The sequence below is a fragment of the Dermacentor andersoni genome, chromosome 8, assembly GCF_023375885.2.
Source record: "Dermacentor andersoni chromosome 8, qqDerAnde1_hic_scaffold, whole genome shotgun sequence".
Lineage (NCBI taxonomy): Eukaryota > Metazoa > Arthropoda > Arachnida > Ixodida > Ixodidae > Dermacentor > Dermacentor andersoni.
In genome coordinates this window covers 51429240-51697491 of record NC_092821.1, presented here as the reverse complement: position 1 = coordinate 51697491, position 268252 = coordinate 51429240, and the positions used below count along the sequence as shown (strand labels likewise).

At 47.0% G+C, this 268252-nt stretch overlaps 1 protein-coding gene and 1 long non-coding RNA gene across 4 annotated transcripts; both read right to left on the bottom strand.

Annotated features, from left to right (window-relative positions):
* Positions 1 to 47618: 47618 nt before the first annotated feature.
* On the bottom strand, positions 47619 to 249265 carry Pkc53E (Protein C kinase 53E). Of its 3 annotated transcripts, none has more exons than XM_050174285.3 (11): positions 248885 to 249265; positions 137464 to 137495; positions 125554 to 125636; positions 124294 to 124405; positions 120120 to 120248; positions 115064 to 115220; positions 110970 to 111264; positions 103982 to 104512; positions 102564 to 102752; positions 98803 to 98943; positions 47619 to 53389 (listed from the first exon to the last, which is right to left on the bottom strand). In XM_050174285.3, the coding sequence occupies exons 1-11, from the start codon at positions 249064 to 249066 to the stop codon at positions 53237 to 53239; spliced, it is 2004 nt and encodes a 667-aa protein (XP_050030242.1). In that variant the 5' UTR covers positions 249067 to 249265; the 3' UTR covers positions 47619 to 53236. The 3 variants fall into 3 exon arrangements, with proteins under 3 accessions (XP_050030242.1, XP_050030241.1, XP_054924150.2); XM_050174284.3 differs by lacking the exon at positions 47619 to 53389 and adding an exon at positions 80082 to 85525; XM_055068175.2 differs by lacking the exons at positions 47619 to 53389; positions 98803 to 98943 and having other exon boundaries at positions 102572 to 102752; positions 103960 to 104512.
* LOC140219794 (uncharacterized) lies at positions 126873 to 129090 on the bottom strand. The gene is made up of 2 exons (XR_011895975.1): positions 128757 to 129090; positions 126873 to 127200 (listed from the first exon to the last, which is right to left on the bottom strand). It is a non-coding gene; the product is annotated as an uncharacterized lncRNA (long non-coding RNA).
* Positions 249266 to 268252: the final 18987 nt, after the last annotated feature.

The window sequence follows — 268252 nt, the reverse complement described above, 5'->3', positions numbered from 1 at the left end:
CGACATATAAGCCTAACTGCTCGCGCGTTATGCTTTTGATCGCCGACGTGTAATATAATTTAAGCGATGCCAGCGGCAGCCTGACGTGAGCTTCTGTTTAGGTCGTGAGCGGCGACGGCAATAAAGACAGTAGTCCGTATTGAACAAACGTTCTGAGCGTGATGATGCCGGCGACATGCTTTATCGCTGTAGTTCCATTTTGCGGAAGGTTTTCGTACCGGAGCTTGGCGAAAACTTACACAGTGCCATTCGCTCAGCTTTGCGCAGGCGTGAGACGCATTCATAGTGCGTGTTGCCGCGCGTAGTGGTGCGACAGCTTCGTACAACGACAGCGCGAACGTTTCTTCAGTGTTGTCTGCGAGGCCACGGCAAATACACTTCTTCAATGTTCCCTCATAGCACAGCTACAGCGCTCAGCGATTGAAAAGCGATACTAGGAACGCATAGCTGACGGCACCTTCTTGTCGCTCCACCGGTTGGCCTCTGGGGACACGAGGTTGGGGTGTTTCTATATCACACGAGAGCGAGTGTTACTGAATTTTCCAGCCATCGGCCAGCGCTCAGCGGCGGCGTAGAAAACACCGCGCCGCTATGCGGTCCGAGTATTGCGTTTCAGCACAATGCGTTGGCGGGCTAGTTGGTGCGAATCCATGAATACTTTGTTTAGCGCAAAACGACAGAGACAAGAAAGACGACAGGACAAGGCGCTACCAGAACAGCAGGATCAGGAGATGACACAGACACACAAATATCAGGGCCCACAGTAGAAGAAAGATAGTTCAGCACAATGCGTTGGCGGGCTAGTTGGTGCGAATCCATGAATACTTTGTTTAGCGCAAAACGACAGAGACAAGAAAGACGACAGGACAAGGCGCTACCAGAACAGCAGGATCAGGAGATGACACAGACACACAAATATCAGGGCCCACAGTAGAAGAAAGATAGTTCAGCACAATGCGTTGGCGGGCTAGTTGGTGCGAATCCATGAATACTTTGTTTAGCGCAAAACGACAGAGACAAGAAAGACGACAGGACAAGGCGCTACCAGAACAGCAGGATCAGGAGATGACACAGACACACAAATATCAGGGCCCACAGTAGAAGAAAGATAGTTCAGCACAATGCGTTGGCGGGCTAGTTGGTGCGAATCCATGAATACTTTGTTTAGCGCAAAACGACAGAGACAAGAAAGACGACAGGACAAGGCGCTACCAGAACAGCAGGATCAGGAGATGACACAGACACACAAATATCAGGGCCCACAGTAGAAGAAAGATAGTTCAGCACAATGCGTTGGCGGGCTAGTTGGTGCGAATCCATGAATACTTTGTTTAGCGCAAAACGACAGAGACAAGAAAGACGACAGGACAAGGCGCTACCAGAACAGCAGGATCAGGAGATGACACAGACACACAAATATCAGGGCCCACAGTAGAAGAAAGATAGTTCAGCACAATGCGTTGGCGGGCTAGTTGGTGCGAATCCATGAATACTTTGTTTAGCGCAAAACGACAGAGACAAGAAAGACGACAGGACAAGGCGCTACCAGAACAGCAGGATCAGGAGATGACACAGACACACAAATATCAGGGCCCACAGTAGAAGAAAGATAGTTCAGCACAATGCGTTGGCGGGCTAGTTGGTGCGAATCCATGAATACTTTGTTTAGCGCAAAACGACAGAGACAAGAAAGACGACAGGACAAGGCGCTACCAGAACAGCAGGATCAGGAGATGACACAGACACACAAATATCAGGGCCCACAGTAGAAGAACTAGCCCAACTAGCCCGCCAACGCATTGTGCTGAACTATCTTTCTTCTACTGTGGGCCCTGATATTTGTGTGTCTGTGTCATCTCCTGATCCTGCTGTTCTGGTAGCGCCTTGTCCTGTCGTCTTTCTTGTCTCTGTCGTTTTGCGCTAAACAAAGTATTCATGGATTCGCACCAACTAGCCCGCCAACGCATTGTGCTGAACTATCTTTCTTCTACTGTGGGCCCTGATATTTGTGTGTCTGTGTCATCTCCTGATCCTGCTGTTCTGGTAGCGCCTTGTCCTGTCGTCTTTCTTGTCTCTGTCGTTTTGCGCTAAACAAAGTATTCATGGATTCGCACCAACTAGCCCGCCAACGCATTGTGCTGAACTATCTTTCTTCTACTGTGGGCCCTGATATTTGTGTGTCTGTGTCATCTCCTGATCCTGCTGTTCTGGTAGCGCCTTGTCCTGTCGTCTTTCTTGTCTCTGTCGTTTTGCGCTAAACAAAGTATTCATGGATTCGCACCAACTAGCCCGCCAACGCATTGTGCTGAACTATCTTTCTTCTACTGTGGGCCCTGATATTTGTGTGTCTGTGTCATCTCCTGATCCTGCTGTTCTGGTAGCGCCTTGTCCTGTCGTCTTTCTTGTCTCTGTCGTTTTGCGCTAAACAAAGTATTCATGGATTCGCACCAACTAGCCCGCCAACGCATTGTGCTGAACTATCTTTCTTCTACTGTGGGCCCTGATATTTGTGTGTCTGTGTCATCTCCTGATCCTGCTGTTCTGGTAGCGCCTTGTCCTGTCGTCTTTCTTGTCTCTGTCGTTTTGCGCTAAACAAAGTATTCATGGATTCGCACCAACTAGCCCGCCAACGCATTGTGCTGAACTATCTTTCTTCTACTGTGGGCCCTGATATTTGTGTGTCTGTGTCATCTCCTGATCCTGCTGTTCTGGTAGCGCCTTGTCCTGTCGTCTTTCTTGTCTCTGTCGTTTTGCGCTAAACAAAGTATTCATGGATTCGCACCAACTAGCCCGCCAACGCATTGTGCTGAACTATCTTTCTTCTACTGTGGGCCCTGATATTTGTGTGTCTGTGTCATCTCCTGATCCTGCTGTTCTGGTAGCGCCTTGTCCTGTCGTCTTTCTTGTCTCTGTCGTTTTGCGCTAAACAAAGTATTCATGTATTGCGTTTCAATCGCTGAGCCCTGCACGGAGTGATGTGCATATTTGTACGTAGATATAGTGAATTTATTACGAGCGACAGATAGGCTCTGTTGTAGGCGATTTACCAGCACGCTACCAAAGAAGCTGTGCTGGAAACTGCAGAGAGGATATATACGGATCTGTGAGTGGCAAGATAATGGTGCGGTCCACAGCGGCGTAGCGCGAGAGACATACTGGAACGCGAACGAAAGAGCCAGCAGTATGTAAGCATCGCGAGCACGAGGAGAGCTAGAAAAAAAAAAAAAAAAAAAACGAGCGCAGTCATGTTCGATTTATTGCGCATTGTCGTCACCTGGCCCGATACGTTCTTGCGCAATATTAGTCCAGAGTTTACTAAGGTAGATTTGTAATGAAACCCGAAAATAACATTAAAAAATGAACTTATTACTAAGTACTGGCAAATGAATCAAATAGCTAGAAGGAAACAATGAAACCAGACGTTCAATAAACATCATGCGCTTCCCTTTGAACCCAACAGACACTAACTACGCCAAAAAATTGAAGTACACACACTCAACTGCACTTCAGCGTAATGAGAAGCAGCCTGGGCTTGGTAAAGAACGGTTCTTAAGAATATCGTGTCACTCCCAGAGAACGGCTAATGCCTTTGCGATGTGTATCGAACTGATGCGGAGTGCAGGGCATGGTGCTGTTTGTGGTTGTTGCAATGCCCATTCAACTAAGCTGGCGTCAAAGTTCATTGACCGCAGGAATCTTAGTAACGGGAGCAAGGCCTTCTGCGCGCATGTTTCTTGGGAGCACTGACCTAAAGCTTTTAGTTATGACAGTGGACGATTGTACAATGGGACCAACACACTGCACACCACCTGCCTCTCGGCACTATAGCACGGGCAGACAGAGATAACGTGTACGAACGTCTCTTCACAGCTGCATGTGTCGCACGTGGGGCTGTTGGCCATTCCAAAAAGGAAGGCATAAGAGTTGGTAAATGCAACGCTTAGCCATAGACAGTACAAGCATGGTCTGTTCACGTCATGTGGCAGCCCCGGCGGTAGATGTCCGTACGGACATTTACCGCCGACGGATGTTCATACGGATGTCCTTATGTCCGTAGACAACAAACGCAAACGACACATGGTGAAAACGTTCGAGTCCGACAGGGGCAAAGTACATTCACGCGACATCAATCGCAGCCCGGTTCGCGAAAGTCAAATCAAGCCGCATTGACAACTTTCATGCGCAGATCGGGCGACTTCGTCGGCGTGTCCATTCCCGCTGACATTGCAATGTCCTGGAAGCCAGCGAAATATTATGTTGTGTCCCATGTCATGGCTGCGATGATATATCTGTCCAATTTCTGAGGCCAGTCGTTCATTGGGTCCGTGGCGCATCCGGCTTTGCATGCACTGCATGACGTCATGCTACTCGGACCGAAATTTCCATCACCGAGCACGGCGCTACGAAAGCGGCGTCGTCAAAATCACCGCGCCTTACTCGGGAGCATCCACGTTAGAATTTCCGGAAGTCGGGCGAGGTAACGGATGCACGGATCGAAGCGCACAGGCCTCGTGCTACCTATAGGATGCGTTGGCTCAGGTTGCGGAACGCGAGGCGGATCGTTTCGTGATGGAAAACACGAAGGGAAATATAGAGCAGACGAAGAGCACGTGCGCATGGCCCACCACGCGGAAAGCAGCGCCGCTGCAAGGGAGCCGGGCGTCCTTGTCGTCCGCTGTACCGTTCAGCGCGGGGACGAGCGAGGCGCGACGCGATAGCCAGATGCGAGCTATTAGCGCTTACCACAGCGCGGAAGGTCGTCGACATCGGCGACGAGCAAACAACGCGGCATCCGGGGAAACGCGAGGCTTCGCTCGATTAGTCGCTGCTCGCAAAGAAAGAAACAAAACGGAAGACGTGGTCGGGAAACGACGGCAGCTATCGAAAGATAATCGAGTGCATGTTTCAGCGTAGCGTGCGGGGTCACACACCGCTCGCAGTCAACGCGGCTCTGCATTCAAGGGCGCCAATTTTTTTTTCTGTTTTTTTTCGACAGGACTTTATCCATTGCGCGGCCACAGCGAGTTCAACTCGACTGCTAAAGCGAGAGAAATGGAAAGCGTCCTCGAGGTCCACTTACCTCGTCTCGGTAGCGAAGGGAAGGTTACGCTAACTGACGAAGTATGGCGGAAATATTGTGCCCAGGACCGGAAGCAGTTGCCCTTATCGGCTTCGAGGGGCTCTCAAGCAAATAATCATAGAGAAGTGTTCAGGAAATATTTCATCTAGAACTCTTACTCTACAGATGCTCTACCTTACGTGCCACGTTTTTACAAAACTGAGGGCTCTTGTTTCTGGTTCTGAGTTACTGCTCCCAATTGGCCGAGGGACTGAGGCCGTCTTTTCACTTCTTCATGTAATGCACAGCATCAATATGCTCCGTCTGTGTGCATCGTTCATCTCTCCGTCTGTGTGCAGATGCAGGCGGTGGTGATGCGGTCACCTGCAGGGGTTGTACGCTTTCGACGGCAAGCCTGCTGGGTCTCAGCTTCGTGCACGATTAGCAATCTCGTGCTTTTCTCATTTTTTTACATTTCTCTTTCGCTTTCCCCCGTGCTTCGCAGCAAACGGGACCCGTTCTCCAGCGCAATTTTCTTTCTTCCTCCTTTCTCCGTCTCGTTAAGAATATTGCATACGGAAAGCTTGCAGTGGAGAAAAAAAGCTGAGATGAAGAACTCGACAAGACGACCTTTGTTGCTAACAACATGAAAGAGACGCAAAAAGGGAGCATGTTTTCGGAGTACAGTTCCAACATGGTTCCCTCGTGTTCAGTACAAGGAGTTTCCCAACATTTAAATTTCAGATGGTCACTATTGATCCCCATAGAGTAAATTTACATGCTCTAAAGTTCGGAAAGAGTTCTTGAAAAAAGCAACTTCCATGGTGGTGACAAGACCTGCTGTTTTCTCAGACTACAAAAAAAAAATTAAATACGGCCGAAACACTCTGAAGGGGAATCATTGTTTTGCAAAGCATTGTGCCAGTTATTTTTTTTTCTTTCTTAGATGGTCCAAAACCTTTAATAATTGCCTGTGGCCGATAGCACAATTCTACCCTTCATGTAACCTACTCGATGAGGCGGCGATTACTTCTACGAGAAATCGAGGAGGGAGAGAGATAAGTAGAAGGCAGGGAGGTTAACCAGAATAACGTCCGGTTGGCTACCCTACACCGGTGGAATGGGAAAGGGGAAAACAAAAATAACAAGCAGACAGGGGAGGGAAGGAAAGAAGGGAATTGCGGTGAGTTCGCTGACGTGTGTGGTCTTACAGAAATTGCATTAATAGTCACAGATGGTCGCACAAGCCCGTCGTCCTTAAGAAGCACAAAAGCACCTTCACCGCTTTATGGGCCGACGGGCGATGGGGGCGGTGTTCCAGCAGAACTTGCACAGAAAGCGGCCGATTTTCCAGTTTTTGGAAAGCTTTGGCAAGTTCTTGTCTCTCAGGGGTGTATTGTGGACAGTGGCACAGCAGGTGGTCGATGTTTTCTTCGGTGCCACAGACCTTGCATGCTGCACTGTCAGTCACTCCAATTAATGCCTTTGTGAAGGCAACTCGAAATATCTTATTAAATAAATAACATAATTACCCCAACTAACTTCTTATTTCATTATTTTGCGGCACATATTGATATCCACGAATTATAGCGGGTCAGTTCGTAAGGTGTATCCACTTAAAACGAATTCTCAGGACTGCACAAGTTTCGAGACAACAAATTTCAAGCTGGTCCGGCGAAATGCATTGGTGTTCCAGTTGATTTTGTTCTTCAACGCATTTAACATCGTTTTCTTAAAATAAATAACTGGAGCGCCGACGCATTTCGTCGGACGCATTGAAGAACAATATCTGATGCAGTCCTGGGAAGTCATTCCAAGTGGATACGCATTGCGAGCTCACCGGCTATAGTTCGTAGATTTAAATATGTGCCACGAAATAATTAATGTAAAAGGTAATTAGCGTAATTGTGTTAATTATTTAATGAATTATTTTGATTTCTAGTAGAACTAGTGGCCGCGTCATCGAGTAATTCAGATGAAGGGTTAGAATTCTGCTATCTGCCACAGGTCGGACCTCCGAACAAGTAACACCCGGTATAGTGGCTCCTTATTTGCGCGCTTTAGGCGTTCTTAATTGATTAGGTTAGGGTGACGCTGCCTATCTCTGGCCCTTCTGGTGCATGACGTAGAAGAAGGGCTCGCCTTCTTCGGTCGATACGCGTTCGCAGTCCGAGAGAAGCAGCAGCTGTTGACGGTGGCTGTCCAATCATTGCAGTGGGTGCGCGGTAGCTGAGGCTCTACGGCGTGAAGGGGGTGGAGCTTCGAACATTCTCGCCCGTGGCGTGGCCTTCATGCCCAGAGGAGGACCCAGAGCCCCCACTGTGTTGTGCGGTCACGCTAGTCACCCTAAATGAACCCTTACTACATACCTATTCCAGACTGGCTATTTTAAAACTCATGCGTTAGCGTATAACTTCACACTCCTCACAACTCCCCCCCGCCAAAAAAAAAAAAAAAGAACGTTTTATGTCATTTTATGAATAACAAAAAATGCAGTAGTGAACTGACCAGTCATATCCTCATGATGTTTGGATATTAGAGACATTTTTAGGTATAGTTTAAGACTGCAGCAACCTTTTGCCGTATTTCTTAGCGGAAGATTGATTTTTAAGGTAAACCAAAAAGTTTAATATGATCTTGCGTGGCGCTGCTGACAGGTTCTTTTATAATGATTCGCATTAAAACAGAACTCCTGAGGTCTACCTAAGGACTTTCGTTCTAGTCCTCGAGCAGAATTACCCGAACAGGTGCATCTGAAAATGTGCAGTCGACTAATGAACCCAATTTCACTGTATCTAATTACACTTTGACATATATCGCAATTTATGAATTATTGCTAGGGATATTTTTCTTCCTTTGTATCTTTCTGCCTTTCCTTCCTTTCTTCTTGCCTTCTTTTTTTCCTTCTTTCTTTTTTAATCTTTCCATAAGAAATAGAGGAGGTTAGGGAAGAAGGCCACAGGAGCGGCTTGAAGGAACTCTAACCCCCGGCAAGGCATATCCCGTCGGAACAAATTCTCGGATGACTCCAGTTTCCAAATACTCATTCCTGGAATGGGCGATGTAATGCAGTTCCGTATAAAATATCTTGTGCTTGAATGTATAAAACAATGTTTTGCGAAACATTAAGTGCAACAGTGCATATTTACAGCAAGCGAGATATGCACCATAAAGGTGCACGTCTCGAAACTGGTGTCATGCTTACAAGTCGCATCTTTGGTTAGCGGAGCGAGGATCTGCAAGGGGAGTGAGGGAAGTGAGAGGAAAGAGTGCTCTTTCTCTTCACTTTTACTTCCCATGTAGATAGTCGCGCTGCTAACCAAAGATGCGACGTTATCAACATGCCCGTTCACCCACCCTCAAAAGTCGTTGCGAGTAGATATGCCTCGCAAGCTCATCGCCTACAATGCGTAAATTTCAATGTGCCACGAACTAATTAGTTAGAAACTTATTTAGTGGTATTTTGTCAGTTTTTCAATTCTGCATTTCGATTTATTGTGGGCGTAATGTCCTCCTCACCGAGCCACCCAGTTCAACAATTACAATTGTGCTATATGACGTAGGCAATTTTTGAAAATCCTGAATAATCTACAAAAAAAGAACACTTGATACACAATCAAACAGTCCGGCTGTTTCACTTAACAACCATATAAAACAAAAACAAAAAACATGGTGGCGCTTGGATTATTTGGAGACACTTGACGACAGTAATGCGATTAGCAATATCTTTGTGATAGTTTTGTAATTGGTGATATGATTTGTATGGTGTGATAATTAGGATGACGATTATTGTATCCCCATTACATGTCGTCGTGCCATCTGTGAATCCGGAATCCTTATGGGCACATCGGCAGACACACGATTTGGCTATCTCGCTGCCAACCACAACGCCGAATGATAAGATGACACTGTGTGATTGTACTGCACCATATGGTTGGAACTCCGCAGCAACCCGACTATATTTATTATCCTGGCTCCCACTTCGTTGCTATGGCTCTCCATCACGGAGGTATAAAAGAGTACGCATTTGAAAATGCTACTCCAAGCCATAGACGGACTAGAAGAGTGCAGTCACGTCGTGGAAGCTCGGGTGGAATACGGAGCGGTAAGTTAGGGTCCAGGGTATGAAGGCGTGCACTTGTGAACTCGGATGAATTCCACTGAGTTAATGTCAGGTCACGCGCAAGTGCGGAAAGTTTTTTCGCGGCGTCGGCTATCGAAAGAGGAATGCAACGCAGTTGACGCCGTCGTGGGCAGATCGGGCAGCTGAGTCCGCTTGATCATTGCCATGTATGCCACAGTGTCTAGGCAACCACTGATATATAGTGTCCTTCGTCAACTATGCGATGGTGGACCTCTCTTATCTCTGCGACGATCTGCTCACGTGGTCCATGGCGCAGTGCTGAGAGTACACTCTGTAGGGTTGCCTTGGAATCACAGAAGACTGACCACGCATGGGGTCAGTCTCCTGAATGAAATGAAGACCCGCACACAGGGCTACTAGTTCAGCAGCTGTCATTGATGATATATGTGATGTTTTAGCTGTATTTTGACGGATCTTGTTGGTATCACCACAGCAGCAGCTGAACTTGAGAGGTGACTGAGCCATCGACGTAAACGTATACGCGGCCACTGTGCACCTCATGCAAAAGTTCTAATGTGGCCTGCTTCAGGGCAAACGACGGCATGTTAGCTGTCTTCATGATTCCTGGGATGGTGAGGCATATTTCAGGTCTGTGCAGGCACCATAAAGGTGAGGATGGTCTTGCTGCAGCCATGTAGTTCGATGGCAATGAGGTACGATTGGCAACAATTATACGACTGAAAGTTGCGTGTGGCCTTTCTGCGTGTAGAGCGGCAAGATGGTCAGAAGGTAGTCGGGCAACGTGTCGAATGTGCGCCCTGAGAGCGTCGGTTGCCAAGTACGTTGATATTGGGTGATTTCGAGCTATGACAATCGTTGTCGTTGTAAACGCACACCTTGGAAGATCGAGACAAGTCCTTAGGGCTTCAGCTTGTAGTCCCTGGAGTACACGCAGGTTTGTTTTGCAGGTGTTACCAAGCACAGGCAGGCTGTATCTTGCGAAACCGAGGAACAAGGCGTTATAAAGCTGCAGCATTGACCGCACCGATGTGCCGCATGACTTTCCGCCGAGAAATTTGAGGCGACGTATTATTGTCATTAACCTCTTTAGGTACGAAACGTGCGGGCGCCATGATAGGTCGTGGTCGATAATTACCCTAAGCAGCGGTGTTTCCGTGCCTTTGCAACTGCTTGCCCATTGACACTTACCGAGTAATGCTCCATTGCCTTCCGAGTGAATGTAAAAAGGCCGCATTTCTCTGAAGACAGCTCTAAGTTCTGTTTTCGCAAGTACAGTGACGTTAACGTAGCTGCCTTTTGTAGCCGTGCTCGTACCTGCAGTCGTGTTACAGCAGACGCCCAAATGCAGATGTCGTCTGCATAGATTGATACTTGAACTGTGTTGGACAAGCATCTGACTAGGCCAACGAGCACTAGCTTGAATAGCGTCGGGCTCAACACTCCGCCTTGCGGCGCTCCACGGAACGTTTGGCGTTGAGCCGTGGCGCCATCCTCGGTCATCACGAAGAAATGCCTGTCGGTCAAATAGCTGCAGAGCCACTGAAAAGTGCGGCCACTGATTCCGGCTTCAATCAGAGCCTCTGTAATGGCATAATGTGCTATATTATCATAGGCGCCTTCTATGACAAAGAATAATGCCGCAGTGAGTCATTTCAGACGCTTTTGATGTTGAAGAAACGTGACCAAATCGATGACATTATCTATGGATGAGCGCCCACGTCGGAAGCCAGCCATAGCATCTGGGTACACGTTGTAATTTTCCAGGTACCATTCCAGGCACGTCCAAATCATTCTTTCCATTACTTTCCCTATGCAAGTGGCCAGAGCGATGGGTCGGTACGATGACAAATCTAACGGTCATTTACCAGGTTTGAGAAGTAGAACCAAGCGGCTGCATTTCCATTCACGTGGAACCAAACCGTTACGCCAACACTCGTTGTAATGGTTTAGCAACATTAGTCATGCTTGCATTAGTCGTGCTGGCAACTTGCAACGCCTGCAAGGTGCCAGTGCCGCTTCAAGCTCCTCCGCCAAAAACATTACTTCCATCCGGGAATCCCGTGGCACAGGAGGGGCACATGACGTATGTGCGCGTTGGAGCTGCAAGCTGGCAAGTCTTGAGCAAAATGTTTCAATAATGTCAATTTCGCTGCGCCACAAATTGACTGAGAATGTGCCGCTCTCCAATTAACCTCTCGCCAACACGGGTCACTGAGTGTGTGCCACCGGGTGTGCCGCAAGCGAGAGAAAAGCCTTCTCTTCTCGGACGCCATGCGTAGACTTCTCGTCGACGTCACGAGATGGTGCAGCGTGTCCAGAAAGAAGCGCGAGAGAGGACCCCGGTTACCGCATGATGTGTTACTCAGCCGTCGCACGCAGCAGCGCGCCATGCGTTTCCGAGGCCACGCGAAGGCTTCGCGCAGGCACCGCTAGATGGCACCGAGTGTTTTTATGGATAAAAATTAAGGAGCGGCAAAAGTGCACAGGTATTTTTGCCTGAAGAAGCGTGGATACAGATTGTTGGAAGAGGTCAGGAAAGCAACCAACCAAGTGCACGGTAATTGAAAGTGTAAATAGACAACGAGGAGTCATCGGAAAGAAAGTGAGAGAAACAGAGATAGTGAAATCGATGCAAAGAACGAAAACAAAAAAAAGATTGCGGAGATTTACAAGAAATAAAGATAGATATTGAAAGGGAAAATCTGTAGGATAGCACGAAGTACCTTGCTGTTTTACGCTCGAGCTGGTTGCCTAAGGACAAAAACATGCCGGAGCAAATATTCGCAACTAGATGAGGCATGTGTATGCTGCAGCAAAAATCAGGAGACCACTCAGCACCTCCTAATGGAATGCGAAGGGATTCATCCAGTGAGACCCATAGGTAAAGTACACCTTCCAGAAGCGCTTGGATTTGAAGTGTACAGAAGTATCAGCCAGTCAGCAGTCGAGATAAGCAAGAGACGTTTAGAGTATTGGGGAAAAAAAAGCAGGGAAGAGATTGATACGACTGAATCAGCTACAGGCATAGGTAACGGTACAAGGTAGATAAAGAAGTTTTCAGGAAGACAAAAAAAATTAGACTGATGTACATAAAAATGCTCAATGAAAAGAATAGATAGCATACCTGAGTATCTCGAGCAGTCTAGGCAACTAATTGTCAGCGCCCCGTTACAGCAAGGATGCCAATAAATGACCGAAGCGCGAAAAAGAGTCCTGCTGCAATACACGCCTCATGCATAACTACTTTCGACGGTGGCAATGCGTTGTGTCGCTATATCGATTTCATGCTAAACGCCTTGCCGGCTACAGTCATAGTGAGATGGGTTCTGCCGAATTTCTTGTGCAACATTCTTTTTCGCGTATCTGTAGGTATCTGTAAGCATGAAAGTTAAGCCGATTGATTTCACGCGATGGGTGTTTTCATGCCATGTATTACATTTAACCAGACCAACTTAAGGGATCGCGTTATGCAACTTGGTGGCGCGGGATGAATATAGAGAGAGAATGTGTACTTGCTTGTGACAATAATTATGAATGTACGAGTACAACGCGATAGTAGTATAGCACGGCAATCAAATGGTACTACAGATTAGATTCTGGCGTTTTCCTTGCCGAACCCAAGATTTCATTATGAAGCATGCTGTATTGGGGGACTCCGAAATAATTTTGACCACCTGGGAATCTTCAGCATACACGCATGCACGGTGGACGAGGGTGTTTGCATTTCGTCCCTATTGAAATTCGGCCGCCGCAGCCGAAATTTTATTGCGTGCCCTCGTGCTTAGTGGGGCCACACTATAATCGCTAAGCCACCACTGTGGGCAACCGTATGGGGATTTCGTGGACTGTTATAACAGGCGATAGGTAGTTACATGAAGGAAAAGAAAGGCATTTCGCGAGTAGCTGGCTATCCAGCATATTTCGGGGCTCCGCAAAGCCTCACCACACCAGGCTAGGCAAATTAAGCTTCGCGTTTAATAATTTTGTAATATCTGTCTGTTTAAATCAATGCTGCCTAGCTGCCACGCCTCGAATGACCACAATGAAACCTGAATTTTCCTTATTAATAACCCAGTGGGGTGAGCAGAAATACAGGGTGCCTCCCCCACGTCCCTCCCCACCCCCCTCCCACCAATTTGTAGCAGTTTCCTGGACAGGGTTGTCAGCGAGACAGTGAAGTCGTATATAAACAAATATACGTGCAATTGTATTTCGCACACACTAGGCTTGGACAGTAAGTGGACTTGCGAGATGATGCTTTCAGGAATTCAGAACTGCGTGTGGAGACGCCTGATGTTTACTTCTCCAGCAAGTTGTCATGAATTCTTGCAGCTCTCGGTTCATTTACACGTTGTTCGTGTATAAAGAAACGCCGCATTTAATCTCCTGGTCTTATATCGGTAAACAAACAGCTTGCCGAAGCGCATAATACTGCTACAAGGCAGCATGCAGTACACAAGCATACGTCGATAAAAAGAAGAGCAACGAAGGAAATTAATACGGTACGACAAATAATAAAAGGTTACCAAATATAGAATACTTGTACTCAACTAATACGCCACGCCAAAGAACACTCACCGCATCGTCGATAAAATGGCAAAATTAAGATGAAATTTTGAAGAAATGAAAACAGCCGCGATACAAGGAAGATCCCCGCCGAAGTCACTGACGTCAGGCCAGCTAGCATTGTCGTAGAGAAAATTGCGATCGTTTCACGTTATCTTGAAAACACTTAGAAACAAGGCACCTTTGATTTTAGCTATAGATGTGAATCCCCGCGCCAAGTGTACATGTAATGCACTTCAATGCGGGCAACCGCCACCTGCGAGCATGTGGTAGGCGATAAATACGATCAGATTGTTTTTCTCTGGTGCCAAAGAGAGAGGGTCCAAAAAAAAAAAAAAATCAGAGGACGGATGAGAGCATTTGCCGGAGGACTTTTGTTGATCCGCGCCGCAGGTACACGAACCCCTCTAAATGCTTTGGCAGGCTGTGAAAGATATTCTATTTTCGTGTCTAATATTTTTTCCTGTACACCGCACATGTATAGCCGGACAGAAAAAATATTCCTTTCTGTTTTTCTCATATGTATTTCTTCCTTAATCATACTTTATAATGCACTTTTCTTCGAGATATTTGATAGCGTTAACGCGAAGCCATCTTTCAAGAACAGGATCGTTTCTTCGCGATTTTTTCCCGGGGAAGGTGCCGCTTCGATCTGGCCTCCGGGGCCGTCAGCAAGACAGGCGATGGTGTGCGCGGCAAATCCAGTCGGAGGTTAGCTTCGAATAACTTATCGCAGGTGAGCCAACGTTGGCGGTGGTGCTGGTGATGCTGCTGCAGGCAGGGTTGTCCTGGAAAACCTGTCCGGCAACTGCTCCGCCTGAGCGTCGGTTCCTGCGCCAAATACGTCACCATAGGTACATCAGTGCTCTATCTCGGACAAGAATGCGTGACGCTTCCCTGCGTACCATCAGCGGTCCTTGACGTGAATTCAGCGTCATTGAATTATATTAGTGAGGGTTCAGAAAGTTCGATTTTAACTTATCAGACTGAGATCATTCGCCTACGGTCTTCGAGCCATACGCTAACTTTAATGGGAAAATGGAGTCATTAGCTTGGTAGTGAGGCTTACAAGTTACTCCCAGCGTCGGGTAAAAAACAAAAGGAATTCACTCCGTCAGGCGCAACAGATGCGCACTTAGTTCAAGGCGTACTCACGAAGTTTTTTAAACATCTGTGGATCTGCAAAAAAGAAAAGTACTGTCTTTTTGTTTTAGGCAATGCACTGGCGATGGTTCTCCACAGCCCTAGAATATCTTACTGCTCGAGGCTCCAGCCGCGGCGCAGATAGGGCTAGCGGAACGGGCAAGCTCCCTGCCTGAGCAGTCACCGCTGCAGCCGCACAGAGCAAGCTGACGATCGCGGGAACATAACACGCACGGCATGTTCGACATGCGAGTATTCACGAGAGGAGGCGTGCTGTTACAATTACACGTCCACCGCTGATATGGATGCCATTCGCGTTTGCCACGTTTGCGTATTACTCACAGATCGATTCTCAGAGCGAATAAGCACGAAAGCTTGTGGGTGCCGCTCCCAAGTACACGCGCAGTGTTAAAAGGGACGCTCAAATGTGCGTCTCTCCCGCTGCTGGCGCCCTAGCTGTAAGTGGCTGCGGAAGCAATGTCAGTGCACTGCACGGGTGTGTCAAAAAGAGTTAGCACAGGTTATCTGTTGGAAACCCAGGCGATCGTACTCTGGCGAGAGATGAAAATCCGGACATGCTCTGCCCTCAAGTGTTGCCTTGAACTGTGAATTATCGTCTGCATACACGGAAAGTGTGGCTTCTAACACTAGGGTCAACAAATAACTCAAAAACATTCGTATTCGTAGAGCCCAAACAAACGAAACTCCCACAAATCGTTCATGAAGTTCTAACTGCTCTGAAAACACTATAGTTCTCGAACGCTCAAATGTTAAATTATTCCACGATACGCAAAAGCACTGAACCGCATCTTCTTGTAAATGTCAAATAGTATGTTTCACAATAAGAAATTCAGCAGGAGAGATCGGGTTAGTATCTACGTAGGTCTCAAATATGGTAGTATATAACCAATACGGGACTGACAGCGCGAAGACGCCGAAATCCGCGCAATCATCGAAAATCTCGAAGGAAGCAACTCTCTCGTACCACGACGCCTTCCTCGCAGTTCTTCTGCCTTGAAAGAGGCGTCTTATATCAGAAAAACTCGAACACCAACGGTAAAGCCTACCTTCTCGTCATACCTCTGACATACGCGACGACATTCTTCTTGCCTGTCGCGACGAACCCACCTCTGGTCACTTAGGTTCATCAAGCACTCTCGTCGGAGTTCAGCAGGCGCACTACTGGCCCAAACTTTGTGCATCCGTCAAGCGCTACGTAAAACGTTGTGTATATCAACGCCACTAATCCCCGCCACTGAAGCCTGCGGAGCCGCTGCAACGGATCGCACCACCTACACCATTCGATCAAATAGGAATGTACTTACTCGGTCCTTTCCCATTGTCATCCGCAGGAACAAGTGGATCGTAGTGGCCACAGACTCCTTAACGAGATACGCCGAGACAAGTGCTCTACAACGCACCGCGGCTGCCGATGTCACCCAGTACTCTCTAGACCAGATCGTTCTTCGGCATGGCACCCCGTCGTGCGTGATCACTGACAGAGGCACAGCTTCCGCGGCCCAGCTGATTGACGACGTATTCAAGCTAAACTACACAAGCCATTGCAAGTCCACTGCATATCATCCGCAGAACAAAGGGTTGACCAAACGCTTGAACAAAACCATCGCCGACATGTTAGCCATGCATGCAGATGTACAGCACAAGACGTGGGACCAGGTCTTACCGCACGTAACCTTTGCGTACAACACAGCCATCCGGGAAACAACATGATTCACGTCGTTCCGTCTTGTCTACGGACGTGAGGTTCAGACCATGCTGGATGTGATGCTTCCCCACGATTACGACACATTGCTCAGCCCTGACGCTGAGCAACTTACGCAGTAGGCAGAAAAACAACACGCAACATCACAGGGCAGATGCATGGCGCTACAATCTTCGCCATCGCCAAGTTGACTACCACCCAGGCGATCCAGTTTGGGTGTGGACGCCGGTTCGCCGCTTAGGGTATTCAGAGAAGCTGCTCAGTCGTTACTTAAATTGGACCCTATAATGTGCTGCGTCGCGTTAGCCACGTGAACTACGAGGTTTTCCCGGGTAGTGCCATATCGACTCATCGTCGAAAGCACCGTTCGGTGATTGTCCAGATTGTACGACTCAAATAAGCCTTATTTCACGCGATAGAGCGACAACGTCTCAAGTTTCTGACTTTCTTTCTCTCCCCCTCTAGTGCATACCATCTGTTCCTTCCCCCTTTTTTCTTTAGCTACGTCCACTTGCACGAGCATCAAGACGACGCCCGTTTTTTTTTTTTTTTTTTTTTTCAGTGGGGGAAATATCACCAGGTAACCTGGTGCGGCAAGCGCGAGCCAGCATTCAGGCAAAGAAATAAGAAGTAATTGCTTTTGGGTCGGCTATCTTCTCAGCTTGTGCTCGTCTCTGCCGGTGCAATGCTTCTTGTGATAAAGACCTTCGGTAGCAAGTGACAATACTATGGAATTCCCGTCTCCTGTAAATATTTAGGGCAGGTAGTGACCGCGGATCCGGATCATGAGACTGAAATAATCAGAAAAACAAGAATGGGCTGGGGTGCGTTTGGCAGGCATTCCTGGCAGGCAGGCATTCCATACGGGGCAGAAACCTGGAGGCTTACGAAAAGAGTTCGACTTAAATTGAGGACGACGCAACGAGCTATGGAAAGAAGAATGATGGGTGTGACGTTAAGGGACAAGAAAAGAGCAGATTGGGTGAGGGAACAAACGCGAGTTAATGACATCTTAGTTGAAATCAAGAAAAAGAAATGCGCATGGGCAGGACATGTAATGAGGAGGGAAGATAACCGATGGTCATTAAGGGTTACGGACAGGATTCCAAGGGAACGGAAGCGTCGCAGGGGGCGGCAGAAAGTTAGGTGGGCGGATGAGATTAAGAAGTTTGCAGGGACGACATGGCCACAATTAGTTCATGGCCGGGGTAGTTGGAGAAGTATGGGAGAGGCCTTTGCCCAGCAGTGGGCGTAACCAGGCTGATGATGACGATGATGATGATGATGATGATGATGATGATACGGGAGGGAAACAGACAGCCCCATGTGCGTGCTACTGCTTCCGCCTTGAAAATGTATGTTAAGACAACAGCGACTTGAAGAACCAGATGACGTTGCTTCTTCGTATTTTGTTTTCGGCTAATTACCTTAATCATGTTTGTGAAATGTTGGAAGCCGGTCACGTGGTAGAAGTACATGCATGCATTTGTGTGTGTGTGTGTGTGTGTGTGTGTGTATGTGTGTGTGTGTGTGTGTGTGTGTGTGTGTGTGTGTGTGTGTGTGTGTGTGTGTGTGTGTGTGTGTGTGTGTGTGTGTGTGCGTGCGTGTGTGTGCGTGTGTGTGTGTGTGTGTGTGTGTGTGCGTGTGTGTGTGTGTGCGCGTGCGTGCGTGCGTGCGTGTGTGTCCGCGCACATTTTTTGTAATTATGAGAGATACTACCTCAAATGTCAAAATGCGTGGCTTCTTTCCCGTGTGTACCACTCTAGTGCACCCCACTCTAAATGCCATCGTTGTCTCTCCGTTTTTGTGCTGTGCTGTGATGTTTATTCTTGGCTTTGGATATTATGACCTCATTATTTTAGTCGTTTCGATAATGGTTGATAATAACCAAGGGCAGGCGATGTAACCATTTGCATACAGGAAAACTCAACTGTGAGCTCGAATAATTGTCGTCGTAAGTGAAGAAACGGAATCATTGAAACAGAAATAGGGGCTCTTCAACGTCTACAAAGTTGAGCTCGCGATGTAATGCGTTAACATTTTTAGGGTACTTCACACACTTATGAGGGGCTGTTTATGTCTATGTGTTTTTCTCTAACCGCTCTCCCCCCTACCTGACTCGCTGGGTTTTCTATGGTAAATGGGTAGCGCATCGGGATGATGTGCAGATGGAACAGAGTTCGAAACCAACCGTAGGACTAACTTGTGTCACTGAGTGTGTGGCAACGTGTACATACGGGCCGCTCTTCGACGAATCTCTTTCACGCCGGTATGGGCCACTGTAGATGCGGGACTGGGTAGGTACAGCTCTTTAGGGAAATTTTGACGCCGATTAGAGGCACTGGGCATGTGCCATTCGGTTTGTGCTGGTCTTCAGTTAACGCCTTTGAGGCCAACTTGGGTAACTAGGTATTATGTGCCACTGCGAATGTGCCGCGCTAGAGTGAAGAAAAACATACTTTAAGTTCATCTCAGGCTGGGCAGAATAGAACCCACGTCTCAAGGGTTCCTCAAGGACAGCAACCCGACGCTTTAAGGCTACGCCACAAATTCACTAGGTATCTGCCGCTTCTCAAAGAACGCCTTTCACGTCAACGGTTCAAGGCCGATTTACGGTCGAGCCACACCAGCACAGCTACTGCTTACCATCGGCAAACCAATGGCCTCGCAGAACGCTTTAACGGTACGCTTGGTTACATACTTGCAATGTACGTAGCCTCCGACCACACAAATTGGGATGACATTCTGCCCTTCGTAACCTATGCCTACAATACCGCCACTCAGAGCACCACTGGCGTTTCACCTTTTTTTTTCTTATGGCACGGCCGGCACCCGTCGCGCACAATCAACACAGTCCTTCCGTACAAGCCGGATGCATCTCAGTGTGCGCCTATTTCTGCCACAGCCAGACATGCCGAAGAGTGCCGCGATCTCGCGCGGGCGTTTGCTTCAAATGACCAAGAGCGCCAGAAGAGCGTTCGCAGTGACACCACTTCTGCGCCCACATACCTCCCCGGAGCCCCTGTGTGGCTCCCGGTTCCTTCCACTGCACCTGGTCTCTCGTCGAAACTACTACCCATGTATGAAGGCCTCTACCGCGTCGTATAACGCACATCTGTGTTTAACTACGTGATCGAGCCCGTTGAACTGCCTGCGGACATGCGCCATCGTGGACGAGACATTGTCAACGTCGACCGCCTCAAGACCTACTATAGGACCATCTCAAAGTGACAATATCGACATGTTTGCACAGCGTAAAAGAGGGAGACTGAAGGAAGAACACAACACAACACAGCGCCTATATTGTGTTCTTCCTTCAGTCCTCGTCTTTTGCGCTGTGCAAACACGTCGAAATTGAATCACCAACTCGCAAAAGCTTCCACCTAATCAAGTCATAGTGACAAGCCGTTAGGTCGCCGGGTGGCACCCTTTTCGTTCCCTGTGGTAATTGTAGAGAAAAATTGGAACGATATAGTACGTCGTCCAGGCACGTACCCAGAGGGCGGGCACAACCTCCCCCCCCTCCCGAAACTAAGCGGCATACCCCCCCCCCCCCCCTCCTTCCCGCACCACCACTCCTCACACATATTCCTAATGTGCCGCCAAATTATTCTTGAGACTTCATAGGTATTCGGCGGTCAACATATTGCTGCCTTTTTCACTCCGTTTGGATGGCGGTAGTTATCGGCATCTCCTGGGGTGTGAAGGCCAGTTTTCTCATCTATTTGGTGCTACGCGTCGGCATAGCAACAACAGTATGATTGGTAATGGATTGCCTTGGCTTGGATAAGTTCGGCACGAGGCACCAGACGGCGCCCTGTTTTATAACGTCTTCATTACGTTTGCGTTCCGGTACGGTAAACTAAAGGTCTTGAAAGGACGTGCACGGTAACGTCCCGCAAAGGTAATTGCGTTTAGCGTGCGTAAGGCGACAAACACTATGATAAACTTTTCCGTTTGCTTCATTATTTCCTCGAGTGACGGCTCGCCGCGACGCTGGCAGATCCTCGGAACCATATACCCGCGATATGGATTAGATAAGGGGGAAAATAATATCATGCGAAACAGTGTCCACGATCAAACCCTGCAATAACCGTTAAACCCATAAGCAATATGAATGTCATCCGTTACCTCGTCTCGTTTTTCCCTAATTGTACAGCGATTTTCGTGCAAAATTGGCAATTGGAAACAAGTCGCAAGAAGTTCAGAAATTAAGCGATCCACTAAAGAAGAGAGCCGAGGCAACACCCAAACAGAAAGGAAAAACGAAAATTAACAAATTTAGCGGTTGCTTGCGAAACTATTTATAGATCAACACCTTTTTCTTTAAAAAGGAATTAACGAAAACGCCGCCGGAAATGGAGAAGGATTGCGTGTGTTTTGAACGACGCTTCTACCGTTATCCGTCTAACCGCCTGGCGTAGCCACTTCTCTGCTATGCTTATGTAGGTGTTTTTCTAACATTCCGTGGTGGGCGGAGTACGTCTATAACCGCAGCGTCCTGCGCTCTGCGCGGCTGTACGGGACTTGTGACCACGCATCGTTACGCAACTTCCCAAATAACACACAAGTCGGTTTTGGCACTTAACTTGGTAAGCAGTAAACGAGGGATCCAAAAGAACCTGTGACTGTTCCACAAATATATATTTCTCTCTATTTCTTCCGGAGCTAATTAAAAAATAAACGCTACTAGAAATCGTTATTTTACACTTTGGCTGGTTTACTTGTTCTTGGCAGTGCTCTTCCTGCGCTTAATTCCTGCGCGAGCCCATTTGATGTGGTTCCTTGTTTGCAAAGTAGAGTTCTATTTCACAGGCGTACACCTGTCAGATATACCTTATTTTATTGCTCTATTGCGGGATTACGCGTTTTTATGGCGAACAGAGGGCATTATTCACATTTACACTAGCAAACGTGCCCGCCCCCCCGCCCTTCTTATTCGCACAGAAATATTACCTTGGTTTGACACCCCCCCCCCCCCCCCCCGAAATAAAAGCCTGCGTATGTGCCTGACATCGTCCTGTTCACCGTAAACGGCCCTCGCGCTCGGAGTCCGTGCTCTGCCTATAGACTGCCGCCGCTGCGCTGATCCTATTCCGATCAAATGAGCACCTTAACAAGATATTTACCAGCACATATATTGAGAGATGCAGTTGACTACGTCTTTGCAAGAGCTGTAGACACGTTAAACCGAAGCGTTACGTTTCCTATTTCTCAGTACATTTCTCACTTGCAAATCTATATCTGCGTCGAGTGCACTTATCAGCACCTTGGTATTGAGAGTGTGGTAGAAACCTATGCAGCTGTGCATCTATAGGCCCGAAAATGAGGCTGTGACGATCAGTCACATCGCTCAAGGGGTAGTCAACTTGATTACAAACTCCTTCTCATGTTTTTCTTCAATACAAGTAAAATCATTCCATCCATGACATCAACATACCATATACATATAATGTAAAGCTGACATCTAAATAACGTTAATACGGTCTACATAAAAGTAAAATATCACATACCGTCAACACCCTTGGCATTAACACACGCATCTGCATCACAGAAGCTTCGCGTCAACCGAATCCCGCAGTGCTTTGGGTTCCGCCTAACTATATAGCTCATTGAATGTGGTATACTTTGTTGTAAAACGCGTGGACCTAGCACCCGTCTTTCAGCTAGGGGCCTCATTTTCTAGGCACTGACGCTTCTCGTTTCAGCGCTTCCAAACGCACACTTCAGCGCGAGGCTCGCTCCAACCGACCGACCGTTCCTGTGCGCCTAGATGGTTTACATCAGCCGACGGGTGGTTTACATTGCCTCTCGCCAGGCCTTGTTCCTGTTAGAGAAGAAGAAAAGCCACCTGACTGCAATTACCTTATTAAACATGTAACTTGTCATAGGAAACAATTACTACACCAAAATAATTCGTAAATTTTTCAAAGTAATATATTACTATTTCATTACTTTATTCCTCCTACCTTATATAAGAAAACTCAAGAAATACAATAAACAACGATCTGGCCTGGCTCTCATAGCGTGTTCTCTGCAGTCATTCACATGTTCTGTATCTACACTAAATAATTGCATCTCTCGGTGGTCATCTTCGCTCGTTTCCATGTGAGGACACCAACAGCGCCACTGAATGCTCGCTCAAGGTGCACGCTGGTGAACACGGAGAGGCTACAAGGTACGAGTACTTCACAAGCAAGATTGTGGTTAGTCAATGCTGGGATGCTCTCGTCTGGGCCCTTTTGAATCGCAGCGCTTCAGTGCTGCTACAATTCGAAGAAGGCGCTCCTGGTAGGGCCAATTAAATGCTGAAAAAAAGAAAAACGTTCACAGGTGATTTCCTGGCAATAAAGCGTCCGAATTAACTGGGCATTGTTATAGACACATTTCGTGGGAGAACATCCGATTAGGCGTGAAAGATGAAACAAATAATGAGCGCCCGAGTTTGCCCCTAAGAGCACGCACCTCTACGAGGTTGGTACATCATACGACTGCAGGCGTTAATTCTGTTGCATTTCCTGCCAAAATCAAGAGCTCGAACCTCTGACGCCTGTAACAGCTTATCTCGTCAATAAAGTAACTGGCTACATGTAAGTCGTTACAGAGACAGAGCGTCACCGAGTAAGTAAAATGCAATCGATAAATTTCAATACTACAAAAATATGATTGAATACAATTAATTACACGTAAATTGTTACGCACAAATATGCACGTTGTTTCCACTATGTGAAAAGGAGTAGCCATCACCATTATAGAGTGACTACATCTATTTCCCTTAATTTCATTTCCATAAAGAAAAGCGTTATAAAGTTGACGCTAATTAGCTGGGACACCCTGTAACACATATTCGAGCATTGTACAGCCCTTTTGTCACAGTGCCATATACCAATATTGGTGGATTGGAAGGGTATTGGAGTGAGCTAATTGGTACGTCGTGTTTGTTGCGGAGAAAAGCAGCGCGAGGTAATGGAGCACCGGACAACGAGATAATGAAGAAAAATAGGATTGGCCGTAAATGGGCCAACCAGTGACCTAAGAATGGGGAGCTAATGTACCAAAATCAGTGAAGCTGCTCTGATTTCGTTGATCATGCTACCCTTTAATAACACTTCTGCGTACTTCATAAATATCTATGAGCTATCATGATATGTACAAGCTTTGTGCCATTGTTTAGCATTTTATTACGCAGAACAGAGGCGGGGTCACTGGCACTACGCTATGCCGAAATACCCTGGTTTAGACAAAACGAAGCACACTGACCAGTTCTGAGCAATTAGAAGGTTGATATGCACCTACACCCAGCGCTTCAGTTAACGTGGTCATTAACACTAAGCTCTTTCTCCTGTGGCCGGTTATATCAAGCATATAAACCCTATTAAACCCTAACCGCATAACCAGGGCTGTGGCCTAGTGACTCGAGGCACACGACCACACTCTGGGAGGCGGTGGGTTTGAACCCTGATGAGAGTAGTTGGCATCTGGAGGGAGTGTACCGAGCGCATCCTCAAGAGTCTCACAGGGGTTCTGATCCGCTAGCCGGTGGGGCGACAGCACGGTGCCTCGTCCAGCTCGGTGGCCGAGTTGCAAGCGTGCTGTCTCAAGCCGTGCCTTTCTCGCAGTTCGAGAGTACTGGACGGTTGCGATCCAGCCCAGCTGACCGACCGAAAGTTGGGTGTCCGCGAATAAAAAAGTGAAAAAGTGGACTGCGGGGTTGCAGTCCCACTAGCAACTCCACCTTCTTATCAAGGAACTCAGAAAAACGCATACTTAAGCGGTCTTAAATGCTAGATTTAAAAACCTTAATTTAAAAAGCTTCGAAAACCTGCTAGAAACAGGTTTTCGAAGTTCGCTAGATCCAATATTTACGTTTCTGTTTTATTTTTTTTTATTTCGTATAACCAATATGTTATGGATTACTCCCACCAGCTACGCTTTCCCTTGAGGAATCATGTTGTAGCCTTGAAAAAGTCTGGGCTACAAGCTGTCGAGTGCTCGGTGTCAATCAGCTCTCTGAGTGCAATCCCCAAAGTGCTATGGCGAAGCTGTTTACGACATCGTAGCGTCCCGATGATAGATTCCAGAGCCGCCGAGAAAGGAGAGAGCCGCGCGTAAGTTTTTTTCCGGCAAGCACGCGCTTGCTCGTGCGCCTTGAGTGGCAGGATCAATCTGCCACATTTCTCGTACCGTCGCCATCATGGCTAGCCGGCTTCAAGGAATCGTTTCGGAAGCCACGATTTTGGGCCGTCTCCGCACCCTACATCGTCTCTACCAAAGATGCGGCCACACTTTCTTTTTCTAGTAACTGTCCCAGGGTACGTAGGAGGATAGTTGGTCGTGGACATTCAGTAAGGATTGGGTTGTAGCAGGCTGTATACAAGTGGGATCCCTAAAAACGAGGCTGAATTGGTTTGCTGCGAATCTCTTTTTGTTCCTGTTCATTCGAAAGCATTGATTTCTGTGGACGAATACATTTTACACTCCTCCTGAAGAATTTAAATCAGGTGCAAGGCGCACGGATTGGTAGAGAGGTGAGGAGTGGCTAGAGGAGGTGCGCCGGTGGGATCGGTGCACTAAAGAGAGAACGATTTGAGGGTAAACGCGCAGGCGTGTAGATGGACGATGGCTTTTTACTTAGTCGGCGACGCTCACAGCAATTTATTTACTTTTCTGTGTAACCAGTTACTTTATTGACGAGACAAGCTGTAACAGGCGACACAGATTTGATCTCTTGATTTTCGCAGGCCAGCGGTCGTGTGATGTATCAACTTTGCGGAGGTGCATGTTCTTAGAGGAAAACTCGGGTGCTTATTATTTGTTTCACCTTAACACTTCACCGGATGTTCTCCGACGAAATGGCTCTAAAGCAACGGTCACTTAATTCAGACGCTTTATTGCCAGGGAATTACCTGTGAACGTTTTCTTTCTTTTTCGGCATTTTATTGGCCCTTACCGGGAGCGCCTTCTCCGAGTTCTAGCAGCACTGAAGCACTGCGATTCAAAGAGGGCCCAGACGCGAGCATCCCAGCATTGAGAAACCACAATCTTGCCTGTAAAGTAACCTCGCCCTGTTCTCCAGGCGTGCACATTGAGTGAGTATTCAGTCGCACTGTTGGTGTCTTCACAAGGAAACGAGCGAAGATGACCACTGAGAAATTTGAAAAGCAATGTTTTAATGTAGATAAACAACGTGTGAAGGACTGCAGAGGACACGCTGCGAGAGCCAGGCCAGATAACCATTGGATCATTAGGGTTACAGAATGGGTACCAAGAGAAGGGAAACGCAGTCGAGGACGGCGGGAGACTATGTGGAGCGATGAAATTAGGAAATTCGCGGGCGCTAGTTCGCATCGGTTGGCACAGGACAAGGGTAATTGGAGATCGCAGGGAGAGGCCTACGTCCTTCAGTGGACATAAAGCAGGCGGCTGCTGATCATGATTATGAAATCCTCGCACCAGCTGTCACGCACTTAATGTTTTTGCATCAATTTTATGCGTGGCTTCGCGCATGTTGAACTGTTGCTTCATGCATAACTGTTGTTGGTATTTATTTTTTTAGGTGCGAGGTTTCACGCTGTACCTTATCGTAGTGATACCTGGCAAGTGCTTCTTTAACAGATTTATTCTTTTCGCCCCAGGGCATCTTAGATATTGTGTTTTTTTTTTTTTTTTGAAAATGTGTTTAGAAAATAGGTAGTTCAGGGCGAGAATTGCTAGTAGTTGCTGCACATGCTATTTCTGTTCCATTTTCGCTTAAACGTTCTCGTCACGTTCGGGAAGACAACGCACCTCGATGCTGTCTGAGCAGACTTACCACGCCGAGTGATTTGTTCGTTTCACAACGTAGGTCCCTTTTTGCATGTGAATTTTGTACTCTACTGAATTCTTTCTTATTATGCTTACCCCGCAGAGGACTAAGCCCGGCTTTGCCGTCAGCGCTCGTCTACTTTGGCTGGCGCTGCTCTGCTTTTAAATATATCATGTTGAATCTCTCTCTAGTAACATTCGAGAAAAAAAGCTACTGAAAAGTTGGTCAGACTTTAGCTTTGCACGTTTCCAAGCAGCTCCATTAGGGAATTTAAAATTGCGAAAACCACAGCAGGAATGGCAGTTCATCGGCGTATGCAACATAATTTACATATAATAATAATTGCGTTGTATAGAGCGCTACCTCGCGCTCTTATTAAGCCGTGCGTTTGGTGACTTCTTTGACTAGTGTACGCGTTTCCATCAATAAATTCGCAATTACTCTTCTTGAGGAGACTTTGACGGCACTTATTCGGCGATGTTAGATGTGTTCATCGGCAGAAAGATCACAACGACATGTGCTGACATCGCACCGTGCGGATTTGTTTGCAATACAAGTCTGCACTAACGACGTACGCCTATGATTGAGGTACAGAAGTAGTATCAGGGCAAAGGTAGAATTAAAAAGAAAACGATCGAGACATCGCATTGCTCAACAAAACATAGCGGCTAGTTAACATGAGCTCCACTTCGTCTAAATGTGATTCATTGCGTTTGTCTGCGGGACGCACCTGGCACGTATGTGAACTGGATTGTCCCGAACACCGTTAGCATCGCGCTCATGCCCGTTCCCTCAGACGCCAGCGTCTTCCCTGCAGCTGTTACCGTAGAAGTAGTTTGGCACCCGAACAAAGGAGAAACCGTTACCGCGAACTTCAGTCATCCTTGCTGCAAAGCATAGAGTTTCTAAATAAATACCCTAGAGGGAAATGTGGCGCTAGTGTCTACGGGGGCTCTCATGAGCGTTGCCTCAACCTACATGGGAATGATGGTAAGTACAGACTTCGGATTGACTTCGATCTTTAGACTAGTGGCGTTTGCTTGCGGCGCAGCAAACAAAGCTACACTCAAATATTATCGCGTGAAATCTAATTTTATTTCTGCAGTATGTTATATAATGTACAGCACGCTACATAAACTTTGTATGACTTTGAGATGGAAGCATGGTTTACTATGGTTTATCACCAGGACCCACCAGGACCCACCAGGGTATGCATACTTGTGCGATTCTATTACTGATTTAACACCAAAGAATAATTATTCATTTATTTTTGCAACAGCAATAACCGTGCATGTACTTATATAACAATACTCATCAACTATTCATGGAAATAAAAGTGTTGTATTGTGAGAAAGTGTTGCGCCCTTGAGAGGAATGCTACAAGTTTCGTCTGCTACGACGCCTGCTCGCTGCAAACGCGAGACTTTTCTCCCAGACGACAGGCACTTGCGAACTCTCTCGCTCTTTCGAAAGGCTGCGTCGGCTGTCACGATTGCTGAACGTCTTCAAGTATATTTAAGCACATCTGCTGCAGTGCTAGCTCGGACGCTAGTGGCCTCCTACGAGTATGCTTCATCATATTTTATATTGACGTACCGCTTTCGAAGCGTTATGGCGTGGCTTTGTACTTACCCATTTTGCAACACTAGACTACAGCCAGGAAGCAGCAGCCTTTTCTACCACAAGTAAGTTTGTGTTCTGAAAGTCATAAAACACGCATTTCAATGAGCACATAAACGAGCAATGCATAATGAAGCCCTCAATAAAATTTGATTGTCAAGCCACTAGAAGTACAACTGTCTTGTATCAGCAGTGCCTCCTTTTTCCTATCCTGAAGTTTCATAAAGCACGTAACGCTGCAGCGCCAACCTAACACACTTAACAAACCAAGGTCCAAACGCTCAAAACATGTACTTTCAACGTTTACGATGCCGTCGTTTTCTCGTAAGGGCTTCGACGCCACACCACGACACAAACATCGTCCCAGTCGCTGGCCCAGCGCGCTATCGCCCCTTCGAGCAACATAACAAAGGCAGAGAGCTTTGCGTTGCACTGTCCCACTGCGGGTTATAGCAAGTGCCCTTGGAGCGAAACCAAAACTGCCAAAAAATACTTGTTCACTAGTTCGCCAGTCAATAGAATGCCAATCCGAAGCCTGTACTTCCCATCATTCCCATGATAGTTGAACGATCGCAGCGCCAGATTTCCCTCTAGGTATAGTAATATGAAACTCTATGCTGCAAAGGGTTGTCGTCTGCTACTGCCCCCAGCGTACTGTTGGAAACGCCCGCTAGGTGGCTATCAGTGGAGCCTGCACTACGCCAATTATGCGAAGTTTAGCACTTGGTGTTAGTCGAATGCTTGGAGAGGACGAAAAGCAGTCCTTGTATTCCTGGAGGAGACCTTTCAGCTGGGCTTTCTTATGACTGGGGAGAATTGGATTAATGTCGTAGGCTAGCTCGGAAACGCGGACCCTCGTTGTAGCTCTTGTAGAAACGGAGAACAAACGTATCGCTTACTGCTGTAACCTCTTCCATGCATGGAGGAAGAAGCGGCCATAGAGAACGTCTGTGTTTTTCGGCTGTTCCACTTTTCTGTAGCTTTTTAATATTGTGTGTACACAGTGATCGTGTCATCCTTCGGGATGGCGGGCACACGACCCGTGCAGCTTCCCGTCGACGCAGTCGACCCAACTGCTGCTCGGCCGGTTGATGCCTTCTTTGCTACGGCCGTCACCGACCTGGAGCTTCCAGATTCGGCAGATGACTCCACGGTGACTGACATGGATTCCGACACTAGCAGCTTCACGCCTATTGAATCGCGCCGCCTGAAAAGGAAGTTGAGCCGGACATCAGCAGCGAAGGAGTTGCCTAAAGAGAATGTTGACACACCTGACGGGTTCTCTGTGGCTTTCGTAGCCACAACGGAGACGGCTAATTTGAATACCATTAACACACAGTGGCTGACCCAATTTTTCGACCAGCTGATCCCGGTACAAGTCCAAGAGGTCAGAATCAACGCATGGAAGAATGTCCTTACGGTAGATAAGAAATCTCGGGCGTCCGTGGACAAACTGAAAGAAATTGGAGTGTTAGGTAGTATGCCGGTCCGCCCCTATCTCTCTCATGGAAAACGGACTTCCGCTGGAGTTATTACAGATGTAGACCCTGAAATAAAGGACAGCGACCTGCGGACAATCATCAATTCTACGGCCAGGATAGTCGACATTCATCGTTTCGGCCGATCACTGTGTGTTAAAGTAGTTTTTGAAGCCGACTCTATCACATCCCACGTCAAGGTGGGCTATGTGCGGCATCCTGTCCGTCTGTATGTTCCCAAACCTGTTCAATGCCACAAATGCAACAGGATTGGCCATGTGAGTGCTGTTTGCAGAAACGAAATATCCTTCCATCGATGCGGCGGCTTACGCCGGCATGATACTTGCAAGACGAATACTCAAGTATACCAACTGCTTCGGCGCTCATGGGGCGACAGCTAAAGACTGTCCTAGGATGAAGAACGAGAGGCTCATCCTGAAGAGGATGGTAAAGGAGAACTCAAGTCACCAAGAAGTAGCCGCGTCTATTCGTCGCCGCAAACGTCGTTTCCGACGCCGACGCCCAGAGTCACACGCCACTAGTCTGTCTCAGCCACCGTCACAGCAACTCTCAGCTCCGTTGACTCAACATCTTGAGCCACACAATAAGACGCCGCCTGCTGCAGAGCACCATGTTACCACGGTGGTTCAGAAAAATGCGGGTATCTTGTACACCTCCTCTGATGCGGAATGGCCTGCTCTGTCATCCAAGGTCGTCGAACCAACGCGTCCAACATTCCATGCCGTTCCAGCGGACAATATGGAGAAGCCGGAAGGCCAGCAGGTGAACGTTCTTCTAAAACAACTTGTACACTCCATGCGCACGCTGATTTTGGGCTTCAATGCGCCAACAGCAAGAGTTGTTAAGTTTTTGGACGCAATTGAACCGTTCTTGGTGGCACTGCAGTACTTCGTTATGGCGCTACCGCACAGCCCCTCCTTTGTGTCGATGCACATACGTCGCAGTGCAGTGATGCAGTGGAATGCCCGAGGCCTGCGTGGTCACCTAAGTGACTTCCGACAGCGCGTCCAGAAATACCGCTTCCCTACAATAGTGATATGTAAGCCCGACCTGCCTTCTGCTTTCCGCCTTTCTGGATATATATTGCTTTGGTCTCGAGAAGCTGATGAAACCAGCAAGGTGTTAGTGTGCATACGCCAACATATTCTACAGTACCGCCATGTCCTCCAGCCCCCCTAACACGAACCACTACATTAGCTTGACGTTAACGCTTAAAGGACGGGCGTTCTCGATACTGGGCGGCTACATTCCACCCAGAGATCACATTGATTTCTCGTACCTGTCCTCAGCAATCCAGAGTTCTACAGCTCCTCATCTTATTGTGGGTGACTTCAATGCTCATCACCCCCAATGGGGAAGTGCAGTAATGAATAACCAAGGCAAAGCCCTGTCCGACTTTATGCACTCACAGGATTTCGCCAATAATAACGATGGCTCTCCTGCGTTTCTGCGTGGCACGTCCTATAGTAGCTGCTTGGACCTGACGTTTGTTTCCTCACGACTACAGTCCTCTATTAGCTGGTTCAGCGATGTGGAAACACATGACACTGATCACATACCAACGTATATCTGCGTGAAGTGGTTCGCACCTACCACTTGCTCTCTTGCGGTGCGCAGACTGGCCCACTTTTAAGCCATTCGTGTAGAATTCCTGTGCGGATCTAGAGTCACCAACCCAAATAGAAGACTTGATCACGTACGCCCTCGATGAGGCCACACGGAACATATGTGCACCCACACCGGGGTCCTATCGACGTGGAATTCGAGAGGTTACGCGCAGTCCGACGGCGCGCTGAAAGGAAGTATAGAAGCACGAAATCCACGTACGATCTCGCCCTTTTTCGCCGAGCTCAACGACAAATAAAGCGCCATCTCGAGAAATTAGGAAGGAAGCGCTGGAGAAAGTTTTGCTCATCACTGGATCCTCGCAAGCCGCTGTCACGTATTTGGCATGTAATCAGGAGCCGACGTTTTCCCTTACAATAAAGGTACCCTTTCAATGCTCTGGCCCTTTACCAACGCCGCAATGATGTAGAGGTAGCGGACGACTTCTGCAAAATCATTGTGGGCACAACTCAACCAGCATCAATCCAATTCGAAGTTTTTGCGCCACCTTCCCCAAATGGCCACTACGACTTGCTCTTTACGATGCCCGAATTAGAGGCTGCTCTTGCGTCGTGTCGGCATTCATGTGCCCCTGGCCCTGACGGGATCTCGTACTCGTCTCTCTCTCACCTTGGCTGGGCTGGTCGCACCGCACTGCTCAATTATCACAACGACACATGGGTCTCCGGTATTGTTCCGGAGCAGTGGAAGATCAGCGGCCTGGTTGCTCTCTTGAAGCTTGGGAAGACTCCTTATGAGCTTACCTTATACCGGCCAGTTGCATTAGCCAGATGTGTTGGAAAAGTTATGGAACGAATGGTCCTGGCGAGGCTCGAACGGTTTCTGGAGAGAAATGATCTTTATCCGAACATGATGACCGGTTTTCGGCGGGGTCGTTCTTCGTTGACAGCGTCATTGACCTCGTTACGACAGTGGAACATGAAAAACGTCGACGCCGACTTGTCGCCGCTGTTTTCTTAGATATCAAAGGGGTCTACGACAACATCCTTCATGAAGCCATTCTCGATGCCCTAGATGACTTGGGTATTGGCGGCCGGCTCTACCTGTGGATTGTGAGCTACCTCAGCGGCCGTTTCGTTTACATGTCCACGCCTGACGGAGAGACTAATCGTCATCAGGTATGCCGTGAAGTTCCTCAGGGAGGAGTTCTCAGCCCAACATTATTTAATGTGGCACTGATTGGCCTGGTGAGCGAACTTCCACCTCACATCCACATCAGTGCATATGCAGATGACATCTGCATCTGGGCTTCTGATAAAACACGCCCACAACTACGTGCGAAATTACAACGTGCTGTGTCATCTACTTCACGATATATACGGCGTCAGGGTTTGCTCTTGGCTGCTGAAAAATGTGCTGTGGTTGTATACACGCGCAAATCCGTCTGCCGCTACCCGATCTCCATTAACAGTGTTATAATACCTTATGTCACCCACCACAGATTCTGGGGCATTATTATTGACGGCGGTTTGTCATAGTCGAGGCATGTTAATATGCTGAAGCAAAAACTTAATCTGTTTTGCCATGTTCTTCGCTTCGTAGCAGGCATGAAATGGGGCCCCACGGAAGCCTCATTACTACGACTTTATCAGTCTCTTTTCGTAGGCTAGATTCTATACAACCTTCCGATACTCTCAAACTTGAGAATTTCCTGCTTACGGACATTAGAAAGTGTTCAAGCGCAGGCACTCAAAATATGCCTCGGCTTGCCACGACGTGCCTCCAACAAAGGCACATTTGATAAAACCCGCGCATGCCCATTATCGATATACATGTCCCACGAACCACTTCGTGTGTATTTACGCTTACTGACACGACACCATTGCCATCCATTGACATCGGTTCTACATGAGCGGCCGGACAGCAGTTTCACAACTGCAGTCCGCTGCCATCTACCCCACATAACATCAGGCTATATCCATATCGCCCCGTCAAACCGTCGTGGGTGATGGTTCAACCTTCCGTATGCGTGGATGTCCCCGGCATACTAAAGGAATCATTGGTTCCCTTTAGCGGACTACAACAACTTGCTCTCGCGTACATCTGGTCAGAATACCAGACATATGTTCATGTTTACACAGACGGCTCCGCGTCACTAAAGGCATCGACAGCAGCTGTGGTGATACCAGCCCAACAAATGACTCGAAGTTTCATACTAGATCATAATTCTACATTAACCACTGCAGAGCTTGTGGCTATTCGGGAAGCGATTCGCCACATCTGCGGGGAAAGACCTCAAGAATGGTGCATTTTCACGGACTGAAAACCCGCGCGGCAAATTTTTGGATGCTTGCTGCGCCACACTGCATATCAGGTTCTGGCACTGCCGATCACCGAGCTACTTTAATGCGCTCAAGAAAAACACCACCTCATAGCGTTCCAATGGATCCCAGGACACAGTGGGCTCAATGGTAATGAGATGGCCGATGCTGCAGCAAGGCGCGCCCTCAGCAATGGCCTGCGAACTGTAGTGCCATTCTCCAGACCGGACATCACATGCCTCCTGTCGGAATTAATGAGGAGTGCGACGAGAAGCTATTGGGCCCAGCCAGACGGTCGTCACGTCCGCCCTAAAAGGCTGGATCCCGATATGCAATTTCCTGTTCTGCGTGGAATTCCACGCCCTCATATATGCTTGATACACAGACTGCGATCAGGCGTCGCCTTCACGCGCAAATACTTGCACATCATTGGACAGACAGACACTCCGGACTGTTCAGTGTGTGGCGCTGTAGAGACTATAGACCATGTGCTCGTGGTGTGCCCTGAGTATGCGCGCGACAGACTGGCAATACCTTCAGACACTTACACAATAGACCACTGTCGAAGGACCTCTTGCTAGGTGGCCACAGAGTTGGCAGACGATAGAGACAATGCTTGCTCTTTGACGTTTCTTAGGCGACACGGGCCTGGACTCACGCTTGTGATAGCAGTTATGTAATGTGTCCTTCACCTCGTTCCTCGCATTATCATCCCCCACTGTGATCATTTTTCTTCCCTCCTTTCCCTTTCCTTACGTAGAAAAGCAGGCCAGATGCTCCATTTTCCGGCCGACCTCTCTACATTCTCCAGTCATTAAACTACTTCTCTTCGATGCACGGAATCTTCATATCTTTGTTCACGTGTTTAAATATGACTTAAGTTTGGCACTATTACCTGCACTTTTCCTCCATGCAACTGCACTACTCCTCTTGCGAGATCAATTTCGCAGTGCAGCAGGTATTTTTGGTCGTTCTCGACGATACCCTCCATGTCTCTCGAGCCTTCTGGGCTGACGGAAATCACGATGCTTGCGCGAGGTAGGATAGTGTTTTGATCTTCAAGCACACTCGAGACAGGGTAACTCAAAGTGCTCTCGGGCGGTATTGCTTGCTCTTCCGACAGCGTTATCGACTTGTACTTCAAGTCGATGATTCCACCATGTTCGTTCAGGTAGCCCATGCCGAGAATTACGCCTCGTGGGCAGTGCTTCAGGGTAACGAAGGTGGCAGGGTAGGTCCAGTCACGAATGGCAATTCTTTCTATGCAGATTCCAGTCGGCGTTATTACGTGTCCTCCAGCTGGCCAGATTTGAGGGCCTTCCAATGCAGTCTTTCTTCAACTGGGTGGTGAAGGGTCAACTCATGATGGAGTAGTCTGCTCCTGTGTCCACTAAGACGGTGACTGCGTGGTCGTCGAGAAGCACGTGAGGTCGGTAGTATCTTGCATGTCGTTATTAGGCGGCGTTATATTGCCTGCGAGGCTCTGTTCGGGTGGCGCCGTGTCTTCGCTACGCCATCGCGATGGCTTTTTCAGCCTCTTCGTCGGCAGCGCAGGATATTTGTCATTTTGGCAAACAGCAACCGCACCTCCATCGTTTGCAACGTTTAGTTTTACAGAGATAGGCTACCGGACCGGCCACGCATTGGGTCAGCTCACTGCCGGCGCTGCGGCGAGTGGTAGCGTCCTGGTGACGGCAAAAGGAATGGTCGTCGAAGGATACATTCAGTTGCTGCCAGGTAGTCAGCGATGTATTTTGGTCGCCCTCCTTGTCACGGGCAAGGCGTACATTCACGCGGAACCTTCGTTGCCCCATCTGAAGGTACGGGCACCGGCGGTAGGTGTGGGCTGATTCGCCGCAATGATAGCACAGCAGGCGGTGGTTGTGGGCACGCCAAACGTCCGTCTCTTGTGGGAAGTTGCTCGGCGCGATGGGCGGACATGCTCTCTGCGATAGCGGCAAATGCTCACTGAATTGCGGCGCTAAAAGGGCCCTTAGAGCGAGCGCCGAGGATGAACGTGACGGTGGGCGACAGCGGCGTAGATCAGCGCTTTCGGTTGGGGCTGCGGCGATTCAGGAACTCACAGAGACTGCTGCATTTCTTCGTAGACCATGTCTGCGAAGCAAGTCATTTCATCAAGGCTGTGACGAAAGGAGCAACTTCTGCACCTTCTCTCGCACGATCTTTCTGATGGGCTCGCGTAAGTTGCCAGTGCCTGGAGCGTGAGCGTCCGCCTACTTTCTCTTCAGCGTAGGGCGATTGTATTTCCTGTTCTGCATCTGCAATGTCTCTACTCAATGTTGTTGACCTTAGCGAGATCCTCTTCAAAGGACTACGGTTCATCTCGTACCACTCCGAGGAAAATTTCCTGTTCTACGGACCCAAAGAAACGGATAACAATACCGACCTTCTTTTCCTCGGTCATGTGGTCGACGTCGCGGAAGAGATGGCTCTTTTCCTCCGTAAATACGGTGATGTTCTTGTTAGGAAGCTTCACTCCGGCTTCCAGTAGAACTTTATCCATGGAGACATGCGTGGAAGTTCGCCATTTTGGCGCGACATCCTCCTAGGTGCATAGCCCGAAACCACAAAACTAGCGCGTGTGTTCTGGCCTCTTTGTCAATTTCGAGGGTTTTCGGCGATTATCATCATCAGCTTATCTATGCCCGTAAAGGACGAGGGCCTGTTCCGGCAATTTTTGAATTACTCCTTTTTTTGTGCCAGCTGACACCACCTTATTATGGCCGCGAATTTCCTAATTTCATCGCAGCACCTAGTTCTCTGCCGTCCCCGACTACGATTTTCTTACCTAGACACCCATTTTGTAACCCTAAGAGACCCCTAATAATCTACCCTGGGCATTACGTGTCTGACATAACCTCATTTTTACCCCCTGATGTCAACTTAAATATCATTTATCGCGTTTTCTCTCAATCTACACCGTTGTTTTTCTGTTTGTTAACGTCGCGCCTTTAATTTTGCGCTCAATAGGTGCTTGTGTGGTCCTCAACTATTATTTATTTATTTTATTTATTACGTACTGCTAGTCTACTAATGTCTCTAGCGTCACTAATCAGGTTTTACTAAATGATGTGTTTTCTCCTTTTTACGACTGGAGCAGAACTTTGCAAATGGAGACTAACTTTAATAAAACGGTGATAATGGCATTCAGTAATAAGTAAAAGCCCTTGCAATTTAAGTATGGCAATGCGTAATACACATTAGAAAGAGTCCACGAATTTAAATACCTTGGTATTGTATTTTCTTCTAACTTAGAGTTGCACCAACATATTGACCTTGTTCGCGCAAAATCCTTTAATAGGTTACTTAAGAACAATATTAAAGGGCGCGATTAAAGTATGCAAGCTAACAGCCTATAAATCGCTGGTCAGGCCTCTTCTTCAATATGTGTCAGTTGTGTGGGCACCTCATCTTATACATGACAAAGATGAACTCGAGTCTGTCCATCGGAAAGCTATCAGATTCATTTTTAACCGTTAAGACCACAACTTGTCCCCTTCAGAGCATTACCACGTCTTATCCCTTATTTGCTTAGAGCATCGACGAACGTGCAATCGGCTTATCATGTTACATAATATTGTACATAAATCCGTCTGTATTGCTGCCCCTATTTTTTTCACTGGTCATTCTACACATTTGACCCGCCTGTCCGATCCTTTGAACATTGTGACATTCCAGTCTTTTCTTGATTGTCATAAATATTCTTTTCCCGTGCACAGTGGACAATCGGAATAAACTTGATAGTTGCCCTGAGGCACTTATCCTCGCATTAAAAAAAAAAAAACTTGATAGTTCTTTGCGATTACTTCCACATGCACAGCTTGTAAAGCAAGTGCCGAATTCTGTGTTTTGATATTTCCTTTTTTTTATGTAACCACTCCTGCAATGCCTCAAACCTGAGACGGCAGTATCTGTAAATAAAAAAAAAATAATATGAAAGGCTGTCGCAAGGTTGGGGCACAAATACAACTGTGACAGTGGTTTCGAACAGGGTTAGCAGTTTCGGTTACTAACTATGCGAAATATTGTGAACGAAGAATAAGAACGCTACAAACACTTTCCTGCAAGTGATGTCAATGCAAACAATTGGTACACACAAATGTACTGATAGTTTTGAGTAAACCATCTTAAAACATTATTTCAAAAGAAAATTCAGCTCAAACAACTTATTGGCAAGAAAAACATCGATATATACGCTTGATTTTTCTCGCTAACTCTACTGTTTATTTAGATGTAGAAACAACTTCTTAGGTTTCTTAACGTTCACGTTTGTCCCGCACCGGTAGCATGCAAAGGTTGTACATTTTATTGAAGGATAGCGGTAAGCTGCAATGGCAAAGCCAGAAGTTCTTTTTTTTTTTGGAGGGGGGTGGGGGGTGGCAGGGAGATGGGCAGGCCCAAATACTAACAGAGAAATTTCGGAAGAGCGGGGGGGGGGGGGGGGGGGAGGTCCAACTACTTATTACGCCAGTGGCAGGCTGGTGGTCATAGCTTCAAATTAAAACTTTTTGTGCGCAAACAAACAGGGACGAAGAATTTATAAGAGCTTTAATATGAATCTGTTCCAACTAGGCCGACTCGCAGTTATGCTTCAGGTCATAGCTTGTTAATTCCTACTGTATGCGCTTCAATCCATTTCTTTAATTTTTCTATAGTTTCGTATTATCGCAGTCCCCTTGGACCCTGTGCTTTAGTCGTTAAAAGTTGCTTCAACCAAGGGCCGTGGTAGCTACGGCCCGCCACGCCACCGGTAGGGGTCGCTGTGAGCGGCAGGCGGACGTGGCCACTGAGGCCGGGCGGTCTAGTGACTCTAGCTTGTCGCATCGCCAGAAGCGTGGCCACGTCAGCCGCTGCTGTAGGTCGGCGATGTCAGCGAAGCCACTTTCCCCTCTCAGCTGGTGGCAACTTTGGTGCCAGCCGCAGAAGCCTCTCGGGCCGAGTAAGTGACGCGGCAGTCAGAAACCAGACTTTTTTCTTTATTTGTTCGTTGAACATTGAGAGGAAGCGTTGGCGATTGCGGAGGACCAGAGAGAGAGAGAGAGCGAAAGACACCTCCATGGGAGACAGGCCTCGTGCGAGTGGCACGCGAGCAAAGGGCGGGGTCAAACTGGCACGCGCCGCTACGTAGAGGAAAGCAGGATGAAACACAACGAGGGCTGAAACGGAACGTCTTCCACGCGCACTCAAAACAATTACGCGGCACGCGTCGAACGTGCGTGGCCACTCTGTTAAAAACTATTTCGTGCGACTCTCCTCGACTTATCGTCGGCACTTTTTTTTCTCTCTTTCTCTCTTTTGTTTAACGTGACACTTCATATACCGTTCAGTATAGACTTTCCGATTTCCTTTTCCCAATTTCGCAAAGGTTACAGGCGCGAAAGGCTAAGCTTAAGCGGTCACGTGGTACAACGCGGCTCCATCCTCTGTATCAACAGTTTCGTGCACTGCACCGAATGCTGCCGGTTTTTGTCAGGCAAACAGGAACGAGTGTCGGCTCCATGCTTCTGGGAAGAAGGAAAGCTCGTCGATTGTGAGTCGCTAGGCTATCTACATGATGCTCCCATAGATTCGCTGTCGCCCCAAGAGGAATTGGTGAACGTTTTCTTCGAATTCTAGTTCCTTTTTGACTGATAGGAGCCGTTGTATTCGCTACATTAACTTTTCTACTTAGCAAGTCTTGTGTTAAGAAAGGACATTAACCTTTTGTATTACTACATCGTGTGGTTCAGTCGTGCTGTGCGCTAGTCTCTCAAAGTTTCCTCAGAGGAGTTAAGCGCATCACGTCCTGAACTGACTTGACCACGCAGTTTACAGCACAAAAATAAATCTCGACATTTCCGCGCGTTGTCGTGCTGCTGAATCAAGGCGAAATCTAGGAAGCAGCTCACATCACGAGTCATTATTTCTTTCCCTTCTGAACCCTTCTCTCATTTTATAACGTTTTGCATCCAACAGAACAACATAAATTAAAGTTTATCTATGGAAATAAATTTCATACAAAAAGAACTTGCGATGAAAAATTATACAAAAATGCTGTATGAAGCGAAAAGGGTGAAGTTATCAAGTCCTTAACCATAATAGTTACGCCAGTATAGTTGTGATAGAAGATATTGACACCAATAACAACTAAACAGCAAATACACAATTGACAAGGTGGCGAACCCAGACACGTCTTTTTAGTATTTTCAGAATGACACTATATGGCGTGAGCAAGCACATTAGCGTCACAGCACTTTTCTGCTACATTCGCGGTAAATCCTGTAATTCACTACTCCGTAGTCGCCTGCAACCTGAGACATACGTTAAACGTCTCCGGCAAGTTCGGCCACTTTCTGCTATGGGGAAGGAAAACTAGAACGCAGCCTGCAAATATTTTTTTTTCTTTTGAAACGCTGCTCTGCCCACTGAACTCCGATGGTGGATGCTCCTTAACCACGATATCCTGAACATTCTGCTGTGTTATCGCATGCCGAATAAGTATGCGGTATCCAGCAGCCTAAGTAGAATTTCACTGCTTCTAGGACACTGGTCTTACTGACTGCCCATATATTAAGTAGATGTATTGCTCGGTAAGAACGAGTTAGTGACAATTAGTGCGGTGGAAAACAACGCTGCCTACACTCCGTTCCATACGCAGCAGTCAACGCTGTGGAAGCTACGCTAGAAGTTCGGTCAAGAAAAGTTACCACCCCGCGCGTTCCGTCCATGCTTCACTGCGCGCCCACCAGCGTTCGTTCGAGCGAGCATGTACGTGAGGGTCCTCGCGACGAGTTGCAAAAAAAAAAAAAAACGCCAGAAGAACAACAAAAATAAAAATGACCTAGAACAACGCATTAGCAGCCGTACACCACAGTGTATGTGTGTGTTATTAAGGATTAAAACTTATTTCATTCGATTACTGAGCCTATATAAAACACAGTTGCGCACAATTGCGGTCGAAAAACATCGAACTTATATCCCAGTGCGAAAGAAGCCACTGCAAGAAGTCTATCTAGCCTCCACACCGTTGACTGCTGTGTATGGAACGGAGCATACGAGTTTGCGGCCGCGAGGAGCGTGTCCTTCAATACGAGGCGCAACTGCTTGCAGAGTTAGTCAAGGATAAGCATTTGTCTCTCCTTTAGTAAGTGCCCTGTTCGACAACGCAACGCAAGGTTCAGTCTCCGGGTATCCTGACGCACACACACTTCAGTGAGTCACCGTAAGGTACGAAAGGGTTTATACTTATGCATTGTGCCTAACGCAACGCCAACCACAAGCGAAAGAGAGGAATAAACAGGACAGAGCGTTAAACTTCAAGTAACGTTCTACTGAAGAGAACGAACGCGCGACAAATGTCCGTTTTGTGCTGCGCGCAGTGTATCAGCTGAAGAGAACAGCGACAGCTAGCCGGACTGTCTTTCTAGGCAGCAAGGCTTACCGACACGTAGAAGCTTCGTGGCCAGGCACGCTCGACATGCCCGCTACATAAAATACACACTCCGAAACAGCGAAACAATTGCTGTTGTAGTGGTCCCTTATTAAACAAAGCGTGCTCGCGTCTCTGCAAGCACAGGGAGTTCCTGTCTTTTTTTTTTTTCCTTCAAGTTTCTAGGACACTCGCTGCAGATTAGAGTCGTACACTGCTAAAAGCTTGTAACGCAACGCCACCATTTCAACAGCAAATATATATTTTTTTTTCGTACGCCACGTTTTCAAGCAAAATATGATTCGGGCACAACAACAAAGCTCGCGGTATTTGTTTAGTTTTTTATCCCCTCCACTGAGCCGTACCCACAACTGCAACGCTTAGCTTATCTGATGAAGCTGTAACTGTCCTGAAGTCATCTGTGAGATAGAACAGCCTGCAAGCCTTGAACATACGTTTACCCTCTGTCTACCAGAAAGAACAAAGGAGAAGAAAAACCGTTGTGGGAACACAAATGGTCGTGTCTTTAGCCGCAGGGTGAAAGCTCGCAAAAGAAGAGACTTCAGCCATTCCTTGGGCTACTGACTCATTAAAAGCGACAGCAGCATCCTCCCCAAGTGAAATATTGGAAGAGAATCAGCCGGTACAGACTGGGCTGCCGAAAGCCGTTTCAAATTAGCCTTTTTCAAATTAGACCTTAACATACCTGTAGACTCATTGTTTTTAAACTTCGAAAACGCTTTTGACAAGGTTCCCCTCAATCGTCCTTCGTTGAAACTTTCAGTCCTGAATCTCAGTCCCCTAATTTATGATTGGTTGCGCGATTTTCTGACCGCCCGGCAGCAGTTCGTTTTTGAAATAACTTTTCGTCCTCTCTGTCTCCTGTGCTTTCTGGGGTTCCTCAAGGTTCTATCCTTGGCCCCATTCTCTTCTTAATCTGCATTAATGATATTTATAATTATATATCTTCTAACATACGCCTATTTGCGGACGACTGTGTTATTTGCCGACCAATAAACGACCGCTCAGATATCCTTGTTCTACAGCGTGACTAACAAACTGTTGAAAAATGGTGTAAAACATTGTTAATGTCTTTAAATGTGAATAAAACGTCATTAATCGCTTTCTATCGTCTTCATTCTTATGTAGCACCCTCATATCTCTTAGATAACTCAGCAATATCATCTGCGATAGCTCATAAATAGCTAGGGCTTGTTTTAACGCATGATCTTTCGAGGTCCTCCCACATCGCTAAAATAACCAGCGAGGCCAACCGCACCTTAGGCTTTCTCCGGCGAAATCTAAAATTTGCCCCTCCTTCGGTAAAAACGCTTGCCTACAAATCTGTGGTAAAGCCCAAATTTGAATACGCATGCTCAGTTTGGGACCTTCATCATACTAACCTTTCTAACATGCTTGAATCTGTCCAAGACCGCGCAGCCCAATTTATCTTCCATGACTATTCTTCATATACTAGTGTCACGGCGCTAAAATCTAACGCGAATCTTTCCAGTCTAAAAACAAGACGTCAAGTGTCCAGGCTCATTCTATATCACAAGTTTTATCATGCCCCGATTGCTAACAGCGTCATATCGCCCGCTGACCAGCATTCATCCCGGACTAATCATTCAAAGTCTGTATACCCCTGCATGCGCGCACATCGTTCCATCTGCTTTCGTTTTTCCCACGTACAGCAAGAGACTGCAATGATCTGCCTGAAGAAGCGGCGAACCACTCCAGTGCGACTGAGTTCAAGACTGCCATCGAACAGTTTCTTCTTTGAAGCTGTCCACCCCTCATGTAAAACCCCTCTCCAGGGGCATTTGAAGAATAAATTAATAAATGCTGGTGTTATCGGGCTACGCAAACCTCGAGGCGTCCTCTCCAGCGTAGTCTTCGTGCGGGCATTCCACTATATAGCCGTGCGCATACATAATCCCTTAGAATTCACTAGATGCTTTTGTGAGCCTACCAAAAAAAAGAAAAAGGAGGAAAGAGAAATAATGAGCGTAAACGCACACGTTCGGATGGCGTACCGTACGTCATATAGCTAGTGTCATTGCAATTTCATGCTATAATACAATGCTAAGGCATCAAAATTTTTTTGTCCTGTCGCACCTGTGCCGAAACGCACACATGCCTTTTGAAAATGCTCCATCTGTAGTGAGAGAAATCGTGCAGGACGAGCTGCGTGACCAGATAGCCCTCTTTTGCGTGTACGCAATCGAACGTTGCAGAGCGTCACTGTAATAAAGCGACCTTGGTAATCTGCTACAATCCACTGAATTTCTTGCATGGATGCGCAAAACATTCGCCATAAAACAAATCGATCGAAGTCGGTACTGTTTTAAAATCCTGTCGGAAACAATCGTATGTGTGCCGCTGGGTGAGCTTTTTAAATTAGGCCACACCTAGCAGATCCTCCCACCTAAAGAAGCAACACTGCATTAAGGTGTTGCGGCAAGCATCACTAGGTTGTCCTCTCGCGGTACCCGCGACACTGAAGCCAGCGTTCACGCACTAGCATTGCGATCCGTTGCGGCGTCACTGAAGCAACGGTTTCCGTTGGAGATCAGTTGCTGCACTCGCCCCCCCCCCCCCCCCCAAAAAAAAAAGAAAGAAAGCGCAAGTGTCATTGCTAGTAATAAAAAAAGAACAATGAATGCGCGCTTTCTTTGCTAGGATGCACTCATGATCTTCCGAAATAAGGACCAGCACCCAAAAGAAAACAAAGGAAGTAGCACGTATTCACGTATTGCTGGTTTCTTGAGGCACCGCTGGCAGATTGCTAGAAGGTGCGGCAACTGACGCCCTCAGAGGAACGATGGAGCGCGTCAGCGAGCACGTCAGCGAGCACGTCAGCGAGCGCCTGAACTCCCGAAACTGTTCGCACGTCTGCACATTCCAGATGTCCTTTCTTTTTCTTTTAGTGGCTTAAAATTTTACAGTGACGGTGTTTGATAATTACATTTACAACCTACATTAAGTTTACAAATACTGTACAAATGTACAGCGTTTTACTCGCTGGCGTGCGCAGTGGAGTTTCAAGAAACGCGTAGAAGCCCTGGGTAGGCGGGCAATCGTGCGCGAATGAAACCTTAACAGGAAAATGCAATTACCAAAATCAAGAATCGAGAGCGTTTACTCTTGCGATTCTGAATGTGATTAATTTGGCTGGTTCCAGGTTTACAATTTTGCTTAATTAGCAGTACAACTATATAGCGACACACTGTTCTTCCTATACAAAAGCGATCAGCGCATGCGTGCAGTCGATCGACGAGGCTCCTGCAACTCTTGCCTTCGCGCTTTTTACGACTCTCCATAGACCACGCCCTTTCGCAGTAAGGACATCGGAGCTGTAGCTAGTTACTCTCACTTCAACATTGCACATCGAGAGGTGCAGTTGTCCACGCTCTCAATGTCTTTCTCACTGAAACGTCGCACCACAAGGTATAACATTGCCGCGTATTTAACATTTTCCGTTATTTCGTCCTCGATGATTCCGCAACGGCGCACAAGCAACTGCGTGAACGGCGGCCAAAGTTGAAGTCGCAGAAGAAATCTCGGGGAAACCTTGGCACGGGGAAAACACGAAATAATATTTTACTTCGCCTCACAACAGACACACTTCGCGTCGGTTTAGCGACAGAGGATCAACGCTGGAGGCTGAAAACACGACAGACGCAACCGTCCTGTCGTGTAATGCCGTTTCCTCGTGCAGGCATTACATCGACCCATTTTTAATGCTTGCGGGCGTAGTACGCAGCGGGCGAAAGCGGATGCTAGCCCTTTAAGTGACCCTGCACGAAGTTCGAGGCGCCACTGAAGCCGCGTCTCGCAAAGGACAGTAGCGTGGTTCGTGTATTTAGGGGACGTTTACATGCACGGCGTGAACTCATGCGCAAAATATGGCCACTTATAGGCTTGACGAAGTAGCAAAAAAAAAATAATAATACCGTCATTCGTGTGACGCGTTCTCAAGAGATGTGCGGAACGTGAGCAATCGTTACCGATACCTTAGTGTCACGATACACTCTGGGTACGTTTTCTTATTCGCTACCATTCAAGCCACAGCAGCGGTTTTCACGTCTTGAAACAAGCATAGATTGCAGAGAGTTTCAGGACGAACATGCACGCACTGTGGTTGCAGTATTACAGAAATGCCATCACGTATGCGGAGACCTCGGCGCTATAGCGACAACAACCCTTGAAATTGCGCCCAGCTGAACATGTCACACAATAAGCTATCCAATCCCATCTTCCGAAAGTACATAAGCGGGTGCTTCAATCTCTCGGCCGAACCTAACTCCCAGGCGACATGTGGTCCACGGTCACGCAATGCAATAAAGGAATCACAGATAATGTTCAAACACAGCCTCAGGAAGTGCAGCTACTAGCGTTATCGCTGGCCGCCGCATTAGGCTAGCGCTTGTCATGATACGGCAGCTGGGACACGTACGCGCACGCCGTGCCGAAACTCTCGAGTTAACATAAACTCCAAGATTCGGTGCTCACCAATATCGTAGGGCGGACTAATCTGGTACAACAGATGGGCATGTTAAACCGACTACTGTTCCTGAACCGAGCATGTGTAAAAGTTGGCTCTTCGAGACCCGGACAAGGGCCATCCTCTCAGAGGGTGGAACGAGTACGCGTCATACCATAGCTAGTGCTTTGTCGTCACAGCGTTACTGCATCGGCGCCGATCACATTCAAGCGCCGCCATTTTGGCACTCTCTCCGCCGCATGCGGAGTCATCGCTAAAATGCATAGCGCATGTCACGTGGGTTCGCGGAACTCGGGCATAGATACCTGGTGGTGGGGATCAGATTCCATCGCACGCCAGGCCAAAGGAGCAGGCCAGTAATGTTCAAGCAGTGAGAGAGGCGGCTACGATACAGTGGCTAAGAAATATTCGTACAACATGTTATATTGATTAGGCGTTGCGATATTTGTGAGGAAACAAAGGGGGGAAAAGATACCCGCGTTCTTCAACACCTTAGTGAAATGACCAGAGTCGGTAAGTTGAGCGTCTTCGAACAACTCGATGAGGTGCGACCTTCAGTAGAGACCGTCGCGAGGCATGCGTTGCTCAGACAAAACAGGGCTTAGCATATAATTTAAACCATCGTTGAACGCTTTTTGTTGGCTAAAAGCAATGAGCATACACAGTACAAATGCTTAAAAATATGCGCCGTCCATTGCCCTTGTTTTGTTCTTGCTAATGCTAAGACGGCACATATCCGCGTTTTTAACGAACAACAATATAGCAGACACCAGAGGTTCGGGAGCGAACGACCCTTGTGGGGTTGAACTCGAAGCTTTCACGGCGAGGGAAGGGTTGTAGACGCGGGCGTAAAAGGAGGCTTCCGCCACAAGATCCCAAGTTCACAGCTCGTTCGAAGCAATTGAATGGGTGGTAGGTTTCGAGTTGTACACGGTAAGGCGATAAGGTATGTGGTAAGGCAAATAGCTGGAATTCACAGTAACCTTTTTTTTTTTCGTGGCTTGCAGCCGACACAAAGCGAGCAGAGCTGTACACTGTGGTGCGTCGCGAGAGCATTCGCTCGTCGTAAAACACTGGCATCATAATTACACAGCATATCCGTCAGCACACATCGCTCTTGGTTATGAGGCTCCGGCGGCAGCGACTATAACGACTCGAAGGAAAACGGAGCTCAGTTGCTCGAGAAGTCGTCATTGCGCCCCGAGAAATACGGAGACCGCAGCGGAAGGCCTCTTCACGTCTTCTGGGCATATCATGAGATGCCATTGCAATTCCTAGGGAATACCGTCTAAATGAAACAGCCGTTCTTCATGCACGAAAGTTACACTGCCATGGCAATAGAGAACATGTTTCAGTACATATCCCCAACTAAGCACGGAATTGCTTCAGCCAGCTACAACCTCAAAGAGCAGCGTTGTCTGGCTGCGAACACGAACGTTTCAATCTGGAGCACTGAGTGGGGGAAAATGAAAACACCGCCCTAGCCACAGCTGTGATCTGTTCCAAGCAGAACTGGTTTCGAAAGAGATGAAACTGCAGTTGAACTTTCTTGTTGGAGGAAACAAAGATTACACACGTACTACCTTGTGAAGGGCGGCGAGAAATGCGGAGAGAAATTCATCACGCGTCTTGAAGCGCGAAAACACAGAGATTTTACCAAGGTTGCACACCATCAATTAGCCTCAAGAAAAGGCCTTGGAACAGAGGTAACAAAAGTTTCGTCAAGCTATTCAGCGTAAACCATCGATAGGCAAGAAAAATATGTGGTCCACGGTATTATTGCACGGTACAGCTTATTGCAGACACACGTTAGACACAAAAAATTAATGGTTCTCGAGAATTACGAGAGCGCTCGTTCGATGCACACTGACAAAAGAATACATACTATCCCAGAGTTCTTCGCGCTGGCACAGCCGGAGCTGCGTACTTGTGCCGCGGATCGGTAAGGGTGGGCAAGCACGTCTTGAGCAGGCTACTCAAGACAAGTTCAAAAGTTGGGAAAACACGCTCAGGAGCATCGGAGCTGAGAAGAGCAGAGAATCGAGCTAGTTGATAGTGCTTCGTCATGCAAACCTCGCATTCCACAAAAACACCGAAGAAAGAATAATGGAAGAATGTGGACAATTCCGGGATTTGTCTCCTGATTACATTCTTTGCGTCTTCGCTTGACTCGCACCGTTGACGTGGCAGGTCGAGATGTTCTCGGACTCCCTGTCGGCAGACCTCTCGATACATTCTCTCTGCCTCACCGTCGGCCATGATCTGTCGAGAGACCAACGCAGCCACGATCTTTATTTCACATGTTGCAACTTCGAGCGTCCGCCGACTCGGCGACTGTCACTCTCCAATCATGCACTGCCACTGAAGCGTCAGCACATACGTCAGAATGGTGCGGCGCTACCATTGGTCAGCCGTAGCGCCACGGCGAAAATTTACACCAAGTCGAAACTCTGCTGCGCCGCCGCACAGGATCGGTTTCTGCAGTCGCTGCGGTTGAAAACACGCACAATTTGTAAGTTGTGAAGCTGGCTTTAAAGGGCGACCTGCAACGTTAGTAGAGCACCGTTAATAAAAGTGAGTCCACTTGTTGTAGAACTACTTCGCCCCGCATATAAAAAGTGGCCGAAGTGCGTGGTGACGTAGACAGGGAAACGTAACAAAGATGAGCCGCATACTACGCAGAATAGGATAGCAAGAACGCGATGCAACCTGGGGCTCGCTCGCACGAGTGTTTAGCGTTCAAACGTTCCATGGACATCTCAGGTATTCTCAAGCAAGCTGCTGAAGCATTCCAGCAAATTTTAAATGCGATACAAATCTAAATGCGATACTTTCGAGCAGCAAAACTTAGAATAAGCTCTCTCAAAAGCTTGAGGAAAGGCTTTCGCCACAGCGTAACTCAAGAACGTTGACGGTCGGTACACTTATGAAAAAGAAAGCAGTCTACCCCAAAAGACCTTGCTGACTTTTTACAAACCACTCATAAGAGGAAAGCCGAAGGAAATTATTTCAAACTTCTTGCAAAATGGTCTCGCCGACGTCTGCTGGCGTCTAATGACCGCGACTTTGGACCACTAAACATGAAAAGTTAAAGCAGTCCGACTGAGCTGCAAATCAAAATTTCACCAGAAATGCGCTCGTTCGGCATTTCATCGCTAGCATCAGAGTTTCGAGCCGACTAGCAATGCGCCGCCAAACTAGTCGTTGGTAACCTTGCTTCATCAAAGACAAGTTTGCGTTCTGCATGAAGCGGAAACTCAAGTTTCTACTTCATACACTTTCACACACAATTTCAATCGATGAATTCAATCGACAAAACTACCAAGGAAATTAGTGAGTTTGACACCTTTAAAAGGACTTTGATTCCTAGGAGAATTTCCTCCGGCAAGATTTTTGCCGACAAGCAATTTTACTTCGTGGAACGAAACATAAGCCAGTAGAAACACCTCTCAGTTTTATGAATAAATAGCGGCACTGCGATTCGCCTTCCTCACATTTGATTGACAAATTTCGTGAGTCAAACCTTCCAAAGCAGAATTTCTCAATACGTTAAAACATGTCACCATCACGCCTTTGCAAAAAAAAAATGACACCTGCAGTGGCTGACAACAATCAGTCAAGCGGCGAGGTCGTAGGGATAAACAGTCCATTAACGACTCGTATAGCTCCATGTCACAACAAGCCCGGGTTTAGCGACAATGCCTTTAAGCATGTGCCTGAATACTGAACGGCGCCTCCTCAAGATTCACAACGCAACGAGACGGGAAATTCTCGATGCCCCTGCAAAAACGATCATATCGTAACTAGGACAAACAACGCTCTGACGTGTACGTTCCTGAGCAGACGCCGAACGGCAAGAACATACACATCAAGAAAGCCTATGGCACAATACAAAGTCTCGCGGACTTAGCGTATCCAGCAATAGAATTTCATCAAGTTTCGTACTGCCTATCCGCTCCGAAAATTCCTGAGATGTCCCAAGCTAAGGAAGACAAAACTAAATGCAACAAACATCAAGGACATCCTTTGACTAGATGCGCAAGTACTACAAATTCCATTCGCATTTAATGACAGCGCACCTGAAACACGTTGAATGCCTACTTCAGCAGTGATACAGTGTATTTGTCGATGTCCGGTACATATGCATTTGTAGACCGCCAAGTCAGCGGTTGTAGTTCCACTGCCTGCCAGATTCCAAAACTTTCTCTCTGTTTCAGCTTTCACAGCGGCGGCTGGAGAATTTGGCCACGCAAAAGCGAAACTGTGAGACGGAACGCGACATTAAAACTGCAATATTTTTTTTTAATTGATGCCGTTCAACTCAAACCAGCGAAGTGCACCTAGAGGTGCAAAACATTTCCAGCGACGTTCAAATGGTCACAGAATAACCAAGGAATTTCATAAAATTGGCTCGATAAGGTCTGCCTTGAGCTTGTGAGCGATGAATAAGGGTCGTTGTAGGGCAATTCGTTAACAACTTTATGGGAGACGTCAACTTCATACCGTCAAAATATTTCTAAGGCTCGTAATGACCTTTGTTGGAAAATAAAGTGGTGCGCTGAGCTTTTAAATGCACGCTGGCTTCTGACGATCTTCAACGAAATTCCAGCGTTCAGGACCACATATTAAAAGCAGCTGGAACTGATTTCAGCCAACAACTAAAGGAGATGTGAACGATGCCTCAAACAAACTGCAAATAAGAATGTGCTCATACAGCGGAGCCGATGGCCTGCTCATCGCATCGGTTCGACGCGCACTTCAAGGCCGATACACAGGTCGTAGCGACGACTTTGAAAGTCGCCAGCGGAAAACTACAAGACGCGAGGACAGACTATCGAGAACTGATGCTTGCATTCGATGGTACATGGTCTATTTGGCACTATACTTCTTTGTAGGGGCAAATGCAAGCCCTTTCCCTCTGGTGGCTAACCGAAACCGACGCATCTTCTAGACAGACCTCATCACTCACTTTTGGTTGACAGGGCCTAAACAAAGGCCACATCAAACAATGGCGGAAATGAAACGTCCACGGTGCCTTCATCATAAATAGGAGGCAAACTTCAATTAGATTGTGTTGCGCCAGAACAAGCTAATTCGACGGAGCGATCTTCGCTGTCTCGAGGATGTTCATGGCATTACAAGCCAGCGTCGTTACAAGGAGGAAGCGGGTCAAACTAAGTGATGAATACACCAAGACAAACATGCGAAATACATGATTCTAACTGAACTGGTATGAAGATAATTGATCAGGGCCGGTCGTCAGCCAGCACTGCCGTGAAAAACAGGAAACCTGCGATCCAGTAGGAGAAATTTCACCAAAGTGACACAGAGGTTCATTCTGTGGCCCGGTGTTTAGCCCTATTCCATTTTTCTAGTGCACAACGCACACCGACGCGTGTTATACACGAGGACATATTATCTCACATGTTTTGTATACTGGAGGCTACAAGTTCGCTAAACCGCGTAATCTGCACAAGGTGTCGCGTTCGATGCTAATGGCGAGTCACTATCCATGACTCGACTTGAACAAACGTGACCGTGCCTTCTCGCGCTGACTTTCTAGTCGACCCCAAGTCACTTGACACGAGGTCTATCAAGGAAAAAAGAAACAGCCCGACCTGTCAACGGCGCGGCAGCAAAGGGGGTGTCACATTGCGAATATTGCAGTTCCACCGGCACGCTCTGACAAAAGAACATATGTATTTGACGCCTCTGCCGCTCCAAGCTGGGCAATTTGAGTGTTTTCAGTTCCTGGTAGTCTTCACCCGGCAGATGCCAACTGCCAGGTCGGAGACTTCTACCGCAGCTTTCTTGTCGACCCTGCCCGGCATCAACCGCAGCCGCTAATACATGGGGAACTTAAGAATCTCTTCACATCGTGTACACACTTATTCGCCTTCATAGGCTGCGTTGTGAATCTCTCGGTGTACCATCGGCTATATTCTCTAGATTACCAGTTACATAACCTGCGTAACACTACTGCCTCCGTCTAATTGCGCCTTCTCATCTCTTGTCATTACTACTGTCAAACTATCTTCTGTCGTTCAATCTACTATCCTTAGCTTCCTTTTGAATCTCCTTGCCTTCTCTCCCCGAATGACTAGTCACGCCTTTCAACGAATAAACCTCTGGCAAACTGTTTACGGCAGTTAGCGGACAACTTCGTTGATGCTACACGAATAAAAAAAAAGAGCGGACTAGAATACCAAAACGCATAATCTGTACCACGAAATTACTGAACAGCCTCTAGAAAGCCTTCCGACTTAAGTATGCTGGCCTAGTTCTGAAATAGCCCAGCGTACAAGAAGGAGCTTAGTTATTTTCAAGTGCCTGGTAGGCAGCCGTCGATAGAGGGAGCCACAAGTTTTGTCGCAACGATCGCATTTGCGCCAAAACCGGGAATCACAGGGTGAAATAAAATTTTTCAAGACCGTAATCTTTCCACTTCATTTCCGACACTTGCCTGAAACTTTGACGAACTTTCCTGAGTGGGTCGATTGTTTGGTACGACAGTACAACATTATGAGGTCGAGATTTGCTTCACAACGATGGGAAGACTATGCCAACAGGAATGGTCGTGTCAAAAATTGGCCTTTCATAGACAACTTCCGGTGGTCATTTTCCAAGTTGGTCTGGAAGTGTCCGCGGGCCATTACTACAACCGGCATCCACGTTCTCGGTCGCTGCACTAGTAACAGAATTACGGGGGGAAAGACCCATCAACATGATAATGATGCATGGGCTCAACCATCACTAGAAGAAAACGCGGTGGCATGCTGCTTAAAAGTGAAGAGCAAACAGAATCATATTCGTGGGACGCGAGTCTCCCCGAACTGTGACAGTGCCGGAAGTAAGGACCACGTATAGACACAGCTTCCACAGGACGTCGAGGACAGAAAACGTCCCTTGAGGACGTCATTCGATAGAGTAAAGAGTTGTTTCGACAACGACGCTTATAATGTATCACCAAAAGCTTGAGACTAACACATGTGTAACACGGGTGTAACAAGAGGTCCATCAAGATTTTATAACGTTCGCATATCATTAACGTACGGAAGTTCCATGGAAACCAACGTCCCCTGTGACACTGCTGTATGAAAAATTTAGGCGAAAAATTGCGAAGCAAGGAACAGTCGAAGTGCTCATTGGGTAGTACTCTGCGAAGCTCAAGGTTCATAAGCTGGGGTCATGCCCTGCGGCCCAAGTTGAAGGCTTGCACGTACGCGGCGCTCTTCCAGCCTGTCTGGCATTCCGAGATTAACTCTCTCAAGAACACGTCCTGCCGAATGTGAAAACAACGTGAAAATGCCGCTGACGCTCTCGGGGACAACTTCCGAATGGCAGTGAAGAATATCGCGTCGTTGTCTCAGCTAGTAGCCACGCCACGCCATCTTAAATACTCGGCTGACATTAGCTTTGTGCGCGAGAAGACTCCAACGTCTGATATGCCTTCGTAACGGGTACGCCACCAGTCATTCCAGGCAGTCTCAAATACATCTTGCCACTCGTGGCCAAGAAACCTGTAATCCCGCCTGAAGAGACTGTACCCCTCTCCTGAACAAAGCTCAAACTGCCCAAGGATGCGAGCCCTCAGACAAACGCCATTGCAGCCTACGGGGGAAAGCACTCAGTCACGTCGCGTACATGTGCCGCTCGGCGACAGCGCATTGAGTATGTAGGAACAAGACTCGGGCCCACTGCCCTAGCCCGACGGCCACGCAAACTTGTCCCCGAGTACAATACAGTGTGTGTTGACGGGCATGAAGGTTCCGAGTCCTGAGGAGAGAGATGGTGGTGGGACCCCCTCGCGGGGAGGCACGCATCGTTGACGTCGGGTGCGGTGTGGTAATAATAATTATAGTTAAACAATAAATAGACGGCAGAAGAGTCTGGCTAGACGTGCTGCACAAACTCCGGATTGAGGAAGGAGAAGCCCATGAACTCGGTCTGGTCCAGGTTCATCATGAACAGCTTGTCGGTAGGCGTCAGCTCGATCTTCTCGCTGGTGAACTGCTTGTCAAAGTTGCTCACGTCCTTGCGGTGTTTCTGCGCAGAGAGAGAGAGAGAGACGGAGGTTACAGGCACGCCTCACTGGTCCTCCCGCAAAGACGAGCATACTCGATCACAATGTTCAATCTCGCGGAGGCAGCTGACGACAGACAAAAGGCGCACTATACGGCAGACCAGTACACTAAAGGACGCATAACGGGGTCATTGAGATCTCGTAGACAGATTTGAGATCCCGAATGGCGATCTAAATTAGCACGGTCATTTTCTTTTTCGGTGTAAAGTCACACAAACCTTTACCCGCTGCATCCGGCCACAGATGCAAATGGTGGGGAGATGCCGGCGCCACCAGTCAATCTCGGATAATCATATCAATTTAGCAACGAAACAACCCGTAGCAAGCAGCACTGAGAAGCCTGGTGCCTTGTTATGCCACGTCACGTCTTTCCGCGCACCCCTCCCCCAGTTTCGAAAGCACAGGCCCAGTGAAACGGGAGCCCGGCAAGTTCATTTGCGAAATCTGGTTGCGTGACGACATGCTTCCTCATGGCTTCTTTGACACCAAGCGTATTTATTTCGTAAGCGAATATTCACTGCCGTTTATTGTGCCCCATAAGGCTATTAGCCTTTGATCGTGTATCGAATAATGTTCTGTACTGAAGGCACTGGGCAGTGACATGGTGCTGGTTAAAGAAGACGACGAGAAGCAGGCACGTACCCAGGATTTCTTTTCGGGGGGGGGGGGGGGGGGGGGGGGCAACCCAAGGTAACTTTTCTATGCAAATGAGGGGGGGGGGGGTACCTCTACTAGTACAAATGTGAATAACGCCCACCATTCGCCATAAGAACGCGTGCACCCACAGAAGAGAAATGAAATAAGGTGTATTTTACTCGTACGCCTGTGCGATACACCTCTCCTTTACTTGGCAAACAAAGAACCACGTCAAATGGACTCGCGCAGGAAAGAAGCGCAGAAAGGACACTGCCAAGAACCAGTAAAGAAGAAAAAGTGTAAAATAAAGATTACTTTAGTAGAATAGAACTTAAAAAGAACAGCAGTTGGCAACAAAGGCACATGGACCACGCGGAGTTAGGTTACTCCGCCAGCCAATCACAGAAGCAAACAAGGTCGTCGTCATGCGGCCATTTCAATATGGCGTTGTACTTGATACCTCCGGAGCGTCTGCTTTTCTTGAAGATTCTTTTCATCGGCAGAAATAATGATGTGTGCAACAGACATGGACAAAATGTACGGAGTCCTCAAAAGTCCGTGGTGCGGTTCATTTCACTGCTCATGAAACTTCACTTCATTTATTCATGAAACTTAATTTTACCCATGAAACTTCACTGCCAACTTTAAGTGAAACTTCACAACAAATAGTTTTAGCGAAGCCAAGCATGTTATTTCAGTTCAATAAAGAATTAGGTATTCGCCATTCCACCATATAGGCGAGGGAAAAGGTATAAAATTGCCCGCTAATAATTTTATTTTTGTGGCTAGCGCCTTATTTGGGTAACAGAAAAAGTTTGAAGTACGAATTATTTGCCGCCTCGCGGAGGAACAGTGGCTGGCGGTGATGAGGGCGTGGGCGGGGCTTCAATGCAGACTTAAGTTGTATCCGACTATATTAGCGCTTTTTGAATTAGCTCTGGAAGAATTATGTTTGCGGAACAATCACAGTTCTTTTGGATCCCTCGTTTACTGCTGTAACAAGTACCACAACCAACTCGTATTGTTATTAGGGAAGTTACGTAACGATGCGTGGCCGCCAGTCGCGTACGACCGCGTATGGCGCAGGAAGCTGCGATTCTAGGCGTACTGCGCCCACCGCGGAAGGTTAGAAAAACACCTACATAAGCACAGCAGAGAGAGAGAGAGAGAGAAACAACTTCATTGAGCCGAGCTCGACATCTTCTTAGACGCCGTCGATGGAAGTGGTTCCCTCTTCACGGGACCCATATGCTTCCCTAGCCGCCTGGCCCCTGGAGATCAGGACGAGCTGGTCTTCCAGGGCGGTGCTGGTTAGCAAGGTCTCCCATCGCTCGGTAAGGGTGGATGAGGGGTGGGGTAAGGTAGCGGGGCAGTTAAGAGGTGGGGGGATCGCCTTGATGAAATCGCATACTCCAATGACGTGTTGGAGCGTGCCTAACTGAGTTCTGCAGAAGTTACAATCCTTGTCGTACCTTTCCGGGTACATCTTGTTTTGAAGGTAAGGGTGCGGGAATGATCCTGCCTGTATTTGCCTGTAGATCGCTTGCTGTTCTCTGCTAAGCGATTTGTGAGGATCGGGGGTAACGGCGCCTCTCCGTCTTATAATGGTTCGTAATGTCTCTGTAACTAAATATGGACTGTGGCTCACCTTCCTCAACCCGGTGTTCCATCTCTCGGGCGAACTGGTGGGCAAGTTCGTTGCCCTCCAGCCCAGAGTGAGCCGGTGTCCATATTAACTCAACTTTCCTTTCAGGTACGTCGCGTTTACTTTGGAGAATATCTAGTGCCGCAAGAGACACCCACCCCTTCCTGTAGTTGTTATACGCCTTTTGCGAGTCGGTGACAATTCTTCCCACCTTGGGCTGCGCGAGTGCTAGCGCTATCGCGGCCTCTTCTGCCACCTCTGGAAAAGACACAGCAGAGACGTGGTTACGTTAGGCGGCTCTAATGATAACTGTAGAAGCGTCATTCAGAACACAGGGAATTGTCCTCCACTTCGGGCGGCGTTTTCTCTGTTCATTTCTAAATAATATGAGAGATGTTGATCCATAAATAGTTTCATAAACAATGGCTAAATTTGTTAACTTTCGCTTTTCCTTGCTGTTCGGCTGTTGTCTCGGCCCTCTCCCTTAGTAGATCGCTTAGTAGATCGCTTAGTAAATCGCTTAACTCCTTGAGAGTCTTGTTTCCAGTTGCCAATTTTGCACGAAAAATGCTGTACACTTAGGCAAAAGCCAGAGGAGTTAACGGGTGACAGTCATATTGCCTATGATTTTAAGGGTTATTGCAAGGTTTGATGATGGACGTTGTCTCGCATTACATTATTTTCCACCTTATCTAACCCATATCACGGGTATATGGTTCCGAGGATCTGTCAGCGTATGATGGACGTTGTCTCGCATTACATTATTTTCCACCTTATCTAACCCATATCACGGGTATATGGTTCCGAGGATCTGTCAGCGTCGCGGCGAGCGGTCACTCGAGGAAATAATGAAACAAAAAGAAAAGTTAAACGCAGTTGCCATTTTCTCTGGCCGCAACTCGTTCCACGTGCATACAGACCACCTGACTACGAACTGAATCCCTTTCCCGGTCCCTGGATCAGTCTAGACGAAGAAGGTTGAACTAACGAAGCAACAACGATGTGCGTGACCGTTGAATAGACGGTGACAACTGAATGCATCTCGAGTTAATCGCGCGGGCACCGAATTCATGAGGAAACTGGCCTTCACATCCCAGGAGACGCCGACAACTACCGCCATCCAAAAGGAGTGAAAAAGGCCACAAAATATTGACCGCCGAATAGCTGTCACGTCTCAACATTGATTTGGCAGTGCTTTAGGAATGTGTATGAGAAGTGGTGGCGTGGGTTGGGGGGGGGGGGGGGGGGGTATGCGTCTTAATTTCGGGGGGGGGGGGGGGGGGGGGGAGGGCCCGGGCCCCCCTTGGGTACGTGCCTGACGAGAAGCGTTTGCTTCCCCGTTTCGCTATAGCACCGACCTGTTTCAGCCTACCGCTACAAATCAAGAACTAGTGCTGCTAGGCGAACACCCCCGTTTTATTTGGTGGAGGTGCTGGGTTTCTCTTCGACATCCTGGAACTCCGTAGTCGGACGCTACCACCAATGGATGAACAGGGTCCGTCTCAGGCTGCTGCTCCCGTGCCCCCGGCCATCGTATGCTCTGGCGTCATCCGGCAGCGCAATTCGGCTATTTAGCGGCACAGACAACCACGACGTGAAAGACTGGCTCGCCGAATGTGACCTTGCAAGCGCTCTAATAATGCGGCGGAAAGTTATCAATTAAAAGGAATATAGGGTATATCATCGGTGAGTGCGAAAAGTTACAGGACCTTTGCTTAAATTCTGGAGGCACCTGTGAAGTTCTGGAGGCACCTGTGAACCATCCGGATATGAAAGGGTAATGCAATGAGTGTTCCTTTATTTGGGTGATACCATCCGCCAGAATTTCTTTGGGTTTGTTTGCAGAATGCCATACAGATCATTGCGGAAAAACTTTCTTTTTGTACACCTAAGAAGACGCGTGTAATCCTGTAGGCACGCAAAATATTTCTTCCATTTGTAAGCCAGCGCAGTTCCTTTAGCTTCACGAAAAAGACGCTTTTTTCGTTTGAGAAGGCCTCCTTAATGGGACACTAAAGTGAAAAATGATTTCTTCTGCATCAGTAAATTACCGTTCTACAACACCAAAAACACCACTCTTACAACGATAAGACGTTTGGTAAGACAGAAAACGCACAAGAACGAAATACGGGTGGCGACGCCTGCTTAAGTTCCCGCACCTGGGGGCTGTGACGTCTTGGATTTTGATGGAATCTTCTAGGGCCTACTAATTATATATAGCGGTACAAATTGACTACATTGTGTTCTAAAGGAACCAAATATTAAACATGGCAAGTTTTGGGAACCTTTATCAGCCAACGCGGCCCAAATGCGAAAACATGCTTTGGAATCCCTGACGGCACGCTGACGTACCGGCGCTGCGATTTCGGCGCGAAATTCAAATACTGATACTGGGACCTTCATTCTCTCATCTAATAATCAAACTATTTTTTTTAAGTGACTGCCTGCAGGGTTCTCAAACAATGCTTCATTAGTCTAAACTGATGTATTGTTTCGCTTTAGTGTCGCTTTAAGCCTATATATGCTCCGTTCCATACGTAGGAGTCAACGCTGTGGAAGCTACGCAAGAAATTCGGTCAAGAAAAGTCATCACTCCGCGCGTTCCGTCTATGGTTCACTGGGCATTCCGTCCATGCTTCGCTGCGAGCCAATCGAGGGAGCACGCACGTGAGGCTCCTCGCGACCAGTTGCAAATGAAAAAAAGAAAAACGAAAAGAACAAAAATAAAAATTATCGAAAGCAACGCATTAGCAGCCGTATAGAACAGCGTGTTTGTTTCTAAGGGTTAAAACTTGTTTCATTCTATACTGAGCCTATATAAAGAACAGTTGCGCACATATGCCGTCTAAGAAACAAAAAACAAAAAAACACCAAACTATATCCAAGTGCGAACGAAGCCACTGCAAGAAGTCCCTGTAGCCTACACAGTGTTTACTGATGTATGGGAAGGAGTATAATGCTCAAAAGCATCTTGCGGTTGTCCTTCGAAACTTTACCTGGTATCCGGAGATTATTTTACGACGGACCGAGCTTGCATACCGTGTAAATAGAGGCCACGTTAAATGCGATTTGTGGAGAAAGTGTTTTTGGATTATTTATCAGCGTTCAACATATTTACTCAGTGTTTGCCTTTCTCTATTTTCACGCGTAATACGAGGCGCACGCGATGTCCTCGATGAACTAAACAAGTCACCGTGTTTATATTTCGTAGAAGTAGGGGCATATTATGTGCGACGTGCAAGTAAAGCTGAATGTGTAATTTAATTACTGCTTTTCAAAAAAAAAAGGGGGGGCTAGGGGGGGGGGGGGGGTCTTACGGACGGCGTAAAATTTAGCTAGATTTACTGCGAGAGTATACGAGCCACTGAGATCGAATTTGGTCAAAGTGGAAGACACGCCATGACTGGTGTGCATGCAAAGTTAAATATACGTGGGTCAAATAAGGTCCCTGCTAAGTTACTTTATCAAGTGATCGACAGCGTTCTATATATGCGAGCAACGTTTTAAACAAGTGGGTCAACTGGTGATTCATATGCAGCCATTGTTTCAAAGCGCGTCGTTTAAGTATGCTGGAAACTGCAGAGATCTGTTCATGCAACTGCTGAAAAGAAACAGATTCCCTGAAATTAACCTGCGATTCCGAAACGTCGCATTTCTTCTTTTCACATTTCAGGGCAGTCGCCGTTACTTCCCCACAAATAATGGTAATATCAGCGCGTGTTTGGGCGTGTTTGCTTTCTCCGCAAAGTCTGAAGGCAACATGTTAGCGATGCTCAAGCGCGGGCAATGTTTAGGTAACTTGTGCGCCAAGCGTAGACACCTTTCAACACCACAGGTACGAACTGGTAACTACTGTAAATAGTACCCTGAATGAATTATACGCCACCGAAAAATATGAAGAACAACAAAATTATCGCGCATGTCACAGCTATTTTACACACACTAAGGCGCCAGTAAAGTAAAAATGTACAAGTTTTCACTTTACTTATGTTGGCCGAGTTTACATAGTCGCAATATGTGGTACGTATTTAAGTGCGGCAGATGTCTTCAATATTCATTGTACTCAAAAATTGAGTCATTGTGTGCCCCATAACCATAGATTGATTTTGGCACGTAAAACCCCACGATTTAATTTGAAATTTAAACTGAGCTATAAGCATAGTCAGCACGACTGATGACATGTCCGTGAGCGGTGTTGCCGATAAGCATATGGGAACATAAATTCCCGAAGATTTCCCCGAGAGTATATTTCCAGGAGTTTATCAACAATTCTTATACAACAACTTATGTAGCGGCACCACTCATTCCTACGTAGCATGTGACCTTCGAAGCGCAAAGATGTTTTGCATCTTTCTGACAACAGTTGCTGCAACGAAGGCTCCGCATCACTTTTCCTGCTCGCTTCTTCTGCACGCGCAACCACTGACGGTGCACTAGCTGCTTTTCCAACGTTCCTTGGCCCGATCTTCGAGCCTGGTGACGACACTCGGGCCTGCACGCGCTCTGCGATCTACACGTGTGCGTTTCGCCACTTGCCTATAAAGCGACGCAATGCCTGCGTCCCTGACGTCAGTCTGCTTTAGTGGAGGCGAGAGGCAGCTCTACCGTGACGCTCGCTTCAATTTGAGCCAGTAGTTGCCGCAGCGAAGGCACGGGGTGACTTTTCTTGCCAGTTTCCTCATTCTCATTTTCCCCTCCCTAATTTTACTGCTGCGGACTTGGCGCGGCGACTACCCTGCTTCTCATGTGGAACGATGGCTTTGAACGAAACACTCGCTAAGAAACTTGAAGCGCTTGAATATATGGCTCGATCAAGCTTTGCACGAAGCCTTGTCTATATACGACCTGGCGGCTAAAATTAAGGAGCACGTGCTTGCTAAGGGTGTCCAAGAGTACATGACGTTAAGCGAAACAGTTCTTGTTTGACAAGTTTGAACTTTTTCAGGGTGAGAGTAACATGGCTGCACGAAACGAGGCTCTGACACCTCAAGAGAGAGAGAAAAGGATGCATAGAAACGCAGGGAGGTTAACCAGAGGCAGTTCCGGTTGGCTACCCTGCACCTAGAATCCCTCACCTCAAATGACACCTCAAAATGAAACGGCACTCAAGGAACCAGGAATGTGCGCAATATTAGAGGTTCTGTCGTGCTCGAATAAAACGCATGTCAAACACGCAAGGGAGAACACATGTGCAGCCGTTATAAAGAGCGTCGGTGAGGTGAATCAGTGATTTGGTTCGCTCGGCGATTTCGATCCAATTCATCGCGCGCAGGCACCATTCACGGAAAAGGGCGCACTTCTCGGGTCTTGCTGCCGGGTGAATAAAAAAAATATACTGTGGAAAGCGTATGAGACTCGCTCAGACACTACTCAGATTGGCTAATCAAGCGGCTTTCATCGCACCATAGAGTGTATAAGGTGCGCAGGCCCCCAACCGCCGGCAATAAAAAGTTCTTTGCTATGACGCTCGCCCTTAAACCACAATTGCCATGTCACAGCTACTGGCGATAGCAAGGTTTTCGGTATGCTTACCGATGCGCACATTTTAATAACGGTATAATAAATAAATTATATAGAAAGGGCTTTGCGGTTTCTACACCGCGCTCTCAGTCACTGCTTGGAAGGGCCAATTCCTCTGTAATCAGTTTTATTGCACGGCGCCTTAGACGAACCGTGTATGACTTTCGCTAACATGACTCCAACTTTTCTTTGGTTTGCACCTCTGAACTGTGGTCAAACGAACCTCATAACGTTTTCGCATTTCGGTGTTATCAAGCAAAAACAAATGTGTGGCGGTTCTACCATTTTCGTCGCCTCAGATTTAGTATACACTCGCAAAGTTGAACCTTTTTTTTCGAACGCTGCGTATACAGAATCAGGGCGAAATGAATTAGGTTAGCCTTATCTAAAAAATGATCAGAATAGTTGATTTCCGCTTATTTACCCTCCTTTCAGAATTTGTACGTACCCTTGATTAATTTCAAAAAGTTCTCAGAATAAACTCGTCGTAGTGGACGATGCACAAATGAAGTTATTAGATTTCTACATACATCGTGCACTGGTTATTCTTGCGATTAAGGTTTTGAGTCGCACATCACATCTCCAACTAGTATTCATACAAAGTCCCCTATGAGATGGTGCGAGGCCATAAACTATTTTTCTCACCTTCCCTGTAGAGACACCGACCTTCAATGCTAACACTTTTTGCTTCTGTATTTAACAAATAATTATGGCTGCAAGTGTTGATGTTAAATGAGCACCTGTCACATCACTTTTGGATCTTGAAGACGCTCTCATGAAAGTTGACGTTTTCCTTAAAGTTGCAGATGTAAGTACAACAACCATGTTGTGTAGAAAGCCTTACTATTTTTTCGCATGACGAACGTATATAGCTGGCGAAATGCTTACTCAAATGCGTTTGTAAGAAGAAATCAGACTTATGCGACCGTGCAGAAACACAACCCAATTTGCAGCGAAGCGGTTTATTTCCAGTAGTTACATTAGGAATTTGAGCTGCCCCCCCCCCCCCCCCCCTATTCTCTCTCTCTTCCCCTTCCGCTTTCTACCTCTTTATATACCCCCAATTTTCCCCCGTGCAGGGAAACCAACCGGAACTACCTCTAGTTAACCTCCCTGCCTTTCTATGGATCAATTCTCTCCCTGTTTCAGTTGTCCGTATAGTTAACCTTTAGACCTTAATACACAGCCAGCACATCACTCATCCATTTGAAACGCTGGACACATACACGCTTTCGAACCCTTGCTTAATGGATTTTTAGCAAATACCGTAGTTATTCACACACGTTTAGCTTCGCATACAGTTCAGGCATAATGTGTCCCCCATTTTCATCGAATTTTGATTTCAGTGACTGATCTTTTTTGATCTCTTCCGGTACAGCTAGATAAATTGTACGCCGTTCTTCACACGCACTTTTAAAGCTCTAGAGCGCTTGCAGAAGCAACTTACTGCGAAGGCCGTGATTAATTTGCACACTTTGAACTTTGCCCGCACATCACAAATGGCCTACCCCCTGTTTTACGAGATATAAACCAGGTAACTCGTTTAGTTCACCGAGTACCTCATAGGTGTTTTCTATGAACCAATGAAAAGGAAAAATAGCTATGGTAACGTCCTTCCTCTACATTGTCCGAAAAGCCCGGCCTGTTTTGTCAGCAGGCAAAGTGTCAGCTGCCGTCTTCCGAGACCGAGGACTCGTTGCTGGTGAATTTTCTGCGGAAGGAGAGGATTACCGAATGGACTGGTGCACTACGAATGACTGGGTGCACTGCATACGCTGCCTTGATTCATCACCTGGGGGGGCGACATCAACGCTGAGTGACGTGGCACGCTTACATCCTCCAACCGCCAACAAGACGACGCACCCATCACGCGGCTCTTCTGTGGCAATCGTTGCCATCCGTTTTTGTTGCTTTTCTTTGCTTAAACACCCGCCGCACTCGCCATATCTTACACCGTCACACCCATTCCCCTTTTCTCAAAACTGAAGAACGAACTCATCGTAATCTACTTTCCCAATGACGACAATGTCATTCACGCAGTCTTTCAAGCCACCGTTCATTCAAACCGTAGCGCTTTTTAGACGACCAATCCTTTGAATTTCTTTCTTGGTTCGCCGTGGTTGCTTAGTGGCTTTGACGCTGCGCTGCTAAGCACGAGGGCGCGGGATCGGATCCCAGCCACGGCGGCCGCATTTCGACGGGGGCAAAATAACAAGAACACCCGTGTACCGTCCACTGGATGCACGTTAAAACACTCCAGGTGGTTGAAATTAATCCGGAGTTCCGCCGTGCGGCGTGACTCATTATCATGTCGTGGCCTTGGCACGTAAAACCCCGGAACTTTGTATTTGTTTCCTTGGAGCGGAAGCACTGCAATATCGCTGAGCCAGGTGAGTGGACAATAGAGAAGAAAGGTACCCCATGGTTAGTTACGTCAGCAGCCGAGGCCGAGGCCGCCTCCTTGCCGAGGCCGCCTAACGAACACTTTTGCCACAGCACTCGTAGATATACATCAGCTCTTTGCCGCAAAGGGCCAGTGGCGTTACGCCAACCCACGACGTGTCGTGGACGGATCCAAGTGACATGTTTCATTGACTTCTGAAATTAATCTTTTCAAGTTTTCAGGAGTCTGCGGAAAGTCTCGGCGCGGTATACACTGCTGGCAGCGAGAAACCAATGAAGCGTTCGTCGTTGCGTTGGCATGTCATGCGCTAGTGACGTCAGCGGCACTTCTAGCAGAGATGATGAATCTGGGTGTTGATGGCAGAAGCAACATCGCATACGACAAATTGGTATTTTTCAATGTGATGACAGGCAGCGCAGTGAGTCTTCATTTCGTGCTCGTTTTGTATATGTTCAACGAACACGCACAAATCATAACGTTGTCAACAGAAGCTGTAATCAGTGACAAGTCAAGAATGCAGGAGAGGCATCCTTCAGAAATGCATAATGCGCCCGCCATTTAACCCTTTGCCCATTTAAAGTAGTTTCCTTAAAATGCGACAGGCGCCAAGAGCAGCCTTAGCTGCTCAGCAACAAATATAGCAGGCCGTGATACTACACGAAACGGCGAAAATCTGCAGGTATGAGAACGAAGAAGAGCCGCGCAATGAGGTCACTAGCAAAGGAAATGGAAACGAAAACGCGATAGCGTTAAAGGGACACTAAAGGAAAATACTAAGTCAAGCTAAAGTAATAGATAGGTGCTCGAGAATCTTTAAGGCATCAATATTATCGCGAACATAGCCTTAATAATCAAGAAATTGAGGTAACTGCACGACATGATTAAGACTCCCCCAGGGCATTCAAACACTTGGCCGATGACGAAAGCACTCCTCAGTTAAATTCTGTCCCTAGTACTGAACCACTTGTTGCAAAAAAACATGATTTTACTGCATTACATGACCAAATAAAATGCAACTTGTCCCGTTCTATTTCATTTTTAGAAAAATGAACTCATTGAAATTACCGCTGACAACGACGCGGGTGGTCGAAAGGTTTCGTTTTCGCGTGACTCTGCGCCAGCCACGCTTTCGCGTTTCCGTATTCTTGTCATCGCGCAGTGCCACGCTGCTTTTGGTGGCTTGCAACACTCGCGCAAACTGCAAGTAGCAGGGAATTCAACTTCCATGTGATGTCGCGGGATGCCCGAACGGTCTGCACCACTTGACCAAAAAGCAGCTGCAGCGCCGAATCCACCGCTGTCTTTCAAACTCCTTAAACTTCGTAAAACAGCGACGCTCTCCTTCTCCGCCTTCGCTCCTCGTTTCTCCTCTCTTTCACGCTCCCTCCTCGACGCTACGCCCCCTAAACCCGCCGCCACCTAGAGGAAAAGTCGAGGTGGCGTTGCTACACCGCTCGAGCAGCTCGAGCGTAGCAACGGCGCCAACATGCGCTCCTCCCCATTCCGTAGACGCTTCTCAAGCAAAAATGGCGCTAAAGCAAGATTAAACAAACGAAGCCGGCACGAGAACCGACGTGACGCCATTAGGCCAATAGCGACGCGGCGTCGGCCAGAGCGCGCGAGGTGGAGGAGGCGGCATTCTTCCAAGCGTGTCGCTACTTTAGGAAGTTTAAGGGGCTTTATCTGTCTTGGCTCGGTACCACTAAAGCCCCTCGATACACGTTTCCACCAACCAGGTTAAGTACCGCAAACCTACTCTCCTCCTCCACGCTCCTCTCCCACTCACCCCCTTAGCTTCCGGCGTCAAGCGGAACTTACGTAACTACAGCTTCCTGTTCCGAGTGGAAGTGACGCTATGCTTTTTAGCGTTGTTTACTTTCGCGTCGATGGAGAGGCTTTAATTGCACCAGCTGCGGTTTAAACAGTGAATGCGATTCCATCCAAGAACCACCGCCTATTGTAATCACCAATCTGGTCGTGTTCGCTGCTTCGCGTCAACCTGCGACGGGTTGTGCCACGAGAGGCAACGTACAATGCAATGTAGCGCCTGGGTGCTTGGAGACCACTGCCGTTTTTCATGCAATTGGACAATAGCGACCGCGAGCTACTACTTCAGCGGAATACAGCAGCTTGTCCCCTTTGCATTCTTCTTATGGTGACTGCCACAGCCCTGCTAAGCACGCGCTGGCGTCTCACCATCGTCTAACAGCAGTCAAAGCGGAAATTCACGCAGCGCAACTCCAGGAAGCGCAAACGCCGGAACCGGAAATTTTGAAACCGGAAATGCCGGAACTGGAAATGCCGGAACCGGATTTGGTGTGAGCGGAAAAGGCGGCGCACAACAAAGGTTGTCGCTACTTAAGAAAGCGGCAGTGGCGCGTGGATGGAGGGGCTTTAGGTACCACCGCCTGTCGGGCGCCGTTTTACTCATCGACTGCCGCAAAGGGTGGTGATGGCATATTAGCGTCACCACTCCCCCGGTAGGGTGGCGGGAGATTTGAAGTTCGAAAAAGGTATGCGGACTCTTCAGATGCAATTTGCTCATAAAATAAGTATTTTCCTGGCACGAAACAACCATGCTGAGGTTTCTGGAATGGTACTCAGTCCACGTCGACTTAGTATTTGCCTTTAGTGTCCCTTCAAACTTGGCTACCTTACACGTGCCTTGAAAAATGCAACAAAGGAATGTAAACTAACTCCTTACAAATCGCTAGTTCGCCCGACACTAGATTACCCCTCAACTGTTTGGTCCCCTCATTGCGCGCGTGACAATGACCATTTGGAATCAGTTCAGAAAAAAGCAATCAGATTCATCTATGGTCGTTGTATATGATCGCAGCTTTTCACCTTCTGCATCTTGCTGCATAAGATTATCCACAAGTCATCCGGCATTCAGGCAGCCTTCTCTTTTGCATCTTCGAGCGCACGTTCAACTAGACAAAACCGTCTGCCAAACATCGTTCCTTTTTGGCCACATATTGACTGTTGTAAATTTTATTTCTTTCCGCTTACGAATGAAATATGGAACAGTTTGGATGGTTCACTTCGCGCATTGCCATTTTAAGAGTTTGTCGACCAATTGCCTAATCATATCACCTGTTGATTTATTCTTTACTAGTGTCATTTCTTTTGTACATACTAAAATCTGTACCCACTCCTACTATATGACAATCACATCACCATTTGATTTGTTCTTTTCTATTGTCATTTCTTTTGTATGTATTAAAATCTGTACCCACTCCTGCTATGTCTCGAAATAGAGAAAGCAGTATTTGGAAATAAATAAATCCCTTCACAGAACAATCAGTCACACATGATACACAAAAAGCTCCCCTAGCATGGCGAGGGGCTTCGTAGCAAGGAAGCGCCTGAGGAAAGCGATGGTGAAGACACGAGTACAAAGGATGCGGTAGGACTTGGCAATTCGCCGGAGCATACCATTGAGGGACACCTGTCGCAGAGTTCTTGACACTGACTATTCGTTAACCACAAAACAGCATACATCATTCATGCTACATTTTCATTGCAACTACTCACAAATGGTGGTATGCTGTCCCACACGGTCGAACTTAACCACTTACTGCAGTTAGAATACATTTACAGGCTGCCGACTGCATTTAAGCTGAAGTCATTTATTGCTTTTATTTAACGTACCCGAATGTCCCTCAACATTGCAGGCGTAGATTACGCAACTATATATATGTCTTCTCGTTTATTATATTACGAGGGGCTCGAATCCGGCAACATTGATGCCTTCAGGTAGCATGTGTGGGTTTATTGACCAGTTGCCATCACCCAAATAGATCACGTACAATGGACGCTTGCGGTAGAAGGGATGTCACACATCAGCCGCCTAGGTTTGTGAGTGCTGGCGCTGGCTAACACTCCCAGGGTCTGTTCTAGTAGTAAAAACAAATACCCCAAAAGTGGATGGTAAAATGGCGCCATGGTAGCTCAATTGGTAAGAGCAACGCACGCGTAATGCGAAGACGTGGGTTCGTATCCCCCTTTCGGCCAGTTGTTTTAATGCGAACGCATTATATGCCCCATTACGCGAAAATCCGGTGTTGTCCTTGTCGGCGTGCCTGAAAGATGGTACCAAAAACGGCCGATGGCACGAAGAGCAAAAACACGTCAAAAGATGCTCGGATTGACGTCAAATTTGTCAGGCAGGTTTCTGTAAACAAAATAAATTAATGCCTTCGAAAAGAAACTTAGGCAAATTTTGGTCTGGGTGGGGATCGAAGCCGGGCCTCCGGTGTGCAAGACGAGTACGCATTAGTAGCTCCATGGTTATCGTCGACTCAAGCTGTGCTTAGTGCGTACGTCATTGCACACATCACGTAGCTGCCTCCCGTACGTCACTTGATCTTCATATTTCATCGATACTGCATCGACTGCGATGCACTCAGACGCATCTACCTCAGCGGCAGCTGGGATACGTGGTCGCCCACGGAAGCACGCCTCAGAAGACGAAGCAAGGGAGCAAGAAACACAAAAGAAGATGACAGTCACGACAGACCTACCATTAGGAATAAAATATAATTCATTGTTCTCCGGCAAAATGGTCCGAATGTTTCCAGCCTGTGGCCAACCTATATGCAAACACACACCGATTCAGCAGAAAGAACTTTAATGCATGTCGAAAACATCAGTCGAAAACATCTCACCTAAGCGATTATGCTTTCGCATTCCCATTTGTAAGCGATCTTAAATGTGTCTGCTGAATTTTTTGTAATTTACTTTCACTTACTTTATCATTTCTTTAATTCAATTAGTAACTACACGTAATTTCGACTACGTTGTCATTGGTGTCTTAGTTGGCTTCTTCTGATAAATATCGAGCCGCTTGGTTCCCTTTCTTCTCGTTCGCTACACACACACACACACACACACACACACACACACACACACACACACAAACACACACACACACACGCACGCACGCACGCGCACACTATAAAGGAGATTTATTGGGGTTCGTAGCGACCGCCGGTCCTAGGATGCACCGAGCAGTTCACGAGCTCGAGCCTCTGCTGCGCGCTTGATGCTGCCGATGCTGCTGACTCTGTGCGCACGCTCGTTATCTTCCTTACAATGGCACCGCGGAAATAAAGGAGCCATCCTGGCGACTTCGTTTTCTGGAAGGACTGTAGAATGGTGGTACGGCTTGAAACGCTGAACGTGAAAGACTTCGCGGTTACAACGTCGCATGTCGGACGGCGGCGTTAGCGGCTCAACCAGGTCATTAACGGGTGATTTTCGCTCGAGAACGCGGTATCGCCCGTCGTACTTCGGAAGGAGTTTTGAAGCGAGCCCAGGCATGCGGTGTGGCACTATAACCAGACGAGAGCGCCCGGGAGAAAAGTGGGAGTCGAGTTTTGGGCATCGTGAACGGCTTTTTGACGGTTCTGGTCGTCCGAGGTGAATCGGCGGGCCAGCTGGCGACATTCCTCGGCGTGTCTGGCAGCTTCCGAGATCGGCAGGCATTCAGATGGGTAAGGCCGGTAGGGCAGAATGGTGTCGATTGTGTGAGAAGGTTGACGGCCGTAAAGAATGTAATAGGGTGAGAATCCAGTAGTGGCCTGAGTCGTGGTGTTGTAGGCATAGGTGACAAACGGAAGAACGAGGTCCCAATTAGAGTGATCAGGTGAAACATACATGGCGAGCATGTCACCAAGAGTTTGATTAAAGCGTTCCGTGGTACCGTTAGTCTGTGGGTGATAAGCAGTGCTTGTACGATGAACAATAGCGCATTCATCAAGCAGTTGTTCGATGACTTCAGATAAGAAGGCGCGGCCTCTGACGCTTAAAAGTTCACGTGGACCGCCATGACGAAAAAGAAAACGGTGAAGTATGAAATTGGCGACCTCCTGCGCTGTAGCATTTGGTAGAGCAGCGGTTTCCGCATAACGGGTTAAGTGGTCTACCGCAACGATTATCCACCTGTTGCCGGTAGGAGTCAACGGAAGTGGCCCGTAGAGATCTATGCCCACGCGATCAAAGGGTCGGGATGGGCATTGCAAAGGCTGGAGTTACCGGCGGAGTTGTGCGGTGGCGCTTTACGGCGTTGGCACTCACGACAAGAGCGGACGAATGCTCGAACGAAATTGTACATTCCCCGCCAGTAATAGCGGTGTCGAAGTCTTTCGTAGGTTTTGAAGACTCCCGCGTGGCCACACTGAGGGTCGACGTGGAACGAGGAGCAGAGCTCTGATCGCAATATTCTCGGAATGACGAGTAACCAGGTCCGTCCATCTGGGGCATAGTTGCGTTGATGTAGTAGCTGTTCTCGAATCCCAAAATGAGGAACTTGGCGCCGAAGCGTACGTGACGCTAGAACTTTCGACGTATCCGAGAGAAGGTCGAGCAGAGATGCAGTCCAGGGATCATTATGCTGTGCAGCAGCGATAGTGCCAACGTCAAGAGAGGATAATGTGCTCTCGGAGGAAGAGTCGTGACTGGCCTTCGCGGGAAGCGGTGATCGGGATAGCTCGTCAGCGTCGGAGTGCTTACGCCCGGAACGGTAAAGCACGCGAATGTCATGATCTTGGATTCGCAATGCCCAGCGGGCAAGGCGGCCGGGTGGATGTTTGAGCGTCGACAGCCAACATAGTGCGTGGTGGTCGGTCACTACGTCAAACGATCGGCCGTATAAATATGGGCGAAACTTGCCAAGCGCCCACACAATGACCAAACGCTCCTTTTCTCTAACGCTGTAATTGGTCTCCGCCTTGGTTAACGTGCGACTCGCGTATGCGACGACGTATTCTGTGTGGCCAGGTTGACGCTGTGCCAACACAGCGCCAAGGCCTACACCGCTTGCATCGGTATGGATTTCGGTTGGCGCTTGAGGGTCAAAATGGCGAAGAATGGGTGGCATCGTGAGAAGACGGCGCAAGGTTGCGAAGACGTCGTCACACTCTGGAGACCAAGATGAGAGATCTCTAGCGCCACCAAGGATTTGCGTGAGAGGCGATATAATTGACGCAAAGTTTCGAACGAATCGTCGGAAGTAAGAGCAGAGGCCGATAAAACTGCGTAGCTCTTTCATAGTGGTAGGTTTTGGGAACGCAGTAACAGCACGTAGCGTCTCGGGATCCGGGCGAATGCCCTCCTTTGACACGACATGGCCTAAAATTGTGAGCTGACGAACAGCAAATCTACACTTCTTCAGGTTAAGTTGCAACCCGGCGTTGGTCAAGCAAGTGAGTACGTGCTGGAGGCGGAGCAGGTGCGTTGCGAAATCAGGGGCGAAAACCACAATGTCGTCAGATAGCAAAGACAGATTTTCCATTTGAGGCCACGTAGAACATTATCCATCATTCTTTCGAACGTAGCAGGAGCGTTGCAAAGTCCGAAAGGCATGACGGTGAATTCATACAACCCGTCTGGTGCAACAAAGGCAGTTTCCGGGCGATCGGCCTCTGCCATCGGAACCTGCCAGTAGCTTGACCGCAAATCCAGCGAAGAAAAGAACTCGGCTCCCTTCAAACAGCCTAGAGCATCATCGATGCGTGGTAATGAGTAGACGTCCTTCAGCGTGATCTTGTTCAAGCGTCGAAAATCAACACAGAAGCGGATGGAACAGTCTTCTGTTGTGACGAGGACCACGGGAGAGGCCCATGGGCTTTGGGAAGGTTGAATAACGCCTCGACGGAGCATGTCATCGACCTGGTCTGCAATGACGCGACGTTCCGTAGCGGACACGCGATATGGTCTTTGTCGCATCGGTGAGTGAGAGCCAGTGTCGATGTGCTCGACCGTCGATGCACGGCCAAGAGATGTTTGCGCAACGTCGAAAGAACGGCGGAAGTGCTGAAGGATTGAGAGAAGTTGAGATCGCTGCGAATGTGTCAGATCTTCGGCGGTGAATGGGCTGAACAAACCAGTCCATGTTGAGTCGGGTACGGAGAGGGCACTCAGTTCAGGGACGGCAGTAGAAGGCACTTCGTCGAGGACGGAGGCAATTCGTGTTGAATCGACCGACTCGACGTAACCAAGGCATTCGCGGCAGAGCAGTGATAGCGGTGATGAAAGATGATTGTAAATGGGCATCGTGCTGAAACCGGCGGCAAGGTCAATAGCTGCAAAGGGCAAAGGAAGCACTTTTCGGGTAACAAAGTGATGAGAGGGCATGAAGAAGACCATCCCGTCGGATATGGTACCACAGAAGACTGGTACGAATGCTGAAGAGCACGGGGGAATACAGGTGTCTTCTTTCACGACAATTGTAGCGGCAGGGTGAGCATCGACGGAGGCCAGGTCACCAAGGTGGAAAAGTTCAATCTCAGCCCGAGCGCAATTGATGATGGCATTGTGGCGTGAGAGAAAATCCCATCCCAGAATAACGGCGTGGGAGCACGATGAAAGAACTATGAATTCAATTGTGTACAAAATGGCCTGTATGGTCACACGGGCAGTACAAGCAGCGGTAGGGCAAATGGGTTGAGCACTCGCCGTTCGAAGCGACAATCCAAACAGAAACGTCGTTACTTTAGGAAGCGAACAGCAAAACCTGGCATCCATAACTGAAATAGCGGCACCGGTATCGACGAGGGCGACTGTAGCGACATCTTCGATAAACACATCAATGACATTGGCAGGTAAAGGAGGAGGACTTCGGCATGTAGACACTTGAGCAGTTCTTGCCTCAGGAACTACGTCGTCTAGTTCCCCTCTTCGTTAGAGACGGGTCGTCGACGCATAGGGGAAAGCGATCGGCGACGTGGGGAGGGTGATCGGAGGCGTTCGAAGCGAGGACGGCGATCAGTCTGGGAGCGAGCTGGTGATGGGTCGAAGGGTCCGTAAGGCGCATTTGAATCAGGCGGCACATAGGGCGCTCGGCGATAGTCATCGAACGCCTGCGATCGGCGGCGGCAGAACCTTGGCACATGACCGGGACACCTACATGCGAAGCATATAGGGCGATTGTCCGGCGTACGCCACGGGTTAGCGACGGCAGTGGTGGTCCAGGGGACGGGAGGGGGAGGGCGGTGCACAGGCTGCTGGAAGCGACGCACGGGCACAGTGCGAGGGGCCATTGCAGCAACCGTAGCATAAGTGACTGGTGTAGTCAAGACATCCTGCTGGTGAACAGTCGGCAGCGCTTCCGCGACTTTTTCATGAATCACGTTACGGAGATGAGACTGCAAAGTGCTGGCAGACTCCTGAGAGACGGACACCAGAGATAGCTGTCGTGCGACTTCTTCGCGGAAGAAATCCTTGATTTGGGTTATCAGGGAGGCTTGTTCTGGGCCGGTGGTTAGTCTGCAGAGTGACGCCGCATTTGGAGTGGGATGTCGATCGCCTTGACAGAGCTCGCTGCTTACGTAATTCATCATAGCTCTGGCACAAGCTGATGACGTCACCAACAGTGCGTGGGTCCTTGGGCAGAAGCAACTGGAACGCGTCATCATCGATTCCCTTCATGACGTGCTTGATCTTTTCCGCTTCCGTCATGGCAGCGTTCACGCGCCTGCACAAATCTAGAACATCTTCTATATGGCTGGTGAATGTCGCACCCGTGTCCAGTGCGCGTGTACGCAAACGCTGCTCGGCTCGGAGTTTCCTAACGGCGGGTCGATTAAATGTAATCGACGTATTGAACGCCGACCACGTTCGGATATCCCTCTCATGATTTCTGAACCAGAGACTGGCCACGCCCGCGAGATAGAATGATACGTAAGCCAGTTTATCTGAGTCATTCCATTTGTTATGAACGCTCACCCGCTCGTAGGACGACAGCCACTCTTCAACGTCGTTGTCGTCGGTTCCGCTGAAGATAGGAGGCTCCCGCTGGCGAACGGTGCCAGCGCAGGGACGGGTGGCGATGGAAGAGTCTGCTGGTCGGCGCCCGGCATGGCGGAGGGTAGCGTCCGAGAATGCAGTTCCAGGATGGTAGAATGGAACGTTACCCCGCACGGCTCCACGACTTATAAAGGAGATTTATTGGGGTTCGTAGCGACCGCCGCTTCTAGGAGGCACCGAGCAGTTCACGAGCTCGAGCCTCTGCTGCGCGCTTGATGCTGCCGACTCTGTGCGCACGTTCGTTATCTTCCTTACAATATATATATATATATATATATATATATATATATATATATATATGCAGAGAGAGAGAGATCTGGTTATCAGGTGTATGCCATAGTGGGAGGCTCCAGGTTACTTTTGACGACCTTGGATTCTTAAACAAGCGCCTAGTGTACGGTACAGGATCATATTATCGCGATTGCCTTTCTTAAGATACTTCACGCATTTTCTGGATCTACCCATTTTCCTTTCACATCAATTGGGGTCACTGGTTAGGCAGAAATTCATTAAGGTAGACATGTAACCTGTAGACAAGAGTTTTTCGTCGAGAAAGAGTCTTTCATGGCAACCGACCTGCAGATTTTCGCAAATAGATTTTCCTCAATATGCAGCACTACGCAAACTCAATCGGAATGGGGATATCGTCTTCTTCAATCATACACTACTGAAGTCACGTCAATGCAGCAAGCGAGCACACTCAAAACCACACGACGAGAGGCATCAGGTTCTCTACCTTGTCACAAGAGGTTGCTCCCAATTCCACAAATGGTAGACACAGAATGGAAGAAGAGGTCAAGAAAATTGGCAACCAAGTACGGAGTAATTGAAAGTGTAAATAGACAGCCAGGAATCAGAAAGAAATGATACAGAGACAGGGAATTGGATTCAAAGACCGAAAACAAGAAACACCATGGATAATTACAAGAATGGGAAGAAATTAAAAGGGAGAACCTGTACGATAACACAAAGGCCAATGCCTTACTATCTGAGGCTCGAACTGGTTGCCAAAGGACAAAAGCATACCGGAGCAAATATTCCCAACAAGATGAGGCACGTGTATGCTGCAGCCAAAAAATTCGGAGACGACTCAGCACATCCTTCCAGAAGCGCTTGGATTTAAAGTGGACGAAGGCATCAACCGGTTGGCAGTCGAGATAAGCAAGAGACGTTCAGAGTATTGGCGGAGGAAAAGCAGGGACGAGGTTGATCCAACCGGATCTGTTACACAAGGTAGATAGAGAAGATTTGAGGAAAGAAAGGATTAAGGAGATGTATACAAAATTGCTAGAATGAAAAGGATGTATGGCATGCCTCATTAAATCAAGCAGGCTAGGTGACTGTTTGTCACCGGCCCATTTCAAAGGGGATGCCAATAAATCATCATCGTCATGGTCAATTGCCCTCGGCGTTCGGAAGTGACATACAAGGCTTGCTAAACAATGATAAAACTTACCTTAGAGCCTAGGAAGGGGGTCCACTTTGGATTTAGAACATGGTCATACGCATGTATGTACCACAGTAAACAAAGACATAATCCGACTCCACGCCACGAACACCAACTCGATGTCTGCAGGCGGCTAACTGATAATATCGCTGCAGTGGAGAGATTGAACTGACAGCAACTATTTTATCTGTGACGTTTCGGTTTTGAGTGCCTTTATACAGCATAGCTTTAGTACACGAGGATCTTACTCAAGAATTTAAATTCAGGCGCTGATACCAGCGGTAAATTCAGCACTTGTTCGGCAAAATCAGCAAATCATTTATTACACTTGCCTCATAACTGAAAACGGAAATAACACATTGACAAGCCTAGTGCTCCGACCTCAAACCACGTCGTCCCCATGTTTCTGTCAATCACGATTTGAACAGTGCCAATATAACAACAAGGATAAACAGAAGGCACACTCTGCACTGCTGGCGTATAATAACTATTTCAAAATAGTCTGCATATACTTGCATATAAACGTTGAATAAAGAAAACAACTAGAAAAAGAAACCAACCTGTTATGCTGCATACGTCCCCCCTCTTTCTTGGGTAGTGCCAAAGACATAATAGTCACGAATTGGTCTTTATTTTTTTATCCCCGCATTCCCTTTAGGATTTTAATTCCCGATATTTACAGTTGGGTCATGTTTGTCGTATCGACAGCAATAATTTTGCTACAATTTTTTTTTTGTGTGTCTGTGTGTCAAGGTTAAGGCGGAAACTTATTTCACAACACACAAATGCAGTTACTGAACGATTTTCAGATCTGAACTTTTCGGACCCGCTCGGTTATTTGGACGCGCAGCACCAGTGAAAAACAGTTTAACGCCAAGAGAAATTACAGCCACCGTTACGTGAATATTTCGTGAATGAACTTGAATAATTCCGTTTGTGGCACAGATTACTATTGCCGGTTAATGGCATCCTTACGGTCTAGTGTGTTATTTATTAAAGAGTTAAACAATTTTCAGTATTTCTAACAAAAAATTTGTATTTTCGCCTCCAGTATCCTTTAAACTCTAAACTTGGCAGGTATGTATAAGTGCGTATTGATCTCGAAACAATGTAACCAGTGCACTGTGTCTTCCTTTTTCTTGGCACTGTAAAAATTTGATAAGCCAACAAACCTAACATCTAAAGCCATCTGCCGAAGACATTTCCTGCGCGTGATTTCATGTGCCTCCATACATGTTTCCGCGGTGGCGCGTAGAAAGAGAGGCTCCAATATGCCCAAGCCTAACTAAAGCGCGTATTGTAAAAGACTGCATAGAGAAGAGCTAACAGACTATACGAGCGCAGACTCGTCAAACTTGCTATGCAGTTCATAATGCCCATCTCCTCCCGCGGTACGGATCAGCGTCTTCACTGCATGGCAGCAACATAAGGAGCCTTCAGAGCCCTCTTGAGCGTATGAGGGCTCCTTACAGTAACAACGCTTGAAACGACAGCTTGTGTTGCCGAGTTTAACCAGGGAAGCACATAAAGCTAACGCTGCCGTGACTTGTTCAAAACTGCTGGGGTAAAGCGTCGGTATGGCGACATAATCGCTAACGTGCAGTCCTTCCTTTCGACGGAAACACTAAGGCCACACTAAAAAAGTTTCAGACGCATTATAATGAGAAAACGTATTCCAAGATGCACTACAAGCATTGAATTCAATTCTAGGGTATTACGTGTCAAAACCACGATTCGATTATGAGGCACGTCGTGGTGGGGAACTCTGGATTACCACGACTTGATTATGAGGCACGCCGCAGTGGGGGACCACGGATTAATTTCGGCCACCAGCGTATCTTCAACGTGCCCCCGATGCACCGGACACGTGAGTTTTTGCATTTCGCCCCCCATCGAAATGCGGCCACCGCGACCGCATGTGGCCCGCGACCTCGTTCTCAGCAGAGCAGCATCATATTAGCCACCGCTAAGTAACCGCGGCGGCTGCTATCAAGCTACTAATATGCTAAAAAGTGTCCCAATCGCAAAAACTTGAGACCTCTCAGGAAAACGCGGACACTTGCCACTGGTCATCAACAGCTCGTTCGCTGTACACACACCAGCGCAATCCCACATACCGCCAGGTAAGTAAGTAAGTGGTCCTGATCCCTTTTGACTCAGGGCAGGCGTTTCTCAACGCCACAAGAGATGTTCAGGGTACAAGAAGGAAAGAAAGTAATGAGAGAATGAACATAAAACACAGTTTTGTCACAGTCACAGTCTGTGAGTCCGTCTGGTTGGTCCGGTTTGTTGTATTCTAGGCTCCAGTCGCCTCGGATTTCACCAAAGCCACGACAATCCAATCCGCCAGCGCTGCCGGTTCAAGTCAGCGCGTCGCTGCCTGGTCGGCCGTCTTTATTTTAGGAGCTCGTGTAGCTGAGGAGGTCGGCATCCGCGGCCACTCGCTGTGATTGGGCGGCTCTAGCCGGGCGATATCTGTCTGGGGGTTTCCTTCACCTATTCGGCTCGCCTGCCCAGTCGTTCCCACTTTTCTAGCCGGATCTTCGTAGTCTCGGCGCGTGCAGTTCGGTCCTCCTCGGTGAGACCAGTCAGCGCCAGGCTCTCAGCCAGGGGGCACGATCGGGGAACTGCGGGAAGTCTCGGACATTGTTGTAGCACGTGGAGAAGGGTTTTCTGGTGCACTGCACAAGCGGCACGTCGGATCCACGCCGAATAGTTCGTGGCGGCGTTGGTTTGTGAGGAGAGCGCCAGTGCGGGCTTGAAACAGCAGGGCGCTGCCTCTGTCTCCTCAGTAGTCTGGTGATGGGCACGGTTCCGGCTTGTGGTGGTAATATAGTGCCAGGCTTTGCTTTTTTGCCAATGTCGTGCGCCAAATCGTTTTCTCAGCCTCATTGATTTCCTTGACTGCCTTGCGCCAATCTGCCTCAGTCTTAGTGTCGTGTTGTTTTGAATTTTCGCTGTATTTCGTGTCTAGGGACGTGTATTTCCGAATCCAAGCAGTCTTGATGTTTTTGTATCTTAGGTGTAGGTACATTCTGCGACTAATTTGTGTTTGCCATGAATTTGAGTCTGCCGGCATATTGTAATTTGGACCGCGCCTCCGTTGCCTCGTACGAGGACCAGCTCATTTCACCGCTTACTGCTGCATTTGCAGTGGCTATGCTGCCCTCTAGCAGCCAACGGCCTAGTTCTGTTTGGTGACGCTCCAGGCATTTTATGGTTTCACTGGAGTAGGCCAGCACATCGTCTGCGTATGTTGTCGCTGGTACTGCTACTCCCTTCCACAGTGTGCGTCCGACAGTGTATGGGTAATATGAATGTCTGGCCAAGTGCCAGATGCGGCCTTTGAGACGATTAGATTTTTTTTACTAGTGCTTTTTGATGCGGATCCCGAAAGTTTGGTTGGTCACAGAGTTATGCCGAGGTATTTGTATTCCGATGTTTCTTTGACGAGGTTCCCTTGGAGGGTGGATTCATTGTTAGTGTTGCTTGTATTTATCCCCATCCACTGTGTTTTCTCAGTGTTAAACCTTAGCTGGACTTGGGAGCAGATGTCGAGCTGGTGTTGGAGGTCAGCTGCTGATTCTGCTAGCAGCACATGCAATATCGTCCGCGAATGCCAGACATGAAATTTTGGTGTATTCTTGTTTGTCGGTCGTTATCGTGGACAGGCGGAGGCCTGGTCCTTCATTGTCTAATGTTTGGAGTAGTTGTGTGATGTATATGTTGAATAATGTTAGGGACAACAGGCATCCTTGTTTTAGTCCTATCTTTTGCTCGATTTTCTTCGACCTTAGTTCTTGTAGTGTGTACACTGCTGTGCAATCTGTGTATAGGTTCTTGAGCAGATCTATGCTTTTACAATCTAGTCCATTGCTCAGTGGTTTTTGCCAAAGCCTCGAGTGGGGCACACCATCATAGGCTCTTTACATATGAAGGAAAGCCAAATATAGCGTTAATTTTTCCTTATGTTTCATCTCCATAGCCGGGGTGAGAGTGAATATATGGTCACTTGTCCTGCGGCTTGGTCTGAAGCCGTTTTGAGACTGAATATGCTCTTTGATTCACAGAACTTTTGTAGTCTTCTGTTGAGGATTGCGCTGAACAGTTTTTGTACGTTGCTCAGTATAGATATCGGGCGATATGAAATTAGTTGTTCAATTGGTTTTCCTTTGCCCTTGTGTATGAGGATCACTTTTGCCTCTTTCCAAGCTGGTGGAATTTGACCCGAATCAAGGATGCTGTTGAAGTAGTCTAGTAGTACCTCTCTTGCTTTTGTCTTTAGTGCTTTTAGGAATTCGTTGGGGATATCATCAGGGCCTACTGCTTTTTGGTTTTTAAGCATGGCGCCGGACGATAGGTGGCGCTGTGATTGCAAAATGGCGGTACCCTCCATAAAACGATTTATTATCCTGCTACAGATGTACTGGTTAACGACTCTTTTCTTTATAGACTGTTTCACTAGAGCGATAACAGCAGCGAGAGAGCGTCCCCAAGGAACTTCCGGTCACGGGCCTCATCAGTCTGCAGCACCGGAACACAAAGCATGTTTTTAAGTTCTTCCACTGTGTGGAAAGTCTATCTTTAAGTTTTGTGATAAAACACATGAGCATTATGCCGTAATATTAATACATAAAATTTCTCGTATAACTTGCAGTAACGTTCACTTGTAAAATTGTCGTTATGTACAGAGGAAAGGTGTTGAAAATCTGCGTGCTTAGATTTTAACGCACTGCTTCAACTCGATATAGTGGCCAATGCTTTTCTTGCTCGCTAGATTTAGCGGGCTACGTCGGTGAGCAAAACCAGGTCATCCAGGGCCTATGTTTGTAAACAGTGAAAGGGTCTATAGAATTACACAACGGAACAGCAAACCTTACCTAAATATCCTAAAGGCAACAAGTATGCACCTTCAAGCACATTATTCTTTTGTCAAAAAGAACAGCTTTCGGATGCCTTTCAGCCATTTCCTTACACTGACAATTCTCGCCATTTTTTTAGTGTCTTTTCGCCACTGAGTGACCTATGAATAGAAATACTCGGTATTTGTGCTATCCTTCTTGGTCTTCTTGCGTCCTGTGTTTCGTAAGCCTGCCCTCCCGCAAACCATGAAACTTACTTAGCTCTCTGCCGTTCCACCCTTACCTGCCTGCGTGAAGCCAAGACGGCAAAAAAGGAAGCAAACAGAATCACTGAACGCAACAAAACTGTATATATTTCATCTGGTAAAACCATCATGTAAACACAAAGGTAATAACAACCATCTTAGCAAGTCGTGGAAAGTGTCGCACAGATGCGTGCCTGCACACTTTGTAATGCCTGCTTCGATGCCCGCGTAACAGTACGCTAATATGTGCCGTAACAGTTTACTTGAGCGGTGAACTTGAGCGGCACTAATCTCCATTCTGGTCCAGGCAGTACTCAATGTTGATTAGTTCGCGGAGACAGCTTTAAATTGCTTTCCCCACAAATCTGCGTTCTCGTTCGCGCAAAAATTCGCACACCGGCAGCATTTGATGGCCTGTTTCTGTTATAAACCACGTTTGGCGGCAGTACTGCGTTTCGTTAGCCATCGACCAAAACTGCATGCCTAGTTTGCGGTAATATTAAGCTAAAAAGGAAAGAAAATCAGAAACCTGAGTTAAATGCTTAGTTAAGTTACAGTCACTAATATTAATGAAAGTTAATGAAACGGTGGTGCCATCTATCACTTGCAAGACCAAATCGCTATGAATTTGGTCGTACATGCGGAACGAGTTCGAAGTCATAAGGACACATGGCGTCACCACGTTCCTTTATATTAAAAATCTGACCCGCAAACAACAGACGATACACACTACATGTCAGTGACAACATGAGAATGCAGCGAAGAACACATATACTGATGTCTAATTGGAAGATAAGTTGTTTAGGTGCACCGGGAAATGCGGCTACACCACAGTGTAGTATCAAACGAGACACACCATCAAACCATGCCTCTGAGCGAAATTTTTGCGCCAATCCTCTAGCCCTTAGACAACTGAAAGTGCTTTAAAGCTCTTCCCTTGAACAACAACATTTGGTACAATATCTCTGAGGTATATACTGCCATTAAAATGAATGGCGGCAGTTCCTCTCATCATGCACACATGAGAACAGAAAATGAGCTCTGCCGTCCCGCGATTCTTAAAGCGTGTGCGCATCAGCATAAATTAAAATGCAAACAATTCTGTAACTATATTCTTGATGTGTTCTTCCACCTCCATATGTTCACCTGCATTTTTAACAGTGTGATTCATAACCCAAAATGTACACTTTAGACTACTCCATGTTTATGAAGCGACTGCAGATAAATCACTAGTCGCACTTGCACGTAATTATGAGCAACAGACATTCTCCTCAGTTACTTCCTGTTTGTTTTAATTTATGCTGACAGTACAATGAATTCACCGGTGGAATCATTAAGGGAAAACAACAGCAGACAAACGCATATGATAGAATGAGCGACAAGAAGACTTCAAGAAAGGAATGAATATCTTCTCTAGGAGTGCAATTGGGGAAAAAAATTGTGCCCTTGAGTCTGAATAGTACATATATCTGACTGGAAAGTAATAGGCATTCCCAGCCGAAAACCCACTGGGGGCTTGGGCAGAGTATTGTGTAGAGAAAAAAAAAACAGATCTAGGTTCACGCCAACGCCACCACCTGCATCATCTTTCAAGGCTCGGTAGGGTTCCGGGAGTAGTATGCTGGGGAATTGGGCTTAAGGTTTCTGGAAAATGCTATCACCAGGCAAGCTCCCAAATCCAAGTGGCTGCATTTCAGCTGCACCACCAATGGCCCACTAGACTACTAGTGACCCGTGTACAGAATTTACGAGTTTTTGTGACCACAATTAAAGATGAGGGATTCAAAATGAAACCATCATTCTGACCAGGCTTCATACAAGTGTCGGACATTAGAATTATATTGACAATAGGCAATACAGTTAATTTAGAATATCATGATCATACCCGAATACAGCTCGGAGACATAATCGCTCTTATGGTTGGTTTATACAACAGTGTGCAAGGTAACGAATGTGAAAAACTTCGTTCTTTTCGTAAAAAATGTTTTTTATTTGCTTATACAGAGATGACTAATATTAAAAGAATGGCATGTTCATCAATGCTCAACTCTAGATTTTGAAGACAAATTGGGCTATTCAAAACGCAACTTTGACAGTGCTTTTCGTAGTCTATGATACAACGATCTAGATCATATTAATGACAATTCACTCAGAAGCTGAAGTCAAGATTATGGTAAAGTCACTTCTGTACAGTTCTGAATGCATCTTACTCTTACCTCTGTGACGATTACGTAATGACTCCAGAGTTCAAAAAAAGATTGAAGGTAACATGCATTAAAGCGGAGACATTTCACCAATTAACTTTTTAACAATTTATTTTATGGGGCATGCTGAAGTTGCCGAACTGAAGTCCACTACTACCCAAATTTAGCCCCATTTTATGCTAGGTACTGCCTACGACACCAGTTCCAAGAAATACACACTGAATATGTGCCGTGAAAATGCATTGCTATTCTAGTTAATAAATCTATTGCACTGCATTTCTCCTGTTAAAAAACATTACATGTGGAATGACAAAGCATTTCACTGTAAATATTGAGCACTAATTTTCTGAAACTGGGGCAAGGCACAGAGATTCTAGGAAAACTGAATTATTGCTCTAGCTGGTGTGGGTTCACGTTGCAAGAAAATAAGGCACAAAAGAAGATGAGGGATTGGACTAGGTACCACATGTGCTTAGTTTAACGTTAATCTTTGTTTACATTACCTTTATGTATCGGCTTCTTTCATGCCATTTCTTTCAAGTTACAACAAAAAGGTACACTTCGAGTACTTGCCGACTTTAATTCTGCAATTACAACATCTCCAATAAATTCGTAAATTAAAAGTTAATTAGCAAAATTTTGCAAATATTCAGATTGACCACATTTGCACAAATTCTCATGTCCGTTGCTCCTATGAAGCTTGGCCAGTACAAATTATCGTTCTGCCGACCATTTCATATTTTTCATGACCTGAGACAGCCGTCGGAGGATGGGTGGTACACTGCTGCTTTCATCATGCCAATTGTTTGAACGCTGCTTATTAGGCTTCCGTCAACTAATTCGTGCAGTGGGGACTAATAATGTACGCATGATACACAACAAAAGCATTCCAATCTGGCTTCTGACTATACCCAGTAACAAGTGAACATTTGTCTTGCAGCTCAATGCACCACATATAGCTCAGTATAACTACATTACGATGAACTGCAGTCGATACTCTCACAGGGCTGCCCTACTTAAAACAATGGATACATTTTGTAAAGTTACAGCAGCCCACAGTGAAAATGCAGCAGCTGTAAAGAGGTGACTGTAGCATACCAAGACAGATCGCGCACATTCATTATGCAAATCATCGTAGTGACGTCCTATACTGATACAACACTGCCCTTAATATGCGGATTGATAGACATCTTTTAGGACCAAAGTGTGTGAATATAATTCGGTGAAATACAAATAAGTTTCAAACCATATGCAGGCTTCAAACAATGATATCCACCTGTTGGTCAAGATTGTTGCAATCACAAAAAATAAGACATCCCATATTAACAAAGCTGTGAACACAGGACAGGTGCTTCATTCAAGGAGTGCTCCGATACTACTGATGAAGCAGCTGCCTTTTATGGGCAAGCTTCAACAGTATTTTCGAGTGATCACTTTTGGGAATACAATCACTCTCGCGGATATCATATGACTGGGCAGATTGATCCTTCATTGCACTATGCCAAGCTCGCTATCTTCGCGCAGTGTCAGGAATGGTGAGCCATATACTTCGACACACATGGTGCCGAGTCTTGCGAAAATGAACACTTGAGAATACTGATCCTGGACACTGCTGCACAGGCACTCTTAAACTCAGTCACCTGTCGAAATTTACGGTGGCACAGATCCGTAGAAGGAATTCGCTAAGGCAAACAAGACCAGCAACATTGTTAATACAACGGTGTTCACTGCAGTAGCTTCTCACGAGTACATGGTTGTTTTTTCACAGCTCTCACTGGCCAATCTTAATGCCGTTTGCAGCCAAAACAAGCCTGAGCTGCTATCCACATGTAAGAGGCCTGAGAAATACTATTCCAGTGGCTGACCCTTTAACACTGTCTTAATGTGCTGTTATCACACGAGTACAATGTTTTTGGCGATGGTACATAGCACAGAATGCTGTTACAACTCCTGCTGGTGGCCATAACGTACACTTGAATAAGGTGATATTAAGGCTGCTAAGCAATGAAGGGTTGTCTTGGCACTTCTGGACCTGTCCATCATTGCAGCTTTGGCAGCAAGTATCCCGTGGCAGACAAAGCAATTGAGCAAATCAATAAATACTTGTTAAAGTGCGATTCGGACCAATCGTTATTGCAACTGCACACCTACTAACCCTCCATATGAACAGCGTTTGATTACATTTTGCCTCCAGGTTGCGTCTTTCCTGCCGAAAGCAAAGATGGACAAGTCATCCGGCATTAGCAGCACAATATGAAAACAAGTCTAACATTACTTTCCATTCCAAATATGCCTCTTGCACAACACTCAGTAAAATCTATGTGTACAGCTATATACATTAATCTCTTGAACTCACATTACTGACACCACAAAATCATCATTTCACTTTTGGCAATTAAGGGAGCATGTAATGAAATGCCGAGACATCAGTTTTGCCGAATGTGCTCCTGCTCTTTGTGAAAAGCCAACAATGACATTGAACCTGGTCATCCTTACTCTAGCTGCTGGGAAAGCTAATTGGCTCACAGCACAAAACATGTATGGTGCAACAAAAACGATCAAAACTAAAAAGAAAATAGACACCTCTCCTACCTATAGATTGCTTTCAATGACATCTCAGGTCAGATCACACGCTTGAAGAGCAATCGCACAGTGAAAGTCAGTGACTTAGGCAGGTCCAGTTATTTCTAGTTTGCCTCCAGTATTTCTGCAAAAGCTCTGAATTGTGCTGAAACATGGTGTCCGTGACATTGTGATTTCATGTGCAAGCCACCTACCTGTGGTCATTAAGCTCACCCTTTACATGTTTCCAAAACCATCCTCCTGTGGTACACAGCTCGCATATTCTGTCTGTAAACTTCAATGCTTTGCTGACTCTGGCACAAGTCAGACCCCACAAAACCACGGTTTATTACATTTCCTGTGATGGTTAGTCGAGTGCAAAATTGCCAGCCAGGTTTTAGTTTGGCAGCATGGTGCATGCCAGTGCAGGCCACAGTAACACCAGCAGCAAAAAAACAAAAACAGAAAACAAAATTAAATAGCAAAAAAAGAACAAAAGACTGCTGCAAAAGCAGCAAGTGCCGCCGTCAGCCAGCGGTGCAGGAAAAAAAAAAGGATTAAACCCAGAGGGCGCAGGTGGCACGTGTGCGAGGAGGTAAACAAGGTTAGAAGCTGCAGGCACCGCAGAATCGATTGTTGACGAAGGTAAAGCCCTGAAACTCGTTTCCAGTCAGGCTGCGCATGACGAGTGGGTCACCGGGGCTCAAGCTCAGCTTGGCCTGGGTGAACGCCGGATCAAAGTTCTCGCCGGACCGGGGGTTCTTCTGCAAGGGGGTTGAGGGTACAGGAAGAAACGTAGGAGGCGGGGGAAGGGGGGGGGGGGGAGGCAGGCAAAAATGTGAAACCAAAAAAAAGGAAACAAACCATAGTAGAAAGCTGCTGCAGCCAGAAACATAAGCGCAAGCCATACACTAGATGCAAGCTGGAGTGTAGTCGAGCCACTATACTGAAAGGCACGCGAATGCCTCGCATTTGCCTCGGGTCACTGCGCGACACAACAAAAAGAAACATCACTTCACTATACCGAACGTCACCATATAACAGACTGCGACTGTCACCAATCTCTCTTACCAACTGTTGTGCCACTCAGGCATGCACGCAGAAATTAAAATTAAATTTGGTGTGTTACATGTCATGCATGTAGATGCTCTTACTAAGCCACTAGGCCAATCAGGCTCAAATTCTGCCCAGCAGAGATTTACTGTTACGAGCTTAGTACAAGATACCTCCTTCAGTCCCAATATGTCATCCTACGTGGCGCAACATTCGGTGTGTAAGAACGACATACCCACCAGCAGTCACTTCACCATGCTTCACTTCACCACTGTGACATGCAATGCAGCGACCACTACCTAAAAGCACTCCAAGTGCCCAGCCTAGTCAATGCACTTGTCAACCCTGCAGTAAGAACATTCCAAGCCATCCTGAGGAAAGGTGTATGGATCTTAAAGGGGCCCTGAAACATTTTATCTAATCACAGAATGGCCTCACTATATTTCGGACAAGCTCAACTAGTCCACGGCAATATTGACATTTTCAAAGCGATTTGCACGAATGGAGGATGTCCACTTTTCCTTCTACTACATAGATGGCTGCACAGTGTCACTACTGGAAAGCCACGTTTATTGCTCACTTTGTGCTTTACTACACAAATGGCAGCACTTTTTCAGCCCTTGAAGGCTGCGGTTATTCAGCATTCATGTTCTACTACATAGATGGCAGCATATTGTGAGCGTTCGAGGACTGAATTTATTGTGGTCTGTCTTCTATTACATAGAAGGCAGCACTTTGTCAGCGCTCAAAGACCGCATGTTAAATATCGCGGTATGTTTTCTAAAAAAAGCCTATTAAAAAAGCCTGTCTAAAAAAAGCCTATTTTCGGCCTGCCCTAGGAAGATTTTCAAGAAATATCGGTAGCTCACGTCTGATTATGGTTCTAGCCCGATTTTAATATGTGCCTTTTTCATGAAAAAATTGGACCGGAAACTGCATTCGTATCCTTGGCCACAAAACACTGCTGTATTTTGGCGAAGCTGATTTTATGAAACTGGCCACCCCTGTGCAACTCATTAGACCAGTGCCCATTTTTCTAGCTAAAAAATTGGGTCCGTGTCAGAAATCTAACGCGCACCCAATTTCTACTTTGTTTGGGAGCTTTACTGTCATTTCTACATTACTTTTCTACTTTGGACACACAGAAAGCAGATGCTCATTCAATTCGGGGGCCTGTTAGAATTGGACAAGTGCTGCAAATGAATTCATAGCGTGTTTTGACATTTTTTCTGGACCTTGTTTAATTCGATCCAAGAGGTAATTCGATAGATTTAGTCAGCCCGTCAGGGTCGAACTAATGGAAGTCTATTCTATATTCAAAAAGAGCCTCGGGCCCCTTTAAGTCAAACAGAAACTACTTCAGTGAAGCAATCCTGCCCTATGATAAAAGGCATGTCATGTCAATTTCCAGTTGTTTAATTTAGCTCATAAGCTAGAAAAAACAAGGGAAAGAAGAAAACAAGAAAAGGCCTTGACGCTACTTTCCACAATACCCTTTATTTCTTTATGAGCAGAATTATAAGCAAAATTGCCAGAAAGATTATTTCCAAAGTATTTTTAGGTGTGCCTTGGTCTTTTACTGAAGCTAATTATTATATTTAGTGCTGTCATCAGAGTTCTCTGGTGAGTGTGGAAACTACAAATACTCGGCAGAAAGCAACAAAAAAAGAAAAACAATCTGTCATAACTTTCTGCCCTGTTTAAGTCCTGCAATAATATGTGAACAGCCACTTTGTGAGCAGTAATACCTGTTTAGTACAGGGTTTGAGCATTGTTAAATGCGCACATGCACCACAGAGCAACCTGCGATAGCAACTGCAACGAAGCACTAGAAACTATAAGATGCATTTAACAGGGTGCATAAGACGCAAAAGCACACAATTCCAAACACAAATTGCACTGAGGATTTGCAGCAACTATATAGGCTATCAAGTAGCTTAAAGGTTCCCCGTAACACCTTTCTGAATGCAACGTAACCTTGTTCATAAGTTCTGGAGAACAAAAAAAAAAAAAACATGGGAGGAAACTTACTAACTGGGAAGACAATGTGACTCGAAGTCACCAAAATCTGGCAGGCTCAACTGTACTTGACATCTACGTTGTAGCACGAGATGCCGGTGCACGCCGAAGTGGCCCGAAACAAGCATTGTCATTCTTGTGGCTTTGGAAGCCTCACATACGCGCTCCTCGAATTCGGCCTGGGTCAGCAGCTTCTTTGGGAAAGGCATTTTGAAGGGAAGTTATGATGCACCCACTAAGAAAATCGCTGCAGTTTGAGATGACAACGCATGTCAAGCTGGTAAGGTTTGAGTGATCCTAAACGCACTTTATCTCAAGTTGTGTGGGTGTAATTTTAGTGACTTCAGATCACACATTTTCCTGGTTAGTAAGTTTTCTCTTGAGTTTCTTTTGTAAAACGCATGAGTGAGTTTTACTGTATTTAATATCTACTATACAATATACAACAGTAGTTTACAGGGAGAGTGCTTTTTCTGTCATGTGTATGTCTTTACATATACATAAAGTCTCATTATCAAGGTACAGAAATACTACTAAAACAAAACTGGCACAAGACAATTGCTCATGATAGCTGTGTTTACGAGCAAGCCACTTAAACTGAGCCGAGTTATTTGTATGTACATCTCTATACAGGCTTGAGTGTAAATCTCGCATAGGTCTCTATGTAGGAGCCATAGTGCCATAAAGTTATAGATTATGTGACACGAGGGCTGTAAATAAAAAAATGCGATGCTATCCATACTTCAGCTGTATGATGCTGCTAGAACTGTAGAATTGAGTTTAATGACATCGTGTGTAGATTCTCATGGGTGCAAAGAAACAGCTAATTTCGCCATTGTGATGAAAATTGGGTGAAATGTGCCATGCTGTGCTTGAGGGAAGTACTGCCTGCCTTTTTATTCTCTACTTCTCAATTAAGGCGCTAGAATCTGGACAACGTAGGAGTCAATGTGACACTGGTATACCATGCCTCACTGCAAAGCACCTATAGTCATTTGACAATCCCACATAAATGGAAAGGGGGAAAGCCACCAACAAGTGTACAGATGAAAGATATTCTCTTCAGCCAGAATCCTACTTCCTCCCTAACTGCAAACAACATGCCTAGTACCAAACCTCACAAAGGCACCTCCTTTTGCATGTACTCGCACAAGTTTTGGCTGCAATCTTTACCAGCAAACGGCTGCCTTTCTTTTTTTCAGGGAAACAAGTCAACTTTATTAGGTACATTTAATATATTCAAAAGCTTAAGTTAAGCGTATCTCTCTTCACAACCGTGATTGCCAGCTCAATGGCTCTTGGGATGTAGTGTGCTATATAATCTACCACACTATGATTGAGAGACAGCAGCAGAAACAAAACCACTTAGCAGCCAGGTCAAGTGAAATTTAGTAGAGAGGACTTAAAAGTTACATTTGTTACATGTATGAGCGCACAGTGCTTTGGACAGCCTAGGGCACACCTGACTGCACCATAGAAATAACGCAACTAGACAACCTAACCTGGTACATGTTTTGGGAGCAAACAGAGCTAAAGACGGGGCACAGAACAAGAGAACACAGGACACTACACTGACTACTAAGTGGAAGGTTTATTGCATGGGAAGTGGTCTACAAATACTTAAAAGGGCGAAGAAAAATGAAGAAAAACGGGCAGATGGTATTTCTCTATTGCTAAGCCCAACATCAGGAAATCTAACACACAACGGCCTGCTGCGATGAACAGTAAATGCCCTCAAATTTCCTGTCTGTTGCTTGTGACAAGCCTTCACAATGCACATGCTTTGAAACACTGGTTTACACCTGCTCTTGGCAAATGATCGCAGTGGGCTGTCAGGTATCAGAGCCAAGCTTCTATTGGGCTTACCTATAGAGAAATTGCTTACCTTAGCAATTAGTGCAGTATGTGCCTTGAACTTTGAAATGATTCAAATTTTTATTCAGTTTTCTTCACCTTTCCAAGGGTTTACTGCCCACCTACAAGCAGTAAACATTCCAGTCGGTAGTCAGCACAGCATCCTGTGCCTACTTGTTCTGTGTCATGTTTTTAGTACTTTTTGCTCCCAAAATCCCTATGGAAGAACAGCTTAGCCACTGAAGCAAGCTGAAACTAGTTTGAAAGGATATGCAAATATTTGAAACTTAGAACACAAATTGAATATACTTCTGTGTCAAATCTAAGTATAATGGATTCAAGAAGCAAGTTCACATATATATATATATATAAAATGCCCGATTGCGGGATAAATGTATGGGGTTACATGACTATTGGAGCCCTCCTGCCTTGTAGAAGAACCCACAAAAATGATCCACTGCCCCACTGAAATGACTCGGCATTTTGACTAAGGCAGTGTTGAAATACAAGACCCATGTTGCCCCTTGTTTCTGCACTGCCTTTCGTAAACGAATTAAATCAAACTAATAATTGGGCCTAGTTGGCAGGCCATCTTGAGTTAACGGAGTAAAAAAGGAAAACAACTGGGTGCAGAATGAAGAGCAGGCAAGAGTGCTGCATTGACCACCTGCCAATGTCTCAGCGCTCTCATATGTCTCTTCTCAAATCCCACTAATTTTGCATATTAAACATATGGCTACAATGAAGCCTTATAGCCGTATCTTTTTCTCGCCCCACCTGATGCTTTTTCGCTGGGCTTGGAGCGCCAGAGAGGTTGCATACAGCTCCGAACAAGTTCTCGTGCCCATGCATTTGCTGCGTGCACTGTTACCAGGTGTAGACAGAACGTGCAACACAGAACAACAACGTGCAATGCGATGGACAGCCACAGGCATGGTCCCACCGGATAATGGCACCGACCAGTGGATACATTTCCTTGTGGTAGCACCTTACGTCGAGTTGTGAGGGCAGAGGCCTACACGTTCGCAGCAGTAGGTATGTACCTATGTGGCCCCAGTGGTCAGGTACACAGTCAACAAAAACTGCAACATTTGTCAAATTCCTGCAAACCTCAAGGAGCTACGGAATTATGAATGCGGCTAAATAGCAAGACGCTGAAGACACGCTACACTGTCCTGAACACCCGTCCAGACAGCCTGAAACAGACTTGACCAACAGTGTGTGTGAACAAGGGAGCATCAGGCTCAATTCCTGTTCTGACGAATTATGCTTGTCAAAACAACGGCTCCAGCCCGACAACACTTGTTTGACCACTGTTGGCCACATCAAGAGCCCATGTTCATGTGAACCCTTTGTCTTGTATGAAACAGTTTGCTGCAAGGCTTGGTCTGTAGAGAGCTATTATGTTATGATGATCTTCGACACAAAGTGAATACCATACAGGAAGTACAGAAACCAAATGATTCCCTCATTTTCTGTGAACAACGCCATGACAGACATCTTTGTCAACATACTTGCATTTCTTTATTTCATGATTAGTGCACCAGAGGATAGCAGCATGGGCACTGCTAAGAGTGTGCAAATATTCAAAACTTTCGAATAAGGAATCAAACAATGTCCTATTCAACTTGGTTCAATTTGGTCTTCAAATTGGTTTAGTCACTATTCGTAAACACAAATATTTTTTTAACAGTTTTCAAATATTTCACAACACCAACTGTGTACAATTGAACATAAAACTGGAGCAAAAGTATGATAAATTTCGTCCTCGTGGGAATAGTATAGGACACGCGTAATAAAGCAGGCTTTGTAGTGCTGGGAGCCAGACTTTACCAGTTACAATTATACAGCAATCATATGCACATGAACAAAGTGTTCATTTGTTCATAGTGTTCCATTTGTGCCTTTGTGCTATTAATACAAAACACTCTATAACACGCAATGTAATGACACAGATTTGCTAACATAATTAATATACTAGAAGTGAGTAACATTTAAAAAAGTTAATTGAGAAACCGGCTATTCCTTATTAGGCAACTATTAAGTACCGTATTTACTAGCATATAATGAATGCACTCGCGTAATGAATGCAGCCCCCACTTTTCCAGTCAAGAAGCGAGTTCTTTTTTTCCCCTTGCATAATGATCGCACCCTGAACTTGCTGTCGTGAAATAGGAGACACACGGTACGATCCGGCGTCCGATATGGCGTTCGGCGGATGTGATTGTGTCCGATGTGTTGTCGGACCCCGAATTTGACCGTGTCACTTACATTTATGGCGATATAGCAATTACAAGGGCGCTCCAGGCGCATTTTTGCCGTCATCATCGTCGCCGTTGCCGAGCGCCGCATGGTGTAGGTATGAGTGAAAGCACGCGAGGGAAGCCGACGATCGTGGCTCAATCTCAGCCGCCGTCTTTCGTCGCGCAAAAGGTTCCGGGAGGAGGGGAGGGAGGAACGGCGGCGTTGTACTGTGGCCACAACTGTACTGCACAACGGCGCCCGAGGGGTGCCGACAATCGCGGCTCTATCTCCAGCGTACAACGGAGGCAAGTGGAAAGGAAACACGCCGTCTTCTGTCGCGCGCATGGCGCTGGGGAGAGGAGGAGCCGGAGGGTGGGGGGGTGCGGGGCGTTTTACTCCGGCAGCCAGCGACTGCGCATTGTGCGGCCGCGACGCGCCTTATCTTCAAAGCGATCTGCGGCGGGGGCTCAATTGATGGCGGCTCGTACATTTGTGCGTGCTGTGCTCTCGCCGCTCAGTTTGTGTCGAAGCTAATGTTTGCAAGTTTACACGGCCGATAAAACTGCTATCCTTACTTCGTGTAGCTGTCTACACATACACGTTTACTATCGCAACCAATGGTCCTCATTTCAGGTGAAACTGACTTCTTTAGAGGTGTCCGGGGAAAAAAAATTGCTAGGAATGTTACTCCACACAATGAACGCATCCCACAACTTTGCGCATATCTTTCGGGAAAAAAAGTACGTTCATTATGCAAGTAAATACGGTATTCCATACAACTCACTTCTGGCTGTACTAATTGATTCGTATTCGATTCAACCACACAAATTATACTGGTAATCGCGCACCCCTAGGCACTGCACTCTTCATGTGGTGCTGCACAGGAACACAAGGACATGGAAGAAACTGAAAGACCTCTCTGCACAAGCTTCCCAAGGTGGAAGGCTGGTGATAATCTCTGGCAGGACTACACAGCACTCGCACGTGTGGACAGACATGGGCCCAGCTGTGCATCAGCTGCCATTGTGGTAGCCATGCGAAGCGGGCCCGAACATCAAACTTTAAGAGGATTCGTTACTGCAATAGTTTAGAAGCTTCCGCAAAAGTAATGCAAGCATTTGTTGAAGGGAGACTAACCAGCCGCACTAAAATAGTGTCTCAGTATTCTTTCAAGGCTGTGAATTATGGATTGCCAAGTTATTTATCACTTGAAAAAATGGTGCCCAAATTTAAAATTTTGTCTCTTAATTTCTTAACATGTCACAGAGCCGGCCAGTTCGTAAGTGAATTCTGCAAATTTCGATGTGTTATCTCATACGTGGGTCATTTTGGCACATGAAAAGCTCTTGAAACATACAAGATTGGTTCTTTGACTCTTAGGAAATACAATGTAGTCCATTTTTACTACTAAACAACCCACTAGACCTGAGCAGACGCTGTGGAAATAGGCCAACCTTCACGGCGGGCTGGTGCGGGAAGTCCGACGTAGTGACGCTACTCCCCTTTTATGTTTTCGCAGCATTTGTGGCTTTACCCGTTCTCTTACGCAGTAAACGTAGCCATACAGCAACAGCATAATTTACTACTGCAACATTACATGGTACTCTCCTTAAGCACACACGTCTACACACATTCCCATGGTAACTGGTCTCTCGAAGTGGCCTGCACTGGCTTCACCAATTGCCTGGTAACTAAACAAGGTTCTGTTCACCTCGACTTATTGTGCGCTACAAACCGCATGCAAGAAAACAAACTTCTTCGCTGGAGAGATGTCTGGTCACAGCACAATGTGAAGGAGACTGCTCTGAAGACAGACTTTGGCAAGTTGAATTCTTCCGTAGCTGGACAACTAGTTCAGGTACTTGTTGCCTCAGATCAATTCAGAGCAACTATACTAAGCAGTACTTCATCACAAAAGGTTGTGTATACTGTACACAAAAGAAGAGAAGAATACAGCAAAACCACTACTAGGAACTTTGCCTAAAAAAAGATTTCCGTTAAAGTTGTTTCAAATACCCCATTAGCAATACACAGTTTCTTATGCAAAAAATGTTAATCTGTAAAAGAACTCACAATTATGTAACTCCCAGTATCACAAAATTTATTATGACTACTATTCTTACTATTCTTACTATTCTACTTACTATTCTTACTATTCAACAACACCATCTCTTACACCGTCATGCTTTCCGAAGCCTTGAATTACTACAGGGTCAATTTGCAAATAGTATCTTCTTGAAAGCATGAGTGCAGAAAAAAAACATTTTCTTTCAGGTAATTGTTGAAGCAACTAATGTCTGCCCAGAATTCTTTGAAGTTGTAAAATGGTTACTAAATGCTTCAGGTCTCACATGAATATCGTACACATGCTTTGGTTCTTCACAGAAGGCTGTTATGCATTTAATCTACCTAATTTTACATTAAAATTTACTTGATTTTCGGATCCCATTAAGTTTGTTAAAGAGAAATTTTAGTTTATTTATTACAGGTTGGCAAATATGCAAACTTTTGAATAGAGATCAAATATTAAATGCTTACATGGTGGGAAAAGCGCAACTTTAACAAATACGGACAGAAGAAAGGACAAGGACACCATGAATCTGAACAAATTGACCCAACTTTCTGCCTTGCTACAGTAAACATTTACGATTTATGTTTGAAAATTAACTGTTCGGTATTTTCAAACGTTCAACACTAACCAAATATTTCGCAACAACCAACTGTTAAAGTCTGGTTACTGTGCTCAGTCTGCTAAACCAAGTAACACAAGTTATCAGAAATGAAACAGTGGCAAAAGTTTTCTACAGAAGTGACAAAATCAATGCAGAAATAAAATAGGTAATGCAATCCTTGTTTCTGGTTTCATTTCATGGTGGAAGCCTGCATGACAGTCTCATATTTTTGCTTGTAGTTTGTCATTTAGTGTTTTTGTCAGTCTAGCCATGCAACAGTGTAATTTTATTATTATTTTTTTATGCTACAAGGAGTGATGTTTTGCTGCAACATGTCCTTTCACATGTGGCTATGACACACAAGTCCTTCAGCTGTTTTGTTTTTTTTCCTTTCCCCACAACTGCCGATCCTTTTGTGGCACTCGTTAATTTGGCATTTTTGGAAAGCTAGTCATGCAGCAGCCATTTATTCTTGGAAGGCTTGTTTGCAACCAGGTTCTAATGTTGAAAGGGAATTCAAGGCTGTTTTTAATGACAATGAGTGATTGTGTTTAAAAATCATCCCAATTGTCACTGATAGCTTTCTTTCTTTCACTAGTCAGTACTGGTGTGGTACCTAATTATACTAATATAAATAATCCTGTTGTAAAAATATGGATCTGCGTTAGACTATTCGATATTCGATACTATTCATATTTGAAAAATGTATATTAACCCATTTCTATCATTCATAAAAATTATGATTAGAATCTGAACGACTTGCAATAACATGAGGCATCTGCTGAATTGTCTGAAGAACAAACATTTACAAGAAATTTACATAAAAAATTTAGAAATATATACAGGTGTGTCATGAACACACCATATGTGTCACTGCAAATGTTGCTATTTGTAGTGTCCACCCTTCACCCTTGCTGCAAGTAGAGAAGTGTAGAGTATGTTGAAAGCAGATTCATGACAAGCGTGTGCAGAATATCACAGATATGTTAGGATACAGGAGGGTGAGGTAAAATGTTTGAGTCATGCTAAGCCACAGTAAGCCCATGACAGCATGTTGAAGAATGAATTGCTAAGAGCACTGTTTGACCCCAAATTACCACAGAGCTCATAGACAAGATAGGATTACGGGTTGCAGTGGTGTACACCTTCAAGCAATGCCACATCCATGGACAGCAATTCTAGTTGGCTCATTGACATGTCAGGCAGAGCTGATCATCTTTACACATCCTAGTAGATCTACTATTGCGCTTAGTATGAACTGCAACACAAAATCGAGTGGCAAAGCGGTCGCACATTGTAGCTCATACTGAGAGCAAAAGTACACAGAATGTCTTGAGGTTAATGCTTCCAGAAGTGCTGGAATTTGTTATGTCCAACATCATTATGATACCAAGCTCAGGTGAGCTCTGTACCATAGTGAAGGCCACATATGAGCATGTGACTGATTGTACTATTGAGATCTGCTCATGACCACTGGCAATCACCAGCATGGCTACTGGTTATAGACAGATGGCGCAGATGGTACTGCCACTGACAAAATCACGTAGCAATCAACAGATCTGTACGTACTATGGGACCCCCAATGTAAACAGAATAGCATTTCACATTATGAAGCTTGTGGAATCAAGAGAAATTAAAGCTCTTGATAGTTTTCACTCATAAGAACGAATACAAGCAGCTGTAAGCCATGTCCCCACATGGAAAGCCATGAGCCACAAGCCGCCGAAGGCAGAATAGTAAGCACATATTTCCTTCCCAAGAAAGGCAGCAACACAGCCCTGTACCCTCAACAATCTACTTTAACATGTTAGGTGATGATGATGAGGTTGCAATGACCTTGCCCAAAACTACTAGTTCAGTTCACTGTTGAAGGTTAAAGGTCCATTGAAAGCAAGCACTAAGCCTGGCTAAAGAAAAACATTACCATCCTTAACGTCTCTCAACATCTGTTTTTTACTCGGAAATGTGTTAATCACTCATAAAATCTCAAAGACCTCCCAAACCTGTCACGCGTGCTTCGTCAACACAGCACAGGAATCCTACACTGTGCAGTGACCTATCACGCTCTTACAGAAACGTGAAACAGGACCAATTAGTTTCACATTCGCATCGCTCTCTCGATCAAAAAAGCTCTATTCAAGACGCTGCATACTTGGGTTGGTTTCTGCATAGCAAATGGCAGGAAACAGAACTGAAACAGAATGACAGCAAGGACGACAAGACATCCCGTCGTCGTTGCTGTCGTCCCACTCAAACACTGTTCTTTTCCAAGAGTGCCTAGCAATGTAAAGCAAACACCACGTATAAACGTTTCGAAGCACTAAGCTAGACCAGTTTTGTGTGACATAATGCGCACCTATAAAGCACCTTTAACTTAGCTGGGGCTCCAACCACATATGGTTGTACCATCCAGAGTGTGCATGCAGATTCAATCTTGGAGAACGATCAGCTGAGCTGAAACAGCAGAAGAACCAAAAGCTGGGCGCGTTGTTAATTGTTCGTGGCAAAACAGTTGCGCACACAAAGAACAAAGGACACAGGTAGTTTACAAATAAGCGCTTGTCTAAAGAGCTTGTTCATAACCTACCTGCATCCTTTGTTCTTTGTGTGCGCTACAGTTTTACTATGAGCTGAAACGGAATGAGAGCACGTCCAGCTCAGCAGTAACAGCTTGGAGGACAACTCCAAAGAACGCTGACACCACCGTCTCCACGGTGCCTTTTCTTGTAAATGCATTACCATGCAGACAAGTGCTCCCGGGTGCCCGATACTCATAAATATGCAATGTGCTTTCCCCTTCACTCCCCATTTGAGGTGTGAACACGAAGTGAAGACATCGAGACGGCAACATCAAGCTACAGCAGCACAGAGGCTCCCTTGAGTCGGAGGGCCTCTGCGAGCAACTACGCAGCCCCATTCACGGTTCTTCACACACATATTTATATTGACAGGATGACCAGTGCCACATAAATAAAAGCAGAGTGAAGAAAATTTGGGGCTTGTCGAGTTCGCTGAGTCGCACGCGAAATGCTTCAGTCATGTCTCCTACTTTTCCGTAGTTGTTGGAATTCAAGGTTTTTTTTGTTTAAGAAAAGATTGTAATGATTAATATTCTTTCATTCTTAAGTCCATTTTTATTGTAAGTCTGAGTTTCATTCTTCCAGTCTTGGGTCTAATTGCCAATCTGCTTAGACAAGAGCATTCATTCAGATATGCAATTTTCATCCGAAAATAGCCAAGCAACCCAGAAGCTGTTATCATTGCTTAGCCAGGCTAACATTGAAATCAAAGATCACAAATTCTTTCTTTATCAATTTTTGTCTATGCTTTTTCAGATATTTAGCCACCTACCAAACAGATTCTAAAAGATGTACCAAATGTATTTTTGCCATAAGAAACTAGACTGAAAAGATTTGTTGTTGAAGACATTCTGATTATTTATAGCTGCTTTAGCACAGCTCATGCTGCTTATCTGGGCCTGTTTTCAGAACATGTTTCACTTGTTTCCCTAAATTCATCTTGTCACTCTAGCTACCACAGTGTTTCTGCTCACAGTGGAGAGTTTCACAGGTTTACGAGTGGCTAAGTTTGCCACAGCTTCTGACAGAGCTTGCACGTAGAGTGAACCGAGCAAGTCATATGTCTGCACGAACAAGCTAGTTGCCCAGCAGGTTCCAGTAGGCATAACCAAGGCGGGCTCCAGGCAGATGTGATTGAGGCTGTACTTTCAAGGGTGGTACAAGCATGGTGCATGTCACATGTAAAAGGACCTAGTCGATATTTCAGCCCCTCTTTATCATATATGTGTAATACAACTCACTTTATTCTTAAAGACTTCATCTGCGACATAAGAAAATGTGAACCTTAGCTAGCTGTTGCCCCTAACAGTGACATGTGCCAGACGACAAAGATGCAAGCCTTGCCCACAGTCTTCTCGGGGTGCTATGGGTGGTGTAATACGGAGGAACATCGGGTGACTGGTGCTTTTGCCTGGGCGGTATTCTTAACTGATCCCTTTCAGTGAACACTGATGGGCAAGCCAGGGAGCAGAATGCTCATCGCTCCAGCAAGGCATTGCACTGGATGCCACATCGAGCAAAAGTTAATGCATCCCCAAAAGCGATCCATTGAGAATGCCAGCCAAGCTGCTCTGTGTTGGGAAAGAATGGCCGAGACGGGCAGATGCAAGCAGTACTCACAATGCGGGGCTTGAATGGTGGCTGCACCTCGCGGTTCTCGATCTTGTCCCAGTCGATGCGACGGAAAAATGGGTGTGTCCGCACATCCTCCTCACCTGATGAGCCGCAGCCCAGACGCCGTGCTGGGTTCTTGGTCAGAAACTGCGCAGCAGGCAGACCGAAGCACGGTGAAGTGAGTGGCTTATAAACAACAAGAGTCGTCTCAGTGCATTTTAATTTTACGCACCGGTTATTTCTAATCTTATCACAACTATTTTTTAGTTTTGTATTACCACCATTATGCTCCAGTTTTTTTTTTTTCATATTTTAGTACAATAGGCATTGCTATATGATATGTTCTGTTTGCTTCGCGAATTGCATGGACAGTAGAACCTTTTTCATAAGTTATGGGGAACTACTAACCGGAAAACTTACAGCCCAAAGTCACTGAAAAGTTTGGCAGACCCAATGCTACTTGACATCTACGGAACACAAAGCATTGCACAAATTGCTGCAACACGAGACCCTGACACACGCCAGGCTGGTGTGGTCCGAGCAGCCCAACCCGTACACTGTCTCTGCGGCTTCGGCAAGCTAAAGTTTGCACTCCTTGAATTTGGCCCGAGTCCGCAGCTTGATAAGGTGGGACATTTTGGTGGGAAGTTTTAACGTGGCTGCAAGGTGAGAATCTTCGCAGCTTATGACGTCAATGCACACCAAGATGTTAGGGACGAGCTATCTTGTTTTCCTATTGTGTAGTGCTTTGAGATGGTGACGAGGAACTGAAACAAAATCAAGCTGGTGGTTGACGCCGGTATACAATTCCACCAGCAAAACATGGCGCTCACGTCGTTCCTCTCGCTTCAACGCAAACACGAAGCCATCAGCTATCTCGAGTCGGCAAGCATTCGAACCCACTGCAAATTATCGCCAAGCTAAGATGTGTGAGCAGCATTCAGCCACGCCATGTGCAGCCACAGCTGGAGTAGAAGTGGAGGAACGCTACCCTTCCCACCCTCCTCATTGCATGCATGAAAGACAGCACACCCTGCTCACCTTCAACCTTTATACGCATCAGACAACTGCACCACACCAAAGCAGCCATTCTTCTCTGCTCACCTTTGCATGCTTCCCCTCACACGTACGGCACACGGTGTGAACGCGCGATCTTATCGAATTTTGACTTTATACGGAACCTCACAGCAATGCCGACAGTGTAAATTCACCTGGAATGTTCATATAATTGCTACTGCAATAAAATCAAGCATGTCAGTTCCCCATATTCTTCCCGCTTATTCAATATGTCAGGTAAATCGATGTACCCAAACTCACCCATAACAAACCTCAAGAAACTTTTGCAATGCATTTGTTACAGTGTGCCGGAATGGAATGAAAACTTAACCGAAGCATTTTTTCGATTACAGTGAAACATATTTTTTATCGGTTTTCGGTTCAATGGGAAAACTGACAATACGAAACAAGCAACATCAGGCAACATCAGCATTAGCGCGTATCTCGGGGCTCAGGGCTACACATTAGCACGTGCCTCTCGCAGTGATAGCACGAGCGATAGCTGGTCGAACGCTCCACTAATTTAAGCCTGCTCATTAGTGCATTAACAGATCGGCATCATAGGAAAACCCAGGGCTTGCACACTGAGGAGCTTATTGTATCATTTTCTACGGGTACAACACTTTGTTGCCGAAGTTTTATCATTCATTTAGGTTCATTTTATTGGAGCAGTGGCCTCGCATTTCGGCAAGTACAATCAATGATGTGCTGCTTCTGAGATCATGGTCAGTGCCCTGACTAAAGGCACTGAGCATGATCTCACAATTCATAATTCAATTATTGAGAAAAATAAGTACTATTTTTTTATTGTTACACGGCTCTGAAAATTTTCGCATGCAAACAAAAACAGTTATGCATAACTTTTTTTTTCATTCCGGAGCAAAACTGGAACGGAACTTTTTCAGGTCGAGTGGAACTCAAACAATAATGAAAGACATTTTGTTACGATGCCCTGGTTTGTTATACTGCATGTCCGTGTTAATGTTAGCCAAGCTGTCGAAAGTAAAGAAAGGCTTTAAATAGTGCGGTGCAAGATACAGTTATAACACGTACGGTGCTCTGTCATCAGAGGTCTAACAACCGCTGGTCTTAAAATTGTATCTTTAATCACGCTTTTTAAACCTTTCCTTTGTTTGAATGGCCCGGCTAAGGTTACCTGGGACACTATAATGGTATTCATTATCATTAGTGGAGAAAGAAAGCAAGAGAAAATTATTTAAGAAAGTAATACACGTAGTAGGCACACATTTTTGCTTGCACTTTGCAATGTGTTTTAACATGGCAGAGAATGGCGTTCTGAATGTGCGAGACTGTGTACATGTGCGCCAGTCCACTTCCTTCCATGGCCTCATTGCACTGGCAGCGGACGGCTCGAGTTTGATATCGCCAATGTCCAGTTCATTATAAGGGAGTTAAACTACACGAGTATCAATCAGTAAGTTTCACGTGTTCGGTATAGATAATTCGCTTGATCTGAGATTGATATACAGGGTGTCCCACATAACTTCAGCCAAGAATTTAAAAGTGAAAAGTGCGTCAGAAGCGAATTGAACCGAACGGATACTATTTGCAATAGCCTATAGTAACTCAGGCAACTTTTTTTTCCCCATAACTTAATAATTAAGTTTAATTACCCAACTTTTTAATTATTGGCTGAGGACCCCTGGCTGAGGACAAACTGGCTCGATCAAAAATGTGCCTTTTAACACGTGTATTAGACTTTTACAGAGTTGTGCTATGTCAGCTCTACTTTCCTAGCTTTTAAGGGTAGTCACTTTTATCGAATTACTACATCATGTATAGAATTTTTTTCGCTGTCCCATTCACTTCATTACAACAAGAGTGCACTGCAGCTTTAAAAGCTTGCCAGTACAATTACTAGGCATCTCGCGGTGCTCATACTGTGACAGAAGATGGCGGGTGCATGCGTGTATCATTAAGAAACATTTTATGTCCCGTGACAGTGGCACCTTTTCACTCTTGGTACGCTTTCAACAAAATGCACTGCGTATGCTTGACTGCATAACACCACTGTACTGCAGCAAGTTTCCCTTTTTGGAACCATACTATGCAACGCTTTAGGCACTTGTAGGGCTTTCCATGCTTCTATTCCATCAGTGAGGTTGACGAAGGCGGAGTCTGTGCCACTGCCAATAGTGGCGAATCCTTTAAATGGAGAACACGGCACCAAAGAACACGATGCTTGATAGCAAGCATCCAAGCAGCTAGGTCTAACGACAGCACAAACCGACTACTACGGCTGCCAGCAGACTGGCATAGGAGAGCGCTGGTCTAAGCCTGCAAGATAATCAAAATGGCTGCAGTCGTAGCTCCCTTTAATGCCGCACCAGACCTGCAGTCACGGCAAAAATTCCAACAAGGATAACCCTTCGGACAGCGAAGGGTTGCAGTGTCCAAAATTTCAGCCACCCTAACAGATTGGCTCTGTGAGGTACATGGTGGTGGCGCGAAGGCGTCCGAATTAACAGGCATGTTCGAAAAATCAGCCGTCCAAAAAATTGGTTGCTGACCGTACATTAAGATTGTGTTTGGGAGAAAAAGTCAGAAAATTGTGTTCTTCCAGACCTAAAAGAAATATTTATATACTAATAATAATAATAAGAAGAAGAATAAAGAAAGAAACTAAGGAAGGATGAAGCAAAACAAAAACACTAATTGGCAGGTTAAAACTTCAAAAAATGGGTCCAAACCCCTTTGCAGGCCTCCTTGGCTTCCTTGGAGAGCGCCTTGGGGTAAGAGACGTTGTGGTCCGTGATGGAGGCAAACAGTTCTTCTTCGTCCTCACCATCAAAGGGTGGCTGCCCAACCAACATCTCGTACAAGAGCACCCCGTATGCCCACCAGTCCACAGACTTTCCATATGGCTGGTACAGGATGATCTGTGTGCGAATACATATGCAAGTAAGGCTTAGTCTGTGCATTACAACCACGTGGTCAAGATAAGCTGAGCAGATAGATGGCACACAAAATCCAGACATGAAATTGTCTATTTCAAGGTGATGTTTCTAGAAGGACATTCATCAGAGGACACAATGATCGAACCTTCAAGAACCCCGTTTTATGTGGCGCAATGAAGAAGTTCATGCTCTGAAATGCTTGGAACTTGAAACTTGCAAATGAACAGGGGAGCTATGAAAATCGACAAAAACCAGACAAATTAAAACTTAAATCTGTTCAGAACTTTCACATTCATCATCATTTATGCATTTATGGCAAAGATACAGTAGAATAAAAGAAGATGGTACGAGAGATGGTAAATGCAAAACAATAAAGACTTGGAAGTTTGTGCTTGTCTGGTTTGCACCCATTTTCACAGCATTCTTGTTTGCTTGATTACAAGAGAGTGGTTGCCGAGGTGTTGTAGGGCATCACCAATAGGCCCACTACAGCTGTCCTGTTATTGTGTGTACGGTGGCAGAAACAAATGTGAAATGTTCACAACTGTACATGTATAGAGGCGATGGAATGTTAAAAGAAAATGCGCCTTTTCGGAACAAGGCATCAGTATCATTCTGGAGGTGCTGCAACCTTACGAGATTACAAAAAAAATATTTTTATTGCGCTTCCACCAAGAACGATTTCTTGCTTAGCTCTATGGTTGCTGCCACTATGGTAGTTTGGGAGAATTCCCTCTCCACCTAGTTTACTGATGCGTATTTACACCCGCGTTTACGCATTATATAATCGGACTTCTCGTGCCTATTGATTAGAGTTATGGCCGCTGGGAAAAGTGATCTCTATATTGTTTCTTATCACTCAAAGCATTACTGCAACATGCTCACTCGCACCGCTTTACCGTAGGCATGCGATCACTTTTTGTTTACCAGTGAGAGTTCACAAACCAGCAATACTCCCACGCATGCATCCCTTCTTGCGAGACATGCGAGAATCGATAGAACCTTGTCTAGCAATCTAACAATTGATCACTGCAAGATTCTCACTCGCTTTCTTTTTTTGATGGGTACACACCACTGAGCTTGCATGCCGAATTCTTAGCTGTGAGTAAAACGCCCATGTTGTGCAATTCTTTTGTTGTCCGTTCCTTCCCATTATTTGGTTTCTACGATTGCTAGCATACCAACTCACCCAACTCGCCCTTTTGACCCACCTCGGGGGCGATGTAGTCAGGCGTGCCGCAAAACGTCTTGGTGGTCTTCTCCCCTTGGATGCCCTCCTTGCACATGCCAAAGTCGGCAATCTTGATATGCCCATCCTGGTCTAGCAGGACATTGTCCAGCTTCAGGTCACGGTACACAATGGAGCGCGAGTGCAGGAAGAAGAGTCCGACGGCAATCTCGGCGGCGTAGAAGACGGCCACGGGCTCCTTGAATTTGCCGCACTGCTGGATCTGAAACATGAGGTCCCCTCCGTTGACGTACTCCATGACAAAGTAGAGTCGTTCCATCGTCTGGAAGCACGAGTGCAGCTGCACGAGGAACGGGGGCTTGGTTGCCAGCGCCAGCACCCGCTTCTCAACCATAGCACATTCAACGTCATCGTCCTGGATGATGACATCCTTCTTCAGCACCTTGACAGCGTACAGCTCGTCGGTGCCACGCCGCTCAGCCAGCAGGACCTTGCCAAAGCTGCCTTTGCCCAGCACGAGCAGGAAGTTGAAGTCAGACGCTCGGATCACGTCCTGTGCAGAGAGGACAGCTCCACTTGGGGGACGCATTCCTGACCAAGCTCCTCGCCGATTACTTTCAGGTACTAACATCTTAGTGCATGCCATGTGACATACACAGGTAAGTCAAACTACATTGTAATGAAGTCACATCAGGCATGATAATAACTTCATTACATTTAATATGCTGACATCGGTAAGAAACATGTTCGATTTACTCTGTTAGATCTGACATTTCGTCTTATCTGTGTCATATCAAAATTCAACTATATACTCCAAAAGAACTTGTTCTTGGACAAGCTGGTGTCTAGCTAGGTATGCTATACACTAGAGGTGAACGAATAACTTTTTTGAATGCGAATAGTAAGTTTAAATACAGAATTGAATATCAAAGAGTCAAGTGCAGGCACATATATTTAGAGCAAGAATATTTATTTCAGTAAAATTAGGCACTGCTAAACATCTGTGACAAATTATGATCTTTGATGACATCACTAATTGTGATTAAAATACTGCACGAATAGCCTCTGAATATCTTTTGAGGCTTGTTGCAAACAAGCTTTGCAAGAATCAATTGCTACTGTATGACTAGCTTTCCAAGAATGCTAAATGGTTGCCAAAATAAGGCAAGGTGTTGTAGAAAAAGAACAAGAAATTAAGCTGCCGTATGATTTGTGTGCTGTAAGCAAATGTAAAAGGGCTCGCTGCAAAGAAACACGTACTGGTTGTAGCTTATAAGATAGAAATGCTACAATGGCCTGACTGCCAAAAGTACTAAATGATAAAATACAAGTCACACTGACGGGTTGACGTGTAGGCTTATGCCGCAAAACCAAACATAAAACTTGCATCATCTATTTTGTTTCTGCATTACTTCGAAAATTTTTGAAAGTGTGAATGAGCCAAGGTTAGTTTTGCAAGAGATAAATGAATGTTGCGAGATATTGGATCTGTTCGCAATTTGTTCTATAACTGCACTGCGATATACGAAAAGGAAAATAAGTCAAAATTAGTATGGGCGTCTGGGATGACTAGGGTGTTGGGGGTTGTTGATCATAGTGGGTATGCAATATTCGAATAGGTAATATTTACTGAAGGAAAAAGAATCATTTTGTGCAAGATTTTGTAAAGGAAAAAAAGAAAATAATAATGAATGCTATCTTTTACAGGTAAAATGTTAAGTATGGGGTACATGAATCTAACAGCTTTTAGCCCAGGTAGCCATTCAGAACTATCTGGTGAATAAACTGAATTGAATTTGAACCAAGTCCATCCTTTTCAAGTAGAGCATAGCTCGAAGCACAGTATACTGAGCAACAATAATGTGCAATAAAGAGGCGGGGTTCGCGAGTTCGAAAATGGTAATCCCATATATAATGTTCAAATGTACGAAGTTAGTATAGACAACCCAAAGTGGAGGTAATGGGGAGACGCGGTGTAGTTTATAAAGTATCGGAATTTTCTTGTGTATAGACAGTGCGGTTTCGTGGATGTGTTTATGTCACTGCAGTTGGCTATCAAGATAAACTAACAAATTTCATCTCATTAACTCTTTGCAAGTAACAGCTACTAAAGTTTAAAGTATTAAAGAGTCAGTGTTCATTGGTCAAGTGTTTTCTGTGGCAAAGACTATCGTTACTTTTATCTATGTTTGCTTGAAGGCAATTAGACTCAACCCAGTTCAACAGTTTCCGCACATCATTAGCTCTTTTATAAAGTTCAGTTTTCGGTTCAGCTGTAAGCAGGAAAACCTCGCCCCCCAATCCGCATTGTTCTGGCATGTCTCATCCACACAAAGTGATTTACTGTGCAGGTTTAATGAGAATTTTAGAGCTCAGACGTTCCCTTGTGTGTTCCTTACTCCTTGATGTGCACCAGCGCACAGATATGCTCTACAAGATATGGATGGCTTGAATTGACGTCATCCTAGTCGCCATGTTGGAGGACCAACAAGGTGAGAAGCTGTGCTTGTTGGCGTCTTGTGCGGGGGTTCTGCCAGATTTTCCGTGGTTCTGGCACAGACGTCAGCAACGGTCTATGACATTGAATCAGCTTGCCCGTTGCAATTAGTAGGATACAGTGATGTCATCCTTGCTACCATGTTGGAGGACCAGCATGGTGAGAAGCTGTGTCTGAAATCACATGCAAGCTATCTATGTACAGGAGAGTGAGCAGAAGGCACACCTACATCCCTGCCTGCCTGTTAGCAGACAGCCCATGAAAGCACAACTGCGCGCTTTTTCATGAACATGGGGAAAGCTAGGCAAATCCTGTACCTTCAGTAAAAGAAACACCAAGTGATGGGGTTTAACATCCCAATGCAACACCAGGGCCCTGAGAATCACCATAATGGAGTGTTCCAAACTAATTTTGTATACCTGGGGGTCCTTTAACCCCTTCCGTGCTACACTATTCTGAAATCTGACCGAAAATGGCCAAATTATTTTTAAGGACACCAGTTGCCAACATGTTCATCTCCTTAGAAAGAATAAATTCGCTTCTGCTCGCTTCTGTCCCATGGATTGTGTGCTGCCATCTACAAAAAGCACAAGTCAGCACTGCAACAAAAATAGACTTGTCGGTGGCACCGCTAAAAAATGCTGAGTACCGCTCACAATCTGAGCTTGTCCTTGGGCTTTTTCAGCAAAAATCTGTGGCCAAACACAGCTCGTCTAAGGTATGAAAGGAGTTAATGTGCGCCTAAACATAAGCCATGCAAGTCTTTCTTGCATTCCATCTCAACAGAAGCAAGATGAGTTCCGCCGAGAAATAAGTTCATTACGATGTGCTTAGCAGCATTGCAACACTGCCGCTGGGGCACCATGGCAGATATGCAAGAGGCACAAGTCACTTCTGGAGGATGAGCGACGAGGTTTTAGAGCCAGCTCACAGTGATACCCCCTTTCCTTTAATAATCTGCAATGAGTTGTGGTCACTTTACTTGCAAGCAACTTTCTGTGATAATGAAGGAAAAGTTAGGGAGGCAAAGCACGCGCAAGTAAGAGCATTCTTGAAAAAAAACACCACATTATCATCTGGGCTAGTTCAAGCTGGCGAAGAGAAAGCATTAACATCCGATTTGTAACTGCAAAATAAGACACAAATACACCCCCCTGAGTGTTAAGCTCGAGTTATTTTTCTGCGTTTCTCTTTGGCATTCGGTAAATGCTAGACCATCGCACGTGGAAGCTACGCCAATACAATATGTGCTCCAAGACGCCAAAAGCGCTGTCAAACTCTACTGGACAACTGGGCACAATAACACAGTGCAGAAGCTTTGCCCCTCTAGCTCTCTCTTCATTGCCACAGATAGATGTCCACGAGTACAGCACCAACCTCTTGGCTGCATAAAGGCTCGTGAGACATTACTGTGATAATATTTTACCACATATAAAGCACACATTTCAAGTTACTTAGCTGCGTTCCAATGCTTTACTTCCGGCTTGTCACTGCTGGTTGCTTTTGCATTTGTTTCTGCATAAATGGGTACATTCCAAACACAGCTAGTGGTGTCCTTAGTTTTTTGAGCGACAGTTAAATCTGTCGAAATGATGCTTCCCTCGTGTTATTCACCTGGGAAGCTGCAACAGCAGCTGTTATATTCGGGTACTTCCAAGTGTACCCATATTAGGGTAATAAAGTAAGCTCGCACACTAATTCCACAAAATCTTGACTCGCAGATGCAGTTGGGTTGACTGATGTTAGGATACCTTAGCAGGCCTATAGCCATGGTAAAATGAAACGGCACTTCTCTGCCTAATGTCCTAACATAAGGGCACAGAAGCACTGAGCAGCAACGAGAGGAGGTGGACAAAGAAAACTGGTCTAACTTCCCCAGTTCCTGCAGGTCCAAACACATGTATTGCAACAGTTAAGTGTGTCAGAAGTTACTGCTCTATCTCCACCCAGTGCCACCAACTTTGTGTAAAACTCTTAAATAAATCTTGTGTAAAGACCTTATTGCTTAATGCAACGATGACAGTGGTATTAAAACAACGGCACAAAAATGCACATAACTACATAAAGGAAATGCCGAATGGACAGAAAAAAAAAATGTGCTCCTAGGTAAACTACTTTGGTCACAAAATATGGGATATGGCATCCTTTTCCTACACTAGTCAAATAATGCTGGGCTCACAGCGTGATGACGTGTGACAAGCGTAATGGAATGGACAAATGTATAGAGAAAAGCCTGCCCTAAACTCCTTAAAAAATGTCATAGAAGCAAAAATAAAAGAAGGAAAATGAAAAAAGGAAATAGTCCTAAAGTAGGCAACACTGCAGTTGATCTTTACGTGGTTGTCTAATCTAAATTGTGTGGTTTAATGTCCCCAGGTAACACACAGGCTGCATGAAGTAGTATCGCAGTGTGGATGTTACGCATCAATTTCAACTGCCTGCAGTTCATTAAAGGGACCCTGAAACAATTTTGACGATGTTGTACAAATGTAACAAGTCGTTAGAGTAGGTCCTTCTGATCATTAATTGACGCATCTAAGCGCTCCGCGTAAAGCGGGGAATTTATTCTAAGGTTTTAAAAATTTGCATCGCTGCCGATCGCAGCACCCTGCTCGGCTGAATTTTCAGCCGCCCCTACCCATTTGGTGCCAATTGCCCTAATGGTGTCAATAGGGCGAGCTATCCGAGTGGCTGCCCAGGCGCATGATTAGTAATTTTCCAAATTATTAGTGAACAAATGTTGTTCGTAATAGCTCGAATGTTAGTTAATTTGTTTCTATAAAAAGAAAGTAACAAAAAGAGAATGCACAAGAACAATTTCTCACTACACTTAAGCACTTCTGGCACGCAGCAAGCGTCGTCTGCTTGTGTTACAATGTGCTCCGTCTTGACGAGAGTTCCGCGGTCAGTGTAGGACTGTGTTTTCGTGAGCACCATGAATCGCCTTTGTTGCGTTGTGGGCTGCAAACGTAGCGACTGGCAATATGTCAAGCTGCGACATCGTGCCCTCTGCAAGGCAGCAGACGAGCGGAGTGTCTGCAGCGCATCAGACTATCGGTACCCGATCGCCGCCAGGATTTGCGCGTTTGTGGCCGCCACTATATGCCGGAGGATTACTAACACAATAGCGTTTCGTGAGTCTGGTATTCGGGTAAACACCAGCGAAAAGATAGGGCCTGGCTGCTTGGCCGCGCCGTTTCACGGGATGAGCAGAAGCGCAAACGTCGATGATCTGCACAGTGCAGCCACCTGGTGGCACAGAGCCCAACCAAACACAGCAGCAGTAACTAAGTGTATTCTTTGCTGCTGTTGTAAATTTTTCGCCGGAGCATAATCGTTAACATGCTGTTTTGTAAATGTTTAAAATGTTTTACACTTGGTTAGAACAATAGTAGCTCTTTGTTTGGCTGGTTAAGCTCTGCGCAAACGGGTGGATGGACCGTGGAGGCCGATCAGGCAGCTCACGTATGTCTACGTTAAAGTTCCTTCATCAGCTTGAGTTTATGCCTCCACTGTTCTGTCGAAATGCCCAGCTAGCCTGTGGTTACCGGAATACCAGACACGTTTGGCGCTGTGACAGAATGCTCGGAACGCACGCTGCTTCTATAGCTCTCACTTGGGATCGACTGCCAAGCAGCTGGCGGAGAGTTTGGAGAGGCTTTGCGCACGTGCTCCTACAGAACAGGAGGTTGACAACACGACGTGCTATCATGACGCAGAGGCAGTGAAGGCGGAGCTTAGTCCCGATTACTCGGTGAACGCGTTGAAGATGAAATGCATGACTATGGAGGAGGGTAACTTGTAATTGTCCGTAGCTCTCTTAATATGAGAAGTTTCATACAAATTGTGGTGGCAATGATAAACATTAGCTGAACCCTACGCGTCTACAAAATTTGCCCGAACTGTTTCAGGGGACCTTTAACGCTTCCCTAGTGAAGGACGAGCTGAGCTCATCACTTGCGCACCTGAAAAAAAAAAAAAAAAGAAACGAGCCCAACTCGTCTAGCACTGTTGTCTTTCACGCAGCCCTCAAGACCATTTCAGCTCGTTCTTTGCTCTGTGCTTGTTGTAAAGCCTGTTAAAGAGTTAAATTGTGAATATGCAACCAAAACATGCACTGGAGCACATCTGTGTGCAGTGAATCCCACCTTTGTTATTGTAAAAAAAAATTATTTTCTAGGCAACTTGGTCTTTCCGCAAACTTTTCTCTTGAGGTCTTGTTTTGTATCATGAACAGAAATGTTTGCACACGAAAAGAAATTCTGTCTTTTTTGCACTTTATTTTGCTTTTCTTTTTTTGCCATCCTTAGTGGACGTAAACTTTATGTTTCTAAGCGTTTTAGCACTCGCCCCACACTGGAATACAGCTGCCATAGACGGGAATCCAACCAGAGACCTCGTGCAACGCGCCTGAATGCCACAGCCACTAAGTCGCAGGGAACATGTGGTCACAAAGTGCACGCACCCTCTCCCCTATGCAGTACTGGTGCAGGAGACCCTCCGCCTCCCTCACCTGCTTGCCCATGTTGTGCGGGATAAGGTCCGAGGAGGCCTGCGGTGTCGGCCGCGGCCTCGACTGCTGGTGGTGCGTTGCTCCCTGCGCAAGTGCCGGGTTCTCGGGGGGCACGGGCACGTTGTAGAATTCGCCCTCTTCGGCCGTCAGAAGCTTGAACCAGCCTTCGGCCGGCGACTTGAGAATCTCTGAGATCCCAAACGAGAGGGAGCCCATGAAGTCGTTGCGCGACGTCCGGTCCCAGTCCCACAGCTCGATCAGCAGTCGCCGGTCTTTGTCGATGGGTTTCAGGTCGCTGCAGGGATAAGAAAGCAACAACCGCACATCACCACCATCAAATTGTTCAATTAAATTCCAGTGCCTTCCAAGCAGCTAACCTCACACATGAAAGAAGAATAGGTTTGGGTTTATGAAGTACCACACATTACGCACTATCAGAAGAACCCGGAGATTGAGCTCGAGACGTGAAGTCAGATGCGCGAAATGCAAAAAAAAAAAGGTAATAAACCACCAATACAATATGAAAACAAAACAATATGTGGACGGGGAACGGAAACAAAGGAAGACAAGACTTGGACAACTTCGGAAGATGCGAGTCATCAATTCCATGAAACAGTTAACGGTAGGACAAGAGCAGCAATGAAGACAAGAATGACAATGGTGCATACAGCAGGCTTTACCAAATCCTGACTGGAATCTTATCACTTTTGTTGAACAGTAATACAGTAGACATCAGGTAATTCGACTCCGGTTAATTCGATCCCAGCCAAAGGTGCTGGCCAACACCCATGAATTTTTATGGGCCCAAACTTTTGTTATTTAGATCCTAAAATTGACCTTCGCCGGATAATTGGAACTTGATCAGTCAGCATGCATGTGCCTGACCCTATAGTGACCGCAATAACGACTCCTTCAGCGACATTGCTTGTCGCGACGAAGTTTATGGGACTGCATGTCTTGAACCCCCTCTTTTCCCATTGAGAAAGCCTATTTTCGGTCTACCTTAGAAAAATTTTCAAGTAGTAACCATAGCTCGCAATGTCTGATTGTGGTGTATACCCGATTCTAACACGCATATTTTTCTCTCCTAGATGATTTGGGCTTTTGAACCCAAGCTTTTTGACCAAAACCGCCTTCGCGGCAGTCGTGTGCTTTACCCAACTTCTAAAACTTTGCGGTGAAGATGACCTTCGAAAACTGGCTGCCATTAATTATGCAACCCTTGCCCATTTTCCTTGCTAAAAATTCAGTAGCTTGTTAGACTTCTGCATGGTTTTTTTTTTAGGAGCTTTAGTGTCATTGCTACCTAATTTTCAACTTTGGATACACAGAAAGCAGCCATGCGTTTGGCTTGGGAGCGTGTTAGAATCTGGCAAACACTTCTAAATGAGTCAGTGACGTGTTCTGGCATTCTTTCTACATCTTGTTTAATTCAACGCACTGGATAATATGATCACGTTCTTCGGTCCTGTCAGGGTCGAATTAACAGAAGTAGACTTTACTGGTACCAGTCGTAAGTGCCTTGCAAAAAAGGATGCGTGCAGTAGAACTCATTTCACTAAGTGCCTGCGGCTCAATGCCTATTTCAGAAGCTGGGGAAGACAAGCAAAAGGAGATCACAAATAAGTGCAGCTGAGGACTCAGGCTTTCAAGACTTGACAGAGTCTAAACCAAAATGGATAAAAAAAACACTTGTAACACAGACATACGAGTGCTCGTACGCCTGCATTTTTGTGTTTTCTAAATGACTCCGTTTCCCTTCTGTTAAGTTTAACATTATGCAGTACCAACTCACTAGAACTGACTGACTTTCGAGAACTCATGGTAGTGTCCCCCTTTCAGCCGTGGTTCAAATGCAATGCTGATGCTAAACAACTGACTAAAGCCAACACACTCACCTAAGTTTAACATGAATGAAGCTACTATTAAAAATATTTTGTAAAAGAAGGGAAAAAATATGGCAAGTTTTGTCTCACATCATTTCTGTTCTTTTCTGTTTTCTGTTAGCTTGTTTTTCTGTAACTTCTACTACTGTAACTTTCTGTAACTACTACTACTGCATAGTATGAAGGAGTCGAATGCTGGGATGCAGTTTTAACAGGTTATATATATGTACAGATAAGCATGCTGCACAAGACATGCGAGATGTGACCACCGACAAGATACCTGGTACCAAGAGTAGACAGACTTTTATATGTAGACACTCGTTTTTTCTAGCTGATTTAGTAGTGCACTTATGTCAACGATTAAAGGACCTTTGCCAATCAATACATCACTTGCCTGCAGCCTCTAATGTGGTCTCATTATAGCATCAGAATTTTCACTGAGATAAACTGAAATGGGGCAACCAAGTTCTAGATTTACTTCGTTATATCCAATTCGTTATGACCATGTTTAATATATCAAAGTTTAACTGTAGTGTGCACTCAGCCACCACAGTGACTCTTGCCAGTCCTTCAATCAGCACTCATAGCTCCACATTCATAATCAAGAAGCACTATAGAAGGTAGTCATCTGCACACACACTTCAATCTTTGCATACCTCTCCTCCTCAACGTACCCAAACACTCGACACAATGGATTTCGTTAGATCTACGCTACCATACAAAAACACCAAGTTGAAAGCTAAATTTTTCTCAAGAGTCAGATGTACTGCATTGCGAGAGCTGTACAACTTGAATGCGTGTTATTCCACACTATACATCATCATGGAACAGTTGGTGACGGCATCAAGAATGCACATTTCAATGTGTTTATTTCTGTTAACGTGACTGTGAACTTACGGTGGCAAAAATAATTTCATGCCAATTCTAGATTTACTATATGTCCCACATGAGTAAAAATTTAAAGATATGCAAGTACTACATTGCTGGACAGAAAAGCAAGGTAATTTTGTTTGCCATCGCATGCAAGAAGTCGTAATATTTTTTCTATTTTACCTAATTACATGATGAGTTATTAGTAAACAGTTCAAATATTATATTCAAAGCAAAAGCATAAATGAGAAAATTGTAGACCATTCTGAAAAATCCCCCATCCAGCTTTCTGTCATTCAATAACTGCTACATAAATATTTTTCCCAAGCCTGAAAGAAAGCCTGCAAAATACAAAAAGTGCCGAACAACTTATTGCGCAGTACTTTTTGGGAAGCTGGATAGTGACTGACAATCTCTACATGGTTCACGACATCGAAAGCCACAAAGATCTGCATAAAAGCACAAGTGGTTCCCCCCACCTATGTTGCCAGATGGTCTCCTAAAATTAAATTATGAGGTTTTACGTGCCAAAACCACAATCTGCTTATGCAGCACGCCATAGTGGAGCACTCTGGATTAATTTTGATCAGCAGGGTTTTTTTTAACACACTCATAAATATAAGTACACAAGTGTTCTTGCATTTTGCCCCCATCAAAATGCAGCTGCCGTGGCCAGGATTTGATCCAGCGACCTCACGTTTAGCAGCGCCATCTTAAAGCCACTAAGCAACCACGTCGGGTAATGCTCTCCTATGTTACAAGGTTGCATCGATATACAAGACTGCACAGAAGCAGAAGCAGCACTGCGAGTGCTTGTAGAGGCTGCTGTCACCAAAGGATTGACCCAAATGCCTGATGGACATTACAATCTTCAATTAGTGAGATTCACAGCGACGGCCACTCCAAAAGAGTCTTTTAATGCTCAACTTAATTCTTATGCAGTGATAACAAGCTCTACTGAGCAAGCTTTCAACAGTGTGCTGACTACCTGTACAACTTCAAATAATTAGTGCTGTCAAAAGTGTTACAGGGTGTTGCGTCCTCCAGGATCATATATTTTTTTCCTACTGCTTAAGAAGTGTACCAATGGGGTTCTACTGTACAGTATTAGAATGGACGACAGGGAAAGGAAAACACAGTAGAGTGTGGCAGAGGATTACGCATACTGATGAAATTTGAAAATTTCCAGACAGTGGATGGCTTCAGCTGATGCAGGCAGTGCTAACTGAAGATCTTTGGCAAAGGCCTTTCGTAGGTGCAATGCAATTAATGTAGTCTGACAAAGGTGCCAATGATTGCTACTGCCCTTGCAAATGATGCATCAAAGGGGCTGCTCACAAGACAAGTGTCTCGTTCCACTCAGGGTTGAGGCAGGCCTTGATGGTCTTGGTCTTCCGCTTGGCGGAGTCACCCATGTCGGGAATCAGCTTGAGCTTGACGTAGGGGTCAGATAAGCCGTTGGGGTCCATCGGGATCAGGTTGCGTGCCTGCCGCACTGCACAGACGGGGGTGGAGGAGGCTTACCAGGCAGAAATGCGCTCGTTACAATGTACAAGGGTGGCCTGGACTGGCTATTTCTCAACACAGTGGCTACTTCAAAGGCCTGTTAACAATAAACATCTTTAGCTCAATTAGCCACTTCGTCAACTTTCGTGTGCCTCAACAGAAACGCTTAAACTATCCTAAAAAATATTCGGGTTGCAAGGTTAGAGAATCCACAATTCATTTCCCACCATGCGCTACTCGAGGGTGAAATTAGTGGGCTTTTTGTGAAAAACAAATAGCTGTCAAACAATGCCATCATTTTTGCATGTTTTCTCACTTCACTTCTTTTGACTTGGAAGGCATATCATCTGACAACTAAATGGCTGCTTGTAAAGTGATTTGTGCTATTGCAAAGAATGAAAACTGCAATTTATACACACGAATGAATGCGGCTACGCAAGTTTCTTGAAGTGTTCAGCCTTGTTGGAAACTCCACGTGGTAAGCATGTTTTTTTTAAGTGAGTGAGCATGACACACTGACATGTTTTTGTTGACATGACATGACTACACATCCCTTCCAGATGAGGCTTTCTTAAGCATGCAGCATTCTGGCTTAGGAGCTAAGAACCAATGCATTATGAAATCATGGCAACTTGACGAAGAAATTAAGTTTTAAAATTAGAGGTAGACGAATATCAACTTTTTTGAATACAAATGAAACTATCGAATATTGAATCGAACATCTAAAATTAAAATTCAGAAGCATATATTCACAGCAGGAATGTTTATTTCAGTATAATTAAGTACTGACAAGTGCAAAAAAGAAAGCTAACTATCAGGGAGAAATGATCAGCTTTAGAGACAGGATCCCTAATTGTCGTTAAAAGAACTGCATGAACAGCCTCTCAAGATCTTTAAGAGTTTGGTTACAAACAAGCTTTCCAAGAATGATTGGCTGCAGTATGATTAACTTTTCAAAAATGCTACACACACAATTGCCAAAGGAAGAAAATAAAAGCTGCTGAAAGACTTGTGTGATGTAAACATGTGTAAAAGGACCCACTGCAAAAAAAACAATGGTTGGAACATAAGAAAAATCAAACAGGTACATGAGTAGACTGCCACAAACACTAAACGACAGACCATAAGTAAAAATCGCAGGTTGCGATCTAGGCTTCTGTCGTGATACTGAAAATGGAGCTTGCATTACCTGTTTAGTTTTTGCATTGTTTTGAAAACTTTTTGTCATTGTTTCACTTCTGATAATTTGCACCAATTTGTTTAGCAGACGGAGAACAGCCGTTTGTTGCGAAATATTTTGTTAGCTTCAAATATTCAAAAATACTGAATAGTTTCTTTTCGAAGGCAAATACAAATATAGTTACCATACAATATTCACCTCGTATTCTACCCATTCAATTACGCAAGCATGTTTTATTATTGAAGTATTTTGAAACTGTTATAGTATAGCAAAATAAATGCACAAGGCGGAAACAGCCTAAAATGAACACCTGTGCTGTGCCAGGTGGGCTGCATGAGCATCTTTTCTCTAGTATTAGCCAGACTAGCAGTCACCAGGTGTCACTAAACAAAACATAATGCTAACTCTACAGTGATTCTACCACCATCTCGCAGATGTTTTGCTTCACAAAAGCACACTGAAAGGCAAGAACAGAGCCGAAACTGCCTGTTGTGCGCAGTTTGATGTAATGCAGACTTGCACTAAATTGACAGGAGTGAACACAGTGCATAAAAAGCAAAGAAAAGTAAATTTTTCTGCTAACAGGGTGGCAGTCACACGTATAATAATATGTGAGCATGACATTAACTACAATGAGCAACCCTCCAATTCCACACGAGTAGGCATGATAAACATGGCATCCATGAAAACAACAACTGCTGATCCAAGGGGCCCTGTGTCACATCTATATGGCTTCCCGCGCGAACAGTGACTCTAGAGTGCAGCAACAGATGGCACTACAGTAGGCTGCTGTACTCAAGCGCACCAAGCTGTCATTTGAAAAGCGTGCACCTTTTTCACCACCGGATGATGCGCTGCCTCATTCCAGTAGCAACATAACATCAGGCCACGTGCAAAGCTTAATGAAGGCCACACTCTTGGCACATCATTGAAGAGGGATAGAAAATCTCTAGAAACTGGTAAGCAAGGAGGAAGTTTAAATGCACACAAGAGAAAGTCATGTTGACTGCAAGCATGACTTTTTTCCGATATTGGGTCACGTCTAAGACCTCTAGCAAGAAGGGCACTTAAACGCAGCTTACCTTTAAAAATTTTTCAAGCATGACATTTAGCAAACGGCACACTGCAGCTGCTGCAAATTCTATTCTTTGCTAGTTGTAGCAGTATATAGTATATCTAATAATACATAGTTTAGTAAAATATAAAAGCTCTAATAATAAGTTTTAATGTTTTTGAGCAGGTACCTTTTATTTGGATGAAGGGGGTTCACTTTTCAATACTGTACACGTGTGCTAACATTTATTCCATGATTAGAAGTTATGAACTTGGATATACTATGTAACACATCACTTCATTTCTGTCTATATGTTTCTAACTTGATTTCCCAGTTTACTGCAATTGAGCATTTTTGTTATTACAATGTCTCCCAGCTGTCATGTGCCATGTATCCAGGGGACTAACCAAGCCACGATTAGGATCTGGATTCCTGCCAGATTTTGTAAAAATAAAGTGATTTTGACTCTGAAGTCCTTTGCTGCACATCTGGGCACTTTTGTACTTGCCACTGAGAGAAATTGGCTCTGGGGTTGTGCCAACGTGTATGCCTCCATGACATGCTTGGCTCTCCTTCTGCCACTGCGGGTTGTGCAAAATAGTCAACAGGGAGGATACTGTCACACGCAAAAGCTGCTATAAGAATCATGTTCGCGGCTTTATTGACTGTACGAGGCAGGTTGTCTATAAAATCCCGCTTGATTGTAAATGTTGCTATATCGGGCAAACGGGGAGGCGCATTAATGATCGCCTGCGCGAGCATGCCGCTTCACTAAAAGGGAACCCATACAGTCATCTGGCTGCCCACTGTAACGCATATGGGTGCACCTCGATCTTTAAGAAGTGCGGAATAATTGGGCAGATATAGTGAAAAGTGTGTGCGGGAAATCTTTGAGGCATTTTGCATATTCAAAAGTGGCGACGCGTGCGTCAGTTCCGCGTCCCTCACGCTCTCAACAAAAAAAATGAATGATCTCCGTGGCCGACGCTTATCCTGCTTATCCATCTTTTTCTGTTCTTTATGTCACATTGAATGATGTCTTTATATGCTGCTTCTGCAAATAAAGCATTTGGTTGCTAGTCAGCACTCTGTCCTATTTACTGGCTTGTCCTGTGTTGGGCTGTTCCTGTTTTTCTTTAAAGATTAACCAACCAGCCCCATTGAACACACTGCTCCTACTGGGTCTTTGTGACCCGAATTTTGTGGAGCAACTCCACTCACTCGTGCTGTGGCATATAACTTGGGATTCATAGCACTTGCGCACTTTTGTGGCAACCACCTAAATATACTAGGCGGTGATGGCAGGAGATTACCTGACCAGCACTGCTGACATGGAATCAGATGCATGAAAAAATGCAACTGCGCACATTGTAACGCACTTGAAAGTGAAATTCAAATATTGTGACCATTGGCAGTTTCACTGGGCCTGTGTGGACAACACTGTCTACAGCACAAATCTGAGCCATATCTTGTAAACACTCTCTTAAAACATTGAAGTGTAAGGGTCAATGCTATTTCTCATTGTTCCTATAAAGTTTTTTTTTTGGGGGGGGGGGGGGGCATTGTACCAACTGGATGCATATTACCACCCAAGCCTCTCCTTAGTGGCACTGAGACAGTAGCACTATCACAAACGTACAGTAGTGACGACCACAAAAAGTGATGATCGACAATGCTATAACAGATGAAAGCCACAGCTTATCTATCAGGCACACCAGAGTAAGCCTCTCTAGAACTATTTTTGACTATTTGTGGCCTGTTGACGTGCACCGAAGTCTCGGCACTCGAACATTTTAGTAACTGTAGCTTCCTAAGCAAAAGTAAACAAGCTGTGCAAGATCACAGAAACGAAATGAATGTCAAACTTCTATCACCCTGTCAAACACATCTTGCTTCACAAAAAGACACTGAAAGGCAAGAACAGAAACAAAAGCGACTAGCCAAAGGCAGCTTGGTGCAGCCATGCATGCACAGAAGCTCCTTCCACATAGTTTTCTTTTTCTTTATTTCTGCACGTACACAGAAAATTAAGCAATAGCAAAAAGCTCAACAACCTCATAGTGGCTTTTGCTCCGACTACAGTTCGGCACGCAGGCTTATTACAAATAGGGAGGCAACAGTTCCTATGCAAAACTTAAGGCAGGTTAATTTTTACATACAACCTATGCCGTCTTCATAGGTATAAGGAATGTGAGATGATAATATATTTATTAATACAAAACAAAACAAAAGTATCTTTGGCAACAACAAAAAGACCATCGACACACATGCGAGTCACAAACAAACCTAAAATGGTACCTAAACAAACTAAATACATCTTCCTATAATTCGTTTAAATTTCTTTTTTTTTAAAGTCTAAAACACTTCTACCTTTACTTACAGAACTAGGTATAGAATATACTACTGTCTGTAGGTAGTTACAATCTTCACAGTTCCTATACTCTGTCTGCGGATGAATTATTCAAAAGATCGAGAAGAACTGTGCGTGCAGTATAGCTTATTCTGTATATACAAGAGCAGCTAGAAATTTCACCTTCATGGCCAGCAAAGCTTCTTCGTGGGTATAGCAAATGACACCTGTTACATTCCCGATACCTGCTGAAAAGCCACATGAAAAACGCAGGCGTCAAGTTGTCCGACATAATGCAACGCACCTTCACAGGTGAGCCGTGTAGTGGTTGCCGAAACCTTCAGGTGGATACGCCCTCGCCGTTCGGTGTGGTCGCAGCCACAAAGGTTCGGCACACTTTCTTGGCACCGTTTGTGCACGTTCATGTCGCAAGCTGCACGTAGAAGGACACAGATATACATTCAGTGCACCTCCATACACACCAATTCTTTGCACCACCGCAGCTGGAACAAGAACCACAAGATCGGGCAAGGCAGAAACTGGGGACAGAAAGCATCAAATGCTGCACTGCTGTCAAAATATTTGTGAACAGATCACCTCTGCTGAGCGTGCAAGAAATGATGCAAGATGATGGAAGACATGCATGGTATTTTCTCCCTTTCCACATCACACATTAGTCGCAGAGTTTCGTATTAAGATGAAGCTTTAGCTTAGGGCTCACTCTGCTGCCTCCTATTCAAATAACAGTATTTTACAAGACAAACCCTGTACTGATTTGCATTAAATTTGTTGCGTTTGAGAAAAAAAGCTAAATTGGAGTGACTTTTGCAAACCAAATTTAGATTTAGGGCCTGAAATTGTGTTCATTTTTTTCTTTTTTTACTTACAATTGCCACAAATCAGCAAAACGAATAGAAGCAGAAAGTGTACAAATCCTTAACTATGCATCAAAAAACAGGCATCACAGTTCGGTAAACTGTATCCGTGAGTTTATCCAAAGCAGCTAAATTTGATATACATCAATGTTAAATTTACATGAATTTGTAAGAATGTTTACAAGGGCAGTGCGAAATTCCTACTCATATATTAAAAATTAAATTCTGGGGTTTTACGTGCCAAAAGCCGTAATCTGATTATGAGGCACGGCGTAGTGGGGGATTCCGGATTAATGTCGGCCACCTGGAGTTCTTTAATGTGCACCCGGTGCATGGTGCACAGGTGTTTTTTACATTTTGCCCCCATCGAAATGCAGTCACCGGCAGTCAGGATTTGATCCGGCACCTTTGGGCTTAGCAACGCAATCCTCCTCACATATTAGTGGTATACTTCAGAGAGGTGTATAACGTTTATTTTGTCCTACTCAGGTGTATTATTAGGTGAAGTTTACAAAAGTGCAATATCGTTTTTCATTGCCAAGTTACACACTTGCCAACTTGATAGTTTTTATGAGATATTGCAATTGTCAACTATCCTCATTTTTAAAAATCGGCAGCCTAATAAATGATCTGCTTCCTACAGTCACTAGATATTAACTTTTTCCTTTACATGCAACAAACTTCATCAAATTCGGTGCAGTCATTGTCGAGAAAGATGGTTCTCCATTTCCATGTGCTTAGACAGAAAACCCCAAGCTAAAGCTTCCTCTGAAGAACGCACTTTTCTGAAAATTCGCAGTGGAGTTCGCACACGCCGCCAATGCAGCTGTTCCTCAGACATGGGCACGACGGGCAGTACATAAATTTGCTTAAATTTTGCCCATCTAGCTTCGAAAAACCCATGGGGTTTTCATATTAATGTCTCTTTGAAGCTTCTTTTCTTTCATCGCAAACATTCTGCATAACAACAGAGTCACATTGTGCTTGAAGTGCAAAGAGATGTGATCCCACAAGAGTGAAGTGCACACAAACGTTGAAAGGCCCTGCAGGCTTCTCTGTAATGTTTACACCACCTCCTGCACTGCGAGCGAAATAATCTTTACCAGCTCACTCAGCCGTGCACTTCGACCTCATTTACCTTAGTCTCATTTTATGCTCCTGTTTCCGCTGTTCGATGTCTTTCAGAACACTGCAAACAGCTAATTCTTCATAAATTTCAAAATTATAATCAAGTACGGCGAGTTCTGCTTCCCAAACGTCCCTATCTAGATTTGATGATGCACATAATCAAATGTCCAGTAGAACCTCCTTATTGCGAAATCGTTGGGACAGAGAAAAAATCTTTGCATCAGTACCTTCACTAGAGCTCTAAAAGCTATTTTGCCTTTCTGTAACTATTATAAAAGTTTTCTAACCACAGTTAGTTGGCTGTCATTCAAAGGAGCTCAAATTTGCTCTTTACTGAAGTGAACCTTCACATGCTGCTATCATTACATGTACGGATGCTGCCACTGTCTGACAAGCGCACCGTGATAGGAAGCCATGGTGACCACACGGACAAAAATTCAGGGCAGCCAGTGCAGACACATACTGCTGTAGTTACCGAAACAGTGTGCTGAAACCAAGGTGAGTGGAGCGTTGTCTACTCTGTCATAATCTAGAAGTCTATTGTTTGTGTCCTCTTTTTCCTCCTTTTTATATCTTTTTTTTATTAGTACTTTTGTTTTCTGTCTTTTCATGGCACAACTATTTATGTCCTTCTGGATATAGTTAGGAAATGTATACTTTTATATATACTCATTTATTCCTTATAGTCCTGTTTCCTAAATCAATGAAAAAATGTGTGGGCACCTATGGGAGTGAAATTGGGATAGGTCGCTCTCTCTTCCCTATAACTGTTAGTTCATTATATATGCAGGTTCACTTTAACAAGGTTCCACTGCACTGCAATTTATATGTTGGTAAGCATGCAATAAAATGAATCATTTGTGAACATAAAACAGTTGCATAAAATGTGAAACTAACATACAACGCAACTGAACTGCAAAGAACAGAGAGACAGCTGGAAAGAGCTGTGTGAATAAATTCATCATCATCATCATCATCCTTTTTAATGTCCACTGCAGCATGAAGGCCTTTCCCTGCGATCTCCAATTACCCCTGTCCTGCACGATGAATAAATTTGGCATGTATAAATTCATGCCAAACCATATAAGAGCCGACATAGCACCTGCAATTCCCATGGTGAATAAATAATTGCAACATCATATTTGTTTCTGGTAAACATAATATGAAGCTCTAATCTCGGTAATGAATGTAGCCAGTGACTGTACAGAGCCAAGCTGCCAGTTTTGGCAAACGCTTGCAAGGAAACATTATGGTGCTTGCCACATCTGGCATACATTATCTCACAGCTGGGGAGGCAGAGCAATTAGTACCTCAGCATCACAAGCATTTACAATGTTGCAGAGGTCTTTGGATCATGACAATTTTGCTTTTATATCCACTGATAGAATCCTTGCAAAGAAGATCCTTTTTTTTGTAATTCAGACAGGTGAAAGCTTTGTGCCCATTTCATATTTTGTTTAATGAAGTGCCCCATGGCCTTACTATGCTGCTACAACACTGGCTCCCATTATTTGTTGCTCTCTGGTCTATCAATTTGTTTTGTTCGCTGAATGCGTCTGCCCTATAACATTGCTTCATAAGCAGAATGTGCATAAACTGATTTTACAATGTGCTACACGCATGCAGTACAGTAGAGTGGTAATACAGAACGCCAATATTATAATGCTTTGCAAGAACAAAATCTACACATGTATAACTGTGACTAGGAGATAATGATCGATTTGCTGCACTTCCTGCGCCCATCCTGTCTGTGTATCCTTCATCCTGCAATTTTTTTAACTGAGAAGAGATGTCAAGGGAGAGTGTACAAGCTGGGATTCTCTGTACAGCTCCCGTCTCATGGCTAAAATCATGGCAATTGTGTTCAAAGAGCAAACACAACAGGGAATGCGTTCACGCACGCTGCTCTACAATTTTCGCTCTTCACACACTAGCCTCAACTTGCTCCTCTGACAGCGAGGTCCGCCATCATAGCATTGCAGATTGAGTCCTGTACAAAAGTTTATTCGAAAAGTTGTGCCAATGGCCTATTGTTCTGATCATGGATCAAGTCATGTCAGGTTGTCCGATTTATTCATCCTTTCATTCATGCATTAGATGAAAAGCTGGCCTGTTAACTAATAAATTATTTGATCAGTTATGTTCGAATGCACCGTTGAGTCTACCAGTGATGCTGTAGTGGGAAATGATTTTGACCCCATAGGTTTCCTGAAGCACACACATAGCTAAGCACATAGGCATTCTTGTACTTCACCCAGTTGGAAATATGGCAGCCGCAGGTGGGAACCGAATCAATGTCCTTGCGCTCAGCACCAGAATGACATGTCTACTACCAAACATGGGTGATCACATGTATGGTGCTTATTGGGGTTGGAGCAAAGAATCAATGAAAGGTTCAGAGTTGCGTGCTCGGGTTCACTAGAGCGAGTAGAGCTAGCACCATGTCGCATCCCACCATACACTGCACACACTCACCTTTGCATTTGTAGCCCTGATGGATGAGACCATACAAGAGCGAGCCACAGTGGTCGCAGAAGGTTGGACTTGTGTATGTCTGCAGCACGAACTGGTGCTTGGTTCGTGCATCCTGCGAGACCCGTGCCAAAAAGAAATCACTAACGCAGTTTGACCCAGCTTTGCAATCCTGTGTGCTAGGACTTGTGATATAACTGACATTTTCCCCGGAAACCTTCCATCGCATAATGCAGGACAAAGCTACATGCGCATTCTGCTGCTATGCTGACCATGCCTCTAGCACTGGCTGGCTTCGACTGCATGATATCAACCTCAGCCTTAACTCAATTAGTGAAAATGTTACTAGCAAATAACAGTAAACTAAATGTCTGATTATCACATATTTACTGATGTGTTCCACCGCTAGTGATGCGTTTCTAAAAAAAAAAAAAAAGACTACTATCTCCATAAAAATTGTGGCCTTTAGCATACAAATCACACATGTGCATGTTTTCAGTACATGCCAGCATAGGATGTTAACGGGCTGCGACTACAGTCATAGTGACACAATGATATGTCCATGCTCAGTAATTTTGTTTGCACTCTTCAGTCAGAAATTTGAATGCTTGAACATCGAGACATGGCCCATGTCTTTCTCGCCAACAAGTTAGAAGCCCTAAATGGGAGTGTGATGACTCAGAATGTTCTGTTAAAGTTCTGCAATACAACTTTGGCCAGAGGTATGTGGCTGTGCTCCCATCATGCAGCTTAAGTAATGACAGCACATGCATAATAAAACATGCAGAAAAAGTATTCTCATGCAACAGACTTGCAAGGACTATTACCAGCTAAAATTTACTTAGAGCTGAAAGACATTGTGTAAAACTCATGTACAGCTTACATATTTCTTCCCCGTACATAAATTCTTCACCATATTCCTTAATATAAAAAGCCTCCCGTGTTTCTCTTGAGGCGGCATTTTCAATTCATCCTAGTACACGCCTAAACCACAGCTCGCACTCAATAACATATGTGGCTAAGTGAGCCCTCCTAGTCTTATTTCAATTTTGTGCATGCTCCCTCATACTTTCATGTCATGCAGTGACTAGATGGTTTAGCAATTGCCAACTTCACGTATGAAATGCCCTCCTGCAATAAATAAATTTCGGTTGGCTTCGGTATTTATCTTTGTGTTGTCATTGTGTACAGTTTTCGTGCCTGCTCTAATATGGGAACAAAACAGCAATCAGCCTAACAAAAACTTTTGATGAACACACTCACGTCTGAGTCGACGCCCTTGTCCTTGCCAGGACACTTGAAGGTAACAAACTCGTGACACCGCTTGTGCACAACAAAGCTGCATACTGCAAAGAACAATGTGACCAGACAACAGGGTAGTCCTTGATTAGTCTGCAGCTTTTGTTCTCAATGGGTGGTATCCAAACCACACTGATGGACTCGTAGCTCATGGTGCACCCATGGTGCACAGAAAAGACTAAGGAAAAACTAATGCAGTGCAACAGAACACACACTCTGGCAGCTGTAGGTTCATTGGTACTTGAATACAATTCGGTTCGATCGCACAAACATCATTCACCATCGCACAATCAGCAGATTAACGAAATAAAATACTCAAGGCATTCCTCATCTGGAAGAACAGAAGTACAGTTAAACCTCGACATAACGAAGTCAGTAAAATCGGCAATTTCTTTCATTATATCGAAGTTTCGTTGTACTGAAATTCGAATTTTATGCGAATAAGTGCAGTTGCCGATCGACTTTTCTTACGCGGAAAGGGACCGCAGAATCTTCCGATTTGTCGTGCAATTGAAAAAAGCAAATTTGAATGAGAAAGCAATTCATGCTGATGAAATTGGGAGTCGGCAACGAATGATAGGGTTTCGTGAAACGTCAACGATATCTTCACATCGGCGGTACGAAGCCATGCTTTCGCATGCAGTCTGCCCCCACACCTCATAGCATCGCCCGCACTGGGACGACGCTATCACGAAAAGCGCCCGCAGCGAGGAGCGAATGCTTTGTCTGCCTCCCGCTCCAACGGGTCACCGAAACTCGAGGTTACGCAATCTCCAATACTAAACGCGTGCGAAGACAGCTTACATGGTGCCGCGCCGTCCCGGCACGCCAACTCCTTGCAAACGCGGCAGATTACCTCTAAAGCAGGGTGCGCGGCTGCGTATAGACGAGAAAACCATGGCCAGGCGGCGCTACTGCGCCTCCTGACAGCGCCCCCAATGTGGAAACGTGATGCAGCGCGGTCGTACGTGGCGCGGTCTCCGCTTTGTTTACAGCGGTTCGCCCGCGCGTTTCTTCGCTGCTCGTTCTCACGGCGCTCAGTTTTCGACGGCGGCAGATCGCCTGCTTGCGCAACAGCGACGCAGAGATTGCAATGCGGTTTTAAGAAGGCTGCCGACGCGGACAGATTTTTTCGTGGCGGCAACCTCACGAAAGGGGAGCGTCTGCTTCCGCACGTGTACGGCGTTCAACAAATCGTGGACGGTGAAGTGACAGTGAAAGCCAAGGGCGTGTCACAGGTGTCCAAGATCGTATACGACGTCGATTTAGAGGTATACACCAAGTTCAGAAGTTTAGCCACTTTATTTCTATATGATGCAGGCACAAAGCGGTCATGCATACTTGCAGAGATGTGGAGGGACGGTGACGATTGCCGTTAGTTTCCTCGGTAGCTGAGTGCGCGCACACGGCTGCTCTCATTTTGTGCTTCCGCCTTTTGCTGCTAAATTTCTTGGCTGGAGCATTAGTAAATTACACGTTTGTGTTCGTTCTGATTTGCGCGGAGCTGTCAGCGAACAAAGGCAAGCGTTATCGATGTCTTCGCTTCGGAAAGCCTGCTTGTTTTTGTAAATTCGCATGCTTTTGGATGGCTCCCAGGGAGTGTCATCAGCACTGCGAGCACAGAAAGAACACATGTATTAGGCACAAATGAGCATGGAACGTTACTAACGAGAAAGACCATCTTCCCACCTTCAACAACGTGGCCTAGCCTATAGCTCATTATACCCTCTCAGGCTGAGGTTCAGGCAAATCACAAATTGAGCTGTTTTTGGCGAACTGTACATGCCTTTAATACATGGTGATTCGGAGATGCTAGCGCCTGTAACTTGTGATGCCTATTTCTTGCCCCAATAACGTCACTGCGTGGCACGAAGAGAACTGCATTATAAAGCTAACGCAGTAATGTGGGAAGTCGGGCGAGTTGGTGATTAATCATCATACCGTGTTGGTGAAGCAGCGCACTGACCAGTACAAATAGGAGAGACACAAGCACAGCGAGTGTCTTGTATTCATGTGTGTGTCTGCCTTGTCCTGGTCAGTACGCTGCTTCACCAGAACACTAAAGCAGTTTCCTTCCCAGGATACACGAAATCCTAGAACACAACAGCCAAAACACACATCTGCTCAAAATTAACAATTTAAATACTACATAGGCGCATATTGCTTTGAATCATGCTGCAATAAATATTTAGTGTATATCACGCCTTATTCAATGCAGATGTTGGAGTCATTGCAACTCATCGCATTAATCAGCAAGGTGCCTTTTCACTGCTAATGAGGATTGGCTCGTACAGACTGCTCCGCGAAATGAACCCAGACCACGTTAACAGGCGATTACCTTAGGACCAACAGCACGAGCGCAAGCATTAGAGATACATGCCTCACCAAAGCAAATCTAGTGCCTCGTCGGGCGAACAGCTAAAGTAAGCTTGCACCGATGGCCGGCTACGACAGGAAACGAAGGTTTTTGGCAGGAAGAGTGAATCAGCAAGAATGTGCAAGGTGGTAATTACCTTAAAGCAAGCTTGGATATTGTGAACTTAGAAAGCATGGCCAAACAACAAACATAACGAGCACGTCTCGATCGGCTGCTTTCCGATCTGCCGCTTACCGACGCACGCGACGACCGCGGCTTGCATTAAATGCTGTCTGCTATCAGACAAAAGTAGCGCGCGTCCCCTTTCGTTACCTGCACAACTAGTAAATTAAGTTGCAGCGTTTGGAAAATGGAAATAATTCTCTAAAGCTCGTCCATGCCGATTGCGAGTGAAGGCACAGTAGAATCAAATAAATTCGGGGGTTTTAACTGCCAAAACCATGCAAAACCACTAAATCATTATGAGGCACGCTGTAATGGTTAGTCTCAGGAATACTTATTACCTCCGGGGGTTCTTTAACGTGCACAAAAATCAAAGCACGCGGTAACAAGGGCGTTCTTGCACTTCGCCCCTATCGAAATGCGGCCGCTGTGGCCGGGAATCGAGCTCGCGTCGTCAAGCTCAGCGTCGCAACACGCATGCATTTACCGCTAAAGCAGCGGATGTCAACACAATTCAACAACGCGGCATGACTAAACAAACGGTTGGGCGCTAAAAACAGGCATATCACTATTCCGTTTCATCGAGCAGCCGCGATATTGCACGCGAATACGAAAGTATGGTGCTTACTTGACTCGGCGCACTGCAATTATCCATGCTTGTAGTCTGACCTTCTCGTACCACTTCCCCGGAAATCTGTAGAATTTCACGGGCGGCGTTCGACCTTTCGTGTTTTCGAGGCTGTTATGGCAATCAACAATACAGCAGTATTGCGTGCCACCTTTCCTGGCTGATGAGGTCGCACTCGCCATCGCAAAAACAACGCGCCCGAGCCAGCACGAGCGCTCCCGCCGAACAGATCACGGGCGCGCGCTCGCGCAGCGACGACCCTCGAAACTTCCATCGGTCCGCTAGGGGAGCATTCGGCGCTGGTGCCGCGCGGGCAAACTTTAGGTTGCCTCGTCTATGCGCTCAGTTGCGCTTGGCTGTAAGCGGTAATTACGGCCGAGACGCGTGTCAACTTACCCCCCCTTCCGAGCGCGCTTGATCACGTTACCACGAGCTCGCTCCCTTCCTCCTCTTTTGTCTTTGCTCGCGCGAGCAGGCGGCACTTGTGAAGCCACCATCTTTTTTAGTCAGCTTTAGTCATAGTCAGTTGACTCAAAGGTCAAGTTCGAGTGGCTACACGGGCGGTTTCGAAGGCCGCCGAGTCAATAGTCTATCGAGTCAACGGAGCACCTTACAACTCTATCGAAATCTCGATGGCCTTTGAGCAACGGAAACGCACTGCCCTCTCGTTCACAGTGTGCTCGTACTATCGGTTATAAAGAACAAATCAAACTAAGATGCTCTAAAAATACTATATATGAGTGTTATTAATTATTCAATAAAGTATTTTTACCACTTGATATGTGCGAACTGCACATGGGATGGATGGATGGATGGATGGATGGATATTATGAGCGTCCCCTTTGGAAAGGGGCGGTGGGTTGCGCCACCAAGCTCTTGCTACCATACTGCCTAATATACTACCTAGGTTAAACAATGAAAAAAGAAAAAAAAAACTGAACTACCAAGCCCAAATTTTCTGATACCCTATTGCGAACTGTGCTTTTGTACGTCTCCGTCTTTTGTCGTTTCCCTACTTTTCTTCCACCAATCCTCCAGTCGCCTCTTACTAATGTCTATTGCGGACATGTTTGCTTTACCACTGCTCCCTCTGAACCCAAGGGCTTCAAGGAGGCCAGTGATGCCTAAATCGACCGCGGGGTAGACGTCTTCACATTCTAATAAAACATGCTCCGTAGTTTCCCTAGCTTTACCGCAGCAAGCACATCAAGCACATACCCTCGACAACAGCGACAAGGGTGCTTTGCGGTACGTGGGCCCCAGGATTCGTCCCAGTCTGCTGACACTCGTGGCGACTACAGGAAAAAGGCAGCTCTGGAATTTAGAGGCGCAAGAGAATGGGTAACCGGCGGCCGCGCTGCGGGGGTCAGCTCGGGGAACCGACGCGCCTTTCAAGACTCAAGATAATGGACAACCGGCGGGTCGACTGCGTTGACGTTTGACGCTGCGAATCGGCAGTCAACCAACAATACGTTGGGCGCCAAACGTGGTCCGCCCTGCTGCCGTCACCAATTCTCCGAACGAGGCGCATGGTGAATTAACGCCGCCGTAGTCAGCAGTTCTCTGAAGGAAGTTCATGGTCGGTTAGCGCTGTCGTCCTCGCTGGTTCTCTGAAGGGCGCCACCACCGCGTGTCGATCGAAGCACGTGCAGTGGGCTGAAATAGCTTTGCAGAGCAGTACCCCTGCAGGCCGATCCTAACAGGCCGCATCGACAGATCTTTACAAAAGTAAAGATCCGCAGCGCCACACAATTTTACGAGAAACGCCTGAGCCACTCAACGGCTTTTCGAAAGTGCCGTATAACAGCGCGACAACTCCTTTGAGTCGATAGAGTTGTGGAATTTCGAAGGCCGTCGACTAGAAGGCCTTCCAAATGTGCCCGTGTGACACAGGTATCACACACTTTCCCTCGTACCTAAAGCACACAGTGCGCAGGGCGCGATAGGATCTTATCACACTTGAACTTATACGGGACATGATGCGGCTCCACTTCAGCGGTCGCTCGTGGCGCGGCGCGCGACTTGAGAGGTGCGTTTGCAAGCAGCCGCTTATAATTCAATCCTTTGGCCATCCGCGTCCACGAAGGTTTCCATTTACTGTCTCTGCATTCCTTGGCGGCGGCAGTGAAATTTCGTTATACTGAAATCGCACACAAACATACTTCGTTATATTGAGGTTCTAAATACTTTGCGTTCTATGAACAAGTTATGAAAAGTTAGACAACCCGATATATCGAGAATTTGGTTATATTAAAGGTTGTTATATCGAGGTTTAACTGTACTTGCATTCGTCATCCGTTGGCTGCATTTTCTGAAGATTTGTCTTATCTGGCTAACGGGAGTTTCGCGGGAGATTTTTTAAATTGTTTTTTATTTGGCCTGTGACTCGTTCCTTGCACATGTGTGCAAGAAATATAACAGCCTAATCATCAAGGAAGATACAGCTGGTAATGAAGGCAATGTAACAAACACTTCTACTGTATGCTGATGACCTTACTCAAGTCTGTCCAGCTGTCAAATCCTCAGATTGCAAGAAGGGTCAAGCAGACCTCGACGGCATCAACTCCTGGTGTACATCTAAAGCTGTATCTTGGCGTCCATAAATGCTAAACAATGCTTGCGTCAACTTCTCACTCTCCTATGGCACCACAAACATGAACACTTCAGGGTCAAGAAGTCCACACAACCACCCACGATTGTCTTAGAGGCATTATCATTGACTACCATCTGGATTTCCCATACCACATTCCTGAGGTGGTCTCAAAAGCACGGCAACTGCAGACCTTCATCACCAGGGCCTCAAAGAGAAGATGGCGCTGATGTTGCCAAGCTACTTTTCTCAGCGTTAGCCCTACCCGTCCTTGAATACTGCCACTCAGTATCTATCAGATTCCCCGAACACACAACTCACATTATCACTCTAGGGAGACTTGTCTCTTAATTTCAAGCTGTATTGTGCAGGCCTCGAATACCTCACGAGTGTACAGATCCTTGTATCCAAGCAGCAACCTAGCCTTGCACTTCACTCCTATGGGTGCTTTCCTGAGTTTGGTGGGGCTCACATTCTGTTTCGACACAAGGACCAGTACATTCAAGAGACATTCAAAGCCTGCACGATAGAGCATGAAAGGAATACGCGTGTGAACAAGCTGTCAGTGGTTCTGTCACAGAAAGAGTTTGCCTACTTGAACAATTGGGAATCGAGCAGTTTGTCTCTTCCCATGTCCCTAATTTTCTGCCCTGCTCACTTGTTTAGCTGGCTGGAATACATACACTTGTAACAACTTCATGATCTCCACTCAGCTTCTCTGCTTCTTCATATTTACATAATGCTGAACACTTCACTGTCAAACAAACTAGCCCAACAATTTATTACATCCTAAACCAAATGTAGGAGCAGCTGTGACTTTACATGCTGCTCACAGTACCGTGCAGTGTGACAGGAGGCGACACACAGATATCCGGCTTTTACGAAAAGCTTTCCAGCTTCGTGACACTCCATTAGAGCACTCCAAGCAAAACGTTCTTGTATGGCCTCCGAGACAGCGTCACACCGTTGTCAGAAATGTTTGCAGAACACTTGACATTACATGATCTTGGATGACTTGCACATTGCCATACTGCAGTGATCCCGAGTTCTAGTCCGAGAATCGTGTTCCCCTTGTTTACGAGTTTAAACGAATCGGAAAAGCAAAGCATTTGTTAGTACAATATTTTCTGGGCAAAATTTGATGAACATAGATGAGTAAATCTGGGAAGATGTTCTCTGCCCATCAAGGCAACAATATGCACAAGCAGGCACTAAAAGACTAATAGTGCATTGCAAGGACACTGGCAAAACACACAAAAATGAGACAACAAACCTACCTCACTTATAAAATCGCCATACCTTTAAAGTGTAGACATGTCCAGCAAGAAACAACCCTATGCTTATTATGTTCTACAGGCACAAGATTAATTATTACAGGCATGCAGGATGCATTGCTTTCTGTCATAGGTTGGGCTTATTGCGTATGTATGTAATAAAAACATGTGGTAGTTAGCATTCTGTTTGTCCTTGGTGCCTGTTAGGTCGCATGTATACGGACCAATGCTGTTATTAGAATAACTACAGAGACAAGCAAAGACAAGGTGTGTGCACAATCATTGCACTGCATGTTCAGGTCATGTTTCGAGATGGTTTTGTAACTTGCATCAAATGTACTTTCACATAACCTGGAAGCACCCAGATTTATTCTCTACACATGCACTTTTATGTATTATGTTCGTGCAGGGAGAAAATTGAAAATATTCAATTAGAATCACATTTTCGAAAATAAGTTCATCCTTTGCTGTAATAGCTTAATAGAAAATGAAAGATATCCACTTATCTATGATGGCATCATCAATTCTTTCGCTGTCACAGCTGCATTGTCAAGAAGCTTTTCGCAGAGCATAGGCAAACTTTGCTCAACCTTCAAGAGCTCAGACCCTCCTACTTTAATGCGATTAATTTCATGACACCCCTGCCTAGGTGCAGTTCAATTTTGGCACAGGACAACTTAAACAGGCCTCCTGCACTAGTCTTACACAATGGTAGCAAGAAACTGTCCTTGCAAATTAAACGTATCTCACTTTCTGCATCCAATGGCATGCTCGTCTTTTGCTAGACATTCCTTGCCTCAGTGCTGGTCATAGTCGTAATCAGCTCAGTTTTAGGCTAATTTTCAGTCATAGACAATTGTTCAACTTCCCTGCCTTGACTTCTGACTACAAATTGTGGAATGGTCTTCCTAGCAATATTTGGTGACACGTGTTCCGGTTATTTTATTGTGATAGCAATTACACACTCCAGGCGCATTAATGCCGTTGGCGTCACCATGAGGTTCTGCACAGTCCAAGGGCGATAAAATCGTCACCGCGCGCCGTATGAGCGAGTGAAAGCTTGCGAGGGTAAGCCGGCGAACGCGGCTCGATCTCGCGTGCGCGACAGCGGAAGGCGGAGCCGATAAAACCCCTTAAACTTCGTAAAGTAGCGACACTCCTCCTCCGCCTTCACTTCTCGTTTCTCCTCACTTCTCGTTTCTCGGCGCCACGCTCCCTCCTCGACTGTGGCGCCGCCTACACTGCTCGAGCGTAGCAACGGCGCCAACATGCGATCCTCGCCACTCCGTAGACGCTTCTCGAGCAAAAATGGCGCTGATGCACGGCGCGAGGGCCCACCTGATGCTATTAGGCCAATAGCGACGCGGCGTCGGCCTCGGCCAGAGCGCGCGAGGAGGAGGCGGCATTCTTCAAAGCGTGGCACTACTTTACGAAGTTTAAGGGGTCTTAGGAGCCGAAGCGCGCCCTCTTCTCTTGCGCGCAAGGCAGGGGGGTGGGCGAGGGAAAGGGGCATTCTTCTCCAGCGGCTGCTGCTTACGGCGCGGCCGTGTGGACGCGCCATATATTTAAAGCGATCTGCGACGTGGCCGAAGTGCGCGCCCGCGCGGGCCTCACCTTCAAAGCGATCTGCGATGCTTGCAGAGTGCGCGTAGTGCCGGTAGATTCGTACGCGCTGTCTTTTTCGCGTTTCGTTCGCGTTGAAGCGAGAGATGCATGATGGTCAATTCGCTCGCTTCTGCTGCCGTGATTCCTCACTCCAGCATTTTTATAGCAAGTTTCCGCACTCATCGAGCGAGATGTATTGATGTTTACCTGCGCGCGCTTCACACGGTGCTTGTTAATTTATTTACTAAGCGAATTTTACAAGTTTGTACGGCCAATAAAGCTATTATCCTTACTTCTTGCAGCGATCTACTAATTTGCTATCGCCATCAGCGATTCGCCTTTCGGACAAAACTGCCACTTTTCTCATGCAAGCTTTAAGCACCCATAGTATCCTAACTTCCTATAACGATGCCATTTCTGTGCTGTCTTGTACATTACTGCAAAATAAAAAAGTACTTATATGTTTATTGACATCGTTTAAGTTGTTTTTGTAAGTTCTTTTTTGAGTTTGCTCAATTTTCAATATACTCCTCTTCCTCACTGCTTCTGCGTGAGCCTGTAATGTAATAAGAGTAAATAAATTTTTGAAACAGCTTGTGGCCTTGCTGTTGGTGACTAGACTATGCGTATTTAGTAGAGTCAACACTATTCGCGACAACTGCGGTACTTGTCAATGGACATCCATTGATCTGCTACAATGCAGTCTGACAAATAATGAGGCAGCATGCAAATACTGTCACATGTACTTATGTATATTTCCTGTGACCGTCTTTCAACGGCTTGCAAATGCGAAAAGCTATTGCTCAGCGCGACACGTGCTTTTCTGTATCGGAAGTTTTCCAAATGTTATCGCTGGTTTTGCCTGTTGCCCATGTCGCCGCGCCTCGTGTAATCAGATTGCGTGTGTGACGCGAATGGCGGTGTGCATTCAAGAACTTAAACGAGCACCATGTGATAACGCTGGAAGGTTAATTCATTCAGCCATGTATACATAAATGATCGGCGAGTGTGCTCACCGCTACCATTGTGCTGAGTGTTACTCGTTTTGCTGGGCGCAGGTTCGCCCAATAAACAGTTACTTTCGTGACTTTTGTCGTACTCCTGTGGTGGTTTACCGTCACTACGTGACAATATGCATGTAAACTTTGGATACGCATTGAATGCGCTTCTTTAAAGTGAAAGCACATGAGAATATCGCATTTAGTTATGGTCTAACACCCGGAGTTACTTTGGCCACTGGATGGAGCCTCACTATAATGGAACAATGCCCAAGCAAGTAATCAACCAGGTTTTACAGCTTTCCGTTACAAGCAACCCATAAACTATAGGGTAGCCATTCACTCCACTGAATAGATTTCCAAATACCAAGTATTCAAGGAAATAAATTTTGTACCATGCTTGTTTCTAAATTGTAAAAGTATATAATTTTATTCACAAGAAATGTTCTGCATTCAATTCAACGGTTTAGGCCCCTATTTTTCTTATATATGCATCTATGATTAGCAGATTCTGCAACTGAAATGTACCGTAATGAGCAAGATTTCTCTTCCACAAAAAAAAGCAGGGTGCTTTTTTTTTTTTACACTTCTGAGTACAGTAAAGGTGACATGTTATACCAATACACCTTTATGTCACAATTTATGTGCAATTATGTGCTCGTAATCAGTTTTTTTAATTTATTACTGATTGCATGAGGTAACATTTACTGTAACTGAATAATGTCTTCAATAACCACGTACATGCAACCATGCAGTTACCTTAACATAACCGGCTCTTCAATGGCCCTTAATGGAAGCACCATCACGAAACCCTAACAACACGCTGGCGAACTGATGCAGCAATGCTTCTTCCTACTTGTTTTGTAGGAAAAAAGTGAGCCGGCCAAATGATCGGCAATGACGGCTAATGCGTGAAAATTATGTCTTAAGCTTTTGTCACCCCTTCTACTTGGGAGAGCCGACAGCATGCCACACCGTTCTCCATCTATCCCAACTAAGCCCCCCCCCCTTTTTTTTTTCTTCTTTAAACGATTTCTGCCTCCCTCATCGTACGCTAGGTACCCGCTTATTCTCCCCCTGCAGGGCAGGAGAACAGCGCGCTACGGGTGAGTGAATGTTGCCAAGGAAAGCAGTTCCTGCGCTGGTGAACACAAGTTCAATCGATTCAACCTCTAACGAATGACTCCCTGTGTTCCACAGAGAACCCAGATGTGTGAGCACTGTGCCACTGAATAACCAGAATGCAGTGCAGAAGGTATTCATACGTTACAACACCGCCCAGTCCTCCAGCGTGCGCACTAAAGCTATTTTTTGTGTTGCTGGTCACGTTACGCAAAACAATTGTTAGTGAAAATTATTAAGGTCCGAATGGCTGCAGAGAACGCATTAAAATAACAAGGCCAACTCATTCTATTTGGCGTATTTGACTGTTACGCTAATAAAAAGTTGCGATAAATGTAACTATTGGTAACTAATTACTTCTTTGTAGTTCAATTACTTTCACGTGGCAGTATGGGTCACACATTTTTCAACGATATAATTGTAGTCGAAATTTATGCTTTCTTTTCTATATGCGTTCAAGTCTGGATGTCGTGAGAAAAAAAAACACAATGCAACACTTATTTCACACCTGTTCTTGCCTTTCAGGGCATTTTACAGGCCGCTCAACTTTAATAATTTGTTGCAAAATGATTAGTTAATTAAAAGAACTCTGTCAAATTATAATACTTTTGCAAATGTTTCTTGACAGTGACTGGCAATTTTGCCAACGCAAGAAGCACCTTAGGACAGAAAATGGAGTAAGAAAAAAAATGAGCAAGTAGCAATAGTTAGGTTTTCTTTTCATATACGTAGCCCATTTCACTCTGTCGGAATGTTTTGTTAAATACATTACAGATATTACCTTTTCCTGGAGTACCTTTTCACATTTTCCTGGAGTAGACCATCAAAAACCCTTCATTTGAACCACATAATTTACGGTAGAAAAAGTTTGTCTTACCAGTTTCAGCATACATCATATAAGGCAATTATTAATATGCTTTAGGGAATGAGCGACTTGCTTTTTTTTAGCTATCAAAACTCATTTCTTCAAATTTTCTTTTATACCATTTGTCTTTAGTAGCAGCCTGAACATCAAATATAGCATATCTCCACCGCTCAAATCTTATGGATATCGACAAGTCTTAATTGCACCAACATCAAGCAAACTACAATAACAAATAAAGGATAGCAGTACTCACTTTGGCACTGGTATCCCTGCTTCCCAAAGCCCCTGAAAAATTCAAAAATAGGAAATAGACATTTAGTTCATCGCTTTTGTAGCCAAACGCAAAAACACATGTGCCCCAAGATACTATTTCAGTGCTATCTGAATATAAACAAATAATGCATATCGTCCGTATATTTATTTTCTTATACTGTCACTGTAAACAAAGTATATATTAATGAATGCTAAATAGTTAAATACAACCAAACAGAATTCCCCAAACTTCAAGTTGAACGTTGAGCAACTCCAAGAGAAAAGATAAGCCATCCTTATATTCACAAAATTGTCAAAAATAGCCCAATATTAACAGGGCTAAATTATGTCAGCGATCTTATTGCATGACATATAACCCTCCTAAACAGTTTTAGTTGTTATAGCAGCATACGATCTTGCTACACATGACTTCTTCAGCGAACAATTATTTAATGAGCCGCATGTTAAAATTGTGCTATACCTACGGCCCTCAATTTGCTGAGAAGTTCATTCTTTTAGTGTTTTGCGCTACAGGAGAGGCTGGTTCCTAGAGCAAGTGTTTCAGAGACTAAATATTTTATGAATCGTAGGCAGTTTTCCAAAGCTGCACATGTTATGTACTTAAAATAATGAGATCATTCACAGTACGCAGAAACATTGATGCACGCACATCTGACAAGGACTAAGTATGGCTGTCAAAGGTACAGTTAACTAACCATCTTAGCAGTAGGTAGTTGTATATGCCAGATTATTTGAGAACGTACTGAGAAACGCAGCATTATAAGTAGAATTAAGAACGTAATTGATTTGCATAATTCTTGTGTTTCAAAAGAAAAATAAAAGGCATAAAAATATTTGGACTTTTAGACCATCTATACGTTTTGCTGCTTGTGGAAAAGAACACTTGAGGAATGGACCGTAGCCACTGGCGTAGCCAGGGTAGGGGGGGGGGGGGGGAGCATACAAGTAACGTGCTTAAACGGCGTCAAGAACGAAGTTAATGGATAATTACGGACATCGAGAGAGCGTCTCGTTACTAAGCCTGATCGCTCAACACGAGACGGCCGTGGCCAGTCGCCTAGCTGACGTTCACCTACCACGTCGTAGCACTTGTTGCCTGTAGCGGAGAGCCCATCCTAACTAAATGACTCGGCAATTTTCGGAATAGACGGGTGTCGAGAGACACGACGCTTTCAAATTTCTTGGAGCTACTGGCGCTTATTTTACTGCGAACTACGGATGCCGTAATCTTCACAAAAACTTCTGAACAGAAAGAAGCCGTTTCGGACTGTCTGCGGCTAAGTTCCGAGTGTGATGCCGCCTATTCAAATACATGTAGAATGGTGAAATGCTTATACGAGATCCCACCTGGGTAGATGATGAAATTAGTTGAATCTGAGAGAGAAAGCTAAATTCTTCAGACTGTCATAGGCGAAATTTTGATTTAAGGTGTGATTTCTGTTGTGCAAGAATTTCGGGAAATTGATATTTGATTTAAAAAAATGTACAGGCAGGAAGTTTCATATCTGTAACTCTGCACCAATACCAGATATTGCAGTTCAGTTAACTGCATCCGTAAAAACATGCAAACAGGACAAATTTGATATATTTTAATTTATATCATACGAGAATTTATTACAATGTTTACAAGGATTTTGCGAAACTCCCACTTAGATATAAATGTGTAATTAAGAGCCATGTATAGTACATTAGTTTTGCCCGCTACATATGTACTATATCAGAGGCAATCTATGGAACTGCGACACCGGTTTTCGTTGCTGAGTTAAAGCTGCAAACACGATAATATCTCTTTCTGAAAATCTACGATTTTCAGACTATCTTCTGAAAATTGACGGCCTAAATCAGATGTCCACTTCGAACAGTCACTCGATTTTAACTTCTTCCAAATGCAACAAACCACATCAAGTTTGGAGAAGTGGTTGCCGAGAAAAAACGATTTCTTTTTTGCGTGTATTTAGGTAGGAGCCCTCAAACTAAAGCTATCGCCGTCATACAAAAGAGCTGATTAAGCACGCGAATCTGACATCACGGATTTCAGAGTAACTCAGGGTACTCTAGCACTCTCTACGCGGGAAAAGTGCACGACTGTTTACACGTCACATCTCTAGTCACTTCCAAATAAACATGCAGCCTTGCACCACATGATACGGATATCTGACCAGCGCTGTTCGGTCTATGGCGTCGATGGCAGCCCCCGGTGCGGTAGCTTCAAAGCGACTTCTTTCGTTTCTGCGTCGATAATTTCCGGTCATGCCAAGCCTCCGCACTCGATCACGCTGATCTAGTACTCCCTGTTACAGTTGCGTAAACCACCAATCTAGTTCCATACCACTCTTACACAGTGCCTCTTCAAGGTAACTTAGATTGAGCAACAGTTCGCCTGGCTCTATTTCATAAAATATACTTCCATAATTCATATCTGCGCGATAATCTTATTTCATCCCCAACCTACATATCTCCTCGCATTGATCATCATCACAAAGTCGGAGTTTTGCAGTGTCGCACTAGAGCTTGTCATGAGTCTTTTCTTCATAGGACGTGTCAAGAATGGAACCACCTTCCCGGCGCGTTGATCGATATTGAAGACCACGCACAATTTCGTACGGCCATAATCGACACCATCGCTTCGGGCTTCACATGTCTATGACTACGTCACTTGCTGCCTTCTATGTTTTCTTTGTTTTGTGACTTTTTTTTACCCCACTCCCCTCTCTAATACCTTGTGGTCTTGACGGTATAATAAATGAAATGAAATGAATGAAGTTGCTAGCGTGGAGAGTCAAGCGCTGGTCTAATTCTGCAGCAAAACTAATCAGCTTGCTCCAGAATCCGGCGCACTCGGCGTCTGTTAGCACGATGTGTAGGGAACGTGCCGCATTTCCCAGAAGGCATTACGCGCGTACGCAACGCGGGCGAGGCTCGCCCAAAATGCGAGAGGCCAACTGAGCGCTTCGCCAGACTGCTAAACGCCAAACTGATAAGCAGAAACCCGCTGCCGGCGGCGGGCAGCACAATGCAGATGCGTATGCAAATACACGCTGCGGAACAGCCCGTGAAAGCCAAGATCCGTAACCCAATAAAGGCCGTTGCCACGCAGAGCTCTGGAGCATAGTAACGAAGCACCGCGGCTACAACGTCGAGCTTCAGAAACTGGAAGCACGGAGAATCGCTGCGTTTGGCCCTATTAACATGCAGCTTAGCAGTAGCAGCCGCTGTGGCAACGAAAAAATGAAAACAGTAAACGTCCTTGCAGCGAGCGTCGCCGTTGTAGAACTGCAACTTTGAAGAAAGTCACGATACAATAGATGCCACTTCGAGGAAGTTCAGGGCTTTTCAACTCAACCACGCACTGTAGCAGAACAATTAAGTATGTAACACGAGTTGTCTATGCGGGTAACCGTGCACTGCATAGCTGAAACTTACAAGCACGCCTTCTCAGGCTGACCTCGAACGGTGAGCATAACAGACGGCTCCATAACACAGAAAGAGCGCGGCGTCTGTGTTGTCGAATATTAGGCGGGTGCGAATCACTCAGGTTCTATTATGAGAAGGGCGACTGCTTGACACTACACAATTAGCGTGGTGGGCATTATACACACTTAATACCACCTGTCATAGTTTGCTAGTGCTTACAGCGTGGCAACAAAAAACTCACTTGTAATTACTGATGAGATGGTCAAAGTAACACGGAACTTCTATCGGTTGCCCCATACATGTGCATTATGCTTAACAACCGGGTTCCACTGCTGCAACTGCTGAAGAAGCGAATCGCAGAGCTACGCACGCGGTTGCAACCAGGCAACACTGGACTCAGCAGACCGCTGTACAGAGAGCAGGACAGGCCGCAGCTTGGCATCGACGCTGGGCGTACGTACAGTTCATGTGCTTTTCGTAAAAACGACGCAAAGAGACTTCGCCACGAAGACCCTGTAGTGCATGTTGCCCAAAATGGAGCTCCTACGGAGCCGCTTTTCCAGGTTACGCTGCGAATGTGATGCGTGCACCGCGCAGGCCTGTGGTTTCTATTTTATTTCTCATTCTCCTCATGTCCTCTAGCAACTTTATTTTTTTTTCTCATTGACGTTATGGCAAAGGAGAAGGGATGGTTCAAGCAGATCAAGCGTTTACAAGAACTATGACGTGACATTAGATAGCATTAGAACAGTCTAGCAGTGTGGTTTGCTGGGCCAGTTGGTGCATAGCGAACGTATAAGTTGGAAGTCCAGCGTTGTCCTGTCCGTGCCTTTTATTTGTTCTCACGTCCGTTCTTGCTGGAACTTCCTATACGTTCATTAAAACAGTCGCCATCACGTAGAGCTAGATGAAGATGTTTATATAGGGAAAAACTGGAACGAAATGATCGATTTCGATTTCAGTTTTAAAAAATTACGGGGTTTTTACGTGCCAAAACCACGATCGGACCATGAGGCACGCCGTAGTGGGGGACTCTGGAGTTATTTGGAGCACCTGGGGTCTTTAACGTGCACCTCAATCCAAGCATACGGGTGTTTTTGCGCTTCGCCCCCATCGAAATGCGACCGCCGTGGCCGGGATTCGATCCCGCGACCTCCATGCTTAGCAGCCCAACATCATAGGCACTAAGCAACCGCGGCGAGTGAGGTGAAGTTCCGGTCAAAGTGGCGCAACACCTTTCGGCGCAGGTCCTGGCGCAGGCTTTAAAAAGCCGATTTGGCGCAGCAGCAAGCACTTATGGCGCAGGGTCGAACGCACGTGTGCTTTCCATATACCATGCAAATATTAACTGATATAGTCGATACGTCGTGGAGACGGCTTGGCGCGAGGCTTACCCTGCAGGCGCGGTCAGAAAAGGACGCGACACTCCTCCACACCGCGACGCACAAAAGGCGCTCGACCGGGTTCGTCGATACGGCGCAGGTAAGGCGCCACAGATAGAACGTCAACAAACGCGTGTTTATTCACCCAGGATGCAACACAGTGCTACAGCCACGCTTGTAGACCGACCGCGAGTACACGCGCCAGCAGTGAACATGACATCACGCAATATACTAATGTCATGCATGCACATAAGGGAAATTTCGAATAGGGGCAGCAAATGGTTTTACGGCTGGTAAAAAAGAAAGAAATATAGCGTCAGCGCCGCTGCGCATGCGTGAGACGCAAATACGGTTTTTCACCGAAATAGCGCAGCGCCACACTGCGCGAAAGTTTTGCGTCAACCAACATGGCGGCACCCATCGAAGTGGCGGCTCTCGCCGTGTAGGGTAATTATGCACCACGTGCCGTAACTCGTCGCAGCGGCTCTTCTACAAAGGCTGGCTATCGCCCATGAACATCAAAAAAGTTTACCTTCAATCCTAGACGGCGACACCCTCCTTCGACAAACTCCGCGGTACCGCGCGGATTCGATGAACAGAGAAATAAAGCGCCAGCAAGACGGTACAGCGGGCACTACATTGTACGTCTGTCAGAGAAAAATGCGCGAATGACGAACCATACGAAAAATTATGGACGGGCCTCTGCTTCTTTCTACGATGATGATGATAATGATAGCGTGCTGCTGGTTTTGATTTCAGCTTTGCTAGCTGCGAAGCATCGACGGAAGGAGGGATTCGCTCTAGTGCATGCTTTGGCACAGGCTCGGTGCAATTTTCCGCTAAAATGCCGTCTTTGGCCCAGGATGGCGCAGACGATCGCTCTCGGAGCACTTTGGCGCAATTGGCGCCAAAGATTAAGAAAGAAAGAAAGAAAGAAAGAAAGAAAGGAAGAAAGGAAGAAAGGACAGTTTTAGGAGTCTATATATACAAGTTACTTAAGTATGACTTATTTACTGTTGCCAAACGAGATGAATGTTCGTAGAAGCTTCGATTAAAATATCGCGTATGGCTAGATACCATTTTGGATCGGCTGAATACGACTAAAACAGGCGTAATCAAACAATAATTTCGCCGCAAACAAGGCCAGAAAACTGCCATTTTCACATGGGCCACACAGCAAGAAAATATAAAGCCTGCAACGGGTTCGCCGCCACCACCATTCTTTTATAGCCACCCACTCATCCAGTTCGACTCAACAACTAGCCGCCCTTTTCCATACAGCCTTTGTGAAGCAAATAAGCTGGCCAGAGTCACACGTCATAGATTCAGACAATAAAAATATAATTTATCTTTAAGGTGCATCACCCGTGATTAGTACAAAGCACCAAAGGCAGGTTTATTTGTAGAGTAAGATATAAAAGATTCACACAGAAACTCCTCTGGCAAATGTCTGAGGATGCTTAAGCATTGTGCCGTCTGCTCATCTCCACGCAGCCCGGTGTATGTTACGAAACATGACCGGGCCAGTACAAACGACAGCGCCGTGGCGACACGAACGGGTGCGGACGGCGGTGCCAGTTGCGCTGACGACGTGCCGATCATTATGAGCCGTTATTGCTCTTCAGCGCCTTATCCATCCCCGTCGAACCATTACCCAAACGTACTCGGGCGGCGGCCTCGTATGGCACCGCCACGCAGGCCGCACCTTGAAAGCGATCTGCGATGCCGACAAGGAGCGCCGACTGCTGCTAGCTTCCCGCGTTGTGTTCTCGCGGCTTGCTTGGCGTTGAAGAGATACACGCAGGCCCGCATGTTGAAAGCCACCTTTGAAAGTGGCAGAGTGAGTTGTGTGCATGTGAGCTTCGTGAGCGCTGTATAGGGTGTGACACAAGAAACGAGACTAAGTGCGTAGGTTGAAAAAAGAGTGGAGTTGGCAAAAGCTGTTTTTCTGACGTCATCCCACACACCTCCTCTATTCATGCGGCCAGTTTCGACGGAACCGATTACGCCAATTGGGAGTGCTGCGTCATTGAGTGAACACGTGCAACTGCATTCTGCCGGAAAAATGATGTAAAAACCGAACAGCGAATAAACATCAAGTTTCTTGTGAAACTTAAGAAATCAGCCAGGGAAACATTTCAGATGTTAACCGAGGCTTATGGAGATGAAACTGACTCGTGCACGTGTGTTTGAATGGCACAAGCGGTTTTCAGGGGGAAGGGTCAGTGTGGAAGATAATGAACATGCTGGGCGCCCAAGGTCAGCGATTACAGACCAAAACATAGCCAAAGTTCGTGATGTGATCCGTGGTGACCGAAGATTAAGTGTTCGTGCAGTGTCGGAGTTTGTTAACTTAGATAGGGAAGCTGTTCGACACATTTTAACGGACGAATTACACATGACGAATATTTGTGACGGAGGTTGTTCCAAAAGTCCTGTCCGATGACCAAAAACAGTGCCGTAAAGACGTGTGTGTGGACATGTTAGAACGCACTGCAAACGAACCGAATTTGTTGGAATCTGTTGTAACATCTGATGAGACATGGATTTTTACCTATGACCCAGAAAGTAAGCGCCAGTCAATGCAGTGGGAGTCTGCAGAGTCCCCAAGACCCAAAAAAATCACGCATGTCAAAATCAAAATTCAAGGCAATCTTAATTGTCTTCTTCGACATTAACGGAATTGTAATGATTGAGTGGGTTCCCAGTGGTCACACTGTTAATCAACACTACTACATTGAAGTACTAAAAAGACTTCGTGAAAAATTAGGAAAGAAAGGTCACAGTTGTGGAGTGATGGATGGCTGTTGCAGCAGGACAATGGACCCGCTCACACGGCCCTATCTGTCGAGCAGTTTCTGACCAGCAAAAACATTAGTGTGATGGGGCATCCTCCTTATTCACCTGATTTGGCTCCATGCGACTTTTCTTTTATTTCCTATAACGTTAAATCTTGCTTAAAGGGAACCCATTTTACCTCAGTTGAAGAGGCTCAGGCAAAAACAATCTCCTGAAGGGCCTTCCAAAATCCTCGTTCCAGAACTGTTACCAGCAATGGCAGCACCGAATGGACTACTTTGAAGGACAATGTCACAGAGAACTGATTCTGTAAGTACAATAATTTATTGGACCAGTCTCGTTTTTTTGTTTTTTTTTTTTTTGTTTTGTTTTTGTCACACCTCGTACACGTTTTCTCGCCGCTTCGTTGGCGTTGAAGCGAGAGGCAGCACGAAGGTGAATTCGCTCGCTGCTGCGGGCGTTATCTCGAAAGCTGTCGCCTTACGAGACGGACGGCGGTATATGGTTTTCTCGTTGGGTAAGCATAGAAATGCTTACGCATGCGGGCGATAGGAAAATGGGGTTGAAGGGCAAGCCATGATTTACGTAGGGGTAAAGCCATGATTTACATAGGTGTAACGTTGGCGTAAAAAGTCACTTTCTACATGTGGAACTGGAGTGGTCGCGTGGAAGGATATTCGGTGTTCGTAGAACACACTACAGAATTGTCGCGTTTGTATTTCTTAGCCGGGTTACTAATTAAAATGCATTAAACGGGTAATGACTTTACATGCGCTGTTGTCCATTCGATGAAAAAAGCTATACAATGACTACACACTGGCACATGCTTGCCTGAGGCGTCGTGTCGAGAGCGACTCTGCAGAAGCAGTGCCTGTGATTGCAACTGCTCCGTTCTCGTGGCAGCGATAAATTCGCAAGAAGCAGGGCCGACTTCGCAAGTGAACGCGAAAGGCACGCTTCGATTCCCGCGCACGTCATTGAGAACGCGTGCAAGGACTGACAGACGGACACGAAACGCGGGGCCAACTTTGTGATCGCCATATATAGGATCTTGGCACTATATAGCTGCGGCACACACACACACAAAACGCGCGCTGCCGCGGCAGCGACACAGCTGCGACCCATAAATAAGCGGCCGCGCAACGACGCTTCGTTAGGCGCGCGCGCGGCGAACGGCAGCGCGCCAAGCGACCGACGTTCGCACGAGCCAAGCCAAAGCCCGAGCAAGCCAGCGTGCGTCGCGCTGGTACAGCGCTGGAACCGATTCGACTTGTGTAGTTGCTCCGCGAGGCCGGGCAGGATCGCGGTCGCGCGCCCGGTCTCCACACTCGATAGCCTTAGGATACGGGGACCGTGTTAAAGGTAAAAGGTACCGTGAATGCAAAGACGCAAAGTTGCCCCCGTATTCAGAAATGCATGTTAAATTGGAGCCCATGCTTGACTTGGATATCAATGACGCCTGGCGCGAACGCGCCCGAGACGCTCATGGCGCTTTGGTGCGTTCACAACAGGCGTCATTTGTTCAATGTTCAATAGCCTAGGAAGAGAACCATAGTTCACGATTCGCAGTCAGCCTCTAGAATCTGAGCAGGAGTACGTTTTTGTTCTAGATCAATTACTCACAAGGGACACCGATCGTGCGAAGGGTATGTAGAGAAGCACGAAAATGGGTTGGGGGGCGTGCCGCAGGTATGAAATCATGACCAGCCGCTTACCGTCATCCTTAAAAAAAAGAAGCGTACCATTATTAAATACCATACCGGTACTAACGTTTAGAGCACAAACTTTTAACAAGGAAGCTTGAGAAGAACTCGAGGAGCGCGCAAGGAGGTGATTAAACAACTTTTATTCGTCCGCCAGCAGTGCAGATCTAACTAGGGTAGCCGGTATTGCATACATAAAATCAAGAGGATGTATACTTGGATGGGGCTTATCTAATGCAGACAAACGGTGGTCTATTAGACCTACAGGCTGGGTTCCAAGAGAAGGGAAGCGCAGTCGAGGGCGGTATAGAGAAGCAGACGGCGCGATGAAAGGAGGCATTTGCAGGCACATATGCAGGCGCCAATTGAAGTAAGGTGGGGGGGTAACTGTAAGGGCTTCGTTCTGCAGCACGTACAGGCGCAAAAAAAAAAAGGATGATCACTAGATCTAACGACATTTACGCGTAGACATATACAACAACCAAAATCGGTGGCGACATCTTGGAACGCCGTGATGAAACCACGGCGTGCAAGAAGCGTTCACGCATTGCGCGACTAACTATGTATACGTTATAGTTAAAAGCGAAAACATACGTAATGGCATTGTAAAAGAGACCCTGCGACGTTAGCCCAGTGACTATGGCGTTGCGCTGCTGATCACGAGGTCGCAGGGCCGGATTCCGATGGGAATACGAATCCAAAAAACGATCGCGTACCGCGCATCGGGTGCGTGTTAAAGAACCCCAGGTGGTCAAAATTAAACCATCCGGTGCCCCCCCCCCCCCCCCTCAGCCCCTCAGCCCCCCAGCGACGCGCGCCACATAATGAGCTGGTAGATTTGCCAAATTAGAAAGCCAGATTTCTTCATCCTTTTTCGGCCCCGTCTTCAGCGCGCCTTATACAGATCTTGCGGCGGCACGCGCAAGACATCGGACCGATCACTAGCACGCGCCTCGCAGGCACACGTATAATCCCAGTATTTCGGCCTAACGCGCACCTGCTACGCTGAAGCAGCCCACCGATTGGAAGACACGCACCAAAGGCGGGGCCAGCGGGCAGCCGTCGTCGCTACGCGTCCTCGTAAAGCCCCGCATGCAGCTTCCAGCGACGACCGCCAGTCGCACATCCGCGCAACGCGCTACGAGACAGCCGTGCGATCCGCTAAAACATGCACGGCATTAGCGGGTTATATAGAGCCGCTATAATCCCGGAGTTCATGAAAGGGATTAACGAGCGCGAGCCCCGGATCAACGCCTCCTCGGCCCCTGGGGTGCGTCTACGCACGCGCTTGTCCCGCGGGTTCGGGAAAACCGCGCAGCACAGCTGGCACTGCTGCCAAGTCGCGGTGCCTGGAGCATATGTTATCTTAGGGGGGGCCAGACTTCAGAGTTAGCGCTTTCGCGTTGCCTTCGGGTGTACAGCCTATAGAGCGGTAAAAAAAAAAAGGGAGACAATGAAGCGGGCTTAAGAGGAGAGACTATACAGGCGGTAGTGTACACGCGGAGGGAAGCACTGATTACGCGCTTGTCTTCAATAGGCGGAGCCTCTCTTCGGGCGTACATTTGGCACAGCCGGTGAGCCAGCTGTGCCTAATTTTCCTATCTATATGCTCTGTGAGATAAAGAAAAAGAAGAAAGAAGACAAAGAAAGAAAGAAAGAAAGCGCCCATGGCAGACAGCACAATTAAATTCGCCACTTCGGCTAACAGTTGAAGAGGCAGATATCCACATCCGGGCAAATGACAAGAAGTTACGCATAACGAACGTTATTTCAGTATAATTATTGGTTGCACATCAATCGTTCGGGATTTCGGCCCCGAAGCCAATCTGTGCACGAGACGCGCCAATTCACTGGCAATGCTGGAATTAAGGTAAATTTCGAGACGTCCGTCCTCAAAAGTGCCACGAGCTAACCGCGGTCAATCTATGTAGTTTTGCTCGTGTGTTCGTGCGTGTGTGTGCAGGCACACATGTCCGTGTGCATGCGAGGGCGCGCGTGCGCATGCACAGAGTGTCCCACGTAACTTGCGCGAAAATTTTAATATGCGTGTGCCACGTAGCTGGACAGGACCAAGGTGTAATGTTGTTTGGCGTCGCTAGTCGCTCGGCACAGAATTAGGCGGGGCGACGAAATTAGACAATTTGCAGGCGCAAGTTGGAGTCGGCTAGCGCAAGACAGGGGTAACTGGAGATCCGTGGGAGGAGGCGTTCCTCCTGCATGCAGTGGACATAAAGGTAGGCTGATTGTAGCGATGACGGTAGTGCGACGGTAACGAGGCGAGTTAACAACCTCCGGAAAGGAATCCGATCCCGATCCACTGCTGGAAACATACCACCGCCTCGTGGGGCGGCATATAACGAAAGCAGCGAGGAACACACGGACGATGCAATTGCAAAATGTACACATCCGTGAGTCTCGCGCTGTTTCCAGCACACGGAACTTATGGTCAACTACAGGCGAAGCCGCCGATTGTTCTTCGCTCTTGCAGATAATTAACCTATACATTATAGCGCTAAGCGGTAACACAGGCCAATGATTGAAGACTGCGCAGTTGACACGCAAGTGCAAGCGCGCAAGTCATGGCGAACATGTAGCGTCGACGCGCTTGTATCGACGAGCAACGTAGTGGGCCCGACAAGACACTCGGCAACAATGTCGCACAAATGTATGCAGCCGAAGAAACACAAGGTCTCGAAGAAAACGATGGGAACATGCCAAAATGGTCAATCCCAAATGCGGGAAGCAGCGCTGAAGACAACTCGCACAACGAATACAGAAATAACGAACAAATGACTAAGTCAATTCGCAGAGGTAAACAAACAAATCAACACCCGAAAATAGAGAACTGAGAAAAAAAAAAAAACTAGACGTCAATAGTCATTAAGTGTCGCAGAGGACATCTCTCTCTCTCTCTCTCTCTCTCTCTCTCTCTCGCTCTCTCTCTCTCTCTCTTGCAAGCTGGCCACGTCTTCATCTTTGAATAGCGTTCGATCGACCGCCACCTTAACCCCTCTCCGCGGTCATCAGCGTTCGTGCCAAGTAAGAGCACAGCACAACAAAAGAAGAAAAAGGTTTAATGAAAGGCCGTCATATCGTAAAAAGGCTGAGTCATAGGTGCATGCACTTCGCGGCGAAGAATAGAGCCGGCAGAGCTCAAGAAAGCACGCAAGCGAGAATAGAAAGTTTCTCCTCCATGTCCTCGAACGTCAAATATAAAGGCGGATGGCACAGCCGAAATGTTTTCCCGATTCAACATCGCGGCCCGTGGCTGTCCTGCCGAAGGCCATAAGTGGCGCTCGCGATATCGCTCTTCAATCGTTGCCCCGCCGGCGTTATCTAATTATAACATGTCTCGGTCACGCCGAGGTTTTTCCCGCACTCTGTGGCTTCCAGAATACGGAATGCTCCCGACTGGGCACGACACATGCCTCGCGAGAAGCAAAAAGAAAAGGAGCAGAAAAACAAAGGAAGAAGAAGCGCTGTCACACTTTGTATTACATTCCATACAGCCTCTTCCGTTTCCGACCTGGGTACATAGGGAGTTAAAAGCGCACAAAAAAAAAAGAAAGTCGCAACACGCATTCACAAAGAATGGGGGTTCAAAGTACACAAACTACGCACAGAAAAAGAAAGGAAGAAAAAGACAAGGAAAGAATGAAGAAGAGACGAGAGAAGCCATGGTCGCGACGCAGACCGAGGAAACTAACGCACGAAACAGCAAGCCTCGATCGGCCGCATCCCGATGTATACACGCGTATAATATACAAAACCACCCTCGCGCAGCGTCAGCGCAGACCCGCAGGGGCTCGGACAACAGGCGGAAACCAGAGGGGCCCGGAGGCGAGCCCGCCAGCGAACGCGCTCGGTGCGTCGATCAATCAATCGATCATCAATCATCAATGACGCGGCGCACCTGACGAAAACGCCACGCGCGCTCACGCCTCGCGGCAAGAGACGACTGCCCTCCTTCCGGCCCAACTTCCTTCCTCGAGCAGGTGACGTGGCGCTCACGTTCTTGCGCGTGCGCACAACATCTGTCGAACGCGCAGTATTCTGCACGAGCAAACGGTCACCGCTTAAGAGCCTGGAACCACACAGACGCACGCACACCAGATTTCCTCGTAATCCACTTATTACGAGAGCAATGGGGGCGCCAGTATACGCCCACTTCTTGCCTCGGCGCAGCAACGGACAGAGCTTGATCGTCTGCTCGCCCTCCCCGCTCTTACGAGTGGATGAGCGCTTCTGCGGCCACTGTTTCGGCATGCTCGCTTCTTCGTGGCGTTACCTTAGACAGACAAGCGAACAAAAACAAAATTCAATAATGAAAGGAAACACAGTGTCGTAGCTCGAAGTACACAAACAAATCTGGTGGGCGCGACCTGCCATCGAGAGGTTTTCGTCGAAGCCGAAAGAGTCCTTTGCTGCCGCTTAGCTTATTTTGATCGGTCTGAAGGATTTCAGCTACGAAACCGCGGAAATCGTTGCGCTGTGCGTGCAAAAGTACGTCAGGGCCCTAGCGAGCCGCATCAGTGCTTTCTAAAGACCAAGAGCCCTTCAAGCGAGCTGGACGTTGAAAAATTAAAGTGTGTGCGTAGCGGGCATCCGAAAGGTGCAAGCACTTCTTCGCGGCGTTGCTCCATGCACTGCTGCATGCAGGTACGATACTTGACCCTTTTTTTCGACCTTCATAGGCAATTCCTCACTTGTGCCCTATGTTGCAGTATACCACATAGCATTCTGCAATATATAGGCAGTAACGTCCGTCGACCTTTCAGAAGGTAAACACGAATATTGTGCACTGATAGAACGAGGCTAAAGACTGGCAAGTTACCTGATCAGTGTCTCTTCGGATGAAGACTAATGAAAGTTCCGTATGCAACCCTGGGTGCACCTTTTCACAGTTAGCTGATCCGTGTGATAAGGTAATCTGCCTCTAATATCTCGCGCTCGTTCGCAGTACGCAGCGTTCGAGGTAGGGCTCTGGCTTGCGAACACAGCAGACGCCCGCCGCCCTTAGGAATTCTCAAACCCGTGAGAAGTATAAATAACAACCAACCAGACCACTCCCCGTTTCTTCCAATAGATTTCCGAGCAATATCACTTGTATTAGCGTAAATGCATGACTTGGAAACGAATCGAACCAGCTGTGATGGAATCTAACGATGTGCTCAGGGTCGCAAAGCAAACTAGTGGCGCGTGTGGCCAGGCCGAATGATTTTGAGCGCTGCACGTTTGCAGCTGCTTCTACATTTCTTGCGCGGGCTTTATAAAGTGAAACTCACTGCACTGAATATGAAAGCAGCGTCTTCTGCTTGCACGGTTAAACAAAAGGATATGTCGCCTTGCGGCATAACACGTGTCAGGATAAACTTATTCATACCTTCCGACCCACAGGTATCGTTCCATCTACAGGTGCCTGCGGAGGGAAGTACATTAGCGAGGATATTCTTGTTCTTTAGGGTATTAGTAACACTAATTCGGGGCAGCAAACTAAGCTAATCATACCAAATGAAGCTTAAGCGTAGATCACTAATTTATTAACGAGCCTCCTTAAACAAAGTACATTTCGCAATTTCAAACGCCAGCAACATACTCAAAATATATAAAAAGAAGGCAATGGTCTACTCGCCAGGAATAAAGAGGTCGTCCCAAGTTAAGTGTTTAGAACAAACAATCATTGTGTCTGTCACCTTCTACATGTCGCTGTCCGTTGTGTGTCGCCTGCTACTTTCGGGAAACGACGAAATAATGAATTTATGTCTTTCCACCGCGATGACACGCGCGTAATGGCACACACTAAAATTCTTTCCACATATGTCTATTTCTTTTTAGCACTTGTGCACAGTGGCATCGCGATGATTTCAGAACTAGGAGAAAACGTTGTAGCGCACGCTGTAATGCGAGGACCTGCAGCTGAACCTAGATCGGCTGGTTCTCGGCGCGGCCGCTAGGGGGAGAGCATTTAATTAGAGTGGCGAGTGATCGGCCGCACGCGTACCCTACTCTGGCTGTGGTCCCACACTCGCGCTGTTGGGTGTGTGTCAGATGGATGCTCCTGGTGGCAGCTGATGGCCTCGTCTCGTCGTCTACCTCCATTGCAATCGCAGACCCCCTTACTGGCGGAGCCCGAAACTGCCCAGCTGCGCCGCTCGATCCCGCACCGCACTCGTAGACGGTTGAGGGTCCCACGTGCTTGCGCACCTTATGAAGACAGACCTTCCGCAGAGCCGGGTCAAATGAGGTGGTTGAGAATCGGCATGCCCCTATCTTAATGCCAGATTCTCTTCGCGCCATTTCTGGACCGTATTTTGTCCAACACCCAGAAGAAATTAGATGATCGTCCTCTGAGTGAACAGACAGTACCAGAGCACCGTCCCCACCGATCATCGGCTCAGAAGGCAGTGAACGCACTTTTGTGCTTTCTCAGAACGTCTGGTTTGCGCGAGCGGCTGTAACTCAAGTACTGTCCGTACACGTCTCTAGACCTTCACTCTCCCTTCCCTCTCTTTCCCTTCTTCCTTCCCCCAGCCTAAGGTAGCCAACCAGATTCTTGGCTGGTTAACATCCCTGCCTTCCTATATTCCTCTCTCTATATATTTCTGGACCGTATACACCCCGGAGCGGCCATAGCCGAGCAACCGTCAAATTTCTGCAACAAGTTACACAATCGTAAACCTTACAAGTCCTGCATGAGCACTGGTTTGCGTTCGGTAATATACCTATAAGAGCAAAGCGGGCTCTCTCAACCGCGACAACTCGGATCGACAAACGTACTGCTGAGCAACGCTTCTGAACGCAGCACGCGAGACTAAATTTAGCTCCGATTGCTTCATGCGTGGCGCGACAACGCTGCCATCTGCGCACTGAACATACGCGTAATCGAGCACAGATTAGGTCCTTTCCTCTACGCAACGATACCTAAGCAAGGCGAGTCGGTAGTACGGTTGCATTGATGTAAGCGATATTAGCGCCACACGTTTTTGTGACATGAGGTCTTATCAAGCGACCCCCTATATACTGCATGACCGAAATGAAAGACGTTTCAAGTCAAAACAATCGTTGCAAAAGCCAAGCCAGGGAACAGTTATACCATGCATGGCAGCAAAGTTCTGCTTCAATGGCCCTGTATCATCATTAAAACACTTAATGTTTTGTTTCTTCTTCGTTCTATCTCTGTAGACAGTCAGCGCCGCAATATGATGCCTTTTAGGAAGCAAATGCACGGGTAAGCTGGCTACGGGCGACTCATTTCGTGGGCAGACACCGCGGGAGAGCGCAATATCTCCCCGAGCGTCCTGTACAACTCCACTGCAGAACCAAGTAACTTGAATTGCGTTTCTTGCAATTTCTTTCTTCTTCTTCTTTCTTCTTAGTGTTTTCCCGATCTGCTCAAGCGGGCCACTGCCTTCGAGGTCGTAAAGGTTTTGCAACAACATGTCACACTGAACGGGCAAAATGTCAAATATACGCCCACCATGTGTAGCAAGATTTATACGCAAGTATACTCGCATAAGCCTCAGCACTTAATGTCCCCCGGCTGCAGAGTATACTTGGAACATCGCTTGGAACACAAAAGCGCGAGTGTTGCATACAGTCTTTCCTCGGTCATATATATAGAGAGAGCACCGCAGAGTAAAAACTGCACTAAACAACGCTTACTATGTCACTCGCTCCATCTCGTTTCATGTCAATAGTGTCTCATCAACGCGGCCAATATCGCAATTCACTTTCTCGCGACCTTGTTGCTCCGGCACAGAAACAAATGGAACCGTTATACGCGTCCACAGGGCAAACGAAATTCGCCCATGCCCCAATGGCTCCTGGTAGGAGCGTATATATACTCCGAAATGCGGTTGGGGAAACACACGCAACGCTAGAAAATGTGCGCGCGCCGTTAAAAGTTGCACGCACTGCGCACTCAGGCGGCAATTCAAAGCGACCGGCCCCACGCTGAAGAAAGGCGTCGTTACTCCGAAGCACTAAGTTTAAGCTTCCCTCGGAAGTGTGCGGCTATCCAGACACCACGTCGCTCGGATTGCGTGCAGCGAAGCCAAAGTCACGGGTCACACATTGCGCCAGTCAGGAACGAGAAACGCGCAGAAGGCTGGGACGTCCGCACTCTCTGCCGATGATCCGAGGCCAATAATCGTTGAGCGGAAGGTATTACGGGCGGATAAGCGGCGTGCGCAATGTGAAATCTTCCTCCTTCACATTTTCTTTTGTTTTTACTGTGTCATCAGTAACTTGGCGGAATGTGCTTCTGGCGAAATTACAGCTCATTTCTCACAGAGCGTAACGCCCGATTCGCCCAGCCGTCATCCACACCCTCAACGTCACGGCAACGGCGTCTGTCAGGAGAGAGCCTCTCCTAGCCAGGTATTTTTTCTTTCGTTACTTTTTTTTTTTTTTTACAAAAGCGGTTGCTCCCACATGAGGTCCCCATTAAGGTAATCCAACTACTCAGATGCTTAGAGCGTTACTACCACGGAGCTCAAGCTTGCCGAGGTTGTTCGTAAGTAGGTATTTTTCAAATGCCAATCAACTTCTATTTGGCAACGCCGTTCTTTTTTTTTTTTCGGGAGATTCAATTCTCCAACTCCGCGCTGGACAATCAGTGTCGCAGCGCCGAGCCAGTGCCCGCCTTTTATCGCTATATGGAGGGCGCCTCGTGATCCGTATTTCCGGGCATGACTGCAGAAAGGTCTTGTCACGAGTGGAGGTGTGACAAAGAGAAAAAAAATAGAACAGACGCATCGAAGTTCCCGCACAAACTTCTCGCGTGACATGCCGGGCTTCGACAGCTTCTGCTCACACGCAGTTACGACTTATCAACAAAGACGGTTTAAACCGCCTCCTCAAAGAAATGACCCAATCTAGCAATCTTCTCTCCACAAGCGGCCTGAAATGAACGCAATAAATTCAGTGACGTCACAAGGACGACCAGACAGTGCTTTTCGGCCGTTTCGTTCTCTTTTCCTCGCCTTTCTTTTCCCCTTCTCTATTTATTTACAGACTTATTTTTGCGGTATATTAATGGACCTCTTTGTCGCCAACTGAAAATTCTGCCTCGACTTTCGTCGCTACGGTAGTGAACGCTTATGCAAACAGCAGTTTTTTAAAGAACGCCTCAGCCGCCTATTCAGAGTCATCCGTTGCTCCATACTCTAGTCCTCGCTGCTGGCTGGTTGCCGCGACTCGGTAGTTGTCGCCGCACTGCGCGGCGTAGCCGAGGCGCCGTACAGAGGGCGAACGGAGTCGGTTTCCGTCCTCCATCCGGGCCATTATCCTGCCCATCCCCCTCCCGCCCCTCCATTTTCTTGCCCGTCTTTCCTTTCCCGCCCTCGTACCTCGAGAGACTATCCGACTTCGTAAGCGCGCAGACAAGACTATTAGCGGTCACACGTACAAGCACGACAAAAAAGAAAAAAGTACATATATGCCTTCCATTAAAACGTTCCATCTAGCCAATCACTTAGCGGGCAGCGGTTTTATTCCTTATCCCCGCTAACGGCGGCAACGAAGTCGGGGATCTAAGCGTTTATGGCGAGACGTAAAAAGCAATGCGACAAACAATGGGACGACATCTGGGATATAGCGCAGCACAGTCATAAAACGGCGCTTATGCTCCACGCACAACAGGCAGTCACAGTGGTAAGCAGTCACTGAAGCTTGTCCATTATTTACGACTGAACAGAGCTCACAGGAATGGGCGCGCATATGACGCTTGCGCGTGCGTCAGAGAATGCGATGGCGCTGATTTTAGCAGAGGTTCAAGGTCTCCGTATTATGCAAACAGCGAGGTCGGCAATCACACGATTTGAGGATTAAGCTTAGTATTCGAAGCAAGAACTGCCGCCTAGCTTATGCAAAACGCATTACCTAACACAGGGAGCGAAAAGGCGTGACACATCAAAAGAAAAGTAAAAAAGAGAAGAAAATGAACGTGCATATCGCGTGCATAGTGAGAGTCGATCCCCACCTGCGGCAAGTTGTTTTTTTCAGCCACTTTAATTTCAAATAAACTATCGTTTCTTTATTTCATTTATTAAGCACAAGTAATTTCCCCTATGGTCTCCTTGGTGTCAGTGTTTGTTGGCTTCTGATGATATGACTAATCAAAATCAGGCTCCTCGCTTAAGCCCCTTTCTTCGCGCTATACATAGGGTATACATGGCGCATACACACTTACGTACGGCTAAGTAATTCCCTTTACATCAAATATCAAAGTTTTTCGTAACATTTTCCATCTAACCGCAGCTCTCAACCCAAAAATATGGTAAATGCCTTGTGCGTCTAAAGGCGCTCTCGTGGCCCTTAACTAGTGGGCACAGCTCCGGCAAGAGACGGCAGACCGGGGACACAAACAAAGAGGCCTAAAGCGCTGGCCGAAATATAAACGGCCTTGGCTGCGAACTTACAAACAAGACAGTTTTGGTCCCGCCCTCTAGACGCCCAATAACTTCAGCAAGTGCGTAAACAGCCAGAAAGAAGTTTTCAGTTAGCACTAACCGTACGTCTGGCGCGATATGTCGGTGAAAAAATTTTTTTTTTTACCTCTTGCTTCATCGTAGAGAATGAGAGGCGTGTACGTCTTTTTCCCCCTCCTCTTTGTCCGAGTGTATAGCACCTACACTAATAACCGAGTATACAGCTGCATGCTCTTTGCACGATAAAACTACTTTGCTCTGGAACTTTCTCCGCGTAATTTCCCCTCAGAGTCCACTATACTGCGGCTCTCCCGACCACAATTTGCGAATTCCATCGGCAATGTTCGTTGTCAATCAAAGTTTGAATGAACTTCGCAACAAAATTGTGTATGAATGCCGATCGAGGTATTTTGTTACTACGTGTTGTATATATACCCTCCAGTTCACATAGACATCACAGAGTGGGGTAGGCGACGAAAAATATAAAAACTAAAGTGAAAGCTGATAAATATACAACGTTAGCAAAACACGACACACGGCCTTGAGAGGTCGGTAAATTACGAGCGGTGGGGACAGGTGGTTGCACATTTTCCCTATATGCGTGGTAAGCAGGACGGAAAAGAGTACATAGCTCTCCAGAGCGCAATGCTAACTTCACAAGGAGAGCTTATTCGTTGTGAAATGTAATGGTGAGAAGGGATTAGTTCATCTCGGAGGCGCGGTTGATAATACATTCTATGAAAACTTCCTGAAGGAACGAACTTATGACGTAATGTTCGTAGCGAAGATCCGCCCCGTTTTTTTTTTTTTTAGAAGAGTAGAATACACATAAACACCGTGACATCCGCACATCTTGGAAATGGAGGCGAGTTGATCGGCGCTATGCGCGAATACATCGTTAAGAGAAAGCAAGCAGCAGCGGCTGGGTGCCGCGCTGCTGTTTTTCCGTCTAGTCCATATTAAAAAAAATACGTGCCCGATGATGGAATCGAGCCTCGCTCGATCAGCCCTCCTAAGCTGGGAAGGCAGTCCTGCTCCGGTTCTTGCAGTTTATAGACATGAACCATTCTGCTTACAGATTCGCGAAAGTAATGGCTTAGTGGCCTCATGTCCAGATCAACATGACCGATCGGCCATGCTTGACAACCGAATACCGCGTAGGCCAGAAGCATTGCGAAGTCAAATGGCATGCATTGGTCGTTATGGACCGGTAAATATCTAATGCTCTAGCTATATATAGGTAAGTCTTTTTTTAATGTTCCTTGACGGATATCCGAAAAAGGTAACTTTTCTAACAGTCTAGACAAACGCGTTCGATTGTCTCAGGTTTCCTACAAACAAAACGGTGATTGTGCCAAGGCAGTACAAACTTTTTTTTTTTTTCTATTGCATGGCTTCACTTCTAACCTATCAGTCTACAGTTCGCAGAAGAAACTTGACACCTCCCGTGACATGCTTGTTGTTTACCCATTTTTAAGACGTCTCGACCTGGGCCAGCATTGTATTGAGTTCTATGCAGGAGAACGGGAAGAAAAACACACCACGAAAGTGTTTACACAGCTTTTTGCGAGACACGCCACAGAGGCATTCGAGCGAGAAATGAGCCTGTAAAACATGACACGAAACGTAGACTTCTCTCATATATACCCAGAAGCGCTACCTTGCAGCCACAAAACTAAATAGGCCATATAATGTATCTAAGCCCACTTGACACACGGTTTTGGCGTTGGCACGATAAAGGCACACGAGCTCAAGATTGCTATCTAATGGACCGAAATGTTACTGACCCATCAGGCCACGATCGTGCGTACACTTCTATCGCACCAACACCAACTATCTCTCTTCGAGACGATCGCCGCGTGTTGATTGTGATGACGATTTCCATACCGTGGCACCCGCCCGCAACGAGGGATCGCCCAAGGAGCAACCGGTAAAGTTCAGATGAACGAGCAGACGTATGAACAAATAAAAGCCAACGGAAGAGTTGTCACACTGCGTAGCACCGGCGCACCAGTGCGCATGCGCGCGTCCCAGTTGACGCCGAAGACGCAGGAAAGAAATCAGGCAATTTATAGCATTTCACTGACCGCTTCCCGGAAGCTTGTCTTGTCTTGTCTTGTGTCCCAGACAATGGCGCATACCCACTATGGGGGATTGGCCAAGAAGCAGGCGGTTTTTCGTATGCTTAGTGGTAAAGCCAAACTAGATTTAAATTGTGGAGCATGAGACTAGAACTGTAATTTAGACGTATGATGAAAATATTGTGAATTTTGATAAAGTAAGTTAACGTAAATAAATGAAATAATAGAAAATATTGATAATTTTAGAAAGTCAGCAAGGTACTCTTTTTGTATCTCTAATAAAATTGTAAATTGCAAGAAAAGCATCCCTGTGGCTTGATCCCAGTGAGGTCGCACCAAAAGAAAGAATGGTTGGTGAGGTTAGCGATAGCCCAAGTTTGTTGAATGAGTGTACTAATAATTTTCTTTGTCTTATAAAGCGGTGGCAGGAGAGAAAATAATGTTCGATCGTTTCAGGTGCACTACAAAAAGAACATAGAGGGGACATAGCGAGACCAGACCTGTGTAAGTAAAAATTTAGAGGAGGTATACGGCATCTCAATTTTGTCTTCGCATTCGATTTACGGGAAAATGTGCGCTGAAACTGCGTACTTTTTCTTTCTCCCCTATGCGGGAACGTTCAAAAAAAAAAAAAATGAACTCCTCTAAGACCGTGGCATTTTTTTGCAGATAGGCTACGTGGGTATAGGCAGGCAATATAAGCAAAGAAAGCTTCTACGATAATTTCACTAATTACTTTCCACGGGGGCTGTTTGTCTTTATTGTTGTTGAGATTACGTAATAGGGGATGTCGGCGCCTTTAGGTGGTACCGGCTACTCCCGGTCACTTGGCGAACAATAATATTGTCCCACAATTTGTAATGAAATGGCGTTGCGCTGCCAAGCGTTCGCGGATTCGATCAGAGGTCGCGGCACGAGTGTGAAAAAAAAAACGGAAGCAAAACACGCACGCTTGTAATGGATACATCGTTGGGCCAAAAAGGAAAATGAAGACTTCGGAGGGAGATTATGAAACGACAGATCGAGCGCTGAACTTAAACTGATTTTATTCTTACAGCAGGGCAGGGAGAATGAATGCGCATGCGTGCATCAGTGTTGCCTAGAGCGATTACAGTGACGTTTTGAAGAGCTGCATCTCGTTCTCCCTGCCCTGCTGTAAGAATGAAATCAGTTTAAGAGGAAGCTTTAGCTCGGGTGCTCCTATCTAAATACATGTAAAAGGAGAATTCGTTTTTCTCGGCAACCACTGCACCAAATTTGACGGGGTTTGCTGCATTTAAAAGAAAAGTTTAAAATCTAGTGACTGTTGGTTTCGAATTTTCGATTTAGGTCGTCAAATTTTTATAAAAATTTGGTAAAAATCGCAAATTATCAAGTTTACAACTCTGTAACTCAACCACTAAAAATGATAATACAATTCTGTGAATTGCATCCAATAGTACATCTAAAGCGGACAAAATTGATATGTTACACATGAATATAAAAAAAATTAATTATAGGGAAATACAACTTTCGCAAAACCGTTGTAACCAACGTAACAAATTTACGTAAGATGTAAAATGACATAATGAATTTGTCCGCTCTGAATGATCTAATGGATGCCGTTTACAGAACCGCGATATCAGTTCTTGATGCAGAGCTATGAATTTGTAAACTTCGTTCTTCTATTTTTTTCAAACGGTCAAATATTTGAAAATCATTTTAAGAACATTCAAGCCCTAAATCGAAATTCCGCTTCCAACAGTCACTAGACCTGAACTTTCTCTTTCAAATGCAACAAATTTCATCAAAATCGGTCCAGGGGTTATCTCATAAAAACGTTTTTGCGTTTTACATGTATGTGAATAGGCCGCGTCGGAGTTGGGCCCGAGCTAAAGCTTCCTCTTAAGTTCAGCGCTCGATCTGTCGTTTCATACTCTCCCTCCGAAGTTTTATTTTCCTTTTTGGCGCAACAATGTATTCATTGGATCCCAACCAACTCGCCCAGCAACACGTTTTGCTCAACGACACGCGCTTATGTAGCATGCTTCGGGAGCGCGTCGAGGAACCCCGGGTGGTCGCCATTAATTCGGAGCCCTACACGCGGCGTCCTTCATAACCTGCTGTGTACGGGTTTGGGACGCTAAACCCCGCAATCTAACACCAATTAATTTCGCTAATTAATTGAAAACGTCAGTGAACCTTTTAATTACTAACGTTATGGCACATGTTTCAGTTGCGCAATGCCAACTGAGCAGCAGGGAAGTGACGGATATTCAGCAAAAAATCTTGTGGTTAACGCCAGTTTCGAGATACGAGAGCTCAAAGTGAGTTACTAAGCACATGAGCGTTCCGGAACAGTTTCCTAAAAGTATGCCAGGACACTGGAACGCCGAGGTATTGTTTAATAGATTTCGGAGTCCGATATGTCTAAAGTGGTGCTAGTCTGAGCATTTCTTGCTGAGCAAAGACGACTCAACTACCCCTCGGCTACGATTTCGCAAATACGTGTGTGCCATAAAATGAGAGAGGAGGAAGTTGATTAGTCAAATTACCGTTCAAATGTTTTTGATGGCAATCTGTTTAGCCACGTAGCCTATCTGTAGAAACAGCAATGGTCTAGATATGACCGCTTTCTTTAATAAAAAAAAAAACATTCCGCTGAACAAGAACCACCTGGTTTACAGGATGTCCCAGCTAACTTTAGCCAGATTTTAAGAATATGCAAATGCCACGTTGCTGAACATAACCAAGGAAATATGTGCCGTCGCTTGGAAACACTCAGATAATTTTTGATTCTACATTTTTGAATAATTATCCCTAATTAATTAGCCATCATCTCAAATATAAGTAAATGAAAACTCTCAATGAGAAAATTGTAGAGCGGCATGAAAATCTCCCCATACAGCTTTCAGTTGCTCCATACGTGCTACATAAAAGTTTTTCCGAGCGTGAAAGGAGCCCGGAACACTTATGTAGCACGTATTGAGCAACAGGAAGCTGTATCGGGAGTTTTCCATGTCGTTCTACAACGTTCTAATTGGCACTTTGTTTAATTATAATATTATAGATGGTTAATTACGACTAATTATCTAATTAGACGGAATTAGAAAATTTGGGTACCTCCAGGCAACGGAAAACATTACCTTGGTTCTGTTCAGCTATGTGGCATTCGCATATTTTTAAACTCTGGCTAAAGTTATCTGGGACATCCTGTACATAAATAGATGGGAAAGGAGATACCGTGTTGGTCGGCAGCCGCTTCATCGAATTAGGTAATTTTTGTTGCCTTTGGGAATCAAAGTAATAAGACATCAAATGAACCGAGGTGACCTTGTATTTACGATAGCATTAACATCCTTTTTTAGAAGAATTGCTGAAAATCAACTTTTTCGAAAGGAATACGTAAGCATCAAGTTTTGAACTTCTTAAACTCGGCAATAAGAAATGATACCAAAGTTCTCTTAGCGCATCTATTACCGTATTCGATGAACAAAATTGATACGCACTTGTTTCAATTACGCCAATCGTTTGTGAATTGCAGCAATAGCGAAAATCATGTAACCAATGTACATGACATGAACAGTAAACTAATACAACATTCGCGTGTTTCAGACGATCAAACACTTTACAGATTTGTGATATATCTTTGTGCTGCAGAATTACGGAGTTTCGAGAACTATATATCCAAATGTCTCTAAAGCTTACCGATTTTTTGGCAATCATTGAAAATAATTGACTTGCAAAATCAAAATATTGGTTCTACAATCAAAACTATTTGTATTTTCATTTCACTGGCATTTTTTTTAATGTCGGTCACGTGACTGTCCAAAGAGAGAATGTCAGCGTTTCAAATGACTGAATAAGAAAGCCGGTGTTGACCACTACTTAATGTTGGCTCTTAAGTTGACATCGATTCAACAATGAAACGGTTTGTTTCTGCAGCTGCCCTAACGTTATCGTGAAAATATTAGCTATCCGAAAAACTCGAATGATTGAAATTATGAGGTCAGAGGCCGCGAATAATGTCATGGCCCTTAAGAAAGTGGCGCAGCTTATTTGCGTTCGATATGTTTTTTTTTTTTCTTGCCTTTGTTGGACCAAGCGGTGCAGCAAGAACTGCTTTGAATTTTCTGCAGCAACGCTGCAAAGCGAAGTACTCTTGGACACACTGGCGAGAGTAACATTTATAAAGGTGAAGATTTCAAGATTAAAGAGCAACAGCCACGATCTTAAACAATGCTAACGGCCGCGCTGGCCTGCCATAAGACATAAGAAAAAAACAACAGCCTGCCACGATATCCTGCACAGCTGCTGTTGGCCAGTAAGACGGGCACATTTTTTGACATCACTGAAGAAAGAGCAAAGCTGCTACCTTTAACGGACTCTAAAGAGCGATTAAGTCAAGCTCGGTTGTTAAATTGCGCTTTTACAGAATAAGTAAAACAGAAATGCTGCTCTTACTGCGAGAAAAGCTTCGGTATACCAGCGGCTGGGCTCGATTACGCCAGCGAAAGACGCGAGATGTGTGGCGCCGCCATCTTGCAGCTTCCGCACCAGCTCACCGTGACGTCACAAAGTTTGACAGCGTCTCTTGAAGACTTGTTTGCCGATAAATAGTAATTGCATTTCATGTTTTGCAAGGTAGCTGAACGAAGACACAGCAAAATAGGTTTTAAGAGCTTTTCTGCGGAAAGAAACAACTGTTGTTGCAACAACTCGGGTTAGCGCTTAGACCAGGAATCCTAAAGGCACAGGGGTGCGTACGTCCGAGAGTAGGAGCGAAAGAAAAGGGTTTATTTTACTTTATTTACACTTCCCTCCTGATGTGGAAGCCCATACTCTATGTAGGATCACTTCAAATGTCTGAGCTAACTACATGTCCGAGCACACGTCAGGACACGTCAGGACACACCACTGCACCAAAGGCGTCCGCTTCTAAAGCAGTAAATTTCCCTAGGTGACTAGACTAGGGAATCTGGAGACTGTCTCGGCCAATCGAGATCGCCAAGTCATTCGCAAAGTCCATCCCATGGGGTCGCACCATTCCGCCGGACTCCGCCTTAAATGTTGCGCGATCGCCCCGCATACGAGGCAACCGCGTCGACCCCGATGGTAAATAAACTTATTACTATTATAATTTGGGAAATCGAATACGAAGCAGTTCCCACGGCTTTGGTCCCTTGCATAAATTAGTGCGCTCTCTGCGACGGTCAAGTTGTCAGGGACAGGACACTGGCCTTATTCGCGGCATATAGCTACCGCTTCCACGGGAGCCGGCGGTTGTTGTCGCCTCGAAGTGAGCTCCTTTGTTTGCGCGTCACAGTCTATGTCGGGCCACGCCGTTGTCTCGGCGGATGCTGATGAAGGGTCTGTCTCGTACGAAGCACCTACAGAATGTCCGTTGCCGTTTTGAGACGTAACAGTGTGAAATTTTTGTATATGTGTTTTTGAAATCCGTGACGTCAAACTCACGTACCGGCGCTGCGTTTAGGGGTCGAATTCTATAAAACGGGCAAGCTTATGCTTCCTTTTGTCCGCTAGTAATCAGCATCTCTAGCAAAGCAAACAGAAATAGAATTCTGAAAGTGTGCCAGTATAAGCTATCCCTGTAAGCAGTCCCTACGCATTCCTAGTATTCAATAACTTGCACGTTTCGAGAGGGTAACGCGATATCGTTCAACTTGTTCTTGTGCTACTCTGTTCATATACTTAAATCAATAACCGCAGCGTTAACGCAACACAGACACAAGAAACGTGACAGGGTGGACAGGGCGAACGCTACGCGGACGGATGTAACAGGACTGATGATACAGTATCTCCTCTTACAACGCTACGGTTATTACTATAAAAGTGACAAATCATTTTAGACTAAAGCACTCGACTTCTTGTTTGATTACTTGCAATCAGTTGGCTTCATCTCAAAACGTTACCTGTTATGCGAAACATCAACACCGTAGAAAAAAAGAAAAAAAAAACTGCAGTGCAGTCAAAGAATACACAACACTCAGACAAGAATATACCCAAAAGCAAAATCAAACTTTCAAGTTTTCCTTTTTTTGTTCTAGGGCTTCTCTACCCTCTACCACCTCCCTTGCACAGTAAGAATTTTTAACAAGTCCTTTAATAACTCTAGTATAGCACGTAAACGAATTTGTTTTTACACGCCGGCAATGGAATGGAATGGAAAAGCTTTATTTCTCTATATCTCAGAGAGATTAGCGGTGGGCCGGTGTCTTCATGTTTTGAGTCCTGGCCGCTTCACAAGGTCGGCGCCCCTATTCCAGGGCACCGCTGAGTCTTGCTGCCTCGCAGGCGTGCTGCACATTTGCCCGTTGGGCTGCGAGCTCGCTGCTGGTGAGCAGACCCTCCCATTGTTCCGCACTTGGGTTATTTACTTTATGGAATGCGAAATTACGCTTGCATTCCCACGTGATGCATACGCTTGCATTCTCTGCTTTTAAATAAATAGCTCTCTCTCTCTCACTCTCTCTCTCAAATCCGAGCTGTCTGTGTAGCGACGATTTACTAGACAGCAAACACCTCGGCGCACACCACACAAGCGCCGTACACACCCAGCGTAAATCCCGTCAGTACAGCAGTAGAGGTAAACCCTCAACACAGCAGCTGCGGACAGGCATTGCAAGGCCGCGTCGCTGACGGCAGTCCCGCGTACGCTGCTCACAACTGTACACGCATACTTGATTAGACAGCGCGCCGCCGTGCGCATATCGAAGGAGTCGAGAACGTTCTGGGACCGCTGCTCTACGCACACGCCCATGATATACGCACCGTCTTCTGAGGGTTCGCCAGAGCCCAATCAAGGGGGGTGGGGGTGGGGGGGCTTGCACAGCGCATTGCGATAATTTACCGCAGGCTATGCAGTGAGCAACAAGCAACGCGTAATGATATGCGCGTATGGCGCAGAAGGGTTTGCAGAGACGGATGCTTGCACCTGCACCCTGCAGCTCAGGTTTTTTATTTTTTTTTTCTAAAGTCGCAAGTCTACGCAAACTAACTTACTCGCAAGCTGGTCGGTCCTGCTGGACGAAATAAAACTGCAGAAAGGCTAGCGCATCCCCAGCCGTTCAAGTGCCGTTTTTGTTTTCTTTTTTGTCTGTTTTACGACACGTTTTGGCCTGGGCAGCGCAATCTAAATGAGATTCGAGCCGACTGTGAGAGCCCAAAACTTTCTTCCAAGAGGGACTTGCGAAATCAGGCACATCCGCTCACGCCAGAGCGGGTGCTAAGTTCGGACGCAGCACTATATAGCTGAAGACGTTCACAGTCGCCCCTTCTGCCCCCGAAAAAAAGAAAAAAAAAGACGAGAAGAAAGTTATGCGCATCTAACACACTGCGTGAAGCGATGCTTTCGTGGAGCGGTTAACTAAACATGTATGCAACTAACTGCGATGCGCCCAATTTGTATTCACCGTCGTCCCATCGAAACGCGTAATCTCGAACGACGTTTGTGTCTAATGATGGGCCGTCGTCTACGCTGTACACACCACTCCCCAAGCTATACGGCCAAATGCAAGCAAGCATGTTCGCGCGAATGCAAACCGCGCGATACGTCGATGCAGGAATGCGGCACGGGGACGAAGGCCAACGCTCTATACGTGTCAGGGAGAGGAATGGTGCGCGCACAGAAAAGTACGACGCAATAGACGGATCGCTGTATCACCCGCCCGATTCAGCGCTGCGTCTGTGGCCTAATGGCAATCGGCGCATCCACGCGCGTGTGTTGTGTGAATTGGCGCTCACGTGATCTCGCGCACACGACTCTCGCACGTGCTAACGGTCTCAAACAGCTACCTGGCCTAAATGTGTGGAGCGACCGGCTGCTGCTGAGGGGAGTCCGATGCTCGATCGCACCATCGAACGCGCAATTCTTTTTTATTTATTTAGTTACTTCTAATTTTGACTCGACTTGGCATGAGAGAAAAGTCCTGAAAGCTTCGCAAGAAATCTTCGCTATAAAGAAGAAAACGGATTTGGGGGGGGAGGGGGGAGGAGTGTTGAAGAATGATATCTACAAAGGCGATTTCGATTGCGAAGCATTTGTGGGAGGAGCAATAGTGCAGCGCTTCCTTAGCGCAGATGCTAAGATAATTTACAGCCTTATTCAATATTTAAGGTGGTAAATTATTCTAAAGTGTACACCAGCAGAATTTCTGTACGCGGGCCCTTTGACTTCGCGACCCTGTATGTAAATGATGTCGCTGCTTTAAGTGCGACAGGCAGTGAGCCTTTCTTTCGAAGAAACGAAAATGTGTTACGATAACCAGAAACATTGAATTGTACAAAACTGTCTACGATGTCACTAATAAACATTACAACATTATATAAACGTTCCTCAGGGCGTTTTACATTATTTATATATATATATATATATATATATATATATATATATATATATATATATATATATATATATATATATAACTCGCTCGAGAAAGCAAAGTGCATCTTCGAAATTAACAAACATCACTGATTAACTTTTTCAGCAACCCTCTACGGTGCCATATATAGAGAAAATTCGAACATACTAATTTGTTGGCTCATTGTGCTTGCTAACCCAGTTGTAAACCATTATACAAGAATGAATTTGTTCCGTTAATTTTTTTGTTCTGAGATTGCTTGGTAAAATCGCACCATTTTGTAGTGAAAATATATGCTCGTTACTATAAAAATTTTTGAAGAATCAATTCCCGTTGCTAACGAAGAATGCGTTTAGTATGCTGTCAGAGGTGTTCATGTGTGCCACTATGTTGCACTATGTGTTACGGGCGACGTTATGGGTTTCATAGGTGGAACGTGCATGAGGTGTGGAATATTTATTCATCTAGTGGGCAGGCGCTGCGTGGGGTTCCGAATTGTTCCTGGAGGAAACGTTGCTCGAAGTAGCACCGGTTGTCTCCCGCGTACGGGTCTGGTTGGACTGCGTTTATACACTTCGCTAATCTTCGTGGTCGGGCCACGAAAACGGTTAGGCCGTCCCGCGAAATCGTGGTAAGCTCCCAGGACATGTTAAGCAACGCCTTAAAGATACCCGGATGCTTTGGTTCAAAGAACAGTGAGTCAAACTGGAACACTTGAGAAAAAAGTCTGAACGTTAGAAGCACTAACGCTTCATGTTACCAAGCGGTCGCTATCACAAACGTGAGTGCCTAGCTTTCGTGCGACAAGCTACGCTTTGAAAGAAAGCTCGTACCTGTATTTCCGACTGCTGCCACCACGAACCCCACAAAATGCATGTAGCTAAGAGATGCCAGAAATGCAAAAATGCAGCAAACTCGCGACCTCTGACAAAAGGCGGCCGCATGTTGGAAACGATCGCGCCACATTATAACATACGGCCACGAACACGAATTAGAATGATGAATAAGGAATGCCAAGGCATTGAAATGATGACCATGCGCCCGTTTTTTTATCGCTTCTTTGTAATTTTAGTGTTCGCGCAGGTAGGACAGGCACGAAAATAGTTACCAAAAGAAAACTTGAAGAGAATACGACGAGCGCGCGTGCTATACCGCCGTAAATTATGGAAATTTGGCAGGCACTGCTCCCTGGAGGAGTAAGCCTGAACTCGCAACCTTGAAAAATGAGTACGTTACCAAAAGGCCGCTCGGCGCGTTAGTAATAAGATGTGGGCATCGAAGGCTGCGTAAAAACCGGTGTGCTCCCAAACGGTAGCGGCGCCTCATGGAGGCGTAATTTATGGGACATATTTCAATTTACGAATTGTAACCGGTGAGTTTACAAGATTTATCCACTTTGAACGAACTGTAAGAACCGCACCGTTTCCGAGATACGCACCGTGAAACTTGCGGTAAAAATGCCCTATCGCTCCGCGCATACTGTTTTCTACAAACCGGCGACTTACGCACCGAGGCACAGAAGTACCCGTAACGCCAACGTATTTCGTCGCGCACTTTGGGAACGAATACATCGGAAACTGGTCTCGTTTTAGAAATCCGTTCCAAGCGGGTGTCCAATTACCCAAGTGGTCGTGTCGCAATGCTCCAATTACCCGCGTATTTCGTAAACCGGATCGACCGCGCGTCTTCGGACTGGGACATCGCTCGCCCCGTCTCCCGATCTCTAACGTTAAGCCTGTAATCGCGCGCATCGTGCGCAGACCTCGGCTTCGCTTCGTGGAAGTATCCTATAAGCTTACAGCGCCGCACAGTTCTAGCCGCACGATCTGGCAGTGCTATAACATGCACACACGGCTGTAACAAAATAACTGCTCCGCCGCTCGGCCACGTCCCGCGGCGCCGGCGGTACCCCGTTACGACACGGTAGGGCCTAATGGCACTCGCCGCGAGGTGGACCGTACGAGGGGCTTTACCCCAGCGCGCATGCGCGGGCGTCCGCTTCGCGCCAAGTCCTTTGTATAATCGGTCGGGAAGGAGCGCGCCGCCCCACACTTGATGCAGTGCGCTCTAACGACACTCCCCTCAGCGATTACCGCTAAGAGGAGTAGCGCCGCTCGAGAAACCACCCTTCGGTATATATACGTCGCGGGGCGCTCGCTGAAAGCGCGCGATTACGAAATCGCGGCTCGTCGATCACGAAAGAAGAGTTACTGGAGTTCGGGCTCCTTGGCTTGAGCCGAGAGGCTGCGGCGCTGCTGTCCATATGGAGATGGAAATATGTACACTTCGTCGGCAGAACCATAGAAAAGGACAGCGTGGGTGTCAGTCAGTCAGTCAGACCCGTCCATCTACGCGCATCTGTCAAGTTATCGCTAGTAAGGTATATTATCATACCCGAACACTATTGTCCGTACTATAACGGCCGGCACATTCGATGCACTACGAGGCTTAACCCGCTGGGTCGATCAAGCTTTTACGTAGACTACGCCTGGGCTTGCGCCTGCTGCTATGTATATCGTTCTGGCCACGTCTAAGCTTTCGAGCATGTTATTCCGCACACGCAGCGCGTGCGTATGTATCTATTTATAGGAGAGACATATACAGGATGTTTCAGTTAAGTTTAGCCAGAGTTTAAAAATACGCCGATGCACCCTAAGGCGACGCGACCCAATGCGCGTTGCTCACTTTTGTATGCAGCGTGTCACGCGATTTCTCTTATTTTGCTTAACTAGATAATTAGTCATGATTCATTAACCAGCTTCTGAAGCAGCGAAGCTCGAAAAAAAAAAAAAAATCCAGATTAGAAAGTTGCGGAGCGCTTTGGAAAACGTCCGATTAGAGGCTTTCTAACTTTCCATCTATTCAGCATTAGTGTTTTTCAGCTTACTGCGGATGTCCCGGGCCACTTGCTTTATGTCGGGTTTTTTTTCCCGGATTTCTTTTCGTGTTCTTTCTTTTCTTTTTCAATTTTTATTTTGTTCAGCCAAACGCACTGCGCGTTTAATTATGGACGCGCCCTACGCTCGCGGACCACTTCCTGTGGCTATGAAGCGCAAAGCTACGGAGGCAAGGCCCGCACAAGTGAGAGCGTTTCTGAAAATAATCTCGCGTTTTAATCCGCGGTACTTTCGGCTGGGGAAGAGAAAACAAACACCTTACTAGCAACAGTTACACACACACACACATACTAGCAACAGTCACATGAAACTTACCAGCAACAGTTAAACAAGACAGATCACACAGCCGAGTGTAGGTTTACTTATTTTGCGGCTCTTCTCTTCCGCGTCTGGGGAAAGGAGAAAGCGGACGTCGCACGTGGAAGCTGCCTCCATTAATTCGGCGTCTGTTCCGAACAACCAAAAGCACTGTCAAACGCTGCCGGACTACTTGGCAGCGGTAACGTATGCCCAGCAGCCACGCGCACGCAGCTTTCCCTTCATAGAAACAGAAAAGTTGTCCGCGAGTATAGGAGACGTCCATAAACGCGCAGTGCGCTTTTGTGAACAAAAGAAAAAACAAAAACGACGTAAACCAAGCCAACGCTCCGCTCAATCGCCTCTGCCGGAGCCAGGAGGGGGGTGTCGCGGTGTGGCTTGCGCTGCTGCTGCAGGCACCAGCGCCCACACGTTAGCGTCCCTGCTGCATGCCACACCCATGATGCGTGTACACATTGGCCTGAGCGGAACGGGGAGAAAGGGCAACGCTAAGTCCATCCAATCCTTTCATCATGGGGCGCTGGCAAACGCCGACGGTTTTCTGCAGTCGTTTCGTGCACCGTGGAGGTGTGGACGCTCGTGAAGCCTTTCCTCGCCGTACTACATGCCGGCTTTGTGACACGGCTGGTATCTGCCAGGGGGCCCGACGTTGCTGCCGTTCTGCGTTGCTGTCTCGCGTGCTGCGCCGTAGACGCCGCACGCAGCTTCCTCGCGTTGTTGGAAAACTGCGCGAGAAGCTCGGGTGCAACAATAAACCTCGCTGTCGCTTCCAACGATTCGCCTCAATTTCTTTGCTCAATCGTAAGGCGCTCCTGTCGATCGCACTTTTACAGTGCTTTCCGATCTAACGAAGCTCCCGATTTGACGAAGGCGTTGGCTGCGGTCATCGGCTTCGTTGGAACTGGGTTTAAAGGCCGTTACGTTCGACCTGCGGGGGCTGGCAATCTTCGGGGAAGCGACCGTCTAACTCTGCCCGGCCCGCTGCGATGACTCGCTTTGTGAAAACAAGAATGCGCGTCGTTAACAACCCGTTGGCGCCGGCACGTCTGCTGCGGCGACTCGCTTTGTAAGGACGACAAGCGTTCCCACGCGAGCGGCAACGGGATGTCTAGACGCAGTCGGCGGAACAAGTATTGTTAGTGGATTCGCCGTCACCGGCACGGTTAGTTTGGAGCGGGGGAACTCCTGGAAGGGGATGTTATGCGGTGCCGTCTCACGGGTCTTAGAAGTTGTCAGTCAATGGACAGACGCGGCGGCCACTGTCTGCGGGGTCAACTCTGGGACCAAAAGGCGCCTGCTCGGGGCAAGACCCGTGTCTGCGAAAACCCTCTCACCTTGGTGTGCTCAGTGAAACCTGTGCGGAAGTGAGTGTGTAAACCCTCCCCTCAAAGGCGGGTCGGCTAAGATGACTTTGGACGCTCCGAATCGGTCGACGGTTGAACGGCCGTTTTCCCTCACTTATGGATCTAGGGAAGACAAAGTGCTTATAAGCAGCCGTGCATGGCGCGGCTGCTGAGGGTGCATTCTCTTTCAGCCATGCTAGACTGATGAACTGTAACGTTCTCATGTGATGCTGTAAATAAATCCCATATTTCTCGTTGTTGATGAGAACAAGTCTCTCCCTTCAACAACGTCCTCAGCGTGGAAGAGCTGGACGACGGCATGGGCCATCTTCCATCTATTTCATCCCCGACACCAACTCTAACAAGGCATGCTGGCTCATAGGGGCATTAAGGTATTGCAGATACAAAAAAGGCTAACAAAAAAGGAACGTTTCTGATACAATGACATATTCTGCCGGTCAGAGGTCACATAAAATTGATGTCATGCGTAGCTAGATTGCGCAAGAATTTCACGAATTTCTCCTCCGCACGACGAAGAAAACGGGAGGCAGCACAACAAAATGCAACATGCTGCATGCTGCAGGCCTCGATCAGTCTATCATGAAAGCACACGAGGCGACATTATGCTCTTCGCTCGCACATTAGCTGTTAATTATAATGTCATCACGGAGAGCAAATGTCACGGGCAAAATATATGGCCTTTTGTTCTGAGTAATAATTCAAAACACCGCTTGCCAAAGACAGCGCTTTACTATCTCTCTACGTGGAGAAGTGTATACAGGTGGACAAAGTGCGCAAGAAAATTAATTCCTTTAATATGTAATTAACGAGCTTCCACTTATTCCCTTTTCGAGTTTTCACTTTATCTTACGCGTCCAACTAATCGAAAAGCAATACTATAGAGGACAAAGTGGATTTATAAATCTTGATTTATTAATAATTTCATAAAAAAACTGGTGTTGGTAACGTGAAAAAAAAAAAAAAGCAGTAGGAGAAGAACGTGAAAAAAGGAAACAGTAGGAGAAGAATAAAGGAGTCCAGGTGCAGCAAACCTCTGAGAAAAGCCATATTACGTTTAGTTGACAACGTCAACAAAATTTACGGCGAAAACGAATGAATAATAAGCAACCGAAGCTCACAAAACGTCAGACACTGAAGAACGTTAGATAGGAGAGAAGAGTTTCTAAGAAAGGCTGCAAGACTTCATCTGCGAGTTTACATTCCAGTATTTCATTGTCCTTCGAAGAAAAAAAAAAGTGTCTTCAAATTCATGATCGTACGAAAAGAGATTAGTGAAAAGAGAGTGACAGTTTCGGTGTCCCAGAGGTGTTTGCTTACCACTCCTTGCCTGATTTGATATTCGTACTTAGTGTCCCTTAGCGGGACGCTAAAGAGAAAAAAGATAGTTGAGGTGTATTAGTAAATGACACTTTCACAATACCGAAAAAGGCCACCCTAAAGATGACGGGGGCCATGGTAAGCGACAAAAGCCGCAAAAGAGATATTGGTCGCGAAGCTACCTCGAAGCTCCTCTGCCAGCCCACCATGACGTCACTGCTTTTGGCGGCGTCCGCTCTCGGGACTAGTTAACGTCATTTATGGATAAAAATTGTCTGCACGGTATTTCAAATGAAATCGGCATTCGCAAGTTTACAGAACTTTTTACATCACACTGACGTACGGACGCTGTGGTTCGGGCGTCAAAACTGAAAAAGTGGTAGTGGCTTAGCTCGGCTATGCCAGGATATACGTAGCGAAAGCTAAGGCATAGCATGGTTAGCCTTGGTTAATCTTCACTGCAAGTCCAGGTTAGTCTGGCTGTCTAACTATGTTGCGGCGTTTAGCCAGTCGTTCGGCGCGCTGTTCGTCTGTTTCCTGGGCGATTCGTTTCCTCTTCATTTCGTTCAGATGTCGATTACAGGCCTCCTCCTTGCTTATCAGAATTGTCGCCGTCCATACTGCCGTCTCAACTGTTGTTGCGGCGCACGCGAGCTCTCCTTTTCAATCCTCCGACATGTTATCAGACATGCGACACAGCTGGCGAAGCGAGCGGAGGCGAGCGCAACGACGACGAACGCGGTGTGATGTCATACAAAACGGCGGAGGCAGATAGGCGCGGCGCTGCGCAGCGGCGGACACCTGTGGCTCGGTGCTACTAGTGGCGCATGCGCAGGTAATGACTAGGGAGCAAGAGAAATATCCGCGGCGAGGCGCACGTTGTGACGTCATGTGCCTCCTCGGAGCACCGCCACGGCGAAATCGCAAGTTCGCGGCCAGTAAAGCTTTCGCTTTAAAAAATTTTGCTTCACTTTCTCTTCCGGAATTCAGCCTATTACCGCGGAATCAACAAAAATTGAGATTTCAAAGAATAATTTGTCACTGATTAAGACTTGCGTTAGGGCTAGTTCGAATAGCATTAGCGGGATACAGCGCTTCAGAAGTACGCTAGACACATCGCTGGAGCGCGAACACCAACGGGGAAGCGGTTCCTCGTTCGTGTTCCAACAGTTGCGCGTCTGGCACACATCTGTCCCAGCGCTACATCCCGACAATAGTTTATCGGTCTATAAGTTACTCCGTGTTTCGCTTCGGCGCGTCTTCAAGCCACAACAAAAGCAGCGCCGCACGTGGAACGCGACAGAGCCGTTGCCTACCGACGGTCGCCGTCGCCGCAATCAGACGCCATTCACGCATGCAGCGCCGCGGGCTGTCTCGAGGAGGGCGTAGTACGACGGCCTTGCGCTTGGCGTCGCCCACATAGCGAGAGACGTAGAGGGGCTTTTAGAGAGACGTCGCCACTTCGACTGGCGTAAACAACGCAAGCGCTGCCGCGTGCACACAATTGAATCAATTCCCCGCACAATATACTTCGCTTGCCTCGCTGCTGCGGTGCGACTCGCGTTGACGCGCGCTTGGGGCGAAGGGGGGGCGGGGGGAGAGGAGGAAACTGCGTCTGGATCCAAGTGTCGAGGGAGTCACGGTGACAAGAATTCACCGGCAACGCCGTCACTGCTGGCGTCGTTCCCCGAGGCCGCGAGTCCTTTACCGGGAGCGCAAACACGCATTGCTGCAATTACTGGGTCTTATATATGCCATTGGCGTCCAGAATGGGCAGCGACGTGATTATTAGCGTATACGCTGCAGTATACTTGTCGTTTTTTTCTTATTATTTTATTTCGGCGAGAGTACTCATTCAACACGGCGCAGTGGTTATAAAAAGCGCACCAAGGTGCCGCTACCGGCCCTCCTGTAAGTACGTACGATATTAAGGTGCTTCCCAAATCAATAATTACGCATGCGGACAGACCAAAAAACTCAACCGTCAAACATGATTCTCACGGCGACAACTGACGGCTCGCCCATCATATCGCGATGCAAAAATAAATTCAGGGGATCATGCTTCGGCTTAGCGACTAGACGTCTGCGAAGTTTAGGTCGTGCTACATGCGCTCCTTGCCAGTAATACGACGTTTAATTGAAAAGCGCAAATAAGCGCTCGACGGGCCGACGCAGTGCTCCAAAGACGAGTTGTGCACACTGCACACTTCTCCACTGAGATGACGTCGCGCCAGCCGCGTTCGCACTGCCTCGTGAAGGAGCTGAACGGACGAATTAGATCTTACAGGAAGGAGTATCCGAGGGCGCACCGAAACCGCAAACGTCTGGGAGCAGAAAAAGAAGGGGGGGGAGGGGGGTAGAGAACGGTGACGTCTGCAGGTCACTGCAGACGCAATCACAAGAACCACTGCATGTGCAGCGCTGATTGCCATTTCTCTTTTATTTGTTCGTTTCAAATCTCAGAGTACGAGATAGCCTACATGCGGGATTTCCCCCCCCCCCTTTTTTTTTTTACGTCCTACGAACTGCCTTGGCAAACTCTGCAGCTGAGGTCATGCGAACTTCTGCTCAGCAAACTTCTGCTCCGTGGCGGAATTTCGTAGTCGCCGAGGCACAGCGCGCGGCAAGCAGACAGTTGTGCCTCAAAGAAGCCGCAGACCGGAACAGAACACACGCGACAGAAGCGAAACTGAAAAATAAAGACAAACTAAACCGAATATGCGACTCATTTAAGTAACGAACAACCTTCCAATTATATGCGCGTGACAACGTTGCTGTCGAAGACGAATGCGATGACGTGCGTGAAAAAACTCCCTCGTTGGGCGACTACACTTCTGCAATACTGGCAGTCAATCAACGCGTCCGCGTCGGCGACGAAATTACGATCACGCCGCATGCACGTGGACGACTAGCAGCATATACATTGTTACAAAACTAATATTCCTATCGTTACGCGTGCCACACCACGACAGAAATGAAAACATACTGAAAAAAAAATATATGAAGTTCATTTTAAAGGACAAGTTACGTATAGGACGATGAAGTAACGGCGGTATTACTCAATCACTATTGACACACCTGTAGCAAAGCTGTGGCACATCAGGTTTGTTCCTCAGTAGAAAACGTATCTTCTCTCCTATCACTTTTATACAGAAGCTGCTAATGAGTTTACTTACTGTAAATTGCCGGTGCCAGTGAAACATGACCAGCGACCTTTGATCTACTGCGCTTGATTTGCATGTGACGTATAGGAAAATCGTCAGACGTAGAACTGACGACGACTACACGACACATCAAGGACAACACGGTCTCGAAGCCATATGGACTCGGGCGTACGCGACGCTCCGGCAAATGCTGCAGCCAATACTGAACTTTTTATCTCCATTACAGTAGAAACAACTGCCAATAACTTATGGCTACACGATATCGCAGCTCACGCTGCCGAACAAGTTATAAGCAAAGAAGCCTTAACCGAATACAGGAATAAGGCAACTCGAAAGCAATGCAGACGAGGAACAGAGAGCAGACGGCACTAACGGCGACTTCCTGCTGGCTTTAACTGTTCCAAACGCCGTTTTATGCGCAAGAAATCAGAAACTAAGCCCCCAAAAATAAAAGAAAAAAAGAAAGAACGCTTCGTCTGTCAGTATCAGTGTATGCACGCATGTCACATATCCGAAAGGAGACGAGGGCAGCACCATGCACTTAAACGAACCATAACATTCTCTAAGAAAACCAATGACAACGAAAAGAACCAAGGAATCCGCTATTTCCCAACAGTCCGCTGGAGCTATTCACTCTTTGTCGCAGCGCATGCCTCATACTAAAGCACGAAGAGCATCGATAACGCACGCCCTAAAGATGGCCGTGCGAGCGGCAATGTCCAGTCGAAAAACACACGTCATCCAAACGGGACGCGCGACGCTCCGACATTTATTTTTTTACACCCGAGTCACGGCGTGATGGCGGGCGCGCATCCGTGAAGGCCACGAGCACGTCCGTCACAGCTGTTCTCGGGCGAGTGCACAATCGCACGCAACACGGCCGACTGCCATGTCGGCAGAGGGTTCGTTTTAATGCTGACAAGATCAGTCGCTCTCTCTCTCTTCTCAATTGAAGAACAAAAGCAGTCGGCGGACAGTTGTGGCGGCCTGCTTCCGCTAAAGAAGTAACTCGAACGAAAAAAGAAAGGAAACCGAAACAGTACACAAGAACAGAGCAGAATATGCACGGGCGGAAATATCGGCGACAACAAAACGCCCTCCGCGATGGATCCAAAAGTGTAAACAAACAGAGGGGGGATGAATGAATATTGAAGTGCGATAGGTCTGGACTGGTTAGCCGGAAGAACACACCTAGGCCAAGATATTAGTAGCAAGGCTAACTTGCAAGAGACGAACCCGTTATTTTTCCGGCTGACTTCCAGCCGTATTGGATTTCGTTACCCGGTCTGCGGGCGCTAAGAATTGCGGTGTAGCAAGGCAAACCGGTACCGCGGTTGGATACAAAGCCAGATATCGGTTTTGCACCGTACTGGAATACTTATCGGAGAGGCCGGTTACCTGTTTGCTACCCTACGGCGATTCTTGGCGTATAGAGGCGTGAATAAAGGAGCACATGCCGGAACGCTATAGCCGGAAGAGTAACCGCTTTATTGCTTTACACGGAGAAAGGGGTAAAACATTAAGCGGATCACACGCACTGCGGGAATCGATGTAAGCGAAGCATTCCATGCTGGATGCTTTGACGATAATTAGCGGTGATGTTGACTGCGCATGTTTAACTTCTTCAGTGTTTGGTTTAACACGAGAGTGGTGACTTGATGTTGCGTTAATTTGCTTACACCACTGCTGTTTGTCTTCATAGTACACAGAACACACAGGGGGAAGTGTTTGCTTGAGGCGTTGTGCGCCATATTGTGGCGCACAGCAACGTTGAGCATACTGGGTTGAGCGTTGCGTCGAGGGTTGAGCATGTTCATTGCCTCACATGGCACATCGCATCGTGGCACAAGTATTAAATTTCAGTTGAATTACGGGACTGTACGTGTCAAAATCACAATCGGATTATGAGGCACGCCGTAGTGGCGGACTCCGGATTAATTTTGACCCCCTGGGGTTCCGTAACGTGTTCCTAAATCGAAGTGCGCGGGCGTTTTTATTTCGCCCCCGTCGAAATGCGGATGTCCACAGTTGGGATCAAACCCCCGACCTCGAGCAATGCCGAAGCCGCAATGCTACCGCGGCCGGCATAGAAGTGTTCATGTGAGATGTGACCGCTTTCGTATTGTCGCCTAGACCCTACGGTGCGATGTACTGCGGCCCTGCTTCTGCACGCCCAGCGTAAGTTGTACGCTCGACAAATCTGCACGGTGTTTATTTTTCAGAAATAACGGAAACCTACCGTGCCTTGAACTTAGATGTATCCAGTTTGTCCGCAACAGCTGTCGTGTCTACACGCGTAGTGCGCGCCGATGGACGCGCCACTGGTGGCGGCCTTGCGAACTGCGCTCGGAAAAGGAGACAGCCACGCGCCGTAGTTTTCTGCCTCGTTGATCGTGCTTCTCTGTCTTATTCACGTTTTCAGAGCAAAATAAGCAACACCCGTCACATGTGTGTGGCGGCCAAAGCTTCAAGGAATGTTGAAGAAGAATTGTTGCACGGTGCGGGGCTCAAATACCGTCAAAAACGTGCCGGCGATACGGTTCCGATCACTCCCCGCAAAGCCTCATCAGCGGGATCAACGGTAGCAATGGATCACCGCCGTTAGGCGGGAAATTTCTTGTTATGCTTTTCTTTTTAGCCGTGTTGGTGTTTTTTCCACTCGATCATAATCAGACGGGTAAGCGGCAAAGTTGATCACGGCCTGCCCATGTTTGGGTTCGGTTCTTCTGCAGCGCAGCATGCGGTTTAAAGGCATTTCGCTAAAAGTCCTGAATGCCGCTTGAGGCTTTCTTGCCGCGTTGCGCTAACTAGGGCGCACGACTGCAACGTGTTGCATGGTAAAGCTACTGAAGCTTGCGTGCGTACGGAAGATGGTCCGACTACCGACCACTACACATGCCGAGGCGTTCCCCAAGGCGGTGTTCTAAGCCCTGTTCTTTTCAACCTCGCGCTTCTTGGGCTGGCTGAATCCCTACCGGAAACAGTGAGTGTTTCAATATACGCCGACGACATCTGCATCTGGACATCAGAGGTCACTCGCCTGCATTTTCGCGCAAGGCTACAGCAAGCAGCAACACAGGCATCTGACTATCTTCAGACACAAGGGCTTACCATCTCAACAGAAAGATGTGCGTTAGTCGCTTTTACGCGAAAAGCGATGTCTGGTTATCCAGTGTACATCAATGGCCAGCCTATCTGCTACAAGAAAAATCATCGGTTTTTGGGTGTCATTGTTGACCGGGACCTCTCTTGGAGCCCTCAGGTTGCCCACTTGAAGAAGAGGCTCACATCTATTGTTCACATCTTCAAGTTCATCGCCGGCAAAACATGGGGATCGTCAGTGGGCTCCATGCTACAGTTATATCGAGCACTTTTTATCGGATTTCTACGCTATAGTTCTCCCGTGCTTGCTAAAACATGCAAGTCAAATCTTCGAGAACTTCAGAGCGTGCAAGCACAGGCACTACATGTTTGCCTAGGCCTTCCGCGGAGCGCCTCAACAGCAGGAACCATTATAATGGCTCAAGACCATCCGATCACTACTTACATCATCACCGACTCGCTTAGGGCCCATGTTCGTCATATTTCACGGATTCAATCAAGCTTTCTTGCCTGTCTGCCAGAACGACGACCACAGGCATCCTTCTCCAACGAGGTCAGCAAGCATCGTGCCTCCCTACCATCGGGCTTCACACCATCAGCACGTTCAACCTCAGCTTTGTGGTGTTTAAAACAACCTCAAGTGCGTTTTACGGTTCCAGGTATAAGAAAGAAGACCGACCAGCCTACCTTGGCCTTGAAGCAAGCAGCTCTGGATTGTTTGCACACTTTCTACTTTGACCGCGTCCACATATATACGGATGGCTCTTCCACCCAGACCAGCTCCACCGGGGCAGTGGTTATACCATCACGATCACTAAGCATCCGATACAAGATTTCTCACTTGACAACATCGACCGGTTCGGAGCTTGTTGCCCTCCGAGGTGCCGTAGATTATATTAACAACCAACCGGCTAATCGGTGGGCAATATTCTGTGATTCAAAGGCGGCCTTACAATGTCTTCTGTCATCTCTTCGTCGCGGGTCCTGTGAACAACTCGTATCGGGGATACGAGAAATGCACCATCACATGATTGCGAAAGGGCACGACGTCGTGTTTCAGTGGCTGCCTGGCCATTGCGGTATCTCCGGCAACGACGTCGCTGACGAAGCTGCTAAGAAAGCACATGAAGGAGCAACCCTTGTTTCTATACCTTTATCGCGGACTGACGCAGCCCAACACTTAGGCAAGCTAGCGCACCGTATGACATTGGAGAAGTGGCACACACCTGATTTCACTCAACATCGATTGCATTCCCTCGATCCATCTATGCAACTGCGGCTGTTACCAGGGCTTCCGCGTAATGAGGAAACAATGCTGTGCCGCTTACGCTTGGGCGTCGCATTCACGAATGCATATACGTTTTTAATTGGAATGGCTGATAGCGCCGAGTGCAATGCCTGCGGTGTCGAAGAAACTATAGACCATCTACTGTGCTACTGCCCATCATTTGAAAATGAAAGACAAGAACTCTGCACAGCTCTAAACCAGTTAGATAGAAAACCGTTCACCTTGAACAAGATCTTGGGACCATGGCCTCGCATATCGCAGCTACAAAAGGCCACAAAAGAGCTGCTGCGATATTTGAAAGATACAGGATTGAGTCAGCGTCTGTGATCCGGACTGAATGACTGAACGATATCCCCGGTGGACTTTCTCTTTCTTTAATCTTTCCGTCCCCGTTTCCCTTTCCCCAGTGTAGGGTAGGCAACCGGGCTCAGTCCTGGTTAACCTCCCTACCTTTCATTTATCATTTGCTCTCTCTCTCTCTCAAATTGTTTGTTTTATGCGGCCCGGTAAACCCTCGCACCAGCTGTCATGCACTTGATGTTTTTGCATCTACTTTATGCCTGGCTTCACTCGACTGGCGACTGCGTCGGTTCTACCCAATCTCGGAACACTCTCCCCCCTCCCCTCTACTAATATCTATTATAGCTTCGCTCTGAACTGGAAAGTTGAGCACTGCAAATTCTGCTATGCTTTTGCGGAGGGTCACGGATGATTACATCTGTCAAGAGGCTAATGTGGCGGCGCCCAGGGTGCTCCAGAAGGCATTGCACCCATTCGACGCGGTGCAAAGGTCCAAACGAGCTTTTCGCGTCGTCTTTCTGCCGCGCTCCTGTAATGTATACACACGCTCTGAACCCCCCCCCCCCTCCCACCCCCGGCGCGGTGTGACAGACAGCATGCAGCAGCAGTGGGAAAGTCGAAGGAACAGGCAAAGAAAGCTCCGCTTTCAAACACGGAGACGGGGCAGAGGAAGGGAGAAAAAAAGCGCGTGCGACAAAAAGCATGCCGAGGGGGCGGAAATGTTTGCTCGAGCTAATTGATCTGGAGAGGCCCCCAACAGCGCCTTTACCGCAAATCTCCTGTCGGGACGACTTCAGAAGCCCGGCATCGCCGGCTCCGAAAGCGGCTGGTTGTAGAGGCGACGGTCAGGCGAAGCTGTGGGAATACCCCTCTTGAAGTTAGCGTGTCGGTATTGTGCCTCCGATGGAAGTCCAAGCAATTATATCGACACTATGTCGGAGGTCACGCGATTTTTGCGGTCGACATCACTAACCGACATGTTGAATCTCAACACTACTATACTTCAAACATTTCCTAGACATTTTCTATAATATTTCTCTCAACAAAGAACAAAAGGTCTTCGTTTACTTTCTTCCGGTCTGCGGTCACACACTTTATGCGACCTCCTAAATATAACTAACTAACAACCGAAAATTGCGCCTCGCGACTGCGGCTCATAAATAGGCCGTCTCGCGTTTTTTTCCCTATTACATCATCTATTTCTTGTGGCCCACAATAAATGCTTACCATACCGCAGCCAGCCGCTTAAACATGATGGAAACATTGTGTGAATGTGCATATAGAAAGTCGTAGCTTCACGCGAAAGGCGAAGCATAGATAGCGATAGCGAACTACCAGAAAACTACACGGAGCAAGATCCACAGCTTTACGAGCCGCATAAATTGCAGGAAAAATTCGCGGACTAATTAAATCAACAAGCATGTTGTCCCGCTCACGCAGACAAGCATAAACAGATCTCGCTGGATGCCCGCAAGCTCTCGTTCTCCCAACGCCGTGGTGATGAAGACCGCCAGAAGCGGGCAGCCAACGCTTTGGTGGTGCCTCTCGCTTCAATGCACCTCCTAAACCCGAGATTAGGCGACCTCGAACACACGGAAAGACAGCGCACACGAAGCAACCATCCCACTCTGCTAGCCGGACCTTTGCACCCGCCGGAGATTGCCCGCACAATAGAGCGCGCGGGACGCGTGTGCGCACAGCCACGTCGCGCGCAGCCACAGCCGGGCCAGAGGAGGAGATAGATGCTCGTTCGCCTGCACCCCTTAGCGCACGCTTCGTCACGTCACTGCGCGGTCAGTCCCCTCCCCCCCCCCCACCATTTTTTCTTCTTTCTGGCCCGCGCGTTTGATCACGTAATCACGTAATCTCTAACAATGGGCGCGCGCAGACAGCGAGCATCAAATCATCATCCGCACCCTTAGTCTCCGTTCACCCTTGCACAGACTTTCCTTTGCACCCACAGCATACGGTCCGCGGGGCGCGATATGAGCTTCTCGCCCTTGGAATTCGTACAAAACATCACGGCGACCGATTCACCAGGAATGCATGCATGTACTTGTTATCGCAACAATAAATTGCCTAGATCAAATCGACACAAAATTATGCAGGACCAACGCACTCTTGGAATCTGTGTGAAGCCGAGCTTGCGCTAAGGCACCGGCGCCTCCGTACAACAACCGCGGCTCTGCTACAGGAGAAGCGTTCGAACTGTCCTCACATCCAGCATTCTCTCCATCGATGGCCCCTAGATATTTGACTGAAAATTATAGTTGCGAGTAGCGAATTCCGGAATCGAATTGGTTTTCGAAATTTGGATCATTCGCACACTCCCAACATTTAGAGGCAGAAATAAATAGCCGATATTCGAGTGCATACTCGAACCTCGAATATTTCGAAGATTCGCATAACATTCGAAAATTTCAACATACTACTTCGTGATGTTTGCATTACGTTCATTAAAACTCAACTTCTGATCTTCAAGGCGAACCAAGCTTTACCTCTCATGTCGATCCGCGCTGTACACACTACACTGTAGTACAACGGAAGGAGGCAAACCGATAAGTCGAGAAATAAAATATTTATGAAAAACGAACTCCGGTTGATTTCCAAGAATGCGTTTATAGCATACTTTGGGGGGGTGGCTATTTGTGGCACTACGTTGCACGGTATGTGTTACTGGTGGCACTCCCCTCACCGCCTCAAGGACACAGCTCGGAAACCCGTGCTTTTACCGCATCGTCAGAGGCCGCACCATCTTCGGTATCGGCCCTCGAAAACGACTAGACAGCCGCAAGAAATCGCAGTTATAGTTCCCAAGGAACGCTGAACTTATTTTTAAAGAAGTACAGCGCACCATAAACTGCGGATACACCCATTTTTGGAGGAAATCGCTTGCCGCGGTGTTGCCACACCCTTCGCACCTCAAAGGCGAGAATTACGGGGCGAAATCAATAAATACCATAGAAAAGAAAAAGAACAACGCTCTCGCTTAGGACCGAAGACCACACAGTCACGCACGGAGCAAATCGGCTTCTGTCGTGCTTCGCAAGACTCCGTGCAGCTCACCGGCCGATTTCTCGGCAATGTTTATACGGCCTTTCCTTCTTCCTTCAGCCTCGGCGCAAATGGCATCCGAAGCTGCGAGTAAACGCGACTTTCTTTGTTTATACGCGCATCTGTTGGCGCTGATTGTGTGGCAGGGCGTCGGGCAATTGCAGAGCGCGTTATTTCGTACAATAAAGGTCCCAGCCGGAAGCCGGCGGCCGTGCCTGTCGGCCTGCGCTCGGAATAATGTGCTCGTTGCACTTAGCGTCGTCTGAAATATGCCGGATGCAGCACTGCGTGTCAGGTTCAAATTTATTTACACGTCATCTAATAAGTACTACATTTCGCATCCAATGATTTCATTAAGGAGCCGTATAGACATATCACCACACAGAATGTGCCGTAAATGGGGGACCGCCATCATGCATACAGCTGCCACAGTAAGAGCACGTCTGAAACACTTGGTTTCCGTACGCCTGAAACGGTTGGTGTTCCGTAAACTGATGTGACAAGCTCGTCGTGTGTGTGTGTGTGTTAAAAAAATTACGGGGTTTTACGTGCCAAAACCACTTTGTGATTATGAGGCACGCCGTAGTGGAGGACTCCGGAGTTTCTTTAACGTGCACCTGAATCTAAGTACACGGGTGTTTTCGCATTTCGCCCCCATCGAAATGCGGCCGCCGTGGCCGGGATTCGATCCCGCGACATCGTGCTGAGCAGCGCGCACACACATACATATATATACATACATACACATACATATATATACATACATACACATACATATATATACATACATACACATACATATATATACATACATACACATACATATATATATATATATATATATATATATATATATATATATAAGACGGCGTAACTGCCGACTCACTGCTTGTGGGTCGGACAGCCGCCGGAGGCCGTTGTGACGCTGCCCCCTGACACGCCACTTCGGCAAAGCTTTTCTTTGGCAGGTATGCTACCCGCCTGCGTGCCTCTTTGAACGATATGTTTTCCTTAACTTTGATTGTGACTATTTCTTTTTCTTTTTTCCATGATGGACAGGACCGCGAGTACGCGGCGTGTTCCCCATCACAGTTCACGCAGTGGAGAGAGTTCTCACAAGCTTCAGAGGTGTGTTCGTGGGCGCTGCATTTCGCACAGGTTTGGCGGCCTCGGTAGCTTTGCGAGCTGTGGCCGAAACGTTGGCATTTGAAACTTCTCAGGGGGTTTGGCACATATGGCCTAACGCGGAGCTTAATATACCCTGCCTCGATTGACTCGGGCAGGATACTTGAACCGAAAGTAATTATCAAGTGCTTCCTTTGGATTTCTTTGCCATCTCGCCTAATCTTAATTCTTTTAACATTGATCACATTCTGTTCACTGAAGCCCTCCAAGAGTTCCGCTTCAGTTAACTCCAAAAGATCATCATCTGAGACTACGCCACGGGTGGTATCATAGTACGGTGGGGGGTTACGATTACTTGGGTTTCCCCAAATGACACTAGTTTTGGCAGTTTGTCATACTGCTTCTGATCGCGGAGCTCCAAGAGGAGATCACCGCTTGTCATCTTCGACGCCTTATATCCTGGGCCAAAAATTTCAGTTAACGACTTCGAAACAAGAAATGGTGAGACGGTTCGCACTAGTTGGCCTGGGTTTTCAGAGTGAACTACATGAAAACGAGGGAAGGTGTGGACTTGGCGTCCGAAAAATTGGAATAAATCTTCGGTGCACCCTCTTTTCTGAGGGCGATCAGGTAGTGGAGGGAAGGAAGTAGCCATGTGTAGACGTGTACTTTTCGGCAGCAAGGCTAGCCACCCACCATGGAGTCCAACAAGGGTATACGCTGCAGGGCCTGAAAAAACAGGGCCTGCAAACGCCAGCTGTACGTTGCCACTATAACCAAATATGACATAACCAAGGTTGGCTACTCACACAAGGTTAACCCTTGCTGCCAGGAAGCTCGGAAGTAATAAAGAAATGAGAAGGAGACAGGAAAGGTGGAAAGTAAGGGATAGACGAATATAGTAGGGAGAGAGAGACAGGAAAAGGCAACTACCGATTTCCCCCGGGTGGGTCAGTCCGGGGGTGCCGTCTACGTGAAGCAGAGGCCAAAGAGGTGTGCTGCCTCCGCCGGGGGGCCTTAAAGGTCCATGCACCCGGCATTGGTTCAACCCCCAGGCTCCCCTTGTCCCCGGACACGGCTAAGCCACGCACGGTTAAACGCGGGAGGGTCCAACCCTCGTGTGCTCAGGTACGTGGTGTCGCAACACACCAAACGCCTGCTGACGCAGTCGCCCCTGTGGGGCATATATGTGGAAGGACAAAGGCGTATAAAGACTACGGCATGACGACGGTGAGTTGTCGATTCTTAGATTATGACGACATAAATACAACAACGTGACAACGACGGTACGACAACAAAGGGATGAAGAAACGAGAATTACGACGATCGGACGACCAAGACGGCATGAATACGACGGTGTGAGTACGGATGCATGATAGCGTCTGTGGACGGCACCCAATGGCGACGATTGCGTGACAACGACGGGATAATCACGATTGAATGACGACAGCATGATTATGACAGAATGGCGAACCAGAAATGACGCCTCTGGATCGACGAAGGTGGCATGAAGACGATGGCATGACGACCGCTATGACGACTCAGTGACGACGATGTCAACAGCATGAGTGCAATGGGATCACGAAACCCGTATGACGACCATGGTTTCAGGACGACGGTATGACGAGAGTCAGATGACTCAGCTGGAATGGCGATGATGGCACGGCCACGACGGCATCACGACAACGGGCTGGCAACGGAGGCATGATGGCGACTGACAATGATGCACTAATCACTACTGAATGACGACAGTATGATTACAATACATTGACGAAGAAAGATTGACGTCGATGGAACAGCGAAGGTGGTGTGACGACGTTGGCATTACGGCAATAGGATGGCGTTATACTTAAGTGACGACATTGACAAAACCACACCGCGACGACATTACGACTCTGACGGCGATGGCGTGATAACGGCATGACGAGAGCCGAGCGACAAGGCTGCAATGACGGCGACACAACGACCGCGACGGCATCACGATCAGGAGCCTACATTATACACTTATGGTCCTGGCTATTAGGCTGCTTGGGCAACTGGCTGGGAGTGGAAGGCGTAACCACGACGGCATCACGAGAGTAAGAGCACGAGGCTGGAATGACGACAATGCAACGCTTACGACGGCATCAAGCACATATACAGACGCCCAGCAGGTAGACAACTGGGTCGACGCAGAACTTGGATTAACTAGATTACACATAATACATTAGATGGATTAATTAGATTCAAAACGGCTGAAGTAGGCGAAGAATAGTGTTCTCATTAAAATGAACGGGACTTCACGGACGTTTCGGCCGCAGGACCAGCCTTCAAGGGATATATATATATATAGGCGTTCTATACGAATAACCAAACCAAACTAGACCTTCTGGTAGACGGCCGGACGTATGTTTTTTTAAAATGGTGCAGTCTACGGAAACGCAGTCTAAGGTGGCCCAGCCTTAAAGGGAAGCTGAAGAGTCTGTCGAATTCAATAAAACGCTCATATACGGATGCGGGAACCTTATAAACCATGAAGGTAAAATTTGGGGGGGGGGGGATTTTTCATTTAGGAGCGACGCAATCGTCGGTTAAAATTGCGCTGTAGCTCCGCCCCCCGTAGACGCTGCTGCTGACGCTGACGATGCGAGCGGAGACCGGAAACCGCGGCGTAGTGACGTCATCACTGGTGTTCCGTTCCTTCGCAGTCTCCGCGACCGTGCCTGACCGGGCTTATTTCTGCGTGCGTGCCGTCCTAATCTGCTTCGCTCGACCCAACATTCCTTTGTTTGTGTGTATATAGGAGTGGTAGTTGACGTGCGCAGCATCAACTGAACTTGTAGGCCGATCATGCCGGCGTTCTGTGCAGCCTACGCTTGCACGAACACCAGCGGCCGCGACGATGTTTCGATGTTCCATTAGTTCCTGCAAGACAAGAAGCTTTCAGCTAAGTGGGAGGCTGCTGTGAAGCGAAACAACTTCAAGCGCTCAAGAACAAGTGTTGTGCTCTAACCACTTCCGTGACGATTACTACCGGAGTTTATCAATAATGCTTGCTTTGGGTTCTCCTAAAAAAAAAATAATTGGCACGCTGAACGGAAGGTGCATGTTTATCTCCCACCCTTGACGCAGGTTTCATCGCCAAGCGCCGCGAATTTCCTATTCGCACGTGTGTTGTGAAACAGCCTGCATGCAGCTACCATAACGCAGTGCAAGCGTAAAGTTTGCATGTCACGTAGCTGACGGAATGCGCCGGTTACGAGTAGCGTGCGGATGGCGCGCTGGTGAAGGTTCTATACTACACGTGCTACAACAGCCGGTAAACTTTTCCCGCGTTTAAACCGTCTGTGTAGATTGCCGACAGCTTTGGGGCAGCGCACAAATGCCGAAGATCGCATCACCGCTTACTTTCTACGAGGAGGCATGCAGGAACATAACACTACAGTTTTTTGCCCGGAAACGTACTCACTGGAACGATGAAAGCAGCTTAACAAAAAACATACTCGCCAAAGAACATTTCCAACACAAGGAGATGCTAACACTTCGCCTTCGTTCACGTGGAAAGCAGTGCTTGCACCAGCATTTTTTGCGTCTTGGAGAGGCCGGCTCTTCGCACTCGGCTCGTACATGTAGGAAGTAAAGTATAAACCCCTTACAAGTGATCTTGCACGCGACAGCGACAGCGCGACAAGCGAGGCGATGTCTGTCGCGTTCACTCGTCGCCTGCAAGCCGAACTCCACGCGAGCGACGGCTTTGAGCGACGACTTCCCGGTATGAGGGCAGCAATAAACGCGCCGAAACTAGCGTGACGCATGCTTTATCAATTTAAGTTGGTGTATTTTACTGAAGGAGCATAAAATATTTCTGAAAGTCTTGCACTAGGTTCTTATTTTTGCACGTGTAAAATTCAATAGTTTGCTCGTTCCGTGCGACAAACACTAGTATTTGAGTTATGTACATCCAGTTTCGGCTTCGCACTATTGGCTAGTCGCTCATAGCATTTCCGGGCGACGAGCGACGAGTTCTAGGTTTCTAGAAGCGAGCGATCGAGCGACAACACCGAGCGATCTGTTCAAGCGACGGCCCGTTTTGTCGCTCGAAGCCGTCGCTCGAAGCCGTCGCCCGTCACCGTCGCGCGCAAAATCGCTCTCGTGGAGTTTGGACTTAACGCCGAACTCCTCAGAGAAACGCAAGCTCTCGAAATTTTCCATGACCGTCTCAGCAAAACACCACCTAACTACCTTGAACCGTGCTTCGTGTGTAGCGGCAGCAGTCGGTCCGGACGAACGCCATTGTTGACGTCACGAGGCGCCCGACCAATCACAGGCGATAGCGAGGCGCGCGAGCTGGGCGTGTCTGCTGCTGCACTTTTCGTCGAAATAAAATATGTTTGCGCTTTCTTTCGCTCAATTGCGATGCGATATTCGAATTCAGAGGGTTGAAAAGCACGACGTACTGCTCTTCACTCATTTTTTCTGGAAAAGCTTTCACAGTCCTCGTGGCACCTTGCCCTCCTGGGTGTGTCTGCGACCAGGACACGCTGTGCTCGCTTGACTTGCCTTATGTACACCTCTTCGCTTCGACGGATCACAATACGTTGCAGTAAACAGACTTCGCGGCGCCGCCAAGGCACGGCACGAGTGCGAAGGCATCCGGCACCAGTCCTGGCCTTAATGGAGCACGGCTTTGGTGGCTGCTTTCGGTCGGCTCTCCTATGCATGCGGCGACTGACCAGCGCTGCTCTACGAACGGCGCTCGTCAGGTACCTCGCCTCGACGCGGCAGTCGCGCCCCGCAACGCCTCGATAGAGAGGTCAGCAGGCTGCCCGGCGGCAGGTCACCAGGTGTCGCCATCCCCAGGGGATGGGAAGCACACGGCGACTGCCGCTGATACTTTGACATGGTCGTATACGCCAGCCGAGCTGCTGCAAACCCACCTCTGCCAGAGCCCAACTGCCATTCACTGCAGTCGGCAACGCAACCTCCAAGCTCGCCTTTGCCTGGGCACATGTGTGCACAGGACCACCGGACGGTGTCAGCTCCAACGCAGGCGGCATAGAAAGCGCTCGGAGGTCCACTTTGCCTTACTGTCGGGAGGCCCCGGGGTTCATACTCTGGGTCCAGCCAAGAAAGACGGGCGCGGAAAACTAAGTTCACCAGCGCCAGCCATATTTCCCGCTGGACATCGCGGGCCGTCATCTTTCGATGCCACAAAGATCGACCATCATCTAGTATTTCGTCCAGCTCCGATGATGAAGCGCTACCACTTCAACACCACACCAACCTTTTCACGGATACTGTTCAGGGACCATTGGATAATTTATGTGGCAGCGAAGCTTCCCTGCGTGACGCCATCACAGAGGGCGCTTCCGAACGACGCAAGTGAACGCTCCTACCTTCCGTCCATCCAGTGGTCTATTAGCCCCGAGAACGAACTACAGGGGTGCTGCGAGCGCCGCTCGTGTGACGTCAGGGCAAGTACTCGCGCTTGCCGTCTGCTGCAGTTCGGGGGGTGTCCGGGCGCCCTCTGCAGTGTTTTCGTTTGTTCGCTCTCGTTCCCTCTGCTTGTATACTTATGGCGGTCGTCTCAAATATATCTTTACGACGTCTTCGTTCGGGAAAATTGATTCAAAGAGCTTATTTCTTAGACGACAATACAGTTCTCAAAGGCAAAGCTACAGTGCCAGCCGAAGGAGCGCAGACCAGCCCAGTGCGGCGTTTTCATGCGCGGATCGACATCCGCAAAAACTTAGCATATAAGAATCCAGTTATGATACCGTACCAGCAGCGGTGCAAGAAATATTTTACAAACGCTGGCTATATATGACTTCTACAACATTTACCTTGATTTTAATCTGCTACAACAGGTTTGCTCACGACGAGTAGTTCACGGTATAATTTCGAATTTTGGCATTTCTTCACAGAAACGCTCGGCAGTAACACTGGGACTTAACACTGAAGTTTACATTATACCTGAAGTTTACATTAACTTCGCGTATTGAATTTGCAGACATTCTTCTTTTACGCAAAATTTATGGACCGACACGGCGCATATATGCATTGCAAAACCAGTAGAGACATTCAACGCTACATAGCTCGCGATATCCAAGCCGCAAACTTTCGCGACTCACGCGCTTTTGAAGAAGGAACAGTGTTTCAGGCATAGCAGCAGAGAGAAGCCGACATACCCTTCAATAACTATGGCTCGAGCCACCCATACCCCAAGCATACACGAAGGCAACGAGCGCGCGCGGCCGCCGAGCGAGCCGGAGCGAGCGGCGTCCTGGACGTGACGTCACTCGCGAGAGGGCGCCACTCCAAATTCTCGCCGCTAATAGGTCACCGTTATCTGAGCGAGATCTCTGGAGTGTCGATCCGCTCTCCCCTGTCTCCGACCCTTTTGCGGTGCACGGGGAAAACTACCGCAGGCACTTCAAAACGCTGCGTTTCGCCTGCTTGAGCGTGCAGCCCCCGCTCGAAAGGTGACCACCCGAACACATATCGGAACTTCACTGAGAAAACACTGCCCGACCGCCGCGGTTATATCGAGTATCTATATTCTATTGGTCGCTCCGCTGATCGGCACGGGGTCGCGGGGTGGTCCGCCGGTCGCGGCGGCCCAATTCTGGTGGGAGAGTATAGCAGTAAAATGGTCGCATATTTGGGTATCCAAGTGTCCCTAAAGGAACTCCAGGATATCAATATTAGCTTCCGAGCGCCCAAATACGACGTATCATTGAAACCTTGCGGCTTGATCTATCAGCCTAAAAGGCAGTGCCTGTCAGCCCGTACAAAGACGCGACATACCCCTAAGTATTTCACGCGTGAAAGACAAACCATAGCGCACTTACCGGTCGCCCCGTAATCAGCAGAGCGCGAAACACAAAGGATTCTGAGGTGAGCACTTTCCAGTTTTCTTCGTGCTATATTACTGACAAGGGCCTTAATGTGATGCAGGCTATATTTCTTATGTGCGGAACAAAAAGCACTTAACACTCCAGTTACTTACTATACTTTACCGTTAACATAATTAAAAAAATACCACCCGTGACATATAGCACAATTAAGCTTCTTAAGCGAGATTACTCTGAGAGGCAAGCATTATTTGCACAATAAATGAACGTGAATATTTGATTAAGCAACAAATTATTACTAATTAACTCGTCAACTAATTACTTTAACGCTACATATTGCAATTTAGAAAATGTAGGCGGTGACCTAAAAAGCGATATCCACTTGGAACGAATTCTGAGGCTAACACCAGTTTTGAGAAATGCGCTCAGAAAGTTTGCGGCAAAATGCATCGATGTTCCAGTAACTGCAGAGCTTCGATGTGTAGAAAGGCGTTTTGTCGGTGGCATTTAGAAAGCATTGCGATACATCACCAATCGCTTGACGTATACAAGTATGCTCTTCGGACACGCGGCGAACGGGGTGCACTGGTGGCATTCTATACCTCTGGTCCCTATTAATCGCCATGATCCGTCTTGGTAGCAAGCATTAAGCCTGCTCACGCTCCGCTTTTCATACGGGGGAACCAGGTACAACGCGTCAGGACACAGACGCAGCAGCGAAAGCAAGCGTTGCAATGACGAAATATAATCGATCATTGCGCAAATAATGCGTTCATAGACGTGCACAATATAGAAGGTTACAGCTGCGCACAGACGAAACCTGCTCGCAGCGTTTGCTACGTACAGTCTTCTTTCGCTGAAGCAACGGCGGGAAAAAGAAAAATTCGATGGCGGCCAACGTTGCGACATACCTCGTTTATAGTTCCTTCTGTAAAGCGCTCTTCTGTGTTGGTTGGCCGGAACCCAATATTACATCCGCGACGAAAAACGTCCTTAATGGACACCGCTTGCAACAAAATCGATCGTATGTGCAATGGAACCGGACGCCGCAGCCTACGATCCGAGCAAGGAACTGAACGACACGGAGACAAGTTTCGACACGAACAGTGCATCTCAGCTGCGTCCCGTACAAACTGCATTTGCTCGCGGCCCGTACGTTGTTACGTGCCCTATGTGGGCATAATACAACGATCCTTAGATCGCGAGAACTGGAGCGCAGCCATCACGCGACATTTGGTGCGTGTGTGTCCCCGGATTGCGAGGCACTTTAATCCAATCAATTTCGCAACGAATGCCCGCGACAGATGCGGGCCATGCGTGCGATGCCGAAATGTAAACCTACGAAGCGGCCACGAAGAGGGCGGCGAGGAGGGGGACGAAACGAAATTGAATCAACGACGCGAATGGTGATCGCGGAAAAACATTCGGCATACGCACGTGCTTAGCGGTTGCGCGGGCGGTGTAGGTTGCAGCGAGTGCTGTGTGTGTGTGTATATACATATATATGTCTGTGTATGTGTGTGTTTTGTATTTGATTTTATTTATCTATTTGGGCAAAACAAATACAAGATTTGCCCGCGAGGTAAGGCAGAAGGAGGGTGTAATTCTAAGGCCTTTGCCTCGCTGGAGCAGCAGAAGTAGCAGTTTAATATTAAAACAAAATACAACTGATAAGACAGAAAACATCAAAACTATTTACAGCGAAATTTTAAACACACTGCAAAGTATCAACTGTCTGCAATATAGCAAGTAACTAAATAAATACAGCACCGCGAAAAATAACATGTTAGTAACAAAAGTTACATTCATAATATAACATTTATAACATCACTATTGACGTCAAACAATTTAAAACTCCTATTAACATTCGTTAAACAAGTTGTGATCAGAAAATAGTATGTCTTGTATTGCATGTTTAAATTTGTGAATTGTTCTAAAATGTATAGCTTCGTCAACAATGTTAGGGTACGTACTACATAAACAGAGTTTCATATTCGATCGTTTGCGTGCCATATATTGTCCTTGTTTTCTTTATTACTACTGAAGTGCTACGTAGGCTGTATCCTGTGTCTCTACTCAGGTAACGATTTGAAAATTGTTGAGTGTTGCTGGAGATCTTTTAAATAGCAATATGCAGATCTTTGTTTTGTAAGAGTCTAATAGGAATCTTGTAGCTCATCAAGTTCAGCAACCGAACAGCTCAGCCACGCAGTACTGCCAATTTTTCTATATCTGTTTTATTTTTTTTTTTGCCCATACTAAGAGGCAGCAGCTAAGATGCGAGTGCACAAACGAAAAGTACAGTTGTCTGAGAAGCCTGACAGGCACAAAGCATCGGATCCGTTGTGGTAAGCCAACAGATCGCACACCCTTAGTGCTTACCCTATTTATGTGCTCTGTCCAGCTTAAGTTTTTATGAAAAGTAACACCCAGAAACGAATGGCTTGGACATGTTCAAGTTGCGATCCACAATAAAAATGTTTTACGTCGTAATCTATCTGCTTAATCTTTCAAGAAACTGTGAACTTCGTTTTTTTTTTTTTTTTGCGTTTAAGTCAAGTTTATTTAGATATAGCCACTCGCTAAATTCTTGTAACCAATGAGTTGCGGTAACTTCTAGTTCGTGAAGGTCTACTCCGAAAAAAAAAAGACTCATCAGCGTACAGTACGATTTCGTCTGTCAGTGGAACATTTGTTAGGTCATATATGTAAATAATAAATAATACCGGCCCTAAAATGGGCCGGTATTATTTATGGGTATGGTATGACCCCGTATTTAATTATGCTCTTTTCAGAACTGCACCCTTCCAAGGAAGTATAATGAAATCTAGATTCAAGATAGCTATGCGTAGGTTCTAATGCTATGCCTCGAACGCCACATACTTTGAGTTTCTCTAGTATTATGTTATGTTTTATGCTATCAAAAGCCTTGCGAAAGTCTAGGAATATACCAATAGTAAGTTCTTTTCTTCGATATTATAATTGTATCTTGGAGTTTTAATGCCATTTCGTTTGATTTATTCTTCTGAAATCCATATCGCTTATCCGAGATAACGCCTTTGTCCCCAAAAAATACTGTTTAGACGCTTATATATAATACGTTCAGCCACTTTGGAAAATACCGGCAATACCGAAATTGGTCTATAATTATTCAGGTCATTGTGTGTCCCACTCTTAAATATTACAGCGACACGAGCTACCATTATATTTTTTAAGGAAAAATTCCACTGGATAATATACTGTTACAAATGTGTAAAATCGGGCCACAGATTATGTGACCAACTGCTTTAATGGGCTGGACTTTAATGTCATCCTCGCCAGCAGCTTATTTGTTACTCAGGGAATTAATAACAGAAAGAAATCTCACTTTCAGACGTAGGCGTAAGAAATATAATCTCGTTGACGCGGTGATTCATATAACTTCGAATAATACTTTCAGGGCAAAACGCAGATGAAGTTGAAGCACCGGCATTAACAAAATGACTATTCAATAATTTAGCTGCATAGTCACCACAGCACTTATCTCCATTTACAACAATTTCGTGTGGCACACTCGGTGAAAACGACCCTATTAGCTCGCGGTACGTGTTCCACGTTCTATGATCATCACTCATGGAGGCTTCAAATCGATGCGCGTAATATTGCAATTTTGCTTTCTTGAGATCACTGATCAGCTTGTTTCTAACTTGTTTAAACTAAGAATTTCAGGGTCGCGAGTCTTTAAGAAGTTATTGAATAATTTGTCTGTGTTGAATGCGCTTGTATAGTTCTTGATTCACCCATTCCTTTTTAGCTTATCGAGATCAGTGGCAGCATCAACACGCGGAGGCAGAGCATTCCAGTCAGTTATGGTGCGCGGTATGAAAGAATGTGCGAAGTTAAATGTACGACATGACAAGCGCTGAACTTTAAACGGATGGTCGCGTCGATCAACGATGGAAGAAGTCAAACGAAAAACGTCATGAAGTGTTGAGTCATGCTACAGCATATGAAAAAGTGATAAACGTGCAGCTTTTCGGCGGTGACAGTTCTTGCAGGCCTGAGCGTTTCTTTAATGCTGTCATGCTGGTATGACGTGAGCAATCGGAGTAAATTAAACTAACTGCGCGGTTCTGCAACGATTCAATGTTATTTATTAAATATGCCTGATGAGGGTCCCAAATCGCCGAAGCATATTCAATTTTAGGACTAATTAGTGTGCAGAAGGCCCGTACATCCGAGGTGAGAAGGAGCGTGCTTCAAGTTGTGTTTTAGGAGACCTAAAGACCGATTAGCGGATACAAGAACGAGGTTAATATTGACGCGTGCGTCTATTCTTCAATGCAGACGACAACGAAGATAGGGACATTAACGGATTTCGTCTAGTGGGTCAGTGGGATTCGGCGAGATCGAAGAAGACGTGGCTCTGGCCTGTTTTGTATGTTGAACAAGTTGTCCTGCGGCTCTTGAACGTCTCCCTGTCTACTGTCCGCGTTGTACTGCGACAATATGGTGTTTCCATGTTAGGTCTGAATGACCGTGAAGGCCCATACGTAGTTGCCGATCCGACTGTAGCATTATTTAAGGCATACGCGGTTTCGGTTCGAGACCGACGGTTAGTAAAATGCAAATTTTGTTTTCGAAAGGTTCACTTGCATTAGCCAGGCAGAGCACCATGCTTTTACTGAATCGAGGTCATCCGACTAGCCGACTAGCTCAAGAGTGTCCTCAAATGCCTAGGTCTCACTGCTAGACATAATGCTGCCCTCCTAGCTTTCGGCTTCCCTCTCTCCGCGGCGAGAGTACGCACTGTTACTCCTGAAAAAAAAAAAAAAAAAGGAAGGTCACATTGAGGCACCACTCGCAGACGATAGTCGCCATCATTCGCGGGGTCATTGCTTTCCTCGAACGCTATATACGCATGCCTGCTGTGGCTATCTTTCCTGTCAGGAACACAACGGAGGAGCATTAATCGCGAGGGTATAATACACTCCTTACAAGAAGGTACACTAGGCCCAGCGTATACGTACGAGAAAAAGGAAAACAGCCTAAAGATGGGCGGCGATGATTGGTGCGGTACAAAATTACACCACGAACGGCACAATTTATTCCGCGGACATCCCCTCCACTTAATTTTAAAGAGGAGAGATCACAAATTGCTCACCCAGAAGGAACGAAAACCGCGCTCTGATTGAAAGAAAAATATATACATATTTCACAAAAAAACAGCGACAAGAATAACGATAAGAAGGTTCTGTGCTACACCCCCCCCCCCCCCCCTCCCCCTTTGTGCATAGGAGCAGAGAGGCAAGACTTAACTAAAATAACTATTACGAACGGCAGTATACGAAGCTAATTTAAATCTGATGGAGAATAAAGTAGCCATCAGAGGTAAATGGAGGGGCAAAAGTTGGAACGAGCTCTTCAGCTGCCATCTCGGCACGGAAGCCGGAAGGGCATAATATAAAGGGCGGGGTTCGCTTGACAAAGGGCGGGGGTATTTGGAGGCCTCCTTGGGAAAGGCTTTTATCCGGCCGTGGATCGCCATTATTATAATTATAGCGATTATTAAAAATGCGCACGCAAGGTCTATTTAACGCTGTATAAACAACAGAACTACAATCACGTGCCCCGTGTTAGAGATTCGCATGTAATTTTACGAAACCTTGCACTAGCATTTATTTACACTAACACCCCGTCCCTCCCCTCACCCTCGGCATCTAGCTGAACCATGCCGAATGAACAGGGAAACCAACTGGTAGGCAAACAAAATCAGGCGCAGGCCGCGAGCCTGGCTGGCTATACTCATTATCTTACTTGCTCTGCAAAGGAAAGAAAGCGGCAAAATCTTTTGGATACTTGACGATGGATACTCGCTACAAGAAGCGTGCGTGCAACCGCGTGACCGATAGCCTTGGTACGCGCCAGGCACGTGTTAATTCCCTCCTCTACTCCCTCGCACCGATGCGATGATGAGCGCAAGACCACGCGACACGCAAGACTGGTGGCTTGTCGAGATCACATCGAGGCCGCGGGTAAGGTCAAGCGGCACGGAACGACTGCGGAACGCAGCGAGGAACGGTATTGAGTTTTTGCATGCACAGCAGATTCGATCGATCGACCACCATTACACGGTGACACTCTGGCACGCAAAAATACACTGGAGGTCAGCACTTTAGAATGTGTGTGTGTTCGTGTGTGTGTGCGTGCGTGCGTGTGTGCGTGTGTGTGTGCGCTACACTTTTTTTTTCTTTTTTGCTTCGAACAAAAAGAAAAAACAGCGACAGTATGGGAAGTTTCGCTACTTAAGAGTCCACTATCCCAAAATCGTAGCTTAAAGGGCCCCTCACCAGGTCTGGCCATTTTGAGCTTACAAGCGCAGAGCATACACTGCGCAATAACAATCGTGTCTGCAAAGTATTACATCGCCACGCGCCGCCGAAGGTGTGAAATTTCAAACCGAACGCCGCTTCCCTCTTCACTCGCAGCCACCGCGCTCCAAACCGGAGGACGACGTACTCGTGTGTCTGCGCCTACGTAGTCGTGTCCGCATTGTGACGTCACTCGTGGTGACACGTGACTTCCGGAATTATTTAAAAGACCTGTTATCTGTGCGATCTGTTGCTTGACTTGACGAATTGAAGTTTAGAGAAATAAAACACACAAACGGAATGTCTGCGTGTTTTTTGTTTTACTTTGCACCGAAGTAAGTAAGTACTCCCCCTTCGTCTGCTTGTTCCCTCAGTCGTACGGTCATGTGCCCAAGTACCGAAACTATGCAATTTTCCACCGTGCTCCAGCGCGTGTTCACGCCCCGTGATCCGCCTGTTCTGCCTTAGTATTCGTGTAGCACTGAATTATACCGCTAGTCATGTGTCCTTGTGCACAGCGCGCTAAATCGCGCGCTGCGCGAACGAGACAACAGCTCACGCGCGACGCCATCAGCAGAAATGCGTAGCACCGAAAAAAAAAGCGAGGAGACAGAAATATGAAGGCGGGGCCTGTGACGTATTCGTCACTCGATTCTCGAGGTGTGTTATGGAAGACGCAGGGGAGGAATTTCGCTTGCGAAGGCTAGACCGGAGGAGTGGAGAGAGCGTCTTGCTTGGCAGTGGAGCACACCGCCAACCCTGAAATCACGGGTTCGCGGCATTAAAATACTTCTATCTTGGCTATTAAAAAGCCGATTTAAACATTTTTGCGGCAGAACGCTCCCTAGAGGACACGTAACAACTTCCAGCGTATAACCAAAATTTGCTATGGGGCCTGGTGAAGGGCCCTTCAAGACAAACCAAAACACTAAACGAGAGAATATAAGCACAAAAAAGAATAGAAATAACACATTCCACTACCAGACTGAAAGGAACAATACGCACTAAGAACTTGGTGAATAAATGCCAATATTCCACGCGTAATGAAGAGGCAACGGATTACCTGGGACAACTATAAATAGTCTAGTCTTTAAGTCCACCGAAAGTGAAATGTGTGGTATACGTGGAACGCTATAGTGGAGCACTCCACATAAGTTTTGACCACATGGGCTTCATGTATGTGTGCACAAAGCACAGCGTTTGATTATTTATTTATTTATTTAATGTAATATGTAATGTGGTTTATTGAACAGTCAGGAACGCGACCGTCTCAGTCGAGCGTCAGACACCGAGAGCGCGAGCCCCTCTTCGTAGGCGGGTCGATGATGATAGTGCGTCCACAGGGCGCGCCAGTCCTCTTCGCTACAATTTATTTATTTGTTTATTAATTTATTTATTTATTCGAATAGCAATCTTTGCCTACTTCAGCCGTTTTGAGTCCGTCTGTCCGTCCTTCTGTATAGCCTCTTCTGCCGACCCAGTTGCGCATGTAATCTACCCGGCTGACCCACTAGGAATGTGCTCCTGGTCTTGACTTGAGTGCCCGACTATGACATCCTACACTTAACTTAGTGCATGTGAAAGTGCGGTATAGACTAATGTTTTCTCTCTCTCTCTTTCACTCCAACATTCTCCTCCCCACGTGTAAGGTAGCAAACTGGGCTCGGTCTGGTTAACCTACCTGCCTTTCCTTCTTCCTCTCTCTCTCTCTCTCTGCTCCTGATCGTGTTGCCGTCATGGTCGTTGCATCGTCATTCCACTTTGTGACATCACTCTCGTAACGCCGTCGCACCTTATATTCCGACCCACTGGTCCAAGTTGTGTCATTGCTTGGAGCGTTAGTTGTGTGTGTTAGTTGGCGTGATGTCATCGTGCTCGTTGCCATCGTCATCATTCCAGCTTTTTCATCCAACTCTCGTAGTGCCGTTCTCAGTATGTCGTCGTCGTCCCACAGTCGTCGTCATACTGCCTGCGTCGTTACAACGCCGTCAATCTTTATTAGTCATTTTATCGTTACCATATTGTGTCACCGTTCAGTCGTGATTAGGCCGCACTTATAACGCCGTCATCGTCGGACAGTCGCTACCATGCATCTGTTGTCAGACTATCGTCATGTCGGCGTGGTCGTGCCATCGTCATCGTTCCAACTACGTCATCCGACTCTTGTGATGCCGTCGTCGTCATACAATTAAATGTCAGACAGGTTTCGTGACACAGCCATTCTCACGCCATCGTCATCCTGCACGCGTTATCCTATCGTCCTCATGCCGTTGTCACACCATCGCCGGCATTGCATCATGGTCGTGCAGTCGTCATCGTGCATTCTTTGTCATGCCGTCGTCGTGATGTCGTCCCGGTCATTATACCATCGCCAATCTAACTTCGACATCCGGCTCACGTGATGCCATCCTCGAGAGCCATCGTTGTCGTGCCATTATCACGCCATCGTCGTCACGTTATAGTCACGTCAATAACGTCATCCCATTGTTGTCATCCCGTCGTCGTTACACCGCCTTCGTCGATCCATCGACGTCATTCCTTGTTTCTCGCTCTATCGTAACCAATGCCGCCATCAACCAGTCATGACTTTACGTCACCGTTGCCAGCCGCCGGGACTGGCAATGGGTTCCGCGACCTCCTGCTACCAAAACGCCACCGCAGGACCCGACCTAGCGGTGTTACGAGCACCAGCGAAGGTGCATCTTCTCATAGACAAATGGAAGATCGAAAAGCGCCGTGTCTGAAATGGGTTCTTCAAAGCCGTCGCAGGTAAGCGCGGCTATCAGAAAGACATTCATAGATTAAAGAGAAAGATGTGACATCCTATTTGTGCTTGTGTAGACAGCCCAGACGATATCCAATTAAACATACTAACCGGCGCCCACGTCGAATGTACACCTAACGATCATACACGGGAGGCGAACATACAAGGACGTAAACACGTAAGCACGAACTGAATATGGCAAGAATTAAACCTGCAAGGTGGAGGAATGTTTATGAAAGGCCAACATTTACATCCCGCCCATCTTCCGGACCAGGATGTATTTTTTAGTCAACAGCGAAGCTTTCTTTCTGAGGAACCCGCACCTGTCTTGTCCACCTGTCTTGTAGCACGAAGCTATAGCTTTGTGCTACAAGACAGGTGGATGGCAATTTCCCCCTTTCGTTAATATGAACTCTGCCAAATAAACATCTGTCACCATCAGTCGCAAATTAAAGCTCAAAGACAAAATGGTGCTCCCCTCGTATATATGTTATACTCTGACGAACAAAGAATACCATTACACTCTTCTCGAGTATGACAAGTCACACCGCAAGTGCATTAGTGTCGCAGAGTAACTCAACATCTTGATACGGTAATGAAAACTTCTCAATGAAAATACCTTCGTAGCTTCGAGTGACTGATGACATGCACTCTACTCTATTCGTATATAAAGTGGGAAAGCTCACTATTACACCGGTACCGTTGTGTGGTCCAATGTACATACGATGTAATACAAGCATGAGTGAAGTTGTTGTGATGGGAACCGCACGCGCGTGAATGAACTCAACGACTGCGTTTCAATGCAAAATATTTCCAACATTTCCTGCTTCGAAGACGACAGTGCGAAAGTAGACCAAAGTGAACCTTACTCATTTATCTACTATAGGTGCTGACACCAAGCATGTAATGACGACGTTATATGTACATGTACATGCTCGTTATTCTCGATTTTCCACACATGGACACCGAAGATTCTGAAACACTGCACAAACATTCAGAAAATCGAAACGGCGCGGGCGTTCTCGCATTCGATCGGCCCCCATCGGAACGCGGTCGCCGGCGCCGCGCGGGTATCGAGCCCGCGTCCTCGAGTCCAAGCAGCGTATGCAACGCCGCCGCGTTATTCAGAGGTACACCATGGCGCCGTGTTATGCACCGAACGCAAGCGCCAGGTAACACTCGATCGAGTGCAGCGGGAAAAAATTGGCAGTAGCTTAGCTCGGCTATACCAGGATATACGTAGCGAAAGCTAAGGTTAGCCTTGGTTAATCTTGATTACAAGTCCAGGTTAGCTAAGGTTAGCCTTGGTTAATCTTGATTACAAGTCCAGGTTAGCTGGTTGTCTAGCTATGTTGCGGCGTTTAGCCAGTCGTTCGGCCTGCTGTTCGTCTGTTTCCTGGGCGATTCGTTTCCTCTTCATCTCGTTCCGATGTCGATTCCAGGCCTCCTCCTGCTTATCAGAATTGTCGCCATCCATAGTTTTCCGCCTCAACTGTGATTGCGGCGCACGGGAGCCCTCCTTTTCAATCCTCAGACATGTTATCAGGCATGCGACGCAGCTGGCGAAGCGAGCGGAGGCGAACGCAACGACGAGGAACGCGGTGCGACGCCATGTGCTACCTCGGAGCACGGCCACGGCGAAATCGCAAGTTCGCGGCCAGTAAAGCTTTCGCTTTAAAACGAAATAACAACGGCCCGCTGCATCATCGCTCTAACGAAAGACAGCGAGAATGCGGAGGGCCCGTTCCATGGCGATGTGGGAATTTAATATTTCGGGGCTACAGATAACCGGCATTCCACGGTTTATTGCATGCCAGCGCTGCGGCAACGAAAGGGTATACAAGTTCTCGCCCGAGCCTTGCGGCTATAGCGTGCTCAACGAACGAGACGAGAGTAATACCAGCGCACGGTCTTGGGTGCATTTGATTCCTATGTGTGCGCTCGAATTCTGGGAAAACATTTCGCTCGCGGCCACATCAGAGCGATGCCCGCGAGTTCCAGCCTGCTCAATCGTGCATCTCTAATATCTTGGAGCAAGTGGGCCTCAATCGCTGCACCCCAGAGATCGACGTCAAACACTGGGTTTTACTTCGTTTCGCGTATGTCGAACGTGATTTGCTCTATTCCCTTCGCCACTGTCTTGTACAGTCGGCGTCGAAAGTTGCCGGACATCAAGGTCTCGGTAAAAGCCGACTCTTTGCGCTGCGGGGATATATGTACACAACCTGGTTTTCGGATTTCCAGCCAGTACCCAGAATGTGCTAACAACGCAGTGTTACGAGGCCTTACTGGCTACGGCCCACAAACTGCTCGGAAATTCAACGTTTTTCTCAGATCCGGCGGTCCGTAAAATTTGCATGCCGACTGTATGCGTTACAAACTCGCGCTGTATTGAGTAAGCAACGCACGTGCGCGAGTCCGCGCCCGTTCAATAACCAAGCAACCAATCGCCGAAGTCTAGCGGAGCAAGGTATCGTCTCCAATCTCGCTCGACTGCTTCCGCGAGCCGCCCCGGTAACCGAAACTATGCGCCATGCGCAAAACGCCGACAGCGCCGCCTGTCGCCAACGCTGCGAAGCGTAGGCGGGTTCGGGCGGGCACTGCTCCCGTCAGCGCCTACGCGCGTGCTGTCATGTTTGCGTTCTTGATCGTGATTTAACGCTTCTGTAAGCCTTCAGCGATGTCTTGAAGTAACTGTTGCGTAGTTGGGTGTTCGAACACGTACAAGAAACTTGCCAGGCACTTAGGGTGCGATCTTGTACGCGTTCCAAAATAGAACGGAGGCGGTTCGTTCTTTACGTCACGAAATAGGCGGTATGTTCCGTTCCGTTCGTCCGATAGCAGACGACACGGAATGATTGACAGCAGATATCACGTCACAATTGACGTCATGGCGTTCAGCACATTTCAAATTGACGAATCGTATTTGGCTCGGTGGAACGAACCGCCTCCGTTCTATTTTGGAACGCGTACAAGATCGCACCCTTAGTTTCCGATGCTGCTTCACTAGCAAAGGTGAAGGTGGCGGTGGATCGCGGCTGTTCGACGGGGAAGATAGGCAATCGCGCTTTGTTTACTGCAGTTTTAGAGCAATTACTACTTTTTTTTCTGCTTCACGTCGCTGCGCCTTTTGTGAACGCTACCGTGTTTAAACGCAGATGATTAGATTAAGGAGTTTTACGGGCCAAAACGATTTTCTGATTATGAGGCACGCCGTAGTGGGGGACTCCGGAAATTCGGACCACCTGGGGATCTTTAACGCGCACATAAATTTAAGTACACGGGTGTTTTCACATTTCGCCCCAATCGAAATGCCGCCGCCGTGGCCGGAATTCGATCCCGCGACCTCGTGCTTAGCAGCCCAACACCATGGCCACTAAGCAACCACGGCGGGTCGTTTAAACTTGGTCGCCTCGTCCACAGTGCAGAAGATACAATAAGCATGAGGTTGTTGTTACTGATAAGACGCGAAAAATAAATGCGATAAGCTAAGCCAGAGAATGCGGAGTGAAGCTGCGAAGCACTCATTGTCTTTAGACGCTTTGAACAAAGGGCTGCGCGTTAAAAAGCAGGTGACGGCGCCTTCATAAGAGCGTCACGCAATCACCCATGCGTTGCACGGAATCGGCTGTTGCTCTACCAATCGATGGCACTGGCATTCGACCAGCGGCGTAGAACGTTCGGTGTGCGCTCGCCTCAGCTATCTGCATGTTGTCTGTACAACTTGACGTCTGTGAGCATTAAAGGCTTGTGACAGGGCATTATACCTCGTTTTGAATGCCTCTTAATATCACTTCGCGCGGTAGTGGGAAACGCCCGAACTTCGAAGCCCTTGATGTCTGCAACTAGTGCACACACACTTTATCCCAGCTATGTGATGTGTTGTGGTCAATTCTGAAATATTCATGCTTTTTTTTTTTTGCTTTCGTTTCTTGTTAGTGGTGCTAGCGAGTGCTTGTTCTCTTTTTCTTATGCATGAAATGGGTCAATATATGTTCACGTCACTCTAGTTGCCTCTGCTTTGAAGATCATTTCAATTTAGCACGTGCTTTACAAGATATATCTAATGCTATGCTTTGTATATGGTTTCAAACTACTAATATTGTGTCAACGTACTCTTAACTAATTAAAAAGCGCTGCATTCGCTATTCAGACTCGGGGCACTACACCAGGCGATACAACATGCGGTTTCATTCTGCATTTGGGTGCGAGGGTGATACTAGTAAAAATGGTGGTCACACTAGAAAATAAGATAAAATATAAAAAGCAATATGCTCTTGATTGACCAGGGTGGCAAATATTCAGCTATGGTGTCTTCTAATATCTCACTCGCGTGCTCCCGTGAAATCATCGAAACGCTCTGCTTGTTTAACGACGGAACATGTGAAATCCACGCTATGCAGACAGACAGCGGTAAAACGAAAGCATAGAAACAATCAACCCTTAATTACTGCACTATTATGTGCTATTCTCAAGCTTATCGTGCTGGTTTGGACGCTTTACCACTGCTGGCTTCTCACGTGGGCGCACATGTACGAACGATTCGCAGGCACGTCGGCGCTCCCTCAACCTACTACAAAAATACACGACCTGTAAAAGAAACGAGTGTGCGCATAAAGAACGTTGGTTCACGGGCCAACAAATGAAGCCATTAGCGGCCGGCATGTTATAATGAAGGCGGCATATACTGGCGATGAGCTCCACTTCGTAGGCAAGCTTTCTGATGCTCAATCTGAGGCAAACACTAGGCGCGTATACGCAGACAATGTCGTCTCAGACAGCCGTGAAGTCGGACACATGCCCTCAATTGTGCAGTGCGACATCCTCGAGCCCACTGACATCGCACAAGTCGGACGCGCACAAGTCGGACGCGCACAAGCGGCAAATCGCACGCACACACTTCAGTCATGCTTGCAGTGGCAACAGACGTCTCTGGCATGAGGCCCGCACGCGGTACCAATGGCCGTCGCTATTGGCCTCGAGCTCCACCACTGGAAAAGCTGGCGCCACCGTCGGCGTGACGTCCTATTAGGGATCACGTGGACATAGCGGCCGCGTCGGCTGCTTCAGGAGCGCCGAAGCGAGCTGAAAACGAGAGTTTACATACTCTCGTACGCTGCGGTCCTCATTTAGTGGCGAGATTTTCCCGCTTCGAGTGTCTCCTTTACAACGCTTGAAAGCACTACAATAGATAATGGCTGCTTTTGAAGGCGCGCAACATGGTAGACTACTGCTCGGTGCCGCAGTGCCGGACGTACGCAACGGAGCCCGGTGTCAGCCTTATTCACACGTAGCCGCAGGACAAGAAGCTGCGTGAAGCTTGGCTCGCGAAACATAAAACCGACAAACAGTCGTCGGCTACAACTCGGGTATGCAGCAAGCACAGACGCGAGGAAGATTTCTGCTACGGCGCCGCGGGTCTGCGATGTTCGCAGTGAGACGCTCGCCCGAGTCCGCTGCCCGACTAATGTCATGACGGTTTGGTCTATGAACTTGTCGATGCTATAGATACTGGAGTGGAGTATAGCACTGAAGTTCACTGGAGTGGAAAGGGAGCGGTAAGAAACGTTAAAAAAAGCAGGGCATATGGTCATGCTTGTGTTATGAATTAATGCACTGGATTACAAAAAAGAAGCAGCGGGAAATCGCACGCTGAGAACACCGATAAACATACAGTGCGACGAAACTCGAAAAATACTGAAACGTCCAAGGATTTAGAAAAAAAAAATATTGAATCGTCGCGACGGCACATCACAGTCCCCGTAGGCGTCGAAGTCTCTACAATGAAATTATTTTTGAACAACTGTGATAGCACCCACGCAACAATGGTTGCTTGTGTACTGTCAAATGCTCATATTGTGCGGCCTAAAGTTCATGGCACGGTGCGAAAACGCGCACGCGGCGAAAGCGAAACAGTGCGCGGACAAGCATGCAGACGCGCAGTCGGTCGCTGCGAATCTGTGCGATCGCTGTATTGAGGCTTCATTCTATTACGCTCCATTTAGTTATACAAACACTATAAGAACGTATTTCACATAGTTTGCTCTCAGCATTTACCTACCTTTGACGCAAGAAGCCGGTTCGGGAGACTCATCGCGGCGACCGCGCGCAGTGGCGTTCACTGTACGTATTCGGTAAAGAGATAGCGTCTGTAAACGATTCTGTGCTTTCAGTTTGTCCAAGATTATTGTTTAGACAGTAAAAAACTTCTCTCGTTTCGAAAGTACTTACAGAAATGTCCGGGAGAGCTCGTGCGCGGTGTTTTCAGTGAGCGCTGACAGCAAAACCTATGAGGAGCGCGCCGCGTGATCCCTCATACTACGCCAGCGAGGCGCTTCCGATAGATGGCGACTCCGTAACTCCTCGCCGCCAATATACGCGGCTTTCAGTGGCGCCCTTATGGGCGCTGCGGATGGCGTTACAAGAGGGCAGCACGGGCGTGGCTTAGATAGTCAGCGCGCGGAACAACGCGGCATCTACCGGTTAAGCGTGACAGGTCGTTCAAACCACCGTCTATAAAGAGGGCCCCGCGGAAACTTCTTGCCATCGGCGCCGACATTATTACGCCGTTCCTCGCCCACTGCCTGGCTCTAAACACAGACACGCGGTCGGAGTCGCACATACTCACGGAAAGATAGCCGGCGCACACTGCTTAATTTACACCTTTAAAAATGAACACGGATGTCAGTCAGTCTATCATTCACAATGCTTACACCCTTTCTGGGTGTCAGAGTCTGGGTTAGACGTATTTACGCCATTTCTTTCGTTTTTTAAGGGTGTAAATTATTTTACAGCGCATGCTGGGTAAGTCCTCCAGCCTCGTCGGTAGGTTCACGCGTGCCGCAGCTCAAGCCGGTGCGGGCTGTTCCACGGGGCTCGCTGTCTCTGCAGCGGCAACCACACGAAACGTACTTCCGACGAACTTTGGGCGTCTAGCCATCAGGCATCGGCGCGTACATGTTGCGCTGCCCCTCAAGCTTGCTTTTACGGCGGAAATAAGATCGCACCGTTGCTTTACACCAGCGGAGCAATGAACAGGGTTTCTGTTTTTTTTTTTTTTTTTTTTTTTTGAGTGTCAGTCTGCTTCAACCGCAACCGAGCAACAGCGGTTCCTTGCTTTTGGCCCTTTCGTTCGTTGTACACCTTCGATCGTGCAGATTAAACTTGCCATAAAGGTTGACAAACCTGCACTCGCTATGTCCCTTCGCCATAACAGAAATGCCAGAAACCACAGTTGTACGGCAAGCGTCGGCGACACGGTGCTTGAGCTGAATCGATTCTTCTAGGCCGCAGCCCACTCATTTATATGGACACAACGTCGTCACTGACGCACGACCACACCCGCAAGTAGACGCACGCATTGGCTACTGAAGTCCAGATATGTAACATCACAGCACGAGAGGCACGTCTTGCGCCGTGCGACAAGTCGGCAACAGTGATAATTACGTGAAAAACGGCTACCGCCAAAAAATGAAACAATGCACGCGTCATATTAAGGTGTATTTACGTCATCGAAGCCACCATGTTCGGGTACCGGCACGATGACATGCATGGTGGAAGGAAAAAGATAGGAGGGAGCATTAAGTCACGCAGCCAGCCTTGGCGAGCGAACGCTCTGCGAAGAGAGAGAGAGAGAAAGACATAATAATGCAGAGAAAGGCAGGGAGGTTAACCAGAGGTACTTCCGGTTGGCTACCCTGCGCGGGGGGAAGGGTTAAGGGGGATAAAAAGAGAAACAGAGCGTAAGGGGGAGATAGAAAGAAAGAGAGATAGCCAGAGTGGCGGCCCAACATGTCACCTCTCGTGTCGAGATCACGGAGGAAATTCCGAGATTCGCCGTGACGTTTGGTTACCGATAGTTTTTATTCGGTGCGCGCTCAGCCGGCAGCTGTTAGCTGCTCAGATCGAGGCCTCCGTGGCTGCTCAGCTGCTCTGCCTGTATTTCTGGTCACATTTTTCTCTGAATGCTCCGATTCAGCCGTTTTCTGCAAGGCATGTGTTCCGCACTTTGGGCGAGTTGTGAGAGGTTCACAATACAACGTCAGCGCATTTAGGTTACAGGTTCATGCATCGGCCGAACAGACCGTTGCGAGCGATAATAAGCGATATGTATTCGTCACATTTGTTACCGCGGCCTTGCCCGTGTGTACATTGCCCTGTTATGCGAGCGTTATTGATTTGCATTGTCGCTGGATCAGTGGCATCTTACGCATGAGGGTTTTCATGCATGCGATTGATCGCACTGCGGGAGCGGAGTCATCCTTGCAGGCCAAACGCGGCGGAGCTTACTGTCTCAGATGACGCTGACTCCAGCAAGAAACGGTGAGTTTCATTTGCTACGTACTATGTGCTATGCTGCTATCTCGTGAAACGCGGTGCGTTGTCAATTTATCTGCTCCCAAGAAAAGCGGCAACTACTGCAAGCAGTGCTTGTTCCAGCTTTTGGCGTTTGAGACCGATATGCGGCCGGGTCATGCGGTCTCCGCTATGTTCTCAAGCACAGGCCCTGCTTCGAACGCTGCGTACTGCGAACACGAACAAGCGGTTGGTCATCGGACGCATACGATCTTATTACAAAAAATTATGGCGTTTTACGTGCCAAAACCACGATATCATTATGAGGCACGCCGCAGTGGAGGACTACAGAATAATTTGGGCCACCCGGAGTTCTTTGACGTGCATCTAAATCTAAGTACGCGGGTGTTTTCGCATTTCGCCCCCGTCGAAATGCGGCCGCTGTGGTCGGGATTCGATATCGCGATGTCGTGCTTAGCAGCCCAACACCGCAGCCACTAGCAACCACGGCGGGTAAAACATGTATCGGCGAACGAAAGAGAAAGGTGCACTCCAAATCGCAAACTAAACTTTGCTTTATCGCTCACACGAAAACTGACCAGTTTACGAAACAATTTGTAGCCTCCCTTTATAAGTGAAGGATATGCGTGCTTAGCTTCTGAAATTACAACAGACATTACTATGCAATTTACTGCACCACGAATCGCAGCACACACTTACCGCAAAAGCAGTCAGCGGTGCAGCAGCGCCGTGTGTACCTTTCGGAGAGGCCTGCTACATTTGCTTTCTTCAACTTCCGACACGCTTGAGAGGCTTTCTCTCTGATGAGGCTCGCCGAACGGACACGCACGGCGCAACACTGCGATTCGACGCCACAATCCAGAAACCTGAGCGCGGTATAAAGAGAAACTGCCGCGGTGGTAGCCATGCTTTTGTTTATTTGAATAGTTTCGAGTGGTTTAAAATGTGTATCGAAAAAAAAAATGAACCGGGAGTACTAAAACCTAGCGCGCGCTCTGACGTTTTTGTCACGCGTTGGGCCGCCACAACGGATTCAATCGCGTTGCGGCATGCTGCCTCCCATTATTTCCTTCCTCCATGGTGAGAAGTTATGCCCATGAAGTCACGTGAAAACTACACGAACATGACGCATGCATCAGAAAAGCCAAAGTCGACTTCCTGCGCACGTGATCCGCGTAAACACAACCACCGACTTCCAGAACGCCCGCCGCGTGGAGTTAGTTGCCTGTAACGGACACTCAAATTATAAACGTAAGGATTGGAGACGAAGCGAGAAAACGCGCGAACGGTAAGTAATGTGCGTGAACTACCGAAGCTCTAGCGCATTCGTTAAACCGAAAGCCTTAACACCTGTCGTCATCTCTTCCGACGCAATCTAGATTATCTCCTCCGCGAGATTGATTAGCTAGCGTACCGTATGGAGCCAATTAGCGACGTAGATAAAAATAACACGCGGTATCAACCTTCGGGGACGCTGCTTAAGGGGAACGCCGACGCCACAATCCCCTCCCCCCCCCCCCCCGTCCCTGCGGCCTCCCAGTCGCTAAATATAAAGTTCCTTTCGCCACCTGGAACGGGACACGCACAAGCATCGAGAGAAACAAGTTACTATCCGACAGAGGTAAAATAGTAACAACAAATGTCGACACTGGCAGCTCTTAAAGAAGGCATCGCTTCTCCCGTTTTCTACTTCGAGGTGGGAGGCAGGGCAGAGCAGAGGCGCAGGAAAGACAAGTTCAACGCACGGGAGGGAAGAATGGTGGAACGTGCTGCAGTATCTAGGCATAGCGCTGTATACCCCCCTATGCGAGAGGAGACAGTATTGAAAGCCAATATATATTCAGAGACGTGGAAAGGGCTACCTGCGCATGCATACACCTGGAGAACCAACGTAAAGAAGCGAGCAGCAGATCGAAGCCGCGCGCGCGGCCTGTTGCCCTGCAGCAAAAAGAAAGGAAGAAACATGTACGCCCGCGCATCGCTCAAAAGGCCTCGCTGTGCCACGCGAGAGGGGGGAGCTCGGCTTCCGCCCAGCGGCGCCTGACCGCGCGAGGCTGGGGCGCCGATTGAGCGCGGTCACGCTACGGTGGCGCGACCACGAGGCGCAGCCAGCCGAGCGCGCGGGCAGGCGCGCAAACTGTGTCGCACGCTCCGGCGGCACACGACGCGCGCACGCGCGCGAGAGGCGACAGCCCCGGCAATCAATGCAGCGGGGGGAGGCGTGCATGCATACGCGCGGCCGCCGGCATGCGCTACGTCACCGGGCCGCCCATCAACCACGCACTGCACTCCAGTGTGGACTCCGGCGAGGCCCGCCGCCGCTGGAACCGTTCTCTCGGGCCCTTTTAACATCGCGCAGCGTGTATAGTATACCGTGTTCTGGACCACTGCGCATGTCGGGAAACTAGCCCGTAATCGTATACCAGCGTTTCTTGCTGGGACGTGGCTGCAATGTCCTTTTGAACGTGTAAGCCAATCATGAAAGGGCAATGCAGCGCAGAAAGAGAGCCAAGGAATTTAACAGACTTGCCCGTGGTTACGGCTAAATATAGAAACACCGCAGAGAACAGGTCAAACTGAATGAACGAACGAAACGCTACTCCATATTTTCCGTTTATCCTTCCCTCTGCACTGTTACTCAATGTAGTTTTAACGTGTACCGATCAGCCCATCCTCATAACCACCAGCCTATTTTACAGCGATAGCAATTATATTGACACTCTAGGCGCATTTCTACTGTCTTCGTTGCCTTGATGTTCCCTATAAAGTCCAATGGCGATAATACTGTCGCCGCGTGCCGCATGCTGTGTGCGCGCGCGAAAGCGTGCAAGGGAGGAAAGCGGGGAGGAAGCGCGCAGTCTTCCGTCCCGCGCACGGCACTGGGGGCGTTCTACTAATGCGGCTGCTGCGTATGGTACGGCCGCGCGGGCCCAATCTTGAAAGCGATCTGCGACGAGTACAGAGTCTAGGTGCGCCACGTGCTCATATCTTCGCGGGTGCTATGTTCTTTCTGGCCGCTTAGTTTGAGCTGAAACGACGCACAGCACGAAGGTCGCTTCGCTCGCTGCTGCTGCCGCACTTCCTCTCGCCAGCGTTACGACAGCGAGTTTCCGCGGTCATCGAGTGAGATGTGTTCATGTTTGCTTGTGCCTGTGCATGATGCTTCCCTTTTGGGTGAAACTGCGACTTTTTCGTTCCATCGCTCTTTGCGCGGTTCTAACTTGTTCACGAACTTTGTTAACATTCAAGTTTCTGCCTCATATGTTAGCACCGGTAGAATGCGATGGTTGTACGCTTGTTTTCAACGACAGAGGTAAGCTCCCACTCGGAAGTTAGTAATGCCAACCACGTTCAACCCCCCTTCCCCAACCCATCTTTATGATTCTGTAAATTTCCTTCTCAGGCGCAGGGTCCCCAATCAGTAACTGACCTAGATTAGGGTACTCCTGCACATGATCTAGAGGCTAGCTGGCGATCGTGATTTACTGTTCCCTTGCCAGACTATCGAACATCTCCTTAGTCTTTTGCATATTGCTATTCAAGCCCACTCTCCCACTAACTTCAACCAGCCCATATTAGCACTTCACTGCTACTGGTTCGCTACACCTTAAACTGTTATAGCAGCGAGGATAAACGCACTCTTCATAAGCATACAAGGATAACCACGTCAGCTGATAGCGAATACGCACAGGCCAGCGAGGATATTGAAATGTAAGTGGAGTTTCGAGCTAACAGCAATTTTATATGCGGAATATAGGACTTCACTAAACGTACGCACACACGCACGCGCGCGCACATATACACACAGACACTTTATGGGTGTGCGTAGATGTTTGTAGATGCCTAATCACTCTGCAGAAAATCCTTGCGGCCGCTGACTTTGAGCGCGGCCGCGCTGACTTATTCTTCCTCTGGAACGCCGGCTTCGACCATGTTCACTGGTTCACTGCAGCATGCTCAGAATGTATGCCTTTGTACATACTGTTGTCTGCGCACGTATCACGTATGAACGGCTCAAATCACGTGGCACCCTAGTTTGAAGTTAATTTCTTCGTTACAGAAAGAGGAAACAAGAGTTAAAGGCCATATGGCCTGACAGGGGCTCTTGCTCCTAAGCGCGTTCGGCTTACATGGTGATTCAATGTACGAAAAAAGCAAATATAACAAGAAACGTGCAAGTACGATGTAGAAAATGCAAATAAACAAGATAATGTGTACATGATACAATGACTATGTGAAAAAGACATGTATGTATCAATTTTTGTTTGTGCATTCACAGAACAGCGCAGATTAAGGAATACATATGTAGTGCATAAAAACGTTTGTGTCATAGCATTTTATGTATAAATAATTTTATTGTGTATGAGAAGGTTTTTTATACATTGCTTAAAATTAGGCGCACATAAATCAATGTTTTGCTCAACGATGTTTAGTAGCCTTGGTATTTGATAGTTTATATCCTGACGTCCGTAGAGAATGGCATTTTTCTGATTTGACAACGTAATGGGTATCGAGGAGAAATGAATATGCTTGCAACATGGAGCCTGTGTTTTTTTATGTGTAAGAGTAATCTACAATAAAATACTTGATTTGCTCGGATCAGTAAATGTTTGCCAAACAGATTGCCTAGCCGTCGGAATCCATGCAAGAGAAAGCAATCATACGAATTCGGAGAGGAATTTGGCGACAATGAGTGAAGAGGGAATCCCCAGCCTGCTGCCAACTCTTTGACAAGCATGCTCGTCTTCGTCAAGGCCGGTCGACGAAGAGAAAGAAAGCTTGTCGAAACACTGGCTCCAGGCTGAAGCTTCTACTGTTCATCCACTCACAATCACTCCTTGTCGTCTGAAGTAGCACGCTAGGGTGTATTACTAGGAAACATCTCCAGAATCCGCTAAAATAATGTGTGTGCGGGTTCTCCGATAACTGCATTTCCCAACACAAAAATAGACGGACGTATGACAGACGCGACAAAGCGTAAATCCGCCGTGTAACAGCTGTCACCGTAGAAGAGAAACAACTGACGCGCCCAACAGGTACGGGCGAATACATCGAGTTCAACGCCACGAACTTCGCTGAAAACTAGCACACGCAAGCACGGGCACGTCCTTCGCAGTTGCACGAGACGCCTGAGACCTGACCCTTCGGTGTAATGCGGCGCAGTATACTCCCCGAGACGCAGGCACAGAATCGAGTCGGCTTAAGCAGTAGCGAGGGTAGTTGGCCGCTGGATCAATCCTCCGCCCTGCAGCGGGACATAAAGAAGGCTCGCCTGTTACGTCACCGTCATAAACAACGGCCACCAAATCGATCCCGCTTAATACGAAGGCCTCTCTCCCAGGAAGCTGCAACTGTACGGCCGCGTCTTTGGTCAATCGAAGCCATGGACACTGCATGCCGAATAATTTTCCGGAGCTCATCGATCTATCCGATTCTCTGCCGACGTCGTCGACTGCATTCACGTATATAATACCTTCGGGAGCTTTCGTTACTCCAGAAGAGCGCTGGTTACCTGTTGTGCGTATTACGTGATTTGCTGAAACTTTTCTTCGCCTCCAGCTCAACAAGAATATGGTCTATACCCGCATTTGGCGCTGCCATCTCTTCATGCGAGGCATGTCATTCTCTGACACCTGCTGGGTCCTTACCTTCCGTCGAACATTCTTTAACAGCCTCCAGGTTTAAGGCCCTTAGGTGAGTAACGCTTCAAATACAGTAATTCCGTAGTTTTTTTATTTGTTCTTTTTCAAAAGCAGCTGGAAAGTAACGTCCACGAACCGGTTGTTCAGGTCATAAACCACATTAAGGTATTTATTATTCGCCTGCTGACTCGCGCGAAAGCGCAAGGTCCAATTACTTTCGTGTTCTAAACGTCAACTGAACGGGAGCCACCACGATTCAACTGTCGGACTTTTCCGTCTAAAAATGGGCGCTTAAGTGCCTTTATCACACGTTAGCTTCGAAGCACTTTCAAAACCGGGCTGTCTTTCTTTTTTATTGAAACGAAAATAAAAGAAAGATGTAGTCACCCTACAATGATGACGGCTACTCCTTTTCTCATAGCAGAAGTAACAATATATAAAAGATATGTAGTAGGAAAATGAAAAGAAACGACGTCACAGGGTCAGAAATCCACAGCACACAGCCCTATAGACCAACGAACCGATGTTCTTTCTTCAAGTAAACCTACGCTGGATGGAAAACAGAACAGGTGCAATGCAAGAATTAAATATTGCAAAGTTGTCTCCAATCCAATCCAATATTGCCGCATCAGTGACAGCAGGCTAAGTTAACATTTACACAACGCTCGCACACCGTACACTTGCACTACAAATGCCCAAAATGTCGGTCAAGCGAAACAAAGTCCCAGTTCCTTCGCTGTTCCGCTTTAAGCGGAGTCTTATAGTTCTCAGCGCACAGCTATATAGTATAACGGGAGATTCGTCACGTTTGCACTAACAGCTTTAGTGACAATAGTTCCAAAACCATGTTTTTTTCCCTCCCCCTCCCTTTTTTTGACGCGAAACTCCTTCCAGTTCGGTTCGCAGAGGAGGTCACGCTTGCTAAAACCGCACGCAACGAAAACACGTCACACTATTGCCGCTTATACGTTTGCAACCGTGCTACACACGCGCCTCGCTTTGGTGTCGTTGTGATGAGGAAAGAAACCGTTAGTCAGCATTACGTACGCGTATACGGGCCTTAGATATGGCGCCCTCGTCGCGCCACGCAAGACGCAATCGGAGCTAAACTTAGCCTCCCGCTCGGTGTTCACAGATTGCGCTGATCGGCAGTATCGTTCGTGGATCGTATGCGTTCGCAGAGCTCACTCTGCCACAGTATGTAGGTATAATCCTTCGAACTCAGACCTGCGCTGATCAGGAGTGACGAGGCTCACAAAAGTGGCAGTCTGTTGCAGATATTTGGCGGCTGCGCGGTTATACCTGGCGGTTGACCTGTCCGCCCTTCCGTCGGTGCATTTGCCCGTCTGTCCCTTCATGGCGTCTTTCATGGCGTGTGTCCCGTTCAGATGGAGAACTATAACGGAAGAAGAAGAAAGACGAAAGTGTTGCCAGCGAAACCGTCACAAGGCGAGAAACGAGGGGAGGAATGCTTACGTGAAGACGGGAAAACGAGAGAACGATCACACAGTGACCGACCACATTATTCAGCACCTGTGCGCGCGCGAATGGCAAAAGCGATTCAGCCGGCGCGATTGCGGACCATAGTACACGTCTGGGAAAAGGCTCCCGACTCACGATAACGGGAGGCCCGAGCGGCATTTCTTTGTGCGCAATTGTTCCCCTTGGGACCATCGTCTGCCCCGTCTGCGCCCCTCCGCCACGCACTTGACCGGTATTTATTTTCTCGCCGCGGGAAAGCCCCGCAGACGGGAAAGCAATGTCGAGATATCCTAGCGAATAACAATACGATAAGATAGTTGCTGAGCAGTAGCCCGGCAGGGGATTTCCCTGCTACAGAGAACTCGAGATTACACACACATATTTTATATATATATATATATACGCGCGCAGAAACAACGCGGTAGCACGGTTCCCTTTGGGCTGCGTGTTAACTTGCCTCGTCTTTACGCCTCCGAGCCCGCCTCTCCAGCTTCGTTACAACACATGTGCGCGCGCACACCCAAACAGTGTATATGTATATATGCATGTGTGTATGTGTGTATGTGCGCGCGTGCGCGCGTGTGCGCGTGCGTATGTGCGCGCGCGTATGCGTGTGAACGTGTAGATTTCGGGGATCCAAGGGGCTCGATTTCTGTTAATGGATCGTATGAAGCCAACAAACAATCACGTCAAGGAAAGCATGGCGGAAGTTATTTGCAGTTTCAACTGAAATGCAGAAATGATAAATTAAAGAAAAATGAAAGTGGACTAAGAAACAACTCCCACGGTAGCACACACATAAATGCGCGAGAATGTGGACGCCGGAACAGGCCCCTTTGCCTGCGAAGTATATAATCGCAGCTGTACATAGCTCAAGAACGGACTGTGCAATAGCTGGCCATTTTCTGCAGAAACACGTCAGGACAAAAGTAGTTTAGGAAATCTAGCGCCTCCATGTGTACGCATGCAAGCCAAGCTTTCCGATTTTTAGTGAAGGGTGCAACGGAACGATACACACATGGTATTCACAATGTGCAGGTCTCTCTACTTAAGAGTGCGACGTGTCCGTGGTTTCGGATCCTTGCGTAATCACGCATGGAACACAGGTTTAGAATAGGGCTTGTCGCGTGACGTACGTTAGACGCGAGTACCTTTGCGAGACGTTACGGTGCGCGTCCCTTGAAGACATTTGGTTTCACGCACGGGAACACAAACGTAACGAAAATGTTAAAACACAGGGCGCCGTCTGGTGCTTCGTGCCAAACACAGCCAAGCCAAGACAATGTACTAACAACCATCGCGTTGTTTCGATGGCTACGCGCCTCGTTACGCCTACGGATGCAAGAATCGCCTAATGTTCTAAGAAAAATTGACGCGATACGCCTCATAACTAACGTGTGAGCTGAGTTTCGGGCAAGCGAAAGCTCATTTCCACAGCTACTGGCGATCAACGATAGCGAGGGCGTAGCCACCACGAGAATTAGCGCTCATTTCGGAAGCTATGGGTGCCGGATTGTTAGACAACGGTTTTTTATATAAAGACAGCGCATCGTATAAAGAAAAGGACACCACCCGAGTGGACGCACTGAATACAAATACCTTTATTTCAACATCAGGGATGTTAGGGGTGCACCAAAAAGCCTATGACTGGCTTGACAGAGGGGCGCACCCCCGTACGTAAAAACCGGCAGCAACAGAACACGGACAGAATAATAAAAAAAAAAAAAGACTACGGTGCACAGGTAAACATCATATTCAATAAAAGATTAGTGAATATCCTCTTGCAATAACAAATAAGTTATTGGAACGTGAAGCAACGTGAAGCCCAACGGAAGCTTCTGTCGAGGACCGGATGTCTCAATTGCGTGCCCACGACGTTTCACAGTCGTTCGAACAAAGCAGGCACTCATACTCTGAAAAAAAAAAAATCGACTTGCAACTTGGTCGGGCCCAACAAGCAGAGGTTATAGCTCTCAAGTCTACGCAATTTTCTCGTAGACGAGCGACTCGATGAATTCCTCGTGAACTGTGGTTTATGTGCACTTTTTTTTGTAATTTCATCTATCTTCCCATTACCTGTTCACGCTTGTGTTCTCATAAATCTTATAACTTTCTTCTTTAAGGCGAAGCTTCCTTCGCCTCTTCCTCCCATTTTTTTCGCGGCTGCTGCCTGCTGTCTTGCCAAGTGTATACCATCACTCGGGCCACTGATTACGTTCCACTGCGTGTATGGACAAATGCATGCCGACTATAGGGACACCGGCTATGCGCAAGTGGGCGTGTGCCGCTGCTTATATGAACATTCTTGAACCATCCGGGGAATTTGTACGGGCCACTGGGTTGGTGGCCGGATATAAAAAGCAGAGCAAGAAAGGATAAAGAAAACGGCAACAGCAGCAGCCAAGTGTGGACGAGTTCAGAGAACCAAATGCGACTAGAGCGTTTACTGAACCGGGAGCGTTCACCTACGTAAAAGTGAAGAAGGAGAGTTGAAGTGAAGACATGTCCGTATTATAAACAAAGAAGGTGCCGCTTATGATCGTGTCACACATATACATGGCCCATCCATCGATTGTTTTCTTCGCTTTCTTTAGTTTCCTTACTATACATGTATTTGCTTGTTGGTGTGTTGCTATTTTGTCTGATATATAGCTTTCCTACAGTCTTTTGCATTTCCGTTGTCGTTCTTGTTGTTGCTTTCCTCAGCCATAATTTTTTGATTGCCGATTGTTTCTGCGGCTAAACTTCCCTCGTTTCGCATCTAATAACGACGACAACGTGAACAAGCCTGAGGTAGAGGGTAAGAAGAGAGTGGGGGGGAGGGGGAGTGGGAGGTCGATTGGCGATTCCATTCGGTCGATGTCTCCGGCACAAATCGATGAAAACTGAGTGTTTGTGTACAAGCTTAGGATCGCGGCTTTGAAGCGATGACCCACGCGTGAAACGACACGGAAAGGTGCAGCAAAAAGGAAGCGTTTGACCTCGTGTTCATTGAAGATGATCGCAGAGGCACAAATGGAGGGCCATTTCCATGTGCTGAACCCAGCATAGCGGAACATTGCGAACAGATCGGCACAGCTCTAGAACGGCACTGATTATTCCAAATACAAGCAAGCGAGCTAGCTTAGACGGTTCCAAAGTTAATGCACGCACTTCTATTTCATTGGCATTACCCCCGGAACCAACACATTACACAAATATATAAAGCAGCGTCTTTCTTCTTCTTTCCGGCGGTCAGCTGGCAATAGAGCAAGATCTCCATCTGCCGGCTTTCGTGTTTTAGATTCTCTGCACACAGACCTTCGATAACGAAATGACGAGGGCACTAACCTGACATTGAACGTGCTGCATATAACACTGAAGGTCTCGCGGCATTGTTTGACGCGCTCCTCAGCAGGCCCGCTAACTTGTTCAGTTATGCAAACACCCTCGCCTCCGTCTCTAGTTCTCTGCAGTGCAGGAAAAAGGGCGTTGGCCGTCAGACCAACGGCGTCGCGCCCTTGACAGATATTTATTCGCCTGCACGCGTCACGTTCGACGCGCGGCACTCGAGAGGAAAAGCCTCTCAGAGACGAAGCGAACGCTTGCAGTAGTTCAAAGGCCACACTTGGCGGACGGTATGACGATAAAGCGATCTCGCGCAGCCACGTTCTTTTTCTTTCTTTTTTCTTTCACGGAAGTGGCTGCTATCTGCATATTCAGCCCTTGGTCTTTCAGCACGTACAAAAAAAAAAAGAGGGGGGGGGGAGTACTAACACAGTGTGCAATGCGCCCGCTATCGCTAGAGCATGTCAAGTACTAAGAAAATAAATTCTGGAAGTTTGCGTGCCACAACCGCGACCAGATTCTGAGACGCGCTGTAGAGGCTGATTTCGGATTAATTTCGACCACCCGGGTCCAGTGCACAGTACATCAGCGTTCTTTTTTTTTCTCTTTTATTTCGTTTTCATTCCGCCCCCATCGCAATGCGACCGCCGTGGCTGGCGTCGAATCCGCGACCTCGGCAGAGCAACTGAGCCATTAAGCTGTCGCGGCGGTTTAAACTATATTGCATCTAGTATACGTCATGCTTCGACAGGTCTACTGTCTCGTTATTGGCAGCAGGGAATTCGAGACACTTTTTGTTAACCAAAATTCTCAGCAAAGGCGACCGACGTCAGAATTTCCTCAGTAATCTGCAACACAAGTAAGAAATCATCAATAATTGTACTTTTTTTATTACTTTATGGTCACGGCTGTAACTGCTGATCAGAAGCGCGGCCGCATTCGAGCCGGTACACTCAAAGCCAGCACAACTCTCGCCTAAAAACAAAAATAAAAATGAAACTGCCTGAAGCAAGGTTTGAGCACTTACAGCACACTGTAATATCTGTCGCGAAATTCATTGCCGCTGCTATCAATGAATTCCCGCAATGCGGGCCAAAGCTAGCTGGTTCGACGACGCATTTGACGGCTCGCTTTACCGCGAAGCTCTCGAAGGCGGTTCCACAGGGGGTCTCGGCCGGCGTGCGACGGCGTATAGTCGGTGTCAAATGTCAATCAAAGAGCAATTAACAACGCCGCCTACGTCCGGGTCGCGCACTACGATGGCGGCGTCACCGACGAGCTATGTTACCGAGAACAGCCAGCAACATACATGCCTGCCGTGCCGTCGGAACGCGCAGCCAGACAGAGGCTGGCGTCGGTATATACGAGCCGGTGTCGGATTTATAGGCGAAAATTATAGAAGTACTGAGCTCGCGTTTATACAGTGAAGTATTTGGAAAGGCTTGGTATAGCGAAGCAATCGAACCAGCTGGGTGTAACGCTTGGCAGAATCTTGGGTAGGTTTCTAGCATAGATGTACGACTTCCGAAAGCCGTGAAAACTGCCGCACACAGCTTGGCTATATGTTATAAGTGCATGTGTTGCCCGAAACATGAGTGCGCAGTTCTCGCACCCTGTGCTAGGAACAGAGTTTGAGGCCAAATGTTATGCTTTGAGTATTTTTGGGACTTCAATCTTGAAATTACATCATATCCCCTAGGGGCAATCATTAAAAAAATTTGTAGTTGTATTGTTGTCCGCTAGTCGTACTGACGGCTGGGGCGCAAATTCTGACGTCCACCGCTGTTCCTAAGATGGGTCCGTAAAAACAAAATTTTAAATAAATACTACAGACTGTCCAATCACATGTCTCTAATAATCTGGCAAGTATATGTCGTCAACGAAACATGCGGTACACTCCGCATGACAAAGAATTAAGTCAACACACGATGCGACGGAAATCCTCGTCAACTTGCCGATGTCATCAACGAAGCCCACATCTGTGCTGACAGCCTCAGTGTAAGTAATCAGCTCAGACAACAACGACAAAAAAAAAGAAAAAACACTGCGCATTGTGCCAGCACATTCACAAACTTCACAAGCCTTATTCAGGCGCGAGCATTACTGTCCATGCACTGCGTGCTGGCACACGGTCACGCCCACAGTAGCGAGCTTGCGGACCGCAAGTTCTCGCTCTCTCGAGGCGCCCGCAACTCCTCTTTCCCTTCGATTTGACCTGCGGCCAGTTGCCGCTGCCCGAAAATCCATCCACCGGCGGCTAACACGCATGCCCCCACCCTTTCCCCGCAATCTTCCTCGGGTGGAGGAGGCCCCTCTCCGGAAGACATCGGACCGGGCCGGCCCTCAGACCGGCCGTCACTTGTACTTAGGGTCAACCACGCGAAGACGATGACCAGTGTCCGAAGTGCTCCGCTGCTGTGTCTGCAGCGGTTGCCTGCCATCTACGTTGGACGTGCAGCGCGAAAGTGTACACGTATGCGGGTGCGAAGACGAGAAGCGATATCAACCCGAAGACTATACGAACGGTGGCTCCTGGACAACACATTTTACTGGGAGAGTCACTTCCGCAGTATGTGGACGAAAGCGTGCCTACGTGTTGTAGTTAATATCGTACTGAAATTACATATGCCCCGTGGCAACCCGTGCGAAAATGGAAACAGCCAACATGCGGTGCGGACGCGCTAGCAACAGCGACCGGACTTGGCGAAAACAACCGAGACAATTATCGTGTATAGAACGCGTGCCTCGTGTCCGTAAGCTGTCGCCATTTAGAAACGGACCGTTCTGCATACTACATTAATCAACTGTGCTGGTTTTGGTCTTTCATATTGGTCCGGTTGCTGCGCTATTTCTTCTCGGATGCACTGAGTACGTCCCCCGGCGTTTCCCATGCACATAACCCTGCGTTCAGACGCGAAACAAAGCGAAACGACGCTTAGCGCACCATATATAGTACGAACCAACCAGCCCAGCCATGATACGGTCCCCGTGCGTACACACAGCTGTCTCCAACAACGGGCACAGAATCGCTGTACATGTTCCCTTTCCCTGCATTTTCTCCCCAACAGTATATATACGATACGTGAGCTCGGTATACTTCAATGCCCAGAATTCGTGCGTTCGAAGTCAGGAGGCCTGCCTACGCGCCCGCCGAGTCTCACCGAGAACGGCGCACAAATTAATGAGGGCGGATAATACAACCTATATACTACCATGCGAGTTCGTATACTTGCAATTATTTTCTTTTAATGAGTACCGGTGAATTCTTTCGCGAAAGCGTTCTTCTTCGCTGTGCAACTCGAGCAAATCAACGACGCCGCGATGTTTACGAAATGCCTTATTATCTCTCCGGCGGTCGTGTGAGAACGGATGGAAGCGCACGTTCGATGACTGCAGACATCGTCGCGATCAACATCATTAGCCTAATTAATGGATAGCTCTGGCCAGTCGGTCTAATATACGAAGTTCGAGGTGCTGAAATCACGAGGGCATGAGGGACACAAGAACGGTCAATTAGGCCCCCTGAAGGATACGGGGAATCTGCCGGAGACATCTAATTAAACCTGCGCTATGTGAGCAGCACACCGGCTCTGTGTACGAGACTGCCACAAGATTTCCTGCAAAGCTCCTGCGCACCGTATCGGTAGGTGCCGCTTGTCTGCGTGCAAAGAGGATGAAAATAAATGGGCGGCTAAGGTGCACACGTATCTGTACATCGAAACCGTGGGCACAGAACGGAGGAAGTGGGCAAGAAAGCTGGCAACCAAGCACAGGGTAAACGACAGTGTAAACAGACAACCAGGAGTCGCCAAACAGAAAGTGAGAGAAACGGAGACAATGAATTGGATGCAAAGAATGGAAACAAACAAGACCATGGAGGTTTAGAAGAATGGGAAGGAATAAATTAGAAGGGATAATTTGCACGATAACACAAAGGGCTGTGCCTCGCTATTTGAGGTTCGAGCTGGTTGCCTGAGGACAAAAACAGACAGCAACAAATTTTCGCAGTGGAGGCATGTGTCTGCTGCAGAAAAAATGCGGAAACCACTCAGCACATTCTAAACGAATGCGAAGGGATTTACCCTGAGACCCGTAGGTAACGTACACTTTCCGGGAGCGCTTGGATTCAAAGTGCACCGAAGCATCAACCGGTCAGCAGTCGAGATAAGCAAGAGACGTTTAAAGTACTGGTGGTAAAGAAGCAATGAATTGATTGATACGACCAAATTCGTTACAGGCATAGGTAGCTGCGCAAGGTAGATAAAGAAGCGTTGAGGAAGAGATAAAAGATTAAGATGTATACAAAAATGCTAGAATTAAAAGCATGTCAGTGCTTTTCAGCGTATATGAAGCGAGGCGAAATTTTAACGCATCTCGCTTAATAAGGAGCGTTGAAAACATTACCTGGATTCTCGTTTCTTTTTTCTTATTCCCTTATTATTCATGCGTTATATAAGAGGTTCGTAGTTGGTTTCTCCGGTACGCTGTTCACGGTGAATTACACACGGAATTTCGTTTATACTTTCTTCGAAAATAAAGCCCACTTTATAGGTAACGCGTACGCAAAGTTGAATGTGTGTAGGTGACTTGTGGCGTTTGCAATAAATTATGTGTGCAAGCGCTTAGGATCGTAACTACAAGCGTGTAGTTACATACGTGTAGTTAGTTACAGTGTAGTGTAGTTACAGAAGGCACCGCATTTAGCCGGCTGCCCTATATAGCGGGGGAAGTAGAAATGCCACCGAGATCCCATTTAGCGCGATATGGAGGGGGGCGGGGGCACAACTGACAATGACCTCGCGATATAAAACGTGCCTGAATGAAACACTGCCTTTGTAAGATTATTTCAGAAGTGGTGGAACGCGGTTCTATGCGGGCAACGTTTCAAATCGGCATGCCACACGGGGGCAAAGCTTCAAAGCGTGCGGTGCAATAATTGCGCGCAACTCAAGTTCTTATAGCCACTGCTCGGGAAAAAAAAAAGAAAAAAGAAAAAGAAGGAAGCGGCCACGTGCCACGGCCCCTAGATAAAGAAACAAAAGCTACGAATGACGAATTCGTTATTACGTATCACTCGCTTCACGCAGATCGGCTTTCCCGTCTCGTTTCTTCGTTATCCGCCACGTATCAAGTTTGCCCGACGATACTGTTACGCGGGCTCCGGCCGGGGAACGGGAATCGGGGGCGTCGCCTCTGCAGCCGTCTCCGGATGAAAATTTGGAACTGCATAGCACGTACTTGCGGCCTCGCTCTTTCGCAATGGGAGCGCAATGACGTCTTGCGTTGCCCGTAAACTCGGGAAACGAAATACGTAGCTGCTGACACTGCTACACAAGCCCAACGGTCACGTATAATACGCCCAGAACTGCGGTAGCGAAATTTTTTTTTTTCCCCAGCTATACAGCGAGCCGGCGCCCATCAGACGTCAGCAGACTTCCCAAGTATAGCATCCCGGGTGATTTCTCGCGCTATCCGCGAAAAAAATCACTTGGGATAAACTTTCGGATTGGGAAATGCTGCTACGAGTAACAGCCCGCCAGTCGCATACTTCTGCAGAAGATAACCTGTCTGTTGCTGTACCTCACGTATGACGAATGGAACGACCGATGCAACGTTTTGATCTTCCTAAGCTACCAAATTCGCCATACGAGACATGCGGCGAAGAAGGGGGAGGATCGAGGCGCGCGGCATGTTATCTGGAAGTTTGGTTTTCTTCGCTCGGTGAAACGAAATTTCCGCGCATTGGCATTGCCGACTTCCAACAACGTCTCTATGAAAGCGTTAAGATATTGGTTTGCGGGTATGTACGGCTGTTTAGCATCGCAGCAGTGGAGCTTAGGACGCGGACGACCCGCCGCAGTAGCATAGTGGCTGTGTCGTTCCGCTGCTCAGTTCGAAGTCGCGGGTTCGATCCGAACCGCGGTGCGGTAGTGTATGCGTCGTACGGTAGTGTACCATACATGGATTGCACCTTAGGGAAGTCCCGGTGGTCAAAATTAATCCGCAGTCCGCCACTACGATGCGCCTCGTAATCAGATCGTGATTTTGCCACGTAAATTCACCCAGAAGTTAACGGAACGAAGACGGTGCTCCGCCTTTCTTTGTGCATTGTCAAATTTGGTTTAACAAGTGTCACCACCGGGCAGTGCCACGGCAGTGAACCGAATCAAAAGCACTATCCTGGCCCGAAGAGCGACGCAAGCAGCTAGCCACTGGGACCAGCAAACATAGTCGCACGGGCAATTGAAATGGCACATCACGGTACAGCGCCGTCACGTTCTCAGAACCAGGGATATCTTCCTATGTTTATGTAGCCGGCCTTGCAAAGCATGTTCAACAAACTTTAACTTTCCGGACACACTGGTGCTCCGTGCCCGTCTGCGTCACGACGCGCTTAAATCTGACGCACTAGGGTAAAAAAAAAAAAAAAAAAAAAAAAAGTACGCGTGCCCGCAAGCAACGGACCTTGAAGCACGGCAAAAGCGTGCGCCGGTCTAGCTGCTGCTCTCTTATCGTGACGTCAACGGCTACGCAAATCGCACGCCGCGGCGCTGCAGGCAATATTGGGCAAAGGCGCGTCAAGTTCGCCGCACGCAGCGTTCTTTCCCGCGGCGAGAAAGAAGAAAAAAAAAAGGTGAATGTAAATAAACAAGTCTCAACAAGACAGAGCGGTCACGCAACCCCAAATCTTTTTGTCTTACCCCTAAGCCACGAAATCCGCGCACACACGCGCTCGGACGCACCTTTGCCGTCTGCAACGGCGGTGCAGGAAAGCGGCAGACGGTCGTGCCGGAAAGAAAGGAAACCTCGGCGGCGGGAAACTATTTCCGTGACCTGGCAGAACGGTCGTCGTCTGCACCGATATGCGGAGTAAACAACTTCGGAGGCGCGAAGCGAAGTGACGGCGTTCGTTCGATTCACGACGAAGGGAGGTTGCTGGCGCAGAGCCCACGCGCGCGTGCTTCGCCAAAGAGCTGCACCTGAGGGGTCGCGATGACAAGGGTTCGGGGCTGCGCGTACAAAAGAGCCGGGGTCGGGCCCTCTCCACCGCCCCCTTTCTCTCTTTTCTCCTCCCCCTTTTGTTATCGCCATGTATAGTTTTTCTCCGGCTAGGCCGCTTTAATGCAGCCTGCCCCTTACCAAGGGATTAGCCACAATTCATCATCATCATAGGTGAGCAAAGTCAAAGAGAGAGTGGGAGGAGGGGGTTGCTTAGGGTGCGCATCTTTTGTTGGGACGTGTTCGCGCTTCAATTTTATACCGTTCGTGGCCTCCGCATAGTTCCGGAGAGAGGAAAGGGGGGAGCGCAGGATGTCAGAAGAATGTAAAAAACTTCAGCCTTCGCATACGTTTCGCTAGGCTCGGTAGGAAGAAACGCCCCCGCTAATGAGTAACCCACTGTGCCGTTTTAACGCGGAAGCTGCTGTTTATGGCTAGGCCTCCCACGGACTTCCGGCGTCCGTTCGGAACAAAAACGTCACGGTAGACACGCAACACCAACCTTCCCCTCCGAGCTTGGCGCCCTTGAAGCCATATAGTCTCCTACTAAAGTTAGTAAAGAGAACTCCGGCGCTGCAATCACTTAGCTATCACGGCAAAGATAATCAAAGCGTGGATTTGTCTGACCTTCGTTCCTGTGGCTATAGACGTTCTTATGGCTTTAGTTTCCTATCCTTTGTTCGCCTTTATTGGCTGTTAAGAATGGCGAGCTGCAAGGAAAAATTGCCACCCAATTACGACTGGGGGGGGGGGGGGGGCAAGGCGCGTATCCCCCACTCTCCGTCGCTGCAGCTAGACTGCGTTCGAAGAAGCGGGCTTTGTGCTGAAAACCGCCTCCATCCACGAGCCCCATCTCCGTTGTGACGAAACGGGTTCGACGGACGAACTATTGTGCCCGAGATCCCCAGCGCGAACCTGACTTTGCTACGCATGAGCAAGCCGCAGCGGGACAACGAGCTACCCAGAATGTCTCCGAGCTTCCCGGAACGACTCCCCTCTGTCGTCGGCTCCAGTCCTTCGCACCTGTGTTTGCGTGTGTGTGTGCGTAAACCGGTCGCGGGAGGCGGCTAGTTTTGCGATGACGAAACGAACATTCGCTGCCTTGCATCGCCGGAGGACCGAGTGGTTAAAAACGGCTGTTGGGCGGAGGCTCGACACACTTCTCTCGTGCAGTCAGGTTGGACTGACACACTTTCTCTTGAGCAGTCATGTTGGACTGACACTCTTTTTCTTAAGCAGTCATGTTAGACTGATTTAATTTCTGTAAATAAACCCATTTTCCTCGTTCTCGATGAGAAGCAGTTCTTCCCTTCATCAACGTCCTCAGCGTGTTTAAGTTGGACGACGGCATGGGCCAGCTACCTTCGAATTCATGCCGGACTCCAATCTTGGCAACGGATCTCGAGCGATGGGATTGAGCCCCCAATCCTGACATGGCCTAAGTTTTAGAGCATGCCTATTCTCAACGCAGACGGCAATAATTATCTGCGCACAAAGGTAACCACTGCGAATTGTCGAATTTGTTACACACTACTGTGTTGAAAATGATCAGTTTGCAAAGCCACAAAGCTCTGAATCCAGAAGGAATCAGTGTAAGCATATCCGTGTAGTATCATTCTCATGCTGGCTCATGCTTGAAACTCCCGCAGACACCCGTAGACACTAGCAGCAGAGTTTCTTCTAGTGGCCGCTGTAGGAAGACAAACTGACAGCAACTTCTGACCCCCTTGTGCAATTCGCCGGAACACAATGCCGTCGCAGGTATTCGCTTACTCTCACCTAACCTCGGCCGCAAACGCAATTCGGTCGTTATGTCGGCAGTATTCTTGAGATCGGTACTCGATAACGAGGGGCCGATGGCCTAGCGACCGGCGCGAACGCGTCGCTATGGCAACGCAGAGGCGGCTCGCCATGTCAATGGCTCGGATTCGATTGGCTTCGGGAAGCGCGTGCTTTCCTTCGCTCGCGACAGCGTTGCGAAATCGAAGATCAAACTCCGTAACCTTGAATTTCGCCGCGCAACGCTATCAGCGTGAGTGAGGTAACGGGCTATTGACGCGACAACTTGGGAAAATGTTGGCGTTTTCTTCGTATTGATCGTTACCTTTATTGTTTTGCGTTCTCCGTGGTTTACCAAGAAGCTGCGGCTCAACGTAAGCCTGATCTATCTGCAATTAAGACGATCTGGCAGCTCGGCACGCAAGTGCCCAGAAAGTAGCGACGACACAAGCACATTCTTCGTCTGCTTTAATTAAATTCCAGTTCGTAGCGCTTAGCGTGACGTCATTCCTTCTTGTTTTCATTCTGTCTCGCGCTACCAAATCGTCGTATTGCAATGCCAACTCGCTCAATCAATGCGATCCGTCCATACCCGTTATTCCGTGCACGTCTGTACATAGGCTTCCAATTCAGCCAAACATTTATCCTTAGCGTACAAAAGGAAAAAAAAAAGACATTCAACGTTTACTTCGGCGATAAATGACGTGCCCTGACAACGATAACGAAGCGGTGCTGCTCGGTTCAAGGCGGGACACAAAAAATGACACTAATGACACTCGCGAAGAACGAAATCGAACCGGAACGAAAAAAAGAGCCGCTCGAGTGAAAGAAAGCGATCACCGAGAAGGAACTGGCTGGGAATCAAAGTAAAAAAAAAGGAATAAAAAGAAAGAAAAGTGATCAGGCGAATTAGAGACTTCAAAGCCAGACTCCTTTCAATCCTCGCCGAAGCGAACCGGAAAAAAAGGAACTTAAATGAGAAGAACCCTGCTGGGTTCCTCGTCGTTTCGATGCGGGACGAAGTTGGAAGCTGCAGTGCAATCCGGCTAAGTGCTTCGCCGAAAGAAAGTTCGAGAATGGAGAGAGACCCCGTTTTCGGGACACTGCGCCCCGTGATGAACTGTGGGCGGGGGGAGGGGAGGATCGTGTTCGGCTTTTCTCGTTCGAATCGGACGGCGAAAAATGTGATCGGGGAGAGGAGGAAATTGACGAAGGAAGAGCCGCGCGAGCTGGACAGCGTTGATTTCGGCGAGTGCGTCTCGAAAATCGGATCATTCCAACTGAGCAGCTCCACAGACGACTGGAAATAAAGCGCACGTATTCCTATGGATATATTTTTTTCTACCTCATTTTGCATATACTTGGGTGCAATTGTCACTAAAGATTCCTATCATTTTGTTTTTTGTTTGATTTTTTTCGGCACTGGCAAGAACCAGCGATGCCTGTTTTCTTTCGCCCTTGTATTTTCCCCCGTAGTTGCCGTTTAAAATAAAAAAGAACACTCACTGCTCGTTCTGTACTACGGGCTACGACGTGCGCATGCGCACATGCAGCTGTGTGTGAAGTGATTTTAGAGAGAATGGAAGCGATAAGTGCAGTGCCGTAACTGTCTCTCGCAGGAGGACACCTCAGCAGCACTGCACGGGGAAAGGGGTGTGGGGAGAAAAAGATGGAGAGGAAAGGAGGAGGCGGCAAAAAAAAGAAAAAAACTATCTGTGTGCGTGCGTGCGTGCATTTGTGTCGCTGGAGGTACCCTCCGAGTTTTGCGAAACCACGAGGCGGCCCACCAAATCCGTGGATCAGAGAGCAGCAACGTGCAAGGAGGTTATCGTATCACGTCTTCCTTTCGTCCTCGTCTTTTCACGCGCTATGAGCCTCACGATGTCATACCAACAAGCCCAAATATCGCTGCATTACAGCAAGGAGGTTAACTGTTCATCCCTAGTAGCGCGGTCACACCGACAGGGACGCAGAATTAATGCACGTGAGGCGGCGTTCAGCATACGGCAAAATGTAACGCCGTGCGTCCTCCGATGCGTTTCTCTGATTCCGGGCCCGAGCACAGGCGCTGCGTAAAAATGGGGAAATGACCGATACGAACGAGCCCACATATAGCCGCCCCCATCGAGGTTTACTACACAGCGCTTGATACAGTATATACGTCTTCACGACCCGCGTAACTTCCCCTGTGCCTGCATGCGTATACGCTTGGGTGGGACACACGCTTTTCAGCTTTCCACCGCTGTCATGCCGCTATGCGCACGCGGAGCCGTCTCCCGGATAACGTTGCCTCCCTGATAAACATGTGCACGTTTCGCAGTGCTGTGTCCAAAATTTTTTTTTTTTTCCTGCTTAAAAGGAGTATACGTTCTGTTCACTTCTGTCTGTACGTGCCATTGCGCCCTTATATCGCGTATACCATTACGTATAGCGCCCTTATCAGCACGACAGCCTTCATTATATATTCCGGAAGTCCTGAATGCCCAACGAGACGAAATGTCCGGTATTGAACATCCCGTCTCGCTGTACCCTCAGGCCCGCAAGCGCTGTTGTAATCGTACCGCTGGCACGAGTAGTTGGGGTGTCGGTGCTGACGCCCGTTATTGCCAATGGGTCGCAAGCCCCAAGGGTAGCGTTGGCCTGGCGGCCTGGGGCACTGGAAGCATCCGAAGGTCCCGGCAAAGCATGAGAAGACTGGTAACAGAACAACTTGTTTATTCTAACATAGCAAAAGAGCGGCCGGTCAGGTCGACCGAAGTGGAGAGACGGGAGAGCACGTAACTCAACAGTACAAATCGGAGCCTCTCTCCTGGCGTCCGGGGGCAGCTGCTCTTATACCCTCGGCGTCGCGGTCCAAAAGAGAAGGTCACGGGATGAAGGTCACGGGATGAAGGTCACGGGACGGCGGAGCATGACCCCACGACGGCGCGAACTGTCGGGCCGAGAGACCTGCTGAACCGAGTGTAGTGACGCATCGCCAACCCTCACACACGACGGCGCGAACGGTTGAGCCGAGAGACCCCCAGGCTCCTCATTCGGGGAACTCCGCTCCCCGGCTGCCGCGCTTTGACAAGCGAGGGCACACACACACACACGCACACACGAAGACACGTGGCACTGAAACACGCCTGGACACGCTTGGCGGGTAGGCGTTGCGGCGGCGTCGAACAGGCCAAAATGTCCGCCGTTTTGAACAAAGCCCCGGCGTCCGTTGCATCCGCGCCGGCATTACCGCGCGTTGTAGGCGAAACGTAACAGACCGCCCCGCCGGGGGAAGGAGATCCCGATGGTCAGGGGACTGCATCCGCTGTCCGGAGGGATGTCGCTCGATGATGCTCATAACCGAAGTCGGGCGTCCTTTGGCGTTTCCTGAGCGCAGCGCACAGAGAAGCCCTCGTTCTCACGTTCAGGTGCACACAGGACACTGCAAAGTGACTTCGGGAGAGTTGACATTTTTGTTCTCGTTTCCGGCAAGCGTTAGAACTACGCCGAAAGTCAACCGCTCAGTCAGCAAGCACGGCACAACCCTCACTAAGCCCTGCCAGGCTCTTTCCCCTTTTATACTGCTGCCTAGTTCCTTACAGTAGTTTAGCAGCACTCAGAACGCGTCCACAAATCGGAAAATTGCACTAGAAAGCACATCATCACTTTGAAACACTACACAAAAGCAATAAGTTAAAAAAAATCCTGCCTCAGGAAGAAAAACATCAGTAACAAGCAATTTTGAGGCTGATTCCCACGTTAGGGGCTTCGACTTAAGCCATCGGCGTTACCGTTGAGACTCCCCTTTTTGTAACGCACCTCAAAGGAATATTGTTGCAAAGCGAGGCTCCAGCGCAGGAGGCGGCCATTTTTGGGAGAGATGGTCTGCAGCCATTGGAGAGGGCAGTGATCCGTTTCAATGATAAACCTCGAGCCAGCTAGGTAACATGACAATTTCTGAACGGCCCACACGATACACGCACACTCTTTCTCGGTGGCGCTGTACGCCTGCTCACGACTCGTCAGCTTACGACTAGCATACAGGACGGGGTGTTCTACTTCTCCATTTTCCCGTTGGCACAGTACAACGCCCATGCCTCGCTCACTAGCATCACACTGAACAACGAACCCTTTTGTGTAGTCGGGCGATCGTAGCACAGGCTGGCTTGTTAGGGCGCTCTTTAGGGCGCTAAAAGCTCTTTCCTTCGTCTCATCCCAGACGACTGTTTGCGGCTCTGTCTTTCTTAGAGCATCCGTCAAGGGAGCCGCGATATCAGAGTACCTGGGGATGTACCTCTGATAGTAGCCGGCGACACCTAAGAACGACCGAATATCGGTCTTCGTGCGCGGTTGCGGGAAGTCTCGCACAGCGGCCACCTTTATTTCAGAGGGGCGGCGTCGACCCCGACCAATCACGTGTCCGAGGTAGACAACCTCGGCCTGTGCTAACTGGCACTTGGGAGCCTTGACTGTCAAGCCCGCATCGCGCAGGCGGGTTAGCACTGCCCGCAAGTGCGCCATATGCTCAGGCCAGGATGCGGAGAATATCGCTACGTCGTCTAGATACGGTAAAGCGAATTCTTGCTGTCCCCGCAACACTTTATCCATGAGGCTTGAAAAGCAGTATGGCGCGTTCTTCAAACCAAAACTCAAAACTTTAGGACGGAATGTCCCCATTGGTGAAATGAACGCCGCATACCTACTAGCCTCTTCTGTAAGTGGAACCTGCCAATAACCCCTGACAAGATCTAGGGTGGAAATAAACTGAGCGCTACTCACTCTCTCAAGGCGCTCCTCGATGTTAGGGATCGGATAAATTTGATCCTTAGTGATGGAATTAAGCCTGCGGTAGTCGACGCAAGGACGAGGTTCCTTGCCCGGTACCTCAACTAAAATCAAAGGGGAGGTATAATCACTCTCACCCGCTTCAATAACACCGAGCTGTAGCATTTTCTTTACCTCAGCCTCCATAATATCGCTCTGGCGGGGTGACACCCGGTACGCCTTGGATCGTACTGGCTCTGGGGAGGTAAGTTCTATGTCATGAGTAAGGACAGAAGTCCTACCAGGCCTCTCAGAGAACAGACCTTGAAACTCTTGTAAGAGCTGGTGTAGTTCGGTTTTCTGCTCAAGCGACAGCGATGCTTTACTTATTAAGTCACTAATGACTTGATCGGTGTCTTTCCTGTTCGTCACTGAGCCTAGTCCCGGAAGCTCGACCGGAAGCTCTTCTAACTTTCCCGCATCGGGAATTTCCTCTCCAGTATCTGGTGCCTTTAACGCTACAGGCTAAATTTTATCCCGTTCGGGCGTGCCCTGAATACTAGCTTGCTGCGCCTCTGACCCTTTCTCATCGTTCAACAACGTCGGCCCCGCAACTACCGCCTTTGCAGCGAGCTCCCGAACCTTCGATCTGGTTAAGGCCTGAACGCTAGCCTCACCAAACAAAAGCCCCTTCTCGCGCAGGAGGTAATCGGACCTGTTCGAAAATAGGTACGGGTACTGGGGGGGCAGCATAGATGACACTGCGGCCTCCGTCTCAAGTGCTCCGAAAGGTCCTTCAATAAGCACTTTTGCTACCGGCAGACACACGCTATGAGCTTCCACTGCTTGCTTGATCCATGCGCACTCGCCCGTGAACATATCGGGTTCTACGTAAGAGGGGTGAACTACATCCATTGTAGCTGCGGAATCGCGAAGCACTCGGCACTCTTTCCCGTTCACGAGGAGGTCTCGCATGTAAGGCTCGAGAAGCTTCATGTTCTCGTCAGTGCTGCCTAATGAAAAAAACACGACTTTTGGTTTTGTTTCTGGGCACTGCGCCGAAAAGTGACCCGGCTTCTGGCACGTATAACACAGGCGCGCTTGCCTCGCCTCGAACCGCTTTCTGCGTTCGGCTTCGGCTGCCGCCGTCTCCTTACGTTCGGTCGGACTGCTTTCACTCGCATCCGCACTACGTGTATCCCCCTTTGCTCTCATGGGTGTGAACTTCGGCCTCTCAAACTTGGAGCCAAATTCACCCTTTTGACCGTCCTTAGCTCCGCGAGCCCGACGCGTCACAAACTCCTCGGCTAGCTCAGCGGCTCGAGCCACCGTACTAACGTCTGGCCTATCCAAGACCCAGTACCGCACGTTCTCAGGTAACCGACTATAAAACCGTTCTAGCCCGAAACACTGCAGAACTTTCTCGTGGTCACCAAACGCTTTCTCTTCTTTGAGCCACTCCTGCATGTTTGACATAAGCCTGTACGCAAACTCTGTATATGACTCACTTTTGCCTTTCTCATTTTCCCGAAACTTCCGACGGAACGCCTCCGCTGACAGCCGGTACTTTTTTAGCAGACTCGATTTCACTTTGTCGAAATCCTCTGCCTCCTCTCTCTCCAAGCGAGCGACTACGTCGGCCGCCTCGCCGGGTAGCAAAGTGAGCAAGCGCTGTGGCCACGTTTCCCGAGAGAACCCCTGCTTCTCGCACGTTCGCTCAAAGTTAACCAGGAACAAACCAATGTCCTCTCCAAGCTTAAACGGCCGCATCAGGTCAGTCATTTTGAACAATACTCGTTCTCCTGCACCGTGTGCCTGACTTCCATTACGAGCGCGTTCCATCTCTAACTCGAGACGCTTCATTTCCAACGCGTGTTGACGGTCGCGCTCTTCTTTTTCTTTCTCTTTTTGTTCTTTAAGTTCGCGCTCCTGTCTTTTTGCCCGCTCCTCAATGGTCTCAAGGCAATCCGACAGCTCGTCATCCTCAGCTTCTAACTCAAGAATAGCCCTTAGCAGTTCTGGTTTTCTGAGTTTGTCTGAGACATCCAGACCCAACTCTCTTGCAAGCTCCAGCAATATCGGTTTGCGCAACGACTTCAAATCCATGGCTGCTCTGAATGCTGCTTTCTCTACTGCCTACTATTGTCTTGCCGCAAACTAACCCGGCAGCAACGACAACCACAATTACCAGCTCTGTTTCTGACACTAACAAAAGCCTGGCAAAACTCAGAAGAAGAAAGTCCCGCACTCACCAAACCTTGCAGCCAAGACTTCAGCGCAGTCGTTCCGCTGCAGGCAACCAGTCATCACACAGGGCTCGTTGCGCTGCTCCCGGATGGTCGTTGTGCTGCTCAGCATACAGTCAACCGCATCTCTTCGCTGCTGGCCTCCGTTGTCGCGATCTCACCGCTGGCAACCAGATGTTGTAATCGTACCGCTGGCACGAGTTGTTGGGGTCTCGGTGCTGACGCCCGTTATTGCCAATGGGTCGCAAGCCCCAAGGGTAGCGTTGGCCTGGCGGCCTGGGGCACTGGAAGCATCCGAAGGTCCCGGCAAAGCATGAGAAGACTGGTAACAGAACAACTTGTTTATTCTAACATAGCAAAAGAGCGGCCGGTCAGGTCGACCGAAGTGGAGAGACGGGAGAGCACGTAACTCAACAGTACAAATCGGAGCCTCTCTCCTGGCGTCCGGGGGCAGCTGCTCTTATACCCTCGGCGTCGCGGTCCAAAAGAGAAGGTCACGGGATGAAGGTCACGGGATGAAGGTCACGGGACGGCGGAGCATGACCCCACGACGGCGCGAACTGTCGGGCCGAGAGACCTGCTGAACCGAGTGTAGTGACGCATCGCCAACCCTCACACACGACGGCGCGAACGGTTGAGCCGAGAGACCCCCAGGCTCCTCATTCGGGGAACTCCGCTCCCCGGCTGCCGCGCTTTGACAAGCGAGGGCACACACACACACACGCACACACGAAGACACGTGGCACTGAAACACGCCTGGACACGCTTGGCGGGTAGGCGTTGCGGCGGCGTCGAACAGGCCAAAATGTCCGCCGTTTTGAACAAAGCCCCGGCGTCCGTTGCATCCGCGCCGGCATTACCGCGCGTTGTAGGCGAAACGTAACAGCGCTTATTATGGCTATGTTTCTATCTTAATTATATCTGCTCGAACTATAGTTCTCCCAAAGAGTGCGCAAGAATGTTTTTTTTTCTTGGCTTTGGTCAGTTTCCTAAAGCGCTAATTATTAGTTGTTTCTTTTACCGCTATGTTACGTGCGCACTTTATTTTATTTTTAGTCGTGCGACATCGCCTCCCTTGCTGAACGTCTTTATTGAGGCCTGCAAGCTATTCATAAATATAAATAATAATTAACACAAGAACAGTTCCACCTGATGAGCTAATTGGTACACAATTTCTGCACAGTCTACAGCGTAACATTACAGACAGGGCAGAGGAGAAGCTTCGGTCGGGCTAATTTCTTCAATGCCCGGGAACGTAATGTACTCCTTCCTATTAAATCCTTGCAGTGCACAGGAGGCTAGGGCTCATGCCAGGCGAACGATAACTACAGCCGGCTGCGCGTTCAAGAAGACAGATGGCGGTTCGCACACTGCACGTTACTAAACCTTCGACGACTCCTTACGTAGGCCCCGCGTCCCGCACGGAGCGAGATCTGAGGCGAAGAATAGCGGAGCCCCTGGCGTTTTCTTTCTTTTTTGTGTCCTCACAAGAAACCAAGTCGCGTCGTGGCAGCATTTGCGAACTAACACTTCCCCGCATCTCGAACTACTCCGCACCACACATAACCCGCACTGTGGCCCCGCATAGCGTAATTACGCGGATCTAAGCCGACCCCGATTCTAAGACAACACCCTAAAATCGAAAATCCAGTAGGGAAAAAAAAATATTTGGCCGATGTAAACCTACAAAAAAGAAAGTACTATAGCCTTCCTAAAGCCTAAAACTATCAATTCGAATCTGCGGCAGATTATGGCGCATGCAACCGCTCACTCATCATCGTCATCGACGTCGAGGTCAACGGATACCTCAGCGCTCTGCGCACCCTCCCAAATGCGTTGTCTTCTGCGCCGGCCGGTGCGTTGGGAAATACAAAGCCTCCGAAACCCGCGCCCGAGGACGGCGGCCGGGATACGTCCTTCCATGCGGTCGTAATCCAGTGACGCGCGGTTGATCCGACCAGGCGGCCAAACGGACCGAATCTTCGAATCTAATCCACCCTTATCTAGGCATCCTGTGTTTTTTTTTTTTTTTTGTAAGAAAAGAGAAGGAAGTGTCGGCTTAGAACCGAACAAATACGGGTATACGTCTCGACTGCGACGAAACCGCGCCACCCTGTACCGCGCCACGTGGTGCGTGCCAACGCTCCACAACCGTCATCCGCAACGCCCACCCCCCCACGCTATGGCACAGCGGGAGGCCTTGCTTGTCCGACGTGCACTCGCGGAGCCAGCTCGACCCGGTCCGGAAAGCGCCCCGGGCGGCCCTGGCTCGTGCGGTCCTGGACCGAGAAATCCACTTACGTGCAGAGCCCCCTGCGGGTCTCTCTCTGTGGCTGATACGCAATAAATGTTTTGGCTCACTCTCTCTCTTTTGTGTTGACACGACCGCAAGCCTTCCTTTATATATATATATATAACTAACAAATTTCGAGCGAAAAGTTTCGGAAAACAAGTTTTTCGACCTATGTTTTCGCAAACTATAGACCTCGCACTTTGTTTTACAGACCTGGAACTTGCCTGGACAAACTGGTTATAACATTACCATGAGATCTTGCAGTACGAAAAGAAAGCTTGCCTGAAGTAAGTAATGCAAGAGTCGTTACAACATTTATTTTGGCCCCCATATATACATATATACACATACACAGACGATTAGACTATGCTGAGTATTTACCTATAGAACCTTCCTTTGACACAGTGTTTTACAGGTCTTTTAAATACGTAAAATGGCCTTTCATTATTATGTATTTAATTATTAAGTATTATAGCTTTTTATAGACGCGCGAGTGTTCCCTTTCACCTGCAAAATGTGAAACGCCTGTTATTTGTATGTTGTTTCTGTATCGCAGTTATCTTACACTGGGCATACATTTCGACTCGGCATGTCTTTTTGAATAGATGAAAGAAAAATCGCAAATCTGTCTTTTCAGGTATTCCTATTAAGATTGTAGGCTACAGTGAGGTTAATGTGACCTGGCCAATTGTTTACCTTACACCACTTTGGGTAAGGGAAGAAGGAGCGAATGAGAGAGAGAAAGAGATGGTGAACAGGAAAGAGTTCAGTGTTGTTGCAGTCGCAGAGAATATCGAGCCCGTTTGGTGCATTACAGAATTAGCTATACATTAAAGGGAGCATAAGACATGAGTGCTGAGTTCATATATGAATTAGTAAACTAAATATGTTTCCTCGTGCGGAAAGCTTTAAGTCAGAAAAGGCGCAGAAGTGAAACGCGCATGGCAACGCCATCCCGAAGACCACGCGCACTATATATACCTGTCCGCGACGTCACAGATTTTGACAGCGTCTGATTAGCGTAGCAGTACAAAAAAACTCAATTTACAGCAAACAGACGTTCATTCGCACAGAAAGGACCCTGTAAGCACGCGAAGAGCGTGGAATCCGGGGCGTAAAGCTGACGTTCTAGGGCAGCGCGGTTTGCGCGCGAAATTTATCCACGAGAAGTCCGGCCTCCTTGCGCGCGCACGTAGTCGACAGTTCGCTGCCAAATTAATGAAAACAGTCTCGAAAAAAAAAAAGAAGAAAAATGCTACACGATATTAGAGTAATTTGGCGCGCCTATTCAGTGTCACTCTAACGACGCCGAAGGAGGATCACCACCAATTTGTTTTCGCTATCGCCTGCCGCCAGATTCTACGCTGCGATTCACCGGCGCACAGATAACCCAAGACTGTAAAACGCACGATAGTACGACGTATAAATCACTGCGTTAGTTTCGCGCGCGTCGTCTTCTACAGCCGCCTGTTCGAAATAGTTTCGCCGCGATGAACGCACAACCGCTGCCTTCCCGCGAATGGCAGTAAGTAATGCGCCGCGCATTAAGTTGTCGAGATACAAAGTTGCCTTTATCGATGGGAGCCCAGGTATTTCTTTTCCTCGGCCACTCGCTAATTATCCAATCTGTCACTAACCAGAGACAACGAGGCTCTTCGGGGGGCGAGAACTCCTCAAATTGCCTTTTCTTTTTTTAATTTCTCGCTTTTTTCGTGGAGCGCTGAGCGACACGAACAAGCATTGGTTTGGCTTGCGGGAAGTTTTTTCGTACGTACGCAAAACATTTCTATGCGAGCGGGCCCCTTGACCTTTTTGAGCGCCCGTAGCTTTTTTTTTTTTTTTTCATTTATAGAGACTGGCATGCACGTACTAAACGACGACGTTAGAACTAATTACACGGCTTCACTTGCAGTAACGAATATACACGACTGCCGCAAGAATAATTAATGAAGAGAAACGCAGCAATGTAGCTAGTTCACTGGCGGAACCAGCGAAATGTTCCTGCGTGGAAGACGGGCGCGTGAGCAGGCACGCGTATGCAAAGCAAGTATGCAAAGAAAGCCTCGTCTGTCCCTTCTGTGCGCGCGTTCCGGTCGCGCCCGTCTAGGGCAATCTTTCGACGGCGTGCCCAGGAAGGGCACACTCCAAGTGACACGCGTTAAACAGCGCACACGAAGTCACACACACACATACGTGACACGTCGTGCAGAGACGACTGCCCAATTATTCGGCACACGGAACTCGTAAGGAAATTTCGACGTCGCATCGCGATCGCCTTGGATTTTCTCTTATATCGCAACTCGGTAGGCGTTCTTTTCGGGGAAGTATTAAACATGCCATTTCTATCGGAAGGCAACTCAACTACGGCTGCGACGAAATTTTTTCTTTTTTTTCAACGGATGGCGTGCTCCGACAAGTTTCGCAGTTGAGAGCACGCTGATCCACGACGAAAACTTGCAGCGCGGGAGAAAGAAAAAAAAAAAGAAAACATGACACAGGAAAGGACGAGTGACACCAGCTCGTTAGTCTTCGCCATCCCTGCACGCGCTTCATTGCGCAACGAACCCGGTAGCAACTCCCCTGTAGGGCACGAACCCAGCCTTCGCCTCAAAAGTAACGCAACTCGCACGCGGCTGCAAACACTCTCGCTCAAACGAATGCGCGTCAACGCCTTCGAGTGTCGAGATGTACTACACCGGCAGTCCACTTTGGCCGCCGCCGCCTAAACGCGAGCGACGGCTCTTCCGCCACGCTCGCCTCTCTCTCCCGCGCGAAACATACACCGGGGACGAAGAAAGCAACGGTTCGCGCCACTGCCAAAAAGGCGGGGGGGGGGGGGGGGGGGGGGGAGGCGCAGAAACGGGTCGCACCACTTCCCGAGCACCTGCGGCTACGGCTCGGAGGCTCGTCGCGTTCAGTTGCCGCCGAGCAGACGACGGCGGCGGCACCAGACAGACGGCGACAGAACGCACTCCAGGAGTGTGCAGAGATTTGGGCGGCGCGTTGGAGACGCTTCCAGGTGGCTATGAGGTGTACACGCGATGCGAAGCACTCGAACGCGCCGTCGCCCGTGGCCAGTCACTCGTCCTTGCGACATTGAGACGCATCGATCATCTTCCAATGTCCCCAACGCGTCGCGGCGGTCGCTCAACATCGGGCGAAGCACGCGACTGCCGCGGCGATATGATAATTGACGAGGCCCGACGCCCCGAAGCTGCACTGCAACTGGAACATCGGAGCGCGGGGCTCTGAATCGATTTGCGCTTGCGCTTTCTGGACATTTCGTGCACTCTTTACGCTGGCTCCACTGCTGGTAATCGAACCCGCTACATCCGGTCCAATGTAGCAGAACGCCGTTGACCGCAGCGATACATCAATGTGAAGAAGAAAGAAACGCGCGCGTCTGGAAAGGTAAAAATGTTTCAAAAGCACAAGCCTGTGTGCGGCCAGTTTGTTCTCTCATGCTGACAGAATTAAATTCATGAGGGAAGGAGAAACGACGTACAGACCCGCGACCATGCACAGTCGAGCACCTCCATACAACGACCGCCGCTATAAAGATGATACGATGATTTATTAATTTCATTGGTGCTACGGCCACATATGGCCAAAGAGCGCCAAGCGAAAGATAATGAATGGACCGTCGATGGTAGAACGCGGCAAATGTCAGAGTTGTGAACCAGAATTGTGAATTGCAGACGTGACTTGGCTGTAGACAGGCCTAAAAATAAGTGGCTCTATAAGATGCATAAAATGTAGAGGTATTACAATAATGAAAACGACTAATGGCGTATGATATGAGCATAAACATTATATTATCAAGGGATGATGCACTAAATGTGTGAGCGAGTAGAACTTGTACCTTACCAGTGAGCACTTGAACGCCGGGTGTGGGAGGCCCGTGTATTACAAAAGATGCTATCGCAGCAGCAGCCTTACATAATGAGCTACGTATACCTTGGGCTGATAATATTCAATGTACCGAGATCTGGTAAACACTTTAAATAAACCTAATGTAAAAAAAGAAGTGGTTCAATCCGACAAACATTGCCGGATGGAGGGTAATTTGTCACCTGTATGCCGGGGCAAAGTACTTTCTTTTCGATCTCTTAGCTTCTACTTCACGACACATTAACAAGACGTGAAGGACCGTTAGCGTCTCGCTACGTTTGTCGCAGACAGGAGGCCCATCCCCGGTCAATTGGTACGAGTGAGTGCCACACGTGCGACCTATCCCAAGACGGCAGATATGATAACCTCAGTTTGTCGTCATTTTGTAATTGCTGGCCAGTTTCCTACGTTTGGCTTCATAACGTGAAGTTTATTATGTGTTTCAGTGTACCGCGTAGGTTGCCAATGACCCCTCAGTTTCTTGCGTAGGAAGGGCTTTAAACCTATAACAGGGACAGCTACGGAAGAAGCGGCTACAACGATATGCCACTTATAACGAAGAAATAACTGTCCGGGTTCTACTGTGAGCTGTGCGATGCGCGACCGTTACAACGAAGTGACCTGTACAAAGGACGGTTTCGGAGGCCCCAACCACTTCGTTATAGAGGACCTCGTTCGCCTGTCTGACAATACATAATGTACGACAAATACTAAGTGTCCCAGAAAAGGATCTGGTCCTCTAACCTTGAAATTCTCCGCAGCGGTCACGCCCACTTTTCAACAGCTGCGGCGTTTTATTGCGTTAGAATTACGTGTGTCAAAATGGAATATATACATGCGAAGTGCGGGAGGCCGGTCACGTGGTAGGTGTGTGCGTATATATATATATATATACGATGAGTGTCAAGTGAGCTCTGGAACAACAATTTACAATCTTGTGAACGCGGTTTACATCATGGGTATCCATGGGGCCTCGGAAATGGTGCGATGTCGTGCCAACGTATTTTTCTCGCATTTATAAACTGCTGAATCGCCAGTGATTCTTTTTTGATATCGAGAAGTGGGATTTCGCTGCGCCTCTTATTCAGCGTAATATGAAAGTTGTATAAAAACAAAATAAAATAATATTTAGAACGAGGAGACCTCGAAACCGGAACCGCCGTCACGACGCCTACAGTGACGTCAAAACAGGCATTGTCTGAAAGACGGGACGCTTGTAACGACATTTAAAAAAAAGTGCGCTCAAGTACAACTGTTAACCATTCTTGCGTCACAAGAATTTTTTTCAGCTATAGCGCAACGAAATTTCTTTATGAAGCGCCGTCGACTTCAAAGTCTTTGCGCCATCATATATGGGCTGCTTCTGCAAGACAATACAATTTTTAAAGAAACCGCATGTGACTTGTATGTAGCGTAATTATAGTGCTTGAGCTAGACCACTCGAAGCGGCAGACATTGCTCACTCGAGGAATCTAAGTGCCAAACTGATTTATTAACAAAAGTTCACTAATCAAAACTTTGACCAATTACTTTGCGGCAATTACATTGCGTCACTTGTGGTCGGTGAGTTTTCACGGCCTATCCGTGCACTTGGAACGACTGGTACGGATCGCACGGGTTTTGAGATATGATATGCGCCGCGGAATTTGTGGTACAATTGCCCTGCTGCACCACTTCTTTTTTAACAAACTGCCGTTTTATGTACACAAACACAAAAGCAACTGGAAAGCCAATGTGTTTCGTCACACACTTTGGGAACGAATGTTAAATGTTTAATTATGTGGTTTTACGTGCCAAAACCACGATCTGATCATGAGGCACGTCGTGGTGGACTCCGGAAATTTGGACCACCTGGGCTTCTTTAACATGCATCCAAATCTAAGTACACGGGTGTTTTCACATATCGCCCCCATCGAAATGCGGCCGCCGTGGCCGGGATTCGATCCCGCGACCTCGTGCTCAGCAGCCCAACACCATAGCCACTGAGCAACCATGGTGGGTTTTTGAGAACGAATGTCTCGAATCTGGTGTCGTCCTGAAAATTCGTTTAAAGTATAGTACACGCGCCGCGAACTGGCCTGCTACGATTCGTTAATTACAATATGTGCCGTGAGGTATGGGATTAAAAAGTTCATTAGTGAGTTTCTGGCAATTGGTCTATTATGCATCTGGATTTCTCGTTCAAGTAATGTACGCTTCTTAGAGCAATCCAGCTAAATGACTAGAATTATGATACCTGCTGCAGGTTATTTTTTTAGTCTGTATGGTCTAAAAAAAAAAACGAAACACCCGGTACATTGAACAGTCACTCTCGGCAACGGGGCTCATGTACACTTTCTCCGGCAAAACGTCCCAGCTCACGTCATGACAGACAAGTACAGTGTGACCAGTAGAAGTGATTCGTCCGAGGCCACGCGGTTCGGTACGTCGCGCGCTAATATTGAAACGGAACTTGCGGCGAGATCACAGAGCCCACGGTCACGCTGCTTGGTGCACGAGATCAAAGATCCGAAAAAAATAATGTATGGCCTAAGTTTAACTGACACCCGTAAGCCTCACATACTGGCAAACGTTTACTACCGTTTTCGCTAAGCGGTCAAAGTACGTGTCCCACCAAGGCGAGGAAGCAGCATTAATTGAACCAGCCTCTTCCAGTTCAACGCCCACGACTGTATCCATTGAAAAAAAAAAAGAATGATGAAAACATAATGCGGCACAGAACGCAGCTTAAATTTCTTGGAAAACTGAATGTTAAAAAAATTCAATTCGTTCTTCTTTATGTGCGAATACACCTATCTGGTTATGAGGCGCGCCATACTATTAGCCATACAGTGCGATTGACTTTGATCACCTGGGGTTCTTTGACGTGCGCCTAAATCTAAGTACGCGAGCGTATTTTTTTTTTTTTTTTTTTTTTTCTGTTAGCACTCCCCTCCCCCGACCCCCATCGAAATGAGGGTCGCTGCGGCCGGGATCAAATATGAGACCTCGAGCTCAACAACGCAACGCAACAGACAATGGGCTAGCGCGGCGCCAAACATTGAATGTGGAGTTCACGTGTTTTACGTACCGCTAGATTATGGAATTCATTATTACAAACATTACATTATTCTTTTTATGTCGTTAATTAGCTATTACCAAACAGATTCTGATAGATTATTATCGTCGCAACCGACAATCTCGCACGTTACGCTGAAACGAAGGCAGTCCAGAGAAGCACAGCAGCCGAGGTGGCGCGCTTTTTCATTGAGCATCTTGTGTTGCGACACGGCGCACCGACCGTCGTAATAACAGAGCGAGGAACCGCATTCACGGCGGCACTTTTAGATCACGTCTTGCTGCTAAGTGGGACGGCTCATCGGAAGTCAACCGCCTACCATCCACTAACCAACGGATTAACAGAACGCCTAAACAAAACAATTGAAGACATGCTCTCCATGTACGTGGATGTTGATCATAAAAATTGGGACGACATCCTACCTTACATCACCTTTGCGTATAACACGGCGAAACAAGAGACGACGCGCATGACTCCGTTCACCCTCGTTCACGGACGGGATGTACGAACGATGTCAACCACAATAACCCTGAAGTACGTATTCCACAGGCTGATGAATTCTAAAAGGATGTATGGTACAATAAACCAGATTACAATTCAAGTATCTGCATTTCAAGAAAATGGTTACCTTACACACAAAGATATATCACTTTCCATACGGGAAATACAACTTAAGAAAGCCATGAAATTACGAAAATTTCGTTTTTATTAGATCCTGGAGCGCACGTACGAAACTGCGCGAGTGTGTTAACTATCGACTGGAACATGATGTTTATGTTCCAGAATTTCAACATTATTACCCTTTTCTACAACGTTAAATAAAAGCCAAATACTATCCGCAGAACAGAATTTGCTAAACTGCGAAAGTACACGTCCGTTATAATATGACACACAAGAATAAGCTTGAACTTTTTTGCCCTAGTTCTTGAGATCCTTATCTGGCAGTGGTTATACCGAAAAGTACAAATTGCATGCAATGAAGTCGTTCTTCACGAAGCCTTCTTGCCCTTTAATGAACAGAATACCAAGTTCACAAGTTCTTCACATTTTCCCAAGTAAAAAGCTGCAAGGCTACAACAATGCACATGGCAATAAGTGAGAGAACCTTTAACAAAGTGGCAGGTTTCCTTTGCCTCTCAGAAACAGAATGCCTAGTGTTTAATCCCTCTTCTTAACAGAAAGATACAAAAAATAGTGACAATAGAATATATTGTTCGCCTAGCGCAATCCATTTACCAAACGTGACAAGAATTCTACTCAGAACTCCATAGTATTTTTTTTTTAATTCAAGCAGCCCAGAAGTGAAAACTCAAGAAAATTGATTTGTATACAATGGCCCACTGACCATTACTGATATACAATACAACAAAAAATGTATCAACGAGCACTTTAGAAGATGCTCACCCTTTCATTTTCTTAGAGGGGTGCACCTCATTTCTATTCACTTTTGTTAGAGAAGGAAAAGACAATTTGGTGAAAGCAATGATTGCATTACTCCCGCTGAAAACCATTGCTAATACTGTTTTCCACTACAACTGCCCCAACACGAGCGCATGGCATGACGAGCGATTATGGGTCAAACATGTAAACGATGAACACTAAATATTCGTAGTAGATCACACATTATAAAGAACCGCTTTATTCTCACCAAGCTATGACGACGAAGGCACGACACGCGCTGATGATATGTACAGGTGATAAAGGTTTACGCCCGCGATGATATGCATAGATAAGGAAGATGAGAGTCAGTCACCTACTGCGCTCACGTCTCGCAGTTTGCTGGTTCCGAGATAGTGTGGCACAGGAGCATGCGCGGCATTTGTTTTCTTCCACAGGAATATTTTTAGGATATCTTATCTTGCTTTCCTGCCATCGGAGCGTATGTGTGAGCCCGAAATACTTCTCTATGAAGGATTTGCGTTTGCACAAGCTTCAGTCAGTCTCGCACAACTTAACTCTCTACATAGAACTGTCGTTCTGAAACTAATACGTTCTGCCGTACATATTTATGAGTAGTTAGTATCGCATCTGCTCGAACAGATGTACAAACTACAATCCATACGGCAGTTCAATTTTGGAGATAATTAAAAAGGTAACACCTCCCGATAATATCCAAATGCTATCCAAACTTGTCTATTGAACAGCGGAAGTCAAATTCTCTCAAGCGTCTCTTCTGAGCTACAAACGAACGCAGATTCCAGATGTAGACTCGCTGACATTATCCTCTCCCTGATAACGAAATCTGCCTCATCTCAAGTAATGCCACGGCCTGTGTTCTGAATGTTCTCAACGATGGCCTGTCACGCTATGCAACATCGTTTTAGTGTTGTGCATTCGAAAAAGTGCGCCCTTCATAACGTAACAGCTAACCCTCAAAATGTCATGAAGACCAAAATTATTTAAATTTCTTCTAACTGAACACGATGTCCAACTATGCAGTCGTAATGACTAATGGCCCACTCTGTAGCTAGACACCTGTGGTGCCTGCGCATTTTCCTAAAGTGTCAACGTGCTGTAGTTTTCGGACGGCGGTGCGCTGAAGGGTTCGAAATGTGCACACCGGCCGGGTACACTTTGCTATTTAAAGGAACCGCCCTCATTTAACGGAAGAGAAAAAGAACTGATGTATCTGCGCAGTCATCGTAAGGGGTTCTGCACTTTCGGCCGAGACAGATGTCTGCACGGCACGCCAGTTGGGAGACCGCCAGGTGCCACCCACTGCCAGCAAAGTTCACGCCACGACTAACCAAAAAAAAAGCGCGCAATAATAAAAATGCTGCACAGAGATCCGCAACTCCGAACAAACTGCCTCAAGAAGCCACGAAGTAAACCATGAGCGACGGCATGACTTCGTGAGAAATTCCTTTCGCGAAGCACTCGCTAATCGAGCAAGTTGCGCCCGACCCAGTTTCTGTGCGTGCCATCCTACGGCACCCCAAAACGCCGGCTCAAAAACGAAAACAAATCGTTGTCGAGGCGCGTAAAAAATGGCAGCAGGGGTGCGTTACGCGCGTCGAAATTACCGGTTCCACAAAATGACAAGTGGGGGAAACGGCAGCCGCTCGGCTCGCAGGTTTCGCACCGCGCGCGGATGGGCGTTCCCCACTCTCGCAGACGGCTTTCAAATCAGCGCACACGACGAAAGGAGCCAGCGTGCGAGCTCGCTCGGTGGGCGCGCGCGGCAGAATCGAGCGAAATCATCGGGCACGTTGGATCCCCTCTGCGCAAGCCGAAGGAGAAGCGCATCCAAGCCTTCGAATTAGCGACGAGACTCGGCAGCTCACGCCGCGTGCGGCTGGCACGCAAGCGGCGTGTTTTCCTCGTGCGCGCTGTCAAAGCAGCGGAGGACGGGACCGCCTGCTCCGGATAGAGAAGGGGGCGCCCGAGGCCAAGGACTCGGCGAAATGTCTCGTTGCACCGCTCCCGCGAGTGTTTTTCACGGGCTTTCCGCGAGGCCCGGAAAGGGTACGCAGAGAGGACCGCCCGTGGTTCGGGTGGCGCGCTATCCCAACCGCTGCTGCAGTGGAAGCAGCGCGCGCGAGGTGAAAGAAAGGAAAGGGTTGCGGATTCGGCTCACCAGATGAAATCCTTGCAGTGCGAGCAGAAGGTGGGCTGCTTGAAGAAGCGCGGTATGAACTTGTGGTCCTTCACTTCGAAGACGTTCTTCTTCTTGAGAGCGCCTTTGCGCGCTCGTAGCCGGAATCCCGAAGTGAACTGCTCGGACAGCTGCTCCTCGCCGCCGCCTCCGTCGTCTCCCATGGCCGATGTTGATCGGGGGCCGACCTTGCCGCTGCTTGCGCCGAGCTGGCTGGCTAGGGAGACGCCACACGCACACAAAACACACACACACACGCACGCACGGCGAAGGCACGCACACCCAACGGATGCGCCGACGACGGCGAGCACGGCAAGACGCACCGACCGGCCTGCTCTACTGCTGCTGCGGCGGCTGCTTGCGCGCCGGCGACGCAGGCGCACTGCTGCACAGGCGCGCCAAGCGCTCGCAGCGGGCGACGAGCGCAGTAGCTCCCGCCGCGCCGCCACCACCTCCTGCGGCGCGCTTCTCCGCTCGCTTCTTTTCTGTGCGCCTGTTGCTGCACGCTCCAAGCAAGACGCGAACTGCGGCAAGCGCCCTGCGATTCGAGAAGCCCGCAGCAACGCAACAACTACGTCGAAGAAGAAGAGCCGGCAGTTAGCGCGGCGGCACCGCAAGTGGTGCATTATATACTTCCCCCCTTCTCCGGGGCTTGCACGCGTTCACATCGAGCGGACTGGCCGGCGCTTGGCGTTGTTTTCTGTTTGTCTTTCTCGCGAGAGAAATCGACCGCGCTCAGCGGTTCACTTTCGGTTCCGCTGTTGAAGGAACCCCGCTGATATTTCGCAGGTGCGGTCCGTATATTTCCAGTTATTGCGCGTCTGTTGTGGGAGACCACATCGAACGAGTCTCGCTGGTGCGGCTATATTGCCTTTGCTGCGGAAACAGTAGGCCCGCTCGCCCGTCTACACTGCAGTTGGTATGAAGAGATACTCCGCTGTTCGCCGTAAGAAATAAATAGCGGTTTGGTGTCGTCTTCTTGTTTCCAGGCGGTAATATACCTGCTCCCTGCACGCACAGCATAGGATAACACCTATATCCCGGGCACTCGGAAACCAGTCTCCGCAGGCGGATCTTTTCCTTCTCGCAAGTGATGTTCAGTTTATTCTTTTATTCTTTTTATATTTAGATACCACATTGCAGGTTAAAGTTCCTTCGTTGGCGCCACTTTCCTGCCCGTAAGTTACGCGCACAGAAAAAAAGAAAAGAAAACAGTGTGCTCGAATAAAATAATCGCACCGCGAGAATGACATAAATTGCCATCTTTGATTTGGCTGCACTTCCTGCACTATAGTTGAGGGAATGCATCACTTTTGTCCTCCATTTCACAGTGCAGCGCGTACGTGCCACGTGAACTGCGCACTTTGGTTTCACTTCGTGCAAGGCAAGTTCTCCACGAGTTCACTGTTCTCCTGTGCGCTCGCCTCTCCTGGGAAACGCAGACATCGTGCAAGCTCTCGGTAGCAGACGACACGGCGCAGTGCTACTTTAATAATGGCGCTGCGGACGTGAATACCTCCCGCTTTTTGTTGTAACAGTTCCTGTAGTTGGCATAAGAGTGCAGAATACATGTTCGATGGCTGAATGGTAGTGAGAGCAGTTTAGTTAGGTCATGTGACGTGTTAAATTGCCTTCCGTCGTTGAATGGCTTGCAATGCGTTCTCTGGCGAAAAAGCAGCAACTAGGCCCGCAACTCCGTTCTCAGGACGTAGTATGCACTATCACGATAGCCATTATAATGATAACGAAAAGAAAAATACCTTCCCTTTCGCTACATGCAAATTCGATGAAATGGTTCTCAACAGGCCTGCACTAAGGCGATGAGAGGTGCTGCCAGATTGCAGAAGTATACACGCACGTGAGAAAAACCTCGAGCACAGCGTAGTTGAAAGCAAAGCATATCTCGAACCGCGAGGAACCGCACCAACTCAAATAACACCTGTAGAGCGGTTTAGGGACAGCAGCAAACGCTATAACGATCCCACGCAGCACGCTGTTACATAGTACACTGTAACGCTGTGGCGCGTCTCAAGGATTGAACTTTTCTGTTCCTTTCTGAAATAAACGTGCAGCGCTTGTGCAGGCACTGCACTTGAGCGTTCTCGACTGGCACTGCACTCGCACTGTACTGGAGTGAAACTAGTGCGGAAAGTGTAGCCAAATCGAAGAGACCTAATATTATATGCCTTAATAAACAGGTTGACATTGTTCGTCGGCGAATAAATTTTGCAAAATAAGCGAAGCGTATTTTCCTCTTCGTGTCGGCAGTCGTGCACTCGGCAACAATAGTTCTGACACACGCTGAATGTTTATGCAGTCAGGTACACTTATTTTTTTCAAGTGATTCGATGACCTTTGCAATTTATTTTCATGTTCATATCTTTCTTTAGCATTCAAATCGCAAACATTAGAGCGCCTACTAGAATCTCAAGAATATAAAGAAGCTATATAAGTTCTGACATCTAAATATGTGCTAAACGAAGTTCGCTTCTTGGCGTGACGCGATGTTTCGCGCTTCTGTTATTTGAGAACGGCACACAACGCAAGAATTATGCTAGCAGGAGGTGCAATATTCGATGCTACGCTCACATAAGCGCTTCCGCTGTCACAGCCAGTCGACGTACAGTGAAAACGACGTTCCCAGAAGTAATCGACTCACAATGCGCTCTGTTGGTTTCTATGCTACAGATGCAAATGAGGGAGAATGCAAAATAGGGCGGCACGCTTTGCGCTCGCCAATGACATGTAAATTTCAACGCTTCAGCGCCTGAACAACACGTTGGTTTAGAAACGTTTCTGAAATGTTAAAAGTCGCGTACCTAAAAAGTTCTGCGCATAAGGTATTCCGTTAGTCGAAAAAAATATCACGAGAAGTAGCTGTTGGCACCCCCGAATAAAGCCGGTGTTTGATCGATGATTATCGCCAATGGTGAATTGCATATGAGACTACCTAAAAGTTCTAATTATTGCCGGCTAAGACCCGTAGCAGTAGCGCACCTAATAAATCGAGTTCTATTCCCCAAACAAGCTTTAACTAACTTACTTTTGCCTAGCTGCCTTCTTATCAACAGAACGAAAGAAGTAGCTCGCATACGGCAAGCACGGAATTTAGAGCGGTCGATTCTTTATGCTGCATTTCACAAATAGTTACTCAAGTAATATTGCGCAAAAAAAAAAAAGACGTCACGGACGTAAGAGAAGAAAACACACCAAACGCTTGTTGTGTCTTCTTCTCTTACGTCCGCGTCGTTTTTTTTTTTTTTTTGCGCAATATTACGTAAGTAATGTATTACCAACTTGCCCGGAATGCTGCTCTCATTAGGTTCACAAATCGTCTGCGGCACTGCAGAAGGTACGAGGCGTACACACGTAATATCCTTGCGCAGTGGAATATAGTTCCGCGAGCGTAACTTTTTGGTTATTGGCGGCATTAGAGAGGTCCTTTATTTTTTTTTATTTTTTTTCTGGTGCGTGACACATTAGAGCGATGCGTGACACATGTTAAGAATTTCGCGCATGCGCGTCGTACACGGTGAATTGTTGCCATGGTGAGCAGACGACAAGGCGCGGATGAACGCATGCCGAGGGGCATTCGGCCTTCCTATTGGCTCAGGAGTCCTGCAGTATCTGCTGCGCAGGAAACGACTTGTGAGATGGAGTTTATAGTCGCGTCCGCCGTGGTACCAGTTTTTTTTAGCCGTTCGTCCTAGAAATGAGCGGCGAAACACTAATGTTGCTAATTTTGAGTTATATGCACGCCGCTGTACCATCGCCGACAGGCGCCGAGTTATTCCGTCGCCTTCTCACACGTGCGGGAGATGGAACACGTTCTCTCCGGGCCTATGAGCAAAGGGAAAAGAAAGGAACCATAAGCTTTCGTGAGGAGCTTCTTAGAGGGACTAGCTTGCATAACTGGCTATGTGTTTACGTTTTGTTTCAGACCTAAAGGGTTATTAGTGGTGTGATAAACGCGCCTTACATGGATTTGTTCACGAATACCCGAGGTAAATAACTCACGTTATAAAAACTGCGAAACCCCCATTTACTTTGACGTTGTGGTTACGTATATCATCCGTATGTTAAGTCGTCTGCGAGTTCATCTTTTCACATATACATTTATGAGGCTAGGTATCTTAGTTTTTATTGAAAGTGTAGAACTATATGCCAGATGGTGTGCTAAAATATATTTATGTGTCATGCTTCTAAGCTGAAATAGAATTCAGTTGACAGCAGCACCTGGCAGCCTGCGTCATCTCTCATCTGTATCTACGATACGCATATACAAAACCAAATAACTAGAAGTGCTGCTAGTGTCAGCGCCATAGGCGCCGACTACGGATAGCTCCGGGGCCCGAGGCCCCTCTGGAGTATTCCGGAGGGAACGGAGCCTCCCCCTCCCCGGCGATTTCGAAGCCTACCTCCCCTGCCCCCACCCCACCTAAAATTTTATTTTGGCTAATAGCTTGTTGCATTACTGTTGGCGCGGACGTGCACGGCTTTTAATTCATACTTTCGCTTTACTTCTGCAAATCCTGACAATAGAAGGACATGAGCATTAGAAGAAATCGCAGCGGCTGCTTCATCCGTATTTTCTTACTTCAACACTCTTTTAAATTTTCAATGTAAACACCATGCACATATACAATATATTTAAGTATACACAAAGGACAAAGTTTAATATATTTCGAACGAGAAGGAGGTAGCCAATGAAATATTATTTCTAAAGGTATGGATAGCCTTTGCCTAGACAATGAATATTTTGCTGTTCTTCACCTCGCTTCAAATTGCTTTGCGTGCTTTTTCGACCCTGAAAAGGAACCTGCAGACTTCAGTGACCCCTTCGGCATAGTCTTTTATCAACAGCATGTAAAATGTACGCGAATGTTGTGTGTTTCAGTGTTGCTCCTCTTTACAGTAAGAAATGCTAACGACTCATGAAAAAAAAATGCTCTTACAATAATTTACAACACTTATTTGGCATGGAAACATCGTCATTTGCACGCAAAGGTCTTAAATATATAGAGGGTGTCCCAATTAACTATCATGCACCAAGATTTAGAAAAAAAAAAGAGCAATTGCGTTACTCGAACAAAACCCATTGCATATAGCTGCCGGTACAGGGGAGTAGCTGCCAGTAATTACTTCATTACTGAGATCTAAATATGTAATTGTAATGAATTATATAACTCGAGACGTACTATTCTAATTGTCAAAGTGTCAGTGAGGCATATGTAGGCACAGCCAAGGGACATCTAATTGGGGTATCTTCAGCGACGTACTAATTGCGTACTAATTTTTTCCCGAGTGATAAATAAACCCCACGAAATATGAAAAATACCACGTGACGGCGTTCCTACCCGCTTCATAAAGCAGCGGCTCGAACAAGCTTCTTCTGAGTTAGCCAGAACGAAATAAAGAAAAAAATCCTGATCGAGCTAGTTCCTTATCTGCCGCGCCCCGGCTGAAGTAATACGTCGCGTTTGGCTTTAGTTGGAAACAAGCTGTGATAGCTGTTGTCTTAGCGTAGATAAAGTGCACGGATGTTGTTGTTGTTTTTTGTTTGCCACATTATCTATCACCACAAAAGCGAACTGACAACGTCAGTGCAAAGGTTTAAAGGTGCGTTTTGTTTCATCCCAGTCGCCATGTTTTTCTCCAATGAGCAGAAAGAAAACGTGATCTTTGCCTTAAGAGCTGCAAACGTCAACAAGAGGAAGGTCGCAAATATGTATCAGCCATGGAAATGTGGCGGTAAATCAAGCGCATCGACTATCATAAGAAATAATGAAAACCTGAGACAAACCGGCAGCTTCAAGAAACAGCGGCGGAGGACTCCATTTTTGAGTCTCAGCCTATATACACACGGTTGTTCTAGCATTTATGGCCTCAAACCCTCATGCTAGCTTGCGGGACCTGGCCGCCCAGGTACCAATTTTTAAGTCGTCAATTTGGAGGATTCTAAATTAGTCGGCCTTTCACCCGTACTAACTTTACCTTCGGCAATGCTTGGAAAATAGGGACTTGCGGAATCGTCTAGATTTCTCGAATTGGAGTCCTCGGTCATCACAAAGGCCGATGAGTTATTGCCCGGACTTATTGAGCAACACCATGTGCAATTTTTGCACATGCTGTTTCTTGAAGCTGCCGGTTTGTCTCAGCTTTTCATAATTTCTGATGATAATCGATGCGTTTGATTTACCGCCACGCTTGCATGACTGATATTTGCTGAGGTTTCCTCTTGTGGCCATTTGCAGCTCCCAAGGCAGGGATCATGTTTTCCTTCTGCTCATTAGAGAGACATGGCGACTGAGACGAAACAAAACGCACCTTCAAACCTTTCCACTGACTTTGTCAATTCGCTTTTGTGGTGGTAGCCAATTTTTGCAGAAACGGCCAGGTACATTTCCATAATGCACATTATTGGAGTGACTCCAATCTGCACTGGATAAAGCGCACACGGCCCCAGTACCACTGGTCACTGAATGTGTGGTTCGGAATTCACGCCGGTGCTATAACGGTCCCATCTTCTTCGATCACACTCTGAACTGGACTGCGTTACGAGGACGAAATACTTGAAGGAGTGATGGATCAGTTTCTCAGCGAAGTCCCGCTGTCACGCCTTCCACTTTTGTGGTATCAGCAAGATGGAACACCAGCACATAGCAGTAGCCGAGCACGAAACTGGTTGGATGCGACTTTTCATGCGCAATAGATTGGAAGGCACGGGCCTGTAAACTGGCCAGCTAGGCCACCTGACCTCTTTCCACTCGATTTCTTTCTTTGGGACGTTATGTGAAAGATCGTGTTTACAAGATAGAGACGGACGTCAGATGAGCTCACGGCTAGGATAACGGATGTCTGCCGCAGAATTCCAGCGTCGGTCATCGAGAAAGCTACAGAAGATGTGGTAAAGCGGACTCAGTACTGCGTAGCTGCAGAAGGAGACCTATTCGAACACGTTCTCTACGCAGCAGCTGGTGTTCAACGGCGCTTACGAATTACGAACTTACTACATAGTAATGCAAGAGCAAAATGGCAGTCCACTTGGAACAACGAACTAAATAACAAGCTACAATTAATAAAACCAGTTCTAGGAGAATGGAAGTCATGCGTGCACCAGAAGCGTTTCAAGGAAGTCATTATCTGCCGTCTCCGTATAGGTCACACACACATTACACACAACTTTCTGCTGAAGAAAGAAGACAAACCAATTTGCACTTGCGGAGATGAACTTACAGTCAAACACATTTTAATTTCATGCTGTAAACTGGAAAAGCTACGGAAAAAGTGCTTTATCCCCGTTTTATAACCAATGCATCCCTTTTCACCCAGCACTGCTCTTGAGTGATAATGCAATTGTAGATATGTCTAGCGTTTTTAGATTTTTAACAGAAGCTGGTATTCTTAAAAATATGTAAATCATCACGCAGTACTTCACCTCATACACCACAGCCACTTCTCATTTCTGAGAAAAAGGCTCAGGACTTTATTTGATTGGTTAGGAGCCTCGAGATCCTTGCCCTGGCAAGGATGGCCGCTGAGGTTACCTGACCCCCTTTAAAAGTTTTTATCAGTACCCATTGTTACAATCTTTTTCTTACTCCATCATGAGGTAACTCCAACTATTTAAGCACACAACACCACCGACGACTATTTACATTTTTATAAAACTGCACGGAAAATTTTCCTATACCTCGAGCTTGGCGCATAATGGCCTTAGTTGCCTATGTGCCATAAAACACCACACCACACACACACACGCTTACGAATTCATAGATAATAAGGGCACAAGGATGTTTTTAAATGCGCAAGCTTCTCTACCCCTTACCCAACGGAAAAAGCCTCCCGTAAGACGATCGCTTTCAACATAGCACCCGCACCAGCAAGCGAATTCACCTGCGTGCTGCCTCTCGCTTCAGCGCCAATGCATGAAGCGGCGAGAACACAGCGCTCACGGAGCTCTCAGCACATGCCGCACCCTGCTGCTTTCGCAGATCGCTTTCGAGATAGCGACCGCACCGCCGCGCCAGACGTAGCCGCTACCGGAGCACGGTTGATAACAGTTCACAATGGTTCAGTGTTCCTAATAAATGCTGCATATATTTCCTTCACTTCCTACATCTATCTCTCTGGTCGTTTCATCCCATGCCCACATCCGCTACGGGATGTTTATAACACCAGTGAACAGTGCTTCTACTCGCCTCTTCTACGTGATCTCGTGCTGGTCTCACTTAACAGTTCGGTGCTGCAACCGCGTTTCTCCGTTTCACGGTTCTTTCGTGGTCCTTCTCGCAATTATACGAAACACTACCTCGAAACGCCACGTCAGTATTACAAGATGCTTACGCGTCGCGGTATTGAGATAAATCCCAGAGAAGATTCTGCGTCAATTTCTTTTCTTTTATGCACATGTCCCGATTGCCAATCGGGCACATTTAGAAGCGTGACATTTGCTTTCATGAACGCATCGGTTTTGCATTTTTTTTTACATGTGGGTCGCTTCCCGGTTAGCTTATTTTGCTTTTATTTTTTGCCACGAACTGTATTTGTCGCGGGTATACACTCTCACGAAACATAACACCGTCACTTTAATTTGGTTTTGGTTCGAAACAAGTTTCTGGCGCGCAATTTAGGTGCGCGCGCACTCTCTCGATGCCATGCCAGCAAAGTCGGGAAAGCATGGAAAGTTTGAAACGTGCTATGCCTATTACATTGCTTTTCGGCGTTTCTTGCGTCGTCAGAACGGCGCTTCCGTCGCGTTATCAAGGGGCTTTTGTTATCAATGTGATCAGTCGGCCTTGAAATACGGATAGCAAGTGTCACGTAGAGAGGAAGGAATAGCTGCAAAGCCACGAAACCTGCTGTTGGTGCTCCTTCCGTACCATTATCATCACCTTCCGTACCATTTCGGGTTTGCGACAGGCAAAGCAGTTGCTGTCAGTCAGCTTGTTTGAGGGCGCTGCTTTACGATGCGGGTGGGAGCGCAGTGACGTGTTTTTTTTTTTTTTTTTTCATTTTTCGTGGCGTTTCTTTAGCAGTCGGAAAAAAATTGTACGCAATCCGTACGTCGCTGAAAACACCACATTTAGATGTAATTTGGGGTTGCCTAGAAATGCCTCATTGACACTTTAATAATGACGAATGTACTTCTCGAGTTAGATAATTAGTTATAATTACCTAATTAAATCTCAGTAACGAAAAAAATACTGGCGGCTACTCCACTCTATTTGAAAGAATGTGCACTAGGTTTTCTTCGAATAACGCAATTGCGCTTCTTTTAAGTCTTGCCGCATGATAGTTGGTATATCCTGTATAATTCACTCAGTAAACGAAATGAGGCGAAGCCGGATCGACTCGAAATAAGAATCAACAGTAGTCATACACAGCAGAAAAACAGAGAGAGAGAGAGAGAGAGAACGATGATGCAGTTTCTCCGGAAAGGCGAAGCAGTATTAGCGATAGTTAAGTATAAAACAATTTGCAATTCGTTATACGAAATTTTCAAACTTTCGCACACCCCTGTTTAGCATAACATTTCTACATTTCGATAGACAAGTACAAATAAATTCTCCTATGCTTTCCTTGGCTTCTGTTGGCTTCATATTGTTAGAAATTTACTTGTACGATAACAAACACTAAATGTTTTCTTTTTGTTGTCATCGTAAGAGGATGGCGCCTGTACATGCTTGTATCTATTTTCTATTTCCCAAACTAAAAAAAATAGCTTGACACGTACCTTCAAATTGTAGTCACTATAAAAAAAATTGGCTGAAGGCTTAGCTTGGTTAAGCCTGGAAGATTGCGAAAGCAATACCCTTGGCTGCGCGTTGGTTCGGCTGATGGTGTGGCCATGGTTGCCCTTTGTTAAACTTATGGCTATTCATCATCCGACATAGCGCAAGGCAGCGCGCCGACCACTGCGAGGAGCCGAGCTGTAGCCCCATTTATTCTCCTAGCGTGACGTCACACCAGCGAGCGCCCTCTCTCGGTAGCGCCGCAGCAGCGGCGCACAAGGCTTTACCTCCACCATCGATGCCGCGAGCTGGGGCCGCGTCTCTCGGTCTGGCGTGACGTCACACGGTCACGTGACGCGCAGCTGTGTAAGGAGGCGCCACGACCACCGATGGGCCGAAGGTGCGAGCAGTATTGCTTTCGCAATAAAAGGATGATGGCTTAAGGTCTACGAGGAGCAAAGTGCGAGCGGGGGCAAATTTATTCTCGAATGCGGTCATTTTTTTCCACACACACACTCCAGTTGGCATGCACAGAGTTCGTCGCGTGCAGGAAACACGCTATCCATCGCAATTTGCGGGCTATGAGTAACCCGATCGCTTTGTGAGCTGGTTTTAAAGGTTCGAGAGAGTCGCTTGCTGCTGTGGGCGCTTGCTTTCGTCTGTGCGTTTCCCCGTCGTTTATAGGACGTGAAGTAAGACGCTGCGTGATCCGCCCACAGAAACATGCTGCAGTGTAATTTCATTTAGGTGCATGTTAGAGATTCCGAAGTCCTTAAGATTAATCTGGAGCCCCACGCTATGGTGTGCCCTACAAGTATATCGCGTTTTTGGCACGCACACGGCAAGATTTTTGCCGTAATCGTCACAGTAACGCTTGGTCGTGCGAAGTCACCAGCTGTAATGGGGACCACTTTGTCATTTCATTATAAAATTGAGAACCATGTTTAGTGACAGAGAGAGAGAGAGAGAGATAAAATAATGTAGAGAAAGGCAGGGAGGTTAACCAGAGGTAGTTCCGGTTGGCTATCCTGCGCAGGGGGAAGGGTTAACAGAGATAAAGAGAGAAACAGAGTGGAATGGAGAGATAGAAAGAAAGAGAGACAAGCACGAACAAAGCGCGTAAACCAGTGTTGCGCTTATGGACATCCATCAGCTCGCAAGTGATAGAATTGAAAATTATTATGCGAGAGTACAGGAATGAACACTGTATCCTTGTCTATGTATCTATTGTTGGCTTTGTCAGCAGACGGACCCACTGAACTCACAGGATTAAGTGCACCAGTCGAAAGGCAAATATTCAAGTTGAAGTGTCACTGAAATGTGCATACGTACAAACATTTGTTTAAGCTAATGCGCAGCAAGCTTTAAGAAAGCTTTCTTTTTTTTTTTAGAATTGATGAAATTTCGTGTTTGTTCTTCTGCGTGAGTTCGCGTGCCATTAGCGGCTGCGTGCCGCAGTCTCAAGGGTGCATGGAGCGAGAAATTGTGCGCAAAGAGTGAAATGATACATTATGCATTAATTTACTCGTTTTTTAGTACATGTACAGGCCGTCCAAGCAGAAATTATCATAACTAAAACCAGTAATTATTAAGATGTTTATTGTATCGAACACAAAATTAATAGCCGCCGTCTCGCAGTCTGCTTACGGCATGTTTATTTTTTAAATATATCTATCTATCTATAGAAACTTTACATTGGTCTTCAGAATCAGAATCAGTTTATTGAAAGCAAAAATGGGGATAATTACATGATAAGTATATACAGAAAGAGGTCCCGTAGTTAGAAACTGAAATGGAACCTCCTGTGCATGATGACAAGATTTAATAAAACATCAATGGCAACATGTGAAATTTCAGATAATAAAGGTTTTAGGAGACAAGGCATAAATGAACAGAAAAGCAGCAGATGAATGTATTAAGCAATAACAAGGCTTTGGATTAGACAACAAAAAGTGAAACTACAAAAAATTGCTTTAAAGAAAGAAGTAAACAAAACGCGAGAGACATGTAGAGAAACGAAGTGAAAGTTAAGAATATAACACATAGTACCCTCAAATGGGGAAGTCGGAGGAAGCTAAAAGAAAATACTTAAGTTCTGTACGAAACCTGTGAGCTTTGAACAATTTTAAAGGGAATGGTAATATGTTCCACAGCGATAAAGCTGAAAAATGTAATGACTGCTTACCATAGTTGGTGAGAACGATGGGTAAAATGAAGTTCATATTTCATGCAAATCTAGTATTATTTACATTAGTAAGGGATGTCTTTGGTATGGTGGTTACTGGAATATCATTGTTTAATGACCTAAAAATAAATATGGCCAGGTTATATTTAACAATATCAGTCACATTCAAAATATTATGTGCATGTAACAGCTGAATTGCGCTAATGCTACGAGGTGAAAATGTTATTAGTCGAATAGCTTGATTCTGAATGACTTGCAACGAAGTTAGGTGACTGTTATAAGTGCTTCCCCGTGATCCAATGTTATAGTTAATATTAGAATGAACAAAAGCATAAGAAAGCGACTTGAGAGTAGAAAATGAGAAATATGGTCGTGCTTTCATTAAAACGCGTATTCCGTATGCCATTGTTTTTTCACATTAGCTATGTGAAGGTGAAATTTAAGATGACGATCAAATTCCACACCTAAATAGGTGCAATGATCGACTGCAGTGATTAAGTGATTGTTGATGGAAATAGATTGAGCTCAGGCGGTCGCTGATGTGAGGCAAAGACGACAAAATTGGTCTTTTTATGGTTAATCTGCAGCTTGTTAAGTTGACACCATGTGGAAATTTTCACGAGATCTTCATTTAGCTTACGTGTTAGCGTTGATATACAATTGTTAGAACTAAATATAGTAGTATCATCAGCGTAAAGAATACACTTAGATGAGGAGAGGCAACTAGGCAGATCATTACTATAAATTAGGAAAAGTAGAGGACCTAATATGGACCCCTGTGGTACACCAATGTTAGTAGTAGCTTCTTTAGAGTAGTACCCAGAAATGTTAACGACTTCTTTTCAATCTTTTAAGTTACTGCGGATGAGAAGTAGAGGCGGACCAGTTACTCCGATGGCCTCAAGTTTAGCACAAAGAATTGTATGATTAAGTGTGTCGAAGGCCTTGGATAGATCACCGAATATCTACGCTGCAAAATTACCATCATCAATCGCTTTTTTAAGATAATCAGCAAGAGAAATAAGGGCTAGAGTAGTTGAAAAGCCAGAACGAAAGCCAAACTGATAAGGGGAAAGAATACTAAATTTATCTAAATATTTTGTTCGACGCTTTTCGATAAGGTTTCCAATAACTTTATTAAAAAATGAAAGAACGCAAATGGGTCTGTAATTTTGCGTAAGCGTACGATCACCTTTTTTGAAAACGGGAGTGACTCGACCGCGTTTAAGTTCACGTGGAAAACACCTGTTTTAAAAATCAAGTTAATGATAGCTGAGAGGACGTTAGCGATATGTTCCGTGATCACTTTAATGTGGTAGGCGTTAATATTATCTAGGCCAGCACTAGTGGCTTTAAGCGTTTTAATTACTAAAAATACTTCATCAGGTGTTGTTGGAAAAAGGAAAAATGAATGAGGTAAGCGTTTAAAGGACATGTTACAGCATGAAGCGGAATCAGAAGTGTTGTTGAAGAAAGCGTCACAAAAGGCATTTGCATCAAGCGGATTAATGTGTACCATGTCATTGTGAATGATTCTCGAAATGACGTTCTGAGAGTTACGGCTTAAAAAGGTGTTAACTATTTCCCACTTTTTTCTAGTGTTACTACCACGTTCTATAATTTTTTTGTTCGTTATAATTTCTCTTCGCACTTCTCAGCTGTGCAGAAAGTGAGTTCGAATATTTTTATAACGGGCAAGTAATTTAGTATTGAAAGGTTGCTTCTTTGCTTTCTTGTGCAAATTTTCACGTGACCGCATTGCTTTCAGAAGGCTATCTGTAAGCCACGGATTTTCTGGCAATAATACCTTTTTTCTGCATTTTATTTTATGAGAGTGGCAGTTGAAATGCGATGAAAGTGTCGTTAAAAACTGCGAAAAAGTTTTTTTGAGGTTCATTAAATGATACAACTTCTTACCAGTCAGTTTTAGTTACGCTAGCAAGGAACATCTCTTTGTCAAGTATAACTCTGTAAAATGACGTGTTAGATATGGCTGAGTGATTGCGCAGGCGTAGAACGATAGGATAGTGATCTGTAATATCGGTGGTAATAATGCCAGCCTCAGGTGGATTTGTTAATTTCGACAATGCGTGATCAATTACGGTGCCATCGGCAATGTTAGGGCAACGAGTAGGGAGAGAAATTAAACATTCATATCCAAAACTATGGAAGATGCTTGAATAACTAGAGGAATTAGATGAATTGGTATCTATGAGGTTAATGTTGATATCGCCCATGATCACTGCGTTACAATTAGCGCATGATATTTTTTTCATGGTTTGATCAAGGGCACTACAGAAGTAAGTAACTAGAGAAGAAGGTGAGCGATAAATGCAGCCAAACACTAAGTTCTTTTTGTCTATACTTAAGACGGGGGAATCAAATTCAACAAACACAGATTCACAGTTAGTAATATTCAACTACAAATCAGGCCGTCGTTTATATGGAATGTTAGATGAGACAAGTATAGCTGAACCGCCATGATTACTCGTCTCTCTGTGAGAATACTCAGAAGTGTATGAGTTAAAGCAGAATAGGTCCTTGTCAGCATTACTAAGCCAGGTTTCAGATACACATATTATTGAAAAGGTGTTGTTAAATGTCGAAAACAGGCGCTGAAAATCGTCAAAATGCTTGCGGAGACTTCTAGCATTGAAGTAAATAATTGAATGGTAGTCGCGCGACATCAATTTGTTCAGCGCAGATGTTGAGAGGTAAGAATCCATGGTGAATGGTAATGAAATTTTAGAATCGAGGCATTTAGTTGAAAACAGAAAGGTCAGACTCATCCGCAATGCGACAAACACGGCTCTCATTAGTCTTTCTCGCCTTTATCTGACAATTCTTCGTCCACAATTGCTTCCAGTTGTTAGCTTTCTTTAGCACCAGTGCTTTAGAAAAGAGTGCCTTATTTTGTGGTGTCAAGTGGTCATTGACAAATGTGGGAAGGTTGTTATCATATTTTCCGATGTCATTCAGGCAGAGCCTTGCCTTTCGTGCCTTACTGATAAAATCGTTCTTTTTCGCTCGAGAACGGAACCTAGCAATTAAATTTTTCTTACCCTTAGCTTTAGTAGAGACTCGATGAACAACATCGACATCAGAGGAAGTCACGGGGCATCCACATTTCCTGCCCACTGTCTCCAAAACTGCAACACAGTCCTCACCCTGACTCCAGGGGATACCCCTGGTTTCTATATTGTTCATGCGAGAATACTGCTCGAGCTCGGAGACCCTTCGGAAAGTAAACAGTTTTCCGTTTTCAGGGCTTTGTTTTCTGCCATAAGTGAGGCCTTTTCACTGTGCAGCTTGTCGACCAGATCATTTAGAAATTTTAGACTGGATTCAAGGCCCTAAACGTGCTTCTTGATCTCTAGCACGTCTACCCCAGATGTCTTCATGTTAACGATAATTTTGTCAACAATGCGATCAGTCAATCGATCCGATTCATTAAGAAGTCTAGACTCCGGTTCATCAATTCTCTTAGCGAGCTCAGCACAGGTAGGCATGTCTAACTGCACTCAACTAAAGAACACTAAAAAGTTAATGCAAGGACACAAGTAGCGTAAAAGCAGTTCTTGGCAGCAGCGACAGTAACAGGATAAAGAAAACGACAGATCGTAACGGTCGTAACAAACCAGTACAACCAGAAAGGAATGCGTGAGCTGGTGCGCGAGCACTGCCGCTGCTGCCAGACTGGTCGACAACAGATGAAGGTGGCCTAAATTTAAGTAGCGATGCTGGGACAAGCGAGCACCGCCCGGTGGTCTTCTGTGAAGATCTTGAATGACAAGATGACTTCTTTGATGTCACGTGCAGTTGATCCAGACAAATCCGGGTGGTCTTCTGAGATGATCTTGCTTGACAAGGTAGCCTGTACAACCAGAAAGGAATGCGTGAGCTGGTGCGCGAGCACTGCCACTGCTGCCAGACTGGTCGACAACAGATGAAGGTGGCCTAAATTTAAGTAGCGATGCTGGGACAAGCGAGCACCGCCCGGTAGTCTTCTGTGAAGATCTTGAATGACAAGATGACTTCTTTGATGTCACGTGCAGTTGATCCAGACAAATACGGGTGGTCTTCTGAGATGATCTTGCTTGACAAGGTAGCTTGTACAACCAGAAAGGAATGCGTGAGCTGGTGCGCGAGCACTGCCGCTGCTGCCAGACTGGTCGACAACAGATGAAGGTGGCCTAAACTTAAGTAGCGATGCTGGGACAAGCGAGCACCGCCCGGTGGTCTTCTGTGAAGATCTTGAATGACAAGATGACTTCTTTGATGTCACGTGCAGTTGATCCAGACAAATCCGTGTGGTCTTCTGAGATGATCTTGCTTGACAAGATAGCCTGTACAACCAGAAAGGAATGCGTGAGCTGGTGCGCGAACACTGCCGCTGCTGCCAGACTGGTCGACAACAGATGAAGGTGGCCTAAACTTAAGTAGCGATGCTGGGACAAGCGAGCACCGCCCGGTGGTCTTCTGTGAAGATCTTGAATGACAAGATGACTTCTTTGATGTCACGTGCAGTTGATCCAGACAAATCCGGGTGGTCTTCTGAGATGATCTTGCTTGACAAGGTAGCCTGTACAACCAGAAAGGAATGCGTGAGCTGGTGCGCGAGCACTGCCGCTGCTGCCAGACTGGTCGACAACAGATGAAGGTGGCCTAAACTTAAGTAGCGATGCTGGGACAAGCGAGCACCGCCCGGTGGTCTTCTGTGAAGATCTTGAATGACAAGATGACTTCTTTGATGTCACGTGCAGTTGATCCAGACAAATCCGGGTGGTCTTCTGAGATGATCTTGCTTGACAAGATAGCCTGTACAACCAGAAAGGAATGCGTGAGCTGGTGCGCGAGCACTGCCGCTGCTTCCGAGACTGGTCGACAACAGATGAAGGTGGCCTTTAAGTAGCGATGCTGGGACAAGCGAGCGCAGCCCGGTGGTCTTCTGTGAAGATCTTGAATGACAAGATGACTTCTTTGATGTCACGTGCAGTTGATGCAGACAAATCCGGGTGGTCTTCTGAGATGATCTTGCTTGACAAGGTAGTCTGTACAACCAGAAAGGAATGCGTGAGCTGGTGCGCGAGCACTGCCGCTGCTGCCAGACTGGTCGACAACAGATGAAGGTGGCCTAAATTTAAGTAGCGATGCTGAGACAAGCGAGCACCGCCCGGTGGTCTTCTGTGAAGATCTTGAATGACAAGATGACTTCTTTGATGTCACGTGCAGTTGATCCAGACAAATCCGGGTGGTCTTCTGAGATGATCTTGCTTGACAAGGTAGTCTGTACAACCAGAAAGGAATGCGTGAGCTGGTGCACGAGCACTGCCGCTGCTGCCAGACTGGTCGACAACAGATGAAGGTGGCCTAAATTTAAGTAGCGATGCTGAGACAAGCGAGCACCGCCCGGTGGTCTTCTGTGAAGATCTTGAATGACAAGATGACTTCTTTGATGTCACGTGCAGTTGATCCAGACAAATCCGGGTGGTCTTCTGAGATGATCTTGCTTGACAAGGTAGTCTGTACAACCAGAAAGGAATGCGTGAGCTGGTGCGCGAGCACTGCCGCTGCTGCCAGACTGGTCGACAACAGATGAAGGTGGCCTAAATTTAAGTAGCGATGCTGGGACAAGCGAGCACCGCCCGGTGGTCTTCTGTGAAGATCTTGAATGACAAGATGACTTCTTTGATGTCACGTGCAGTTGATCCAGACAAATCCGGGTGGTCTTCTGAGATGATCTTGCTTGACAAGATAGCCTGTACAACCAGAAAGGAATGCGTGAGCTGGTGCGCGAGCACTACCGCTGCTTCCGAGACTGGTCGACAACAGATGAAGGTGGCCTTTAAGTAGCGATGCTGGGACAAGCGAGCACCGCCCGGTGGTCTTCTGTGAAGATCTTGAATGACAAGATGACTTCTTTGATGTCACGTGCAGTTGATCCAGACAAATCCGTGTGGTCTTCTGAGATGATCTTGCTTGACAAGATAGCCTGTACAACCAGAAAGGAATGCGTGAGCTGGTGCGCGAGCACTACCGCTGCTTCCGAGACTGGTCGACAACAGATGAAGGTGGCCTTTAAGTAGCGATGCTGGGACAAGCGAGCACAGCCCGGTAGTCTTCTGTGGAGATCTTGAATGACAAGATGACTTCTTTCATGTCACGTGCAGTTGATCCAGCCAAATCCGGGTGGTCTTGCGAGATGATCTGGCTTGACAAGATAGCCTGTACAACCAGAAAGGAATGCGTGAGCTGGTGCGCGAGCACTGCCGCTGCTGCCGAGACTGGTCGGCAACAGATGAAGGTGGCCTTTAAGTAGCGATGCTGGGACAAGCGAGCACCACCTGGTGGTCTTCTGTGGATATCTTGAATGACAAGATGACTTTTTTGATGTCACGTGCAGTTGATCCAGCCAAAGCCGGTTGGTCTTGCGAGATGACCTTGCTTGACAAGATAGCCTGTACAACCAGAAAGGAATGCGTGAGCTGGTGCGCGAGCACTGCCGCTGCTGCCGAGACTGGTCGGCAACAGATGAAGGTGGCCTTTAAGTAGCGATGCTGGGACAAGCGAGCACCACCTGGTGGTCTTCTGTGGATATCTTGAATGACAAGATGACTTTTTTGATGTCACGTGCAGTTGATCCAGCCAAAGCCGGTTGGTCTTGCGAGATGACCTTGCTTGACAAGATAGCCTGTACAACCAGAAAGGAATGCGTGAGCTGGTGCGCGAGCACTGCCGCTGCTGCCGAGACTGGTCGGCAACAGATGAAGGTGGCCTTTAAGTAGCGATGCTGGGACAAGCGAGCACCGCCTGGTGGTCTTCTGTGAAGATCTTGATTGACAAGATCAGAGATTCAGGGACACATTGGGCAAGGGTGGAATAAAGTTACATCAACATAAAACTAGCGTAATCCAACAAGGCAACAAAAAGGATCGGATAATAAGAACATTATGCGCACAACGCAATAGCACACAAAAAATACGATAACGTGCGCACAGGGAGATACTAGTAAAATTTTACACGGACATCATTGCACTACACAGTCAGGGTAAAATGAGAAAATTGTGATATCAATTGGTGAGTAACAACGATGTAAAGTACAAAAAGAAAGAAAGAAAGGAAGACGAACAAGACAGCCAACAACTAAACTCTGCCACCTACGATAAGCTACCAGTTCACAGACAACCAATGGTGTAAAAACATACGTATGATCTGTGTAGAAAAATGAACTAAAGATGTAACCTTAAGTACGGGCTATAACTACAACATCGATGGACAGGGATAAAAAGAGTAGAGCAAAAATAAGGACACTAAAGGGGACGAAGCGGTGAAAAATTGCCGCGGATACATCCTGAGAAAATCTTCCACGACACGCGAAAAGAGAGGCAATGCGGATATTGGCATCTCGCGCGGTCTGCCTTCTACGGATGC

Bases quoted from the DNA above. Each gene is read 5' to 3' on its own strand.
- Pkc53E (XM_050174284.3), bottom strand. From the start codon at position 249,066: ATGGGAGACGACGGAGGCGGCGGCGAGGAGCAGCTGTCCGAGCAGTTC. The intron at 104,513-110,969 runs GTGAGGGAGGCG...CTCTCTGCACAG, and splicing joins CGCACAACATGGGCAAGCAG to GACGTGATCCGAGCGTCTGA. The intron at 102,753-103,981 runs GTGGGTCAAAAG...ATTCGCACACAG, and splicing joins CTGACTACATCGCCCCCGAG to ATCATCCTGTACCAGCCATA.